Below are 288,358 nucleotides of genomic sequence, written 5' to 3' on the forward strand. Positions count from 1 at the left end.
TGATTTGTGTGTGCATGTGAGAGGGTGTGTTTTGCATGTGTGATTGTGTGTGCATGTGAGAGGGTGTGTTTTGCATATGCAATTGGGTTTTGCATGTGAGAGGATGTGTTTTGCATTTGTGATTGTGTGTGCATGTGAGAGGGTGTGTTTTGCATATGCAATTGGGTTTTGCATGTGAGAGGATGTGTTTTGCATTTGTGATTGTGTGTGCATGTGAGAGGGTGTGTTTTGCATATGTAATTGGGTTTTGCATGTGAGAGGGTGTGTTTTGCATGTGTGATTGTGTGTGCATGTGAAGGGTGTGTTCCGCTTGTATGATTGTGTGTGAGTGTGTGTGGGTAATGAAGATGTGTTTTTGCGTGCATGTTCGGGTGTAAGTGATTGTGTGTGAGAGGATGTGTTTTGGTGCTCGTCTAGTAAACTATTCCCCCCTTTTGGTCTTTTTTGGCTGCACACTTTTGGCTTATGTTTGGACTCACTTTTCGATCTAGTATGTTTTGGCATACCCTTTGGCTGACATTTCCAAGTTTATTTGTCTTCTATTCAGAGGACTGTTCTTCCTTTTTGGCCCCGATTCAGATACTTTCTTCTAGCACTTGCCATTCTATTACTTGATTATATCTAAATAAATATTGATGAATGGTATACACAAGAGTCTGTTTTCCTTCCTTCCTTGAATAACGACAAGATGACAGCAACACAGCAGGAGAGGCAGCTGAACCGACTCTGGTCTTAAGATATCTTGAAGTTGTTACACAGAGTAAACTAATCAACAAATGAAGAAATTAAGGGGGTAATTTGCCCTATCCCGCTGTGTTGCTGTCTTCTAGCCGAGAGTATTTTACTAGCAGTCTGTGACGGCAAACCCGAAGTTAATAGATCAACATGGGTTGCCATAGCTACAAAGTTGATGTCGGAACACTGGTTATTTTACGATCACTTCACTTACTATAAGTTTCATGAAAACGTGAATGATCGAGAGTAATCTCCCTTCGTTGTTTGTGACTGTTTTACCGTTACCGAGTCTTTAGATATTTGGATATATTTTAAGACTGAAAGGGGGCTTGTGCTCCTCGACTCGCGCTCATTTTCAGTCCAGGTATAGACGTAGTACTTAATGCCTTGTATGAGACTGGGACAATCGGGGTACTCCTTACTTCTTAGATAGATATTGACTACATACAATCCGATCAAGCAAACAAAGTTATGTTTGAAAAACGTGAACCAACCCGACAAGAACTGCCAATTTGAGCAGGTTTAGTCTCCCCTTGAGCCACGACGATCCCAATATCCTCATGCATATGCATGGCCATGACTCCAAGTGAGTGAGTATGGTTTTACGCCGGTTTTAGCAATATTTCAACAATATCACGGCGGGGGACACCAGAAATGGGCTTCACACATTGTACCCATATGGGGAATCGAACCCGGGTCTTCGGCGTGACGAGCGGACGCTTTAACCACTATGCTACTCCTTAATTGTGGTGGTGGTAGTAGTAGTAGTAGTAGTAGTAGTAGAAATAGTAGTAGTTGTAGCAGTAGTAGTAGTAGTAGTAGTAGTAGTGGTATAAATATACGGCCTACCTATAATCATGTTTGATTTAAAAAGTAGGGAAGCTTAAAATCAAAGTGATGCGTTTAATCTTGACCAGATGGTAGATCAGGTTCACTGACCAAATACATGCACGGACAACAATGATGAATGTCAAAACAGGTCACTCATTACGACCAGGTGAACACGTACTTTGCCTTAAAATTAAAGAGGCTGCCAACCCCTTTTTGGTACGCGGGATTCTGGGGTCTATTTAGAGGGCATTGGGGATTCAGCAATGTGGTACTTGGGACGCAAATATAATCGCTTTGGGTTCGCAGATTTAACATTTAAATAAAAATAATGGTGCACGTAAATATTTCCTGTATATTTTTAATGTGTTATAGATATTTTTTTAGCAAGTAAACCTCAAGCCACACCCTTTTGTCAATGCTTTTGAGATTTGTGTTAAGTTGTCGGTATTCGGGATTCAGGGTTGAGCAATGAGACTCAGAGTGAAAAATGAGATGGTTTTCAGGATTCAGGGGAGTGGGGCTTGGCAGTCTCGTTAAATAGCCGCCCTGCCTTGGCATTTGGATGAGTGGTAATACAGCTGGAAATATTATGTAGAGCCGGCGTTAAATTCTTAAACGAATCATGTATACAATAAACAAAGTAATGCCACAGGTAAGTTAATTAGCTTATATCTCCTGTGCATTTGCGGGGAATGGATGGACCGGGCCCTTATCCAGCTTCTTCTCGACCAGTGACTAAAGGGAGACCACTCTTGTCGGCTTAATAGTGCGACTTTAGTGGTTACACACAACCAAATGTTTTCCAACAGACTTCTATGATAACGTTATAATGTTTTTAACAATTATTATCCATTCAACAGCTTTTACCTGTACGTGTGTGCACAGTCTGGCCTTAGAGCAGCAATAAAAACAAAGAAATGACTTGTTTAGCCAGCTCCGGGAAGCTAAACACACCACCCCCAGTTCCGCGCCAAATGTCATCTACTTGAAAATATCTGTGGTCACATCAAACATAGTCATCATGTTGAAAAAGACAGTACTAAATATAGAAAAACATGGTCAGTTTTAATAACTGGATGGATGTACATTTAAAAGACATAAAAATCTTACACAAAATCATCCAAGCACAGCCTGCAGATATCTCTCGATCTGCATTGAAGGCTCACTACGAAAACGGCACAGTCACAACTGGTTCTGATTGGCTGGAGTAGAACCTAGTACACGAATTGCGCAGCTTGTCTTTCCGCAGCAATTAGTGCAGCTACCGGCAACCTTAAACGTACATCACGAGCTACACACCAGCAGACCCTTCCCAGGTCGGATGAATTGTCTTTGCCAGCAATTACATACGTTCCCCAGTTAGCCACTTAATACCCACGGTCAAAACAAACACAACCTGGCCTTCATTTTATCACCGCCGGAAACCATGACAACGGCCGTCTAACCAGGATCATCTGCTTCCTTTCATTTAGCCGTTTGTTTCTGCGCCGACAGTTTAGGACTTTCTTCCAGTCTTCATCATAACAAATGGCCACGTCCAGTAATCTTATCCTCTATATTTCAGCATCATGCAATTGGTGTTAATAACGAAGTACAAGAGGCCATTATAATCGTGACTGCAAGTTTATAGACTGCAACGTCTGTTTCTTTTATAAACATGTATGAAACAGCGAAAAGGAAATCGGAAGACTCAACTCTCTCTGACTGAAAACGAATCCTATTTTTTTCTTATTGGTACAAATCTTAACCCGGCTTTGTAGAGTGAATTGTATGTTTTTAACAGCTAACAGGCACGACTTGGTGGTGAACTACCATATATCCGGCGTTTGAGTATATAGGCAAAGTTTGAAACCTAAAAGTCGCCAAGTGTTTGGCCCCATGGCATGCAGCTACTCCTGGCTGTTTGACGTTGCCGGAAATGGACGATGACGCCTCGTTCTGACTTCGTCTTCATAACATAGTTACCGTTGTCGTTGCCAACGGCCCCCTCTGTTTTTAACAGATTCACTATCGCTCTTGCTCGCTATCGCTCTGCATTTCATTGACTACAACATGGTTTCGAGGACTTCTACTAACAAGATGTTTACTAGGCTGCATATTCAAGGTATTTAAGAAGACAGTTATTGTATTTTAAAGTGTTAGTATGTAGATTTACACTGAAATTGGCCGTTGTTCAACAGCTGGATCGGTGGGGATGACTCTGGCCGCCATTTGCAATTTGTGAAAATTCAGAAATCTATATCTTGTCAATGTCTTTTCTGTGACTGAAATGAGAGCTGTTGTTATTTACATATGACGGACGATGTTGTTAAATTACCAAAGATTATTTTTTCATATATATAAGACTTAACTTTATTACATTTATATTTGTGAACTTCTCTTTCAAACGGGCGGTCTATTACTTAAAGATGCACTATATATCAACACAACGATTAAATGCCCGTTTTAATTCCTTGAACGCATTCTCGTGGCCTATACGTGTCCCCTAAGGGTCTATATTGGCGGAATCTGCTTGACTCGCTTTCCTCCAGACGGCCACAAATCATTTTGTTTCCATTGTACACGTCATGTATGTAGAGTTTATTAAATGTGTGTTGTTTTGATGATTTTCAGCACGGGAAGATATGATCCGGTATCATGTCACTCCTGCTGCGAGTTTATGGCCGTCGCTGGATGAGGAATCCGACTGTGTATGTATCTTATCTACCTGTTCTTCAGATTCGACCGAATAGCTTGCTTCTTTTGGCCTTGTATGGATGTCCTCTTACGCATACTAGTGACATTATATTATATTTCCACCGTTATGATGTGCTGTAAATGAGTCTCAGGGTACCCCTCTCCCATTTACCCACTAACATTTCTTTCTAACAGTCTATCAGCTTGTTTGTCATGAGTTACCGTCTCATAGCATGTGTAACCAGGGGCAATGAACTCTGACTTTCTCTTGTAATTTGTCTTTGAAAACCTCCCAAAAATCTCGCCCAATGACGCTCCTTTCTCCCTCCCTCCCCCATCACTGATGTAGCGTCCCCAGGCTGCGTCCCCGACCCCCTCTCCCAATCCTCTGAGTGTTTTCATCCCCTTCTGGGCCCGCCCTGACCACGGCGAGACGCTCCCTGCCCCAGTCACCATCACCTACGTCGATTACTTTCCTGCCCCTAGTGACGACGACAGTGACTACTGGGTCTATGAGGACGAGGACGACGACAGCTTCGTGGAGGACCGAGAAGTTCATCCTCTGAGGAAGGCACTGAGGAGAGTGGCTTCCTTCTGGAGGAGAATCTTCTCGTAGATTTCTCATCCAGTGTGCTTGTGTGTGCGTGCCTGTGTATATGTATGTGTGTATGTGTGTGTGCGCGCGTGCGAGAGGGCCTGTTTTGCATGTGTGATTGGATGTAAGTGTGTATGTATGTGAGGGTGCGATTTGTCTGATTGGGTGTGCATGTGAGAGGATGAGTTTTGCATGAATGATTGGGTGGAAGTGTGTTTTATTGAGGGGATGGATTTTGCATGTGTGACTGCATGGATGTGCATGCGAGATGTGTTTTCCATGTTTGGTTGAATATGTGTGCATGTGAGATTGTGTGTTTTGCATGTATGATTGTGTGTGCATGTGAGAGGGTGTGTTTTGCATGTGTGATTGTGTGTGCATGTGAGAGGGTGTGTTTTGCATATGCAATTGGGTTTTGCATGTGAGAGGATGTGTTTTGCATGTGTGATTGTGTGTGCATGTGAGAGGGTGTGTTTTGCATATGTAATTGGGTTTTGCATGTGAGAGGATGTGTTTTGCATGTGTGATTATGTGTGCATGTGAAGGGTGTCTTTTGCATATGTAATTGGGTTTTGCATGTGAGAGGGTGTGTTTTGCATGTGTGATTATGTGTGCATGTGAAGGGTGTGTTCTGCATATGCAATTGGGTTTTGCATGTGAGAGGATGTGTTTTGCATTTGTGATTGTGTGTGCATGTGAGAGGGTGTGTTTTGCATATGTAATTGGGTTTTGCATGTGAGAGGGTGTGTTTTGCATGTGTGATTGTGTGTGCATGTGAAGGGTGTGTTCTGCTTGTCTGATTGTGTGTGAGTGTGTATGGGTAATGAAGATGTGTTTTGCGTGCATGTTCGGGTGTAAGTGATTGTGTGTGAGAGGATGTGTTTTGGTGCTCGTCTAGTAAACTATTCCCCCTTTTGGTCTTTTTTGGCTGCACACTTTTGGCTTATGTTTGGACTCACTTTTCGATCTAGTATGTTTTGGCATACCCTTTGGCTGACATTTCCAAGTTTATTTGTCTTCTATTCAGAGGACTGTTCTTCCTTTTTGGCCCCGATTCAGATACTTTCTTCTAGCACTTGCCATTCTATTACTTGATTATATCTAAATAAATATTGATGAATGGTATACACAAGAGTCTGTTTTCCTTCCTTCCTTGGATCTAATAACGACAAGATGACAGCAACACAGCAGGAGAGGCAGCTGAACCGACTCTGGTCTTAAGATATCTTGAAGTTGTTACACAGAGTAAACTAATCAAGAAATGAAGAAATTAAGGGGGTAATTTGCCCTATCCCGCTGTGTTGCTGTCTTCTAGCCGAGAGTATTCTACTAGCAGTCTGTGACGGCAAACCCGAAGTTAATAGATCAACATGGGTTGCCATAGCTACAAAGTTGATGTCGGAACACTGGTTATTTTACGATCACTTCACTTACTATAAGTTTCATGAAAACGTGAATGATCGAGAGTAATCTCCCTTCGTTGTTGGATATATTTTAAGACTGAAAGGGGGCTTGTGCTCCTCGACTCGCGCTCATTTTCAGTCCAGGTATAGACGTACTACTTAATGCCTTGTATGAGACTGGGACAATCGGGGTACTCCTTACTTCTTAGATAGATAATGACTACATACAATCCGATCAAGCAAACAAAGTTATGTTCGAAAAACGTGAACCAACCCGACAAGAACTGCCAATTTGAGCAGGTTTAGTCTCCCCTTGAGCCACGACGATCCCAATATCCCCATGCATATGCATGGCCATGACTGCAAGTGAGTGAGTATGGTTTTACGCCGGTTTTAGCAATATTTCAACAATATCACGGCGGGGGACACCAGAAATGGGCTTCACACATTGTACCCATATGGGGAAACGAACCCGGGTCTTCGGCGTGACGAGCGAACGCTTTAACCACTAGGCTACCCCTTAATTGTGGTAGTAGTAGTAGTAGAAATACTAGTAGTTGTAGCAGTAGTAGTAGTAGTAGTAGTAGTAGTAGTGGTATAAATATACGGCCTGCCTATAATCATGTTTGATTTAAAAAGTAGGGAAACTTAAAATCAAAGTGATGCGTTTAATCTTGACCAGATGGCAGATCAGGTTCACTGACCAAATACATGCACGGACAACAATGCTGAATGTCAAAACAGGTCACTCATTACGACCAGGTGAACACGTACTTTGCCTTTAAATTAAAGAGGCTGCCAACCCCCTTTCGGTACGCGGGATTCAGGGGTCTATTTAGAGGGTATTGGGGATTCAGCAATGTGGTACTTGGGACGCAAATATAATCGCTTTTGGTTCGCAGATTTAACATTTAAATAAAAATAATGGTGCACGTAAATATTTCCTGTATATTTTTAATGTATTATAGATATTTTTTTAGCAAGTAAACCTCAAGCTACACCCTTTTGTCAATGCCTTTGAGATTTGTGTTAAGTTGTCGGTATTCGGGATTCAGGGTTGAGCAATGAGAATCAGAGTGAAAAATTAGATGGTTTTCGGGATTCAGGCGAGTGGGGCTTGGCACTCTCGTGAAACAGCCGGGACCCTGCCTTGGCATTTGGATGAGTGGTAATACAGCTGGAAATATTATGTAGAGCCGGCGTTAAATTCTCAAACGAATCATGTATACAATAAACAAAGTGATGCCACAGGCAAGTTAATTAGCTTATATCTCCTGTGTATTTGTGGGGAATGGATGGACCGCTCCCTTATCCAGCTTCTTCTCGACCAATGACCGAAGGGAGACCACTCTTGTCGGCGACTTAGTGCGACTTCAGTGGTTACACAACCAAATGTTTTCCCATAGACTTCTATAATAACGTTATATATCTTTTTTAAATAATTAAGCATTCAACAGCTTTTACCTGTACGTGTGGGCACTTTCTGGCCTTAAAGCAGCAATAAAAACCAAAAAATTACTTGCTTAGCCAGCTCCTTTTCCGAGTACAGGAAGCTAAACACACCACCCCAAGTTCCGTGCCAAATGTCATCTACAAGAAAACATCTGTGGTCACATCAAACATAGTCATCATGTTGAAAAAGACAGTACTAATTACAGAAAAACACGGTCAGTTTTAATAACTGGATGGATGTACATTTAAATGACATAAAAATCTTACACAATATCATCCAAGCACAGCCTGCAGATATCTCTCGATCTGCATTGAAGACTCCCTCTCACATGCAAAACCCAATTACACATGCAAAACATTCAAGGGCAGGGATTCTCTCACCTTCCCGGATCCGGAAGACCTCCTGTGACGACACATCGCGAAGACAGAGACCTTCTTCGTCTCACACGCCGAGAACCCTTTTTAACAAGTACTCGTCTGAAACAGCTGTGGTTGCCCAATCGTCGTTTCAGCACCAGAACCGTTAGGAACCGGCTGAAAGCAGCAGGACTGAGGGCTAGACGAGTCATAAAGCGTCCCTTGTTGAGAGATTGCCACAAAGCTGCTAGTTTAGCATGGTGTATTGCGCGATAGAACTGGAATCTGAGAACTTGGATCCATTGGTCAGACCAAAGTCGTTTTCTGCTCCACGTCTCTGATGGAAGAACGAAAGTCTGGAGGCACCGGAACACGGCCTACACCCCCAGGAACATTAAACCGACTGTTGCATACGGCGGGGGCTCGGTAATGGTTTGGGTGTGTATCTCTCATGATTGCAGGTTGGATTTGGTCACTATAATGGGCAGCTTAAAAGTACATTCGGGACGTTTTGAGGCCAGTCGTCGTTCCTCATTTTGACAACCACCCTCTTGCTACTCGACCTCAGTACATGGATGACAATGTCAGGCCTCATCGTTCGTATGCAGTCGTGGATGACATGAGGGCCAATGCAATAACGACTCTACCCTGGCCAGCAATGAGCCCAGATTTGAACCCGCTTGAACATGTTTGGGATATTCTGGGGCGACACATACAGGCGCGAGATCCTCTTGTACCAGATTTACGCCAATTGGAAGCAGCATTGCATCAGGAGTGGTTGTTGTTGACCCATCAACAGATCCATCGTCTGACTGGAGGCATGAGACGTAGGGTGGAATGCGTCATCCGGGCACGTGGCGGTTATACCCGCTACTGATCTGTTATACGTGTCATGTCAAGTAAAGACTTTAAGGAACATTTTCACATGAATCAGTAAACGTAACTCGTTAACTTAATCCTGCAGCTCTATACTTGTTTTAGGTATTGTCTGAGGTCAAAAACAGTACCTGTGTTACCATGATGTTTTTGTCAGTAAATTTCAATCACAAACTCACTAATATCTTCTTTATTTGTTGTCAAATGTTTGTTCTATCCGATGACATTGGTATCACCAAGCTCCTGTGGTCAGTCATCCCATGCCATGATTTTTCCATTTGTCATGGTTCAGAAATAGGGGTGTACTTAACTTTTTTCTTTGTGTGTATTTTTTCTTTCTTTTTTACATTTTCTTTTTCTTTCTTACATAAATGTAAACCATAATAGCATTATCAGTATGAAAAGACCTTTAATTTAATATTTAACATTTCACAGTTGAGAGTCGGGCGGTCTGGTAGCCTAGTGGTTCAAGCGTTCGCTCGTCCCGCCGAAGACCCGGTTTCGATTCCCGACATGAGTACAATGTGTGAAGCCCATTTGTGGCGTCCCATGCCGTGATATTGTTGGAATATTGCTAAAAGCGTCGTAAAATCTCACTCACTCACAGGTCTGAGCATGGTTAAACTTTTCACTTATTTTTACATTGCCGGAAAAGTGACTTGGCTGCCATATTGGATTTTAGTGGCTACCGAAAGTTACAAATATGTTTCAAGGTGGCCCCTGTCCTAAAACTAATCAGTATGTGTGGCTGTTTCAGAGTGACAAATTGATGCTTTTATCCACCTTGTAACAAGAATTTGGTTTAGCCCTTTGTCTATAACCTGAAATGCCCACGAGATCAGCATGAAGTGAAAGAACATATTTGTCACACATTGTGAACTAGGTTTGACAGGCTTTTTCTGGGTTGGGTGGTTTTTTGCTAGAACACATAACATTGTCCCTAAATTCCCAAGAAAAGGGATCAAAGAATACAATGAAAAAAACAGAAAGTGGCTTTCAGTGACCGCAAGAATGTTAAAGTGAATGAAGCGTCCCAAAAATATCCCAAACTCTATGTTTGTTTGTTGTTTAACGCCGCGCTCAGCGGTATTCCAGATAGATGTCGGTGGTCTGTACATAATCGAGTCTAGACCAGACAATCCAGTTATTGACATCATGGGCATCGATCTACGCAATTGAGATACGATGACATGCATCAACCAAGTCAGCGAGTCTGACCACCCGATCCCTTTAGTCGTGACGGAAAGCATGGGTTGCTGAAAACCTATTCAACCACGGATCTTCACGGGTCCACGCTCTATGTGCCCTTGTTGTCTAGATATCCCAAGTCACCGAGCCCGGACGAACGATCAATTAAGTTTATGCTAACCCTGAATTCTCACAGTAATATAATTTAGCATCGCTCATACAGTGTTACAAACACAACTGATCTCCCTGGTAGCGACCAGTGGAATAGTGTTGTAAATCTAGGGGATGTTTTACATCCTGGGTCGAGGATCAAATGTTCGACCCCTAACAAAAAAAAACGGGGTAACATCTTACAGAGGTAGCCACACAATCATTTCTGATGTAAACACTGCTTCCGTTATCAAGTTGACTGTGTCCGCCCGGAGAGCGGAAGGTCGGTGGTTCGATCCCCGGTCGCATCATTCCAAAAGACGTTAAAAGATGGTACTTATTGTTTGGATGGTCTGATCAGAGTCAGTATACTGGGAGTGGGGCATTCATATAAAACAGCGGCATGGTATCTCAGTGGGATAGCACTATAAAAACCCCGCAAAACCGGACTCGTACAAGCAGCCACATACGCGTGCATGCTCACGGCTATATAAAATATAGTCCTGTGAAGATCCGGGTGGGAATAGGTCTTCATCAACCCATGCTTGTCGTAAGAGGCGACTAACGGGATCGGGTAGTATGGCTCGCTGACTTGGTTGATGCATGTCATCGCATCCCAACTGCGTATAGATCGATACTCATGATGTCAATCAATGGATTGTCTGGTCCAGACTCGATAATTTAAAGACCGCCGTCATATAGCTGGAATATTGCTGAGTGCGGCAGTCTGTAAAGTGTTTATCATTTATTTATTAATTTACAAGAATAGACTTCAATATTATTTTGCGTTATCGTACATCGTACCCCGACGACGTGGGTCGTTGCTCAAAATACCAATCACGGGTTTGTCTAGTCCAGGCTAAATACTTGTTCAGGCAGCGTCGTGTTATAGCTGGAACATTGCTTTGTGTGGTCTTAAGGTGGATTCACACACGAAGATAAGTAAACGTTTGTCAATGTATGTTTACAAACATAAGTTTGTGTGTGTGAACACTTCGAAAACTATTTGCAAGCGTGTTTGTGAAGTGTGACGAACTGTTGGCGAGAAGTAGAATCTGTCGCTATCCTCACACATATTTTGGTGTAACAACGTGAAAACACAACTTGCCAATCTGCGCTGTCCGTGTTAAACCGACTTTAAACAGCCAAGGTCAACCCTGGATAAAAGAACTGTACACGCGATTGAAGAATTAAAGCTGAATGCACGGGATTTTCATGTGCAGGTACATCCTCGTAAAGGTCAGGTTACCCAAGACCAAGGTGCACAAAAGTGATCTAAGTGCTTCGATTCCGTATAATAGAACAGTATACAGTGATGATAAGATCGAATTGTGAAAGCGGTAATCCGTCGGCAATATGTTAGATTAATGATATGAAAGAGTTGGGTTCAGTGCCGCTTTGAACAGTATTTCAGTTGTCAGCTTGATGTGGGAGGAGTCCTAACAGCGACGCAATGCAGGTCACGTAACCACTTTAGTGTAAGTTATGGCAATGGTGCTGACAGGCCTAGAAACATATTCAGGGCAAACCCCGATTCCAACCTATGACCAATGGTTTCGGGCATGCCGAAGAGCCACCTGACACCAATCTCATAAAAATCAGATTTATCTGTGACCAAACTGTTAGGCGGATATAATGCGTCAGTTTATTCAGATTCGGCCTGTTGAAGTACAACGTGTGCATTTTTAAAGATATCAAAGTGTGCATGTTTTTCACTCTTATATGTACAATTTTACTGGCGACGCGTGTATAGATATATATGAAGACATCTGACATCGTAAATTGCGTTTATGAAAATATAGGCATGAAGATACTTTCAGCAAGAAATGTATGACACACCATATCTCCATCTTTCTTGTCTGAAGTGACTTCATAAAACGGAACCGAGTACATGAACCAATTGTATTCACTCTAGACGTGCACCGACATTGAAATAATATGAATATTATGAAAAGTCATAGTTTTTGTTAATTTTACGCCATATTCAGCAATGTTCAACTTTTTTTTTTAAATATTGGTGTAAGTAATAATCCCTTCGTAAAAATGTTTTACTTTTTTTATTTTTCAGTAATTTAACTTCAATCACACCGTTTACACAATATTGAGATTTGTGTTTCGTGGTATTTGGGATTCAGGTGTAAGCACTGAGACTCGAGAGTGAAAAATGGGATGGTATTCGGGATTCAGGGGACGTTGGCATCCTCAAAAATGGTTGTCAGGGCGAGAAAAATACTATTTTGAAATGGCGATGATTTTCCCGTTAAAACCGTAGGGTTGTTTTCTGCGTTTAGTGAGACTATGATAAGCAATAATGGTGTCGTATATATGTTCTGTGTTATAAATACTTCATGGAAAGATGATTTGAAGCTTGAATTAAGTCTTCCGAATTAACGATAACATGGGACCAGCTAACCTTGTTTCTCGACATTTCCGTGTCTGTGTGACTAGAAAAAACAGATTTCACGGGACAGCATGTTTCAGCATAATTACAAATCAAATACTTAAAGTACTCACGGAAATGAAAAAAACTGTTTTTTCGATCTCAGATTTTAAATAAATGCAGTTAATATACAAAATATATAAATATTCAAACAACTCAATTAGTACTAATTGGGCCTTGGCACAAATACAGCGTATCAAAGTTTTTTATGTCTTTTTACACGTAACAGTGTGTAAAAATATGAACAAAACAGACTATTGTGAAACTGAGCATAACCAGGTATTAGTAGATCAAGGTGAATGTCCATTACCTATGACACCTTGACGACAGGTGAAAACAGGTGCTTGAAACACACGTGCATGTGATTTGTCAGTGGCATTTTGGGATAGTGAATCATCGTCAAAATATCAGAACGTATAAGTAACATATTCCCTTCTCAAACAACAACTTACATGTTATTATTATGATGTACATTTTGCACTTAGTTTTATTTTTGAATGTTGAAAGTGCCTACAAATTACCTCCAGTAAAGTATATTTTGTATTGTGCACCGAGATAAAACTAGCAAATCCAGACTAGTACTTTTCCAGTTGTTTTGTTATTTCGTATTTACATCTACGTAATGCTTTGTGTCGATTATTAAATCCAGCAAAACAGGGTTTTTTTCATTTCCATAAGTACTTTAATTCCATTGCTTTAGTGATGTCCACAGTTGCAACGAGAAACACGTGCTGCCATAGCACGAAACATTCCACTTGGATCGACAACACACACAAACACAAGGGCGGCCATTACGCTTCACAAATGAAACAAGCACCACAGTCACGTTTAATGCATCTTCTATGAAATAAAAAGTATATGTGGTCAAAAGACTGGATCAGTACGTAACTAAACTCATTTAGCATCAGACACAGCGAACTGGACAAGCAGCTCAAACCACGCGTGACGCCATAGTCTATCCGTTCAAAACATCATCTCCAGTAAGTTTGGGTGGCTTCATCGCGCAGAGCGCTAGCCTGCATTTCATATCATTTCAACCCGCAAAGGTTGATCAAATAAGATCAAAGTAGTGTAGGGTATAAAAGACCTGAGTGGATAGAAGAGAAGAGAGAAAAGATGAGAGCGTGTGACAGACACCGTGCATGTGAGTGTAGAGCGAAAGAGGAAGAGGAAGTGCTTGGGAATGGCCGCAAGTGCTTGCTGGGACAATGTCCAAATATAGAAAGAGTCGGCCATATAAATGTGACGTCATAAGCTGCGGAAGCTTCCGACATCCATCAAACACCAAGGCGTAAGTAAAGTCACTGATTGTTTTAAAAAATTCGCAAAACACGTGTATATAGACTAGTAATGGTTCGGTATTAGTAAATAACGATGTTTGAACTGTTTATCTGTGTATGTGTACAAGCGATTGGCCCATATGTCGCGGTGTGTGGTGAGAAACACACATCGATGGCGAGCGAGGCGGTGGATCTGACAGACTAAACACACATTGCTTGCCTTGGATTCTAACCTTCCAAACTACTCTGTGTAAAATAGGAACTCCAACACCATTAAACTTTTTAGTTGTGTACTAAGGTGTCAGTGAGTGTTTTTACCAATTGTATCAATAGAGAAAATACGTAAGAATACCAGTAAATGTGGACCAAACGTGTTAAACACACACTCAATTTGAAACGTATCATGAAAATCTCGTGAAAGCATATTGTTACAAGCATTTAATTGTACATATTCAAATGTTTCAAGTAATCTCTCATCAAGTAGGCTGTTGTGTGAAAGGTTGTAGCTCATATTGATCACAGTGATATGTTATCATACTGATTATATCAAATCTTAGGTTCATAAAGATATACTAGAATCATAACCAACTAATGCTTAGCCTCATATTACTCATTTCGACTTTATAATTGATTGCTAATGTATGTGTTCACAGTTTGCCCTGATAGGGATAGGTCAGTTACTGCCGATATGACTGAAAAGATGCTAATGGGTGATTGATCTATATCTGTGGGCGTGGCAATATTGGAGCTGTCACTGTGTGCATGTTATGGTAGATACATTTTGTGTAAATAATGCATAACAGGTCTGTTGTAATTAACGCGAAATAATTTCTCACGATTGCGAAGACAAATGAGACAAACATTCCAAAATTGGACAGCAGCAACATGCAAGTTATATCCTCCCATCACATGTTTTCGAGCCTCGCCTCTTTTCAGGCTCTTTCAAAATATGTAACCTCATGCTTAATATTGTAATGAAGGTAGTCACTTCAAAGCCCACTGAAGACATGAAAGTGTTTGTCACTTGTCGCTCAAATTATCAGGGCTCCAGGTAATTTTTCTTCATCAGGAGTATGTACTTATTATTATTTTGATATAGGAGTACTGGCAAAACTAAAGTGTACACTTAGGGTACTGAATGGAATTTAATGGATAAATCTTGAATTTCATTTAGATATGCACCACAACATTGCTGCTCTCGTCTGAACAGGTCAATAAACAATAAATAATACTTTTTTTTGTTGTACATGTATGTCTATTACATATGCACAACACCCTCTTGGGCAATCAGTATATCATTTCTGCAGGGAGGCAGGGGAGGGAGATTCAAATATTATATGAGCGAAATGTTTTTACATCGTAGGTGAACAAATAAATAGATAATTAATTCAAATATGAAATTTGAGATAAAACATCGGAAGACTTGAAGATTTACCATTTTAATTGTATTTCCAGTTCTACTAGCCATTGTTTTATATGCTTTTTGTTGTTGTTTAACACCACACTCAGCAGTATTCCAGCTATATGGGCATCATGAGCATCGATGAGCTTATCGCTATTGCCAGATATATTTTACGTATGGAACAATATAACCGGTCATTGTTGAAAACTCGCGAAAACTCTATGTTGACATATAACTGTCAAACCACAAAAAATATGACATTTGTAAAATCTTGTGGGTGGATCAAAGTCATTCTTGACAGTGTCGATAACACTGATATTATGGACCCAAAATTTGGTGGATCAACGTGGCATGTTTGATAAGAAAGTTGCTGACAAGTCTGATTTGGGTGTGAAATTAGTGAATTTTGTACCTGCAGACCACAGACATATTGTCATGAAAGACATCAAATGATGACATGCCTGTTTTATTAAAACAATGAGTTTTTAATGATTTGTTACAGACCACAGATAATACCGTATTCAACGTAATAAGCGTCCAGGGCGCTCTCAAAATTAGAAATAGGGGGCGCTTATTAGAATATTATTTTGAGTTGAAAGATCGTAAATTTCGTGGTTGATGCTAACAGCCTGAAGTGTTTACATACGACAGATATATTTTTCCAGAATTTAATTGCCCATGATTAAGGGTGCATATAACACACGAGTGCGTATCATACGCGAAAAAAGAAGTCTTGTGTACATTGATCAATCGGAAGGGGTGCTCATTGGGATTGTTCACTAGCCAATATATTAGCAAATATCGCCGTGGACGCTTATTAGAGCGGGGCGCTTATTACGTCGAATACGGTATGCAACTCTAACATGTTTAAGAAATTGATCTTTTATATTCTGCAAATATTTATGAAAATGATTGTCACGTTATCAGGAAAGACTGTTGCTGACAACTGTTAGACACTGATAATCTATAAATAAGTATCCTTGTCACTCAATTTCTGTAGTATGGTCTGTGTCATGGGATATATATACCATATGTTAACAATGCAAATATCAGAATAACAGTGGATGGTTTGTTTGTTTGTTTATTTGTTGTTTAACACTGCACTAAGTAATATTCCAGCTATATCATGGCGGTCTGTAAATAATTGAGTCTGGACCATACAATCCAGTGATTGACATAATGAACTTCGATCCACACAATTGGGATTGATGACATGCATCAACCAAGTCAGCAAGCCTGACCACCCGTTCCCGTTAGTCGCCTTTTACGGCAAGCATGGGTTGCTGAAGACTATTATACCCCAGATCTGCACAGAACAGTTGATGTAGACTGATGATTGACTGACATAGTCACAGTGAACAGTAACTTCCTGAGCAAGAGTGTCCACTAGCCTATTTATCAGAAGCTTGGTTTTGATAGAGGCTAGTGGGCACACTTGCTCTGACTGGTTACAGTATAAACTATTACTTAATCAGTGTTCAAAATGAAACAGGGGTGTTGGGGTAGCTCAGTGGTTAAAGCGTTCGCCTGTCACACCAAAGGCCTGGGTTTGATTCCACATGTGAGTACAATGTGTGAAGCCCATTTCTTGTGTACCCTGCCATGATATTTCTGGAATATTGCTAAAAGTGGCTTAAAACCCTTCTCACTTACTCCCCCCACTCAAAATTGGGCTTGACAGTCAAGGGGTACTTGTGGGTTACCTTGATGTTGAAAGTTAAGGATTTAGGGGGTCCCTAGTTTCAATAAGAATAAGCATAAGAGAAGACCTTGAAGAACCTAGGACCACCCTTAATTTTGAACACTGTTCCAGATAGAATGTCATTGTTTTGATCACACAGGGATATATCTGCACCTGCTCAAAGGCCAATATGCTCCCAAAATCTGCACTGAACATCAGTATCCATTCCAAAACTGGGATTTAAAAAAGATCCCAGTTCATCTTTTTCAACAAATGTTATGACTTTGGAGAGGTGACTTGTATTTCACTGATAACATGACCAGTAAAGAAGAGGTTTTAATGCTTAGTTTAATGTTATTGCATTGAATGCAATTTTATAAGAATTTGAAAATATTTTTCTCAGTTTGCCTGCCAAGGGCACTTAGTTTGAAATCCTCGATAAATCTCTGACATACTGTCAACCAGTGCTTTGATTGGTCCCGGGTGAAATGGCTGGAACTGTGCCAACTGGTATAAAACAACATTCACTCACAATCACTATTATATCAGTTTGGGCCAAAAAGTTGTATGTCTACTAGCCTGAACGAGGTTATTATCATAATTTTTAGTAGGTTTTTGTGTTATTACCGGTATATGGATTACTATTAGCTGAGATAAGTAGACCAAACAGGATTTTACTTGACTCAGGCTTTAGGTTAGTGGTTAAAGTTGCAGACTGTTAAAATGGTTAAGAATAGAATTTATGTACCAGTAGCACTGATCAGTAGGTGTCATTGCTTTAGGTTTTCTGATGAGGTTTCATGTTGGTTTCAGGGGATACTTATTACATGTAAGAATTGTTTATCAATGACTCATGGAACTATCGTCTTCAAAGTCTTTTAGGATTTGGTTATTTAATCATGTTAATATAGGGAAATGATTAAAACTTTTCAAAAACATGTTTGTGATTGTATTGGACAGAAATAAGAGCCAGCTTTCCAATATATTTCTATTTAATTACTTTGCCAGTAGATACACATTAGACATTGGCAAATTGAGTTGCTTGCCATTACCTTCAGGACCGCCACAGATCTTTCTGCTTAATAAAGCAAGCACACTTATGGGAGTGTATTGATTATATATGACATTTATTTCCACGGAGTAATACTATAATTGATAATCCATAATAACTGTCAAATGTCTGCACTGTACAGTCAGTAGAATCCACACTGAGAGGGCAGCAGCGCTGGAATACCGACCACAGTTCGGGGTGGAGCAACTCCAGCAGGTATTCAATCCATCTCAATCTCTTTTTGAGAATTTGTGCTGGTTTTTGGCAGATGTTGGGGAGTTATTGTTTGGTATTGGAGATGCATTTACGATAGATAGCCTGTATGGGATCTCATTCACTCGGCCTTTGCAAGGAAATGTGGGTCGATGTCCTTTTAGCTTCTTCTGGAATGCACAAAGTCCCATGGTGGGCCCCGATGTGGGAAATTGATATTTGGATCTACAGTGATTCATTGTGGCAAGTTTTACGTTGATGGTGCCATAACTGCTTACTCATTCTTGGAAATTGTAACCAGAGCAGTCTTTGGATATTCAGATGGGGGAGGGTGGCTGGGATTTTATCTTAAAAAATATATTGTCCCAGAAAATTCTTGAAGAAACAATTCAGCTTAAACTGAATAAATATTGAATCTCCAGACAACATCCTGACAGTAGGATGACTATAGTCTTAACTCTAAGATTGTTTTGTGGAGAGTCACCCTGAAGTCTAGTTGATTTGATTACATTAATTGTGCAATGAATTTGATAACCGCTGCTCATGTCAGTTTTCAGATATTTGTAAACATTAGGCACTGGTCTGAAGCCTGAGCCTTGTAAAATTCTGTTTGGTCTAGTGAGCTCAGCTTATAAAAGTCCATATGCTGAGACTAAAATCAACTGCAAATGATGGGAAGAGCCATTTTGGACTAGTGCTGTAAATACTGAAGTTCAGAGACATGTATATCACAGACTGCAATGTGTGATAGATGGACACAATTCACCTAAAAAGGATGCCATCAAACAGGCTTGGGCTAATTCGGGTCGTGGTCTTCAAATGTTTTGGCACAGACATGATTGGCAGTGATTATATACTGATTTTTGTTTAGGCTTGATGGCGTGATTATGTTATTAGCAATTTCTGCTTAGTAATCATTTCTTGTTTCTGTTGTCACATGTTAGACAGTTATTTGATATGATTTAGATTTCTTGAAAGTATATTTAACATGTTTAAGTCTGTCACCCTGAAATGGAAATTATGATGTGGGAAAGTTTGGAATGAAAACATAATTTGACCCAGCCATTGGTAATTGCAGTATCCTGTTACTTGTAATGGTTACATAACACATTTGCTGAAGATGAACTGATGATAATTTATTTATATTTCTAATGTTTTGAGTTTCATATGTCAACTTTGATAGCTCTCATAAATATTTAGTTCAGATTTAAAGATTGGTTGCCTAGTAACATGTTAAAAAGCTATGTGTGAAGTATTGAGAATGAGACGGTAGCATGACCTGATTTGCAGGAATCTGTTGACAGAACAGTCCTGGTTGGAAATAGAAGGGGGGAAGGGGGGGGGGGTTCTCGCTGGTTCATTTAGGGTCAGGAATGTCAAGCTATTTACCATGTTTACCATTCTGCAGCATCTAGCAGAAATTCCAGAAATACAAAGACAACTGAGATGGAATGCCGCAAGTGGTTATTTCTGTTGAAACTGTTTGACGTGAGCAGCTGATAGTTGAGAATGGGGCATTTATTTGAAAAAGTTGAAGTGGTCATATTTATAGTGTAATGGGTGCAAATATGAATGTGTTGCAAATATGACAGTGTTTATCATGTTTATGTGATTGATTTTTTTCATTCATTCATTGCTAATTTTTTATCAAGAAAAGTACAAAGGAAAAGCATGTACATGTATTGTGATACTTCAGAGTCAATATATTGATATTAAACTGTTTAGTCATACCCCCTAATTATTAATACTTTTTTGATGCTTTAAGCATTTTGTTGAGCGCTCTATTTCTGATCATGCTTGTACAACATTATAGTAAATTGGTCCCTCTTCCTCGGTTTCTGGTCCTAGATCTGAAACATTAGTAATTGAATTCCTACACTTTGCTGTTGGAATTGAGCATTGAAGAGTCTCAGAGACAGGAGGTCATCAACTGATAGACATGGCTTAAAAAATGCTCCAAATATTAAGAACTAACTTCAAACTCGATAAACAACTATGGCTCATTTGGCTTGTAAACGTTGTAAGGAGCTAGGGCCTGTGTTCTATCACAATTTTCCTTTACATGGTTGGGCTATCTAATCAGAGCAGTGACACGGATATACATGTTTGAGAGACTGGACACGCCTTGTGCCCAGGATACAGGAGGGGCAGTCAAGGAATGCAACATCCCCATCACTGCAGCCAGTACCGGCCAGCATCTCAACACATGTCGTCATGGTGATCACCATGTCATATTACATGTCTTGACTATGTAAACATGCTTTACAATTTCCTTGGAACTATACCTACAAAGTCATTACCTTCACTGACAAGTCCATGTATAATGATTCTGGAATGGGAGCGTATTCCCGTATCAGACTGAATAATATTTCTGCATGTTCTAAGTCCTGTAGCAGGGATACTTGGGTTATGAACAAGTGTTTGAAATTAGTAGTCAACTAGCAGCGAGTCCACCATTTGATTATATTTTCAACCAACAGTAAACCAGATTCTTTATGATAGGAACTTTGAATTGGGAGAAAACCGACTCTACTCCAAGAATTTGCTGTAACACTGAAAGATAGGAATTTGAATCTAGTCACACAGTGTTTCGAGAAGCTTTTCATTTTTAAATCTGTGCTGTTATTTTTCAAATTGATTTTATTCTTAGTCCAGGATCATCATCATGATTGCTTCTTGACTTTGCAGGACTATTTTGACTCTATTTTGAAATAGATTTTAATGTTAATCAGTGAACTATTCATGACTGATTTTGCTAGCCCAAAGGTAATGTTGCAGTACTCATGATATAGGGCTGTGAGTAAGTGCATGTAGTTCTGAGAGCAGGCTGGTGTATTTAATAGTGTTTGATATTGGTAGTATTTCAAGATTGATTTGTTTGAATGGGCAACTGATTGATTAACAATCAATCGACCATGGAACATGTGGAAAGGAATAGGAATTCTTTCAGATTATTGTTCATTCTTTGTCAGTGTGCTTGCAAATATTGATAGACTCACAATCTTTCAGTTCATCATGATTGATGCTTAAGAAGTAATTGATGCAGAGACAGTTAAAATTAATAAACAAGATGGTCTAATGTTAAAATGGTCTAGGGGGTGGGGCTGATGTGTGTGAGCTAGATTAATGAATATCATACTTCTTAAAGACCCAAGGACCCTTTTCACGGCATTCTTATCAGGAACATTTTCACAGAATGAATAACTGACTTGTACATGCTTTAGGCCTTGCAAGCTATGACCTGGATATTGTCAGGTGCTTTTCACCAAGTCTGTTATCCTCCACAATACATATGACATGACCCAAGTTCACCTAAGCATTGAAACATTATTCATCACCTTAACAGATCATGTTATATATAAAGTAGTTTTTCCCATATCAAATGAGGTCATTCATATCATGAATATCATGAATATGACATTTGCAGCACAGTTAAACATGTTGGTTCATTCACATGATTAGCTATCACTGTACAGTTTTCATAATTAAGCTTGAAAATCAACGGATCCTTGTCTCCCGTGGGGATTCCGGGTTAGAATTTGTCCCCAAACTATGCTGGTTGTAAAAGAGACATAGTCAATCTGGTGGTTTCAGGAGTTGTTTGATAGCGTGTCCTCATACCCTGGCGGCATGGCCGAGACTCAGTTATATTTGCAGACTCCCGTCATATAGCTGGAATATTGTGAATGGCGTTAAAAACAAACAAATAAACAAACAAACAAACAACAGGCCCTTGCAGTGCAAATTTCAATCAGCCCAACAGAAAAGGCGGGCAGGCAGTTATTACAGACACAGGCAGGGACTATATGACTAGTGTCAACTCTGGTCCTTGTCATAAACCTAATTAAATGTAGCATGATAGAGGGGTCGCTAGATTCAAATATCGTCGCATCATAGGTTTTTGGACATCATAAGTTTTCGGACAAATGTTTCTTAAGTGTCCGAAAACCAATATCACAGGGACACATGATAGGGGCAAACCTCGAGGACCAAGGGCAATTACATTGTTGTAAGTCATACTCATGTAGAAATGGCTGACAGAAAGAAGAAAGTATATTTTAGACATTGCCATGATTACACATCAGCATCTGAAGAATATTGTTGCTATACCGATCATATTTCCTGCCCCTGAATTATTACAGCTCAAATCTAGAGCAGACTGTTGTCAGTTATTTGTTATTTGTCTCCAATAGAGCATACCATTTTTGATCATTTGTTATGTATGTTAATATCAACATGCAGTTAGAAAAGGGCTGACATTTGATGTAGTTATGGAATTCAAGGTATCAGTGAAATATCAAAATAACCTGTCAGATCTATTTAAGTATTATGATTATCAGTATATAATGATTATCATTGATAGTAAAATTTGAGCTTCATAGTCGAGTGGCTTTCAAAATTAATCCAGTAGGCAATGTCTTGTGAACACCTTAAGTAACATGTTATAGACCAGACCATGTTTCTCATATTTCTTCTATGTTTAAAGATGAACTTTTCTAAATGTTTGATCAAGTATTTAACATTTAAGAAGAAGTAATAATCATGATAATAAAATTTGAAGTCCGGTGTTTAGATATAATTTCAAGAGGTATTGCAATGGGATTTTTGGCCTGATGTCTTATGTCTGGAATGGAAAACAAGAATTATCTACTACTTCAATTTAGATAGGAATATTTTTTTATCTCTCCATACTGGACTGCCTCCATGGTCTAGTGGTAGAGCGTCCTTGTGAAGAGGGGAATGTTGGGGGTTTCGATGCTCTGCCGCGACACAACAATACTTGTTGTTACCCTCCCTGGCAGGCGACATCAAAGAGCCAGTTTACTGTGTCTGAGTGGGGTATGCATAATGAGTTCAACTGCGGCATAGTATATCAGTGGGTTAGCACTGAATAATCGGCAGCCAGGGCCAGCCACACACACACATGTGCATGCATGTCACTATATAAGTGCAGTAATCTTTGATGCGACATTAAACCTAATTTCACCTCACCTTACCTGTCAATAATACACAAAACTGATTCTCATATGTCGAGTGTATATAATTATTGAATAGAAGAGTATACCTGATTATTCCTATCAAATGTTGAGTAGTATAACTGGTTGGGCCTAAACATGCTGAATCATGCACAGAAAAAGTTTAAAAAAATGTTGTTATTAGAATCAGTGAGAATAATGTTACTTATCATAGAATATGTAATGATTGAATGATTGAAATGTGTTGGGTTGTATGACAAGATCTACTGTGGTCAGTAGAAACAATGTTATCTGTGCCACGATGGAGTGCACAAGGAAGGAAGTGGTGTTCCTATGTTTAGTCCGCGTTCTTGTCTGTCCCCACTTGGCGAGTTGAAGCCGACTGATCAGCTCAGGATTCCGCTGCTGAAATGTCGACTCCATCATTATACTGGCTGTAGAATAACAGCGTCTGGCCAGGGCAAGGAAGTAGGAGGAATATTACCGGCTCAGGATTGTTAACAGGTTTTATCAAACAAAATGATTTAATCTGCTGTGTCCTACAATACAAGATTTGTTCACTGGAGCAGGTACAGAATGAATTTCAAGTGTTATCATTGTCATAATGGCATCCTTCCACTTATGTGGGAAATCCTATAAAAGTTACTGGTAAGGGATATTTTAAACTTAAATGACGCTCCCTATTATGCTTGTATTCTTGGAAATTGGTAAATCTAAGTGTGTCATCATTTTCTGTGGTTAAATAACTTGGATGCAGTGCAAAACTGTTTTTTTCTTTGTACAGCTGTAAAAAGGTGAATATTCGGCATGCTTATTTTATCATCATGATTATTGAAGGGGAAATTATTATTGATATCTTGATCATGTTAGCATGGTTAGACATTTTCATGAGACATGCTATTTTTAAGATTGCAAATTGCGATTAACATGAATAACATGATTTGAAATAGGTTGACCTGTTGAAATGTAGCATGAGAAATTTTATGAAAACAGACCAAATGTTAGTAACTGATAATAGCAGGTAATTGATTGGTTGAAACTTTGATGGAACTGTAGACTAATAGATCATAAATGTTGTAGATGACCAACATTCAACATACTAACAGTGTTTGCAATTAATCATAAAAATCAAGGGGCCCTCAACGTGATAACCCTGCTGGCCTAATGTTAAAATAATTAGGATTTAGGGGATCCTACATATATATGCAGCAATTCTGAAGGTTTGGTTGTTTTGGTTTGTTATTTTACGCCGCACTCAGCAATATTCCAGCTATATGGCGGCGGTCTGTAAATAATCGAGTCTGGACCAGACAATCCAGTGATTGATATCATAAGCATTGATCCACGCAATTGGGATCGATGACATGCTTCAACCAAGTCAACGAGCCTGACCACCCGATCCCGTTATTCGCCTCTTACAACAAGCATAGTCCCCTTTTACGACAAGCATGGGTTGCTGAAGACCTATTCTATCCCGGATCTTTGAACACTGGTCGCAGTTCTCAAGGACCCCAGAACCCCACTAAACTTCAAACATTGATTATCTTCAGGGATTTATGTTGACCTGCTCAGAGGCTGATATTAAGCAACAAGTCTGCAGCAAGTTATTGTAAAAAGTTTCAATTTGAATAAATCTTTTGCCAATTCCTCAGATTTTACGAAAATATGGACATTAAAATAATAAATTTTTGAACAATATCACGATTTTGTCCAATTTTTGCTTGCATTCCCCGAGAATCCCACATGATTGACATGACAATTCAAGACTGATCTTTGACCCAGCTGCACCAAGCAGTCTTTGCAACATGAACATCATATTTCTTACATGTTCACGTGAGACATCACTTGACCACTGAACCGGCAATAGCTTTGTGGAACATGACCTTGACCTTTATGGTCTTTTGTGCATCTGAGGAAATTGAAGACCATCCTACAGTTCATACAACTTGATCTCAATGGTCATTTATAGTATGGGTGCTGTTATACATGGTATGCTGATTCACTACGACTGGGGTTTCTGAGATAATTATGTGACCGCTGGGACTGCCCAACAGTGAATAGCCAGACCAGGATTGATTCCGACTGTCTGCTACGATTACATTGACCCAGTAGATAGTTGAGATTGCATGCGCATGGTTTATCATTCCTGTCAATCATCAATCATCATATGTAACCATGGCAACCAGCATAGAGTAATTTATCATAAAACATGACGCTGTCATCATGCTCATGTGGGGTATTTTTTATTTTATGGATATGATCGGTGAAAATGGAAATTAATTTGGAAATCAATTATCTAAGGTCAGCAAGCACACCACATGTTTGAATGGCAGCACTCAGCTGACGCGTGATGTACTTTCTAACTGACTGAATATGAAAGTTGGATGCATGAAATCAATTTTTGGCAACCTGCTTTGTTTTCAGTGTGACAAGCTTATCATGGAGGCATGCAAGATAACAATTATGTAAGATAGACTGATGTTCCAGTGTTCTTGACCAGGTTCATGAACTTGCTATTTGAACGATATGAACTTCTAATGAACAGTTCATGATGTTCATTAACAGTTCATGATTTGAACAACTCAATTTCACTGGAACAACTCAATTTCACTGGGGTTAGACCCGTGAAGATCCGGGGTAGAATAGGTCCTACCGTACTTGTCGTAAGGGGCGATTTCCGGGATCGGGAGGTCAGGCTCACTGACTTGGTTGATCCATGTCATCATATCCCAATTGCGTGGATTGATGCTCATGATGCCAATCACTGGATTGTCTGGTCCAGCCACAATAACTTGCAGACTGTCGTCATATAGCTTGAATATTGGTGAGTGTGGCGTTTAAACAACAAATAAACAAACATCACTAGGGTTCAAGTAAGTCTCTCTCTCTCTCTCTCTCTCTCTCTCTCTCTCTCTCTCTCTCTCTCTCTCTCTCTCTCTCTCTCTCTCTCTCTCTCTCTCTCTCTCTCTCTCTCTCTTTCTCATAGCAAAACCCCTTAAAATGGCAAATTTCTTCTACTCCTTATAATCATGATAATATCTTAACTATTGGGCAGTTTGGCAAGGACTACAGGACTAGTGCCAATTTCTAAAGCTGATATTGTACACCCAGCCTCATAAGAGTCATAATATTTGGGTTTACAGTGAATAAACTTAAGCCCTGTCAGTAAGCAGATATGGATCTGTGTGCTTGAAGAACCTGTCGGCCATAGTTCAGTGTAGTTTAGTTGATGTCAGCATTACTGATCTTGTGTCTTAGCAGTAAAACGTAGTGGCAATTGAATCCAGAAGGGCATTACATGGTGTTTACGACAAGAGTGGGATTACAAATCAGTGGGTGTTCAGAGAAGGAGAGCCGAGCTAATTATCTGTGTTGGTGTAAGTCAGGGTAAGCCAGGCGGTGTAATCCTGTGAGTCATAACCAACCCTTGAGACCCAGCTGGTCGATAGTAGTCATGTGTGGCCTGTATACAACAGCTGACCTACTAAGTGTGTGATTACAGGGATAGACCAGCATTTGTAATACAGATTGAGTAAGATGTGTCTGCCGTTTTTGTTGTGTTACCAGACCATCCCTATTGCAGTATTGACCTGTAATCATACCTTGTCTTATTGTGTTTGACGGACCGTACAGAAGACTCAGAGAAATGCATAGATATTTTGTGTGGTTTGTTTGTTTTGTTTGTTGTTTAACACCGCTCTCAGCAATATATCAACTATATGACGGAGGTCTGTAAATAATCGAATCTGGACTAGACAATCCAGTGACTGATGTTATGGGCATCAATCGATGCAATTGGGAAACGATGACATGTATCAACCTGATCCTGTTAGTTGCATCTTACAACAAGCATAGTCGCCTCTTACGATAACCATGTTTTCAAGGAATATATATTATTAAACAGTTACTTTGTGAGAGACATTTAGTGTTTAGAACATTCCATAATTTTATCAACTTTTGACGGGACGTTCTTCAATATCATAAACTATCTTTTGTACATTTTAGACTATCTTGGACAAAAAATATAAACTGATCATTGCTGATCAGAAGCCTTGCAAAGAATTATGCGGGTTAGCATTTTGTCATCGATTTTTTTTTTTTTTAGTCATGTGTTTGTGATAATCAAATAAGCATGCTAAGTGGAACATTAAATTAAATAGCAACAATGGGGTTGTTATTGGGTTTAGGGGCGGTGGGGTAGCCTAGTGGTTAAAGCATCCACTCGCCCAGGTTCAATTTTCCATAAGGGTACAAGGTGTGAAGCCCATTTCTGGTGACCCCTGCAATGATAGTGGTGGAATATTTTTAACGGCATTTTAAAACCATACTCACCCACTCACTGTTTAGTTGTGCTTTTGACCATTTTGTTTCCAAGAAAGATTTCTACTGACAGTGACTTTGAGAAAGACCAAATCATTCTTCTTTCCTTTTTTATTTTTTCATTTAGATTTATTCAGACTGTGTGTGTTTATCATGTTTCTAGATGTTTATCACCAGCTGTTTTGTCTTTTTGGTTAATAAGGAAAACAAGTGATTATTAAGGCCCAATACAAACATAATCACAAAAATAATACTCTGCTGCTTAACTGTGTATCAGTATATAGATCCACACCCATTAATCCCGAATCCCGAATCCCGAAGACATGAATTGTTATTATGCTTGTGATCCGTGACATCAAACAGGGCCTTTAATGGCCAATCAGTTAATCCTTGTCTAGCTGTGAGAGTGTTGTCATAACTACAGATATCACTGTCTTGTCTTGTTTGGATGGCCTTGATTGTTGTATAGGTAGCCATTGATAACACTGGTTCACTGTATAGGGTCAGTAGTGCAGGTAGGGTGTATTTCATGTCAGGGTATTACGTAACCCTTGATACATTTTTCACATAAACAGAGGAATAGGTTCTAGGGGAAAGCATTGCGGTGGTTGCTGGACAGTTGACAGGTATGGTGGCATGTTAGGTCAGGGTGTGTGGGATGACACATCTGGTCCAGTAAGTCCTGTCAACTTTTGTTTGGCTGGTAAATAGTTAGGTTGAGCTACTAGTCCGTATACAGAGTACAAAATGAACACTTTTAGTCCAAAGTTCAAGACTTGTAAGATTTGTAATTCACAAGTGGTTCTTCCTTGTGGACTTGGAGTTTACCATCGGGAGGTGACATTTAATCTTTAGCATCATTATAATCATTATCATCTGATTAGAACGTTGCTGAAAGATGAAGATGAGGTATTGGATTTTGTTTTCACCGTTTGGGAATTGTAGGCAGTATTGTAGGCAAGAACAGGGCTACCTTAATGCGTTTGTGTTTGCTTATGAACAGGTTTACATATGATGAAGTAGACACAATTTATGGATGACAACTTCTTTATTTACTGTAATTTAAAGGCGATGTTTTGGTATGGATCCTTATACCATTGACAAGCAATACATCCTTTGCTTGACAACGGTATAAGGATCCATAGCATGATTACGCAAGGTCAATTTTTATCTTCTTTTACACAAAAGGTTCCACATATGTTTCAAAAATAAAAACAGTGTCAGAGTTTTAAATATTATTTCAAGCATTTTCTTATGCAGTCAGCATGGTCAGTTCTAAATGAACAACTTTTGTACTGTTTTTGTTTTCATTGTCTGCCTGGGGGCACGGGTGGCCCAGTCGTCTAAGGTTCACTGTTCAGAGTTGCGTCCCTTGGGCACGCCAGAAACCTAAATTGTGGGTTCGAATCCTGGTTCGCCCCGATTATGTTTCTAGGTTTGTCAGCACCATACCCATGCTCCTTGGTTCCACCGAAGTGGTCAACGACCGAGACCTGCATCACTTGTGGCTTTCCTCCCACATTAAGCTGACACGCCGTGATATAACTGGAATAATGTTAAGAGCGGCGTTAAACCCAACTCGCTCACTCATTGTCTGCCTCATGATGCTTATGACCAACTGACCATGCTGACCAAGAAACAATCATTGAATTGGTTACGGTTTTATGATCATATCTGACTCCACTGGTCCTTTATTGCCATATTTAGCCATGAAGGTTTAATGTTCAAAATTAAGCAGGAAGGTTGAGAGGTCCTTGTCATAACCCTAATTTAAAAACTATAAGGGTCTCTAGATTAAATTACAGTAGCATAAAACCTGAGGGACAGACCATTAATTTTGATGTTATGTGATAGGCCTTGTATTTTTAAAAGGGAAAAGATTTGTTCCAGAAAAATTTTGGTTTATTTGTTTACATCAGCTTTGAACATGTTTAAATAAAAAAAATTGGAGCTGGGTGTCCATAGTATACTAAATGGGCGATCCCTAACCAAGGAACCCTCCCATAATTTCTAACACTATGTTCACTGTACACAGACATGATAGAGATGTGTGCAGCAGTTGTAGCCTGATGTCACCATGTGCATGTGATAGCCACAGAAGAGGGATGTGAAGGGAACAGGATGTATCCATGTTGACAGTTTTTGTTGTGAATTAGCAGCTTAACCAGGTCAATGTCAACAATCAAAGTGCAGTGTGTAGGATCATATGACCCTTGTACATGTTGTAAATTGCTGATCAGGACTACTCCACAGACCTATCTAGTGGCTGTAATCCTATTAGTTTTATTGACGTTCTTGCGACATTGATGGTCAAGTGGTCAAACTCTTAAACCACCACAGTTTGTCATGCAGAATTGTGTACCCTAATTGTAACAGTTCCTGCTAATCAAGGTTTATATCCTAGGTCTGCAGTATATATATATATATATATATATATATATATATATATATATATATATATATATATATATAGTTTAACAAAGACGACATGGTATTTCAGTGCTTAAGGCTTGTCATTGTAAGAAATAAGTACTAGCCAGATTGCCTGTGGTTAGTAAATTTGTCAGAGGTATAGATTACTGCAAGTTTTACAAGCACTGCTTGGGTCTTCAATCAAACAGTTACCATGGTTACAGGTTAAAGTCGTGTTCTAAAGATCCAAATGTTCTCTGTGACTCAATGTATTTTACATGTTTGAGGAATTCATGTATTTATAACCTTATTAGTATGAGTAACTTCCATAAAAAGACAAGGGAACGTTCATCTCCAGGTCAACGTGGCTAATGACATGTATGAGACTCATGTAAGTTTTCACACCCGTCATAAAACTGATTTGCCTTGATGACACATCCATTGATGTCATAGGGTCAGCATTATATAAAGACTGACAGCTATACTGCCGACACTTGCTCCATTTCCAAGACAAGGTGACGTGTACTTCAGTTTTACATTCTCTTTTAAGACAAGGATATATATTTGACCAACTATATTTCTTATGTCAGTGGTTTTTTTCCATGTTTTGCAGGTGAGATCATTTCTAGGGTAGACACACAAGATGAGGGAATACAAGATCGTGGTTCTCGGCAGTGGAGGTGTGGGCAAGAGTGCTTTGGTAAGTACTGAAAGTTCAATTACATCTCAATCTGTGCAAGTCTTCTAACCTGACCTCTTGGCATCATTTTCAGTAGAATGTCGTGTATATGGACTATTATCTCACTTACATTATAATACCAGCTTCTGATTGGTTAAGGAGAATCAATGCTGGAAAATCAATTGGAACACACCTTTGGTAACTTGCTTATGTCGCATAAGTACCATGGAATGGAATGAACCGATGTTTATTTGAATGCATTTGGTAAAGGGAAGTAACTGTTGGCGTCATCTGCTAATGGTAAAAATGGCTGAATCAAAGCTTTTTAATTGGTGACACTTCAGATATCTATTCCAGGTCTATATGAAGGAATGTCGGTGAGGTAACTTTGTTGTCAACCGATCGCTTGGGGCATATGGGGTGATGTACCCGGTGAATGAGCCTATATTAGTATATATGTACATAGGCTCACACACAGGGTACATCAAACCATATACCCCTCGAGATCGGTTCGATAATGTGTGTTATTACCTGAGCTTACAAGACCAACAAAATTTGGACTAGTGGCTGACACCACAGACAGTCATCTAGTTTTCTCTCTGCACAAGCATGACAACGAACACCATGTCCATCTGTCTGTATTTAACTTGATCATGTTGACTTTCTGGCGTAGGAAATCAATGTATCAATTAAATATTTCTGGAGACACTAAATCAATACACGAGTCAAGATTAATTAGAGAAGATATTTGTCATTTTACCATGTTTGACACTGAACATACTTAAGCCAAATGTCAAATGAATTTGTTCAACTTGACTCCTAATAATAGATGTTTTTATAGACAGATTGCTAAGACACTTGACAAGCAATTTGATAATGTGTGATGATCATGACAGTCATTTTGATTGTTTGGCTGTTGGAATTCTCTAATTTGTTATGGTAGGCATTTTCAAAATTTAGTGATTTGGTCCAGCAAAAGTAAATAAAACTGTTTATTAACAATTCTCATAAGCTTTATGACTAGTAATGGAAAACAACCTGTCAACACTTATTCTACCATGACATTGATGAATGCTTGATTCTGATTGGTTAAAAAGAGGTTTCCTTTTTGCTACAGAAACCCCTTTCAAATATAGTAAGCCTTTTCACACAAAAAAACGTGCGTATGAATACATAGATAGCCTACGTATCTATTCACAGAAAATGACTGCCGATCTATCACCCCCATATGAACTGTAAAACATATCTATATTTCCTATAATACACGCTGGGTCTCTAATACCAGACAGGTCTCTAATACAGGCCGAGTCAAGGGCTCTCGCGAAATTAATAGACGGCGTATAGTGTCAAACAGAGGAAATACGGTAGTTTCATATCGGATGTTTGGGGCGTTCTGGGCCGCAACCCTGACTGCTTCGATGATGACATTAAAAGATTTAACGAAGGCATATCTTTTGCATACAAATGAAATGTTTATGAAACTGTTAGATCTACAGGAATGTTCTATGGTGACCAGAATCGGAACAATTTAAGCTATTTCCTCATTGAAACAACCGACAATGAAAGTAAAATATAACATTATAAAAATTGTTTGAAAAATACAACATTACATCAGCAGGGACAGTTAGTCAACGTGTTAATGTTGAACAGCATCACACTGTGCATCAGTACTGGGTTGTCTTCTGGTTTCCTCCGTTACTGTTAACAATTTCTTTGGCAGCCATAACTGAGAGTGCAGTGCAGATGGTACAGTGACAACCGGGACACGTTAGGATGGTTCTCATTTCAGGGTGGGGAGGTATAATTCAAAGATTCACACATTCAAAATAAGTGACAGAGTGATATCTAATAAAAAAAATTAGAAAATAATAATTGTTCATTTTTTAATTTTTTGGTAACTTTTTCTGAAACCCACGAACAACCGACAATGAAAGTGAAATATAACATAATAAAATATGTTTGAAGACATTTTATTCAGGACAACATGTTGTTTACAAACCTTTTTCTGATCGATATCCATTACCAACTCCGTCAACCACCACCGTTGGAATTTGGCAGGAGGGGATTTGAAAGTGCATCAGAACACACTCCCTTTCGAAAGTCCACGAAAACAATGTCCCAACTGAAGTGACAGCTTATTAAACTTGATGAAATTCATTTCAGAACACGCACAGTTATGAAAATTATACACGACCTACTATTTCTGGACCACAAATGTCTAAGTTCTGTCACTATTTGGCTTTGGATCCGTGAAATCTTGAAATTGACAGGTCACACCATGCAGATTCCTCGTTTCAAAATATCCGGCTCGTCTGCAGCCTAAACAGTGGCTGTTCAGTCATACTCAGTTCCATTAGTAAGCATATGGATGTACCAGCAGGCTCGATCAATCCCAGTAAATCTACAGGTAAATGTTGAACCACATCATAGATCGAGGTTGTCATCTTGCTTCTTTTAACTAGATCAAGTTAATGTAAACACATGATTGTCAGCCATTGACAGCTGTGAGGTGTGAGTAACCGTGATTTAGGTCAAGTTCTGCCACATCCAAGTTGGGGGTAGAGAGGCATTTACTTTGATGTTATTCTTGTTTACTGGGGGTAATTGCTATCTAACTAATAACTCTTAGACATGTTAATAGGAATGTTTATTCATAAAGTTTGCTGTAGAAATATATTCGTTAAGCATTTTAAAACCTTTTTCTATTACCCGTCACCCCTACAATGAAATGATGGCATGTTCGATTTCCAAGAAATGACCTCTCTCACAAATTTCCGAGACACGACAGCCAAGTCCACAGTGTTCAACAGTGTGCAACAGTTTGATAGAAATTAAAACATCTTTCTTTGGATTAAGTTAGGAGTGTTATTTGTCAACTTCGTTTGAAAAACTATGTGTTTTGAACACTTATTATGAACTACTCACGACTTTGGTGATTTTTAATCTTGAACTTTAGTAATATTTGTTACTTATACAACTACCTGTGACCACTTTTCGGAATGTTCGAAGATCGCGGACCTGTGCACCTGTGTTATTGCACGTTGCAAGAGAGTGCCGTTTTCAAAGCGTAGTTGCAGTCATGGTAGAATGGAGATAAACTTACTGTGTTTTGAAATTTGATGTAGTCCCACTGTAGAATAGAAACCTCTTTATTATAATTTGTAACCTCGCGCTAAAGCGTTCGGTTCAAAATTATAAAAAAGAGGTATCTATTCTACAGTGGGACTACATCAAATTTCAAAACACAGTAGGTTTATCTCCTAATTAGAGAGGAAGGCATGGGCGCATGGTGTAATGTTGTGTACTGTTCCGAGTTGTATCCTATAGCTATGGGGGATACGCATGGCCCAGTCGTCTAAGGCGCCACGATTCGCTGTGCAGAGTTGCGTCCCTTGGGCACGCCAGAAACCTATGATTATGGGTTCGAATCCCAGTTCGCCCCGATTATGTTTCTAGGTTTGTCAGCACCATACCCATGCTTGTGGGTTTCATCGAACTGGTAAATGTCTGAGACCTGAATCACTTCAGGCTTTCCACATTAAGCTGACACGCCATGATATAACTGGAATACTGTTAAAAGTGGTGTTAAACCCAACTCACTAACTCATTCCTTTAGCAATGCCGGGATCTTTTGGTCATCCTTCCGTTTTCAAGACTGTACCGACGACCTCTGTGATCTCATGGTAGAGGGTCTGCTTGGGGAGTGGAAAGTCGGGTGTTTGATCCCCGGGCCCCATCATACCAAAAGAGATTAAAAGAAACCAAAAACCCAACTTTGATGGGTCCCGTCAATGGGTTTAAGTTGCCTTGATCTTTTACGATTGAAACATCACTTCACAATACTTTCTCTATATACATACATGTCATTGGAATTGATTTTGTGTCATGCCAAATTACATTGGAAGATGGTACGGTTCCAAAGCCTTGAATTTTAGTGTCTTTTATCTGTATTAACCTTGTTTCAAGTCTTTCTCATAATGAATAATGTATGCAATTTCAAATTCCCCCAATCTAAATTTTCTGACTGAGTCTTAATATCTGAATGCATATATGGCACATTAAAGATATATATTTTAAAGATCTTCTGATAGTATAAGGACAAGTAATCTTTTACAGGGTGAGCAGAAAAAAATCCATCTGGCCCTGTGGGCTCGTTTGTTTTTTGAGTTTTGAGTTGGGTTATTTCCCTCCTTGATTAACTCAAAGAGCTGTGCATCAATGTACAGGGAGCTTTCCGTTTAGAAAATGCCCCGAAATATTAATAAATTATAGTGAAGACGCTTCCACGTAATTTGACGTGAATATGTGTATCGTGATACGTATTGTTTCGTTACCTATGTATCGGGATACGTATCATATCATGACCTTGCTGTATCATTTCACTCCTACAGAACAGGTCCTCAGGAACATAATGCTTGTCGAAGAAAGCGAAAGGATTGGGTGGTCAGGCTTGGGTGGTCAGGCTTGGGAACTTTGCGTGTCAAAGTACCCAGACGCATGGAACATTGCTCATGATATCAGTCAGCGTTTGAAATTCCAAATATCGCCAGGCTGCCAGCTGGAGCCCCAGACTTTAGAAGCTGCAGGCCCTGACTAACACTTCAGGCCGTCATTTAAAAAAACCCCTGCAGCTTACGATGACAAATAAATCAACACGTAAATTAACTGCCGGCTATAAAGACCCATACAAATCTGAAACTATGTGCCCAACATGAGATCTATCTGTCACAGGCCTACAGGCAGTTGGTTATATTGAACACTGACATCAGTTACTAGTTTATCTGGACCAAACTCGATTCTTTGCAGGCTGCCATCATACAGCTAGAATATTGCTGTGTGAAAGTTACTTGATTGAGAGAGTACATCCACGTGTTTGTCTTGCGGTCACATGTCTCTTTATGGTAATGATGAATCACCTGACGTGTGTCTGTGACAGATGGGCTCATGCTTGATCGACTCGTGCACATCCAGGGTAACACCAGTTAGTAGCACAGTAGTAGTGTTACTACTCTCCTGGGAGTACACGAGGAGTGACCACCGAGTAGCCATGGTGTCTGAGTCTCTTCAATTTGCTTTATACTTTATAGAAATAAGGCCCTTTGGCATGCACGAAATCTGAATGTGAGTTTGAATCCTAGGTTTGTCAGCACCAAACCAGTGCTGTTAGGTTTCACCGAAGTGGTAAATATATCACTTTGCTAGGAATGCATAGTTCCCTCTGTCATTGTGCAGAACTATTTAGTATTAGTTTTAGTGGTATTGATGAATGACCTGACATGTGACGGTGACAGATGGGCTCATGTTTGATGGACTCGTGTACATCCAGGGTAACACAAGTTGGTAGCACTGTTAGCATGGTTAGTACTCTCCTGGGAGTGTATAATACCCCTGTACATGAGGAGTTACCACCGAGGTGACCCCTAGCCAGACAGTGTTCGTAGGTCAGGTTACCATGGTTTGATTGATTCTTACAATTAGGATCTTAGGTTGTGGGAATTCTTAGGCAATAGAGGTCCTCGTACCTCTTTCTTGTCCAGTGAACCAGCTAAACTAGAGATTGGGTGGTTACAGATCGTGATTGGCTGATAGTGTGTCATGCTGACTTGTCTGTGTCACTGTATGTGCTCAGACTGGCATAGACAACATTTGCTCTTTCTCTCAGAGGATTACCGTTCTCCCTCTGCAAAACTAACACCTATTTACAATGTAAAAACTACATGTATTGCCTCCCTGGGCCTGTTCAATCTGCTTTACATGTTGTCCTACCTTTCTGGGCAACTTATTTATTTTCAACCTGGACATAACTAATGATGCTACTAGTGAAGGAAACCACCAGATCATGAGTGTTTCTATGGGTATCCCTCCTAACATTTCGTGTGTTTCTTGTTTACACGAGTTGGACTAGAAGCCACAGAGCCTTGATGCAATATATTCCTTCCACTATAGCTCTCAGACCCTGAATGGGAATCTCCCACAATGCTGCCTGCAGACATGTCTAACATTATAAACATATTGCTGACAGTGCAAAACTCATTGTCAGGCTACAGGTAACACAGTATGCCAGGCCTGAGTCTAAAGTCTGGTTTTTGAATACTCATCCGCAGCATGTGATCTATACAGAATTTGCCACTGCTCATTTCCCACGAGCCATCTGCTTCAGGCATTTATGTTAAGAACTAAACTTTGATAGTTTTTTTGTGACTAACATTTAGTACATGAGATCGTTATTCTCTTTGAATGTGATGAAATCTGTTGTTTAAATTTGTTTTGATTTTATTCTTTTAATGTCTGTTTCCACCATGATGAGTTCATAAACCTGTTTAGACTTGCTTAGTCTAAGAGCTGGGGGCATGGCCCGGTAGCCATGTTGTCTGAGGCTTAGTCTGTCTTACAGACCCTGATACATTTATATCAACTACAGCCCATGCAAGTCTATAATGTTTGGCAAGTCTAGATTACTGCAGTATCAGGATGAAGAGAATCACTGGGCTCCCTTTTTATTAGATTTTTATTAAGATAACTGAACAACTGTTTTTTTCTGTACGATATGTTCATTTCAGAGACTATATGTTAGTCTATCTGAGGCTCTTCAATTTGCTTTATAGAGTAAAGTCCCTCAAGCCTTCACGAAATCTGATTGTGGGTTCCAATCCTAGATTTGCACTGGTTATGTTTCTAAGTTTGTCAGCACTAAACCAGTGCTCTTGGGTTTCACCAAAGTGGTAATAGTATCTCTTTGCTGGGAATGCATAGTTGTCATTGTGCAAAACTTTTTTTCTAGTTTTCATTTGTCACCAACATAATAAATTAATATGAAAAATTCCAGCTACATTGACCCCTTTGGGTTTCTGGAGTAGAGTGTGGGCCGGCGGGGTAGCCTAGTGGTTTAAGTGTTCGCTCGTCATGTCGAAGACCTGGGATTGATTCCCCACATGGGTACAATGTGTGAAGCCCATTTCTGGTGTCCCCTGCCGTGATATTGCTGGAATATTGCTAAAAGCAGCGTAAAACCATACTCACTCACTCACTGGAGTGTAACTCTAACACCCCATGGCTAGTTATAAGAAGCAACTCAATGGGGAACCTTTTTGGATTGCAGGATAGAAAAGGTCCCCAGCTACCTATGCTCGTCATAAGAGACAACTCATGGATCGGGTGGTCTGACTTTTCATTGTACCCTGACGGTGTGGATCAATGTTCATAATGTCAATCACGGATAATCTGGTCCAGACTTGATAATTTAAGGGCCACCGTCATATAGCTGGAATCGATTATTTGAGGGCCCCATCATATAGCCGGAATCGATTATTTGAGGGCCCCCATCATATAGCCGGAATATTGCTGAGTGCAGAGTTACACAACCAACAGAGACGTGTACTGGCCCTGATGAACATGATCATACACTGGTTTGACCCCATGCTTTTTCATAAGATGGAAACAGACAGTGATTGCTCTGTCCCGACAAGTACTCATGCTGAAGATGTGTAGCAATCCATCAAGTCCATTGAATAAATGAAAAAACTGTCACTCGGAAATAACCTTACAAAGTAAGTTTGTGAATTCGTCTGCTAGTTGTGACCTATTTTTGACCTGCCTTTGAGTGTTTTTTGTAGCCAGTGGCTAGCAAGCTAGCAATAATTTCTAGAGTCAGAGTTGTGTTTTCCTGTAAATGTCATGGGGTTGCTGAATAGGTTGCCGTGTGGGTTGAGGGCTGGAGGGATAGTATGGCCTTGGATGAAGGATATGGTCAGGGTTCAATATTATTGGTCTTAAAATGCCAGTGGCAAGGTTACAATCATAATGGCACATTTAAGTGAACTCCCTGTGCCTTATGGCATGTTATTAGGTACATCTTGAAATGGCATATTTTAAACTGAAAAACCTTGTGCCAGTTTATGTTATGTCAAGCTAAGTTATTTGGTCTAACATTTCTATGTTTGACATATAATTATTATTAATTTTGAACACGTTATGTTCAAACCTTTCATATAACCTAATTCTTTGTTCATTGAAATATTTTGTCTGGTTGGTAGATATACATCTCAAAAAGCACATCACCTGTGAAGATCAGGCTGGAAGCTGGAATATTGCTGAGTGCGGCGTTAAACAACAAACAAACAAACTAACAAACATGAGTACCTGAAACTGGCAGGCTTAGAAAAAATACATCCATACCCTGTCTACTCTCTAGTGATACCTGCGAAGATCCGGGGTAGAATAGGTCTTCAGCATTCCATGCTTGCCGTAAAAGGCGACTATGCTTGTCGTAAGAGGCGACTAACGGGATTGGGTGGTCAAGCTCACTGACATGGTAAAAGTGGTAGTCCGCATGGAAATATCTCTTGTCCTTCCACAATGTAGTATGTCCCTGACTAGTGGATTAATATGTTAATTTTGAAAACTGCATATATGTGCCAAGACACCTAGAACACACATAATCATCTTTAACTTGAAATCAGATGTGTTTTTGTGCTCAAGTCCATCTCCTAACAATAAGATTCGATTCTGTACAATGGCAAGATTGTATGCAGTCACCTCATGCCTAAACACCCCAAAAACATGATTTTAGTTTTTTGGCCTAGTATTACAAAAAAATCGAATATGCTTTTTCAGTGTCTCAGTATATGTATATATGCGTATTTGCTTTCAATCCTTATCATTAATGTAACTGTTTAAGTTTTTTTATAGTTTTGTAAACGGAATAAAAAATCCAATTTCTTTACAAAACATATAAATTGAAAAGTATGAATTATGGTTTTTCCAAAGTAAGGTGAAAATGTTCAGCAGCAGATTTCTATCTGTACTCATTGTACATCAGTGTCCCTGCAAAATACTTCAAAGAACAGTTTGAGATCTAAACTAAAAAACTTGACTAGCTCGGGTAAGATAAAATACCGTTCTTATGTTGTTAAAACAATGGGGAGTTTGGGAAATTTGTACTAGCCTGCGGGAATTTGTACTAGCCAAGGACTTAGTGAGCTAGTGTTATTTCTAAGCCTGAGGAACATTGTTTTATGGTATTGGGTGACCTCCTTTTCCATTTTTATATGAAATGCTTGGCCTATGCCCCATAATATACGGTAGGCCGTTAGTAATGGATAGAGCCGAGCCTAGCTGTATTGGGTAATTCACTTTGCTCCAGACTGTCAAATGTCACAAACAACATTCTCATGGGATTCACTAGATTGTTTGCTCGTAGATATAAATAGCAGAGCAGAGGGGATACTACATCAACAGCCAGTATGTATCATTGACAGTCGTAGAAAGGCAGACAATGTCAGTGGATCTGGTGTCTGGTTAAATCTTTGTCATAGTATCAGTATGCTGTAGTCTAGACACATTACTGTATGTCATGTAAGTGAGACCCTTCCCTTATATAAGTAGCCCATCCCCTTGCCACTGTATCACTGACAAGAGTGTGTATCCCTCCCCCTCCCTATGATTCTCAACCTTTAACCCATTGTCGGGCCTCACCCCACTCTCAAAATAACCCCACCCCCACTCTCACCCTCCATCCTTGTCTGTCCTGAAACAAATATATCCAATACAGCCCATGCAAGTCTATAATGTTTGGCAAGTCTAGATTACTGCAGTTTCAGAGAGTTTCTGGGTTCCTTTTTATTATATTCTTATTAAGATAATTTAACAACTGCTTTTTTTCTGTAAGATATGTTCATTTCAGAGACTAGATGTTAGTCTACCTCCACCCTCAATCTCAACCTTAATCTCCCCCCCCCCCCCCCCTCCCCCCTCCTATATCAATAATGCCATGTCCCTTTGCCCACACCCATACCCAACATTGAACAATCACCTCACCCTCACCCTAACCCACACCCTACTCTCATTCTCACCCCAATCCTTCATCCATTTGGTACCTATACTTATAGTTGTATTTCAGTAATGAGCGTGAGAACAATTGTTAAAAGTCTAGAATGAACTCTGGGAATAGTTTATTGGTACTGATAAATGCTCCTCATGCTCCTCGAATCCCAGATAGTATCCAGTTATCCTTGCACTCTTTGGCCTCTGATTTTGTTTTGACGCTGGGGCACTAATTACTAATAATTGGGATGGTTAACAAGTTACTGTTGACATAGTATTTGTCAATGGTATGTGGCAGCTTCTTCGTGTCACATTATGCTGTATTTATAGATGATGATGTAGTATATATATAACTATTGTTGTTAGGATTGGAGTATGATATGTGTTCCCTTATTTTAGTCTTTGAGTATATATTTTTCAGAGTGAAATACTCTTGCATTAGCTACATTTGAGGGAGAATGTCAGAGTCCATGGAAAACTAGTCTAAAATGTGTCAGATTTCACAAGACCCGTGAAGATCCGGGGTAGAATAGGTATTCAGCAACCCATGCTTGCTGTAAAAGGCCATTATGCTTGTCATGAGAGGCGACTAACGGGATCGGGTGGTCAGGCTCGCTGACTTGGTTGATGCATGTCATCGATCCCAATTGCGTTGATCGATCCTCATTGTATTAATCACTGAATTGTCTGGTCTAGACTTGATTATTTACAGACCGCCGTCAAATAGCTGGAATATTGCTGAGTGCGGTTTTAAACAACAAACCAACTAACCCAGTCCTCTGAGGAATATTCTATGTGTGTGGCATCAGTATCAAGATTGAGGGAATGTAAACTGTACGTGAGGTGATAGTACCAGCAAGATTCTCAGGGACTGGGAGTCAACAGCGAGGGTGTGCCTCACATAACACAGCTAACTCTTGCTGGGAGTATGGGAGAAGACATCTCCTGTATGTAGGCTGACATTTGATACTGGGAAGACCCCGCTTCACCTCACATTATGCAGGGAATGATTGAGTGGGATGGATCTCAAAGAAGGGTTGTAATGTCACAGCAGGTTCTTCAGTGGTAGGGGTAGGCGGTTGAACTGCCACAGCAGCTTGTGTGTTGGGAGTATGGGGTTGACATCACAGCAGCTGTTACAGCAGGTTGTGTGTTGGGAGTAGGGTCTATTTTAAGTAGGTGGTTAGTGTCACAGCAGGTTGTGTGTTGGGAGTAGGGGCTTGGTGTCACAGCAAGTTGTGTGTTGGGAGTAGGGGCTTGGTGTCACAGCAGGTTGTGTGTTGGGAGCAGGGGCTTGGTGTCTCAGCAGGTTGTGTGTTGGGAGAAAGGGATTGGTGTGGGTTTTTCACAACAGGCTGGGGGTTTGGGTTGTCACAGTGCCCTAATATAACATGATATAAGATTCCAAGACTAATGCTTATGCCTTGTACATATTACAACAGGAATCTGGTTAAAATTCTTGTAAGAGATAATTTCAAATGTTTTTGGTTACCTACAATATTGACTTGATTTTACCAGTGGTTATCTGGAAAAAAAGTAGTTGCAGCCATATGGCTATAATTAAACTTTGGGGCCTGCCAGTTCAGTATTCTGTTAATACATGTACATGTCCTTGAAATTCAAGTTACAAACTGATGACTATGAGCATAATACTAATAGTGGTCATCCCATCAACACAGATATTTTTCTCAACTATCCATGGTAACAAAATCATGTCCTACTACTTTCAATGTCAAAAGAGGTAGTGATAGTCTTTCATAAGTAACATGCTTATCTTATTGATGACATTTGTATGTCTTCACCTGCTCTTAACTAAAAGTCTAGCATGACTCACAACAGAAAAAATATTAAACATTCTCTAAAGCTGCCTTCCCCCTGATAATGTTATCCTCTAGTGAGAGGATATTTCTCTTTTTGATAGCAGACATTTTGCCTGTATTAGCATTGGTACGGAAGTGCTGATCTCTTGTACTGTGGCATTAGCGATTATTATCATGATAGCCTTTGTGATTTTCTGAGCATCAATTGTAACAATGATTGGTTTGTGACACACAAACCCTATACTGATGCAATGATTGATTGCAATAATGATTGGTTTGTGACACACATACCCTGCACTGATGCAATGATTGATTGCAATAATGATTGGTTTGTGACACACATACCCTGTACTGATGCAATGATTGATTCCAATAATGATTGGTTTGTGGCACACACCCTGTACTGATGCAATGATTGGTTTGTGGTACATATACCCTGTGCTTATGCAATGATTGATTGCAATAATGATTGGTTTGTGACATACATACCCTGTACTGATGCAATGATTGATTGCAATAATGATTGGTTTGTGACACACATACCCTGTACTGATGCAATGATTGGTTTGTGGCACATATACCCAGTGCTTATGCAATGATTGATTGAAATAATGATTGGTTTGTGACACACATACCCTGTACTGATGCAATGATTGATTGCATTATGATTGGTTTGTGACATACATACCCTGTACTGATGCAATGATTGATTGCAATAATGACTGGTTTGTGACACACATACCCTGCACTGATGCAATGATTGATCGCAACAATGATTGGTTTGTGACACACATGCCCAGTACTGATGCAATGATTAATTGTGCCAAATGTTAAGTTAAAATTATGTATGTGTCAAAAGTTCATTCATTCATTAAATGTATAAATGATATATATATTAACAGACATCTTCAATGTGAAACTGATCAGGCATTTTCATGTACAATGATGTAAGACATTAAAATAGGCTCGGTTTCAGAAAAATGAAAGTATTATGAGGTGGTTTTAAAATTTAACTGATCAGTTGCAACAAACTGATGAACAACTGCAGTGCACGAATCTAGTGAAATTTTGTATGGTCTAGCACACTCAGCTAATAACACCAGAATATGTTGAAAATGATGCTATGATACAATTTCGGGCGAGAAGAGCAGAAGGCTGGTGGTTTTGGGCACCAACTTGTGATATTAGTGGCACATGATGAAATCTCAAACATTTCCCAACACTTCCCACATTTTCGAAAGCATGGAAACACTGTAGGTTTTGTTTGTTTAAATAATTTCAAATGCAGCGCAGATACTGTTCATGCTGGCTTTGTTTTGTCATCTTTTTACCTTCCACTTCTGTTTTCAGACGGTGCAGTTTGTCCAGGGTATTTTCGTGGAGAAGTATGATCCAACAATAGAAGACAGTTACAGGAAGGTGAGCACAATCCCTTCAGGTACAGCTGTGCTGCTATGCTAGAGTTGTCCTTACCGCTGGGGAAGTCACACCCACTTCAAGGCTGTGCTCCAGAATCTTAGTGGCAAAATATTTTTATACCTGTACGTTTAGTTTTGAATCATCTGAGCTCAAACTGGAGATACCAGTTATCTCCATACCGGCTTTCTTTCGTAACAATTTGATGAAAATGAAGACTTTATTCTTTGCATGTTTGATAAAGGTACTGACACGTGCCAAAATGCCCGTCAGAGAAAATGAAGTCAATATACATGTCTGCTCTGTCTTATAACTGCCACTTAAAATATTTTAATAACAGTTAATAACAAATTGCATACCTTGTACATCAGTGGTTTTTAGATGTTATAATGGTTGCAGGGTGTCTTGATCTTGATGGATTTATCAATTTTACTTTCTAGAGAATGTCTATGAAATGACGCTTTAGCTAGACATTTAAATCACTCGGTCATGAAATAGGTCAACATTTTTGGTGAATGCATTCATGACTACACCTTCCATAATATGTTATTCAGTCTAATCAACACTAAATTATCCATTGTTAACCAAAATGTTTGCATGATGAGCAAAAATAGTGAAAAGATTTTGTATTCCATGTGGATGTGTTTTTCAGCAAGTGGAAGTGGATGGCCAACAGTGTATGCTGGAGATTCTGGACACCGCTGGCACAGTGAGTAGCAGTCTGTAGGTCCTGTAGGCTTGGCTTGTGAAGGCCCAACTCTTGTTAAGTCTGGTTGCATGTTCAGATTCATGTTTCTGGCTTCATTAGCTACATGTAGTCAAGACTCATCTACTAGCCCTACTGACCCGTGAAGAACCGGGGTAGAATAGATCTTCACCAAACCATGCTTGCCGTCAAAAGTGACAATGCTTGTTGTAAGAGGCAATTAACAGGATCGGGTGGTCAGGCTCACTGACTTCGATGATGCATGTCATTGTATCCCAATTGCGTGGATTGATGCTCATGATATTAATCTATGGATTGTCTGGTCCAGACTTGATTATTTACGGACTGCTGTCATATAACTGGAATATTGCTGAGTTCAGCATTAAACAACCAACAACAAATACTAGCCCTACTAGTAATGTTCAGAAACATTAACCAGGACTATACCTGATCAGAAACACGTAGGTTTGAATATAATTTTTTTGTGAGTTTCATGAGTGTTACCTGAGAAGGGAAGATGGCGACTACTGAGATAGTATTGTCATCTTTATGCTTCCCTTTTTCCAGGAACAATTCACAGCCATGCGTGACCTGTACATGAAGAACGGCCAGGGCTTCCTTCTCGTCTACTCTATAACCGCTCAGTCCACTTTTAACGACCTTGAGGAGTTGCGAGAACAGATTCTACGAGTGAAAGACACTGAATGTGTGAGTAGTTGACATCAGTTGTTCAGAAGCTCCAAGTGATGTTGTAAGCGGGGTGATGTTGCAGCACCATTTAGGTGATGTTGCAGCACCAGTTAGGTGATGTTGGAGTTTCATGTTAGAGGTGTGTGTGGAGGAGTTGGGGGGTTATCAAGGTTTGAAATAGGTCACTGGGCATTTGAAGTGCCTTATGGTCATTTTCAGCATCATAATCCGGACAAATCCTTCAATACGTAATTACATAGAAATATGATGGTTAATCTTTTGGTGCAGAGATATCTGAAATATTTAGCTCATGTCCATTAGAAAAGGGCCTGTTGGCATGGTTGGTCTCGTGCTTGTAACAGGGACCTCTGTTGCTGGGTGATGGTATGCAGGTTCCGATGACCCTGGTTGTTGCTATGAAGGATGATATGTAACTGTTTGCTACTGTGCAGGTTCCGATGATCCTGGTTGGTGCTATGAAGGATGATATATAACTGTTTGCTACTGTGCAGGCTCCGATGATCTTGGTCGATGCTATGAAGGATGATATGTAACTGTTTGCTACTGTGCCGGTTCCGATGACCCTGGTCGATGCTATGAAGGATGATATATAACTGTTTGCTACTGTGCAGGTTCCGATGACCCTGGTCGATGCTATGAAGGATGATATATAACTGTTTGCTACTGTGCAGGTTCCGATGACCCTGGTGGATGCTATGAAGGATGATATGTAACTGTTTGCTACTGTGCAGGTTCCGATGACCCTGGTCGGTGCTATGAAGGATGATATGTAACTGTTTGCTACTGTGCAGGTTCCGATGATCCTGGTCGGTGCTATGAAGGATGATATGTAACTGTTTGCTACTGTGCAGGTTCCGATGACCCTGGTGGATGCTATGAAGGATGATATATAACTGTTTGCTACTGTGCAGGTTCCGATGACCCTGGTCGGTGCTATGAAGGATGATATGTAACTGTTTGCTACTGTGCAGGTTCCGATGATCCTGGTCGGTGCTATGAAGGATGATATGTAACTGTTTGCTACTGTGCAGGTTCCGATGACCCTGGTGGATGCTATGAAGGATGATATGTAACTGTTTGCTACTGTGCAGGTTCCGATGACCCTGGTGGATGCTATGAAGGATGATATGTAACTGTTTGCTACTGTGCAGGTTCCGATGATCCTGGTGGGCAACAAGTGTGACCTTGAGGACGAGCGTGTGGTTGGAAAGGACCAGGGCATCAATCTGGCCAGACACAACAACTGTTCCTACCTCGAGACTTCAGCTAAAGCCAAGATCAATGTTAATGAGGTAGGTTTTCTAAGTTTCTTTTTGAAGCTCAAGGGATATAAAAAGCTTGTTTCTAAAGTGTAAAGGCTATCAGATGGACACAATTCCTTGTTTGAAATTTAACTTTAAAGTCAAGGGGTCTCTAGATTGAAATACTATTAAAATCTTAAGGATACCATACCTTTATATAAAAAAAAAAACCTTCACAATTCACAAAGGGAAATGTCACTGATCAAAATCCACAAACACCTGAAATGTGCCTATACAGTCGCCCATGTTATCAGCTGAGTTACCCTTACCATAGATCATAAACAACTGAACAGATCAAAATATTAAAAACACATGGTTTGTGAGGACAAGACGGCCTTCCCAAACAATAGGAGAAGTTTTTTTCTGTTTTCAATGTTGAATCCCTGCTCAAGTGAAAACATTTATGTTGAAAAAATACAGTAACCAATGTGGACCATTCAGATCACAAAGTCCTACAACTTTCTGTATTTAATGACAATCACTGTGGGTATTCCAGGTTAGAATATGTCCCCAGCAACCTATTCTGGTTGTAATAGGCAACTTAATGATCAGTTACTTGGTTGATGGTGTGTCATCATACCCTGATGGCGTGCTGCTCACAATATCTGTTATCAATCACTGGATTGTATTGGCCAGACTTGATTTTTTACTCGCCCAATTACAAAGTTGATGTTAATTGAGACTAATCATAAACTGAGGGCTGATTTCCTGTTTCAGATTTTCTGTGATTTAGTTCGGATGATCAACAAAAAGAACCCAGAACACTCTACCAAGAAGAAGAAGAAATCCGGCTGCACTTTACTCTAAATTTTGTGGTAAGTATGCCATGCTCTACTCGCCTTGTGTGAGTGTTTATATTGGTGTTCATATTGTTTATTTCATCATATTATGACTTGTAATGTGTGAAAAGTCATACTAAAATACGCTATTTGAAGGTGGTATCCTTACATGTTTTCACTGCTGGCAAGTAAATATTTCAAGTTGATTTATTTGCCTGACACTGTTCCCATTTGGGGCGGTAGGATAGCCTCGTGGTTAAAGCATTCGCTCGACACGCCATATACCCGGGTTTGATTCCCGACATTGGTACAATGTGTGAAGCCAATTTCTGGTGTCTCCCACCATGATATTGCTGGAATATTGCTATTCCGCTCGACACCCCATATACCCAGGTTTGATTCCTGACATTGGTACAATGTGTGAAGCCAATTTCTGCAATGATATTGCTGGAATATTGCTAAAAGCGGCATAAAACCATACTCACTCACTCACTCACTATCTGAATCTCTAACCCATGCTGCTATGGCTGGTGTTGTGGAGATCCCTGGCCGGTGACATACCAAGAGACGTTACAAGATGGTACTTGTTGTTACCCTGCCTTGTTGGTGCCGAGCATTAATGAGATAAAACTAGAACTGGCCAGCTCGGAGACAGTATAATGTATCTGAGTGGGGTTTTCCATGTTAAGCTGTGGCATGGTATTCAATGGGTTAGCACTTTAAAACAGGCATAATGATAAGCATGGACTAATACAAGCAGCCACACATACACAAATGCATTGTTGCGTCCCTTGGGTACGCCAGAAACCTATGATTGTTGGTTCGAATCCCAGTTCGCCCCGATTATGTTTCTAGGTTTGTCAGCACCATACCCGTGCTTGTGGGTTTCACCGAAGTGGTAAACGTCTGAGACCTGCATCACTTAGGGCTTTCCTCCCACATTAAGCTGACACGCCGCGATATAACGGGAATACTGTTAAAAGCAGCATTAAACCCAACTCACTCACTCACTCACTCTAACCCATGCCATATCCCGTTGCAGGCTCCATTGTTTGAGATAGGACTACTGTAAGCAACAGAGTGTAAGAGATGAAGGCATGGACAGCCTGGGATACTAGCAGTGGGAATATCGAAGGACAAAGTGACCACTCCACAACAGGGCATTCAAGGACCAGAGATATTTTCACCACTAGTCTTTACTACTTTTTATTCGGACAACTTTCCCATTGACATAGGATCTGATAATTTAAGGGAAAACTGAATGCTGTCCGTCGCAGGTTTCTGATCAGTCTCGTGCTGATGCAGTTGTTTGGCAAACTGACGAAGCATCTGTGCACAGTGAAAGGATGTGTTTTAAGCCAGGTGATAGTGCTTTTTGTTGCTTTCATCATCTACTTGTTGGTTTATGGAACTCTTTACTATATGCTTCAGCATGTATTGTTAAACGTTGATGTAATAATGTCTTGATAGAAACATCAAGTATTCCACAAAACTTTCAGTTCGTACCCACTGCACCAACCTGCCTGTGTATATAACTCTCCAGTTTCTAACTATGGGCCATTCAGTAATGTCAGTTATTTGTAGAACACAACGTATGTGATAACCTCTTGTTTCTCATAGTGTAGTTTCTACCTTTGATGAGCCCGCTTTTCCTGATTCTGTATTTATTCCTTGTACAGTGTGGATGTTTACACAATATTTTTTACAAAAATACCCCCATTTAATTCCTCGGTTCCCAGTTTCTCTCCTTGTATTGCTATAGTATCATGAGATAAATTGAAGATGTTGACGAAGACGATAAAGTTAATGAGGACTTAAGTCCCCTGCTGATGATGAAACATAATTCAATAAAACTTTAATAGACTCCTTTACATTATATTAATCTTTTATGTTGTAAGCTTACTCTTGTGTAAGAAGAAAATGGTGGATACACAACTCCCTAGCCCCAAACCCTATACATTGTAGACCCATCCTGCCCTGCCCTTTTTTGTATATAATTGAGTGTTTTTTTCAAGCACTGGTAGCTAGTGGAATTAACAAAAGTCTTTTGCATAAAGACTGCTACATTTGAGGAGGTTCTTGCCGTGAGTTTTGGTAGAGTATTGCAGTACTTGGAGGTTCAGTCACGAGTATACTGCACCAGTTTGTTCAAGTGAAAGCACCTGCCAAAATATGGCATGGGATGCAAGCAGTGTGGCACTTTCAGGTGGAAGCATTGCAAAACATTAGTTCACTTGAAAGCACTGAAACACAGGAAACATGTACAAGCACGGTGACATGTTGGGTCAGGTGCAAGCACGGTGATGTGTTGGGTCAAGCACGATGATATGTTAGGTGCAAATGCGGTGACATGTTGGGTCAGGTGCAAGCACGGTGATGTGTTGGGTCAAGCACGATGATATGTTAGGTGCAAATGCAGTGACATGTTGGGTCAGGTGCAAGCACGGTGACGTGATGGGTGTAAGCACGGTGACGTGCTGGGTGCAAGTGCTGTGGCATGTTGGTTCAGGTGCAAAGCATCAAGTTGATTCAGTTGTTGGTGTACTTGAAGTTAGTGTTGACTATATAAGTTTGCTAGCCCACTAGAGCCTGTTGGGAACTTGCTGTTGGTAAAAGGCCACATACAAGCTGCTTATCAGAAGTGGGAGGCTTTTAAATATGGTGTTGGTTGAAGCCTTAATGGTTTAATTGCCTCTATTTGAAATTCCTTGTGAAGCTTCGAAGCCAAGATCCGATTGCAAATTTCTTTCTTACGCTTACAAAGTATTAAGAAAATAGGACGGTAGTTGATAACATAGAAAAGTGTGACACGTCACATATGGAGTTATTTGCCCTTGAGCCAATCACACCACCAGAGGACATGCAGTATCATCACAAACAACACATTTCATTGTCTGATTTCAATGGCAATGTGAATGTCTTTTGGATGTCAACGCAAAATCTGAAATAAAAATTGATGAAGTTCATTCGTATGCTTAGATTTCTTTCATCAAAGTGATGGTGAAGACGTTGAGCATCTTGCAAGTGTGGTAAAGGTTAAGTTGTGCAAGCAATGTAGGAACTTTCCTTGGAAGAAAAAAAGAGAAAATGGAGGAGCAAGCCCCCTGGTGGTGGTGTTTAAGGGGAGACAACTCTGTTCATGCATCTAATCAGGTTTTAATGTAACCACATTCTTTCCTTTCTTTATGCAGTGTTAACATTCTGCTAGTTAACTAGTTGGATATATGACCAAGTTTCAATTACAAATTTGATCATTTTCAGTGAACAACATTTTCAGTCAAATTACCACCTTTGATTGTATTTTACTGCATGTATTCAGATATTTATGTAACCCTTAGCATGATGGATAAACTCCCTTACAATGTATAAATTTCCTTTTGATGCTTAGATTCTGGGTTGCTTAGAGTCTAAGAACCTGATTTGTTGAACTGTCGGAGATGCTAAAACGGAATGGTGTACCCTGCCCGTCCCCAACAGCTCCCGGTCCTCATGTTTAGTGTAGAGCATGCCCCTCTGAGCTTGTGCTTTACATTTTATCATTGACTTTATCACTCATTTAGGACCATTATTTTTCTTAATAAAAAATTAATTGCTCTTTCAGTTTGACTTGAGTTGTGTTTGTTGGTGCAGTGTGGGTTTGTGCACAGTTGGATGTACAACATTATTTCGAATCATTAGCAAGCATCATCGCATGCATCTTAGAAGTTTCAGTTGTTGGTTTTATACATGCAGGTATTTGACTGGAAATTGTGACTTTAATGTTTCTAAAAGTTAAATCAGGTGAAATCCAGGAGTCCTTGTGGTTGGTTCCTAAATCTAGGGATCCCCACATACAGTGTATTAGAACACATGTAGTCGGTGATGTCAGCCACTAGTCAGAACCCATGTAAAATGCTTTTCGGTCTAGTAAGTTCAAATAATAATAGTATAATAACACCAAGATCTACTGAAAATGATGCGAAGACACAAATTTTGGTTAGTAGTCTCAAATTGACACAGACTGCACATGTAGTAATTTATCTTTCTGTATTACTTGGAGACAGTAAAATGTGAAGAGTGGACTTTGGTCGTGAGGTGAAGATTAAAATGTAATAATTGATTTAATATGACTTAATTTTATGAGTAAAGGTTTGTTGCCTGGTAGTAATGGGGTCTAATTAAGTAGATGTGCACTGGCTCAACAGATCTGACAAGAATCCTTTTCAATGTTCAGGCAGCTACCAATTTCATCTCTGAATCATCCCCATTGCCAAATGATGCCAGATCACTTTTCTGTTTTACGTTTATATGAATTTTTTTATTATATAGTTTTTAACCTGCCCTGTTGGAAGAAGTATACATGGTATGCAACATGCAAATCTAATGACTGTTGGTCAAAATCAGATATTCATAAAAGACTATGAACAAACGTGGATCGTGAAAATCCTTACATGTGTACACACTCAGACAATGCAATAAAATATTGACATGTAGAAGTAATGCAATTCTTATGTTGCACCTACTTTCTGGACAAAACATGACGCTGATCGTAGTTTGGATTGTCCAACGCTTGTGTTCCATGTCTGAGACCGACATAACTTCAGGCTTGCCTCCCACATCGAGCAGACATGCCTTGTTGTAAACGAAATACTGTTGAAAGCAATGTTAAACCAGCTCACTCACTCAGTCAGTACAGAACGGCTGATGAATAAACAAATGATAATGTGAACCTAAGTTTGCATCCTTCAACTGTTCCTGAGAGTATCAGTCACACGTTTTGGGGTATGAAGTCATTTTATAACTCGGTCACCAATGTTTCCGTTTTGGTTTGATCCCTGCTATCTCCATGTATGGAGTGAGTGAGGGACCAGTAGGATCCACGTGTGGGGCAAAATAAGCCAGGTCAATCATTGCTGCCATCTTCTTGTCATCAGTCGGCTCTTGCAACAATTGGGTCCACATGTGATCTTTGATGCTGATTTCAGAACATCCTCAATCAATGTGTGGTTGTTTAACACTGCACTCAGCAACATTCCAGCTATATGACGTCAGTCTGTAAATAATCAAGTCTGGACCAGACAACCATTGGCATGAACATCAATCCACACAATAGTGATTGGATGGCAAGCATCGACCAAATCAGCAAGCCTGATCCCGTTAATCGTTCTGATGGCAAGCATGGGCTGCTGAAGACCTATTCTAACCCGTATGTTCACGGGTGCCTCCATCAATGGTTGGCAAGACAAAACACAACACATGGTCTCTCGGTGATATAACAATATTTATTTAGAGTATGAAAATGGCACATTTAAACACAACAATATTTATACATACTGTACATTTTCAGACCGTTGATTTGACACGATGACAACACTTGATAGCCATGTATATCTAATCTACTAAAATAGCTTTGCATGATGTCTTAATCTAAGACATGACCAATTCAGAGAGTTTAATAACCTGATTTTTGAAAGAATTATGCATCTAAGTTTACAGTCGTTAGAGAAGTTTTAACAGGTTACTCCAGAAACAGGTATGTCAAATAAATGATTACACTTTAAACTTTACATATTAGCTTGTATAGTGTACAGAACTAGTGTAACACCAAGTAATATTGCACTGAAATTGGACATCACTATCGATGAGATAACAAGGTCCTATCTTGGTAACTAGATGCAACTAGACAAAGCTCAACCACCTGACCAGTAACCATGATTTCTGTATTGTGTGCTAATCCCTGAACAAGAATTGGGTGTCTACGTAAATGCTAGAGGTTTATCCAAACCTAATCAGAACATATCCAACTCTCCTCAGTAAAGGTTTCAGGCTACAAACACTGCAAAAAACCCACAAGTTACAACATCTTTCAAACAGGTCCACATCCTAGCACCCCTTAATTATTTTAGTTCAGTAGAATTGAATATTCCCACTGATAAAAAAAAAAAAAGTGACAGAACATCCCATTTAAATTGAATGATCTGTACCAGGTGGTCATGGAGACAAAGGTCACTTCCAACTCTTGTTTTTCTGGGGGCAACCGCTATTTATTACTTCTCCCTGCTCTTTTATTAAACATTTCTTTCAATATTGTTCACAATCATTTCGGCAAAATCGTGAGTGAAGTGATGGATAGATAGCACAACTCATCCTTATTTACAGCAACCACAGTCAGATTACCGCTATTGTATTTGCCTTGTAAATGAAACAATCTGAATTTGCTGCTGCTTCGGTGTCCATTTAGTTTAGATATTGAGAAACCCGATGAATCTTGTATTATATCTGTGGCCATATTGACTTGCAGGAGAAGAAGAGAAACCATATGATATTGGAACCGAACATTGAGTGAGTGAGTTGGCCTCCGGAACCATACATTGGAATATTGAGTAAGGCCATTAACAGTATTTCAGGATTGTTACAGTGGCAAGTTAGCTCAAAGTGATGCAGGACATAAACGTTTACCACTTTGGTATCTCAAGCACTCACATGGAACTGATCAAACCATGAACAAGTAAGGGACACAACTCCACTCAGCAAATTGAATAAATTTGTGTTTTACATTTCTCAGTTCAGAAAGACAAATTTAATAGAAATAATATTGTGTATAATTTTTTCATAATTAGTATGGATGTGTGAATTGTGTGTACACAGATACAATGCTGCAGTTGTCCATGCAGCACTGATCCGAACCCTTACAAGCGTGCTCACTGACCACCAGGCTACCTAAACATTCCTACCCGGGTAGATCCAGGGTAGAATAGGTCTTCAGCAACCCATGCTTGCTGTAAATTGCGACTATGCTTGTCGTAAGAGGCGACTAACAGGATCGGGTGGTCAGGCTCACTGACTTGATTGATGCATGTCATCGTATCCCATTTGAGTGGATCGATGCTCATGATGTCAATCACTGGATTGTCTGGTCCAGACTCAATTATTTACAGACAGCCGTCATGTAGCTGGAATATTGCTGACAGCGGCGTTAAACAAAAAAACAAACAACAAACCTAACCATTCCAGTTCTAATACAGGAAATAGAAATGTAATCTGAAGGGGCAGGTAAGCCTTGATGGGAGGCTGAACAATCCCTTTATGGGCTTAAATAACTGCCATGGGTACAATTATCCAGGGAGTGGGTAAGCAGGGTTCTAGGACCATTTTCCCAAACAATAATGCAGAAATTGTGCCAAGTTGGAAGTGAAACCCATGTCATATGATTCTAACCAAACCCATTATCTCTACCACCCTCCACCCCACCATGACGACCACACTAGTTGAGTCGATCATGTATATTTTATCAGCTTGTCATATTGCATTAATTATTCATTAGTAATAATTACGATTTTGTAGTCTGGTAAGTTGTGAAAAGGGTCAACTCATCATCCCTGCCCAGCTCTTTGACCTGACGACCTGACGCAGTATAGAAGTATTTAGCATTACATGATCAGACCTGTAAACTCTCCCATTCATCCAGAGATTCAAGCAGGATTCAACCTGCCTATTCTACATTCCATATTTAATTTACCTGTTTTCTTATCACACCATTGTGAGTCAACTTACCGATCTCCTTTTAACAATGTTTGACTTGGTCACTGACAAACATTGTCTATTTACATGTGCCACTAAACAGCTGCTCACAACACATACAAATCTGCAATGACGATAGAGCATCTTTCAATCATAAAATTCCTCTCATAATAACTAATTTTTACATTTCAAAATGGCATGTTTTGATGCTTCCACTATTACTCCAAGAGATCAAAATTGATGAGCCAGAATATTTTCAAACATACTTGAAAGGTTTACAATAAGCTTGAGTGTTCTAGTGAAAACCAGCATTCTTACAGTCATTGTACGTATCAGAGTCTTGGACTAAATCTTGATGCCTCAATCGTATTATGATTGCATATTACACTACACACTTGACATCTTGGGGTTATACATTGACATGACAGCCTGCCAATCAACATGGCTCTTATTAAATTCCATAATTTACATAAATCTTAAAATCCCTGAGCATAAGAACATATCAAGTGACTGGTTGAAAGGAGATGTTCCAATACAATCTCAGTCACTGACAGTACACATGAGTCCAGGTCAAGGTGACACGAAACAGGTCAAGGTGACATGAAACAGGTCAAGGTGACACGATACAGGTCAAAGTGACAAGATATAGGTCAAGGTGACAAGATACACATCAAGGTGACAAGATACACATCAAGGTGACAAGATACAGGTCAAGGTGACAAGATACCAGGTCAATGTGACAAGATGCCAGGTCAATGTGACAAGATACCAGGTCAAGGTGACAAGTTACCAGGTCAAGGTGACACAACACGGGTCAAGGTGACAAGATACCTGGTCGATACTTACGAGAAAACCTAACATATTTATATACTGTTGACAAAAACATTAAATGTTAGCACAATATCTGTCAGTATCTTGGATAAGCACTCATCCTGAAACAAGGATCTAGTTCCAAGAAACACTGATACTATGAGAATTTAACTGACAGATGACATACATAACGGCAAATAAATCATAATGCCAAGACAGAAACAAACGTGATGTGTCTTTCGCTAAACATCCACAACTATAATCAACAAACCACACAGCGATAAGTAGATTTAGTATTTTACTGAAATAATACTCCCAAAAAGACCAGAAGTTTCTTTTTAATTTAAACTATTTGCCACTGAAGGAAGTAATCTCCCTACAATCATAAAGACCAAATGCAAAAAATGAAAGGTATTGTGACCATGACCTTGACCTTCACTGCACTGAAGGAAAGTAACAGGGCTGTCGAGAGAATGAGAGAGAATGGTGTTATATGCCATATTCAGCAAAACAGCAGCTGTATCATGGTCAGTCAAAGCTGGGCCTTCAAACCAGTAGTCAACAGTATGATCACTCAGTTGTTCTGAGCCAGCAGTAATTCTGATCACCTATTCCCCAATGTGTTAGCCCTTAATGAATAGTAGGATGCATACTGGACCATGACCCCTTCCTGTGAGGAACAGAAGAGAACAGTTTCCACGGTAAACTGAAAGGATTGACAATAGGCTCAGATCTGGGAATTTACATCAGTCTGAGCAACAATGAAAACATTTCAACAAATGACTAAAATCGTGACCATATAAACATGATTAAGAAGTGACAGGCAACTATGAACACCTATCCTGTCAGTAAATACATTAAATAGAAATCCACAAATGATATGTCTAAAATGCCACTACGAAATGACACTAATCGATTGTGAAACTGAAACAGTGTGAATAAATACATGGTACATGCAGGTGAAATAGAATGGTATCTACACACAGTAACCATGGTAACAATTGCAACGAAGCACCGTCTTGGAGAACACATGTTCCTTGCCTCCATGACAGACAACCAACACTCCATTGGGGTACCTACAATAAAATCTACAAGGACATTCCTGCCAGTCGATATTTCGTGTGCTTGGGGTAATAGCTAACTCTAGGCCATACTATTTCTCTGATTTACAATTACAAACAATCCTTAAAATATAATCCCCCCAAAAATCTAAATTTGATACAGGCATATTTTATCCTGTAGGATCTAGTTGCAAATATTTTTCGACTCTTTGCAGAAAGTAATTTGTTATGTGATGACATATAATATTGATATTTAATGAATTCTTCAAAACTTTGGCATGTGTATGCAAAATTACACCAAGTCTGCCAGCTGATGCTATGAGACGTACATATATTTTGAAATAACAGTTCATGTGACCATGTTATGGCCAGCATCAAATTACAAGCACATTTCACATTACAACAAGCCTTGTGTCTCCCTTAGCCAATGACTATATGATACCCTTTGTAACAGTGTGCGAAATCACTCAATGTTTCTTTTGTCCGTTCATGAGATCACTTGGTCTGCTGTAACCATGGCAACTCTTGTGCGACTTTCTGAGTCTTTGTCTTCCTTGGTCACAGGAACTGCCAACAGTGCATATTCCTAGCCAGTGTGCTTTGTCAGACAGGTGTACAGTTCAGCCTGATTCACCCTACAACACTAGTCTATTGATACTGTTCCTCCAGGACCCTGTGATCTGTTGTGTGGAAGAGGTATCAATGAGGAATAATGTCACATACGGTTACCATGGTAGCATGACAACTTTGAAGGGGTGACATTACCTGCTGTAACCATAGTTATAGCAGCAGTTACCATCATGTATCCATGGCAGCTGGTCCACATCCTTTGCCATGAGATGCTATCACTAACATTTCTGATATTCTCCAGACACAACCCTAACCATCATCTTCAAGTGGCTGATGTCTAGACAGCACTGGTCTTACATGATACCATGCCAGGACCACTGACCTTCCTCCAGGTTAACTGACCTTCACCCAGGACCACTGACCTTCACCCAGGACCACTGACCTTCCTCCAGGTCCACTGACCTTCCTCCAGGTCCACTGACCTTCACCCTGGACCACTGACCTTCCTCCAGGTCCACTGACCTTCACCCAGGGCCAGTAACTTGGTATTCCTCCAGTGGTTTCTGCATGTCACATATCCAAACATCGTAACCGGCCCTAGCTCATGGTTAGTATCTCAACACGAAGAACCTTATTTCTGTTCACCCCAACGATCAACACAGGATATAGTGAATTCCTGAAATCTTGTCAGAAGCATTATCATCCTAGTGCTACGCCTTTTCCTCTGCCTCCCATCTAACCACTAGGCTGAATGAAACTGACATCACAGAATAAGGTAAGTTTATCCCAGAAGGTCACAGATCCAACTGACGTGTTGTCCTACGTAAGACGTCTGTTATCACAACACACAATATTTGTGGTGAATTCCACAACATACAACATTCGTGGTGAATCCCTGTCCTCGCTGAATCCTGTGCCTGCACATTTACTTGTTGCCATCTGGTTGACTCTGACCCTGACCACCCCCATCCTGAGACATGGACTGTCCGTAAGAGTTCTGGCCATAGTTGGCCATCTGACTAGACTGGGACTGCATGGGGTTGCCCATTCCACTCATGGGGCCGAAGGGCATCATCGCTGGCATGCCGTACGGCATGTACATGGAAGGAGAGTTCATGAACGACTGCATACCGGGGTAGGGCAGGGGGTTGGGGGCCATGCCGTACATTCCCGGGTGGAACGGCATGGGCATCTGAGGAACATTGGACTGGTTGCTAGAGGTTGTGGGAGGGGCTTGAGTTGAGTTGTGACTGTTGTCGGTTGTTGAGGCAGGTGTCGATGCTGCTGGAGTCTGCTGCTGCGATTGTCCCATCCCGCCGCCCATCATCCCGTGCCCGCCGCCCATCATGGGCATGGAGCTTGCCATGGGCGTGGACATGGGGTTCTGCATGCCAAATGGCATGCTGTAGCCCATCCCGGGCCCTTGGCCCAGCATTGACATGTGGGATGGGTAGGGGTAGGAGCTGATCCCTCCGCCGGGGAAGTAGGGGTTGTGCATCATCTGTGGGTTACCTCCCCCTGACGACCCTGACAACTGATGTGACATCCCGGCTCCCATGTTGTAGTAGTTGTTGGACCCACCGAAGCCGAGATTGTTGTTGCTGGTGTTGTTGTTGAGGTTGTAGTTCATGGCACTGTCAGTCTCCCCATAGCCCCGCTGGCTCGGCATACTGGTGTCGTCAGTGCCTGAAACAGTCAATGTAGGATCATCAGCAATGAGATGATTACAGATGAATATATGAGGAGAACATCAGTTGTTCATAACAACTGCAGTTACCTCCAGTGATGGAGTTGTGCTAGTTGCCATTTTGAACAGTATTTCAGTTATATGATGACTAGCCAAACTGCCCGGACCAGTTTTAAAGTATCCTAAAAGCTGGTAGAATTTCAAACATTTTTGGGGGGTATTGTAGTCCTAAGTGACTCATAGAATATTCTGAACCAATTCTCAAACTTTTAATTTTGCAACAAATTGAAACAGATGTTTCACAGAATATGAAAGCACGGCTAAGTTGAATTTGGTTGAAATTTGTCAATATTTGTCTAACTTAACATCAGGAAAACAATCTGGGACAAAGTTTTTCCTGGCCATCTGAAATTTGACCACTGTTAACCTATTTGATTGATTTGGCTGTTTCTAAAACTTAGCCGATCATTCATGAAGGCTCATCAAAGCGTAGTGAGCGAGTATGGTTTTACGCTGCTTTTAGCAATATTCCAGCAATACCACGGTGGGGGACACCAGAAATGGGCTTCACATAATGTTCCCATGTCGGGAATCGAACCTATGTCTTCAGTGTGACAGGTGAACGCTATAACCACTAGGCTACCTGACTGATCATCCAGAAACAAAACATTGTGTTAACACAACCAGTCAAAAACCAGTTGAAATAAAAGATATAAGCATCCTAATTGAAATAAATAAATAAATAAATAAATAAATAGATAAATAAATAAATATAATTGTAAGTATATATGGTGGAAGCTGCAACTAAAAAAACACAATGGAATATATTATTCCTGATAAAATAATAATTTCAGATACAATTTCTTCCGACCCGAAAGTAGCGTTGTAGCGAGGGATCACTGTAAATAAATAAATAAAATATAAAATCTAAGGATAAGCTTGTTACCAATGTATTCAGACAGAGGCAGCAACAAAGCATAAACAACAAAAGACAACAAATTTTACCAGATCACAAAAGTAGCTTTGGTTCATGGGTTTTAATAAACCTACTATCAGCAATTGTGAGTGTTTTCAATGCCTCTGCGAACAGTATTTGCTTGTTTGTTGTTTAACCCCGCACTCAGCAATATTCCAGCTATATGACAGCAGTCTGTAAATAATCTAGTCTGGACCAGACATTCCAGTGATTGACATCATGCGCATTGATCCACGCAACTGGGATACGATGACATGCATCAACCAAGTCAGCGAGCCTGACTCCCCTATCCTGTTAGTCGCCTCTTACGACAAGCATGGTCACCTTTCACAGTAAGAATGGGTTGCAAAAGACCTATTCTACCCGGGTCTTCATGGATCGAACAGTATTTCAGTTATATCACAGCATGTCAGCTTGATGGATGAAAGTCCGACGTGGTGCAGGTCTTAGCTGTTTACCACATGAAACCATAAGCGCTGGTACGGTGCTGACAAACCTATCTAGGATTCAAACCCATGATCATAGGTTTCGGGCATACCTAAGGGATGCAACTCTGAATCTCGAACTGTGGCACCCTAGATGACATCAGACATGTGTACAACTTTTTGATAACATCATCTGGTTTATTGCATGTAGCGACTTTCCGATGAAGATCCTTACACAGTTATCAAGCTGGAGTGGATACTCTACATCAAATGTCGCTATATGCAATAAACCAGAAGTTGTTATCCATAAAGTTGTGTGTTTTCTTAGTGATATCTATCAATATCAAAACTAAAACGATCCATTCAGTTAAACATAAACATGATTAATTGGAGTTGTTTCTGAAAACAGAGTGATTATTGCTTGTCACTGCATCAACCATCTTGTATATGATTTACTAACATACATGCAATACTACAGGTGACAGAGGAGAGAAAGCACACACGGAGTGGTGAAACATATCTGTAGTGCATTGAGGACTACTGACCACTTTAAGATACACAGTGCAGTGTCATGATAGTCTGAGTGAGTGAGTGAGTTGGGTTTAACGCCGCTTTTAACAGTATTCCAGTTATATCACCGCATGTCAGCTTAATGTGGGAGGAAAGCCCCAAGTGAGGCAGTTCTCAGACGTTTACCACTTCGGTGAAACCCACGAGAAACTGGTTTGGTGCTGATAAACCTTGAAACATAATTGGGGCGAACCGGGATTCGAACCCACAATCATAGGTTTCTGGTGTGCCCAAGGGACGCAACTCTGCACAGCAAATCGCGGCACCTTAGACGACTGGGCCCCCTGTGCCCCCCGTGATAGTCTGAACTGAAACCAACTTGACCACATAACATCAAGCATGCCCACTACATACTAGTCCTGTCACTACAATTTGTGTTTTTTGGTGATATCTGACATGGCAATCTTGAATACGCTCTCAGCTGCAATCTCTTATATAATCTTCACTGACATGGTAATTTTAAATATGCTCTAAACTGACATGGCAATCTCGGATATACTGTTGACGGTCGTGGCAATCTTGAATACGCTCTCAGCTGACATGGCAATCTCTAATATAATCTTCACTGACATGGTAGTTTTGAATATGCTCTAAACTGACATGGCAATCTAGCTTGGATATACTGTTGACCGACATGGCAATCTTGAATATGCTCTAAAATGACATGGCAATTTCAGATATATTCTTGACTGACGTGGCAATCTTGGATATACTGTTGACTGACGTGGCAATCTTGGATATACTGTTGACTGACACGGCAATCCTGGATATACTGTTGACTGACACGGCAATCTTGGATATACTGTTGACGGTCGTGGCAATCTTGAATACGCTCTCAGCTGACATGGCAATCTCTAATATAATCTTCACTGACATGGTAATTTTAAATATGCTCTAAACTGACATGGCAATCTTGGATATACTGTTGACGGTCGAGGCAATCTTGAATACGCTCTCAGCTGACATGGCAATCTCTAATATAATGTTCACTGACATGGTAGTTTTGAATATGCTCTAAACTGACATGGCAATCTAGCTTGGATATACTGTTGACCGACATGGCAATCCTGAATATGCTCTAAAATGACATGGCAATTTCAGATATATTCTTGACTGACGTGGCAATCTTGGATATACTGTTGACTGACGTAGCAATCTTGGATATACTGTTGACTGCCATGTCAATCTTGGATATGCTCTAAAATGACATGGCAATTTCAGATATATTCTTGACTGACGTGGCAATCTTGGATATACTGTTGACTGACGTGGCAATCTTGGATATACTGTTGACTGCCATGTCAATCTTGGATATACTGTTGACTGACATGGCAATCTTGGATATACTGTTGACTGACATGGCAATCTTGGATATACTGTTGACTGACATGGCAATCTTGGATATACTGTTGACTGATGTGGCAATCTTGGCTATACTGTTGACTGACATGGCAATCTTGGATATACTGTTGACTGACATGGCAATCTTGGATATACTGTTGACTGACGTGGCAATCTTGGATATACTGTTGACTGACGTGGCAATCTTGGATATACTGTTGACTGCCATGGCAATCTTGGATATACTGTTGACTGACGTGGCAATCTTGGATATGCTGTTGACTGACATGGCAATCTTGAATATGCTCCAAAATGACATGGCAATCTCGGACATGTTCTAGATTGACATGGTTCCCTTGAACAACTTTCAACTTTGGATATAGACTAATCAAGCTATTGCTAACATGTCAAACAAAGACACATTCAGACATACATCACAAACCCTGATATGTTTTGACAAAATCTAAAATTTCAGATATTTTGGAATACAAAGAAAATTTCAGATACTTAGACTTAACTGACAGCTTCAGATATGTTTAAGCCCAACATGGCTTCTGAATGAGTGACTTTTAGGCCACTTTAGCAATATTCTGGACACTTCACAGTGTTATGTTTAGACTGACGGGACCATCTCAGACATGTTTAGATTGACGTGTCCTCCTCAGATATGTTTAGACTAATGTGTCCATCTCAGACATGTTAAAATCAAATGTCCATCTCAGACATGTTTAGACCTAAGTGTCCATCTCAGACATGTTTAGACTTACCGGTAAGTGACCATCTTAGACATGTTTAGACTAATGTGTCCATCTCAGACATGTTTAGACTAATGTGTCCATCTCAGACATGTTTAGACCTAAGTGTTCATCTCACACATGTTAAGACTTAAGTGTCCATCTCAGATATTTTTCGACTAATGTGTCAATCTCAGACATGTTTAAACTTAAATGGCCATCTCAGAAATTTTTAGACTTAAGTGTCCATCTCAGACATGTTAAAAACTTAAGTGTCCATCTCAGACATGTTTAAACTAATGTGTCCATCTCAGACATGTTAAAATCAAATTGTCATCTCAGACATGTTTAGATCTAAGTGTCCATCTCAGACATTTTTAGACCTAAGTGTCCATCTCAGACATGTTTAGACTAATGTGTCCATCTCACACATGTTTAGACTAATGTGTCCATCTCAGATCTTTTTAGACTAATCCATCTCAGACATGTTTCAACTGAAGTGGCACTCTCAGTTATGCCAAGATCTTTCTGTCAATCTCAGAAACCTTAAGTGAGTGAGTAAGTATGGTTTCATGTTGCTTTTAGCAATATTCCAGCAATCTGGGGCACAGGAAAACTGGCTTCACACATGGTACCCACGTGGGGAATTGAAACCAGGTCTTTGGCGTGATGAGCCAACGCCTTAACCACTAGGCCCCAGTCACACTCAGACTCACAGGTCAACAGGGTTTTGCCTAGCCTTTGAAAACTGGGAGTCATCATGACTCACTGCATAGTTTTTGAGAGTCATGATCACAATCATTTGTACAAGATATTGCTAACAAAATACAATCTAAGAAATATTTGGATAAAATACAAAATACACTGAAAATCAAAACAATTTATGTTACAGTCTATTGGCTGTTTTGTAGGAACTTGATTGATTAAAATATTTTTCGGCAAATATGACTCACTTAAATTATTCAGAGTATTTTGAATTAAAATCACATCTAATATGTGGGATTTCTCACTATGTCAAAACCCTGATGACTCACTCAGAATATCATCACACACATGTTCTCAGCTGACAGGGCAATGTCTTAACATTCTAGGCAAGGAGTTGAAACTTACTTGGCAGCTGTGAGGAGGCAGATTCTTGTGAGGTGGTGGAGTGGCCTGGGTACACTGGCTTGGGTAGGTAAGGTGACATGGATACCCCGCACGCTTGCTGGTTTGACCCGAACTGGGCTGTCAGGTGGGCCAGCGGGTTACCAAACATTGACCCTGACTGCACCGGTGGCTGGGAGGAGTGAGACTGAGGGGTCGGTGTCGGGTACTGTGATTGGGCCATAGGGTTCTGTCTGGAGGACTGTGATTGGCTCTGTGGCTGGACCTGAGACGTGTACGGAGGATGTGTCGAGGGCTGTGATTGGGCATATTGGGTTGAAGTTTGATTCTGTGCCTGATTGTGAGTTGGCATGGCGGACTGCGAGTGCATCTGTGACTGTTCTGGACGTGAGGAGTCTGCCATATTGCTCGGGCCACCGTATTGCGAGTGCATTTGGTGTGATGATGGGCCTGCTAGGTTGGACATGGAGAAGTTGGAAGACTGTGAGTTATTTGACATTATGGATGAGCGGGGGGCCGGAGGCTGATGCTGGGGGTAGGGTGACGACTGGGGCTGGGATCCAGGCTGGGACGGGTGGGTCTGTGTGATGGGGGTGGATGAGGGTTTAATTGAATCTAAGTCTAGAAGTGTACTTGGGGGTGAAGTGGTCTGAGTAGACTGTGGAGGATGTGGAGCTGCAGCAGCAGCAACTTGTGTTGGAACAGGCTGAGGAGGAACCGAGTGGGTTGGCGCAGATGCTGTGGCTACTGGGGGAAGGGTAGGAGGAGCACTAGGTTTGATGGAGGGCGGGTTCTGTGTAGGCTGACTGGGGGTAGGTGGTGAGGGAGCTGGCCCGGTCATCTTGGCAACGGACTGGTCAGCAGGTAGTACCGAGGTTGTGACAGATGGACTGGGCTTGGTGGGCTGGCCAGATGCTGAGGCTGGAGAGAGAGCTGCAGTAGAACTACCAGACTGAGAAGCGACAGATGACATTGATACAACAGCTGATGAGTTGGAAGAAGAAGATGGTGATGATTGCAACACAGTGCCACCCTTGCTCCACCTACCAGAGTTCGGGACACCTAACACACCAAATTCCGGGAGTCTCAAGTCCTTGTCGCTACTTCCAGCGGGCGAGGAACTCCCGGACACTGGCTGAGAGTCTGATGTGTGTCCGGGTGAACTCGAAGCTGACATGTCTCGACTGGAGTCTCCAATCTCACTCATGCTAGACCTGTCAGGGCCTGACAAATGTTCCGACTTGGAACTTCCGGGTTGCTGGGACTTGTTGAGAATCTTGTTAACGGCCTGAGTCTGAGAGTAGATGGATGCCAGCATGGAGGTCCCCTGGCCACTGCCTCCTGCAGCAGGACCGCGGGGCATGATCACACTGGTTGGGGGCCCTCCAGACTTGAGTGAGATGTTGGGGCGCACTATTTTGATACTTGCGGGTGAGTTGGAATTGAGGTTCTTGGTCTTGGGAATGACAATTGTAGTGCATGTTGACTTTGCCTTTCCTCCTGGAGCACCTGTAGTGAAACCACATCAAATTAACCATCCAACATAGCATGCACATATGTAATCATCAGGTAAGGTGAAATTGGGTGTAACATCTCATCCAAGATTATTGCATTTATATAGCAACGTGCATGTACGTGTGTGAGTTTGTGTGTGTGGCTGCTTGTGCTCGTCTCGTCAATACCTCACCTGTCAATGTCACTACTAGCATACAATATGTGTCATATTACTCAATATCTCACCTGTCATTGTCACTACTAGCATACAATATGTGTCAAATTACTTAATACCTCACCTGTCAATGTCACTACTAACATAAAATATTAGTCATATTACTAAATGTCTCATCTGTCATTGTCACTACTAGCATACAATATGTGTCATATTACTCAATATCTCACCTGTCAATGTCACTACTAACATACAATATGTGTCTTATTACTCAATATCTCACCAGTGGCTTTGGAAGTGGAGAGGGTAATGACACCTGTCGTCGTGGTAGTTGCGACTCCAGTCACACTGGTGCCTCCTGTTATATTGCCCGGAGTCTTGGAGCGCACTGCGAACAGCTTGCCATCACTGGTTCGAATGTATACACCCTTCAGAGTCTTTATAACAAGCACCTGTTGGCCTGCAGGGATTCTTCGAGGCATACCTGCTTGTGTGTTTGTGTTGTTGCCTGGCAACACAATATCTGAAGCAACAATAAAACATCATTAAATTCAAAATAACACTAAGAGCATGTTTTAAAGAAATTACCTTAGCAGCCACAGATCAACAGAGACTATTATTCCAGTCATATCACGGCGTGTCAGCTTAATGTGGGAGGAAAGCCCGAAGTGATGCAGGTCACAGACATTTACCAATTCAGTGAAACCCACGAGCATGGGTATGGTGCTGACAAACCTAGAAACATAATCGGGGCGAACCGGGATTCGAACCCACAATCATAGGTTTCTGGCGTGCCCAAGGGACGCAACTCTGCACAGCAAATTGTGGCACCTTAGACGACTGGGCCACCCGTGATCTATGGAAATAGTTTGCCTGAAGTAAAGTGAGTGAGTGAAGGTTTATTGATGCCTCAGTCTGCAGTATCATAGCTACCTGTATCATACACAACTCTGGACCAGGAAAACCAGTGACTGAAAGCATGACAAGAGTCATCAGGAGATGACGTATTCCCCATGGTCTCTTTTGGCTACTTATACCCCACTTTTGGTTCATTGCCATTAGATACCTTCAGTTCAGTGTATAGCAAGTTTCAACAATAAATATTTAACGGTTTGGGAGTTCTGCTGCGGAAACGGAAAATAGGAGGGCTAACGGACTGACAGACAGACAGTGAACATGGTGATCGCTATATCCCTCCGTTTTTCATACTGGGGGGTACAAAATGATCTACACCATCAGGGCTTTCTGTCAAGGTTGACCACCTCTTATGATGGATTGCTGGGAACTTCAGGGTTAAAACTTTATTTTTATTTTCACAATACAGCAGAAATGATTTGCTACAAAGTTGCCACCTAGCTAAAGGTAAAAGTGGTTGTCCAAGGAAATGTCGCCAGTCCTTCCTGAGGTTTGCTTGTCACAGACTAGTGAACATACGTTAATTCCGAACTCTGGACCTATTCTTACCCAGGGCCCCATAAGAGGCCTGAATCTTAAAGATTTGATCACTTGTGATGTTTCAAAGCTTTTCAATGACCTTCAATAGGATCAGATTTGATTTGCTCCGATCCACTCAAAACCAGGTTGAGAGTTTGTACCTGTCGTCGTGATGACCTGATGAACTGTGACCCCGGGTCGCACGATGGTACCAATGGGTGCCTTGCCATCTGCCTTCAACCTCATCGGTACTGGAGTGGAGATCATTGGCTTCACACTGGCCACAGGGCGGGATGGGCCCACACGTCGTATATACGCCCCCCTGTAATGTGGGAGAACACAATGATGTATAGCAAAAATCAGGAATGAGTGGAGTGAGTGAGTATGGTTTTACGCCACTTTTAAGCAATATTTATACAAACCTGTAGAGGTTATGAATTCTCTGATGAAATCCTCCTTGGGGCACTTATTGCATTTTCCTTGCTCAAGAAAATCTACATGACATAGTTGTAACCATTTTCCTTAATAAAAAATGTTACCACACAAAAAACTTCGTTTTTGTATGATAAACAACCACCCTTACGGGGCCTCACCCCCAACGGCGCCTCATGCCAGGGGGAGCAACTCTCACCCAAATCACTTTCCATATGTCAAATGCTGAAGGAACGTGGGGAGGTGGGTGGCCTTGCCCCAAGGAGGATTTCATCAGAGAATTCATAACCTCTACAGGTTTGTAAAATTCTCTTTCTGATTAAATCCTCCTTGGGGCACTTATTGCATCAAGACAGACTCCAAAAGATAATCTAGGAAGTGGCATCCGCCAGCAACCGGCGTAAATAAATACATCGTATTTGATTATTCAACAGAATAAAAAATTGAGTTCAATAAATGGAACCAACCTTATCGTGAGGCACCACTGTTGAAAGGCGGGGGCTAGAGACAGGGCGTGGTCGACCATATATTATGATGAAGCCTGTTTTTGCGGCTTGTCATAAGTTGAGAACTCGAACCCCCCCCCCAACTTTCTTTTTGAACCAGTGATATAGGGGCATAGATCACGAGAGACCATAACCAGCGCTGAGCTAGGCCAGAGGGTCCCCGAGGATCGAAGGAGTGCGTGTGCAAAATACGAGTATTATCGAGTTGTAAGGACTGATATTTATCGACCGCAGAAGATAAAATCCGGACCATTACTGAGCAGTATAACCGGAGGTGGAAGACAGTTATTTCGGGATCGGCTGACATAACACGAATGTCGCCTACCCGTCTGCCGGAAGTTACCACCAGAGGGTGAAGAGAGAGAGACGACAGATCCCGAAAGCAAGGAACGGACAGGCAACCGAGAACGATTGACAAGTCCCCAGGGGGACTCATCCGCCGGACTGGCGGTCGGATCCTGTCCACACCTGCTAAAAAGCGCTGCACTAATGGGTGTGCACCCAGAAGTCTAGAAGTGGACGTGAAAAGCTGCGATAGCTGTAGAGTACCCTTGGACTGTTGATGCGGCCAGGCCGTCATCTAGTCGCGACTGGAGAAACTCAAGCACGGCTACGAGATCTGCAGAAAAAAGATCTGCAATCCCTCTATCGACACACCAGGGCGCATAGCAGGCCTATCTATCCTCGTGCTGAACATTTGTCGAATCCCTCCGCGAAGCCAGTATTGTGTCTGCAACTCGTGCAGGAATACCGCTCTCCTGGAGGCGATTCCTGACATTGGCCAATGCCCACAGAACTGTCCGTCTAATCTAGCTGGAAGGCGTCCGGTGCCACCGACCTCGGGTCGTGGACTCGGGAGCAGAACGTTTGTGTCTGGTGATTCACCCCAGACGCAAAAAGATCCACCTGTAACGGCCTGTATAACAGGTAGAAAATCCTGAATATCCCCGGGTCGAGCCTCCACTCGTGAGGAGTGAGGATCCAACAAGACATAGCGTCCGCACGGACGTTGTCCACCCCTGGGTGATAAACAGGTAGCACCCTGATATCGTGAGAGACGCACTATAGCAGGAACTGCCACGTCTTTCGTCGAAGCAACGGAGACGCCGTTCCCCCTGCTTCCGGATGTAAGTCATCGCCGTTTGGTTGTCCATCTCTAGACGAACCACTTGGCCACGAAGCAGATCCGGGAAGCGTTGGAATACCAACCTAGGAAACTATGACTAGGAAACAAGTCTAGTAGAAGCCCTCACTTTCCTGTCCCTCGGGACCCGGTTCGATCGCAGCTTTCATAAGAAGTGTGTCGACCTCGGCACGGAGGAATTCCACCTTCTCTCGGGTAGCAGGCACCGGAGTGTGCTTTATCCCGGAGAAGGGGAGGGGCGGATAATGTTTCCACCGAGGCAAATGGCCATCCCTTAAAGTGGACGGGGTCCGGGGATTGTGATGTAACTGTCTCCCATTCCTCAGGAATAGAGCCAGTCGGCCGCCTACGGGGACATCCGGCTGGAGGCAGTGGACCCCGGCTGTCGGCAGGTCGATAACATGCGACTGTGGGTTCACCCGGGGCTCTTCGGGCGCTAATGGGAACCCATCATTCCCAGCCCCGCAAAAAAGCTGTTGGCCTCGACCAGCTGCCTTGCCCCAGCCCGTGCCTCTCTTGCTCCTCCCGGCGCCCTTATACCTGAAGGAAGCGGCGGCTTCCAAGCAGGTGTGGAAGTCTGACCCGTGCGTTAGCGTAGGAAGGGACAAGTGGAGAGGCCCGCTTACGCGGTTTTAACGCTTGGTACCTCCAACAAGGCCTTAGAGTCTTTGATGGACGAATACAATTGAGCGGCCTCTCGGACCACCTGCTGAGCCCCAGGGAAGAGGGTGGCACCCTCTTATACGGCAAAGAAAGTAGGTCTTAGGGTGTGAAAGTCGAGTATTTAGATACCGACGTCCACCGCCTGCACATGCCCATAACAGCGCACATCATCTGCGAGGCACAGCTACGAATAGCGTCCCGCGAAGATAACTGAACTTCCGTTAGTTGCGCGGCCAACTCCGAAGAGTCAGCCGGCCCCTCTCCCTCTAACTCCCTCTGTACAGCAGACAGATACTCAGAGTGTACGGACACATGGAGCTGTTGGCATGCATCATTATATTGCTCCTCGAAGCATATGTAAGCAGCCTTCAACTCCGCACCGCACGCGGGAAAGGGGGGGCAACCACCGGCCCTGCTTGACCTTAGTCAAGTTGGGTGTCTCCGACTCTGGCATGGGCGCAGCCACCTGAGGCAGTACCTGGACAATCCTGTCCCGCACGTGCCTCTGCACCCGGCCCGAGGCCAAGTCCAGGAGGTTCAAGGGAACTTCCACTAGTGGAAGCCTCGGCCTCGGCCTCGGAAGAGGCGTCTAGCTCCGCTAGGGAAAATTGTGCATCGGTAGTGCACGGGCCAGCGCCCGCCACCCCTCCGCTGGGGAGCAACCTCGAGCCAGAGCCGAAGCTTGGTCTCGGATGGTCCCCGAGACAAAGGGAACCAACCTGGCACCGGGCTAGGTATCCACTAGTGGAAGCCTCGGCCTCGGAAGAGGCGTCTGGCTCCGCTAGGGAAAATTGTGCGTCGGTAGTGCACGGGCCGGCGCCCGCCACCACTAAGCTGGGGAGCGACCTAAAGCCGGAGCCGAAGCTCGGTTTGGATCGTCCCCGAGACCAAGGGAACCCCCCTGGCTCCGGGCTACGAATCCACTAGTGAAAGCCTCGGCCTCGGAAGAGGCGTCTGGCTCCGCTAGGGAAAATTGTGCGTCGGTAGTCGCTGGGGAGCGACCTCGAACCGGAGCCGAAGCCCGGTCTCCGATCGTCCCCGAGACCAAGTGGTCTGCCTCGGCCGACGCCGGGCATAACACAGATCTCGAAGCCACATCCGGCGACCGACAACGGGGAAGGCTCAGCCTGTAGCTCCTGCCGGAGCCGAGACTTCACCTCCTCCATCATCGACGCCATCGAAGTAACGCAGAAAAGTCTGCCAAAGACAGTGCAGGAGAGGGTGCAGTGCTTACTACGGGGACCCTTGAGCCTTCTCCCCCGGCCCCCGGGGGACCGTAATTCCTGAGGTGGGCGGGAAGGGTATTAACGTGCATAAATTATGAAACTAGAAGCAAAGGCGTAATGTAGAATACGATTTGTAACGCGATACTAATAGCCAATGACGTACGCGCTAAGGTGTAAAACCCGTAAAAATGGTAAGTGTAGTTTATAAATTAACACACCACCTTGGGTTTTGTAAAGGAAAACAATTGTGGACCAATGCTGTATGATATAACAAAACCCCAAGCCGTTTCTAATGGCCTTGGTGTTACATGTATCAGCCCGTGGAACTACAATATGGACGCCATTATGGCCATTTGAATTCAAAGGTACCGTGCACGTGGCGTATAATTACAACTCTATAACTTCACAAAGCGAGGTATTACGCCTTTGCAATGAAAGAAATGTACCATACATACAGCTTGGTCAGCCATGGTTCTTGTCGAACAATAGATTTCTCTTATTTTGTCTTGTGTGAAAATCAACACGTCTGTCTCTTACAGATGACATAAGGAAAGTGATTTGGGTGAGAGTTGCTCCCCCTGGTGTGAGGCGCCGTTGGGGGTGAGGCCCCGTAAGGGTGGTCGTATATCATACAAAAACGAAGTTTTTCGTGTGGTAACATTTTTTATTAAGGAAAATGGTTACAACTATGTCATGTAGAGAATCAAGGAATACCACAGCGGGTGACACCAGAAATGGGATTCACACATTGTACCCATGTCAGGAATCGACCCAGAGTCTTCGACGTGAAGAGCTAACGCTTTAATTAATGTCAGGACATAAATCAACTTGAAATATTTGCTCACTAGCAGTGAAAACATGTAAGGATACCACCTAAACAGTCTGACATGCTACATTTAACATCAGACAAACTGACTCAGGCTAACAGGTTAGAGACATGTTCTATCGCTGAGCATATACAATAGAGAGAGTGAGGACAGAGGTTATTATATGAGCATGTGTGTCATACTGATTTTACGAAACAAGAATCAGAATTCTTGATTTCCCAAGCAAGAGTATGACAAACATGCAAGTGTAATAATTTCTTTATTACTCATTATTTCTTAAAAATTCCCCTTTAAGAAAATGCACTGATCACGACTATCGTCTTAGAAAACCACCTGTCGAAAGACGTCAACAATCTTCAGCTTCGACGTCAGTTCTAGTGTGATGTCTTTCCGACCTTACGCCACAATAAGATTTAAACGCCATCACCAATGGTATCCTGATGACTTAACCAAAACATTGGTGTACATGAAGAGATATTTACAAAACGGCACAAACAAATTTTATGAACTGGGTGTTTCAGACCCTATGGGTATTAATTAATAATAGGTTACAGCGTGTCTGTGGTAGAATCCAACATGATTTAGATATTCGTCATTATGATTCTGTGAATGTCAAAAACTTTATGTTTCTCATAAAATTCAACCATTCCTATGGACATGTCAGTGTTCGAAATAAGCACCTGCTTGTAGCCCGTGGCAGGTAGATCACGTGTCGGGCCCGTAGTTTGTTATTTGAATGGGTCATATAGCCTGCAGTAAGTTTACACGTCTATTAATTTGTCACAATAAGCTGCAGTTTTTTAAATGAGGCCCTGAGTTTAGTCAGGGCCTGCAGCTTCTAAAATCTGTCAGTCATAACGACAGCCTGGCATTTCCTAAAATTTCAAACACTGGGATATGTTACTCTGGAATCCCATCCCGCTGATACAGAACACATGATGCTTACATGGATGACATGGGGGTGTTGGAGGGGCCGTGAGGGTAGAATGCTGCATATGATGGTCGTGTGTAGGAGATGTTCATCTTTTTGTCCCGAGCGTACGCCTCCTTCGCCATCTGTTTCTCCCTCTTCGTCAGGCGCAGCTCCTTCTTGTCAATTAGTAGCGACTCATGTGAGAACGGTTCCTGCAATCAATACAACTGGTTGTAGACCTCCAGTACGGAAACAGAGACAACTCAGGCGACAGTCAGTTATTACAACTAGACAGATATACTTTGAATCGGGACAACTGACCCATTTATGAATCAAGCCAAATTAATCTGCATGTTGGTATTGTCCAGTTTGTTTGTCTGCTCTCAAACACACAGTTGACCAAAACACTGCGTCTGACCAATATGATCTCTCCTCCTTGACAAGCACAGATTCTTGGGGACCAAATCTAACCCGTTTCCCATCAGGAGATGCATATTTCCTCATTTTTAAATCATAGATATTGTAATGTGTGAGTGATGAATCAGGTTTAACACCGTTTTGATCATTATTTAAACTATATCACATGTGAGCTTAATATGGGAGGAAAGCAGGTTGAAGACGTACACCACTTTGGTGAAACCATGAGAACAGGTATGGTGCTGACTTAGAATCACGAGGGTGGTGAATTCAAACCCACAATCACCTGTTTTATTCCAAGTCAGCAGTCAACATAAACTGACTCGAGAGAACTGCTCCAATGTTTAATCAAACCTAGGTCATCAGTATGACGGAGAGAGCACAACCACTTTCCCATGAACAAGATATCACGTTGATGTCTACTCAGCACATTTTCATGAAATACAGAGGTCGGTATGAACATCGTTTTGGGGTTAAAAATAAGAAAACTACACTCACCTTCGACACCCAGTGGCCATGATTGCTTAGCACTTTTCCTATCACAGTGTCCCTGTAGGTCTCCCTAGCCTTGCTGAAGTCTATATCCGGCAACTCCTTGTCCTGTGCGGAGAAAAGGACATAGAATGAATTACAAGACATCCGACAAGACATCCCAGTCATACAACCAGTGCATCATCAATTCTACATGATAAACACCCTGTACCCATTCGCCACCATAGCTTCGTATTGCTAAAACTAATCATCCATACAATTACCCTCACGAGATAAGAAATCTGTGCTGAGGTAAGATGGTTGGTTGGTTGGTTTGTTGTTTAACGCCGCACTCAGCAATATGATGGCGGTCTGTAAATAATCGAGTCTGGATCAGACAATCCAGTGATTGATATCATGAGCATCGATTCACGCAATTGGGATCGATGAAATGCATCAACCAAGTCAGCGAGCCTGACCACCCGATCCCGTTAGTCGCCTTTTACGGCAAGCATGGTGAGGTAAGATGGAAGAGATGAAGACGGTGATGTCACTTCGAAGGCAAAGCTATGGATGCATGAGGCTCCAGGGTAGCTATCACAAAGCTAAACACTTGGGACCTCTTCTTCCCCCAAACTGGAGGATGAAGAAGGTGATGTGTACTGACCTGATAGTGTAGCAGGTTCCCGACCTGGCTGTGTGTGAAGTGGTTCTCCGGGTTCAACTCATCCACAACACGATCTGCACACATTAACACCAAATTTGAGACATCTGATCAAATTACCGTATTCGACGTAATAAATAGGTGCTCTTATTAGAATATTATTTTGTCGGAAAAAAAACAGAGTTGAAGGATAAATTTTGTGGTTTATACTGACAGCCTGAAATGTTTATATACGAGAGAATTTAATTGCCCATGATTAATGGTGCATATAACACACGAGTGCGTATTATACGCGAATAAATAAGTATTGTGTACATTGATCAATTGGAAAGTGTGCTAATATGGATTGTTCACGAGCCAATATATTAGCAAAAGGGCCGTGGGAGCTTATTAGAGCGGGGCATTTATTACGTCAAATACGGTACATTTTGGTCAAGTTTTAAAGAACCTGTTATTGAAAATCATTCAGCAATGATAGCTAGCATATATGAATAGAGTGAAGGGTTAAAGACACTTGCATTATTCCTTGAAAGAAAAACATCCCCATTTCACATGTGTGACAACAAACTGACTATTTGTTCTTTATTGACAAAGCGGATACAGAAGGTGTTGTTTTCCATCTGAAAACAGGTTGATGTATTTTCTCATCTTCTTTCCTTCAACAGGGGACAAGTCAGGGATCACTTGATCTACTACATCAACTTTCAGGATTAATATCAACATTATCTGTTAGATGAGGTGGATTCTCACGTTACATTCAAGATTATTACACTTAATAGTGATGTATGCATGTGTGCGTGTGTTTGTGCATGTGTGTGCATGTGTTTGAGTGTCTGTGCATGTGTGTGTGTTTTGGAGCGTACAAGTACCATCTTTTAACGATTTTTGGTATGATGTGGCCGGGGGTCGAACCCCAAATCTTCTGCTCTCTACTAGACCTCTTTCCATGTCACTCTAACATTAATGATCCACGCAATTGGGATCGATGACATGCATCAACCAAGTCAGCGAGGCTGACCACCCGATCTTGTTAGTCGCCTTTTACGACAAGCATAGTCACCTTTTACGGCAAGCATGGGTTGCTGAAGACCTATTCTACCCCGGAATCTTCACGGGTCCATAAGGACTAGTAGAAATTTGCCATTTTTAATAGATTTACTATATGTTAGTTATCATTAAACGGACTAGTGGACTAAACTATTAGTTTCTACTGCTGCCTCTACTTTAAGTATTGAAGAGTGATTGTTGTGCAGAACTATGTATTCCTTGTTCCATATGACCACAACATAGATTTGAATTTGCTTTCTGGTCATAACAGGTGTACATGGAACTGTCCATCTTTTCGACAGATGTTCCGAACTTAGACCCACCTGAAATGCCCTGCTTAGTGACCTGTCTGTCGTAGATCTTCTTTTCTAGACTGTTGTCTGTTACCAGCCGGTAGATGTACGAGTTCTTATCCTGACCAAAACGGTAGACTCGACACACAGCCTGACAATCATGGCACGGGTTCCAGGACGCATCCAACACCACAACTCTGTTGGCGCCGATTAAATTAATGCCCAGACAACCAGCTCTGCAGACACAAACGCACATAGATACAAAGGTAACTACATACCATGTTATATGTTACAGTGAGTGAGTATGGTTTTACACCGCTAGAAGGCAATACTCAGCAACATCCATGCTGTGATTACAGTGGCCTGTGAATAATCAAGTCTGATATTCTAACCAAGAATCCCCATGGGGAAGCTACACATATAAACAGGCTTTTCTCCCTACAATATGTCCCATGTAGAGCTGTTTGTTTGTTTGTTTGTTACTTAATGCCGCACTCAGCAATATTCCAGCTATATGACGGCAGTCTGTAAATAAACTAGTCTGGACCAGACAATCCAGTGATTGACATCATTAACATCGATCCACGCAATTGGGATCGATGACATGCATCAACCAAGTCAGTGAGCCTGACCACCCGATCTTGTTACTCGCCTCTTACGACAAGCATAGTCGCCTTTTACGACAAGCATGGGTTGCTGAAGACCTATTCTACCCCGGATCTTCACTGGCCATGTAGAGCAACAGGTACATATATTACCAGAACACAGTTTCAATGAGGAACTTTCTGGTTTCAGAAACTTTTTCAGTCTAGACTATATTTAATACGCCAAAATTCCCAGTTGTTGTCAGATCTGACGCCTACCTTGTAGAGAGGAGGAACAGCCAGCATCTTTTGTTCTCAGGGTCATTGAACTGGTTGATCAGCTTCTCTCTTTCTGTACCCGGCGTACTCCCGTCCAAGCCTGTGGTCAGAATGTCAACCATGGTAACAGTTCGTAGATTAATAGGAATATCCATTCTTAAAGAAATCTTCATAACTTGTAAGGCCTGCATCTTGACTCAGAGACACTAGTGCAAGAGCACTTAAATTACAAATCAAATTTTGTTCAACCATTAACTTTAATCTGATAATTCATCTGAATAATCATTGCTTCCAGCTAACATTGTCGAGCACTATTATTGATAGTAACTCATAATAACAGTTTGCCAGTTTCTAGGAGATGGGCAGGTGACCTACAGTGCAATGTCTGGTTTTCAGCATATATCCCCTACAAAATGGAAAGCTACTGACGGAAGTTGGACGTTTTCAGGTGAGCTTCAGTATATATGAAGGAAAGCTACTGACGAAAGTAGGACTTGTTCAGGTGAGCTACAGTACAAAATGTGGGAAAGCTACTGTACGGAAGTTGGAATTTTCAGGTGAGCTTCAGTATACATGAAAGAAAGCTGCAGACGGAAGGAGGAATTGTTCAGGTGAGCTACAGTATAAAATGACAGAAAGCTACTGATGGAAGGAGGAATTGTTGAGGTGAGCTACAGTATAAAATGAGGAAAAGCTACTGATGGAAGTAGGAATTGTTCAGGTGAGCTTCAGTACAAAACAGAAAGCTACTGATGTAGTTCAGATTAGCTACAGTATAAATGAAGGAAAGCTACAGACGGAAGGAGGACTTGTTCAGGTGAGCTACAGGATATAATGACGGAAAGAATCTGACAAGTAATACTAGTTCAGGTGAGCTACAGAATATAATGACAGAAAGCTACTGACGGAAGTAAGACTTGTTCCGAGCCCACTTCTCCTGCATGTCAGGTCGTTGCACATCCACCTGGGACAGCAGGTCCTCGATCAGGTTCAGCGTGAACAGGCTCTGACTGAAACAACAACCACACAACACAATCAACAAATGGTCTCAAATGTATAATGATTCTCCTGCTTTGAGAAAATATTTTATTTGTCATGACAGAGAATTCCCTGTTAATCAAGCCATCATGCCAAATGTAGGATATCAACAAAGTACGAAAAATATGTCTACACGCATCATCAATTTCAAGCAAGAGGGAGACCAAGGGCAGCTACTCCGATATTTGTGACTGACTTCAGGGGTGTATTTGGGCAAGCCCTTTTCACTCTGATATAAAGTAAATTGCACACTGTCATGAGTAATATTTTCAAATTACACTAAAATCTACATACATAATGCCAAAATACAATTTTGGGCTTCTCAACTGATGTTTTTGGCCCAGACTGTGACTGAATTGCTAGATCATAAAACTGACAGAGGAATATAACAATGAACCAGTTTAATTCAACTTGTGTGGGATACAACACTCAGGATCCTGTTGTCCAAAGACTTTATATGATTTAAGGATTTATGATCGTTGTAGCCAAATTTTCTTTATGGAAGAGGGCCAAAGGCACGCGGGGCATGACATCTTAAAGATGTTAGTAAGAGTTTGTATTTTCTGTGCAATGCCAACTTTCATGAATAAGGAGTGATTTGCTACATATTTTAAGTCTATCTATCATTCAGAGGAGCCATTCAGACATTAATCATATACAAGTCACATTGACCAAAAACATATAATATCAAACAAAAACTAAGGTGAGGTGAAATTGGGTTGAACGTCGCGTTGAATATTATTGCACTTATAAAGCGATTGTGTGAGTGGGGGGGGGCTGCTTGTACTAGTCCAGACTGATGCCGATTTATAGTGCTATTACACTGAGATACCATGCTGCAGTTTAACATGAATACCCCACTCAGACACAGTATACTGACTCTGAGCCGACCAGTCCTTGTTTTAGCCCCTTAGTGCAGAGAGCCAGACAGGGTAACAACAAGTACCATCTTTTAACGTCTTTAGGTACGACGCGGTCAGGGATCAAACCCCAGACCTTCCGCTCTCCGCACGGATGCTCTACCTCTGGACAACGGAGGCGGTACAACAGAAACTGAATTAATTCACAATCTGCAACAGGTCACATATTGCCTCACTAGAAAATACGACACTCTTTAAGCGATGACGTCACTGCAATGTGATATTGTTGCGTGACCTCACATCACTGTATGATGCCACCAGTGGAATGTCACTGTATGTTAGAAATTGAGGCAAATACAAAAAAGCAAACCTTTTTATCCGTTTACTCAAAACTTGGCAAACTAACCATTAACATCATTATGTTTTGCTTGAGATGGACATTTCTTCCAGATATGGTTAAAATATTTCTTAAACTTATATACTACTGATAATACTTTTAGGCAAAACTGTTAAAATGGTGAGTGATTTCCCTATTGCCTCTATAGTAAAGTGTCTCTTTAGTACAGTAGATAAGAAACACACAATAGAATGTACACTAACCCTTTTCTTTTTTTAGTTGGAAAGTAAGGTTAAATCTGATAGATTTACAAAACATCTCTCATAGAAAGCTAAAATACTCTGAATACAGAGTATACAAAGTTAGAATACAGATATTCCTATAACCTTACATTATTCAGCCCAATGAGTGACTCTGAGACGTACCTGAAGATCAGCATCTTTTCCCCCATCGCAAGCGTCTGCTCGATCATGGAGAAGAGTATGGCCATCTTGCCACCATTCTCGATGAGCCCTGGCTTGTAGTCCTTCATCAAGTCATGCGCCTACAAAACATGGCATGGACTCAACACAAGGACAACAACTGATGGAACTCACCAGGGAGTCCATGTTGCAACTGTTACAAAACCTAAATTAATCTCAGTAGTCAAAGATGGACTTTGTCCAATATTACAGACACATATATAAGGACACTGACAATTGCTTTCAACATCATTAGAAACTAAGTCTTTTGTATGACATTGTGAGACTGTAAAACACTTAACCCTAGACTTCAACACAGCCTCAGGGGCAGACCTTGTGTGTAAGGCTATTCTATAATGAGTCGGTAATAGCATCATATTGAACCCCAAATCAGGAAATCTTCAACCACAAATTACTAAATTATATGCACATTTTGTGTTGAATATGAACCCCCTTGAAAGCTACAATAAATCCCCAAAGAAGTCTTCTACTTAAGTCAGTAACACGACACCATCATCTGACATTGCTGTCAGACAACTTGACCCTGTCCCAGAACAGTTAAAAATGAGTTACCCAATCATAGCTGATGACATTCTTTTCAGAATCAGATGCCTTTTGATTGGCCTTTTTCTTCTTTGCCCCTCCCTCTGGATCAATGTCAAGGTCACTCTCTGGAGCAGCTTCATTCTTCTGATGACTGACCAGCTTGTAGAGAATGTCCGGGTGGTTCCAGATCTGGGGAGAGCAATGTGCAGAGTACAGTATCATCAGCACTGACCAAACACTACCACAGCTCATCTATCAGTGACTAAATAGGGGGTCAGTCAGCACTCGAATCAACCAAGAACCATTAAGCATGTTTAGTCACCATGTACGACAAGCATAGATTCCTGAAGACCTCTTGTGACCCCAATAAGAGATTGTACCTTGAAACACACATCAAAGGACTGTATGTCTGAAACACACGTCAAGGTGGTGTGTGTCTGAAACACACATCCCTGAGTGAGTGGAGTTCAAAGAGATTTGTTTGTTTGTCAATTACTTAATGCCACACTCAGCAATCTTCCAGATATATGGTGGCTGTCTGCCACCTACAATGAGATTGATACAATCAGCCCTGTTACTGCTGAGATACATTCTTCCCTGCTCAGCATCCACTAAAGGGGTAGTATTAATCAAAAATCAATGTAAAGAACCATCCTCCATCTGAGTCAGGGGTGGTGGGGTAGCCTAGTGGTTAAAGTGTCCGCTCATCACACCGAAGGCCCAGGTTCGATTCCCCACATGGGAACAACGTGTGAAGCCAAATTCTGGTGTCCCCCAACGTTGATATTGCTGGAATATTTCTAAAAGCGGCGTAAAATACAACTCACTCACTCACTCTGAGTCAGCAACACCCAACAGCATGGGCAGTCATGGAGACAACCTACCTTGCAGCAGACGGCGAAGGCCTTCAGAGCGTTCATGGTGGCGAAGGGGCCATCACCACTTGAGTCCTGGATGGTGTTCATGAACTCGTTGTAGAGCTTGCGTTGTAAGGGAGACATTTTGATGAGGAACACATGCTCGTACTTTGGCGGCAGTGCATGCTGTAATACTGTGTGGCCACGCCTGGAACCAGAAACAAACTCAACATCACACTTGCCAGGGATTAACCTCACTCTACCCATCAGTGGTGACAGCATATGGATTCATCCAACATTGTAACTAGGTGTCTGTATCAGCCAAATTAGAAATTCTTTTTTAAATTTCTTAAACTCTTTTAAAGTCCATATTTTCACAAATTCAGAGGTATAATAACATTGCAATAGTACAGAAGACTTTTCATGTCCATTTGTCAAAAGTGGACCTTAGATAAATATGTCAAATGTTATAAATTTTCCTTGCCTTAAGTAATGTTTGGACTTAAATGGAGTTCTCAGAGAATGGGAAAATATCTACACAAACACACCCCTCAAAAAATAACTTCTGAAGAGATGCAAAATGTTACTGCAACATGGCAGAATGTTCCTCACCTCTGTACAAATCCCCCCAGCAAGCTGTGCAGCACGTAGGCTCGGTGTCTCATCAGCTTGATGTCACTGAGCGTACTGTCAGAACACTGGCCGTTCATTATCGGCCGCTCAAACATGTTGGAGAACTCTGTCTTGGTGCCGAGGAAGTTGGGCCTGACGAAGTCCACCATGCACCAGTACTCCATCAGGTTGTTCTGCAGCGGGTACCCCGTCAACACCACTCTCCGCCTGGACATAGAAGGGGGGTGAGTTACAGATAAGGGTTGGGGATGGGGACGATTCAATAAACATTCGGTGCCATGACACGAGTATCATCATGTTTGTTTGTTTGTTTGTTTGCTGTTGAACACTATGCTTAGCAATATTCCAGCTCAATGATAGCAGCCTGTTAAATCTCAAATATAAATTGATGGAAGAAAACATAGTATGGTCTTGATAATTGAGGCATCTTAATAACAATGTAATTTTGTCCATGCAGGGAGAAAGATTATGTAGAATAGCTTTCCAATATTTGCACCATTTTACCTGTTCCCCTTATATATAATTGTATCATTTTGTATCAATACATGACCTTGGAATTTGATGTTAGAGTAGGTCCCTAGCTGTTAGTCCTTGGTCGTTAGTCCCTGGTCGTTAGTGGTATTTTAATGGATCACATGGTTAATTGCATGTCATGGTACCCCAACATCATGAATGTCAATCACTGGATTGTCTGGTCCAGACTCAATTTTTTACATTGTCTGCAATATTACAGATACATCAAATCTGAATAACTAAACATGAGCATCACAGGGTCACACTCAGCCCTCGTCAGACAGTGTAACCATCTGATCCTAACTCTCAGTGTAACCATCCGATCCTAACTCTCAGTGTAACCATCCGATCCTAACTCTCAGTGTAACCATCCGATCCTAACTCTCAGTGTAACCATCTGATCCTAACTCTCAGAGTAACCATCTGATCCTAACTCTCAGTGTAACCATCTGATCCTAACTCTCAGTGTAACCATCTGATCCTAACTCTCAGTGTAACCATCTGATCCTAACTCTCAGTGTAACCATCTGATCCTAACTCTCAGTGTAACCATCCGATCCTAACTCTCAGTGTAACCATCTGATCCTAACTCTCAGTGTAACCATCTGATCCTAACTCTCAGTGTAACCATCTGATCCTAACTCTCAGAGTAACCATCTGATCCTAACTCTCAGTGTAACCATCTGATCCTAACTCTCAGAGTAACCATCTGATCCTAACTCTCAGTGTAACCATCTGAACCTAACTCTCAGAGTAACCATCTGATCCTCTCAGTGTAACCATCTGATCCTAACTCTCAGAGTAACCATCTGATCCTAACTCTCAGAGTAACCATCTGATCCTAACTCTCAGTGTAACCATCTGATCCTAACTCTCAGTGTAACCATCCGGTCCTAACTCTCAGTGTAACCATCTGATCCTAACTCTCAGTGTAACCATCTGATCCTAACTCTCAGTGTAACCATCTGATCCTAACTCTCAGTGTAACCATCTGATCCTAACTCTCAGTGTAACCATCTGATCCTAACTCTCAGAGTAACCATCTGATCCTAACTCTCAGTGTAACCATCTGATCCTAACTCTCAGTGTAACCATCTGATCCTAACTCTCAGTGTAACCATCTGATCCTAACTCTCAGAGTAACCATCTGATCCTAACTCTCAGTGTAACCATCTGATCATAACTCTCAGTGTAACCATCTGATCATAACTCTCAGTGTAACCATCTGATCCTAACTCTCAGTGTAACCATCTGATCATAACTCTCAGAGTAACCATCCGATCCTAACTCTCAGTGTAACCATTCGATCCTAACTCTCAGTGTAACCATCTGATCCTAACTCTCAGTGTAACCATCTGATCCTAACTCTCAGTGTAACCATCTGATCCTAACTCTCAGCGTAACCATCTGATCCGAACTCTCAGTGTAACCATCTGATCCTAACTCTGTGTTACCATCTGATCCTAACTCTCAGTGTAACCATCTGATCCTAACTCTCAGTGTAACCATCTGATCCTAACTCTCAGTGTAACCATCTGATCCTAACTCTCAGTGTAACCATCCGGTCCTAACTCTCAGTGTAACCATCCTATCCTAACTCTCAGTGTAACCATCTGATCTTAACTCTCAGAGTAACCATCTGATCCTAACTCTCGGTGTAACCATCTGATCCTAACTCTCAGAGTAGCCATCTGATCCTAACTCTCAAAGTAACCATCTGATCCTAACTCTCAGAGTAACCATCTGATCCTAACTCTTCTTACAGTTAAAGAAAACACTACATATTCTGCCTCGAGATCACCTCCGAGTCAAGACAAGACCTGATGCTACTAATGTTACCTTGTGCGGATGTTCTTCAGTGAATGAGAGATTCCCGTGTGGCTGTTCTTGATCCGATGTCCCTCGTCGCACACCACTACATCAGGACCTGGGTTGACCAGCGATGAAAACATATCTGAAACACACATAATGGTACTGTATTTCTGAAACACACATCAAGGAACTGTATGTCTGAAACACATCAAGGTACTGTATGTCAGAAACACACATCAAGGTACTGTATGTCTGAAACACATCTAGGTACTGTATGTCTGAAACACACATTAAGGTTCTGTATGTCAGAAACACACATCAAGGTACTGTATGTCTGAAACACACATCAAGGTTCTGTATGTCTGAAACACACATCAAGGTTCTGTATGATTGAAACACACATTAAGGTACTGTATGTCAGAAACACACATCAAGGTACTGTATGTCTGAAACATATTAAGGTACAGTATGTCAGAAACACACATCAAGGTACTGTATGTCTGAAACACACATCAAGGTACTGTATGTCTGAAAAACACATCAAGGGACTGTATGTCAGAAACACACATCAAGGTACTGTATGTCTGAAACACATCAAGGGACTGTATGTCAGAAACACACATTAAGGTACTGTATGTCTGAAACACACATCAAGGTACTGTATGTCTGAAACACACATTAAGGTACTGTATGTCTGAAACACACATCAAGGTTTTGTATGATTGAAACACACATCAAGGTTCTGTATGACAGAAACACACATCAAGGTACTGTATGTCTGAAACACACATCAAGGTTCTGTATGTCAGAAACACACATCAAGGTACTGTATGTCAGAAACACACATCAAGGTACTGTATGTCAGAAACACACATCAAGGTACTGTATGTCAGAAACACACATCAAGGTACTGTATGACAGAAACACACATCAAGGTACTGTATGTCTGAAACACACATCAAGGTACTGTATGACAGAAACACACATCAAGGTACTGTATGTCTGAAACACACATTAAGGTACTGTATGTCTGAAACACACATCAAGGTTTTGTATGTCAGAAACACACATCAAGGTTCTGTATGACAGAAACACACATCAAGGTACTGTATGTCTGAAACACACATCAAGGTTCTGTATGTCAGAAACACACATCAAGGTACTGTATGTCAGAAACACACATCAAGGTACTGTATGTCAGAAACACACATCAAGGTACTGTATGTCAGAAACACACATCAAGGTACTGTATGTCAGAAACACACATCAAGGTACTGTATGTCAGAAACACACATCAAGGTACTGTATGTCAGAAACACACATCAAGGTACTGTATGTCTGAAACACACATCAAGGTACTGTATGACAGAAACACACATCAAGGTTCTGTATGTCAGAAACACACATCAAGGTACTTTATGACAGAAACACACATCAAGGTACTGTTTGTCTTCAACTTGTATTATCCCTTCAAGTGTAGAGATCATCTGCAAAACTCAACATGGTTCAGACGCAAATGAACAGCAACACATACTGAAGAGGCTCCAAAGTCCTGTTCCAATGCAGGAAATTATACCAAAACCGACAGCAACTCTCCCAGCATCTTGTCATTCTCACTGTATCTGTGTTGTCATTTTCATTCAAGAGGATGTGCATGGTGCACTGTCATACACAAATATCCTTTAAGACACCACAGCAATGAGAAAAGAACAGCATGTTATAGTTAACCTATATCAAGTTTTATTACTATGATTATGTACCTGTCATTAATAATTTATTTTTATCCTCCTCGTCGACATCGATCACTTCGGGCTCCTGTGACTGGGAGGAGTTTGTGGTTTTCCTGGATTTCTTTGGTTTAGCGGGAATGGATCTCCTCGAGGAGAGGAGGCGATACATCTCGTAGCCCATCAGTAGCACTCCTCCGGTTTCCGACCACTCACCTACACAAACACAACACACACGGAATGTACACACCCTGCCATCCCTGCTCCCTCCCAGATGGGAGAAAGTTTCCAGCAAGAAACAGCCACATGGAACTGTAGCTCACCTGAATTTGTCTAGATATATTATATCAGATCAGAAAAGCCATACAACCTATTAAGGCAAACACAGATAAGAAATAACAAAGTCTATCCTAAATCGACATCCGCGAATGATGTTCATTAGATTATAGAGCTGGGACCATACACCAACTGTGCGATCCGATACGTATCATGATACCCTTTTCACGATTCAATACCACGATACTTGTATGTGCTCTAATCTGTGGAGCGTATGCCATCCTTTTCATAGACAAGATGGCCAAATACATCACACACTGATGATATACAGTAGCCAGTGTCAAGTATGGCGGAACGGATGAAAATATTTACGTTTTCACTTCTAACTAAAGTAATCACGGAAATGGAAAAAAACTGTTTTTCTCAATTTAAAAATCAACACAAAGTGTTACGTAGCTGTAAATACGAAATAACAAAACAACTCGAAAAATTCTAGTCTGGATTTGCTAGTTTGATCTCAGTGAACAATACAAAATGTACTTTACAGGAGGTAATTTGTCAGCACTTTCAACATTCAAAATAAAACTAAGTCCAAATTGACATAGCAGAAACAGACTATAGGCATTATGCACCTGTTCTCACCTGTCGTCAAGGTGTCATAGGTCACCTTGATCTACTTACACCTGGTTATGCCCTGTTTCACAATAGTCTGTTTTATTCACATTTTTACACACTTTTACATGTAAAGAGGCATAAAAACATTTGATACGCTGTATTTGTGCCACGGCCCAATTAGTACTAATTTAGTTGTTTGAATATTTACATATTTTGTATATTAAGGTCGAAAAAACAGGGTTTTTTTCATTTCCGTGAGTACTTTAGTGTTTGGTGTAACAGTTACAAAGCAAACATTTAAGGTAAGGATCGATGTTCTTAACTTAGTGAGCGATTGTGATCGATACTTGTATCAAGAAGTAAAAATTGTGGTGCATCGATGCATCATCCCACTTCTTTTAACTTACACAATAATACCTGCATAACTGGCTATGCAGAGAATGTTTGTAGTTCTGTCAAAGGTCGACGTCAGGTAAGCAAAAAATACATCCACGCTTCTGATTTATCGCAGCTAAAGTTAACTAAACATTATCCTCCTTACCAAGCAGTTTAGCCCTTGCTACCATCGTCTTGTAGTTGTCATTCATCAAGTAGACTTTGTACGGTCGTGGCACCATGCCTGGGAACTCTGGCACCGGCTCGATCGGTACCCAGTGATTGAACTCACTCATCCAGTTCTGCAGTGTGTTGATAGGCACTATGCACAGGGCAGTCTTAGCACTGGTGTTGCGCAGGAATATGTCAATAAATCCAATCATCTGGATAGTTTTGCCCAGCCCCATGCTGTGAGCGAGGATGCAGCCGAAACCACTGCTGCTGCTGTATCTGTCCAGGGACTCCACCAGGTTGTCGTACAGGAACCTCACACCGCCGATCTGAACACAAACAATGAGCGTCACTGAGCAGCTCTTTTCTTCAAATACAGGGCATGTTGTAAGGAAACGGATGTGAGGAAACTCGCACTAGGTGCATGACGACATGAAAACCTAGTTGCATCAGATAAAACCAGGTTACACCCTGGTCCAATCTCATTAAAATCGGACCTTAGTTCTTGCTACCGCTAAAAAAAGATCTGAAGACATCCCATTAGGGGTCACGTCAGAACAACCTTTCATCCGACCAATCAGAGTGTCGCTTACCAGATCATGAAAGTGACAGTCGGAATGTGATTTCTAATCATGCAATCTCGAAAACTTTAACATGGGGTATTCCGAACGACAGTTACAGGTTTAAAGACGGAATCCTTACAATCTAGACCATCTATTAGCCATTCCAAAATGTTTTTTTGTTCAGGTTTCAAATTTGCAATCGAGAATTTGTCAAAATATGTTTCGAAGCGAAGTCGCCAATTTGAAATTAGTGCCGTAAAGCACGAGAAAGCTGACTTCTGATTGGTCATTCCATTGGTCAGTCAAAGTTCGCGCAAGGTCGGTCTGACGTGACCCGTAATGGGATGTCCTCAGATCTTTGTTAAGCAGTAGCCAAAACTAAGATCTGATTTGACACAAATTGACAAACTTTGACATGCAGTTGCTGCATGTAGATTATGTAATAGGTTGCATTTTTCAATAATGCGTTGCACTGGTGCATGTTATATATAGCTAAATTGAGCCCTGCATGTACAAAGGTAAAATCTGTTGCTTCTGTTTGTGTTGTTTGTTTTAAACCTAGTAAGCAACATTTCAGCCTAATCAGAACAACCTTTCATCCGACCAATCAGAGTGTCGCTCACCAGATCAGAAAAGTGGTATTCCGAATGACAGTTACGGTCTTAAGGACTGAATCCCTACAATCTAGTCCATCTATTAGCCATTCTAAAATGTTCCTTTGTTCAGTTTCTTAATTTTTGATCGAGAATTTGTCAAAATATATTTCGAAGTGTAGTCGCCAGTTTGAAAGTAGTGCCATAAAGCATGAGAAAGCAGCCTTCTGAATGGCTATTGTCGACTTCTTGTCAGTCATTCCATTGGTCGGTCAAAGTTTGCGAAAGGTTGGCCTGACATGATCCGTAATGGGATGTCCTTAGATCTTTGTTTAGCGTTAGCGAGAACTAAGATTTGATTTTAATTTGATTGGATAAAACTCAATCAATATTACCAAGACTGATCCCAATGAGTGGCATCTAACACAAGCAATATAGTGCTGGAACCTATTCTACACCTTATTATTTTTTTAAAGCATTTGGAGGGGATTTTTTTTCTGAGAAAGAAAGTCCTCCCCCCACCCCCCCTCTCCTACCCCCAAGGATATCAAATGGTGGGTCCCTAAAGTATCAATGTATGTTTTTAATGTTTGTTTTTAAGCTTGCAGCTATAGCAGTCTTAACTTTTTTCAGATGTAGTTAAAAAATTTTACCACTTGTCTTACAAAAGGTATAGAGACTCCATAGAATCTCGGCCACCTTTACAACTCATCTTCACATACCTGATGGGGCTTGATGTTTTTGGCAATCTTGTGTGAGAGGAAGATGTCAGGGTCAGTGTTGGGATGTCCGATGTTGACCTGAACACGACCCTGTTCGTCCGCACAGTTGAGTTCATCATCGATGTGTCCTCCTCCATTGTTCATGTCCTCCTCCTCTGCCTCGCCCTCCTCCTCCTTGTCCTCCACCACCATACAGTCCTCGTCCGAACTGATGTCGATCACATCTGCACAAATATCTCTCATATAACACAGGGGTAACATACAGTCCTCGTCCGAACTGATGTCGATCACATCTGCACAAACATCTCTCATATAACACAGGGGTAACATACATGCATCATCAGAACTGGTGGCGATCTCTTCTACACAGGCAAAACACATCTGTCATATCACACAGGGGTAACATACAGTCCTCACCAGAACTGATGTCGAGCAAACTGTATTCGACGTAATAAGCGCACAGGGCGCTCTCAAAATTAGAAATAGGGGTCTCTTATTAGAATATTATTTTGGTGGAAAAAAACAGAGTTGAAAGATAAATTTCGTGGATTATGCTGACAGCCTGAACTGTTTATATACGACAGATATATCTTCCAGAATTTAATTGCCCATAATTAAGGGTGCATATAACACACGAGTGCGTATTATACACGAATAGATAAGTCTTGTGTACATTGATCCATCGGAAAGGGTGCTAATTGGGATTGTTCACTTGCCAATATATTAGCAAATATCGCTGTGGGCGCTTATTAGAGTGGGGCGCTTATTATGTCGAATACGGTATCTACACAGCTAACAATAACTGAGCCCGACCAATCAATTCATTAAGTCACCTCTTACGCCAAGCACAGGTTCCAATGTTTCTAACTCTATGGGTTTCCACAAGCAACATGTCATATGATCGTGTATAGATGACAACAACAACAAAATATGTACATAATTATTGTTTGATAACTATCAACAACATGATCAACAGAATGGAGGTGCACAGATTTAATAAGCTGACATAAGTCACACAACCCAAATTACCTTTCTCCTTCTCTGGCTCGGACTTCTTGTCCTCCTCGTCCAGGATCACAACTTCGTCATTCTTGGTGGCTTCCTCCTCCGCAGCTGCAACAGCGACAACCAAGTAGAGTGTGGTGTGGTGTGGTGTGGTGTGGTGTGGTGTGGTGTGGTGTGGTGTGGTGTGGTGTGGTGTGTTGTGGTGTGGTGTAGAATGTGGTGTGGCGTGGCGTGGCGTGGTGTGGTGTGACATTGAATGTGGCGTGGTGTGGTGTGACATTGAATGTGGCGTGGCGTGGCGTGGCGTGGCGTGGCGTGGTGTGGTGTAGAATGTGGTGTGGTGTGGCGTGGCCTGGCGTGTGGTGTAGAATGTGGTGTGGCGTGGCGTGGCGTGGCGTGGCGTGGCGTGGCGGAGTGGAATGGAGTGGAGTGGAGTGGATGTAGGTGTAAATTAGGTGTTGGTGTATGTGATAGTTTAGTAACAGTCATCATGGTCCTGATTCAGGGATAACCAACCATGTTTCTTGTCATACCCAAGCCTTTGATCATGCTGAAGATCTCCCATCAAGCCAATTCCATGTCAAGGACATAACAGATGAGTTATTCAGTCAATGAGCAAGGTAGCAGAGCTACAGATAAGCAGCGTATTTGCGTAAAATACCCCCCAAAATATTCAAAACCCAATTACTTTCAATTAACTTGCATACAGAAACACGTGAATTAAATGAAAAACTCAAAGGAATAAAAAAAGCTTGTGTAAATTCCTAATAAAGTTTTTTCAGCATACGTACAAAGGTGCTAAATTTCGAAACACAATTACGAGCTAATAGTTACAAGTTATATACATCTAAAACAGTTTTTTTCTTTTTTTTTTAAATCTTAAAATGTTCTAATCATGCTAATTTGGGGAAAAACGCAATATATTGATGAATAGATTAGTGAAAAAGTATTGGTTACCCAAAGAAAAATGTAATAACACAATTAAAATAGAAACCCAAGAGTAAAAACTCAGTTGCTCAAAAGTTATCTGAAGCTCTGAAGGGGGTATGCCGTTTTTAAGCAACATTCCAGCAAAATGATGACTAGCTTTAAGTGCTATTTCACATTCCAGCCAGGGCCCCGTTCCACAAAAAGACTGTAGCTCTAAGACGATCGTAACTCCCATACTTTAACATAGATTTATGACTGTCGTAGGGCTACGATCGCTATGTGGAACGGGGCCCAGGCCATGTTACCTTGTAGTAGAGATGTGTGGTAACTATAGTTACCTTGTAGTAGTGACTTCAGCTGGGAGTCCTTGTCCTTCTCCTCGGCCTTCTGACCCTGGGCCTTGGCTAGCAGAGTCTTCTGGATCTCCTGGAGACGCTTCTTCCTCTCAAACTCCTCATTCTGGGCGGCCAGAGTCTCTGCATCCAGTTCATCTTCTTTGATAATAGACCTGAGCAGTACCAGAGAAACATGATTAGACCATGTGCCCCGACATACTGAACGTGGTTTTACACTGTATTCAACAATATACCAGCTTACTATGAGCAGCCTATAAATAATTGGTCTGGACCAGAAAAAACAGTTTAACACGATGAGTAACAATGAGAGGAATTAGAATCAATCTTGGCCAAGCTGAATACACACAAAAAGAGCTGGAAGATACATTTCAGTAGAAGCCAGCATGCGGTGACTCACAATGAACGATATTCGTACAAGAAAGTATGTTCTCAATTTAATCTTGGTATTTTTTTAATTATCAATACTTTGCAAAATTGGCTGCGGCCATATTGCTTGTAAAACGAAAACAAAAACACCTCCTACTGGTCAAGGGCAACTCCGAAGTCAAACCAAGCTCAATATGAAACATTATGGTCTAAGGTGGACAACTCTTCCTCCCAATGTTAAAACACATTTTCTAGGAAATTACACTGCCTGACAACATGATGAATGGTCCCACACAATCGGGGTGTGATGTCATAGTGGCGATATCAGATCAACCAGGTCACAGAGCCTGACAATCCACTTTAATTTTGTTGCCTCTTACAAAAAGCAAAGGGTGATGGTGACCTACTCAGCCAGGTAGACTGTTCAACATGGCAGAGTTAAGAAAGGTGTTGTACCATTAGACTAACTGACAAAGACAACAATCTCTTACATATATTCATGCACAAAATATTTACAAACAATGATCTGTTTAATCAAAAGTGGACAAACCTGATATTTTTTCTCCTAAATCCAGATTTCCTTTTCGCCTTCTTAGCTTTCTTTTCTCCTTTTGTTTTTTTCTTCCTCTTCTTCCCCTTCTTTGCGGTTTTCTCCTTCACCTCACTCGTGCTTGGAACACTCTCCATCGGCACAGTTTCAAGGTCATTCGGCAGAGCTGCTGCCAGGTCCGTATCCATGGCAACTGGCTCAGGACCATCAATGATGCTAGTTAAATCAGGTGGAGGCTCTATTTCAGTAGCCTCTTCCTCCTCTTCTTCCTCCTCCTCCTCTTCTTCTTCTTCATCATCTTCTTCATCTGACTCCTCTTCTGATTCTTCGTCTGAAGCTTCACTCCCTCCATCATCCTCCTCCTCATCATCATCCTCAGGCAGTCCTAGCTCATCCTCCGGTATATTTAACTGTTCTGCATCCGGGAGATTCAGATCCGACTCCTGCAAGTTTATACTTTCAACTTCATCGTTTTCAGCAGCCTGGACATTCTCCGCTGCCTCTACAGCCGCCGTTATAGCATCATCAACAACATCAGGTAGTTTTTCTAGATTGGTTAGGTCGCTGCTGTCCTCGTCAAGCTGCACATCTTTTTCTATAGTCTGCGCATCTAAGTATGAATCCAGGGACAGTTCCTCTGATAACACTTTTGATAATGTACTCGGCTGAAGTGGAATGTTTTCTGTTGTACTTTCACCTGACATTATGACCTGGCGATATGACGAACTTCAACACAAAACACTGCTGCTTCTTCCAGACATCCTGCAATAGCAATCAAGAATATGGTGTGAGAATTTCACGTTTCTTTGTCAGTATTTCGAGCGTATGTCAACATGAGTATGTTTCATACCGGAATCTCACATGAAGCATGAATGTTTAATCATAGAGATGCCCGGAACAGTCTGTTAATATATATAAAAAAATGCCTACAACATCACCAAGATTACAATTTTGAAATGTTTGGATGAAAATCTGAAAATTAGTTTCTTATGATAGGGATCGATTTAACCATATAAAACAGGCAACAGTGCAACTGCATATTGAAAAATGCAACCTATTATTTATTTCTACATGCACCCAGTACACCTCAAAATTTTCAAATTTGTGACACTTACTAGGAAAGTTTTCTACACAACATCAATCTTTGACTTCAAAACATTATTTACTGTACCACATCAATATTCAGTCTTTGAATTTAAAACATATTATTTAGTAAATTACCATACTACATCAATATTTCCAGTGTTATGTGTGATTTGACATTGTCCTTTGGGCTTGACGTCATCAAATGAATCTTATCAGGTGAATCTTATAATAACAAGAAAGCAAGAGAATGTTTGGGATGTATAAGTGAATCTTGCCAGAGAATTGGAAATACCAGAATATTAACGACACTGAGGTAGTCTGGGTATATTCGTTTATAGTTAACAGGTTCCATTATGAGTGCAACATGGTTTAGTCTTGTGCAACAAGGTTGTGATGCCAACATACACCAGGTGCAAGCTATATCTAGTTCCTTAAATCGAGCCCTGCAGCCTTCTAAGTTTGTTCTTTGTTAGGGAGCCAAGCGGCTCCTAACATGAATATTTTAGGAATCAAACCTAAGTTTTTAGGAGCCAACAGATATCTTAAACAGATTTTGTTGCCAGTTATGTTTTCGAGCAGTAGATAAACTTAGTCGCCAATCATAGATTTAAGTCGCATTTGGCTACCAAAATGATCGCTACTTAGCGGGCTTCCCTGTGTGACCTTAAACATGTTAAAGGGACAAGACGTCGTCCGTTCTGAAGCAGTGTTTGTAAACAATAGTCAATAGCCCCCAACATTACTCTGCTCTGCTTGCTTTATTCCACAAGAGAACTTTCTGCTCCAGTGACGGTGTAGGCTTGTTTGTAAACAAACACGCCTAATGCAAACCTTTCAGTGCACTTTGCATATTGTTTAGCATAATTATATAGACATACTACTAAAACTGTGATATTGAGGTGCATGACACTATAGCTTTACACCTCTAAAATGCTCAAAGTGACCATATTGCTAGCTCTCTGTAGGGCTTCAATAACGGCATGTAGAAGATAGATACGCAAATGGAAATCAGTTTCTTGTTTCAAGATTAAATTTCTCAATTAAAGTTATGTTTATCTAAATGTGTAGACTTGTACAAAATGAAACAGATGAAAAACACAAGAATGGACTGTGAAAGATGTGACAAAGGTAAGGAACTCTGCATAGGAGAGTGACTGGTTTCATACGACCTAGGCATATTTATATTAACCTAGGCTCATACAAACACTGGCTTCTAATCAAACAGGCATTTAGTATTTTGGAACTCATCCGTAAGAGACGCACAAATATTCCCTTTAATTTGCATTTGATAAAAATATTATTGAAGCCAGTTTACGCTGCATAGCGCTTGCATGGTCGGCTTTGCTGTGCATAGCTCTGTTGTTGTGGTTCTAGAACTGAATCGTGCATGTGACAGCACACTCGGAAATTATTTCATGATTTAAAAACACACAGAACCGTTGACATACTGTCCTTTTAATTGTGTTTAGACCGGGCCAGCAACTTCTTAAGTCTCACGATGCAGTTTAACTTAAAACAGAACACAATCATGAAAATTGCTGTCTGATCCAAACTACTACTACAAGTACCCCAAACATGGCTGTTGCCATTATTTTCAGTAGATTTCAGTTTTAAATGTACTTTTATAAGCTGTACTTGACTGAACAGAATTTCACTAGACTTGGGCTTCAGACTAGTGGCTAAAGTCACAGATTGAAATTGTGTTTGAATATATGCACAACAACTACACAATGAATAACATTGAGACATTAATGATGCAGGAATTGGGGGTATTCTTTCTCAAGCCTGACAAACATACACTTAACAGAAAAGTGCATTTTCAAAACAAAAAAAACCCCAGTGGAATAATAACAGTGTATTTCTCCTGCCACACATTCAGAGTTCAAACTAAAGTCTGTATGTCCAAGAGGGGCATTTTCTTGCGGACTACCACTTTTATCAGTAGACAGACGGAAACCCTGAAGCAGATCTGTTCTAAGTCTAGTGAAAAAACACTAGCCAATCAGGGGTCCTGATTGCTGTAAACCAAATGTATATTTCATGCATATTGCACAAACCAAGACTCATTAGTGACAGATTAATTGATGGCATAATTACCACCTGTCCTGGGCCTCCCTTAATACACAACAAATAGAATATACAAGATGCACATTCATCATTGTCTATAGCCTTTCGCTAATCAATTTACCTTGAATAGGTTGAAATAAGAGTTAAAAAAGTTTGTTGCTCAGCAGGTTTCTTTTGGTTGGTCATGGGGGGGGGGGGGGGGGTACTTTTTGTTGTTGTTTAAAATGTATTACAAAACTGCAGTAACATTTGTATCTTTTTAAAACCTGTAAGGAAGACTAAGTTCTCATTTAATGTGTATGTAATGGGTAAGATTTGTCAGAGGATCTACATTGCTAGACTTGTCAGAGGTTACAGTGTTCCCGCCAGTCCCCCCCCTAATATTTGTCAGTCCCAAATTTCAACAAATGAAAAAAAACATGTACATACATATATCTCTCTTTACTACATTTGAACTCATTTTCTATTTGTGCTTTAATTTCATAATTTTGTAGAAGACATGCTTTTTTTTCATATAAGTATATTTTTTAAACCGTTACAGTTGTGTTTGAGAACTACTGTACACTTTTGTTTTGTTTGGTAAATGTTCTCATGGGCGTTCCTCATTTTGTCATGGTTGCTGAATATACCACCTGAAAATACTTTGGGTCAGCACCTTGAATTAGGGTTTGTTCAGCAATCGGAACTGAGTCACTTTTAAAGTTTAAGACCTTATTCATGCTGTCAGTTCATCCATATCCATGTTAACAATAGTTAAACAAACAGTAAGTTTTTAAAACATTCAAATACAAGCAGGTTTTCTTGCTTCAACTCCCAAGAAAACAACCAATGTATCATGCACTAAAACAATGATTTTGTATGACCACATATAAATTTCACAGCATTCTGTGTGCTGCAGCTTACTAATAAAGTTTTATGTGTAGTCATGGTAATGACAGATTTTATTTCAACCAAAATCTGAAATCTTTTTTAAGATACCAGCCATCCTTTTGGGATTGCCCTTTTGTTAAGTTAGAACTGTACCTTGCAAGCTAACCACGAAATGTCATATTCTGGAATTTGCTACCCATAACGACTGAACTAAATATATAGCACAGCATGATCAGAAAATTGTAATAACCCTCAGGATAACATAAGCAACATGCTCGGATTAGTGATAATCAATCCTTACATTAGACAATTGACATTCTGGATCATTCTATGCATGGGTGATTATGTGATGTGACATTTTATTCTCCTTTAATCAAACACTGACAAATTGATCATTAGCACCATAAAATGATCAACTGCTGCAATACTAATGGACAACCATGAGAACCATGTTTATTTTATATATTTTTTGATAAAAGGCCTATAACGTGAACTGTGGCAAATCCTGTGTCATGGATTATTAATTAGACTATGCCTTATATTGTTTACATTTCATCATAAAGCCTCTCTAAAACAACAATAATTCTAAGGTTCATCATATTCGTGTTGCTGTGATATTTGGTATGATCTTAGGTTTATTCAAATAGGTGAAATGGTTTACTTACACAACAAACATGGGCCTTTGAGAATATCCTCAACCCATTTGCATGACGATGTCAGTGACCTGCTAGTTCCCACTTTGATTGGCAAATTGTCGGTGTTTCAAATCCATCACATCGCACGTTTTCTTTTTGAATGTATACCAAACATCAATTTCGCGAAACACAGTATACAATAGACCCGTTTTGATAATGTACCAGAAGAAATATCAAAATGAATTAAAATAGTCCGGAGAATCTCTCCACTGACCCAAGGAAAACTTCCGGTAAATGACGAAGGGACAAAAGACAGGTGCTTTACCGAAAGGAGTTACGCCCCTTTATTTGGCAAATGAAGCTAACAGGGTTGATAATACAAGTGCCTCGTCTTCATATACATTATTATCTCTACACGGGAACGATAAGACACTACTTAATTCGTTCCTCGCATTTGCAATATATCTTTGTATGTATTGTACATATTAAGACTGTTCTATTAGGGTAATCAGTTACTCAAGTTCTGAGAACCGGATGCTTAAAACCGGAAACCCAAAAATATGCGCTTTGATATGCGCGCTGGACTTGAATTCCAAACACCGACAGCATAGGTGCTGAGTGTGTTTTACGAAAAGATGAGGGCTGTACCGACATGGGTAGATAAAGTTCAAGACAAGGATAAGATAGAACAATGGTATTTTTCATTTTTTTTCACATAGCATAATTTGATTTCAATTATTCATATTTCTAGATGTTTGTGACATCATAAATTGTTTGGTTGGTTACCAGGGAATCGGCTGCATCCATCATTTGAAGTATGAACGTGATTGATTGATTGAATCAACATTATTTTATTTCTTAAAGGAGATGTTTGTTAAACTGATGTTAGATTTATAGTACATCTTATGGGGTGTAATGACAAGTCTTGACAGCAATCTCATTCCACAAATTCCCTCTATTCAGAGTCTCTATATAACTTAATAACTCCGACGTTCATACAGTTTGGCCCTCACTCTATGAAGGTTTAAACTCCAATGAACTCACACAAAGGGAAAGTCAATTCTTAAACAAAAATTATATCAGTGTTTTGTACCTCAAAGGATCTAGATCCATATGCAATGTTTCGCGTGTGTGACATCATGTTTACACTGACAGCTGTACAACCAACAGTTGTATCACGGATGTTCTGAATCATATTAGTGCTGAGTATCCACTTTGTTGTATTGTCATAAACCTTTTGACACCTACACCAGATTAAATATTGTAAAATTTGTGTAAGCAGACTTAATATAGCAAATTGGTTCAGGGTAATTATCAAATTGAGGAAGATGCATTAATGAATATATGGCGGCTTTAAGAAAGTGGTCAATTGAAACAAATGTTATATTTGGGATAAACCGAGGAATAACATATAACATTTATTGTTTGAGTCCCATTCAGGATTCAAACCAGTTGTCAGACTTCCATTTTGTGGAAGCCTCAGTGGCTGAAGGGTTCGATCGCCACTGAGAAAGTGTTATCCCAAATATAACATTTGGTACAAGATTCCTTAATTATGAAAGTTGTTTAAAACATTCTTTATGTAATGTTTTTGTTTCAGTGTATGGAGCGTGTGTTTCAAGTCCGATGGCAGTCAGCTGGTAGTAGCAGCGGGAAACCGTGTGTTAGTGTATGATGCCAACGATGGTACAATGATCCAGCCTCTCAAGGGGCACAAGGACACTGTTTACTGTGTTGCATATGCTAAAGATGGAAAACGTTTCGCCTCAGGATCAGCTGACAAGAGTGTCATCATCTGGACAAGTAAACTGGAGGGCATTCTTAAATACACGTAAGCAATATATGAACATGATGAACCGGGGTTGGAAATTAACATTTATCCAGGGTTAGAACTAAACTCAATAGCTTTACTAGCAATGGGTAAACATAACGTGCACTTATAATGTTAAAACAATGTTGAAATTTGGAAATTTGCACTAGCCCCTAGGCATTTGTACGAGCCCCGGGCTAGTGGGCGAGTGTTAAGTTCTAACCTGAAATTAATCCACTAGTCACAAACTACAGTTGTTACTTAACTATGGCCCTTATTATCTCCAAAACAATTGTGGCCACATAGGAAAAATGTGCAGACTATGTTACTTACCTTATTCCGCCACCAGGAATATGCAGATGATATAGTTCAAGTTGATAGAGAAAGTTCGCTTGGGAAACGGCTGGTTATATCGTAGCTTTGATAGATGGGGGTAAGGCAATATTAAAAAGATGCCAGAAGTAAGTATCAACGTGTTAATCAATCCGTACTTACAATAGACAGAACTTTCGCAGAAATTGAAATTGTTCACAAAGCTTGGTTACTTCCTGGTTACTGATTTACATTGGTAAACATCCGCTTGGATGCTTTTCTCGCGTGAACTACCAGAAATCACAAGTGCTGCTGTACGATGAATGCCACGGTACCACAGAATCCGAGTATATAAGAAACTACGATTATTTTTTCCTATATTGGACTTTTGAAATGCCCCCTCAGATGAAATGTTTCTCTGTTTCAGACACAATGATGCTATCCAGTGTATGTCATACAATCCAGTGACTCACCAGCTTGCCAGTTGTGCAGTCAGTGACTTTGGTAAGCAACACTCACAGACTCCAGTTTTAAACCTCCATCAGTGAAATCAGCATTTCAATGGCCAGCATAAAATTTGAATTCTTCAAATTACTTGTAAAGTAAATGAAACAGTCATAATTTTTAAACTTTTCCTGTCTCACACTATGCATTTCATACTTCTTTGATTCTAGTGCGGAAGCAATCTTAAAAACAAGTTTCCAGCTTATAAAAAACATCTCATCCCAACACATCCCAGCCATCACCATGGTCACCACCTTAAACAATGGATCAAACACTGCCTGAATCCTGTGCAACCTGATCACATATTTTGTTTTCTTTTTGTTGTTAGTCTGTCTCAATAAACACAACCGCAAATGGGTTACAGATACAGCCTATGCAGACACGCTTTCTCTGTGTGTGACCCCCACTCGTGATGTTGTGACTGTCATGGCCGATGCGCTCATAAAGCGCGTTGTCATCAGCATGATCAGTGCATACCCTAGTTGGACCTCAGACTTTACATTCGTAAATGTTAAAAGCAAACTTACAATTGCCATTCTAAATCTACACCTAAAGAGATGGAACATGACCCTTCATCAGCTAAGAAACTTAAACGGATATCTTCCCATCCGTCTGCCATTACCCCGTTCCACGTAGAGGATGACATGGCCTCAACACCTGTACGTATACCGTGCCCTGTACAAGTGAGGATGAAGGTACTACAGCTACAGTTGTCCTGCTGTCAACTGAATGCTGCTTGGTGCAATCAGGGGCTTCTCTTCTCATATCTACTGTCAGTGCTGTCAATTTACAAACGGATACTGCACCTAGGTCATCTGCAGAAAGTTATCTTACCCTGTAGCTTATCTTGGGGATTGCCCTATATCTGCACCTAGGTCATCTGCAGAAAGTCATCTTTCCTCCCCTGTAGCTTATATTGGGGATTGCCCTAAATCTGCACCTAGGTCATCTGCAGAAAGTCATCTTTCCTCCCCTGTAGCTTATCTTGGGGATTGCCCTAAAGTGGCTAGTGTTCTGGGATTGCCCACACAAGCCCATGTTGTGACCGACTGTGATCCGGAGATCAACACCATTTGCACAGCAACAGCTTCGAGATAAAAGTGCTTATCCAGGACGTCACTTGCTGGCAGAGAATTCCCGGTGCCTCCAGCTACCTGGTCAGGCCCTGTTGATCATGTCCTTGGACAACGTCACCCTGGTGTGGTGTTTGAGGAACCAGGGTACTCTCCACTCTCCATCCCTGCTAAACCAGACCTTCCACTTCCTCGACTTGGTGGTCAGCCTGGACCTGTACTTTCCCGTCTCTCACCAGGTTGAGAGCATGTTCTGGCACAGGGTCTGTCCAGGCTGGACTAGGTGTCTCCCACCGAATGGAAGCTCCACCCAGAGGTCTTCGCCAGACTATGTCAAACGATCGACATCCCAAACATCGATCTGTTCGGCACATCTCAGAACTGCCAGCTGTCGCCTTACATTTCACTGGTGCCGGATCCAGCCACTGTGGCAGTCGATGCCTTCAGATTTCCCTGGGAAGGATTACACGCGTACGCTTTTCCGCCTCTGGTTCTCCCTCCCAAGGTTCTTCACAGATCCAGGCCACTCGGCACCTGACACTGATTTTGGTTGCGCCTTGGAGGCCGGCCAGAAGTTGGTTTGTCGACCTCCGAAACATCGCCACAGACAATCCCATGGAACTTTCGGTGTGGACCAACCTTTTTCTCCACCCACACAGACAGTTGCCACACCCTAAAACCAGCACGGTTTCGTCTGCATGCCTGGCACATCAGCAGAAAAGCTCCTTAAGCCAAGGGTTATTCGCCTAGAGCGGCCAAGGCTATAGCTTCAGCCCACTGTCCATCTACACGAGGACTGTATGATGATTAAATGGTACTCGTTCCAGGCATTCTGTTCAGACAAACACCAGGATCCGATGACAGCGTCACCGCAGTTCCTGGCTCAGTTCCTTCTGTCCTTGCGCAGCACCCGTCGGTTGAAAGGCTCTACCATCTCCACATACCTGGTCGCCATCAAGTCCGTTCTTGCCATCCTTGACGATCGGGGTATGACGAAAATTTCTGAACTACAGGGTTTGCTGCGCTCATTCCGTCTTGAAGACCAAAAAGCCAAGTTCAGACCGCCTGTGTTGGATCTGAATATGGTCTTAAACACTCCACGCCCTTGACGCCTCCAGTGTCCAGTTCGAATGCAGTACTCAGGACGCCGTTCATCATGGGCCATGCTGGGATGTAAAGAATCAACTCCCAGGACAGCCTGATAGATCATTCATTATCCCCTCCCCCCTCGACCATTGTGGGTGCCGAGGATTAGGAGCGTTTATTATGCCCAGTGAGTATACTTTTTTCCTGTGGCTCCGGGCAGTCATCCTGCAAGCTTATAAAGCCACCGGATTGGACCCTCCCCCAAGGCTATCAACCCACACGAGATCAGGGCGATAGCATTTACCATGGCTCTTCACAGTATAACTGTTCCATCCAGTTGCTTACAGAAGGCTGTTCTTGGAGATCTGACACTGCCTTTGCCAGCCCCCTACCTCCGTGATGTAGCCTTAGAAGATGTCGCCGGCACTCACAGTTTTGGTCCAAGGTTGTAGCCCAACATGTCACTGATCACCGATGCCACTGATTCTCCAATACCCTGGATGGGCCCGTCGACCTCTCTGGTGTTTATCCCCTGGACAAGATGGCTCTACTGCGTTCCACATTCCCTCTTAGGTCAGTTCTAGTTTTATGGCTACCCACCTTATTCTATTTCTGTCACCTATTTGGTTTTTCATGGTCCCCCTTGATCTCCAAGACTCATACCTTCATTTATCCATTAATGGGGACCATCGTCGGTACCTCCACTTTATATTCCAAGGAATGCACTATCCATGGGAGGTGCTGCCATTTGGAATTTCTATGGCCATGTGGTTATTCACCCTATCACAAAACCATTTATGCAATTCCTTCACGATTAAGTGATTATCTTCGAAGCCTACATTGACAATTGCATACAAGCCCATACTGACCAACTTACCTTTATGAACTTCACAACTTCATCAACTAGGTTAGCTAATAAAATGTGAATGTGTCAAAGCTGGAGACCATCCTGTTGGCACTCAAACAATCTTTACCTCTCCGACAGTGGCAAGAACTCCTGGGCCCACTTGCACAAAGCGGTCTTAGTGCTATGACTATTGTAAGCCTATGTTAAAGTATGGGAGTTACGATCATCTTAGCGCTAAGATCGCTTTGTGCAAGTGGGCTCTGATGTCGTTACACCATCACCTCTGGTGGTGGCTCTGGGAGTCTGCGAAGGTGTCTTCCTGAAGCTGTTAGCACTGACTCATCACTTAATCGTCAATGCATTGGTGGTATGGTACATCAACAAGAAGGGGTCAACTAAGTCAGCATCCCGAGCGAAGATCCAGTTCTTCAAACTAATCAACTCTTTCAGGGTATGTGTAGATGCATTACCCCGCCCATATATCCCCCATACTGGATCCACAGGCATGGTATCACGATGCACTAGCCATCTCATGGGTGGGTCTCCAAGTTTATGCGTATCCCACAACAGGCCTTCTACCTCGGTTCCTGCAGAAGATAGTGGACACCAAACACCTTTGACTGCTTTTGGTCGCGCCTTTTGTCTGTGAGATGTTGATTCACCGCCCAAAAGTCAAATAAAACTCAAGGCAGCTAAATCTGTCACCGGACATGCTCCATCCCTGTGTCGGGCCCATCTCCAGAAGTCTCTCTTAGATAAGGCATGTTCACAGAGAGTGGCTAGAACTGATGCACATTCACACTTCCACAAAGGCTCCGTATGATCATAAGTGGAAGGCTTTGGAACGTTATCATGGATCTTGGACAAATCTTGGATATTTCACCTCTGATCACTGCATCACCTCAAAAAATAGCTGAGTCCTTCAGCATTTGCCTTCTAAAAGGAATTATTAAGCTGAAGGGATCTACACTTGCTACTTATTTAGTCACTGTTGCCTCTGGGATTGCCACAACCAGGATGAAAGATCTCCATGGTAGCAGAGCTGCAAGCGTTGATTAGATCTTACAGACTTGGGGACCAATCATCTCACTTCAGGCCACCTGCTTGGGATCTCAACGTCATCCTACGTCATTTATCTTTCGAAGTTTATGAACCGTTAGCTCAAACCAACTTTGAGCATGTCACTCTCAAATCACTCTTCCTACTAGCGTTAGCTACGGCAGCACGCATCAGTGAGATCCATGTTCTTGATATTGATAGTGTTTGTTTCAAATGACAACTCCATGGTAAAGTCTTTCTAGAGTTATATTTGGACCTTTTTGCTATGAACCAACTCCCTGGGCAGCCGGACCAGTTATTTACTATCCCTCCTCTTTCCTCGGTATTGGGTCCTGACGATATTGCAGACCTTTCACTGTGGCCAGTGAGAGCTTTAAGGATTTACTGTAAAGCCTTAAGAATTTACCTTTAAGAAAGCTTCAGAAAATTTAAGCTATGTTTGGCAGCACCATACCCATGGGTTTCACAAAAGTGGTAAACGTCTAAGACCTGCATCTCTTTGGTCTTTCAACCAGCATTCTCAGAATCATGGGTTGTATGTTGTAAATACAGAAATGAATAATTGAATCTATTTCACTTGTTTATTATTCTTTCAGTCAGATTCCCAGACTTGTGTTCCCAATGGAGGGTTTATATATTTGTCTGAAGATTTTATATCTTCATCATGGAAGTTGCCATGATCATGATGAGATGCTGCTATTTGTATAAATGTGTCCCAAACTTCATGTTTATCTCAGTAGTTATTTAGAAGTCCTACATCTGTATGGTATGGTAGATCATTCCCTCTTCTTCTAAACGTACTCGACTCTGCAGATGTGATTGATAACTTTTTCGAAGCATCAAAAGAGATGCCAAGCTGGCCCACTTTATGTCAGTCAGGTGTATTGTGTGAGGACTATCTTGTGGAACTTAAAAATCGAAGAAGGGGTGATTCACCCCCTCTCATACACGGCATAGATTACAATTTGTGACTTAATAGGCTTAATAATATCCTACTTCAAAGCTACTTGGTCGTTCAGTAGATCGATGTTCTGTGCGAAAACACAGAGCACATAAGTTACCCGATATTATGTTGCATCTGTCCTGGTAGCACAAAGGGGTTTAAAAGAAGTAACCCATTCTATCCATTACGAAACAAAAAATTGTGACAATCATCAGATTGGATCATAGTTTAGAACCAGCTTCCCCGTGTACGTCTCATGGTTGAGGTCCTTCTACAGGCTAAGGTATCTGCACCCCACTCTCCAACTGTGGGATAAATGCAAAGTGTGAGATAGGATAAGTTTAATAATTGGAATATTTTACAATAAATTGTTATTTATTTACTGATCTTAACACACACTAACCACACACACACTAACACACACACACTAACACACACACACTAACACACACACACACACTCACACTCACACTCACACTCACACACTCACACTCACACACACACACACAACCACGCATCAAAGTTACACCAGCCGGTACACTTTAGAAAAAGAATGAGTATACTGGGGATGTCATGTAAAAAATCAGGTCGCACAGAATTTAGGATTCATTGTTTATGTAGGTGACCATGGTGACGTCTGGGATGTGTTGGGGTGAGAAACTTGTTCTAGGGTGAAATGCATAGTATGATAGGAAAAGTATATAAATATACAATTCATTGTAAAATTTTCAATATTTCCTTTTACCTTTCCTGTAATCCTCAGTCAAGGGGCACAGGGGGCACAGTTATCAAAGGCGCCGCAATTCGCTGTGCAGAGTTACGTCCCTTGGACACACCAGAAACCTATGATTGGGGGTTTGAACCCCGGTTCGACCCTATTATGTTTCTAGGTTTGTCAGCACCATATTCGTGCTTGTGGGCTTCACCGAAGTGGTAAACGTTTGAGACCTGCATCACTTGGGCTTTCCTCCCACATTAAGCTGACCCACTGCAATATAACTGGAATAATGTCAAAAACAGCATTAAACACAACTCACTCACTTAAACCTCATTCACCATTTGACCGATTTAGGATGCAAACTTAGGGCCAAATATTTAGCTCTAAGATTGCCTCGACAAACCCACTCTGTGACTTGAGTCTAAAGCTTGGTCTAATAAGATTCTTTTACACTGGTTAACATGGTACTTTTACATCTACCAACACATTTTTAACATTTAGAATCTACTGGGAAAGATGTACAGTAACATGTTTGGGTTAGTCGGCTGGAAAGTTTACAGCATTAAAGTAAACATGTGTATGTTCACAGGTCTGTGGTCTCCGGAGCAGAAGTCTGTGTCCAAGCATAAAGTGAGCAGTCGCGTGACCTGCTGCAGCTGGACCAATGATGGACAGTACCTCGCCCTGGGCTTGTACAATGGCCTGGTCAGCATCAGGAACAAGGTAGGCACTTGTTAGTCGCCTACTCGTGAAGATCCAGGGTAGTATAGGTTTTCAGCAACCCATGCTTGCCATAAAAAATGACTATGCTTGTCGTAAGAGGCAACCAACAGGATCGGGTGGTCATGCTTGCTGACGTGCTTGATGCATGTCATTGTATCCTAATTGCATGGATTGATACTCATAATGTCAATCAGTGGATTGTCTGGTCCAGAATATTGCTGAGTGTGACGTAAAACAACAAACAAACAAAACAAACGTTAGTCGCCAATCAAACAATAGCAGCAGTGGAGTACCAATGGTTTTAAGTTCACAATCTTAAAACGTAGGTCATTTAAGTACTGACTTTAGCACATGGCTCTTAATTATTTCTTACACAATGGCCAGGTAGTCATCAGGAACACAGTTGGGTCTTTCTAGGCTCAGATATAGAGAACAACAATGGTGTACCAAGTGATTTAGTCACATGCATCATTTTGACAGAATGCTCTTTCAAATACTGATATTAGCAAATGGTTCAGATTTCTTTCAATTTAAAATGCTATCATGTTGGGTCAAATTATTTTTAAGTAATTTATAGGTATCAAATTGATTAAAAGAATGTATTGTGATGTTGTATTTATTATTTGCAGGGAGGAGAGGAAAAAGTGAAGATTGAAAGACCCGGAGCTAACATTGCCCCGGTGTGGTCTCTGTCCTGGAACCCCAGTAGGTAGGTCGCTTCCCGTCTTCCCGAGGCAAGGGAGTTGACTAACTATGAATGTCCAGTGTCTACCCTTGCCGGGCTAAGCTGGAATTTCGTTGCTCGATCCTAGTGCCACCAGTGGCTATTACGAGTTATGTCTCTTCTATGTCCCTCCTATTTACCAGTCAGATTCCATGTCTCATATCACTTGCATTTGCAAAGAAAAGGGCAGAACCCAGTCGAGATGATCTGATCTTTATTGTAATAAAACATTTTTTACCTCGCAAAGTTCATCAGATTAAGAGCACTTTGTTTAAAGACATGAAAATATTTGGAATATCTGTTGATGCCCAGTTGACAGTACACATGCTCTGCAAATCCTGCAATCAACAGAAATCTGCATGGCAGTATATGAACCGGATGTCGATATCGTTACACAATTTTGACTGGACTGTCAATTGACTCGTTATTCCAGCCAAATAAGTCAGGCCTAATTTGGCAAGGGTGGAAACTTATTGTCAGTTAACTCGGGAAGATGGTCACTTCCTATATCACTGGAAACTTGGGGCACTTGACTTCTTCTTTGTAGATACAAGCTTACAAAGTTATCAAGTTAGTAATACATAAGACTAAAGGTTACATACTAACACAGTTTCTGTACTAAGGGACACAAACTTTCATGGTACTTTTCTATGATTGTAATTGACCTGGTAGTGCTTGTTATAAAATAGTGATGAGACAATGATTATTAATCCCATGGCAATTCTTTAGCATCACATCAGCCAATGTGTTTCCTACACTCCTATACTCCAACTGGCTCTACTGTCAGGTGCCATTTGCACTTTGCTGGGCATTTTTAAGTTGGAAGAACATGAATACATGACACTTCTTCCTCCTTCACCAGCGTTCACCTGATGAAGGAGGAAGACGTAGCTCTGAAATGTCCTGACAAAGAATAAAAGAAGTTGGTATCCATAAGTGCACAGTGTTATCGAAGAAACCAAAAATACAATGAACACAACAAAGTACTGATCAGTACTTTTAGCCGAAGTGCCATACCAAATACATATGTTTGATGCCTACTGTTCCAGGGATGAGTCCTATGACGTTCTGGCAATAGCTGACTGGGGACAGAGGCTTTCCTTTTACCAGCTGTCAGGCAAACAGGTCAGTACTACAGTTTACAGAATGGATCCAGTCCTCTCTTACTGTAATCCATGGTACCTTCATCCATTGTTTTTCACCAAAGTGTAAACATCTACAGCCTACATCACGGTGGAATGACCATTCCAAGCTGGCAGGCTGGAATATGACTGAGCTGTTTAAAGTGACATTAAGCCAGTACTGAGTAACTCTTCAGTAATCTTTACCTTGTGTGTGGAAATACTAAATAGATAGAGTTGCATGTGTTGTGTCATGTCATGTCATGTGTTGTTCAGTTATTGTCATATGTTTCAGGACCCTCAACATGTACTGTCTGTTGATTGTATGTCCGTTTCAGATTAGCAAGGACCCTCAATCACGTATTGTCCGTTGATTGTATGTCCGTTTCAGATTGGCAAGGACCCTCAATCACGTATTGTCTGTTGATTGTATGTCCGTTTCAGATTAGCAAGGACCCTCAATCACGTATTGTCTGTTGATTGTATGTCCGTTTCAGATTAGCAGGGACCCTCAATCACGTATTGTCTGTTGATTGTATGTCCGTTTCAGATCGGCAAAGACCCTCAATCACGTATTGTCTGTTGATTGTATGTCCGTTTCAGATTGGCAAGGACCCTCAATCATGTATTGTCCGTTGATTGTATGTCCGTTTCAGATTAGCAAGGCCCCTCAATCACGTATTGTCTGTTGATTGTACCTCCACGTTTCAGATCGGCAAGGACCGCACCCTTGGCTATGACCCCACCTGTGTCAGTTGGTTCTCCAGGGGGGAGTATGTGGTGGTCGGGGGGTCAAGCAAACAGTGCTGTCTTCACACCAAGGAGGGGGTCAAGCTTGGGGTCATCGGAGATCAGACATCGTGGGTCTGGTGTGCTGCTGTCAGACCGGACTCCAATTATGTTGTAAGTTGACTGAGTTTACCTACACTCCTGTTAGCATCCAGGGTGTTCCAGGCCATAGAGTGTGAGGACTGGACTATAAAAGTCCAGTTTCCACCCTTGCCGAATGAGTCTATGCATAGTCCATTCAAAATCGCGTAGCGATCTAGACATCCAGTTCGTAAACAACATGGATTTCAATGTGAAGATTTCGGTCGACTGAAGGATTTGCAAAGCATATATACCGCCAACCGGGCGTCGACATATATTTTGCAAAATCGTGTCTTTAATCAAGGTGCTAAAGTGATCTGTTGCACTTCGCAAGGTAGCCTGTTATATTACAGTATAGGTCTTTATTATCGATCAGATGGTCTTGACTGGGAACTGCCAGTTAATATAGTCAGTTAACTCCCTTGCCTCGGGAAGATGCCAAAGTGTTAAACGTCTAAGACCTACACCACATTGGGCAAACCTCCGACATCATTCTGACACATCGTGATATTACCAAATACTTTTCAAAACAACATTGAACCCAACTTGCGCACTCTCTGTGAATGTCCCTGCTCCAGGTTGTAGGATGTCAGGATGGTACTATCGCCTACTACCAGTATCATGTAATGTACCCAACACTGACGGTACTGTGAACGTCCCTGTTCCAGGTTGTAGGGTGTCAGGATGGTACTATCTTTCCAGGTTGTAGGGTGTCAGGATGGTACTATCGCCTACTATCAGTATCATGTAATGTACCCAACACTGACGGTACTGTGAACGTCCCTGTTCCAGGTTGTAGGGTGTCAGGATGGTACTATCGCGTACTATCAGTATCATGTAATGTACCCAACACTGACGGTACTGTGAACGTCCCTGTTCCAGGTTGTAGGGTGTCAGGATGGTACTATCGCCTACTATCAGTATCATGTAATGTACCCAACACTGACGGTACTGAGAACGTCCCTGTTCCAGGTTGTAGGGTGTCAGGATGGTACTATCGCCTACTATCAGTATCATGTAATGTACCCAACACTGATGGTACTGTGAACGTCCCTGTTCCAGGTTATAGGGTGTCAGGATGGTACTATCGCCTACTATCAGTATCATGTAATGTACCCAACACTGATGGTACTGTGAACGTCCCTGTTCCAGGTTATAGGGTGTCAGGATGGTACTATCGCCTTCTATCAGTATCATGTAATGTACCCAACACTGACGGTACTGTGAACGTCCCTGTTCCAGGTTGTAGGGTGTCAGGATGGTACTATTGCCTACTATCAGCTCATCTTCAGCACAGTGCATGGTCTGTACAAGGACAGGTATGCCTACAGAGACAACATGACCGATGTCATCATCCAGCATCTCATCACGGACCAGAAAGGTGAGGCAATCAGTGACATTTGCTGTTATCACAAACTCTAAACTTCAACGTCTAGGCTGCATTTTTACGTAAATTATGCTTTTTCATCAGTTGTTGACGCTGCTTTTATTTTCTGTGCGTCATTTAGTATGCAGAGTCAGTATGACTGATTCCCATAGGGTTTCTGGATTAGATAGGTCCCCAGCAACCTTGTAACAGGTGACCAAATGGATCAGGTGTCCACGCTCGGTGACTTGATTGATTGCATGTCATCACACCCTGACGGCATCAATTGTTGCTCATAATATCAATCATTGGATTGTCTGGTCCTGACTTAATTATTCACAGGCTGCCGTCATATAGCTGGAATATTTCTTAATGCATCGTTAAACAACAAACTTACAAACAAACATATTACTGACCCAAATTCGTTAAAACTGAGCGTAATAAAACAAAGTTGGTTTGGTTCTCTGTACTGCTTATGTAGAACAAACCCTATTACTGAAAATATATATGATCTTGACATTTCAAAGGTGATTGTACCTTGTTAGTCCCGATTGGTCTACTACTGATGCTGCTGTCCTCGCCAAATGTTTCCGTTGCTGTGATTGGTTAGATTGCATAATATGGGCCTGCTGCACTGAAGTGTATGACCTTCTCAGCTATCGAATGTACTGTTTGTTAAAGTCGGCTAAGTTTTCCATCTGCATCAGCACCTTAGAAAAGCTGTATTACTGACCTTTTTCACACTAGTACCCAAATAAAAGTACACGGTACCCACATTTTAGAAGTTGAAGTGATACATGCCCCACCCCACTCTGAGCCAGTCCTAGATGATGTAGATGCAACACAACAGTTTCTGATAAACTGACTGCATTATGAAATGCCCTTTGCTTCAGGCCTGAGTGGTTATAGGATGCACTTTCAGTGTGTTGGTGAGAGAATATTTGAGGTGTTTTTGGTTATTGTTGGATTTGTTGAAAGTGACACTGTTCTGCATGCTGCAACTGGTGTTTGCATTAAGTTTGACATTCAGTTGGTTTTGGGTAAAGACGGAGCAATGCTTCTTGTCAGATGTTTGTTATCATAGTTTCATGTATTTTGTTAGTCACACATGTTCAAATTCGTTTAGTATTCAACATCAACAAGCTTGCATTGGCTGTCTGCGGTGTTTTAAACTGAAAACAGTTGTGCCAAACTAAGCAAAGGGTCAGATGCTTTATACCAAGTATGACCACTATGGCTACTCCTGGACCTGCCTCTCCAACAACCTGGTACACTTAGGGGTGTGTTGTACAAGGCTGACACTTAGGGGTGTGTTGTACAAGGTGACACTTAGCAGCGTTAGAAACTAACAGTTTTCGTCCACTAGTCCTTATAATGATAACATATAGCAAACCCCTTAAAAATGGCAATTTTCTACTAGTCCTTATGATACCTTTACCATTGGGCAGTTTGGCAAGGACTATAGGACTAGTGCCAATTCCTAACCATGCTTAGGGGTGTGTTGTACAAGGTGACACTTAGTGGTGTGTTGTACAAGGTGACACTTAGTGGTGTGTTGTACAAGGTGACACTTAGTGGTGTGTTGTACAAGGTGACACTTAGGGGTGTGTTGTACAAGGTGACACTTAGGGGTGTGTTGTACAAGGTGACACTTAGGGGTGTGTTGTACAAGGTGACACTTAGGGGTGTGTTGTACAAGGTGACACTTAGTGGTGTGTTGTACAAGGTGACACTTAGGGGTGTGTTGTACAAGGTGACACTTAGTGGTGTGTTGTACAAGGTGACACTTAGGGGTGTGTTGTACAAGGTGACACTTAGTGGTGTGTTGTACAAGGTGACACTTAGTGGTGTGTTGTACAAGGTGACACTTAGGGGTGTGTTGTACAAGGTGACACTTAGTGGTGTGTTGTACAAGGTGACACTTAGCGGTGTGTTGTACAAGGTGACACTTAGGGGTGTGTTGTACAAGGTGACACTTAGGGGTGCCAACATGGATATGGAGATAGCACTTCATCTGATAATGTCTGTCCTCATTGCTTGGATGTCATCATAACATTTGTTCATGACTTGATGACTGCGTGTGTATTACAACACTTTTCCATGTGTCATCAGGAATAGCGGGGTACCCTGATGGCTAGAGTGTTTGATTTTTATAGCGTCCCTTCCCCTAGAAGCTATGAAAAACACTCACTGACTCTTTTGTGAACACTATTTTAAAGTGTGTTTTTCTAATTTCAGTCCGCATCAAGTGCCGTGACCTAGTGAAGAAGATTGCCATCTACAGGCACAGGCTGGCCGTAAGTGTTCAAGATAGGAATACACTGGAGTTGAAAGTCACAGAGCTCTAGATGTAACAAGGACTGCTGTCTTTCGTCACGATATATTCGATATTCCTTTTGATGGCCAAGATGACAACTGTGTACTGTCAGTGGTTGGACTTGTGAATACCGGGCATTAGTGGACAGGGTAGATTCTAAGACTAACAGTAACTAATTTATCTAAGCAATGTCCTAATCCTTTGATTGTTATGAGCTGACTTTGGGTATCATCATGAATCCTCAAATATCTATCTCAAACAGACGATCTTAGATGACAAGAACTACCGTATTCGACATAATAAGCACCCTAGTAAGCACCCATGGCTATATTTGCTAATATATTGGCTAATGAACAATCCCAATAAGCACCCTTTCGATTGATCAATGTACACAAGACTTATTTACTCGTGTATAAAACACACTCGTTTGTTATATGCACCCTTAATTACAGGCAATTAAATTGTGGAAAAAAATATCTGTTGTGTATATTACGCACAGACTTTTCTTTTGTATCATTTCAGGCTGTCAGCATAAAACACAAAATTTACGATCTTTCACCGAAATTATATTCTAATAAGAGCCCCCTGTTTCGGCCTTGGCGCTTATTGCGTCGAATACAGTATTTGTTTTCTTCCCACTGTTAACTCAGCTAATAATAATCCACTTAATAACACTAAACTTGAATGAAAATGATGCTAAGAGCCATGTTTGGGTTTATAGTTTCAAAAGTTTTTGACACAGACTGCGCTCTTATGAATACTGTTTGGCTTGGCATCTGGGTCAGTTGAAGTGTCCATAACCGTAGGCTTTTCAGAAGAGCTGATGATTGGATGGCCATGATGTGTGTGACTTTATGCTATAGACCCATTTAGATAGAGGGTAGAGAATGGGTCTTCAGCAACCCATGCTTGCCAAAGAAGGTGACTATGCTTGTAGTAGGAGGCAACTAGTTGGATCGGTAGGTCAGGCTCAGTGACTTGGTTGATACAGGTCATCATATTCCAGTTGTGGAGATCGATGCTCATGATGTCAATCACTGGAGATCTCTATTATTTACAGACCGCCGTCATATAGCTGGAATATTGCTGAGAAAGAAATAATCAAACAAACATATAAACTTATGCTATAAAGCCCTAGTTTAACTGGCCTCCAAAGTATTATTTACAGGCCGCTGAGGAACAGTTCAGATATTGCTGACTGCGGTATGAAGCAAGTTTCCCATTACATATCAAGAGAAGTTTGAACTGTTTGGTGACTGAGTTTACATTCAACTGTGACTTCAGGTTCAGCTACCAGACCGGATCGTCATCTACGAGCTTTACACAGACGACTCAGCGGACATGCACTACCGCGTTAAGGAGAAGATCAACAAGAAGCTGGACTGTAACCTGCTGGTGGTGTGCTCACAGAACATCATCCTCTGTCAGGTATGTCAGTGTAGCCATGGCAACCTGTAGGTGGTGTGCTCACAGAACATCATCTTCTGTCAGGTATGTTTGTGTAACCATGGCAACCTACTGGCGGTGTGCTCACAGAACATCATCCTCTGTCAGGTATGTTTGTGTAACCATGGCAACCTGCTGGTGGTGTGCTCACAGACCATCATCTTCTGTCCGGTATGTCGTGTAACCATGGCAACCTGTTGGTGGTGTGCTCACAGAACATCATCCTCTGTCAGGTATGTTTGTGTAACCATGGCAACCTACTGGCGGTGTGCTCACAGAACATCATCCTCTCTCAGGTATGTTTGTGTAACCATGGCAACCTGCTGGTGGTGTGCTCACAGACCATCATCTTCTGTCCGGTATGTCAGTGTTACCAGGGTATGTTTCTGGCTGTTTCACCCCATGGGGACCTGAGTTAGAAGTCCCAAGCTCTTTATTGTATTTTTTAAGAGGCAACTAAATTGTACCAGTGATGAAGCTGTCTTTTGATTGCATGTCTTTTTTTCCCCAATAGTGTGGGAAGTTGCTCATAATATCAACCACTGGTTTGTCCAACTAGGACTCAATTATTTACAGGTCACCACAATATAGCTGGAAAAGAGTAGGCTTCAGCTCTAAATAACACTGTTGAAGCTATCTGTGTGCACCAAATGGATTGTGTGTGTGTCAGCCTGATATTTGTGTTTGTGTGTTCCAGGAGAAGAAGCTGCAGTGTCTCTCCTTCCAGGGGGTTAAGGAGAAGGAGTGGGTGATGGAGTCCCTCATCAGGTACATCAAGGTCATCGGGGGACCCTCGGGAAGAGAGGGACTGCTGGTCGGACTCAAGAATGGACAGGTCAGACGACAGGACAAGGGAGATCTCATATCTTGTTCACCTAAATCAGTCTGCATCTTTAGCCACTTATCAGAAGCCAAGTAAAATGACTTTTGGTCAAATATGAAGAGTGATACTAGTCCATACACAAGACTAAAATCTACTGAAAATGATTCTAATATTCAAGTTCAGGCAAGGTACACTCCTAACTCCATTTAAAAATTGACTTTAATGTTCTTTGCTTTTATGGAGGTATAAAAAAACAAAAACGATGTGCAAACTGTAAATCTGCATAGCAGATTTATGCAAAGTATACGTTTATGACTCGATAAATGCAAATACATACTGAAGTCAAATAAATATGTCAGCAATAATAACTTCACAGGCTGATTATTTAAAGAGTAACACAAAAAACTGCAGACAAAAATACAAAATCAGTTGAATCATTCAGCGCATTAATGCAACACAGACCCCGCCCATTCTATTATCAGCCAATTCGGGAACAGTAGTTTGTTTGTGGGTGTGACGTAATTCTTTTTTGGTTTATGGGAACAAAACGCAAAACAAATTGCTTGGTTAGCCTATCAAATGCCACCAAATCGTTTGCAATTTATTAATATGCTATTATGCTTAATTCTCTTGATAATAAAAGGGAACCTGGCTTGGGCAAATACACAGTCCCAGCAAGTTTCAATAAAGTCTATCATACATGACTCTGTTAGTCTGCCAATGTTCTGCTTATCAATTTAGTCGTTAATGACGGCCTAATTACACAGAGCAAATGTTTCAATTTCACACAAGGTACAAATTACAACTTATAGCTAAAATGGATAGAATTATCATTCTAACTTGATAATGCCCTCATATTGCTTGACGACGGGCCATTATGACGCCTGTTGTTATGTGACGTCATAGGATAGGGATAGGTACGTCACCTTCAATAGTGACGTCAACTGGTTTGTTCTATGACATTTCCATGTTTATAAAAGTGGGTCAGTGACATTCGTGTTGATTGCAGTAAATGTTTCAAAACCGATATTGCTGTTTCTTTTTATTTGATAACAAATTCCATCCATTTCAGTTATAATAACGGTAATGCTATTTTTCAGGGCATTATCATTTGCAGAATTCGTCGGGCAGTTAATGGAAGACCGCAGGGTTCTGCTAATGATAATGCCCTGAAAAATAGCGTACTATTGAAAATAGACAACAGACCATGGATCATAGCTCGTCTTAAATTATCACTCCTAAGGATAGAATGTTAAGAGGATTTATTTTTGCTATGGGCAGATCATGAAGATCTTTGTGGACAACCCGTTCCCCATCCAGCTGCTGAAGCAGTCGACCTCGGTGAGATGTCTGGACCTCAGCTGCAGCCGCGCCCGACTGGCTGTCGTGGATGAAAACAACACCTGTCTTGTGTATGACGTTGGTTCTAAGGAACTTCTCTTCCAGGTAACACCTACCTTTATTTTCTTGGCCCAGTTGGTGAAGTTGCTGCAGTTCACTGTGCAGAGTTGCATCCCTTAGGTGTGTCAGAAAACGATGGTCATGGGTTTGAATCCCAAATTCGCCCTGATGATGTTTGTCAGCTCCAAGTTATAAACATCTGAGACCTGCATCACTATTGGCTTTCCGCACACATGAATCTGGCAAGATATGATGACTATTATACTGTTCAAAGCTGTGTTAAACTAGATCTCGCTCATAAGGAACTGTCTCTCTTTTTCTAATATGGAGACTGTTACTTTGATAGGCTAACCAAGACAAGGGCGTTCTATTGGTGTAAGCTTAATGTACACATGATTCACAATGACTTTTGAGATTTGTGTGAATTTTGTATGCAATAATTCAGTCGGAATACAAAAGAATTGTTCTGAAGATTTTACTTTTCAAAATTGATCTTACCAGGATAAGAAGCGTTCTCAGGGGAAGGTGAAAAATCGGTTTGCTTTCTTGGTCTTTTCTTGGTTGGATGTCAATCTCATTAAAATCAGATCTTAGTTCTCGCTATCGCTAACAAAGATCTGAGGACATCCCATTACAGATCACGTCAGAACGACCTTTAATCCGACCAATCAAAGCGTCGCTTACCTGATCGTGAAAGTGACAGTCGGAATGTGTTTACTAATAATGCAACCTCGAAAACGTTAACACGGGGTATTCCAAACGACAGTTACGGCCCGTATGACTGATTCCGTCAAAACTATCGTCTGTCTCTCGCTTCCGTGGGATGAACATTTGAACTGAGGAGGTGTTACGTGGGAAGCACTGCTATACAATCCCAACCATATATATGACATTCCTGAATGTTCGTTTGTTCAGTTTTCAAAATTTTAATCGAGAACTGTGTCAACATATTTTTCAAGCGTACTCTGAAATGGAAGTCGCCATGTTGAAACGAGTGCTGTAAAGCATGAGAAAGCTTCCTTCTGGTCATTCCATTGGTCGGTCAGCGTTTGCGAAAGGTCGTTCTGATGTGACCCGTAATGGGATGTCCTCAGATCTTTGTTTAGCTGCAGCGAGAACTCAGATCTGATTTTAATGAGATTGGATAATTGTCAAAGACGTGCATCTTCACCTGTGTACTTGTTTATTTCAGGAACCAAATGCCAACAGTGTAGCCTGGAACACCCATTATGAGGACATGTTGTGTTTCTCTGGCAACGGCATGCTCAACATCAAGGCCAGCAACTTCCCGCTGCATCAGCAGAAACTGCAGGTTAGCATCTGGACCATCTTCGACTATCCAGGGTGTTATATCTCTGTTCTGTAAGGATACCCTGGATGCAATCACCACCATAGCTTGGTTTCAGAATAAGAATCTGATACTGTAAATCTTGAAAGTAACACTAGAGTGAATTAAATGCGAAAAATACTAGCGGTCTCTGCTTGCATTATAAAACATTGCATTTATATCAACAATAAGACATTTTGGATAGCAGCAACTTAGACATAAGTTGTGATTGGATTGGATTAATGTAAGGTTGGATTAGGGTGAGGATTCTCCTGTAAACCTGACAGAGGACATTTTCTTTAGATATGAATCCACTGATGCTTGAGAGGAGGGGGTTCGCATTCATATTGAGTCGCATTTTTGGCTAGGGGCCAGCGGTCGCATTCTTTCACAATTTACAGTATAGATCCAATTTAAAAATGGCTGCCTTGTATGAGTGAGCGCTATAATTTAGAAGAAATTATTGGGGCGGTGGTGTAGCCTTGTGGTTAACGTGTTTGTCTGTCACGCCGAACACCCGGTTTCGGTTCTCCACTTGGGTACTATGTGTGAAGCCCATTTCTGGTGTCCCCCGCTGTGATATTGCTGGAATATTGCTAAAAACGGCGTAGAACCATACTCACTCACTCACTCACTCACTCACTCACTCACTCACTCACTCACTCACTCATAGGCAACATGAGTAAGGTACAAGTGAAGTAGCTGCTTGTTTCAACATGCTCTCAATTGTTCATCTTCAGAGGAACTGATGTGAGTCCTATGCTATGTGTTGCAGGGTTTTGTTGTGGGGTTCAGTGGCTCGAAGATATTCTGCCTCCATGTGTATGCCATGTCCTCAGTAGATGTCCCTCAGTCTGCACCCATGTACCAGTATCTCGAGAAGAAGATGTTCAAGTGAGTCTTCATTTCCTTATTGAAAAAGAATAATAAGGGAATGGTTATATTGCACAGTCTCCATGCCCTAAAGCATGCTCATCGCACTACCCAAATATTACCCCTGTAAATTGATCACTGCCCAGTTATTATCCCTGTCAGTGGATCACTTCTTAATTTTTACCCCTGTCAATGGATCACTGCCCAGTTTTCACCCATTTCAGTGGATCACTACCCAGTTATTACCCATATCAATTGATCACTACCCAATTATTATCCCTGTCATGTCAATGGATCACTTCCAAATTATATTCCCTGTCAATGGATCAAAACCCAATTATTACCCTAGTCAGTGGATCACTACCCAATTTTTACCTCAGTCAGTGAGTCACTACCCAATTTTTACCTCAGTCAGTGAGTCACTACCCAATTTTTACCTGCATCAATGGATCACTACTTAATTATTACCTCCATCAGTTGATCACTAATTAATTATTATCCCTGTCAGTGGATCACTACTTAGTTTTGTGACCTGCTCTCAAGGTGCTATCATACACAGTGTCCTAGACTTGCTTGAAGTGTAACAGGAGTGGGAAGTCTCAGTCAAATGCTATGCCCTGATGTGAATCAGTGTTACATTGTTAACCACTGGTCATTTCAGATTAAAACTTTGCAAGCTGCAGTGGCGTAATAATGTTATTGGTTGTCCTACACACAGTTCGCTACCTTATTCTCATATGTTACTTATTTGGTAGCATCAGGTGATAGGTAGCATTTGTTCATCTTGAAGATACTAAATGCAGAATTATGGTCCCAGCTGATGAATAATTTTGAAGTACTTACAATCTTTTAATTCCACTATAATATTGTAATCATTTTGTAATTTTCAAGTGTCTGTCTGACCTGTCATCAAGGACAAAATTGCAGCATGTATTTATGCATGTCTTCTCCTGAGTTCACTGTCTGAGCTGAGGTGAGCTAGCACTGGCCTGAAAGCCTCCCCACACTGACTGTGTCTGTCTGTACAGGGACGCCTACCGGGTGGCATGTCTAGGGGTCACTGAGGGAGACTGGGAGGCTCTTGCTCATGACGCTCTTGAAGGACTGGACTTCGACACTGCCAAGAAAGCCTTCATCAGGATACGAGACCTGAGATACCTGGAGCTGATTCACAACATTGAGGTAGAATGTTCTTCTTAAGATGACTTGAAAAGGCTTTGAATTGGCAGCCTTTCTAGAATAGCTCTTTTGATTGAATTTTTATTTAAAGTTTAAAATTCACTAAAATGTCTTGAATTTTGTACATGCATGAACCACACACAAAATTTATCACATGCACAGTATTAGTCACATCTCCTTATTCCTACAGGAACGAAAGAAGCGAGGTGAGACTGACAACATGGTGTTCATGGCTGACGTTTACGGCTACCAGGGCAAGTTTGGAGATGCCTCCAAGTTATACAAGAAATCAGGCCAGGAACAGAAGGCCCTTAGCATGTACACCGATCTCCGCATGTTTGACCAGGCAAAGGTAGGCCATGCTATAATATTCTAATTCCGCTAAACACTATCAATGGCTATTCGATTTGATGAGAAGCCTGTCCTGTATCCAAAAGATTGAGTATGTAAAGAACTCATCTTGAAAGTCTACATTGACGCATACACTGAATGAATACTTGCAAGTTCCTGGAGAAACTCCTGGGAATTGTTAGCAGGAATAGAACAATTGTTTATGATGTCTCAAACACTTTTAACTTGTACTAAATGGTTTTGTTTGCTTTCATCGATAAAAAGTCCAGGTTTTTGACTGCAAGACTTGTTAGAAAGCATTTGCTACCATCCCTGTATGTTGAGTTGCTGTCTGTGTTGGGCTGCAGGAGTACATCGGGTCAGGGGACCCCCATGACAAGAAGCTCCTCATCTCCAAGCAGGCTGACTGGGCCAAGAGCAGCAACGAGCCCAGGGCGGCAGCCGAGATGTACATCAGTGCGGGGGAGAATCTCAAGGCTATTGAGATCATCGGGGAACATGGATGGGCTGATATGTAAGGGAAAATAGGGTGTTTTTTGTTTTGTGATTGTGTTTGTTTGTTTGTTGCAATATTTCAGCTATATGACGTTGACCTGTAAATAACCGATTCTGGACCAGACAAACCAGTGATTGATATTATGAGCAATAGGTTCTATTTATAATAGGCCGTTAGCAATCTATGCTTGCAATATGAGGCAACTTGTGTAGATTTGGTAGTTAGGCTCTGTCATTGTACCCCAACAGTATAATATGAATCACTGGTTCCTCATATACAGACTCGATTATTTGGAGGTCCTTGTCATGTACCTAGATTATTGTTGAGTGCAGCCTTAGAAAACAAACAAAGAAACTGAACTACCACATATTATTTTTTCTTACATGTAATTTTTTCAATTATCTAAACAATTTTTTTGGTGACTGTCTCCAAAACCCACTTTTTGCTGTAGTGTTATTGTCATTGATAAGGATATTGCACACTTTGCTCCATAGCTACAATAAATCTGAACACTGATTGTATAAAACTGATTCAATGCCTCCCCCCAGGATGATTGACATGGCGCGGAAACTTGATAAGGCTGATCGTGAGGCTCTCGGTCGATGTGCCCACCATCTGGGACGGATGGAGGAGTATGGCCTCGCTGCTGAGGTCTACAGCAAGATGGGGGATGTGAAGGCATTGATAGCCATGCGCGTTGAGGCCAAGCACTGGGATGATGTGAGTAGTCTCCCCTTTATCATGATGTTGTGTGTGGTTTCCCCTTTATCCCAAGTTTGCATAGTCTTGTAAGGGACTGGTCATTTATTAATGGGGAATTTAGTATGTGTTATGAAAGAAAGACACAGCGAGTGACAGAGGGGGGTCATTTATCATGTAAAATTGACATGGTTCTATTTTGCTGGGGGACAGAGGGTATTGGCACCACACCACACCACACCACACCACACCACACCACACCACACCACACCACACCACACCACACCACACTATAATAAATGACCAGTCCCTCAGGACACTTGTATTAGAAGGTAATATACAACCCATAAATGCAGTATAGTTTAAGATATGTTGAAACAAGAGTCACCAATGAAAGTATGACTTCAGAAAGAGTTTAAGGGCCATTAACTTGACCTGTGAAGGTCCTGATGTGAGTAGTCTCCCCTTAATCAGTGTCTGACTTGTTGGTGTTGTTTGAAAATTAGAGTTGGACTTAAATTATCAGTGTAAAACATCTGACACTGATTAGCGTATTTACTTCAATCAAATGTGTAAACCACATTGAGGTACATATTTCAGTGTTGACATTCATATGCTATTTGTTTTGAGAAATAGCCAGATCTGGATGTGTAAACAGTCTACATTGGATGAAACAAATTGGATGTGATGTACCTGTATCTAAGTTGCAAGCTTTATATATTACAGGATTAATTTTGAATCAAGATTACTGATTTTTCTCCAGTCTTTTTGTACAGGAAAATCTTTTTAAAAAAACGGAAAAAAAATTCTATTTTGATTGCGACTCATGGACAAGTGCTAGTTTCTCATGTTAGGTCATGATTGAACGGTATTTTGACTCTGTTGTATCTCAAATGTCTGCCGGTATGCAGTTTCACCAGTGACATAATATTTCCAGGCCTTCACCTTGGTGGAGAAGCACCCAGAGCATCGAGAGGACGTCTATGTGCCGTATGCCCAGTGGCTGGCGGAGAATGACAGGTTCGAGGAGGCCCAGCAAGGTAGGATAAGATGTTGGCATGTGTTTTTCACATATGTTCCACAAAACAAGACATCTCTTTGTACTGTCATGTTTCAGTAGTGTATTGGTAGGATATTTTTGCATTATCAAAAGATCAAAATTTGAAACTGATCAACATATTTTGAAAAAGTAAAATGAATAGAATGGCTAAATGTTGGTCAAATAGATAACTAGGTTTTGTTTGAAGACTGTTCAATAATGACATTGTGGATCTTCTGTTAATGGATTAAAATTAAGTCCCTTATTTATGAAAATATGTTATTCCAAGATCATGAATATCAAATATTTCAAACATGTTTTAATTGGTCACACATCACCTACGCATGTGTTGTTGTATGCTGTAGGTTTGCATTTTCAAACTTATCCAATGTCTCACAATGTATTCTCTAATATCATTACACATTTCCACAGCAGTTTTCGCATTTAATTCACGCTTGTGTTAATTTCAAGAGTTACAGTATTATAAATATAAATATACAATTTATTGTAAAATTTACATGTTTGCCAATGATACAGTTTCCCTGTAAACATATTGATAAGTCCTTTACTACTACCTGTTCCAGCATTCCACAAGGCGGGTCTGCAGGCTGAAGCAGTGAAGGTGTTGGAGCAGCTGACGCTGAATGCTGTGGTGGAGTGCCGCTTCAGTGATGCTGGCTACTACTTCTGGAAACTCTCCATCCAGTGTCTGGACATTGCCAGAGGTTCGTCAGTCATAGACCATCTAGGGCATCAAATACTCAATAACACATAAATCTTAAAACGTGTTATGTCTAGTTTTTGAATGGCATATATAAGTGATACACGTAAGGAAGAGAGTTTATGGATGTCAACTTCTTTATTATAAGGAACTCAATATTTTGGAGTATATACTTACTCCTTCATCAGGTAATAGTAAACACGCTTCGGGAGTATATACTCACTCTTTTGTTGGGTGATGAAGGAGAAAGTATGTACTCCAAAGCGTTGCGTTCCTTATAAAGAAGTTGACATCCATAAATTCGCTTTGTTATATAATGTCTCAGTTATTTATCAAAGACTGAGTGTGACTGGTGTTTGTTCTGACGCACCTGTACAGAAAGGTGATGCAACCATGGTAACCAGGTATGTTCTGCATTAACAGAGGACAAGGATCGTAAGGAGGAGATGTTGGAAAAGTTTTTTGACTTCCAGAAGAGGGCAGAGATCTACTACATCTATCATACAATACACCGACATGTGGTAGGTGGCTTTGTGTATGTAACTGGGTCTGCATCTGTAACTGTGTGCCTGCGTCTATATCTGTGTGTCTGTGACGGCATGGATTATTTTCTCATATAATATTACTGGTTTGTCAGGTCTAGACATGATAATGTACAAGCTTCTGTCATATAGCTGGAATATTGCTGAGTGTGCAATTAAACAACAACCACGTTTGTTTCACTGAGGTTTAACCCTGTGTACTTGTATCTAGGTGGAACCCTTCACGTCCGTGCTCCCCGAGGGGCTGTTCAACATGTCCCGCTTCCTGCTACACCGGCTGCCCAAGGCAAACGACATCCCACACGGAGTTTCTAAAGCGTATCCTTGTCTGGCTTGTACAGAGGGACCTACAAATGTGTCACCTTGACCTTATGTCCCCTGTCCTTGACATTATTGTATATGTGACTTTAACTATCTTGTAGTTATGAGTGAACGAAGAACAAAGGAACAAATTGATTTTTACATCTAATTGGGGTGAAAAGTCACTTAGCAAAATTAGCATAAATGTCAAGGTGTTCTTGTCATACCGGTAATCCTTATCTTAAAAGTTGAAAATTTGGGGGGATATTCAGATTCAACAACTACAAGAACAAACCTCAAGGACCCTGGGACCATTATTTAGAACACTTTGACTATAAACACACAATGCCATTTAGAAAGTGGTCAAATGTAACTAATGTAATATTTGGGATAACACAGAATCTGTACTTTACTCAGAAAGTGTTATCCTAAATATTACATCTGTTACCTTGACTATACATCAATAAAAGTAGCGTTAGAAATTGGCACAAGTCCTTTTGTCCTTGCAAAACTGCAACTAAACTGCAACTAAACGTTTTAGTCTACTAGTCCTTATAATGATAACATATGTTATCATTATAAGGACTAGTAGACTAAAACGTTTAGTTTCTATCGCTGTAAAAGTGGTATTGTTTGTTTTTTAACAACTTTTCAAAATTGATCAGTTAAACATCTTAAAACAAGGCACACTTTCAAAAGGATTACACAATTGTTCTAGCATTTTGATCTATCTGACCTACTCCAGTCATTACTAACTAGCCTGGACTCTATGAATCTGCTCACTGTTTAGCCTGACTTACTGTTGCAACCTGTTGTCCTTGACTGGTTAGTTCGGCTCTGTACACCCTGGCCAAGCAGAGCAAGAACCTTGGAGCCTACAAGCTAGCCCGTCATGCATACGAGAGTCTGCAGACTCTGAGAATACCGCAACGATTCCAGGAGAACGTTGACGTGGGCAGCATCACCATCAGAGCCAAACCTTTCATGGATGCTGATGTAAGTAGGACTTGCGTTAGGTGGTATCAGAGATCATGGTCTCTCTTCTTTATCCAGAATATCAGAATATAAGTATTACACATTTATAGAAATATATTACAATTCTTCCTAAACTTTGTAAAAAGGAAACAGATTTGAAGAAATTTTGCTAAGAGAATTGACAGCTGTAATTTACAGCAGTTTATCTTTGTAATTGGAGGACTGAAACATGTAAATCAAATAATTTTGGTTTTTCAGTGTTGTACAATAACATTTCTTTACTGTTATGTATTGACATACGTCATTTATCCAAATACAAGATCCTTGTATCAGATCTGGAGAAAATTTGCTTTGGAATTGCAGTTTTATTCTGTGACCTCCCTCCAGAATGTTATATGTCCACCCTTTTGTATTTCTGAATGGTATGTCTGAATTTGAGTGCATAACAAAATGAAATAATTAATGAACTTTTCAGGAGTTACTTCCCCTTTGCTATCGCTGCTCAACCACCAACCCCCTCCTCAACAACAGTGGCAATCAGTGTGTCAACTGTAAACAGCCATGTGTCAACTCCTTTGTCAACTTTGGTGAGTGGTGACTGCTATTTCATTCCTCATGCACTGATGCTTCAGTATGACGATGTATGTGGTGACAATGAAAGCAATTGATGTAAATCCAGATATGATACATACCCTGGACCCACTCGCCTCCAAAGCTCTGAATCGGAAGTGACGCTACTATCTCCATCACTAATTTAGCACAGGAATTTTCAAGCCTATGAGTGTCATCTCATTGGAAAGCTGGTTTTAGTGGCACGTCTTCGGATCATTTCATGATTAAATTCGAAGCTATGGTAGCGAATGAGTCCAAGGTATGTATCATAATAGATTAGAGATATGATACACTGGCTAACTTTGGATGACCCAGAATCATCACCATGGTTACAGTATTGAAACAAATCCAATGCCCCTGACGACTGGCAGCTTGCTGCTGATGACGTGATGGATGACATTTATTCCATGTACTGTGGAATCTGGAATTCTGTTAATACCAAATGTTCTATGAAATATTATTTTTTTTAACCCAGACTGCTGTCCCACAAAAGTCTGGTTTAGCCCACTGTATTAGTTAATGACCATAGCAACTTTAGAAAGACTTGTGAAGATCTGGGGTAGAATAGGTCTTCAACAGGCCCATGCTTGCCATAAAAAGCAACTATGCTTGTCGTAAGAGGTGACAAATGGGATCGGGTGGTCAGGCTCGCTGACTTGATGCATATCATCGATCACAATTGCGTGGATCGATGTTCATGATATCAATCAGTGGATTGTCTGGTCCAGACTCGATTATTTACAGACCACCGTCATATAGCTGGAAGATTGCTGAGTGCATCGTTAAACAACAAACCAATCAACCATCTTCTGAAAATTGAGGCAAAGCCCAGTTTGTCTACAACCATGTTGTGAGTAGATAACCTCAGAGGGACTATTATTATCCATAGGGGGACTTCCCTGTGTACCCAGGTCTGAATCCATGTGTTCTTTGATTGTGCACAGAGGTGTTGCCCCTGGTGGAGTTTGTCATCGAGGACGGGATAACGGACGAGGAAGCCGTCCACATCCTGGACATGTCCATACCCAAACAGAAGAAGGACAGCCGGGGAAACTGGAATGAGTCTCGCATGGGCAGTATCCTTTCTAGTTGTGGCTAGGTAGTGATGGCTTTCCCAGTATTGAGGTTTCTGGGAGTCGTAATACATGGATGACATGTGTCATGCCTACTTATGTTGAAAGTCCTTGAGTTGTTTGTCCTTTATTCAAACTTGATTTGTTTGAATCAGTGTGCTCTTCTTGAAGTGTTTTTTACCTGTTTGGATTCCTTTTAATTAGTGTGTAAGTGTAACTAATTCTGGGTTTGGTTTTGGTCGGGTTTTTTATCAATGCCTTTCGAAAAAATATTTGTAAAGGTTTTATCTGTATGGCGCAGAGGAGTCATTCAGTGTTCAATTCTAGGCACCAATCTTCCTTTCCCACAATTTGTGCAATTCACCTTCTTCCACCCCAACAAACACAACAACCCCACCCAAGGTTACTATAAGAGCATCACCCCCCTGTGTATAAATCGTGAAGAGTAGCAGGGGTTATTCCAGGATTTTGAAAAAACAGGGCCGCACACTAAACCCAAGTAATGAAGCAAACAAAAACACTCGATGGGTTGACACATACGGTGTCTGGAAAAGGAGAGGTGTGTACCCACTGTACCCCCTCTTGATCCGCCAGTGTAGTATCAGTAGTATTCTGTGAGTTCCTTGACTGTACCCAGACGTGCAGTCACTGAGGCTTGGTGATGAGGCTGATGAGGAGGAGGACCCCTTCACAGCCAGACTCAAGACATATGATGTGAGTACAGCTTCACTGTTTCAGTTCGATGTGTAGTGGATAAAACGTCTGCCTGGAGAGTGGTAGGTTGGTGGTCTGTCATATCTACAGATTTTTAAAGATGGTACTTGATGTTACCCTGCCTAGTGCCCTGCAATAAGGGGATAAAACAATGACTGGTCAGCTCAGTCAGTGTGCTGTGTCTGAGTGGGGTATTCATGTTAAAACTGGCATGGTATCTCAATGGGCTTGCACTATAAAACCAGCATTATACTCACACATGCATGCATGTCACAATATTAGTAAAATAATTTCTAATGCGACATTAACCCCCATTTTACCTCCCCTCAGTTTGATGTCTTCTTCAAGAAGCATGGGTTCTTGTACCTTCCATCCCTTATTTTGTACCAACTGCAGGGGACAAAGTCAGTTGACTTTTGAAATCTCTTCATTATCACCAAAGTATGCCCTTCACATTCACAATGGATGTTTACACTGTTACAGTATTTATTGCAAGATTATTTCACATCCAAGCTGGTTTTTCTGATTTTTTCTAATCTCATTACAATCCTTTGATCCAATGAACTTTCTAATCAGCCAATCAAGGCCTCAAAGTTCTCAGTACAAGTGAGCGAGGCATTCAGAGTAGCAAAAACGAATGTAAAGGGGCAGTTCAGCAAATGAAAAATTAATGTAGCACAATATATGTTGTGGACATGTTATACATCCTGTTGTCTCTAGGTTTTTGATGCAATTGGAAGTTCACAATGTTTACTTAATTCTTCCTGAAGATGAGAACTCATTGTTTTATCTGTTATATTTGTCAGTGCATTTGGACTTGTTAATACTGGCTGACTCAATGACCTTTGTCTGACCTGTAGATACCCTGATATGGAAATAGGTTTGAGTAAAAGAACTGAATATGGTGTTTTTTCAGGATGGATCGAATGAGTTCCACCCGGTGGTAGTGAACAGATCTATCCTGCAGTCCATGACACGGTCCGAGGTGTATGTGTTGAAGTGGCCCAAACCGCTGCGCTACCAGTTCTTCAGGTCACTGCTGCTGGACGTCACCATTACGTTATGTCCGTCCTGTAACAGGGTAGGTACAGCACTGAATTACTACTCATAGGGAAGAACGTCAGAATGTAATTGCTGTCCGATTTTTGTACATGTGCATTTTAGGGACTCTCAGTGCTGATTGACGGCACAAATCGATACCATTAGTCCTTTGAAACATAGGCTGACTTCAGTGAAGTTGCCTTGTGGAGTTGACTTTCTGTATGTTTTTCTTCATTTTCTTTCTAAAAATGACAATGTGTTGTACTTGTGTATAGGTTAAAACTCACCCAAGGCCCAGGGCTTACATCCTTCACTCTGGACATATCTTATCTTAGTTGGTTATTCTTGAAGTAATTGGGGGCACGGTTGGCCCAGTCGTCTAAGGCGCCGCAATTTGCTGTGCAGAGTTGCGTCCCTTGGGCATGCCAGAAACCTATGATTGTGGGTTCGAATCCCGGTTCGCCCCGATTATGTTTCTAGGTTTGTCAGCACCATACCCGTGCTCGTGGGTTTCACTGAAGTGGTAAACGTCTGAGACCTGCATCACTTGTGGCTTTCCTCCCACATTAAGCTGACACGCCGCGATATAACTGGAATACTGTTAAAAGGGGTGTTAAACCCAACTCACTCACTCAATTGAAGTAATCAGTAATCAGGTTTTTTAGGCACCTATTCTCACAGCTATTCTTTATCAGTACTTGCTTTCAACTGAAAATTATGTCGTGTAATCTGTGGGAATAGAAAACCCTCCCTCGTGTGCCGTGTGTTACACTTTCCTCCTACACGGAACTGACATGCTCAGATGGGACAGATAGCCCACTCAAAGCATTGTGTTGTGACGTACCGGTAATCCCTCTCTAAGGATTTATCTAGACCTGTCCAGAGGCAAATATTCAAACCTCTGTCAGTACAAATTCACATTCCATCTTAGTAAACTTTAACCTAGTAGGCTTTGTTGAAGTGACCTGTATTTCACTTATATCAGGGCCAATAAAAAGGAAAAGGCTTTCATGATTCATTTTATATTATTGCATTGAATGCAATGTTAAATACAATGTTAAGTACCACTGAAATGAAGAAATAACTAATCCAAAATTTTATCTTATCCTGACTCAAAAGCATGAGCAATAAGTATGAGTCAGGATAAGTATAAATAATACTTTACTCCAAAAAATACATTTTTGAACAAAGTAACTTGTTGTTCCCAGTTTGCCTTCGTTAGTTTGACAACTTAGTTTGGAACCTTGATAATTGCTTCTCATTTCCTGTGCTTCTCTCTCCAGTTATTCCACACTGATGACTTTGAGCAGCAGTATCTGCAGAAGGGCTTCTGTCCCTTCTGCCGCACCCAGCTGGAAGACTGAAGACATTGGGTAGCATACTGCCAGAAACCCAGCAACAGAGATACACCCACCGTCCATATCAGTGTTGAGATGTACCGGTACTGTGCAGTCATTGGCATGGCAAGAAACATTTAGCCAGTGTTTAAAATAGGTTCCCAGTTTTTGAGCAGGATGGGTAACTATTAGTAATACACCTTAGTTACCTTTTACTGATAAGAAGTTGAAATAGATCAAGAGATCAAGATGAATTTTGAACATTGTTTTAACATATGTCAGTGTTGACACACTCTGCACACTACGAGATCTGATTGTAATGTTTAATCTGTCTTCTCAGGATTTGGTGAAAACTTTGTTCTGAATTGAGTACTAAACATATCTGAATGAAATCTTGTCAAAATGTAAGTTTACATTTCAGTGTGTAGCTGTACGAACGCTCTAGACCCTCAAACAACATATTGTATGTTAGTGTGGGGCTATTGGTTACAGCAGTGTCTTAGGGCCTGGGTCTTGCACAAAGCAGTCTCATAGCTATGTCTGTTGTTAAAGTCCAGGAGTTCTGTTGTCATTGGGATGGGATTGTTTTCTGTAATTTGTTGCTGGACCATATTCAACAAAATAATCTTGGTACTACCATTTTTATAACCCCAATACTTTAACATGCAATATGTCCATTGCACAAGAGATTTTGAAATATGGATCTGTGGAAATCCCACCCTAAATAGGCAATAGTTAGTTTCTGTCGTGAAATGTAAAGTAACAATTGTAGGAGTAGGGCAATGAAATTATCTCAACAAACTATTGACAATCCATGCTGTAAGCTGGCAGTTATTCCAGAGACCAGAATCAAGGTGTGCCTTCAGACCTACCTGGACCGACTTGCTCAAATGGATCTCAGTGTTAAGACTACTGTATCTCTATTCTTTAACATAGGCTCCATGACAATCTTTGGTCTTAGTTAGGGGACCATAGAAAAGTTACTTACAGATGGGCTTAGAAGTCGGTAAGGGACACTTATTGGAGCAGGGCATGTAATAGGTTAAACAAGATACTGGAAATTTTAATTGTTCTGAACATGTTGGTGTCTTGAAAACAATGTGTTGTGTAAAAGTTTAAAAAGTCTTGTAGAAATTTTTAAAAATATCCTGTCTCAAACAAAAATCACAACTACCCCATAAATATTAAATGGTTGGCCCCCAAGGACTGCTTGTGTTGGATGATATCTCTGTATGATGACAAGTTGTGTGTATATATTATATCAGTGCATTCCATCCATAACCGTTGCCATGTGCCATTGTTACATGTTGAACAAATCATGTATTTCTGTGATGTTATTTGTATTTATTTACATAATTCTATGTTTGATAGAATTGCACAATTGTAAAATAACTGTATAATAAATTTTTATATTACAAAATCTTCTTGTTTATGAATGTGTTGTTTCTCCGCCTGGGGATAAAGAGGATTAAACAGAGACTGGTCAGCTCCAAGTCAGGACCGTGTGTGAGTGAGTTCTATATGCGGTATCAGAGTGGGATAACACTATAAAACCAGCATAAGTCGGGACTAGCAGCCACACACGTGCATGCACGTCACTATGTGTGTGACGTTATCTTGAACACCTTAAAACCTGCTTCACCTTTTGTTTTTATAGTTTATGTTGACCTATCACAAAAGTAACTGTAACGGACGTACAATATACACATATTTTACTCAGTCACGGTGGCGGGAAATATGGGCCAAAAAAATCGGTCAAAAAAGACAAAGTTGAAAAAAGGACAAAAGTACACAATAAAGGTTAAATATTACGAATAAAGAACTAAGTGTTACTAATAAAGGTCAAAAATCAAAACAAAGAGACGCCGGTTAAACAAATACAAAGTTGAAACAAAGGTTGAAAGTATTAATATTAATTGATCTAGTCAAATGTTACGAAAAGACGTCATAAGAAAAGAAAGAACAATGTGTTCGAAAAAACGTCTGTGAGCACGAAAGGACGTTTACAATAAAGAATGCTAGATGGCACGGCAATTTGTAAAACATTCCGAGTTTAATCGGCTTGTTCCGCCGTGTATATAACTGCATGGATGCCGAGGTGCACAATGTATTACGTCACTCCTCGTGCACTCACCGTCTGACGTAACACACACACATATATACATATCTTTTCGTACATTTGACTAGATCAATTAATATTACGTACTTTTGATACCTTTATTTCAACTTTGTATTTGTTTCACCGGCGTCTCATTGTTTTGTATTTTGACCTTTATTAGTAACATTTAGTTCTTTATTCGTAATATTTGACCTTTATTGTGTACCTTTGTCCTTTTTTCAACTTTGTATTTTTTGACCGAATGGCCGCCCATAGGGAAAGCATTGACTTTGATTTTAATTCAAGCCAAACGTGGAACTGAAAATGATGACAGCATGTCAACATGCGAAAATTGTTGATGTATATTTCTTCACTTCTAAGTGAAATTGCAGCGCCGAATCGCCAAATACACACCAACTGTTAAACAAAGAAACCAAGGCAACGAGACGGGAAGTGGAAAAAAGATGGGAGAAAAGTACTTTTGAAACAAACTTTTGAAAGTGCCTGTTGCGCAGATGCCTGGTCTAATAGAAGTATTATTCAGCAATATTCCACATACAGGAATTCTGCGTGTAAGCAACTGTCTGGACCAGACAATTCTGTGATTCATCATACAATTTTATGAGTAAAGATCCATGCCATCAGGATTCGATGACACGCGATCAACTAAGTCCCTCACGACAATCTTAGGTTGCTAGGGACCTTTCTAACACAAAATTCCCACTGGGACCTTAGTTCATTACCTTTGAAAGAAAACCATCTCGTTGCTTATTCAGGGAATTACGGTATTTTAATGTGGCCGCCTTGATTGCGTTCGTTGTCTTTTAGTTGAGTGCTGTCGTGGTTTACAGTTAGGAAAAATGTATCCATTACAAACACGAACCATTCCGCAAACCTATGTCAAGCCTATTTTACAGGCAAGTTGATACTCGAGGTAAAAACCAACTGTTGCCCCCTCTTTATCACACGGAAACCATGACAAAACAATAACTTGTTCAGTTATTTGTTAAAGCGTTAGTTATAGTTAAAAGTTTATCTCCGCTTCCTTCTCCTCAGTTTCGAAATCTGTTTTGAAATATGGACGCTCGAAAGCTCAACATGGCTTCCAACTTCTTACCTCCGTACACCGTTTTGGAAAGATGGAAAGCTGAAAGCTCTCCTTCACGTCTCACTTCCCACGTCCATAAACATGGTTAAGGAGATAGAAACCTTAAAAGTTTGAATTTTCTGCCAGTTTTCCTTCCTTATGTCCTTGGATCTAACAACGACGAGATGACCGCAATGCAGCAGTGGAGGCAGCCGACGCGAGCCTGGTGATGTGATACCTTGTTATTATACAGAGTAAACTAACGAATAAGGATATTCAGAGTACATTTGTTCTATCCCACTGTTGCTGAATCTGCGATGGAAAACCTAAAAACACCCCGAAGCAGATGTCTGGTGTCTATAACTCATCCACAGAAACTCGTTATTGATCAGCAAATAAAAATACATATCCTCTATATCAAAGTAGAAAATATATATAGGGAGTTTATAATATTATGTACTGACCAATAACGACTTTCTGTGAACTCACCATGGACAGATAGTTTTGAATTCACACACATATGCTTAGGCTTGTACGTCGTCAACCATTTGCAACATCTCCTGTTCTGAAAGCGCCAATGGTTACTCAATAGACGGACGTCATCCAGAACAGTGGGAGTCGACTGAAATCGGCGGATATGAAGTCCAGAAGGGTAATCAAGCGTCCCTTCCTTGCCGATTCGTTTAGCATGGTGTTTGGCCTGGAGAGCTTGGAATCTGAGGGCTTGGCAAAGAGTCCATTGGTCCGGTGAGAGCTGGCTCCTGGTCCACGTCACGGATGACCGATTCAGGGTTTGGAGGCAAATAAAATATGGCCTACATGCCCAGGCCTACGACACCGTGTGGTGGAGGTTCGGTAATGGTTTGGGGTGGCCTGTCACACGATTGTAAGCTGGATCTTATCACCAAGGAAACCTCAATGGTAATCGGTCCGTACCTTCCTGCAACCATTTGTGCCGCATTTCGACAACCACCCACACGTCACCCGACATGTGTACATGGATCACAGTGCTAGGCCACATCGTTCCCGATCAGTCACAGCTTTTCTCCAGAATGACGCTGAGGCGACGCTGTCGTGGCCAACCATGAGTCCTGACCTCAACCCACTGGAGCATTTGGGACATCTTGGGGCGTCGAATACAGGCAAAGGACCCACCGTTACAGACTCTGGCCCAATTGGAGGCAGCTCTTCATCGGGAATGGCTGCAGTTGCCCATTCGGCAGATCAGACGACTTACTGGAGGGAAAAGACGAAGGCTGGAATCTGTCATCCGGGCACATGGACGGTTTACCCGCCAGTAATGATTTGTATCATGAATGTCATCTTTGGACAGAAAACGACATTTTTCATCATCAATCATGACTCTGCACCTCCATACTTATTGTGGCTACTGTTTTTGCACAAATACAGTTTTTGTTAGAATCATGATTAAAATCTCAAAACAGGATAACTTTTTTATGTTTTCTTAAGAGGTGTCTTCTGAAAGGGTTATGTTAGCAAAGATTCAATGCCAACACTCGTACGCCCAGTCCTTGTAAAATGTACAGGGGGTGCTTTACTGTTTTCTTTGTGTATATATTAATAACCATTTCAACTCTTTCATTTCAAGAAGCCATATCATGCAAGTCACTTTGTTTTTCTCAGTGGATAAGGTTATTAATTCCACTTGTCCCGCTGTGTTATGACTGAAACAGCTGTTGACTGTGATGTAAAATGCCCATTAACATCATTTACACTTATTTGGAAAACAAATACAACATCAACATATATGAATAAAAAAGGGTTTATTGCAATAACCTAAACTGACGAGAAAAATAAACTTTACCAACGAGCATTGTTTGTTCCTAAAAACAGAACAGGGCCAATGTCAAGGGATATACTTGTATTGTCAAAAGACACGCATTAACATCATAACAAGTTCTACCCAAAACAAAAATGAAGGTATACTGGGTCCATATCTTGGAGGATGGAGGGGCGTTGGGGTAGCCAAGTGGTTAAAGCGTTCGCTCGTCACGCCGAAGGCCCGGGTTCGATACCCCACATGGTGCCCCGCGCCGCGATATTGCTGGAATATTGCTTCAAGAGGCGTAAAACACACTTGAAGGATGGAGTCAGTTGCTCTGTAATCTATCATGACTGAGATTAGCTCATGATGCATTCCGCGATGTGAGACCCGTTTTATCACAATATAGATCTTGTGAGTTATCGCTGCCGCTAAACAATGATCTGAGGACATCCCATTACGGGTCACGCCAGAACGACCTTTCGTTAACTTTGACCGACCACTGAAATGACTAAAAAGAAGTCGAAATCAGCCAATTAGAAAGCAGCTTTCTCGAGCTTTACGGCACTCGTTTCAACCCGGAGACTTCCATTGCAGACTACGCTTGAAAAAATATGTTGACACAGTTCTCGATTAAAATTTTGGCAGTGCTTCCCATGTACTGTGCAATGCCTCCACCGTTCAAATGTTTATCCCACGTAAGAGAGATATAGACGATGCTTTTGACGGAATCATTCGTATACGGGCCGTAGCTGTCGTTCGGAATACCCCGTGTTAACGTTTTCGAGGTTGCATGATTAGACAACACATTTCGACCGTCACTTTCATGAACTGGTAAGAGACGCTTTGATTGGTCGAATGAAAGGTCGGTCTGACGTGACCCGTTATGGCATGTCCTCAGATCTTTGTCGAGCGATAGCCAGAACTAAGATCTGATTTTAATGAGATTGACATTCCTCCAGCAGTTCTCTGTCAATTTGAAGAAAACTGCACACTGGGCTTTTGCTACACATGGCGTTGTGCAAAAAAAAGAATCTTTTATTTTTTATAAAAGCTGTACTATACTGCTTTTTTCATTGTACTGTTATAAAATCTACATCTGTAACAGTTATTATATATGGTTCAGTGAACAGCGATGAAATTTTAACATTCTTTCCATAGCTAGAATTTGAAATGTGACCTAAAAACATCTCAGGGGCGGTAATGAGGGCAGAGCGCGCAGCGAATGTGGCATAGTGTGACATGCGCACCACAACGAGTGTACACGGCCGTACATAACACGCCGTGATTCGCTCATCTATGAATGACATACTGACTCAGAGCGAACGCGGATTATGATTACTGCCAGTCTGAATGAATATGTTGCCGGCTATAATTTCGCCCGATGACCCAGGCTACCCGAATGAATGAGTAATTGTTGATGACAATAGCCTGGAACGCTATGACGTCGGTGGTTGATTTGTTATTATTGCAGTTAATTAGCGGATTACATGTGACTGACACGGAACAAAGGGCGTCGTTGTTGATCGAGTTTCTTATCGACTCACCGATATTATGCTGCTGTCAATCAAAAAACGAAGTCGTGTGTGACAGGAAAGCACGTACCCGGCCTACTGTAAAACTGCTGTTTTAGACACAGTTTTTTTTAAAAATAACTTGTTTAGTCATAGTTACATTAGAAACACCATGGTCGGTTTGCAGCTGGATAACCCTATACAATTTAACCCATGCTTGCCGTAAAAGGCGACTATGCTTGTCGTACGAGGCGACTAATGGGATCGGGTGGTCAGGCTCACTGACTTGGTTGATGCATCTCATCGTATTTCAATTGCGTGGATCGATGCTCATGATGCACAATCACTGGATTGTCTGGTCCAGACTCGATTATTTTACAGACCACCGTACGTCATATATACATGTAGTTGGAATATTGCTGAGTGCGGTGTTAAACAACAAACACGCATTGGGAAAGAAATGAGATGTGTTGACCAGAATGTTTTCCTTGTGCTGACTGCATGGTGTTTTATTGCAAATAGATACTGATTGAGTTGACTGACATTTATATATCGCCAGTCTGAAAGTCGGCAAACGATTTCAAGCGAATGGAAATGATAATTACTACTTGGAAATTACATGTTATCTTTCAATGGCGGCACAACAATCCAATATCAACAAATCAACAACAATACTACAATGTGTGTAGCCGAACTGATATTGAATAAAACGCTGGGGCTTATTTGTTTATGATTGATCTGTGGTGGCTGTACAACAATATTGACTAACGGTCTGCTATTATTACTGGTCCTATCTGTTTGAATGAGGTTATCAGCATTACTGGTTCATGTTATTCACACGATAACACGCTTTCTCAAGGCCAATCCCATAGGCAACAACTGTTTGTCTCGTAACAAGTTCCACACGTGTCTCCTACGGATATAAACATTAGCAAGGCCTAGTCCCATTGGCCTACTAAAGAAGGCGTTGTCTCTCATGCATATTCATTAAACCATATTTTTAACGTTTGCCTCACAACGTTTTACAAAATGTCATATTTAACATGATTAAAATATTCTTCTACATTAAAATAACCGCTTACTGCAACAGTTTCTGTTTGCGTACGCTAATGAGAGGTTTGGATACAGCACAGTAGCTTCAACCCATTTTGCGGCTGACCTGATTTCGACCAATCAGAAACTGCCTTGTAATCGCTGTTTATCACGCCAGAATGTTGTCATTTTGCGGTTTGTAAATGGTATGCTATTATCTGCGCCACTACTTATATTATGTAGAATAAAGCAATATATAAATAGATGTTTTTTATTTTAGTTGCTTTTATTAAAGTTATATATATACTCTTTATTACATATATGTTTTTATATTATATAAAAACGGTAAATTATACTCTTGAAGTACATATGAAGGGCAAATGTTTAATTGATTTGGAGGTAGTTTTGAAGAAGTAGTCTCATTTTAGCCATGGCATGATTTCCCGACTCAAAATATCAACATAGAGTATTTCAGCTTCACGGGTGACGGTACTGAATACACGTGTAATCTTCAGCAGTCAAGGTGAGAATGTTTACTTTAGTGGTTTACAAGACTTAAGACCTTGATTCTTTAATCATATCAGATGTGATGTCAGTACATGTAGATTTTTAGATCTAATCATATAGTTCTGTCTTCGTCATACATATTTGTTCATGACCAAACATAAGCTTGTGTCATATTTCAGAGATTCTTGTTTCATACGACATAGATGGTCTCAGAAACAGTTCCTGTTAAAATACTATTAGATTGAGAAATGAATACACCACGATTGACATGACAATGGGCTGAATATAAGTAAAACTGTCATGTTAGACGTGTGATATGTGACGTAACTTCCACATGGATGTCGACAGCAGACGTTTTCAGAAGCTAGTGACCGGTGAATCAGTATTCATTATTTTTGTCCCCAGGTCCCTGACTCATGTTAGATATCGGGTCCTAGCGACCCCATCGCGGCTCTCGGCTAAGTATCGGGCTATATGTTTAACATGGTTATGCATTACATTTGTCCATTACCTTACATACTGATACAATGTTACTGAACAGAGATCTTTTCTCTTATTCAATATATCCCTCTGTCCAGATGTGATGCTCTGAAGGTTTCGCTTTAACTTAGATCAGATGGGGGGGGGGGATAAAATAATTAAGTATTTCTGTGTTAACATTAACAGAGAGCTTTCGTTAAGTGGTTAAGTTAGAAAATTCTGAATTGAGGATTTGTTAGATATTTATGCAGAGGTTTTGTCGGAGTAGAAGATCTTATTTCTGTGATATTACATTTGAGTCCTCCCCTGTCCATGTTGATATATAATCAGTGTTAAAGATTTTCTTTATTAGCAGATAATAATTGTAATATCATACTGTTATTTTTCATCCTTTTGCAGGTTGTTAGAATTGTTGGTACACAATGGCAAGTTTAAGGAACTCAGCATCTGCCTGTGCTCGTCTGCTAACTCCGCCTCCTGGCCAGGTCAGTGCTAGTGGACGATGGAGGACAGCATCGCCTGACCGGTGGCGTCGAGGGAATGATACACTTTGTGGATGTCAGGAAATGAGCACAATGCAACAGATATACCACAACCACACAGACAGTAAGAATGGTGATCAGAAAGATGAAAATCACAAAAAAGAAACCAAAACCAAATCATATATGGATTCACTAAAAGAACAAATCAAGTATTTGGAGAAGGTTAAAGACAATATTGCAAGCAGTTTGTCAAATGTAGGCGTGATGAATGCTGTTGTTCCAACCAGATTTGCTGATGAATTTCAGAAGTATGTTCCATTTCCTACCAAGTTGAGAGAAAAAGTTGAGAAGGATTTACAAGAAAGTATAGAGGAACAGAAAGCCCAGTTAAAAAACTTGGAGAAACGGGTTAAACACAAGATGATGGCACATGAACTTAAGGACCCAGTGACAAAGGAGCAACAATCATTTGAAAGAGCAATGCAAGATACAAATGAAAGTATAGTGAAATTTTATGACACTTTAGATACTACTGACCCTAACTCTCTAAACAAACCTGGTGTCAAAGCAAAGACAGTTAATGAAGATGATCTCATGACAAGTATTTTCAAAAATGTATGGCCTGTTAACAAAGCTGTCAAAGATCCGGATGACTCATCGTCTGTGGTTAAAAGGAAGCCACTGGTGCAGAGAGATTTTGTTTCAAAAACTGCAATAGACAGTCGGACACGAGCACTCGTAGAAGGAATCAAAACTGCGTCTACATTACAGTCAAAGTTACGCAGGACGGAGGACTTCTGCAGACATATCCTTCAGTACCCAAACGCAAGATTTACAGCTACCAAGGTACAGAGGTTTTAATCATTGTTTACCTTGGTCCTGATGACTCTTGTTAATACATTGTTGGGGGTTACAGATTCACAGGCTTTATAAGGGGGTCCATGGTTTGCCACTGCAACAATGGTAACAGCAAATACAATACAAAGATGGGGGATGCCTTACGCTTATTATAGATGGGGACTTCCTTGTTTGAATCAAAACTTAGTGGTTGAGTGAAGGAAATCTTACCTGGACTGTCTGAACATTGATTCTTTTTCTTATGCTAATCAGGACAGAGATATCAGGTAAATCTAGTGTAAGTGTTTCGTTTTAGTTAGTTGCAACTTGCAATCATTCCAACATCCATTGTGTCAAATAGGACTCACAGAGAATGTTAGCTGTGCCCTGAAGGTATTACATCTGCTTATCACTTCCAGTACCACTGAACCCGTGAAGATCCAGGTTAGAATAGGTCTTCAGGAACCCATGCTTGCCGTAAGAGGCGACTATGCTTGTTGTAAGAGGCGACTGACATGATCGGGTGGTCAGGCTTGTTGACTTGGTTGATACATGTCATCATATCCCAATTGCGTAGCTTGATGCTCATGATGTCAATCACTGGATTGTCTGGATTTACAGACTGCCATCCTATAGCTGGAATGTTGGTGAGTGCGGCAACAAACAACAAACAAACAAAGTGCAGAAATGAATGCTTTGCCATATTTACTGGGGTTGTCAACTACCATGTTAGAGCAGTGGAACTAAAATCTACTGAAAATAATGCTAAAATACCTTAGGCTAGTAGACGTAAAACGTTTTAGCATACACTGATCAAATTCAATAGGAATGACAGGGCACCTGACAATGTCATATTCTGGTGTAGTGTTGCACCAGGAAACAAATTCTTTTGACACATTTGATATTCAGTGACAGCTGGCGCTACTATTACTATAAGTGGTTGGGTTTGTGTTAATGCATTGTAAACATGGTAAATGTCTACTAGCTTAGTTGCCATCCTCCATTATACAGTGTCTTATATTCACAATTCTGTTAGGATAAATACCCCGGGTATTTGACAACTCAGCTTTGAATGACACAGTGCTAAATTAGAAGCATCCAGTCAAAACAGAACTGTCCTTTGGTGAGTGAAACAAGTAGCAGTACTCATCTTAGCTCACCGAGACTTTCTTCCTCTGGTATGTTTTCTAGCTTAAAGTTAATTGATAGTCATCTCATTTGATTGCAGAAGATGAATTTTTGATCATTGGCGATTGGTTGTTCATTTCCAACTCATATGCGAGAGAAAATTAGTCCTTAGTAATTGGAGGCAGTGATGTTACTTCCTAGTCGAGTATGGTTGTGAATGGGTCCAGTGTAGATATCAAAACAGTGGTAGAAACTAACATGTTTAGTCCACTAGTCCTTACGATGATAGCATATAGCAAAACCCTTCAAAATGGCAAATTTCTCCTAGTCCTTGGGATACCTTAACCATTGGGCAGTTTGGCAAGGACTACAGGACTAGTTCTAATTTCTAACGCTGCATAACAGAATGGAGATACAGTGCACTGGATGGAGGATGAGCCACTGTGGGCACTTTGCATTCCTCCACATTACCGTGCACTGTGATATATCTAAAAAGTGTTTTGATCCCCAATTTTCTTACTCGCTGTTGTGTCATTGTTTCAGGACAAAGTCGTGCCCTACCTGTTGAAGTTTCGAGGTAGCCAGGATGAGGCATTGTCATGCCAGGCGAACCAGGCATTGGTTCAGATTGGCTATGTGGACCCGGTGAGGGGACAGGGAATCCGGATGCTGACCATCGATGGAGGGGGAACCAGGTGAGTGAAGCTGCACCAAAACTTAAGTTAGTTCATCCTCCATTATCAAGTGTATTATATTGCCATTCTATTTTGATAAATACCCTAGACCATCTTGCTACCATAACTTTGAATTTGACAATGGAGAAAATATGACCGTCATGGCTCTGAGAGATAGCCTTTGTCATATCATATGAGGACTTCAGCAATACCTTTTTAGCAATAGAAATCAACACCTGTCCTACTGCCTGTACTCCTTGCCAAACTGCCCAATAGTTAAGGTATGATAAGGACTATTAGAAATTTCCCTTTTTTAAAGGTTTTGGTATATGTTATCATTATAAAAACTAGTGGACTAACCATGCTAAAAATGTTAGTTTTTATTGCTCTATTATGTGCTGAAATTTCACTTGTTCCTCAACAGCCCACCTCCCCTCCACTTCATAAAGCTGCTGAAATGAGCGTGTATCCGTCCCCCTCTCTTGTATGATGTTCCCTCTGTCAACCCTTCAATATGGCCTTGTATATTGCAGGTCCTCTTACTTTACAGCCCCTAGCTTTCCAATCTCCAATCCATCATCCCTCTTCTCCTTCATTGTATTTAGTGGGGGTGGGGGCTCTCTCTCTAAGGTGCTTCAATTCGCTGTGCAGAGTTGCACCCCTTGGGCAAACCAGAAACCTAACATTGTGGGTTTGAATCCAAGTTCGTCCCGATTATGTTTCTTTATCAACACAGGGCGGGGTCGAGTAGCCTAGAGGTTAACGCGTTCGCTCGTCATGCCGAAGACCTGGGTTCGATTTCCGACTTGGGTACAATGTGTGAAGCCCATTTCTGGTGTCCCCTGCCGTGATATTGCTGGGAAATTGCTAAAAGTGGTGTAAAACCATACTCACTCACGCTTTATCAACACCATACCCATGTTCGTGGGTTTAACCAAGTGGTAAACGTCTGAGACATGCATTACTTCAGTCTTTCCTCCCACATTTAGCTGACACAGCATGATATTACTGGAATTCTGTTAAAAGTGGCTTTAAGCCCAAATCACACACTCACTCCTTGTATGTTGGCCCCATCAGGTGACTCAGCTGGCTGTCCTACTGTCAGTCAAGGCAGGCCCCAGACAAATGACACTTGGATGATTGATTATAGATGTAATGTGAGTGATGTTACCAATAAGCCACAATACATTCTTATAGTCAGCTGTGGTAGACACTTCATTGCATGAAGCAACCTTAACCATGTGCATATCAGGTGATAAGAAATAAATATGTGTTTATGGTATTATTCCATGTCTGTTTGTGTTGTATGGTCCCAGATGGGGTGTTTTAACCTGTCTAAGGTGCCACAATTTGCTGTGCAGAGTTGCGTCCCTTAGGCATGACAGAAACCTATGGTCGTGGTTTCAAACCCAAATTCATCCCGGTTGATTCTTGGGTTGGTAATTTGTTATGATCTGAAAACCATAAATGTTTGTGTTGTCTGATGCCTGGGGTGGTGTTAATACTGTTATGACCTGTAAACCATATGTTGAAAGGGGGCTGAAAACTTACTATGGTGAACTGTGTTTAGGCTGTTGGTTGCTCATTATTTTTTTTAACATAACCCCGTCCAATGCCCTGTCAATGATGCTGGAGTGCCTGCATTCCACTGGTGTAGAAGGCTTCCTACTTGAAGGGATATCTTTTATCCAGATAAACATTTAGACAATTGTTGACATTTCCTTCAAAAAACAAGATATGAGGTCATTTTAAAAAAAAAAGACATCACAATTATCCTTGGATATTTAAAATAGCTAGTGTGGCACAACCTCACCCTTCAAATGTTGTATCACTGTATAAAGGTGAGCTTCTGTACCTATGGTTTTAGTAAACATGTCTCAATACTCACTTGTATGTTGTTTCTGGGGCATGAGTATCTCAATTGTCTGAGGTCCAACAATTTGCTGTTTCAAATTACTTCCCTTAGGTGTTGCAGGAATCTGTGATATGAATCCTGTTTACGTCATCATGGTTATTGTTTCTTGGCTTGTCAACATCATTCTCATGGGTTTCACCAAAGTGTTAAAAATTCTAATATTAGCTTTCCTCAAGCATCAAGCAGATGTGCTTCATATACACATGTAACTGAAATACTTCTCAAAGTTGCAGTGAAACAAACTCACTCCCTCAAATGTGTATTGTTTCTACAGGGGTCTGCTTGCAATCGAGTGCTTGAAGAAGCTTGAAGAAGCCTGCCAGACAGACATCCGGGACATGTTCGACTATGTATGCGGGGTGAGCACGGGGGCGCTGGTCGCCGCCATGGTGTTCCTGTACCGCGTTCCTCTGGACGAGTGTGAAATCCTGTACAAGGACTTCAGTCAACAGATGTTCACCAGGAACAGGGTCCTGGGAACTAGTAAACTTGTGTGGAATCACGCTTTCTACGACACCGAGGCTTGGGAGAACATACTCAAGTAAGATGATGTTGGTATCTAGAATAATCTAGATCTGGTCAGTGTTTTATGTTAACGTGATAAGGATGCTTTTCAATGCTTCTCGGTGTTATAGATGTAGACTGCAGCCCCAACATCATACAGACAACACTCATTAACATGATCAAGTACATTTTGGGGTACCTACAAAAAGCAGATAACTAAATATTTTTGTTGGGTCTGAGTCTCTTTTTCGTAACAGGTTCAATTTCTCACATGGATACACTGGGTGAAGCCCATTTCTAGTGTCCTTTGTTATTGTATTGCTGGAATATTTCTGTCGTTTGAAATACTTAACAAGATCAACATGATCAAAGCACAAGGTATAAGGGTCCTTTTAGGCCTACAGGATGTGAACAATGATCCAATCTTTTGGAAATCATAATGAATTTTATCAGACGTGTTCAATTACACTTTGTTCAACATTGACGTATGGAAGAGCTTAAATGTTATAACAAGTGAAAGTCTTTGCACCAAAGCAGATATTCTTATGGATGTTGATGAAACAGTAGAAACATGTTTGATAAAATTTGCTCACATGTTCTCTTAAAGTTTGAAAAATAGGCCTTTTCCACTTGTTTAAGCGATATATAGGTACTAGATCATGTTAAATGTAAAAAACTTGCAAGTTTGAGAAAGAAAAAAGGCAAGTTTTCAGCAATTTGAACATGTCTGATTTAAATATTGAGCACTGTGAAAACAAAGTTCCACTGTGCCAAAAACTTTGAAAGGAGACCCCGGTATCCTACCTCGCCTTTTGTTCATGGTATGGCCACTTTACATAAAGAGTAGGAAACAATCTGATGACAGATTACTACCCACAAGGGGAACCCTTACCGACACTGATTGCTAGCTACGGGTACTTGTATAGACTCTGTCGATCAGAAAGTGAATTGTTGAAAGTTGTTTCACTTTTGGCTTGGTCTCTTCAATTGTTTTGGATCCTAGTTATATGCCAGTAAACATGCTGAAGGTCTGTTTTGTATAGATTGTTTATCCTAACCTAACATGTTACAGGAAGGAACTGGGAGAACAGATGATGATTGAGTTTGCCAAAGACAAGCAACTACCAAAGGTGGGAATTCTTTTGCTTTCCATTATACAGAAGGGTTTCATTTATGGAGTCTTAACCAGAAGTTTCAGCTAATAAAATCCTCATTGTGACTTTGACATCTTCCACAGTTAGAATGATTAGTACTTTGACTATCAGGTTATATAAACAAGCATACTTCTAAGATCCTGTAGCACGACATCTTTGGTTATCCAGGGTATTATATATCTATTGTGATAAATACCCTGGACTTATTTACCACCATAGCTTCATTTAGGAAGGGACATGTTGGTTGCTCGTATGAATAGGTTACACACAACCAAATGTTTTCCCATAGACTTCTTTAGTCATGTTTTATTTTTTTTTAAAATAACCAAGCATTCAACAGCATTATATACATTTGTGCACAGTCTGGCCTTAAAACAGCAATAAAAACCCCAAAATTGCCCAGCTTAGCCAACTCCTTTGCCAAATACAGGAAGTTAAGCACATCAGCCCCAGTTCTGCACCAAATGTCACTTGCTTGAACATATCTGTGGTCACATTCAACATAATTCATCATGTTAGAAAAGACAGCACTAAATATAGTAAAACATGGTCAGTTTTGATTACTGGATGGATGTACATAAAAAAAAACCCATTAAAAATCTTACACAAAATCATCCAGTCACAGCTGCCAGCTGATTGGCTCTCTACGAAAACTACTTGTTGAACGACTGATTCTGATTTGGTCTAGTAGAACCTTTATATTAGCACAGAATGTCTCTCGTTATTGCTCTTGCACTTTCCCTGTGCTGTTTGAATCGAAGTCAAATGAAGCTATGGTTGCTCATGGATCCAGGGTATTTATCATTATAGAATGTACATATAATACACTAGATCATCAAGGTGATTGTAAAGATCTGATGCAAAGATTTGGAGAGAGAGACTGACAGACTTGACAATTTATATTCTGCAGTATTCAGGGATGTCCACCCTGATGAATGTGCCAAAGTTGAAGAACTTCATATTTCGAAACTACAACCTGCCACCCCAGTCTTACTCTCGCTACCCTGGTGGATGCAGGCACTCCATCTGGGAGGTGATCCGAGCTTCATCAGCAGCGCCAGGCTACTTCGAGGAGTTCAAGCATGGGGACTATGTCCATCAGGTCAGTGGAGAATGTTACTACTGGTCGCTGTAGGAGTGGCCCCAGTGAAGGACGTCCGTGCTTGGTGCATGGTACATGGTACATGTCTCTTGGGGGAATGCTTGGGACATTCAGGGAAAGCTGGGGATGTGACTGCTTCTGTTTTTGCATGTAATGCAAACACTTATCTAGTTGGAATTGATATTGAGAACAATCCTCACTGTTGTGGTACGATGACACCCTATCAACCTTGTCACCGAGCTTCACCATCTGATTCATTTGATCGCCTCTTATGACCAGCTTAAGTTCCTGGGGCCCTCTTCTAACCCAAGAGGTGCTAGAAAACCATCACACACGTATCATGATGTATGTTATTCCTACCTCTAGACACTCCTTCTTCTATGCCTCATGGAACAGAATAGCCCATGGGATGCAGGTTAGAATTGGTCCTCAGCAACCTATGCTTGTCATACAAGGGGACCTAAACGATCAGTGAGGGCTTGAGTGACTTGGCTGGTAGCGTGTTGTTGTATCCCGGTGGCCGGGAGTATGGATTGTTGCACATCTCTGGTCCTTACTTGATAATGTTCATGCTATATGCTCTATAGCTGGAGTAGCGTAGTGTGGTCTTAAACAACCAGCTGGGCCTGAAAAAATCCCCAGTAGTAGCAGTACCCCATACTACATGTACAAGTCTTCTAGAAAGGACTTAAAAGAAGATCAGGCCAGGCGTTCAGTGTTCAGCTTGTGCATTCTGTACTGGTCGCCTGAAGTAACTGGAATATTACTGACTGCATCAATTCTATATGTTCTAAACCTGAGTGAGTTATTGTTGTTCAGCCTCCCATTTCACAAAGCAATCTTAGCGCTAAGATTATCGTGACTCCCATACCTCAACACAGGCAAGCGACAGCCATAGCGCTAAGATTGCTTTGTGGTACGGGGCCCTGAACAACACTCACTCTTTCATCAGCTTCTCGAATATGTAGAATACCTTTCAAATACCTGAATATATATTTTCTGATTGTTATCTTTCCAGGATGGTGGTCTCATGACAAACAACCCCACAGCCATTGCTATTCATGAAGGCCGACTGTTGTGGCCCAACGAGTCAATTCAGTGTGTTATTTCAATCGGCACTGGTCGATACGAGCCTGCCATGGAACTCCTTTCTTCTAAACTCGCTCTCAAAGACAAAGTGATGAAAATCGTGGACAGTGCCACAGACACTGAAGGTAAGGCCAGCTAAGGCTGCAACTTTTTAATTTGTAGTGATACACAAACAGGGATGTGATGCAACACAAGGTTCCAAGTCCTTGTATTAGGGTGCCAATGGAACAGTTAATGCTTTTTGTGGCAAGCATTAGTGCTTTCCACCACTGGTTTGCCTAGACAAGATTCCATTACCTGCAGGCCATTGGATATTGCAGACATATTTAGACACTTGTTCATTCATTTGTTTGCTAGCTTGCCGGCTCGCTGGCTCACTCACTCACTGTAGGGATTCCAGGTTCATCATGTGACCAAATGAATCTGGTGGTCAGACTCAGTGACTTAGTTGATAGCATCGTACCCTGTCGATGTGGATTGTTGCTCACAAAATCAATCACTGGATTCTCTAGACCAGGCTCGGATATTAATAGGCTGCCATGATAATGCTGGAATATTACTGAGCGTGGGGTCTTACAACAAACAAAAATCATTGTAAGATAGCAGTCCTGATTATGAATGTTAAAGTGGCTTCATGTTAATGTATCCTCTTCCTGCTGCAGCTGTCCACTCCATCCTCCACGATCTCCTACCTCAGAACACATACTACAGGTTCAACCCCTACCTGTCCGAGTACTTCTTGCTGGATGAGATCCGGCCAGAGAAGATCGACCAGATGATGCAGGAAACACAACTGTACCTGCGGAAGAACGATGTCAAAATTACCAAAGCTATCAACCAACTGTCCAAACCAAGAAGGCCGCATCAGCGTGCTGCTGACTTGATTCGAAAGACTGCTGACAGCGTGAGAGCGTGAGAATGTGAGAGTGATGAACATCTTGTAAGGCTGTGATTTCTCCAATTGAGGCATTACTTTTGGACTATGTTGAGAATGAGAGAAGATGTGGTCAAGTTAGGGAAGGATGGAAGGTGCGACAGAAGATCATTTATGGCGAATTATTTATTTGTCCTGTATGCTACAGGAATTTCTCCTGTTTCATGACAATTGTATTCATGTCATGCTGGTTGTTAGAATCAGGGTCTCATTTGTCTGAAGAGTGTCCAACAGTGATGAAGTTGGGGTCTGGACACCAAGGAAATAACTTGCCATTGTGCAGCTAGTCTGAAATGAAAGCACTTGAACACTGTTGAATGAACATTCGTAATGTCTTTCTTTCTTTTTAAAGCCATTATTTGTTTTCTGTTGTATCACAATTTTGTTCTGCTTGGGTACGAGGTCAGACAATCATGTCTGAGGGAGGGAGGGGGTCTCCCTTCACTTAATTGGGAGGCATTTTCTGTCAACAGTTAACTTTTGATAGGACAATCGTATGCTCTGTGGCAACTTGAATTATACACTCATTGGACCAGTGAATTGTAACTCGGTGATAATTGGAGGAATGGTATCAGGAGGTAATTCTCAGCTTGTTAAATGTTCACTAGATCAGACAGGCAATGCAAGACAGCAGGCATTTTTACATCAGGATATTCTAATGTTTAGTATTCTTTATAGAATTGTATTTTATACAACATTTTGAAAATTGTATGGAATTTTAGATTGTATTGAGTTTTTTTAAATGAATGTCTATAAAACAGGACTTAAACTCAGTAATGCTCATTAAAAAGTCATTTCCTCATTCCATGCCAGGCCTGACCAGCACATATGTGACTCCTACCATGCTTGGCTATTTGCCGAATAAACACAATTTTGTCTGATTGAATACATGTATACATAATTTGCTGCACTGAAGTTTAGCTGAGAAGGAATTTTGATGTGTAGCTCAGAAATAATTTGAGAATGGTGTACAACTAAATATTTTTAAAGGGTATAACAAAATTATCATCTTAAAATTAAGTGACCTGATGAGTGGTTTCTGGCATTTATCTGGTAGACCAGTATTTGCTGAGTAGTATGTGGTATATTCAATGACAGGTTCTCCACAAATTCTTCCTCGATGTGTATTTTACTTGCTTCTTGTCCTCATTCCAGCAGTGAAGCCTGCTGTTAAAGTAGCACATTAACTTACTCAGGAAACAGATAGTCAATGTGTCTTTGGTGAACATGCAGATATATACTCTTTTTACATATTTGTATGTGAGTTTTTAAGTGAACTGCATTTATATTGGTGCTTTTTTTTAAATATTGGAAAATATCTACATTATACAACAGTGCTTCTATGACTTGAGGTGTACCTACCGGTGGCTTTATCCAGATCTAGATGTGGTCAAAAGTGTTATTTTACACACTGTGTACATGTTTTAGTTGATGCATATGATGTATATCAATACTTGAAGTTGAACCTCTCTACTTGCCAGTACTTAGTACCATACAAACATGACCTTGTGACCTTCATGAATATGCATGAGGTAGGGTCAACATTTTTGCAGGGGGAGATTGGTTCAATCACCTGAAGCAATCATTCTTCACAACTTGCCCTTTTCCATAACCTGAAAGTATGGCTTGACTCCTATCCACCTATGTTTAATGTACGAAGACATGAGACATCAATAAGAATGTGTGTATATCTCAGGTACTTTGGGAAAGGAATCCATTCAATGTGTTGCTTATGGGTGTAGTTTGTAAAATATACCAAATTGATTATGACAGTTGTTTCACCATACCAAATAACAGGTGGCTGTAAATGGCTACCGTGTTACAATTGGAAAATATCCAGGTATACAAACAAAGGTGGATATGCTACGACCAGTAAACTACATTTTTCTCTATGCCCGTCTGCTTGAAGACAGAACCAAATTGATGAAATGGGACATGAGAGGTGCTCGATTGCTGGAGCATTATCTTACAGTGAGACACATTCTCTCCCTGCAAAATCAGACAGCTTCTCATCTTCCGTAATCTGCATGGTACCCACTTTCCAGACTGCATATCTACAAGACATTGTGTTGACACGGGTCTGCATTATAAGCTAAAGGAAGAGAGTTATGCTAGGGCTTGGACGATACACCAACTGTGCGATCTGATGTTTCACGATACCTTGCTCACGATCAGATATGTATCACGATACTTACATGTGCATTTTCTTCTTGACAGGATGGCCAAATACCTGGTACACTAACGATTTACAGTTGGCAGTGTCAAGTATTGCACAATATTCAAATTTTTACTACTCATTTTCACTAGGAATTAATGTTGGGTGTAACATTTATTAAAGAGTATGTTTAGGGTAAGAATCGATACTTCTTACTTAGTGTGTGATTGTGATATATACTTCTATCGAGAAGTAAAAAATCGTGATGCACTGATGCAATATTGTATCGTCCCATTACTAAGTAATACCCTTACGATGTATGCTTCTATCCATTGACCTTTCTTGGTAACTGTTACAGTGTTGTGAAGTATTTCAACTATGCAGTTTTGTTTTGTTTTCGATTCTATTTTGTCTTTCACGACAACGATTTCCCTTCATGTTTCATTGAGTGAGTTTTCTTGGCACAATAAGAGTATTTTTTACCATCCCAATGCTGGTTGGTTCTGTTCCTGTCTGTTTTGTGATTTTAACTGTCATTAGTTCTTTGTTTTCCTGATTGTTATTTGTGCTACTGATATTTGTTTGTTAATCATTGGTTGTTTTATTGACAAGAGAAATACAAAGTAAAGCATATCACAGATTGTACTTTGATCTAAAGCCTCTGAAATGTTCTCAGTAGAGTTAACCATCTGATGCCTCTAAAATGTTCTCAGTAGAGTGAACCATCTGATGCCTCTAAAATGTTTTCAGTAGAGTTAACCATCTAAAGCCTCTAAAATGTTCTCAGTAGAGTTAACCATCTAAAGCCTCTAAAATTTTCTCAGGAGAGTTAACCATCTAAAGCCTCTAAAATGTTCTCAGTAGAGTTAACCATCTAAAGCCTCTAAAATTTTCTCAGGAGAGTTAACCATCTAAAGCCTCTAAAATGTTCTCAGTAGAGTTAACCATCTAAAGCCTCTAAAATGTTCTCAGTAGAGTTAACCATTTAAAGCCTCTAAAATGTTCTCAGTAGAGTGAACCATCTGAAGCCTCTAAAATGTTCTCAGTAGAGTGAACAAAATGGGAACAAGCATTTTACAACTGGTACACACAAGCTTCTAGTACTACTGAAACCACAGAACTTGGACGACCACCTGCACCACCATTACAACACTCACAACCATCACAACAACCACAGAAACTACCAAAACCAACACCAACACTGCAGAAACTACCACAATTGACACCAACACCACAGTATCTGCCACTACCACCAAAACCACAGTAACTACCACTACTTACACCAACACCCCACAAACTACCACCAACATCACAGAAAGTACCACTACCACCACTACAACTACAAAAATCAGTGCAACAAGCATAGCAAGATGCACATCACAATTAAGACTCTATCAAGCAACAGGAACAACCTCCACACACTAAACCCAGCATGCCCACAACCACTAACTACAGAAGTCCAAACACCATCCACACAAGTACCACACACCACCAGACCCTCATCAAAACAAGCTTTTGTTGTTTTTTGTTTACAATAAGATATGAATGTTCTTGTTCCTGTTGTCAGTACACTTGCAGCAGTTGGTAACTGATATTGTTTGTGTGGAACAAGCATGACACCTTCTGATCCTGATGAATACCAGGTTCTACCTGTGTGTTGATGTAGTCATGATTTAGAGCCATTTACTAGGATCAGTGTTGAGTTAATGGATGTCTGGAAGCTATGCATTTTTACCTCCAGTTTACTGTTTTGTGCAGTCTTGATACTCTTGAAGCTAAATCTACCCTGTGCCATTCAACAATCTTGCTGCATGTAATTATGTGCACTCACAGTAATAAATATGTTTATATCTACACTGTCTGTTATTTGTTTATTAATCCACCTTTTGGATACCTCATGTTTCCTGTAGTGTAGCAAGTGTGCACCCCACTTTTTCCCAAATCCTGGATCCTGTCCTATCCCATTACAATTTTGGGTCACATTTACCCCGGTGACCTTGCCCCTGCACTACCAAGTCATACCCCTTGGGTGCCAGGCAAAGCTTTTTGTGGGCTGCAGTCTGTCTCCCAAAAAATGAGTTTTGATACCCTTGTGCATGGTCAAAACATCCCCAGAGCTGCCTACTTCTGTCACATCCCTGGTCACTTCCTACGTTAATTGGGGGCACGGGTGACCCAGTCGTCAAAAGTACCCTGATTCGCTGTGCGGAGTTGTGTCACTTGGGCACACCGGAAACCTATGATTGTTGGTTCAAATCCGGTTAGCCCTGATTATATTTCTAGGTTTGTCAGACCATACTGTGCTTGTGGGTTTCAACAAAGTGGTAAACATCTGAGACCTGCATCACTTTGGGATTTCCTCCCACATTAAACTGACATGCTGTGAAAAAATTGGAATACTGTTAAAAGCGGCATTAAACCCAACTCACTCACTCATACGTCAAGATGGTACTTGTTGTCACCCTGCCTGTGCATTCACATTGCTTTGTGAGTGCAATAATCTTGAAGGCTAAGTTATACCCCATTTCACCTCACCTCTGTCTGAAGAAGTTCACAAAGAAACACTACCAAATGCTAGAAACGATAATAAATAGCTGACAGAGACCATTTTGAGTTGTCAAGATGTCAACATTTCAGGCTGGTGATGGGTAGGCCTATTAGTTGATTGCAAGGTAAGTCAATGTTTAGTTAATCTGAGTTTAGTCTACCATTGCGTACCACAGAATATTTACCATCCCCCAAACACACAAGCGTGATAACCTCTTTATCATATAATGTCATTCTGTAATTCTGTGCTTGAAAATCGCTTTCCTTCTCTAACAAACAAACAAACACCTTGCGAATTTTCCTGGAATGCGCGCATTAATATTTATTACGTCACAGGGTAAGTGATGTGTCAATCTGACAGTAACAGTAGCCAATAAAGTTCCAACTGAAATCAGTTTCTTATACAGTGGCGAAGAGACATATACGCAAAACAACAACATTTTCAGTTTTTACTTGCCTTTCACGGCAATCCATCGGTCTGTCCGCAAGAGTAACTGTCCTTTGTCAAAGGGAAGCTACTCTAACCTTAGTCTCTGTGACGTCACGGCCCCGTTCAGACGTTGTTGACAATCGGTCTGTCCTGTCCTGGCCTGGCATAACGTTAAGAAGCGACAAAAGGAAACAAGGTAACAATTCAAACATATTTCGACCAAATCCAACTATTTTTATTTGTGGAAAAGGTTTCAAGCCGCCGAGGTCAACAAGCACAGATATGGCTACTGATCCCGCTTGGCTAGGCCAAGTGCCATCGCAAAATTGTTTTGAAATTTATCTCCAAAGTTGCCAAAAGTTATAAAATGCCTAAGCTTCGTCACAGACACTGATTTTCAGTATATTAGACTGTTCTTTTGATAGCAGTTATCCCTGTAGTTTATCCATATTCCCGATGGTTAATTCTGATTCGATCGCCGAATGACAAGGGCAACGCCGAGTTGCACCCGACTCGCCTAAAAAAATCTGACCTGACTCGCCTAAAACATCCTGCCGACACATCAATCCGTGGTACTCACCAATCCGTGGTATTTTTTTATAACGTCATTTCTCGCGCACCTCGCACGGATTTGCGCCCCCTAACGATTGTTTACATTGACAACTCGATCGTGACAGCTCCGAGCGAAAAATGTTCAGAATTGCATCTATTTGCGTAAGTACAGCTTTATATTACGATAAACTAACTAAAACTAACCTTCTGCACGTAATGCACTTTTTGTACAATTATAAAAAATGAGATCGTACAAAATATTCAACTCGTAAGTTCGGCAAGAGAAGTTTGTCTGCTAGCTGATGTAAACAGTAATGTGTATCACGTGACTACTAAGGGGAATACCCGCTCAATTTTTAAAACTATGGAAGCTGAGTAGGACCATATCTTATATCGTTTATCGTGGTTTGTAGGATAATCCTGCGAGACGCAAACGACAGTACCGGCCTTATAGTCCAACACAACTGAAGAAGCCTATCTGGAAGTAGTTGAACGAGGTTCTTCTGTCTACAAAGCAGCCAGGAAGTACTCTGTGCCTGACCAGACTCTGGGGGACAGTACTAAAGGCCTTACTTCCCCAGAATGTTTGTCCTCTGGACCAGGCCCATTATTTTCCCAAGAAGAAGCACGCCTTGTCGACCACATAAAGCTTATGGCCTCAGTAGGGTATGGATATACCAGGGCGCAGGTTATCTGTCTTGGAACTGACTATGCCATAAATCTCAAGAAACGTAGTAATTATTCCAAATCACTATCACTGCAGTGGTTTTATGGGTTGATGGGAAGATGGCCTGAACTGAAGTTGCGACGACCAAGGGGATTGTCTCAATTACGAGCCACTGACACATCTGAGGAGAGCATTAACAAGTATTTTTCTCAACTTGAAGCAGTTCTTGACAAGTATGACCTAAAGTCAAGCCCAGAGCTGATCTACAACGTCGATGAGAAGGGAATTAATCTCACACATTCTTCACCGCAAATCGTTGGATCTGCTTGACCCGATGAACTTTACCACGGAAACATATGACGTCACTGCATGTTGTGTCAAAATGTCCGCTATTATACAGCAGCCGATACGGAGGCAATTGTGGACAAAATGAACACTCCGTCGCATAACACCACTGCCACAGGCTAATTTGCATATCACGTGACCGGACTTTTCTCTTGTTTGGAAACAAACGCGCTTTTTCAGAAATCAGTATAGAACAGACTAATGCAAGTATTTGGGGGCGCTTTACATATTGTTTTGCATAACTATGTAGATTTGCTACTACAACTGCGACAGTGAGTTGCATGACAATATATATTTATGCATCAAAGTGACCGTGTCGCTAGCCCTCCGTTGGGCTTCGATGACAGCACGTGGAGCCGAACAACCAATGTAAACATAGGATAACTACGCAAAAACAAGTAGATTTTTACGTATTTGCATACTTTCTCAATGAAAGTGAACCATTCTTTGACATTTGTTTATGAAAATGTGTAGACTTGTCAAACATGAAACGGATGAAAAGCATATGCAATATCTTGAATGGACTGTGAAAGATGTGACGAATCGTCACATGGCGCTGGCCTGTGGCAGAGGTACTATGCTGGCTGACTGCCGGCCGCATGGAACTCTGGGTAGGAGAGTGGACAAAATGATGTTTCCTTGTAATTAAATGGTGTAAAGGTGAGTGTTCTAACGAATTATTTCACATTTATTGCTTGTCGAAGTCAGCGGGCTGGTTTATCGTATTCTTAATACCACGGAAACACGTGTCGCGAGGGTATATAATAGTTTGGTATGCGTTTGGCAAATATAACTTAGGTTAGGCGTAATGATCACAATTATTAGTATATTCATACTCAAGTATGGAAATAATATTAAAAACAACAACGTATCATCCATAGAATTTGTCTTCTGTCATATTTACATCTGCACTTCATGTTGAGTCAGCGAGTCAGAGCCCAGTCGGTTACGCCATTGGGACTACAACACTAACATGTAGGTACATTATGTGTATAAAATGCATTACTATGTATTTCTGATACATACTTACATGCTTATTCTAAAATACAAAAACCGACCGTAGTTCGCTCAAAGTTTTTTTAGGTGTGTTGGGTGTATCCCGCAACGCCATGTTTGTTTGTAAACAGTGAAAGTAGTGCCTACTTGACCTTTGATATTTGCATCTCTATCCGCATATTACCCCAAAAGATATCGTTTTATCCGTTGGCTTTATCCTGCAGAGAAACCTACCCATTATATAGTAGATCTACTTGTATGGAATCAAGTCACAAAAACGCAACTGCTACAGAAAAGCATGCATTCCATGCAAAAGTTGACTTATGCAAGCCCCATGCATTTCACTATCCAAGAATGGGTATAAAAACGTGTGTTAACGGGATGCCATATGCATTGTTTAGCATTGTGCAGACAACAATCACTCAGAAAAAAATTACGCAATTATTCAACATAACGAAATGCCACGCCTGTCCGAAAATGAGCGTCTGCGAGCCATCGGTATGCTCAAAGCAGGATCGAGTCAACGTGATGTTGCAAGACAATTTAACTCCACAGAAACACTATTTGGTGTTTATGGCAACGTTGACAACAGACGAATGCAGTCAGAGACCATTCTCGGAGTGGCAGGCCATGCGTAACCAATAATCGACAAGACAACTGGATTTGAACAACACACCTACGAAATCGATTCCAGCCAGCAACAGTGACTGCAAGAAGCATCCCTGGCCTTCGACGAATATCTTCACAAACCGTACGTCTTCGCCTCAGATGAGCAGGGATTGTCGTCAGAAGACCCGCCAGACGTCCCATTTTGACAAGAAACTACCGTCAAGCACGTCTACAGTGGTGCAGCGTCTACGTTGGACGGCCATGCAGTCGGTACAAGTTTTCTTCACTCGTTTTCACCTCAGCCACAGCGATGGATGGATTCGAGTGTACCGACGTCGAGGTGAACGTTAGGTCAATCATTGTGTCATGGAAGAAGATCGGTTCTGGGGCGGCAGCGTTATGATATGGGGTGGGATTACAGCAAGACAGAGGACCCGTTTGATAGTGGTAGAGGGAATCTCAATGGACAGCGCTACTGCGACGAGATCATCGGCCCTGTTGTTCTACCTCTTTTGCGTCATCGTGGCCCAGGCATTACCTTTCAACATGACAATGCCCGGCCTCACTTTGCTCGACTTATTCAGAAATCTCTTCAACAAAACAACGTGAATGTCATGCCCTGGCTGGCTCACTCCTCTAATCTCTCACCAATCGAGCACATGTGGGATGAGATGGAGCGGCGCTTCGACGTCAACCGCGTGTTCCACAGACGCTCCAGGAACTTCGAAACATACTTCAGCAGATATGGACAGATATCCCACAGGACTTTCCATTCCATGAGACGAATATGTGTTGCTTGCATGTCACTGTCACTATCACGGTCGGTGTCACTATCACTATCACGGTCGATGTCACTGTCACGTTCGCTTTCACTATCACGGTCGGTTTAGCTATCACTATCACAGTGGGTGTAACTATCTCTAACACGGTGGGTGTCACTGTCACGTTCGCTGTCACTATCACGGTGGGTGTCACTGTCACTATCACGTTCGCTTTCACTGTCACTGTCACTGACCGACAGGGACAGTGTCACGGTCGCTGTCAACAGAAGCAAAGCATTTGAAATCAGTATAACATCAATATAGGAAATGAAAATAAAAACATACCCTCACCCGTGTGGACACACACGTTATTGATTCGTAAATTGACATTTTGCCATGTTCATGTCTTTATTATTCGTAAATTGACATTTTGGCATGTTCATGTTTTTTTAACGGTTTTCACACCACTCAAAGGACCAGACAACACAAAGATTTTGCAGTCTTCGGGGGTTTCCACATCACACCAGGAAGCTGAAATAAAACACACATATGGTTTAGGGGTTTTCACACCACACCAGGGACCAGACAGCACAAACATATATGGTTTACAGGTTTTAACACCACTCCAGGGACCAGACAAAACAAAGATTTTGTAGTCTTCGGGGGTTTCCACATCACACCAGGAAGCTGAAATGAAACACACATATGGTTGAGGGGTTTTCACACCACACCAGGGACCAGACACCACAAGCATATATGGTTTACGGATTTTAACACCACTCCAGGGACCAGACAAAACAAGGATTTTGTAGTCTTAGGGGGTTTCCACATCACACCAGGAAGATGAAAAGAAAAACACATATGGTGTAGGGGTTTTCACACCACACCAGGGACCAAACAGCACAAACATATATGGTTTACGGGTTTTCACACCACTCCAGGGACCAGACAAAACAAAGATTTTGTAGTCTTCGGGGGTTTCCACATCACTCCAGGAAGCTAAAAAGAAAACACATATGGTTTAGGGGTTTTCACACCACACCAGGGACCAGACAGCACAAAAATATATGGTTTACTGGTTTTCACACCACTCCAGGGACCAAACAACACAAAGATTTTGTAGTCTTCGGGGGTTTCCACATCATACCAGGAAGCTGAAACCAAAAACACATGTGGTTTAGGGGTTTTCACACCACTCCAGGGACCAGACAACACAAAGATTTTGTAGTCTTCGCGGGTTTCCACATCACACCAGGAAGCTGAAACGAAACACACATATGGTATACGGGTTTTCATACCACTCCAGGGACCAGACAAAACAAAGATTTTGTAGTCTTCGGGGATTTCCAAATCACACCAGGAAGCTGAAACAAAACACACATATGGTTAACGGGTTTTCACACCAATCCAGGGACCAGACAAAACAAACATTTTGTAGTCTTCGGAGGTTTCCACATCACACCAGGAAGCTGAAACCAAAAGCACATAGGGTTTACAGGTTTTCACACCACTCCAGGGACCAGACAAAACAAAGATTTTGTAGTCTTTGGGGGTTTCCACATCACACCAGGAAGCTAAAAAGAAAACACATATGGTTTAGGGGTTTTCACACCACACCAGGGAACAGACAGCACAAACATATATGGTTTACAGGTTTTGGCACCACTCCAGGAACCAGACAACACAAACATATATGGTTTACGGGTTTTCACACCACTCCAGGGACCAGACAAAACAAAGATTTTGTAGTCTTCGGGGGTTTCCACATCACACAAGGAAGCTGAAATGAAACACACATATGGTTTACGGGTTTTCACACCACACCAGGCACCAGACAGCACAAACATATAAGGTTTACCTGTTTTCACACCACTCCAGGGACCAGACAACACAAAGATTTTGTAGTCTTCTGGGGTTTCCACATCACACCAGGAAGCTGAAACGAAAAACACATATGGTTTAGGGGTTTTCACACCACACCAGGGACCAGACAGCACAAACATATATGGTTTACGGGTTTTCACACCACTCCTGGGACCAAACAACACAAAGATTTTGTAGTCTTCGGGGGTTTCCACATGACTCCAGGAAGCTAAAAAGAAAACACATATGCTTAAGGGGTTTTCACACCACACCAGGGACCAGACAGCACAAACATATATGGTTTACGGGTTTTAACACCACTCCAGGGACCAGACAACACAAAGATTTTGTAGTCTTCGGGGGTTTCCACATCAAACCAGGAAGCTGAAACAAAAAGTACATATGGTTTAGGGGTTTTCACATTACACCAGGCACCAGACAGCACAAACATATAAGGTTTACCTGTTTCACACCACTCCAGGGACCAGACAAAGCAAAGATTTTGTAGTCTTCGGGGGTTTCCACATCACACCAGGAAGCTAAAAAGAAAAAGGCATATGGTTTAGGCGTTTTCACACCACACCAGGGACCAGACAGCACAAACATATATGGTTTACAGGTTTTCACACCACTCCTGGGACCAAACAACACAAAGATTTTGTAGTCTTCGGGGGTTTCCACATCACACAAGGAAGCTGAAATGAAACACACATATGGTTTACGGGTTTTCACACCACACCAGGCACCAGACAGCACAAACATATAAGGTTTACCTGTTTTCACACCACTCCAGGGACCAGACAACACAAAGATTTTGTAGTCTTCGGGGGTTTCCACATCACACCAGGAAGCTGAAACGAAAAACACATATGGTTTAGGGGTTTTCACACCACACCAGGGACCAGACAGCACAAACATATATGGTTTACGGGTTTTCACACCACTCCAGGGACCAGACAACACAAAGATTTTGTAGTCTTTGGGGGTTTCCACATCACACAAGGAAGCTGAAATGAAACACACATATGGTTTAGGGGTTTGCACACCACACCAGGGACCAGACAGCACAAACATATATGGTTTACGGGTTTTAACATCACTCCAGGGACCAGACAAAACAAAGATTTTGTAGTCTTCGGGGGTTTCCACATGACTCCAGGAAGCTAAAAAGAAAACACATATGCTTAAGGGGTTTTCACACCACACCAGGGACCAGACAGCACAAACATATATGGTTTACGGGTTTTAACACCACTCCAGGGACCAGACAACACAAAGATTTTGTAGTCTTCGGGGGTTTCCACATCAAACCAGGAAGCTGAAACAAAAAGTACATATGGTTTAGGGGTTTTCACACTACACCAGGCACCAGACAGCACAAACATATAAGGTTTACCTGTTTCACACCACTCCAGGGACCAGACAAAGCAAAGATTTTGTAGTCTTCGGGGGTTTCCACATCACACCAGGAAGCTAAAAAGAAAAAGGCATATGGTTTAGGCGTTTTCACACCACACCAGGGACCAGACAGCACAAACATATAAGGTTTACAGGTTTTCACACCACTCCTGGGACCAAACAACACAAAGATTTTGTAGTCTTCGGGGGTTTCCACACCACACAAGGAAGCTGAAATGAAACACACATATGGTTTAGGGGTTTGCACACCACACCAGGGACCAGACAGCACAAACATATATGGTTTACGGGTTTTAACACCACTCCAGGGACCAGACAAAACAAAGATTTTGTAGTCTTCGGAGGTTTCCACATGACTCCAGGAAGCTAAAAAGAAAATACATATGCTTAAGGGGTTTTCACACCACACCAGGGACCAGACAGCACAAACATATATGGTTTACGGGTTTTCACACCACTCCAGGGACCAGACAACACAAAGATTTTGTAGTCTTTGGGGGTTTCCACATCAAACCAGGAAGCTGAAACGAAAAGTACATATGGTTTAGGCGTTTTCACACTACACCAGGCACCAGACAGCACAAACATATAAGGTTTACCTCTTTTCACACCACTCCAGCGACCAGACAAAGCAAAGATTTTGTAGTCTTCGGGGGTTTCCACATCACACCAGGAAGCTAAAAAGAAAAAGACATATGGTTTAGGGGTTTTCACAGCACACCAGGGACCAGACAGCACAAACATATATGGTTTATGGGTTTTCACACCACTCCAGGGACCAGAGAAAACAAAGATTTTGTAGTCTTCGGGGGTTTCCACATCACACCAGGAAGCTGAAATGAAACACACACCAGGAAGCTGAAATGAAACACACATATGGTTTTGGGGTTTTCACACCACACCAGGGACCAGACAGCACAAACATATATGGTTTTTGGGTTTTCACACCACACCAGGGACCAGACAGCACAAACATATATGGTTTACAGGTTTTCACACCACTCCAGGGACCAGACGAAACAAAGATTTTGTAGTCTTCGGGGGTTTCCACATCACACCAGGAAGCTGAAAAGAAAAACACATATGGTTTAGGGGTGTTCACACCACACCAGGGACCAGACAGCACAAACATATATGGTTTACGGGTTTTCACACCACTCCAGGGACCAGACAACACAAAGATTTTGTAGTCTTCGGGGGTTTCCACATCACACCAGGAAGCTGAAAAGAAAAACACATATGGTTTAGGGGTTTTCACACCACACCAGGGACCAGACAGCACAAACATATATGGTTTACGGGTTTTCACACCACGCCAGGGACAAAACAACACAAAGATTTTGTAGTCTTCGGGGGTTTCCACATCAAACCAGGAAGCTGAAACGAAAAGTAGATATGGTTTATGGGTTTTCACACTACACCAGGCACCAGACAACAAACATATATGGTTTACCTGTTTTCACACCACTCCAGGGAGCAGACAAAGCAAAGATTTTGTAGTCTTCGGGGGTTTCCACATCACTCCAGGAAGCTAAAAAGAAAACACATATGGTTGAGGGGTTTTCACACCACACCAGGGACCACACAGCACAAACATATATTGTTTACGGGTTTTCACACCACTCCAGGGACCAGACAACACAAAGTTTTAGTCGTCTTTGGGGGTTTCCACGTCACTCCAGGAAGCTGAAATATAACACACATATGGTTTATGGGTTTTCACACCACACCAGGGACCAGACAGCACAAACATATATGGTTTACAGGTTTTGGCACCACTCCAGGTACCAGACACCACAAAGATTTTGTAGTCTTCGGGGGTTTCCACATCAAACCAGGAAGCTGAAACAAAAAGTACATATGGTTTAGGGGTTTTCACGCTACACCAGGCACCAGACAGCACAAACATATAAGGTTTACCTGTTTTCACACCACTCCAGGGACCAGACAACACAAAGATTTTGTAGTCTTCAGGGGTTTCCACATCACTCCAGGAAGCTAAAAAGAAAACACATATGGTTTAGGGGTTTTCACACCACACCAGGGACCAGACAGCACAAACATATATGGTTTACGGGTTTTCACACCACTCCAGGGACCAGACAACACAAAGATTTTGTAGTCTTCGGGGGTTTCCACATCACACCAGGAAGCTGAAATGAAACACACATATGGTTTAGGGGTTTTCACACCACACCAGGGACCAGACAGCACAAACATATATGGTTTACGGGTTTTCACACCACTCCAGGGACCAGACAACACAAAGATTTTGTAATCTTCAGGGGTTTCCACATCACACCAGGAAGCTGAAATGAAACACACATATGGTTTTTGGGTTTTCACACCACACCAGGGACCAGACAGCAGAAACATATATGGTTTTTGGGTTTTCACACCACACCAGGGACCAGACGAAACAAAGATTTTGTAGTCTTCGGGGGTTTCCACATCACACCAGGAAGCTGAAAAGAAAAACACATATGGTTTAGGGGTTGGCACACCACACCAGGGACCAGACAGCACAAACATATATGGTTTACGGGTTTTCACACCACTCCAGGGACCAGACAAAACAAAGATTTTGTAGTCTTGGGGGTTTCCACATCACTCCAGGATGCTTAAAAGAAAACAGATATGGTTTAGGGGTTTTCACACCACACCAGGGACCAGACAGCACAAACATATATGGTTTACGGGTTTTCACACCACTCCAGGGACCAGACAAAACAAAGATTTTGTAGTCTTCGGGGGTTTCCACATCACACCAGGAAGCTGAAACGAAAAGTACATATGGTTTATGGGTTTTCACACTACACCACGCACCAAACAGCACAAACATATATGGTTTACCTGTTTTCACACCACTCCAGGGACCAGACAAAGCAAAGAATTTGTAGTCTTCGGGGGTTTCCACATCACACAAGGAAGCTGAAATGAAACACACATATGGTTTAGGGGTTTTCACACCACACCAGGGACCAGACAGCACAAACATATATGGTTTACGGGTTTTCACACCACTCCAGGGACCAGACAAAACAAAGATTTTGTAGTCTTGGGGGTTTCCACATCACTCCAGGATGTTTAAAAGAAAACACATATGGTTTAGGGGTTTTCACACCACACCAGGGACCAGACAGCACAAACATATATGGTTTACGGGTTTTAACACCACTGCAGGTACCAGACAACACAAAGATTTTGTAGTCTTCGGGGATTTCCACATCAAACCAGGAAGCTGAAACGAAAAGTACATATGGTTTATGGGTTTTCACACTACACCTGGCACCAGAGAGCACAAACATATAAGGTTTACCTGTTTTCACACAACTCCAGCGACCAGACAACACAAAGATTTTGAAGTCTTCAGGGGTTTCCACATCACACCAGGAAGCTGAAAAGAAAAACATGTATGGTTTAGGGGTTTTCACACCACACCAGGGACCAGACAGCACAAACATATATGGTTTACGGGTTTTCACACCACTCCAGGGACCAGTCAACACAAATATTTTGTAGTCTTCGGGGGTTTCCACATCACTCCAGGAAGCTGAAATGAAACACACATATGGTTTAGGGGTTTTCACACCACACCAGGGACCAGACAGCACAAACATATATGCTTTACGAGTTTTCACACCACTCCAGGGACCAGACAACACAAAGATTTTGTAGTCTTCGGGGGTTTCCGCATCTCACCAGGAAGCTGAAACGAAAAGTAGATATGGTTGATTGGTTTTGACACTACACCAGGCACCAGACAACAGACATATAAGGTTTACGGGTTTTCACACCACTCTAGGGACAAGACAAAGCAAAGATTTTGTAGTCTTCGGGGGGTTCCACATCACACCAGGAAGCTAAAAAGAAAAACACATATGGTTTAGGCGTTTTCACGCCACACCAGGGACCAGACAGCACAAACATATATGGTTTAGGGGTTTTCACACCACTCCAGGGACCAGACAAAACAAAGATTTTGTAGTCTTCGGGGGGTTCCACATCACTCCAGGAAGCTAAAAAGAAAACACATATGGTTTAGGGGTTTTCACACCACACCAGGGACCAGACAGCACAAACATATATGGTTTACGGGTTTTCACACCACTCCAGGGACCAGACAACACAAAGATTTTGTAGTCTTCGGGGGTTTCCACATCACACCAGGAAGCTGAAAAGAAAAACACATATGGTTTAGGGGTTTTCACACCACACCAGGGACCAGACAGCACAAACATATATGGTTTACGGGTTTTCACACCACTCCAGGGACCAGACAAAACAAAGATTTTGTAGTCTTCGGGGGTTTCCACATCACACCAGGAAGCTGAAATGAAACACACATAGGGTTTAGGGGTTTTCACACCACAGCAGGGACCAGACAGCACAAACATATATGGTTTACAGGTTTTCACACCACTCCAGGGACCAGACAACACAAAGATTTTGTAGTCTTCTGGGGTTTCCGCATCAAACCAGGAAGCTGAAACGAAAAGTAGATATGGTTTATTGGTTTTCACACTACACCAGGCACCAGACAACAGACATATAAGGTTTACAAGTTTTCACACCACTCCAGGGACCAGACAAAGCAAAGATTTTGTAGTCTTCGGGGGGTTCCACATCACACCAGGAAGCTAAAAAGAAAAACACATATGGTTTAGGCGTTTTCACGCCACACCAGGGACCAGACAGCACAAACATATATGGTTTACGTGTTTTAACACCACTCCAGGTACCAGACAACACAAAGATTTTGTAGTCTTCGGAGGTTTCCACATCACACCAGGAAGCTGAAATGAAACACACATACGGTTTAGGGGTTTTCACACCACACCAGGGACCAGACAGCACAAACATATATGGTTTAAGGGTTTTCACACCACTCCAGGGACCAGACAAAACAAAGATTTTGTAGTCTTCGGGGGTTTCCACATCACACCAGGAAGCTGAAATAAAAAACACATATGGTTTAGGGGTTTTCACACCACAGCAGGGACCAGACAGCACAAACATATATGCTTTACGAGTTTTCTCACCACTCCAGGGACCAGACAACACAAAGATTTTGTAGTCTTCGGGGGTTTCCGCATCTCACCAGGAAGCTGAAACGAAAAGTAGATATGGTTGATTGGTTTTCACACTACACCAGGCACCAGACAACAGACATATAAGGTTTACGGGTTTTCACACCACTCCAGGGACCAGACAAAGCAAAGATTTTGTAGTCTTCGGGGGGTTCCACATCACTCCAGCAAGCTAAAAAGAAAAACACATATGGTTTAGGGGTTTTCACACCACACCAGGGACCAGACAGCACAAACATATATGGTTTACGGGTTTTCACACCACTCCAGGGACCAGACAACACAAAGATTTTGTAGTCTTCGAGGGTTTCCACATCACACCAGGAAGCTGAAAAGAAAAACACATATGGTTTAGGGGTTTTCACACCACACCAGGGACCAGACAGCACAAACATATATGGTTTACGGGTTTTCACACCACTCCAGGGACCAGACAAAACAAAGATTTTGTAGTCTTCGGGGGTTTCCACATCACACCAGGAAGCTGAAATGAAACACACATATGGTTTAGGGGTTTTCACACCACAGCAGGGACCAGACAGCACAAACATATATGGTTTACAGGTTTTCACACCACTCCAGGGACCAGACAACACAAAGATTTTGTAGTCTTCGGGGGTTTCCGCATCAAACCAGGAAGCTGAAACGAAAAGTAGATATGGTTTATTGGTTTTCACACTACACCAGGCACCAGACAACAGACATATAAGGTTTACGAGTTTTCACACCACTCCAGGGACCAGACAAAGCAAAGATTTTGTAGTCTTCGGGGTGTTTTACATCACACCAGGAAGCTAAAAAGAAAAACACATATGGTTTAGGCATTTTCACGCCACACCAGGGACCAGACAGCACAAACATATATGGTTTACGTGTTTTCACACCACTCCAGGGACCAGACAACACAAAGATTTTGTTGTCTTCGGAGGTTTCCACATCACACCAGGAAGCTGAAATGAAACACACATATGGTTTAGGGGTTTTCAAACCACACCAGGGACCAGACAGCACAAACATATATGGTTTAGGGGTTTTCACACCACTCCAGGGACCAGACAACACAAAGATTTTGTAGTCTTCGGGGGTTTCCACATCACACAAGGAAGCTGAAATGAAACACACATATGGTTTAGGGGTTTTCACACCACACCAGGGACCAGACAGCGCAAACATATATGGTTTACGGGTTTTCACACCACTCCAGGGACCAGACAACACAAAGATTTTGTAGCTTTCGGGGGTTTCCACATCACTCCAGGAAGCTGAAAAGAAATACACATATGGTTTAGGGGTTTTCACACCACACCAGGGACCAGACAGCACCAACATATATGGTTTGCGAGTTTTCACACCACGCCAGGGACCAGACAACACAAAGATTTTGTAGTCTTCGGGGGTTTCCACATCACTCCAGGAAGCTAAAAAGAAAAACACATATGGTTTAGGGGTTTTCACGCCACACCAGGGACCAGACAGCACAAACATATATGGTTTACGGGTTTTCACACCACTCCAGGGACCAGACAAAACAAAGATTTTGTAGTCTTCGGGGGTTTCCACATCACTCCAGGAAGCTAAAAAGAAAACACATATGGTTTAAGGGTTTTCACACCACACCAGGGACGAGACAGAACAAACATATATGGTTTACGGGTTTTCACACCACTCCAGGAACCAGACAAAACAAAGATTTTGTAGTCTTCGGGGGTTTCCACATCACACCAGGAAGCTGAAATGAAACACACATATGGTTTAGGGGTTTTCACACCACACCAGGGACCAGACAGCACAAACATATATGGTTTACGGGTTTTCACACCACGCCAGGGACCAGACAAAACAAAGATTTTGTAGTCTTCGGGGGTTTCCACATCACACCAGGAAGCTGAAATGAAACACACATATGGTTTAGGGGTTTTCAAACCACACCAGGGACCAGACAGCACAAACATATATGGTTTACGGGTTTTCACACCACGCCAGGGACCAAACAACACAAAGATTTTGTAGTCTTCGGGGGTTTCCACATCACACAAGGAAGCTGAAATGAAACACACATATGGTTTAGGGGTTTTCACACCACACCAGGGACCACACAGCACAAACATATATGGTTTACGGGTTTTCACACCACTCCAGGGACCAGACAACACAAAGATTTTGTAGCCTTCGGGGGTTTCCACATCACTCCAGGAAGCTGAAAAGAAATACACATATGGTTTAGGGGTTTTCACACCACACCAGGGACCAGACAGCACAAACATATATGGTTTACGAGTTTTCACACCACGCCAGGGACCAGACAACACAAAGATTTTGTAGTCTTCGGGGGTTTCTACATCACTCCAGGAAGCTAAAAAGAAAAACACATATGGTTTAGGGGTTTTCATGCCACACCAGGGACCAGACAGCACAAACATATATCGTTTACGGGTTTTCACACCACTCCAGGGACCAGACAAAACAAAGATTTTGTAGTCTTCGGGGGTTTCCACATCACTCCAGGAAGCTAAAAAGAAAACACATATGGTTTAGGGGTTTTCACACCACACCAGGGACGAGACAGAACAAACATATATGGTTTACGGGTTTTCACACCACTCCAGGAACCAGACAAAACAAAGATTTTGTAGTCTTCGGGGGTTTCCACATCACACCAGGAAGCTGAAATGAAACACACATATGGTTTAGGGGTTTTCACACCACACCAGGGACCAGACAGCACAAACATATATGGTTTACGGGTTTTCACACCATGCCAGGGACCAGACAACACTAAGATTTTGTACTCTTCGGGGGTTTCCACATCACACCAGGAAGCTAAAAAGAAAAACACATATGCTTTAGGCGTTTTCACGCCACACCAGGGACCAGACAGCACAAACATATATGGTTTACGTGTTTTCACACCACTCCAGGGACCAGACAAAACAAAGATTTTGTAGTCTTCGGGGGTTTCCACATCAAACCAGGAAGCTGAAACGAAACACACATATGGTTGATGGGTTTTCAAACCACACCAGGGACCAGACAACACAAAGATTTTGTAGTCTTCGGGGGTTTCCACATCACACCAGGAAGCTGAAAAGAAAAACACATATGGTTTAGGGGTTTTCACACCACACCAGGGACCAGACAGCACAAACATATATGGTTTACGGGTTTTCACACCACTCCAGGGACCAGACAAAACAAAGATTTTGTAGTCTTCGGGGGTTTCCACATCACACCAGGAAGCTGAAATGAAACACACATATGGTTTAGGGGTTTTCACACCACAGCAGGGACCAGACAGCACAAACATATGGTTTACGAGTTTTCACACCACTCCAGGGACCAGACAACACAAAGATTTTGTAGTCTTCGGGGTTTTCCGCATCAAACCAGGAAGCTGAAACGAAAAGTAGATATGGTTTATGGGTTTTCACACTACACCAGGCACCAGACAACAGACATATAAGGTTTACGAGTTTTCACACCACTCCAGGGACCAGACAAAGCAAAGATTTTGTAGTCTTCGGGGGGTTCCACGTCACACCAGGAAGCTAAAAAGAAAAACACTTATGGTTTAGGCGTTTTCACGTCACACCAGGGACCAGACAGCACAAACATATATGGTTTACGGGTTTTCACACCACTCCAGGGACCAGACAAAACAAAGATTTTGTAGTCTTCGGGGGTTTCCACATCACACCAGGAAGCTGAAATGAAACACACATATGGTTTAGGGGTTTTCAAACCACACCAGGGACCAGACAGCACAAACATATATGGTTTACGGGTTTTCACACCACGCCAGGGACCAAACAACACAAAGATTTTGTAGTCTTCGGGGGTTTCCACATCACACAAGGAAGCTGAAATGAAACACACATATGGTTTAGGGGTTTTCACACCACACCAGGGACCACACAGCGCAAACATATATGGTTGACTGGTTTTCACACCACTCCAGGGACCAGACAACACAAAGATTTTGTAGCCTTCGGGGGTTTCCACATCACTCCAGGAAGCTGAAAATAAATACACATATGGTTTAGGGGTTTTCAAACCACACCAGGGACCAGACAGCACAAACATATATGGTTTACGAGTTTTCACACCACTCCAGGGACCAGACAACACAAAGATTTTATAGTCTTCGGGGGTTTCCGCATCAAACCAGGAAGCTAAAACGAAAAGTATATATGTTTTATTGGTTTTCACACTACACCAGGCACCAGACAACAGACATATAAGGTTTACGGGTTTTCACACCACTCCAGGGACAAAGTAAAGCAAAGATTTTGTAGTCTTCGGGGGGTTCCACATCACACCAGGAAGCTAAAAAGAAAAACACATATAGTTTAGGCGTTTTCACGCCACACCAGGGACCAGACAGCACAAACATATATGGTTTACGTGTTTTCACACCACTCCAGGGACCAGACAAAACAAAGATTTTGTAGTCTTCGGGGGTTTCCACATCACTCCAGGAAGCTAAAAAGAAAACACATATGGTTTAGGGGTTTTCACACCACACCAGGGACGAGACAGAACAAACATAATATGGTTTACGGGTTTTCACACCACTCCAGGGACCAGACAAAACAAAGATTTTGTAGTCTTCGGGGGTTTCCACATCACACCAGGAAGCTGAAATGAAACACACATATGGTTTAGGGGTTTTCACACCACAGCAGGGACCAGACAGCACAAACATATATGGTTTACGGGTTTTCACACCACACCAGGGACCAAAGAACACAAAGATTTTGTAGTCTTCGGGGGTTTCCACATCACACCAGGAAGCTAAAAAGAAAAACACATATGGTTTAGGCGTTTTCACGCCACACCAGGGACCAGACAGCACAAACATATATGGTTTACGGGTTTTCACACCACTCCAGGGACCAGAGAACACAAAGATTTTGTAGTCTTCGGGGGTTTCCGCATCAAACCAGGAAGCTGAAACGAAAAGTAGATATGGTTTATTGGTTTTCACATTACACCAGGCACCAGACAACAGACATATACGGTTTACGGGTTTTCACACCACTCCAGGGACCAGACAAAGCAAAGATTTTGTAGTCTTCGGGGGGTTCCACATCACACCAGGAAGCTAAAAAGAAAAACACATATGCTTTAGGCGTTTTCACGCCACACCAGGGACCAGACAGCACAAACATATATGGTTTACGGGTTTTCACACCACTCCAGGGACCAGACAAAACAAAGATTTTGTAGTCTTCGGGGGTTTCCACATCACTCCAGGAAGCTAAAAAGAAAACACATATGGTTTAGGGGTTTTCACACCACACCAGGGACCAGACAGAACAAACATATATGGTTTACGGGTTTTCACACCACTCGAGGGACCAGACAAAACAAAGATTTTGTAGTTTTCGGGGGATTCCACATCACACCAGGAAGCTGAAATGAAACACACATATGGTTTATGGGTTTTCACACCACACCAGGGACCAGACAACACAAACATATATTGTTTACGGGTTTTCACACCACTCCAGGGACCAGACAACACAAAGATATTGTAGTCTTCGGGGGTTTCCACATCACACCAGGAAGCTGAAAAGAAAAACACATATGGTTTAGGGGTTTTCACACCACACCAGGGACCACACAGCACAAACATATATGGTTTACGTGTTTTCACACCACTCCAGGGACCAGACAAAACAAAGATTTTGTAGTCTTCGGGGGTTTCCACATCACACAGGAAGCTGAAATGAAACACACATATGGTTTATGGGTTTTCACACCACACCAGGGACCAGACAACACAAACATATATGGTTTACGGGTTTTCACACCACGCCAGGGACCAAACAACACAAAGATTTTGTAGTCTTCGGGGGTTTCCACATCACACCAGGAAGCTGAAATGAAAAACACATATGGTTTAGGCGTTTTCACGCCACACCAGGGACCAGACAGCACAAACATATATGGTTTACGGGTTTTCACACCACTCCAGGGACCAGACAAAACAAAGATTTTGTAGTCTTCGGGGGTTTCCACATCACTCCAGGAAGCTAAAAAGAAAACACATATGGTTTAAGGGTTTTCACACCACACCAGGGACGAGACAGAACAAACATATATGGTTTACGGGTTTTCACACCACTCCAGGAACCAGACAAAACAAAGATTTTGTAGTCTTCGGGGGTTTCCACATCACACCAGGAAGCTGAAATGAAACACACATATGGTTTAGGGGTTTTCACACCACACCAGGGACCAGACAGCACAAACATATATGGTTTACGGGTTTTCACACCACGCCAGGGACCAGACAAAACAAAGATTTTGTAGTCTTCGGGGGTTTCCACATCACACCAGGAAGCTGAAATGAAACACACATATGGTTTAGGGGTTTTCAAACCACACCAGGGACCAGACAGCACAAACATATATTGTTTACGGGTTTTCACACCACTCCAGGGACCAAACAACACAAAGATTTTGTAGTCTTCGGGGGTTTCCACATCACACAAGGAAGCTGAAATGAAACACACATATGGTTTAGGGGTTTTCACACCACACCAGGGACCACACAGCACAAACATATATGGTTTACGGGTTTTCACACCACTCCAGGGACCAGACAACACAAAGATTTTGTAGCCTTCGGGGGTTTCCACATCACTCCTGGAAGCTGAAAAGAAATACACATATGGTTTAGGGGTTTTCACACCACACCAGGGACCAGACAGCACAAACATATATGGTTTACGAGTTTTCACACCACGCCAGGGACCAGACAACACAAAGATTTTGTAGTCTTCGGGGGTTTCCACATCACTCCAGGAAGCTAAAAAGAAAAACACATATGGTTTAGGGGTTTTCATGCCACACCAGGGACCAGACAGCACAAACATATATGGTTTACGGGTTTTCACACCACTCCAGGGACCAGACAAAACAAAGATTTTGTAGTCTTCGGGGGTTTCCACATCACTCCAGGAAGCTAAAAAGAAAACACATATGGTTTAGGGGTTTTCACACCACACCAGGGACGAGACAGAACAAACATATATGGTTTACGGGTTTTCACACCACTCCAGGAACCAGACAAAACAAAGATTTTGTAGTCTTCGGGGGTTTCCACATCACACCAGGAAGCTGAAATGAAACACACATATGGTTTAGGGGTTTTCACACCACACCAGGGACCAGACAGCACAAACATATATGGTTTACGGGTTTTTACACCACGCCAGGGACCAGACAACACTAAGATTTTGTACTCTTCGGGGGTTTCCACATCACACCAGGAAGCTGAAACGAAAAGTAGATATGGTTTATCGGTTTTCACACTACACCAGGCACCAGACAACAGACATATAAGGTTTACGAGTTTTCACACCACTCCAGGGACCAGACAAAGCAAAGATTTTGTAGTCTTCGGGGGGTTCCACGTCACACCAGGAAGCTAAAAAGAAAAACACTTATGGTTTAGGCGTTTTCACGTCACACCAGGGACCAGACAGCACAAACATATATGGTTTACGGGTTTTCACACCACTCCAGGGACCAGACAAAACAAAGATTTTGTAGTCTTCGGGGGTTTCCACATCACACCAGGAAGCTGAAATGAAACACACATATGGTTTAGGGGTTTTCAAACCACACCAGGGACCAGACAGCACAAACATATATGGTTTACGGGTTTTCACACCACGCCAGGGACCAAACAACACAAAGATTTTGTAGTCTTCGGGGGTTTCCACATCACACAAGGAAGCTGAAATGAAACACACATATGGTTTAGGGGTTTTCACACCACACCAGGGACCAGACAGCGCAAACATATATGGTTGACTGGTTTTCACACCACTCCAGGGACCAGACAACACAAAGATTTTGTAGCCTTCGGGGGTTTCCACATCACTCCAGGAAGCTGAAAATAAATACACATATGGTTTAGGGGTTTTCAAACCACACCAGGGACCAGACAGCACAAACATATATGGTTTACGAGTTTTCACACCACGCCAGGGACCAGACAACACAAAGATTTTGTAGTCTTCGGGGGTTTCCGCATCAAACCAGGAAGCTAAAACGAAAAGTATATATGGTTTATTGGTTTTCACACTACACCAGGCACCAGACAACAGACATATAAGGTTTACGGGTTTTCACACCACTCCAGGGACAAAGTAAAGCAAAGATTTTGTAGTCTTCGGGGGGTTCCACATCACACCAGGAAGCTAAAAAGAAAAACACATATAGTTTAGGCGTTTTCACGCCACACCAGGGACCAGACAGCACAAACATATATGGTTTACGTGTTTTCACACCACTCCAGGGACCAGACAAAACAAAGATTTTGTAGTCTTCGGGGGTTTCCACATCACTCCAGGAAGCTAAAAAGAAAACACATATGGTTTAGGGGTTTTCACACCACACCAGGGACGAGACAGAACAAACATAATATGGTTTACGGGTTTTCACACCACTCCAGGGACCAGACAAAACAAAGATTTTGAAGTCTTCGGGGGTTTCCACATCACACCAGGAAGCTGAAATGAAACACACATATGGTTTAGGGGTTTTCACACCACAGCAGGGACCAGACAGCACAAACATATATGGTTTACGGGTTTTCACACCACACCAGGGACCAAAGAACACAAAGATTTTGTAGTCTTCGGGGGTTTCCACATCACACCAGGAAGCTAAAAAGAAAAACACATATGGTTTAGGCGTTTTCACGCCACACCAGGGACCAGACAGCACAAACATATATGGTTTACGGGTTTTCACACCACTCCAGGGACCAGAGAACACAAAGATTTTGTAGTCTTCGGGGGTTTCCGCATCAAACCAGGAAGCTGAAACGAAAAGTAGATATGGTTTATTGGTTTTCACACTACACCAGGCACCAGACAACAGACATATACGGTTTACGGGTTTTCACACCACTCCAGGGACCAGACAAAGCAAAGATTTTGTAGTCTTCGGGGGGTTCCACATCACACCAGGAAGCTAAAAAGAAAAACACATATGCTTTAGGCGTTTTCACGCCACACCAGGGACCAGACAGCACAAACATATATGGTTTACGGGTTTTCACACCACTCCAGGGACCAGACAAAACAAAGATTTTGTAGTCTTCGGGGGTTTCCACATCACTCCAGGAAGCTAAAAAGAAAACACATATGGTTTAGGGGTTTTCACACCACACCAGGGACCAGACAGAACAAACATATATGGTTTACGGGTTTTCACACCACTCGAGGGACCAGACAAAACAAAGATTTTGTAGTTTTCGGGGGATTCCACATCACACCAGGAAGCTGAAATGAAACACACATATGGTTTATGGGTTTTCACACCACACCAGGGACCAGACAGCACAAACATATATTGTTTACGGGTTTTCACACCACTCCAGGGACCAGACAACACAAAGATATTGTAGTCTTCGGGGGTTTCCACATCACACCAGGAAGCTGAAAAGAAAAACACATATGGTTTAGGGGTTTTCACACCACACCAGGGACCAGACAGCACAAACATATATGGTTTACGTGTTTTCACACCACTCCAGGGACCAGACAAAACAAAGATTTTGTAGTCTTCGGGGGTTTCCACATCACACAGGAAGCTGAAATGAAACACACATATGGTTTATGGGTTTTCACACCACACCAGGGACCAGACAACACAAACATATATGGTTTACGGGTTTTCACACCACGCCAGGGACCAAACAACACAAAGATTTTGTAGTCTTCGGGGGTTTCCACATCACACCAGGAAGCTGAAATGAAAAACACATATGGTTTAGGCGTTTTCACGCCACACCAGGGACCAGACAGCACAAACATATATGGTTTACGGGTTTTCACACCACTCCAGGGACCAGACAAAACAAAGATTTTGTAGTCTTCGGGGGTTTCCACATCACTCCAGGAAGCTAAAAAGAAAACACATATGGTTTAAGGGTTTTCACACCACACCAGGGACGAGACAGAACAAACATATATGGTTTACGGGTTTTCACACCACTCCAGGAACCAGACAAAACAAAGATTTTGTAGTCTTCGGGGGTTTCCACATCACACCAGGAAGCTGAAATGAAACACACATATGGTTTAGGGGTTTTCACACCACAGCAGGGACCAGACAGCACAAACATATATGGTTTACGGGTTTTCACACCACACCAGGGACCAAAGAACACAAAGATTTTGTAGTCTTCGGGGGTTTCCACATCACACCAGGAAGCTAAAAAGAAAAACACATATGGTTTAGGCGTTTTCACGCCACACCAGGGACCAGACAGCACAAACATATATGGTTTACGGGTTTTCACACCACTCCAGGGACCAGAGAACACAAAGATTTTGTAGTCTTCGGGGGTTTCCGCATCAAACCAGGAAGCTGAAACGAAAAGTAGATATGGTTTATTGGTTTTCACACTACACCAGGCACCAGACAACAGACATATACGGTTTACGGGTTTTCACACCACTCCAGGGACCAGACAAAGCAAAGATTTTGTAGTCTTCGGGGGGTTCCACATCACACCAGGAAGCTAAAAAGAAAAACACATATGCTTTAGGCGTTTTCACGCCACACCAGGGACCAGACAGCACAAACATATATGGTTTACGGGTTTTCACACCACTCCAGGGACCAGACAAAACAAAGATTTTGTAGTCTTCGGGGGTTTCCACATCACTCCAGGAAGCTAAAAAGAAAACACATATGGTTTAGGGGTTTTCACACCACACCAGGGACCAGACAGAACAAACATATATGGTTTACGGGTTTTCACACCACTCGAGGGACCAGACAAAACAAAGATTTTGTAGTTTTCGGGGGATTCCACATCACACCAGGAAGCTGAAATGAAACACACATATGGTTTATGGGTTTTCACACCACACCAGGGACCAGACAGCACAAACATATATTGTTTACGGGTTTTCACACCACTCCAGGGACCAGACAACACAAAGATATTGTAGTCTTCGGGGGTTTCCACATCACACCAGGAAGCTGAAAAGAAAAACACATATGGTTTAGGGGTTTTCACACCACACCAGGGACCAGACAGCACAAACATATATGGTTTACGTGTTTTCACACCACTCCAGGGACCAGACAAAACAAAGATTTTGTAGTCTTCGGGGGTTTCCACATCACACAGGAAGCTGAAATGAAACACACATATGGTTTATGGGTTTTCACACCACACCAGGGACCAGACAACACAAACATATATGGTTTACGGGTTTTCACACCACGCCAGGGACCAAACAACACAAAGATTTTGTAGTCTTCGGGGGTTTCCACATCACACCAGGAAGCTGAAATGAAAAACACATATGGTTTAGGCGTTTTCACGCCACACCAGGGACCAGACAGCACAAACATATATGGTTTACGGGTTTTCACACCACTCCAGGGACCAGACAAAACAAAGATTTTGTAGTCTTCGGGGGTTTCCACATCACTCCAGGAAGCTAAAAAGAAAACACATATGGTTTAAGGGTTTTCACACCACACCAGGGACGAGACAGAACAAACATATATGGTTTACGGGTTTTCACACCACTCCAGGAACCAGACAAAACAAAGATTTTGTAGTCTTCGGGGGTTTCCACATCACACCAGGAAGCTGAAATGAAACACACATATGGTTTAGGGGTTTTCACACCACACCAGGGACCAGACAGCACAAACATATATGGTTTACGGGTTTTCACACCACGCCAGGGACCAGACAAAACAAAGATTTTGTAGTCTTCGGGGGTTTCCACATCACACCAGGAAGCTGAAATGAAACACACATATGGTTTAGGGGTTTTCAAACCACACCAGGGACCAGACAGCACAAACATATATTGTTTACGGGTTTTCACACCACTCCAGGGACCAAACAACACAAAGATTTTGTAGTCTTCGGGGGTTTCCACATCACACAAGGAAGCTGAAATGAAACACACATATGGTTTAGGGGTTTTCACACCACACCAGGGACCACACAGCACAAACATATATGGTTTACGGGTTTTCACACCACTCCAGGGACCAGACAACACAAAGATTTTGTAGCCTTCGGGGGTTTTCACATCACTCCTGGAAGCTGAAAAGAAATACACATATGGTTTAGGGGTTTTCACACCACACCAGGGACCAGACAGCACAAACATATATGGTTTACGAGTTTTCACACCACGCCAGGGACCAGACAACACAAAGATTTTGTAGTCTTCGGGGGTTTCCACATCACTCCAGGAAGCTAAAAAGAAAAACACATATGGTTTAGGGGTTTTCATGCCACACCAGGGACCAGACAGCACAAACATATATGGTTTACGGGTTTTCACACCACTCCAGGGACCAGACAAAACAAAGATTTTGTAGTCTTCGGGGGTTTCCACATCACTCCAGGAAGCTAAAAAGAAAACACATATGGTTTAGGGGTTTTCACACCACACCAGGGACGAGACAGAACAAACATATATGGTTTACGGGTTTTCACACCACTCCAGGAACCAGACAAAACAAAGATTTTGTAGTCTTCGGGGGTTTCCACATCACACCAGGAAGCTGAAATGAAACACACATATGGTTTAGGGGTTTTCACACCACACCAGGGACCAGACAGCACAAACATATATGGTTTACGGGTTTTTACACCACGCCAGGGACCAGACAAAACAAAGATTTTGTAGTCTTCGGGGGTTTCCACATCACACCAGGAAGCTAAAAAGAAAAACACATATGCTTTAGGCGTTTTCACGCCACACCAGGGACCAGACAGCACAAACATATATGGTTTACGGGTTTTCACACCACTCCAGGGACCAGACAAAACAAAGATTTTGTAGTCTTCGGGGGTTTCCACATCAAACCAGGAAGCTGAAACGAAACACACATATGGTTGATGGGTTTTCAAACCACACCAGGGACCAGACAACACAAAGATTTTGTAGTCTTCGGGGGTTTCCACATCACACCAGGAAGCTGAAAAGAAAAACACATATGGTTTAGGGGTTTTCACACCACACCAGGGACCAGACAGCACAAACATATATGGTTTACGGGTTTTCACACCACTCCAGGGACCAGACAACACAAAGATATTGTAGTCTTCGGGGGTTTCCACATCACACCAGGAAGCTGAAAAGAAAAACACATATGGTTTAGGGGTTTTCACACCACACCAGGGACCAGACAGCACAAACATATATGGTTTACGGGTTTTCACACCACTCCAGGGACCAGACAAAACAAAGATTTTGTAGTCTTCGGGGGTTTCCACATCACACCAGGAAGCTGAAATGAAACACACATATGGTTTATGGGTTTTCACACCACACCAGGGACCAGACAACACAAACATATATGGTTTACGGGTTTTCACACCACGCCAGGGACCAAACAACACAAAGATTTTGTAGTCTTCGGGGGTTTCCACATCACACCAGGAAGCTGAAATGAAACACACATATGGTTTAGGGGTTTTCACACCACACCAGGGACCAGACAACACAAACATATATGGTTTACGGGTTTTCACACCACTCCAGGGACCAGACAAAACAAAGATTTTGTAGTCTTCGGGGGTTTCCACATCACACCAGGAAGCTGAAATGAAACACACATATGGTTTAGGGGTTTTCACACCACACCAGGGACCAGACAGCACAAACATATATGGTTTACGGGTTTTCACACCACTCCAGAGACCAGACAACACAAAGATTTTGTAGTCTTCGGGGTTTCCACATCAAACCAGGAAGCTGAAACGAAAAGTAGATATGGTTTATGGGTTTTCACACCACACCAGGCACCAGACAACAGACATATAAGGTTTACCTGTTTTCACACCACTCCAGGGACCAGACAAAGCAAAGATTTTGTAGTCTTCATTGGGTTTCCACATCACACCAGGAAGCTAAAAAGAAAAACACATATTGTTTAGGGGTTTTCACGCCACACCAGGGACCAGACAGCACAAACATATATGGTTTACGGGTTTTCACACCACTCCAGGGACCAGACAACACAAAGATTTTGTAGTCTTCGGGGGTTTCCACATCACACAAGGAAGCTGAAATGAAACACACATATGGTTTATGGGTTTTCACACCACACCAGGGACCAGACAGCACAAACATATATGGTTTACGAGTTTTCACACCACTCCAGAGACCAGACAACACAAAGATTTTGTAGTCTTCGGGGGTTTCCACATCACACCAGGAAGCTGAAAAGAAAAACACATATGGTTTAGGGGTTTTCACACCACACCAGGGACCAGACAGCACAAACATATATGGTTTACGGGTTTTCACACCACTCCAGGGACCAGATAAAACAAAGATTTTGTAGTCTTCGGGGGTTTCCACATCACACCAGGAAGCTGAAATGAAACACACATATGGTTTAGGGGTTTTCACACCACACCAGGGACCAGACAGCACAAACATATATGGTTTACGGGTTTTCACACCACTCCAGGGACCAGACAAAACAAAGATTTTGTAGTCTTCGGGGTTTTCCACATCACACCAGGAAGCTAAAAAGAAAACACATATGGTTTATGGGTTTTCACACCACACCAGGGACCAGACAGCACAAACATATATGGTTTACGGGTTTTCACACCACTCAAGGGACCAGACAACACAAAGATTTTGTAGTCTTCGGTGTTTCCACATCAAACCAGGAAGCTGAAACGAAAAGTAGATATGGTTTATGGGTTTTAACACTACACCAGGCACCAGACAACAGACATATAAGGTTTACCTGTTTTCACACCACTCCTGGGACCAGACAAAGCAAAGATTTTGTAGTTGTCATTGGGTTTCCACATCACACCAGGAAGCTAAAAAGAAAAATACAGATGGTTTAGGGGTTTTCACACCACACCAGGGACCAGACAACACAAAGATTTTGTAGTCTTCGGGGGTTTCCACATCACACCAGGAAGCTGAAATGAAACACACATATGGTTTAGGGGTTTTCACACCACACCAGGGACCAGACAGCACAAACATATATGGTTTACGAGTTTTCACACCACTCCAGAGACCAGACAACACAAAGATTTTGTAGTCTTCGGGGGTTTCCACATCACACCAGGAAGCTGAAAAGAAAAACACATATGGTTTAGGGGTTTTCACACCACACCAGGGACCAGACAGCACAAACATATATGGTTTACGGGTTTTCACACCACTCCAGGGACCAGATAAAACAAAGATTTTGTAGTCTTCGGGGGTTTCCACATCACACCAGGAAGCTGAAATGAAACACACATATGGTTTAGGGGTTTTCACACCACACCAGGGACCAGACAGCACAAACATATATGGTTTACGGGTTTTCACACCACTCCAGGGACCAGACAAAACAAAGATTTTGTAGTCTTCGGGGTTTTCCACATCACACCAGGAAGCTAAAAAGAAAACACATATGGTTTATGGGTTTTCACACCACACCAGGGACCAGACAGCACAAACATATATGGTTTACGGGTTTTCACACCACTCAAGGGACCAGAAAACACAAAGATTTTGTAGTCTTCGGGGTTTCCACATCAAACCAGGAAGCTGAAACGAAAAGTAGATATGGTTTATGGGTTTTAACACTACACCAGGCACCAGACAACAGACATATAAGGTTTACCTGTTTTCACACCACTCCTGGGACCAGACAAAGCAAAGATTTTGTAGTTGTCATTGGGTTTCCACATCACACCAGGAAGCTAAAAAGAAAAATACAGATGGTTTAGGGGTTTTCACACCACTCCAGGGACCAGACAACACAAAGATTTTGTAGTCTTCGGGGGTTTCCACATCACACCAGGAAACTGAAATCAAACACACATATGGTTTATGGGTTTTCACACCACACCAGGGACCAGACATCACAAACATATATGGTTTACGGGTTTTCACACCACTCCAGGGACCAGACAACACAAAGATTTTGTAGTCTTCGGGGGTTTCCACATCACACGAGGAAGCTGAAAAGAAAAACACATATGGTTTATGGGTTTTCACACCACACCAGAGACCAGACAACACAAACATATATGGTTTACGGGTTTTCACACCACTCCAGGGACCAAACAACACAAAGATTTTGTAGTTTTCGGGGGTTTCCACATCACACCAGGAAGCTGAAATGAAACACACATATGGTTTAGGGGTTTTCACACCACACCAGGGACCAGACAACACAAACATATATGGTTTACGGGTTTTCACACCACTCCAGGGACCAGACAAAACAAAGATTTTGTAGTCTTCGGGGGTTTCCACATCACACCAGGAAGCTGAAATGAAACACACATATGGTTTAGGGGTTTTCACACCACACCAGGGATCAGACAGCACAAACATATATGGTTTACGGGTTTTCACACCACTCCAGGGACCAGACAAAACAAAGATTTTGTAGTCTTCGGGGGTTTCCACATCACACCAGGAAGCTGAAATGAAACACACATATGGTTTAGGGGTTTTCACACCACACCAGGGACCAGACAGCACAAACATATATGGTTTACGGGTTTTCACACCACTCCAGGGACCAGACAACACAAAGATTTTGTAGTCTTCGGGGTTTCCACATCAAACCAGGAAGCTGAAACGAAAAGTAGATATGGTTTATGGGTTTTCACACTACACCAGGCACCAGACAACAGACATATAAGGTTTACCTTTTTTCACACCACTCCAGGGACCAGACAAAGCAAAGATTTTGTAGTCTTCATTGGGTTTCCACATCACACCAGGAAGCTAAAAAGAAAAACACATATTGTTTAGGCGTTTTCACGCCACACCAGGGACCAGACAGCACAAACATATATGGTTTACGGGTTTTCACACCACTCCAGGGACCAGACAACACAAAGATTTTGTAGTCTTCGGGGGTTTCCACATCACACCAGGAAGCTGAAATGAAACACACAGATGGTTTAGGGGTTTTCACACCACACCAGGGACCAGACAACACAAACATATATGGTTTAGGGGTTTTCACACCACTCCAGGGACCAGACAGCACAAACATATATGGTTCATGGGTTTTCACGCCACTCCAGGGAGCAGACAAATCAAAGATTTTGTAGTCTTCGGGGGTTTCCACATCACACCAGGAAGTTGAAATGAAACACAGATATGGTTTAGGGGTTTTCACACCACACCAGGGACCAGACAGCACAAACATATATGGTTTACGGGTTTTCACACCACTCCAGGGACCAGACAAAACAAAGATTTTGTAGTCTTCGGGGGTTTCCACATCACTCCAGGAAGCTAAAAAGAAAACACATATGGTTTAGGGGTTTTCACACCACACCAGGGACGAGACAGAACAAACATATATGGTTTACGGGTTTTCACACCACTCCAGGAACCAGACAAAACAAAGATTTTGTAGTCTTCGGGGGTTTCCACATCACACCAGGAAGCTGAAATGAAACACACATATGGTTTAGGGGTTTTCACACCACACCAGGGACCAGACAGCACAAACATATATGGTTTACGGGTTTTTACACCACGCCAGGGACCAGACAATACTAAGATTTTGTACTCTTCGGGGGTTTCCACATCACACCAGGAAGCTAAAAAGAAAAACACATATGCTTTAGGCGTTTTCACGCCACACCAGGGACCAGACAGCACAAACATATATGGTTTACGGGTTTTCACACCACTCCAGGGACCAGACAAAACAAAGATTTTGTAGTCTTCGGGGGTTTCCACATCAAACCAGGAAGCTGAAACGAAACACACATATGGTTGATGGGTTTTCAAACCACACCAGGGACCAGACAACACAAAGATTTTGTAGTCTTCGGGGGTTTCCACATCACACCAGGAAGCTGAAAAGAAAAACACATATGGTTTAGGGGTTTTCACACCACACCAGGGACCAGACAGCACAAACATATATGGTTTACGGGTTTTCACACAACTCCAGGGACCAGACAACACAAAGATATTGTAGTCTTCGGGGGTTTCCACATCACACCAGGAAGCTGAAAAGAAAAACACATATGGTTTAGGGGTTTTCACACCACACCAGGGACCAGACAGCACAAACATATATGGTTTACGTGTTTTCACACCACTCCAGGGACCAGACAAAACAAAGATTTTGTAGTCTTCGGGGGTTTCCACATCACACCAGGAAGCTGAAATGAAACACACATATGGTTTATGGGTTTTCACACCACACCAGGGACCAGACAACACAAACATATATGGTTTACGGGTTTTCACACCACGCCAGGGACCAAACAACACAAAGATTTTGTAGTCTTCGGGGGTTTCCACATCACACCAGGAAGCTGAAATGAAACACACATATGGTTTAGGGGTTTTCACACCACACCGGGGACCAGACAGCACAAACATATATGGTTTACGGGTTTTCACACCACACCAGGGACCAGACAAGACAAAGATTTTGTAGTCTTCGAGGTTTCCACATCAAACCAGGAAGCTGAACTGAAAAGTAGATATGGTTTATGGGTTTTAACACTACACCAGGCACCAGACAACAGACATATAAGGTTTACCTGTTTTCACACCACTCCAGGGACCAAACAAAGCAAAGATTTTGTAGTTTTCATTGGGTTTCCACATCACACCAGGAAGCTAAAAAGAAAAATACATACGGTTTAGGGGTTTTCACACCACTCCAGGGACCAGACAACACAAAGATTTTGTAGTCTTCGGGGGTTTCCACATCACACCAGGAAGCTGAAATCAAACACACATATGGTTTAGGGGTTTTCACACCACACCAGGGACCAGACAACACAAACATATATGGTTTACGGGTTTTCACACCACTCCAGGGACCAGACAACACAAAGATTTTGTAGTCTTCGGGGGGTTTCCACATCACACCAGGAAGCTGAAAAGAAAAACACATATGGTTTAGGGGTTTTCACACCACACCAGGGACCAGACAGCACAAACATATATGGTTTACGGGTTTTCACACCACTCAAGGGACCAGACAAAAAACAAAGATTTTGTAGTCTTTGGGGGTTTCCACATCACACCAGGAAGCTGAAATGAAACACACATATGGTTTAGGGGTTTTCACACCACACCAGGGACCAGACAACACAAACATATATGGTTTAGGGGTTTTCACACCACTCCAGGGACCAGACAGCACAAACATATATGGTTCATGGGTTTTCACACCACTCCAGGGAGCAGACAAATCAAAGATTTTGTAGTCTTCGGGGGTTTCCACATCACACCAGGAAGCTGAAATGAAACACAGATATGGTTTAGGGGTTTTCACACCACACCAGGGACCAGACAGCACAAACATATATGGTTTACGGGTTTTCACACCACTCCAGGGACCAGACAAAACAAAGATTTTGTAGTCTTCGGGGGTTTCCACATCACACCAGGAAGCTGAAATGAACCACACATATGGTTTAGGGGTTTTCACACCACACCAGGGACCAGACAACACAAACATATATGGTTTACGGGTTTTCACACCACTCCAGGGACCAGACAAAACAAAGATTTTGTAGTCTTCGGGGGTTTCCACATCACACCAGGAAGCTGAAATGAAACACACATATGGTTTAGGGGTTTTCACACCACACCAGGGACCAGACAGCACAAACATATATGGTTTACGGGTTTTCACACCACTCAAGGGACCAGACAAAACAAAGATTTTGTAGTCTTCGGGGGTTTCCACATCACACCAGGAAGCTGAAATGAAACACACATATGGTTTAGGGGTTTTCACACCACACCAGGGACCAGACAGCACAAACATATATGGTTTACGGGTTTTCACACCACTCAAGGGACCAGACAACACAAAAATTTTGTAGTCTTCGGGGTTTCCACATCAAACCAGGAAGCTGAAACGAAAAGTAGATATGGTTTATGGGTTTTCACACTACACCAGGCACCAGACAACAGACATATAAGGTTTACCTGTTTTCACACCACTCCTGGGACCAGACAAAGCAAAGATTTTGTAGTTTTCATTGGGTTTCCACATCACACCAGGAATCTAAAAAGAAAAATATATATGGTTTCGGGGTTTTCACACCACTCCAGGGACCAGACAACACAAAGATTTTGTAGTCTTCGGGGGTTTCCACATCACACCAGGAAGCTGAAACGAAAAGTAGATATGGTTTATGGGTTTTCACACCACACCAGGCACCAGACAACAGACATATAAGGTTTACCTGTTTTCACACCACTCCAGGGACCAGACAAAGCAAAGATTTTGTAGTCTTCATTGGGTTTCCACATCACACCAGGAAGCTAAAAAGAAAAACACATATTGTTTAGGGGTTTTCACGCCACACCAGGGACCAGACAGCACAAACATATATGGTTTACGGGTTTTCACACCACTCCAGGGACCAGACAACAGACATATAAGGTTTACCTGTTTTCACACCACTCCTGGGACCAGACAAAGCAAAGATTTTGTAGTTTTCATTGGGTTTCCACATCACACCAGGAAGCTAAAAAGAAAAATACATATGGTTTAGGGGTTTTCACACCACTCCAGGGACCAGACAAAACAAAGATTTTGTAGTCTTCGGGGGTTTCCACATCACACCAGGAAACTGAAATCAAACACACATATGGTTTAGGGGTTTTCACACCACACCAGGGACCAGACATCACAAACATATATGGTTTACGGGTTTTCACACCACTCCAGGGACCAGACAACACAAAGATTTTGTAGTCTTCGGGGGTTTCCACATCACACGAGGAAGCTGAAAAGAAAAACACATATGGTTTAGGGGTTTTCACACCACACCAGGGACCAGACAGCACAAACATATATGGTTTACGGGTTTTCACACCACTCCAGGGACCAGACAAAACAAAGATTTTGTAGTCTTCGGGGGTTTCCACATCACACCAGGAAGCTGAAATGAAACACACATATGGTTTATGGGTTTTCACACCACACCAGGGACCAGACAACACAAACATATATGGTTTACGGGTTTTCACACTACGCCAGGGACCAAACAACACAAAGATTTTGTAGTCTTCGGGGGTTTCCACATCACACCAGGAAGCTGAAATGAAACACACATATGGTTTAGGGGTTTTCACACCACACCAGGGACCAGACAGCACAAACATATATGGTTTACGGGTTTTCACACCACTCCAGGGACCAGACAAAACAAAGATTTTGTAGTCTTCGGGGGTTTCCACATCACACCAGGAAGCTGAAATGAAACACACATATGGTTTAGGGGTTTTCACACCACACCAGGGACCAGACAGCACAAACATATATGGTTTACGGGTTTTCACACCACTCCAGGGACCAGACAACACAAAGATTTTGTAGTCTTCGGGGTTTCCACATCACACCAGGAAGCTGAAACGAAAAGTAGATATGGTTTATGGGTTTTCACACTACACCAGGCACCAGACAACAGACATATAAGGTTTACCTGTTTTCACACCACTCCAGGGACCAGACAAAGCAAAGATTTTGTAGTCTTCATTGGGTTTCCACATCACACCAGGAAGCTAAAAAGAAAAACACATATTGTTTAGGGGTTTTCACGCCACACCAGGGACCAGACAGCACAAACATATATGGTTTACGGGTTTTCACACCACTCCAGGGACCAGACAACACAAAGATTTTGTAGTCTTCGGGGGTTTCCACATCACACCAGGAAGCTGAAAAGAAAAACACATATGGTTTAGGGGTTTTCACACCACACCAGGGACCAGACAGCACAAACATATATGGTTTACGGGTTTTCACACCACTCAAGGGACCAGACAAAACAAAGATTTTGTAGTCTTCGGGGGTTTCCACATCACACCAGGAAGCTGAAATGAAACACACATATGGTTTAGGGGTTTTCACACCACACCAGGGACCAGAAAGCACAAACATATATGGTTTACGGGTTTTCACACCACTCCAGAGACCAGACAACACAAAGATTTTGTAGTCTTCGGGGGTTTCCACATCACACCAGGAAGCTGAAAAGAAAAACACATATGGTTTAGGGGTTTTCACACCACACCAGGGACCAGACAGCACAAACATATATGGTTTACGGATTTTCACACCACTCCAGGGACCAGATAAAACAAAGATTTTGTAGTCTTCGGGGGTTTCCACATCACACCAGGAAGCTGAAATGAAACACACATATGGTTTAGGGGTTTTCACACCACACCAGGGACCAGACAACACAAACATATATGGTTTACGGGTTTTCACACCACTCCAGGGACCAGACAAAACAAAGATTTTGTAGTCTTCGGGGGTTTCCACATCACACCAGGAAGCTGAAATGAAACACACATATGGTTTAGGGGTTTTCACACCACACCAGGGACCAGACAGCACAAACATATATGGTTTACGGGTTTTCACACCACTCTAGGGACCAGACAAAACAAAGATTTTGTAGTCTTCTGGGGTTTCCACATCACACCAGGAAGCTGAAATGAAACACACATATGGTTTAGGGGTTTTCACACCACACCAGGGACCAGACAGCACAAACATATATGGTTTACGGGTTTTCACACCACTCCAGGGACCAGACAAAACAAAGATTTTGTAGTCTTCGGGGGTTTCCACATCACACCAGGAAGCTGAAATGAAACACACATATGGTTTAGGGGTTTTCACACCACACCAGGGACCAGACAGCACAAACATATATGGTTTACGGGTTTTCACACCACGCCAGGGACCAAACAACACAAAGATTTTGTAGTCTTCGGGGGTTTCCACATCACACCAGGAAGCTGAAATGAAACACACATATGGTTTAGGGGTTTTCACACCACACCAGGGACCAGACAGCACAAACATATATGGTTTACGGGTTTTCACACCACTCCAGGGACCAGACAACACAAAGATTTTGTAGTCTTCGGGGTTTCCACATCACACCAGGAAGCTGAAACGAAAAGTAGATATGGTTTATGGGTTTTCACACTACACCAGGCACCAGACAACAGACATATAAGGTTTACCTGTTTTCACACCACTCCAGGGACCAGACAAAGCAAAGATTTTGTAGTCTTCATTGGGTTTCCACATCACACCAGGAAGCTAAAAAGAAAAACACATATTGTTTAGGGGTTTTCACGCCACACCAGGGACCAGACAGCACAAACATATATGGTTTACGGGTTTTCACACCACTCAAGGGACCAGACAAAACAAAGATTTTGTAGTCTTCGGGGGTTTCCACATCACACCAGGAAGCTGAAATGAAACACACATATGGTTTAGGGGTTTTCACACCACACCAGGGACCAGACAACACAAACATATATGGTTTAGGGGTTTTCACACCACTCCAGGGACCAGACAGCACAAACATATATGGTTCATGGGTTTTCACACCACTCCAGGGACCAGACAAATCAAAGATTTTGTAGTCTTCTGGGGTTTCCACATCACACCAGGAAGCTGAAATGAAACACACATATGGTTTAGGGGTTTTCACACCACACCAGGGACCAGACAGCACAAACAAATATGGTTTACGGGTTTTCACACCACTCCAGGGACCAGACAACACAAAGATTTTGTAGTCTTCGGAGGTTTCCACATCACACAATGAAACTGAAAAGAAAAACACATATGATTTAGGGGTTTTCACACCACACCAGGGACCAGACAGCACAAACATATATGGTTTACGGGTTTTCACACCACTCCAGGGACCAGACAAAACAAAGATTTTGTAGTCTTCGGGGGTTTCCACATCACACCAGGAAGCTGAAATGAAACACACATATGGTTTAGGGGTTTTCACACCACACCAGGGACCAGACAGCACAAACATATATGGTTTACGGGTTTTCACACCACTCCAGGGACCAGACAAAACAAAGATTTTGTAGTCTTCGGGGGTTTCCACATCACACCAGGAAGCTGAAATGAAACACACATATGGTTTAGGGGTTTTCACACCACACCAGGGACCAGACAGCACAAACATATATGGTTTACGGGTTTTCACACCACTCCAGGGACCAGACAACACAAAGATTTTGTAGTCTTCGGGGTTTCCACATCACACCAGGAAGCTGAAACGAAAAGTAGATATGGTTTATGGGTTTTCACACTACACCAGGCACCAGACAACAGACATATAAGGTTTACCTGTTTTCACACCACTCCAGGGACCAGACAAAGCAAAGATTTTGTAGTCTTCATTGGGTTTCCACATCACACCAGGAAGCTAAAAAGAAAAACACATATTGTTTAGGGGTTTTCACGCCACACCAGGGACCAGACAGCACAAACATATATGGTTTACGGGTTTTCACACCACTCCAGGGACCAGACAACACAAAGATTTTGTAGTCTTCGGGGGTTTCCACATCACACCAGGAAGCTGAAAAGAAAAACACATATGGTTTAGGGGTTTTCACACCACACCAGGGACCAGACAGCACAAACATATATGGTTTACGGGTTTTCACACCACTCAAGGGACCAGACAAAACAAAGATTTTGTAGTCTTCGGGGGTTTCCACATCACACCAGGAAGCTGAAATGAAACACACATATGGTTTAGGGGTTTTCACACCACACCAGGGACCAGAAAGCACAAACATATATGGTTTACGGGTTTTCACACCACTCCAGAGACCAGACAACACAAAGATTTTGTAGTCTTCGGGGGTTTCCACATCACACCAGGAAGCTGAAAAGAAAAACACATATGGTTTAGGGGTTTTCACACCACACCAGGGACCAGACAGCACAAACATATATGGTTTACGGATTTTCACACCACTCCAGGGACCAGATAAAACAAAGATTTTGTAGTCTTCGGGGGTTTCCACATCACACCAGGAAGCTGAAATGAAACACACATATGGTTTAGGGGTTTTCACACCACACCAGGGACCAGACAACACAAACATATATGGTTTACGGGTTTTCACACCACTCCAGGGACCAGACAAAACAAAGATTTTGTAGTCTTCGGGGGTTTCCACATCACACCAGGAAGCTGAAATGAAACACACATATGGTTTAGGGGTTTTCACACCACACCAGGGACCAGACAGCACAAACATATATGGTTTACGGGTTTTCACACCACTCTAGGGACCAGACAAAACAAAGATTTTGTAGTCTTCTGGGGTTTCCACATCACACCAGGAAGCTGAAATGAAACACACATATGGTTTAGGGGTTTTCACACCACACCAGGGACCAGACAGCACAAACATATATGGTTTACGGGTTTTCACACCACTCCAGGGACCAGACAAAACAAAGATTTTGTAGTCTTCGGGGGTTTCCACATCACACCAGGAAGCTGAAATGAAACACACATATGGTTTAGGGGTTTTCACACCACACCAGGGACCAGACAGCACAAACATATATGGTTTACGGGTTTTCACACCACGCCAGGGACCAAACAACACAAAGATTTTGTAGTCTTCGGGGGTTTCCACATCACACCAGGAAGCTGAAATGAAACACACATATGGTTTAGGGGTTTTCACACCACACCAGGGACCAGACAGCACAAACATATATGGTTTACGGGTTTTCACACCACTCCAGGGACCAGACAACACAAAGATTTTGTAGTCTTCGGGGTTTCCACATCACACCAGGAAGCTGAAACGAAAAGTAGATATGGTTTATGGGTTTTCACACTACACCAGGCACCAGACAACAGACATATAAGGTTTACCTGTTTTCACACCACTCCAGGGACCAGACAAAGCAAAGATTTTGTAGTCTTCATTGGGTTTCCACATCACACCAGGAAGCTAAAAAGAAAAACACATATTGTTTAGGGGTTTTCACGCCACACCAGGGACCAGACAGCACAAACATATATGGTTTACGGGTTTTAACACCACTCAAGGGACCAGACAAAACAAAGATTTTGTAGTCTTCGGGGGTTTCCACATCACACCAGGAAGCTGAAATGAAACACACATATGGTTTAGGGGTTTTCACACCACACCAGGGACCAGACAACACAAACATATATGGTTTAGGGGTTTTCACACCACTCCAGGGACCAGACAGCACAAACATATATGGTTCATGGGTTTTCACACCACTCCAGGGAGCAGACAAATCAAAGATTTTGTAGTCTTCTGGGGTTTCCACATCACACCAGGAAGCTGAAATGAAACACACATATGGTTTAGGGGTTTTCACACCACACCAGGGACCAGACAGCACAAACAAATATGGTTTACGGGTTTTCACACCACTCCAGGGACCAGACAACACAAAGATTTTGTAGTCTTCGGAGGTTTCCACATCACACAATGAAACTGAAAAGAAAAACACATATGATTTAGGGGTTTTCACACCACACCAGGGACCAGACAGCACAAACATATATGGTTTACGGGTTTTCACACCACTCCAGGGACCAGACAAAACAAAGATTTTGTAGTCTTCGGGGGTTTCCACATCACACCAGGAAGGTGAAATAAAACACACATATGGTTTAGGGGTTTTCTCACCACACCAGGGACCAGACAGCACAAACATATATGGTTTACGGGTTTTCACACCACTCCAGGGACCAGACAACACAAAGATTTTGTAGTCTTCGGGGGTTTCCACATCACACCAGGAAGCTGAAAAGAAAAACACATATGGTTTAGGGGTTTTCACACCACACCAGGGACCAGACAGCACAAACATATATGGTTTACGGGTTTTCACACCACACCAGGGACCAGACAAAACAAAGATTTTGTAGTCTTCGGGGTTTCCACATCAAACCAGGAAGCTGAACTGAAAAGTAGATATGGTTTATGGGTTTTAACACTACACCAGGCACCAGACAACAGACATATAAGGTTTGCCTGTTTTCACACCACTCCAGGGACCAGACAAAGCAAAGATTTTGTAGTTTTCATTGGGTTTCCACATCACACCAGGAAGCTAAAAAGAAAAATACATATGCTTGACGGGTTTTCACACCACTCCAGGGACCAGACAACACAAAGATTTTGTAGTCTTAGGGGGTTTCCACATCACACCAGGAAGCTGAAATCAAACACACATATGGTTTAGGGGTTTTCACACCACACCAGGGACCAGACAGCACAAACATATATGGTTTACGGGTTTTCACACCACTCCAGGGACCAGACAACACAAAGATTTTGTAGTCTTCGGGGGTTTCCACATCACACCAGGAAGCTGAAAAGAAAAACACATATGGTTTAGGGGTTTTCACACCACACCAGGGACCAGACAGCACAAACATATATGGTTTACGGGTTTTCACACCACTCCAGGGACCAGACAAAACAAAGATTTTGTAGTCTTCGGGGGTTTCCACATCACACCAGGAAGCTGAAATGAAACACACATATGGTTTAGGGGTTTTCACACCACACCAGGGACCAGACAGCACAAACATATATGGTTTACGGGTTTTCACACCACTCCAGGGACCAGACAACACAAAGATTTTGTAGTCTTCGGGGGTTTCCACATCACACCAGGAAGCTGAAATGAAAAACACATATGGTTTAGGGGTTTTCACACCACACCAGGGACCAGACAGCACAAACATATATGGTTTACGGGTTTTCACACCACTCCAGGGACCAGACAAAACAAAGATTTTGTAGTCTTCGGGGGTTTCCACATCACACCAGGAAGCTGAAATGAAACACACATATGGTTTAGGGGTTTTCACACCACACCAGGGACCAGACAGCACAAACATATATGGTTTACGGGTTTTCACACCACTCCAGGGACCAGACAAAACAAAGATTTTGTAGTCTTCGGGGTTTCCACATCACACCAGGAAGCTGAAATGAAACACACATATGGTTTAGGGGTTTTCACACCACACCAGGGACCAGACAGCACAAACATATATGGTTTACGGGTTTTCACACCACTCCAGGGACCAGACAACACAAAGATTTTGTAGTCTTCGGGGTTTCCACATCAAACCAGGAAGCTGAAACGAAAAGTAGATATGGGTTATGGGTTTTCACACTACACCAGGCACTAGACAAAAGGCATATAAGGTTTACCTGTTTTCACACCACTCCAGGGACCAGACAAAGCAAAGATTTTGTAGTCTTCATTGGGTTTCCACATCACACCAGGAAGCTAAAAAGAAAAACACATATTGTTTAGGGGTTTTCACGCCACACCAGGGACCAGACAGCACAAACATATATGGTTTACGGGTTTTCACACCACTCCAGGGACCAGACAACACAAAGATTTTGTAGTCTTCGGGGGTTTCCACATCACACCAGGAAGCTGAAATGAAAAACACATATGGTTTAGGGGTTTTCACACCACACCAGGGACCAGACAGCACAAACTATTATGGTTTACGGGTTTTCACACCACTCCAGGGACCAGACAAATCAAAGATTTTGTAGTCTTCGGGGGTTTCCACATCACACCAGGAAGCTGAAATGAAACACACATATGGTTTAGGGGTTTTCACACCACACCAGGGACCAGACAGCACAAACATATATGGTTTACGGGTTTTCACACCACTCCAGGGACCAGACAAAACAAAGATTTTGTAGTCTTCGGGGGTTTCCACATCACACCAGGAAGCTGAAATGAAACACACATATGGTTTAGGGGTTTTCACACCACACCAGGGACCAGACAGCACAAACATATATGGTTTACGGGTTTTCACACCACTCAAGGGACCAGACAACACAAAGATTTTGTAGTCTTCGGGGTTTCCACATCAAACCAGGAAGCTGAAACGAAAAGTAGATATGGTTGATGGGTTTTCACACTACATCAGGCACCAGACAACAGACATATAAGGTTTACCTGTTTTCAGACCACTCCTGGGACCAGACAACACAAAGATTTTGTAGTTTTCATTGGGTTTCCACATCACACCAGGAATCTAAAAAGAAAAATACATATGGTTTACGGGTTTTCACGCCACTCCAGGGACCAGACAACACAAAGATTTTGTAGTCTTCGGGGGTTTCCACATCACACCAGGAAGCTGAAAAGAAAAACACATATGGTTTAGGGGTTTTCACACCACACCAGGGACCAGACAGCACAAACATATATGGTTTACGGGTTTTCACACCACTCCAGGGACCAGACAAAACAAAGATTTTGTAGTCTTCGGGGGTTTCCACATCACACCAGGAAGCTGAAATGAAACACACATATGGTTTAGGGGTTTTCACACCACACCAGGGACCAGACAACACAAACATATATGGTTTACGGGTTTTCACACCACTCCAGGGACCAGACAAAACAAGGATTTTGTAGTCTTCGGGGGTTTCCACATCACACCAGGAAGCTGAAATGAAACACACATATGGTTTAGGGGTTTTCACACCACACCAGGGACCAGACAGCACAAACATATATGGTTTACGGGTTTTCACACCACTCCAGGGACCAGACAACACAAAGATTTTGTAGTCTTCGGGGGTTTCCACATCACACCAGGAAGCTGAAATGAAACACACATATGGTTTAGGGGTTTTCACACCACACCAGGGACCAGACAGCACAAACATATATGGTTTACGGGTTTTCACACCACTCCAGGGACCAGACAACACAAAGATTTTGTAGTCTTCGGGGTTTCCACATCAAACCAGGAAGCTGAAACGAAAAGTAGATATGGTTTATGGGTTTTCACACTACACCAGGCACCAGACAACAGGCATGTAAGGTTTACCTGTTTTCACACCACTCCAGGGACCAGACAAAGCAAAGATTTTGTAGTCTTCATTGGGTTTCCACATCACACCAGGAAGCTAAAAAGAAAAACACATATTGTTTAGGGGTTTTCACGCCACACCAGGGACCAGACAGCACAAACATATATGGTTTACGGGTTTTCACACCACGCCAGGGACCAGACAACACAAAGATTTTGTAGTCTTCGGGGGTTTCCACATCACACCAGGAAGCTGAAATGAAACACACATATGGTTTAGGGGTTTTCACACCACACCAGGGACCAGACAGCACAAACATATATGGTTTACGGGTTTTCACACCACTCCAGGGACCAGACAACACAAAGATTTTGTAGTCTTCGGGGGTTTCCACATCACACCAGGAAGCTGAAATGAAACACACATATGGTTTAGGGGTTTTCACACCACACCAGGGACCAGACAGCACAAACATATATGGTTTACGGGTTTTCACACCACTCCAGGGACCAGACAACACAAAGATTTTGTAGTCTTCGGGGGTTTCCACATCACACCAGGAAGCTGAAATGAAACACACATATGGTTTAGGGGTTTTCACACCACACCAGGGACCAGACAACACAAACATATATGGTTTAGGGGTTTTCACACCACTCCAGGGACAAGACAGCACAAACATATATGGTTCATGGGTTTTCACACCACTCCAGGGACCAGACAAATCAAAGATTTTGTAGTCTTTGGGGGTTTCCACATCACACCAGGAAGCTGAAATGAAACACACATATGGTTTAGGGGTTTTCACACCACACCAGGGACCAGACAACACAAACATATATGGTTTACGGGTTTTCACACCACTCCAGGGACCAGACAACACAAAGATTTTGTAGTCTTCGGGGGTTTCCACATCACACCAGGAAGCTGAAATGAAACACACATATGGTTTAGGGGTTTTCACACCACACCAGGGACCAGACAGCACAAACATATATGGTTTACGGGTTTTCACACCACTCCAGGGACCAGACAACACAAAGATTTTGTAGTCTTCGGGGGTTTCCACATCACACAAGGAAGCTGAAATGAAACACACATATGGTTTAGGGGTTTTCACACCACACCAGGGACCAGACAGCACAAACATATATGGTTTAGGGGTTTTCACACCACTCCAGGGACAAGAGAGCACAAACATATATGGTTCATGGGTTTTCACACCACTCCAGGGACCAGACAAATCAAAGATTTTGTAGTCTTCTGGGGTTTCCACATCACACCAGGAAGCTGAAATGAAACACACATATGGTTTAGGGGTTTTCACACCACACCAGGGACCAGACAGCACAAACATATATGGTTTACGGGTTTTCACACCACTCCAGGGACCAGACAACACAAAGATTTTGTAGTCTTCGGAGGTTTCCACATCACACAAGGAAACTGAAAAGAAAAACACATATGATTTAGGGGTTTTCACACCACACCAGGGACCAGACAGCACAAACATATATGGTTTACGGGTTTTCACACCACTCCATGGACCAGACAAAACAAAGATTTTGTAGTCTTCGGGGGTTTCCACATCACACCAGGAAGCTGAAATGAAACACACATATGGTTTAGGGGTTTTCACACCACACCAGGGACCAGACAGCACAAACATATATGGTTTACGGGTTTTCACACCACTCCAGGGACCAGACAAAACAAAGATTTTGTAGTCTTCGGGGGTTTCCACATCACACCAGGAAGCTGAAATGAAACACACATATGGTTTAGGGGTTTTCACACCACACCAGGGACCAGAGAACACAAAGATATATGGTTTACGGGTTTTCACACCACGCAAGGGACCAAACAAAACAAAGATTTTGTAGTCTTCGGGGGTTTCCACATCACACCAGGAAGCTGAAATGAAACACACATATGGTTTAGGGGTTTTCACACCACACCAGGGACCAGACAACACAAACATATATGGTTTACGGGTTTTCACACCACTCCAGGGACCAGACAAAACAAAGATTTTGTAATCTTCGGGGGTTTCCACATCACACCAGGAAGCTGAAATGAAACACACATATGGTTTAGGGGTTTTCACAACACACCAGGGACCAGACAGCACAAACATATATGGTTTACGGGTTTTCACACCACTCCAGGGACCAAACAACACAAAGATTTTGTAGTCTTTGGGGGTTTCCACATCACACCAGGAAGCTGAAATGAAACACACATATGGTTTAGGGGTTTTCACACCACACCAGGGACCAGACAGCACAAACATATATGGTTTACGGGTTTTCACACCACTCCAGTGACCAGACAAAACAAAGATTTTGTAGTCTTCGGGGGTTTCCACATCACACCAGGAAGCTGAAATGAAACACACATATGGTTTAGGGGTTTTCACACCACACCAGGGACCAGACAACACAAACATATATGGTTTACGGGTTTTCACACCACTCCAGGGACCAGACAACACAAAGATTTTGTAGTCTTCGGGGTTTCCTCATCAAACCAGGAAGCTGAAACGAAAAGTAGATATGGTTTATGGGTTTTCACACTACACCAGGCACCAGACAACAGACATATAAGGTTTACCTGTTTTCACACCATTCCAGGGACCAGACAAAGCAAAGATTTTGTAGTCTTCATTGGGTTTCCACATCACACCAGGAAGCTAAAAAGAAAAACACATATGGTCTAGGGGTTTTCACGCCACACCAGGGACCAGACAGCACAAAGATTTTGTAGTCTTCGGGGGTTTCCACATCACACCAGGAAGGTGAAATGAAACACACATATGGTTTAGGGGTTTTCACACCACTCCAGGGACCAGACAACACAAAGATTTTGTAGTCTTCGGAGGTTTCCACATCACACAAGGAAACTGAAAAGAAAAACACATATGATTTAGGGGTTTTCACACCACACCAGGGACCAGACAGCACAAACATATATGGTTTACGGGTTTTCACACCACTCCAGGGACCAGACAAAACAAAGATTTTGTAGTCTTCGGGGGTTTCCACATCACACCAGGAAGCTGAAATGAAACACACATATGGTTTAGGGGTTTTCACACCACACCAGGGACCAGACAGCACAAACATATATGGTTTACGGGTTTTCACACCACTCCAGGGACCAGACAAAACAAAGATTTTGTAGTCTTCGGGGGTTTCCACATCACACCAGGAAGCTGAAATGAAACACACATATGGTTTAGGGGTTTTCACACCACACCAGGGACCAGAGAACACAAAGATATATGGTTTACGGGTTTTCACACCACGCAAGGGACCAAACAAAACAAAGATTTTGTAGTCTTCGGGGGTTTCCACATCACACCAGGAAGCTGAAATGAAACACACATATGGTTTAGGGGTTTTCACACCACACCAGGGACCAGACAACACAAACATATATGGTTTACGGGTTTTCACACCACTCCAGGGACCAGACAAAACAAAGATTTTGTAATCTTCGGGGGTTTCCACATCACACCAGGAAGCTGAAATGAAACACACATATGGTTTAGGGGTTTTCACAACACACCAGGGACCAGACAGCACAAACATATATGGTTTACGGGTTTTCACACCACTCCAGGGACCAAACAACACAAAGATTTTGTAGTCTTTGGGGGTTTCCACATCACACCAGGAAGCTGAAATGAAACACACATATGGTTTAGGGGTTTTCACACCACACCAGGGACCAGACAGCACAAACATATATGGTTTACGGGTTTTCACACCACTCCAGGGACCAGACAAAACAAAGATTTTGTAGTCTTCGGGGGTTTCCACATCACACCAGGAAGCTGAAATGAAACACACATATGGTTTAGGGGTTTTCACACCACACCAGGGACCAGACAACACAAACATATATGGTTTACGGGTTTTCACACCACTCCAGGGACCAGACAACACAAAGATTTTGTAGTCTTCGGGGTTTCCTCATCAAACCAGGAAGCTGAAACGAAAAGTAGATATGGTTTATGGGTTTTCACACTACACCAGGCACCAGACAACAGACATATAAGGTTTACCTGTTTTCACACCATTCCAGGGACCAGACAAAGCAAAGATTTTGTAGTCTTCATTGGGTTTCCACATCACACCAGGAAGCTAAAAAGAAAAACACATATGGTCTAGGGGTTTTCACGCCACACCAGGGACCAGACAGCACAAAGATTTTGTAGTCTTCGGGGGTTTCCACATCACACCAGGAAGGTGAAATGAAACACACATATGGTTTAGGGGTTTTCACACCACACCAGGGACCAGACAGCACAAACATATATGGTTTACGGGTTTTCACACCACTCAAGGGACCAGACAACACAAAGATTTTGTAGTCTTCGGGGGTTTCCACATCACACCAGGAAGCTGAAAAGAAAAACACATATGGTTTAGGGGTTTTCACACCACACCAGGGACCAGACAGCACAAACATATATGGTTTACGGGTTTTCACACCACTCCAGGGACCAGACAACACAAAGATTTTGTAGTCTTTGGAGGTTTCCACATCACACAAGGAAACTGAAAAGAAAAACACATATGATTTAGGGGTTTTCACACCACACCAGGGACCAGACAGCATAAACATATATGGTTTACGGGTTTTCACACCACTCCAGGGACCAGACAAAACAAAGATTTTGTAGTCTTCGGGGGTTTCCACATCACACCAGGAAGCTGAAATGAAACACACATATGGTTTAGGGGTTTTCACACCACACCAGGGACCAGACAGCACAAACATATATGGTTTACGGGTTTTCACACCACTCCAGGGACCAGACAAAACAAAGATTTTGTAGTCTTCGGGGGTTTCCACATCACACCAGGAAGCTGAAATGAAACACACATATGGTTTAGGGGTTTTCACACCACACCAGGGACCAGACAACACAAACATATATGGTTTACGGGTTTTCACACCACTCCAGGGACCAGACAACACAAAGATTTTGTAGTCTTCGGGGGGTTTCCACATCACACCAGGAAGCTGAAAAGAAAAACACATATGGTTTAGGGGTTTTCACACCACACCAGGGACCAGACAACACAAACATATATGGTTTATGGGTTTTCACACCACGCAGGGGACCAAACAACACAAACATTTTGTAGTCTTCAGGGGTTTCCACATCACACCAGGAAGCTGAAATGAAACACACATATGGTTTAGGGGTTTTCACACCACACCAGGGACCAGACAACACAAACATATATGGTTTACGGGTTTTCACACCACTCCAGGGACCAGACAAAACAAAGATTTTGTAGTCTTCGGGGGTTTCCACATCACACCAGGAAGCTGAAATGAAACACACATATGGTTTAGGGGTTTTCACACCACACCAGGGACCAGACAGCACAAACATATATGGTTTACGGGTTTTCACACCACTCCAGGGACCAGACAACACAAAGATTTTGTAGTCTTCGGGGTTTCCACATCAAACCAGGAAGCTGAAACGAAAAGTAGATATGGTTTATGGGTTTTCACACTACACCAGGGACCAGACAACAGACATATAAGGTTTACCTGTTTTCACACCACTCCAGGGACCAGACAAAGCAAAGATTTTGTAGTCTTCATTGGGTTTCCACATCACACCAGGAAGCTAAAAAGAAAAACACATATTGTTTAGGGGTTTTCACACCACTCCAGGGACCAGACAACACAAAGATTTTGTAGTCTTCGGGGTTTCCACATCAAACCAGGAAGCTGAAACGAAAAGTAGATATGGTTTATGGGTTTTCACACTACACCAGGCACCAGACAACAGACATATAAGGTTTACCTGTTTTCACACCATTCCAGGGACCAGACAAAGCAAAGATTTTGTAGTCTTCATTGGGTTTCCACATCACACCAGGAAGCTAAAAAGAAAAACACATATGGTCTAGGGGTTTTCACGCCACACCAGGGACCAGACAGCACAAAGATTTTGTAGTCTTCGGGGGTTTCCACATCACACCAGGAAGCTGAAATGAAACACACATATGGTTTAGGGGTTTTCACACCACACCAGGGACCAGACAGCACAAACATATATGGTTTACGGGTTTTCACACCACTCCAGAGACCAGACAACACAAAGATTTTGTAGTCTTCGGGGGTTTCCACATCACACCAGGAAGCTGAAAAGAAAAACACATATGGTTTAGGGGTTTTCACACCACACCAGGGACCAGACAGCACAAACATATATGGTTTACGGGTTTTCACACCACTCCAGGGACCAGACAACACAAAGATTTTGTAGTCTTCGGAGGTTTCCACATCACACAAGGAAACTGAAAAGAAAAACACATATGATTTAGGGGTTTTCACACCACACCAGGGACCAGACAGCATAAACATATATGGTTTACGGGTTTTCACACCACTCCAGGGACCAGACAAAACAACGATTTTGTAGTCTTCGGGGGTTTCCACATCACACCAGGAAGCTGAAATGAAACACACATATGGTTTAGGGGTTTTCACACCACACCAGGGACCAGACAGCACAAACATATATGGTTTACGGGTTTTCACACCACTCCAGGGACCAGACAAAACAAAGATTTTGTAGTCTTCGGGGGTTTCCACATCACACCAGGAAGCTGAAATGAAACACACATATGGTTTAGGGGTTTTCACACCACACCAGGGACCAGACAGCACAAACATATATGGTTTACGGGTTTTCACACCACTCCAGGGACCAGACAACACAAAGATTTTGTAGTCTTCGGGGGGTTTCCACATCACACCAGGAAGCTGAAAAGAAAAACACATATGGTTTAGGGGTTTTCACACCACACCAGGGACCAGACAACACAAACATATATGGTTTACGGGTTTTCACACCACGCAAGGGACCAAACAACACAAAGATTTTGTAGTCTTCAGGGGTTTCCACATCACACCAGGAAGCTGAAATGAAACACACATATGGTTTAGGGGTTTTCACACCACACCAGGGACCAGACAACACAAACATATATGGTTTACGGGTTTTCACACCACTCCAGGGACCAGACAAAACAAAGATTTTGTAGTCTTCGGGGGTTTCCACATCACACCAGGAAGCTGAAATGAAACACACATATGGTTTAGGGGTTTTCACACCACACCAGGGACCAGACAGCACAAACATATATGGTTTACGGGTTTTCACACCACTCCAGGGACCAGACAACACAAAGATTTTGTAGTCTTCGGGGTTTCCACATCAAACCAGGAAGCTGAAACGAAAAGTAGATATGGTTTATGGGTTTTCACACTACACCAGGGACCAGACAACAGACATATAAGGTTTACCTGTTTTCACACCACTCCAGGGACCAGACAAAGCAAAGATTTTGTAGTCTTCATTGGGTTTCCACATCACACCAGGAAGCTAAAAAGAAAAACACATATTGTTTAGGGGTTTTCACACCACACCAGGGACCAGACAGCACAAACATATATGGTTTACGGGTTTTCAAACCACTCCAGGGACCAGACAAAACAAAGATTTTGTAGTCTTCGGGGGTTTCCACATCACACCAGGAAGCTGAAATGAAACACACATATGGTTTAGGGGTTATCACACCACACCAGGGACCAGACAGCACAAACAAATATGGTTTACGGGTTTTCACACCACTCCAGGGACCAGACAAAACAAAGATTTTGTAGTCTTCGGGAGTTTCCACATCACACCAGGAAGCTGAAATGAAACACACATATGGTTTATGGGTTTTCACACCACACCAGGGACCAGACAACACAAACATATATGGTTTATGGGTTTTCACACCACGCCAGGGACCAGACAACACAAAGATTTTGTAGTCTTCGGGGGTTTCCACATCACACCAGGAAGCTGAAATGAAACACACATATGGTTTAGGGGTTTTCACACCACACCAGGGACCAGACAACACAAACATATATGGTTTACGGGTTTTCACACCACTCCAGGGACCAGACAAAACAAAGATTTTGTAGTCTTCGGGGGTTTCCACATCACACCAGGAAGCTGAAATGAAACACACATATGGTTTAGGGGTTTTCACACCACACCAGGGACCAGACAGCACAAACATATATGGTTTACGGGTTTTCACACCACTCCAGGGACCAGACAAAACAAAGATTTTGTAATCTTCGGGGGTTTCCACATCACACCAGGAAGCTGAAATGAAACACACATATGGTTTAGGGGTTTTCACACCACACCAGGGACCAGACAGCACAAACATATAAGGTTTACGGGTTTTCACACCACTCCAGGGACCAGACAACACAAAGATTTTGTAGTCTTCGGGGGTTTCCACATCACACCAGGAAGCTGAAAAGAAAAACACATATGGTTTAGGGGTTTTCACACCACACCAGGGACCAGACAGCACAAACATATATGGTTTACGGGTTTTCACACCACTCCAGGGACCAGACAAAACAAAGATTTTGTAATCTTCGGGGGTTTCCACATCACACCAGGAAGCTGAAATGAAACACACATATGGTTTAGGGGTTTTCACACCACACCAGGGACCAGACAGCACAAACATATATGGTTTACGGGTTTTCACACCACTCCAGGGACCAGACAACACAAAGATTTTGTAGTCTTCGGGGTTTCCACATCAAACCAGGAAGCTGAAACGAAAAGTAGATATGGTTTATGGGTTTTCACACTACACCAGGCACCAGACAACAGACATATAAGGTTTACCTGTTTTCACACCACTCCAGGGACCAGACAAAGCAAAGATTTTGTAGTCTTCATTGGGTTTCCACATCACAACAGGAAGCTAAAAAGAAAAACACATATTGTTTAGGGGTTTTCACGCCACACCAGGGACCAGACAGCACAAACATATATGGTTTACGGGTTTTCAAACCACTCCAGGGACCAGACAAAACAAAGATTTTGTAGTCTTCGGGGGTTTCCACATCACACCAGGAAGCTGAAATGAAACACACATATGGTTTAGGGGTTTTCACACCACACCAGGGACCAGACAGCACAAACAAATATGGTTTACGGGTTTTCACACCACTCCAGGGACCAGACAAAACAAAGATTTTGTAGTCTTCGGGAGTTTCCACATCACACCAGGAAGCTGAAATGAAACACACATATGGTTTATGGGTTTTCACACCACACCAGGGACCAGACAACACAAACATATATGGTTTATGGGTTTTCACACCACGCCAGGGACCAGACAACACAAAGATTTTGTAGTCTTCGGGGGTTTCCACATCACACCAGGAAGCTGAAATGAAACACACATATGGTTTAGGGGTTTTCACACCACACCAGGGACCAGACAACACAAACATATATGGTTTACGGGTTTTCACACCACTCCAGGGACCAGACAAAACAAAGATTTTGTAGTCTTCGGGGGTTTCCACATCACACCAGGAAGCTGAAATGAAACACACATATGGTTTAGGGGTTTTCACACCACACCAGGGACCAGACAGCACAAACATATATGGTTTACGGGTTTTCACACCACTCCAGGGACCAGACAAAACAAAGATTTTGTAATCTTCGGGGGTTTCCACATCACACCAGGAAGCTGAAATGAAACACACATATGGTTTAGGGGTTTTCACACCACACCAGGGACCAGACAGCACAAACATATATGGTTTACGGGTTTTCACACCACTCCAGGGACCAGACAAAACAAAGATTTTGTAGTCTTCGGGGGTTTCCACATCACACCAGGAAGCTGAAATGAAACACACATATGGTTTAGGGGTTTTCACACCACACCAGGGACCAGACAGCACAAACATATATGGTTTACGGGTTTTCACACCACTCCAGGGACCAGACAACACAAAGATTTTGTAGTCTTCGGGGTTTCCACATCAAACCAGGAAGCTGAAACGAAAAGTAGATATGGTTTATGGGTTTTCACACTACACCAGGCACCAAACAACAGACATATAAGGTTTACCTGTTTTCACACCACTCCAGGGACCAGACAAAGCAAAGATTTTGTAGTCTTCATTGGGTTTCCACATCACACCAGGAAGCTAAAAAGAAAAACACATATTGTTTAGGGGTTTTCACGCCACACCAGGGACCAGACAGCACAAACATATAAGGTTTACGGGTTTTCACACCACTCCAGGGACCAGACAACACAAAGATTTTGTAGTCTTCGGGGGTTTCCACATCACACCAGGAAGCTGAAAAGAAAAACACATATGGTTTAGGGGTTTTCACACCACACCAGGGACCAGACAGCACAAACATATATGGTTTACGGGTTTTCACACCACTCCAGGGACCAGACAAAACAAAGATTTTGTAATCTTCGGGGGTTTCCACATCACACCAGGAAGCTGAAATGAAACACACATATGGTTTAGGGGTTTTCACACCACACCAGGGACCAGACAGCACAAACATATATGGTTTACGGGTTTTCACACCACTCCAGGGACCAGACAACACAAAGATTTTGTAGTCTTCGGGGTTTCCACATCAAACCAGGAAGCTGAAACGAAAAGTAGATATGGTTTATGGGTTTTCACACTACACCAGGCACCAGACAACAGACATATAAGGTTTACCTGTTTTCACACCACTCCAGGGACCAGACAAAGCAAAGATTTTGTAGTCTTCATTGGGTTTCCACATCACAACAGGAAGCTAAAAAGAAAAACACATATTGTTTAGGGGTTTTCACGCCACACCAGGGACCAGACAGCACAAACATATATGGTTTACGGGTTTTCACACCACTCCAGGGACCAGACAACACAAAGATTTTGTAGTCTTCGGGGGTTTCCACATCACACCAGGAAGCTGAAATGAAACACACATATGGTTTAGGGGTTTTCACACCACACCAGGGACCAGACAGCACAAACATATATGGTTTACGGGTTTTCACACCACTCCAGGGACCAGACAACACAAAGATTTTGTAGTCTTCGGGGGTTTCCACATCACACCAGGAAGCTGAAATGAAACACACATATGGTTTAGGGGTTTTCACACCACACCAGGGACCAGACAGCACAAACATATATGGTTTACGGGTTTTCACACCACTCCAGGGACCAAACAACACAAAGATTTTGTAGTCTTTGGGGGTTTCCACATCACACCAGGAAGCTGAAATGAAACACACATATGGTTTAGGGGTTTTCACACCACACCAGGGACCAGACAGCACAAACATATATGGTTTACGGGTTTTCACACCACTCCAGGGACCAGACAAAACAAAGATTTTGTAGTCTTCGGGGGTTTCCACATCACACCAGGAAGCTGAAATGAAACACACGTATGGTTTAGGGGTTTTCACACCACACCAGGGACCAGACAGCACAAACATATATGGTTTACGGGTTTTCACACCACTCCAGGGACCAGACAAAACAAAGATTTTGTAGTCTTCGGGGGTTTCCACATCACACCAGGAAGCTGAAATGAAACACACATATGGTTTAGGGGTTTTCACACCACACCAGGGACCAGACAGCACAAACATAAATGGTTTACGGGTTTTCACACCACGCCAGGGACCAAACAACACAAAGATTTTGTAGTCTTCAGGGGTTTCCACATCACACCAGGAAGCTGAAATGAAACAGACATATGGTTTAGGGGTTTTCACACCACACCAGGGACCAGACAGCACAAACATATATGGTTTACGGGTTTTCACACCACTCCAGGGACCAGATAAAACAAAGATTTTGTAGTCTTCGGGGGTTTCCACATCACACCAGGAAGCTGAAATGAAACACACATATGGTTTAGGGGTTTTCACACCACACCAGGGACCAGACAGCACAAACATATATGGTTTATGGGTTTTCACACCACTCCAGGGACCAGACAAAACAAAGATTTTGTAGTCTTCGGGGGTTTCCACATCACACCAGGAAGCTGAAATGAAACACACATATGGTTTAGGGGTTTTCACACCACATCAGGGACCAGACAGCACAAACATATATGGTTTACGGGTTTTCACACCACGCCAGGGACCAAACAACACAAAGATTTTGTAGTCTTCGGGGGTTTCCACATCACACCAGGAAGCTGAAATGAAACAGACATATGGTTTAGGGGTTTTCACACCACACCAGGGACCAGACAGCACAAACATATATGGTTTACGGGTTTTCACACCACTCCAGGGACCAGACAAAACAAAGATTTTGTAGTCTTTGGGGGTTTCCACATCACACCAGGAAGCTGAAATGAAACACACATATGGTTTAGGGGTTTTCACACCACACCAGGGACCAGACAGCACAAACATATATGGTTTACGGGTTTTCACACCACTCCAGGGACCAGACAACACAAAGATTTTGTAGTCTTCGGGGGTTTCCACATCACACCAGGAAGCTGAAATGAAACACACATATGGTTTAGGGGTTTTCACACCACACCAGGGACCAGACAGCACAAACATATATGGTTTACGGGTTTTCACACCACTCCAGGGACCAAACAACACAAAGATTTTGTAGTCTTCGGGGGTTTCCACATCACACCAGGAAGCTGAAATGAAACACACATATGGTTTAGGGGTTTTCACACCACACCAGGGACCAGACAGCACAAACATATATGGTTTACGGGTTTTCACACCACTCCAGGGACCAGACAAAACAAAGATTTTGTAGTCTTTGGGGGTTTCCACATCACACCAGGAAGCTGAAATGAAACACACATATGGTTTAGGGGTTTTCACACCACACCAGGGACCAGACAGCACAAACATATATGGTTTACGGGTTTTCACACCACTCCAGGGACCAGACAACACAAAGATTTTGTAGTCTTCGGGGTTTCCACATCAAACCAGGAAGCTGAAACGAAAAGTAGATATGGTTTATGGGTTTTCACACTACACCAGGCACCAGACAACAGACATATAAGGTTTACCTGTTTTCACACCACTCCAGGGACCAGACAAAGCAAAGATTTTGTAGTCTTCATTGGGTTTCCACATCACACCAGGAAGCTAAAAAGAAAAACACATATTGTTTAGGGGTTTTCACGCCACACCAGGGACCAGACAGCACAAACATATATGGTTTACGGGTTTTCACACCACTCCAGGGACCAGACAACACAAAGATTTTGTAGTCTTCGGGGGTTTCCACATCACACCAGGAAGCTGAAATGAAACACACATATGGTTTAGGGGTTTTCACACCACACCAGGGACCAGACAGCACAAACATATATGGTTTACGGGTTTTCACACCACTCCAGGGACCAGACAACACAAAGATTTTGTAGTCTTCGGGGGTTTCCACATCACACCAGGAAGCTAAAATGAAACACACATATGGTTTAGGGGTTTTCACACCACACCAGGGACCAGACAGCACAAACATATATGGTTTACGGGTTTTCACACCACTCCAGGGACCAAACAACACAAAGATTTTGTAGTCTTTGGGGGTTTCCACATCACACCAGGAAGCTGAAATGAAACACACATATGGTTTAGGGGTTTTCACACCACACCAGGGACCAGACAGCACAAACATATATGGTTTACGGGTTTTCACACCACTCCAGGGACCAGACAAAACAAAGATTTTGTAGTCTTCGGGGGTTTCCACATCACACCAGGAAGCTGAAATGAAACACACGTATGGTTTAGGGGTTTTCACACCACACCAGGGACCAGACAGCACAAACATATATGGTTTACGGGTTTTCACACCACTCCAGGGACCAGACAAAACAAAGATTTTGTAGTCTTCGGGGGTTTCCACATCACACCAGGAAGCTGAAATGAAACACACATATGGTTTAGGGGTTTTCACACCACACCAGGGACCAGACAGCACAAACATAAATGGTTTACGGGTTTTCACACCACGCCAGGGACCAAACAACACAAAGATTTTGTAGTCTTCAGGGGTTTCCACATCACACCAGGAAGCTGAAATGAAACAGACATATGGTTTAGGGGTTTTCACACCACACCAGGGACCAGACAGCACAAACATATATGGTTTACGGGTTTTCACACCACTCCAGGGACCAGATAAAACAAAGATTTTGTAGTCTTCGGGGGTTTCCACATCACACCAGGAAGCTGAAATGAAACACACATATGGTTTAGGGGTTTTCACACCACACCAGGGACCAGACAGCACAAACATATATGGTTTATGGGTTTTCACACCACTCCAGGGACCAGACAAAACAAAGATTTTGTAGTCTTCGGGGGTTTCCACATCACACCAGGAAGCTGAAATGAAACACACATATGGTTTAGGGGTTTTCACACCACACCAGGGACCAGACAGCACAAACATATATGGTTTACGGGTTTTCACACCACTCCAGGGACCAGACAAAACAAAGATTTTGTAGTCTTTGGGGGTTTCCACATCACACCAGGAAGCTGAAATGAAACACACATATGGTTTAGGGGTTTTCACACCACACCAGGGACCAGACAGCACAAACATATATGGTTTACGGGTTTTCACACCACTCCAGGGACCAGACAACACAAAGATTTTGTAGTCTTCGGGGTTTCCACATCAAACCAGGAAGCTGAAACGAAAAGTAGATATGGTTTATGGGTTTTCACACTACACCAGGCACCAGACAACAGACATATAAGGTTTACCTGTTTTCACACCACTCCAGGGACCAGACAAAGCAAAGATTTTGTAGTCTTCATTGGGTTTCCACATCACACCAGGAAGCTAAAAAGAAAAACACATATTGTTTAGGGGTTTTCACGCCACACCAGGGACCAGACAGCACAAACATATATGGTTTACGGGTTTTCACACCACTCCAGGGACCAGACAACACAAAGATTTTGTAGTCTTCGGGGGTTTCCACATCACACCAGGAAGCTGAAATGAAACACACATATGGTTTAGGGGTTTTCACACCACACCAGGGACCAGACAGCACAAACATATATGGTTTACGGGTTTTCACACCACTCCAGGGACCAGACAACACAAAGATTTTGTAGTCTTCGGGGGTTTCCACATCACACCAGGAAGCTGAAATGAAACACACATATGGTTTAGGGGTTTTCACACCACACCAGGGACCAGACAGCACAAACATATATGGTTTACGGGTTTTCACACCACTCCAGGGACCAAACAACACAAAGATTTTGTAGTCTTTGGGGGTTTCCACATCACACCAGGAAGCTGAAATGAAACACACATATGGTTTAGGGGTTTTCACACCACACCAGGGACCAGACAGCACAAACATATATGGTTTACGGGTTTTCACACCACTCCAGGGACCAGACAAAACAAAGATTTTGTAGTCTTCGGGGGTTTCCACATCACACCAGGAAGCTGAAATGAAACACACGTATGGTTTAGGGGTTTTCACACCACACCAGGGACCAGACAGCACAAACATATATGGTTTACGGGTTTTCACACCACTCCAGGGACCAGACAAAACAAAGATTTTGTAGTCTTCGGGGGTTTCCACATCACACCAGGAAGCTGAAATGAAACACACATATGGTTTAGGGGTTTTCACACCACACCAGGGACCAGACAGCACAAACATAAATGGTTTACGGGTTTTCACACCACGCCAGGGACCAAACAACACAAAGATTTTGTAGTCTTCAGGGGTTTCCACATCACACCAGGAAGCTGAAATGAAACAGACATATGGTTTAGGGGTTTTCACACCACACCAGGGACCAGACAGCACAAACATATATGGTTTACGGGTTTTCACACCACTCCAGGGACCAGATAAAACAAAGATTTTGTAGTCTTCGGGGGTTTCCACATCACACCAGGAAGCTGAAATGAAACACACATATGGTTTAGGGGTTTTCACACCACACCAGGGACCAGACAGCACAAACATATATGGTTTATGGGTTTTCACACCACTCCAGGGACCAGACAAAACAAAGATTTTGTAGTCTTCGGGGGTTTCCACATCACACCAGGAAGCTGAAATGAAACACACATATGGTTTAGGGGTTTTCACACCACATCAGGGACCAGACAGCACAAACATATATGGTTTACGGGTTTTCACACCACGCCAGGGACCAAACAACACAAAGATTTTGTAGTCTTCGGGGGTTTCCACATCACACCAGGAAGCTGAAATGAAACACACATATGGTTTAGGGGTTTTCACACCACACCAGGGACCAGACAGCACAAACATATATGGTTTACGGGTTTTCACACCACTCCAGGGACCAGACAAAACAAAGATTTTGTAGTCTTTGGGGGTTTCCACATCACACCAGGAAGCTGAAATGAAACACACATATGGTTTAGGGGTTTTCACACCACACCAGGGACCAGACAGCACAAACATATATGGTTTACGGGTTTTCACACCACTCCAGGGACCAGACAACACAAAGATTTTGTAGTCTTCGGGGGTTTCCACATCACACCAGGAAGCTGAAATGAAACACACATATGGTTTAGGGGTTTTCACACCACACCAGGGACCAGACAGCACAAACATATATGGTTTACGGGTTTTCACACCACTCCAGGGACCAAACAACACAAAGATTTTGTAGTCTTCGGGGGTTTCCACATCACACCAGGAAGCTGAAATGAAACACACATATGGTTTAGGGGTTTTCACACCACACCAGGGACCAGACAGCACAAACATATATGGTTTACGGGTTTTCACACCACTCCAGGGACCAGACAAAACAAAGATTTTGTAGTCTTTGGGGGTTTCCACATCACACCAGGAAGCTGAAATGAAACACACATATGGTTTAGGGGTTTTCACACCACACCAGGGACCAGACAGCACAAACATATATGGTTTACGGGTTTTCACACCACTCCAGGGACCAGACAACACAAAGATTTTGTAGTCTTCGGGGTTTCCACATCAAACCAGGAAGCTGAAACGAAAAGTAGATATGGTTTATGGGTTTTCACACTACACCAGGCACCAGACAACAGACATATAAGGTTTACCTGTTTTCACACCACTCCAGGGACCAGACAAAGCAAAGATTTTGTAGTCTTCATTGGGTTTCCACATCACACCAGGAAGCTAAAAAGAAAAACACATATTGTTTAGGGGTTTTCACGCCACACCAGGGACCAGACAGCACAAACATATATGGTTTACGGGTTTTCACACCACTCCAGGGACCAGACAACACAAAGATTTTGTAGTCTTCGGGGGTTTCCACATCACACCAGGAAGCTGAAATGAAACACACATATGGTTTAGGGGTTTTCACACCACACCAGGGACCAGACAGCACAAACATATATGGTTTAGGGGTTTTCACACCACTCCAGGGACCAGACAGCACAAAGATTTTGTAGTCTTCGGGGGTTTCCACATCACACCAGGAAGCTGAAATGAAACACACATATGGTTTAGGGGTTTTCACACCACACCAGGGACCAGACAGCACAAACATATATGGTTTACGGGTTTTCACACCACTCCAGGGACCAGACAACACAAAGATTTTGTAGTCTTCGGGGGTTTCCGCATCACACCAGGAAGCTGAAATGAAACACACATATGGTTTAGGGGTTTTCACACCACACCAGGGACCAGACAGCACAAACATATATGGTTTACGGGTTTTCACACCACTCCAGGGACCAGACAAAACAAAGATTTTGTAGTCTTCGGGGGTTTCCACATCACACCAGGAAGCTGAAATGAAACACACATATGGTTTAGGGGTTTTCACACCACACCAGGGACCAGACAGCACAAACATATATGGTTTACGGGTTTTCACACCACTCCAGGGACCAGACAAAACAAAGATTTTGTAGTCTTCGGGGGTTTCCACATCACACCAGGAAGCTGAAATGAAACACACATATGGTTTAGGGGTTTTCACACCACACCAGGGACCAGACAGCACAAACATATATGGTTTACGGGTTTTCACACCACGCCAGGGACCAAACAACACAAAGATTTTGTAGTCTTCGGGGGTTTCCACATCACACCAGGAAGCTGAAATGAAACACACATATGGTTTAGGGGTTTTCACACCACACCAGGGACCAGACAGCACAAACATATATGGTTTACGGGTTTTCACACCACGCCAGGGACCAAACAACACAAAGATTTTGTAGTCTTCGGGGGTTTCCACATCACACCAGGAAGCTGAAATGAAACACACATATGGTTTAGGGGTTTTCACACCACACCAGGGACCAGACAGCACAAACATATATGGTTTACGGGTTTTCACACCACTCCAGGGACCAGACAACACAAAGATTTTGTAGTCTTCGGGGGTTTCCACATCACACCAGGAAGCTGAAAAGAAAAACACATTTGGTTTAGGGGTTTTCACACCACACCAGGGACCAGACAGCACAAACATATATGGTTTACGGGTTTTCACACCACTCCAGGGACCAGACAAAACAAAGATTTTGTAGTCTTCGGGGGTTTCCACATCACACAAGGAAGCTGAAATGAAACACACATATGGTTTAGGGGTTTTCACACCACACCAGGGACAAGACAGCACAAACATATATGGTTTACGGGTTTTCACACCACGCCAGGGACCAAACAACACAAAGATTTTGTAGTCTTCGGGGGTTTCCACATCACACAAGGAAGCTGAAATGAAACACACATATGGTTTAGGGGTTTTCACACCACTCCAGGGACCAGGCAACACAAAGATTTTGTAGTCTTCTGGGTTTCCACATCAAACCAGGAAGCTGAAACGAAAAGTAGATATGGTTTATGGGTTTTAACACTACACCAGGCACCAGACAACAGACATATGAGGTTTACCTGTTTTCACACCACTCCAGGGACCAGACAACACAAAGATTTTGTAGTCTTCGGGGGTTTCCACATCAAACCAGGCACCTGAAACGAAAAGTAGATAAGAATTACCTGTTTTCACACCACTCCAGGGACCAGACAAAGCAAAGATTTTGTAGTCTTCGGGGGTTTCCACATCACACCAGGAAGCTGAAATGAAACACACATATGGTTTAGGGGTTTTCACACCACACCAGGCACCAGACAACAGACATATAAGGTTTACCTGTTTTCACACCACGCCAGGGACCAGACAAAGCAAAGATTTTGTAGTCTTCGGGGGTTTCCACATCACAACAGGAAGCTGAAATGAAACACACATATGGTTTAGGGGTTTTCACACCACACCAGGGACCAGACAGCACAAACATATATGGTTTAGGGGTTTTCACACCACTCCAGGGACCAGACAACACAAAGATTTTGTAGTCTTTGGGGGTTTCCACATCACATCAGGAAGCTGAAAAGAAAAACACATATGGTTTAGGGGTTTTCACACCACACCAGGGACCAGACAGCACAAACATATATGGTTTACGGGTTTTCACACCACTCCAGGGACCAGACAAAATAAAGATTTTGTAGTCTTCGGGGGTTTCCACATCACACCAGGAAGCTGAAATGAAACACACATATGGTTTAGGGGTTTTCACACCACACCAGGGACCAGACAACACAAACATATATGGTTTACGGGTTTTCACACCACTCCAGGGACCAGACAGCACAAACATATATTGTTGATGGGTTTTCACACCACTCCAGGGACCAGACAAATCAAAGATTTTGTAGTCTTCGGGGGTTTCCACATCACACCAGGAAGCTGAAATGAAACACACATATGGTTTAGGGGTTTTCACACCACACCAGGCACCAGACAGCACAAACATATATGGTTTATGGGTTTTCAAACCACGCCAGGGACCAAACAACACAAAGATTTTGTAGTCTTCGGGGGTTTCCACATCACACCAGGAAGCTGAAATGAAACACACATATGGTTTAGGGGTTTTCACACCACACCAGGGACCAGACAACACAAACATATATGGTTTACGGGTTTTCACACCACTCCAGGGACCAGACAGCACAAACATATATGGGTGATGGGTTTTCACACCACTCCAGGGACCAGACAAATCAAAGATTTTGTAGTCTTCGGGGGTTTCCACATCACACCAAGGGCTGAAATGAAACACACATATGGTTTAGGGGTTTTCACACCACACCAGGCACCAGACAGCACAAACATATATGGTTTATGGGTTTTCAAACCACGCCAGGGACCAAACAACACAAAGATTTTGTAGTCTTCGGGGGTTTCCACATCACACCAGGAAGCTGAAATGAAACACACATATGGTTTAGGGGTTTTCACACCACACCAGGGACCAGACAGCACAAACATATATGGTTTACGGGTTTTCACACCACTCCAGGGACCAAACAACACAAAGATTTTGTAGTCTTCGGGGGTTTCCACATCACACCAGGAAGCTGAAATGAAACAGACATATGGTTTAGGGGTTTTCACACCACACCAGGGACCAGACAGCACAAACATATATGGTTTACGGGTTTTCACACCACTCCAGGGACCAGACAACACAAAGATTTTGTAGTCTTCGGGGGTTTCCGCATCACACCAGGAAGCTGAAAAGAAAAACACATTTGGTTTAGGGGTTTTCACACCACACCAGGGACCAGACAGCACAAACATATATGGTTTACGGGTTTTCACACCACTCCAGGGACCAGACAAAACAAAGATTTTGTAGTCTTCGGGGGTTTCCACATCACACCAGGAAGCTGAAATGAAACACACATATGGTTTAGGGGTTTTCACACCACACCAGGGACAAGACAGCACAAACATATATGGTTTACGGGTTTCCACACCACGCCAGGGACCAAACAACACAAAGATTTTGTAGTCTTCGGGGGTTTCCACATCACACAAGGAAGCTGAAATGAAACACACATATGGTTTAGGGGTTTTCACACCACACCAGGGACCAGACAGCACAAACATATATGGTTTACGGGTTTTCACACCACTCCAGGGACCAGAGAACGCAAAGATTTTGTAGTCTTCGGGGGTTTCCACATCACACCAGGAAGCTGAAAAGAAAAACACATATGGTTTACGGGTTTTCACACCACACCAGGGACCAGACAACGCAAAGATTTTGTAGTCTTCGGGGTTTCCACATCAAACCAGGAAGCTGAAACGAAAAGTAGATATGGTTTATGGGTTTTAACACTACACCAGGCACCAGACAACAGACATATAAGGTTTACCTGTTTTCACACCACTCCAGGGACCAGACAAAGCAAAGATTTTGTAGTTGTCATTGGGTTTCCACATCACACCAGGAAGCTTAAAAGAAAAACACATATGGTTTAGGGGTTTTCACGCCACACCAGGGACCAGACAGCACAAACATATATGGTTTACGGGTTTTCACACCACTCCAGGGACCAGACAACACAAAGATTTTGTAGTCTTCGGGGGTTTCCACATCACACCAGGAAGCTGAAATGAAACACACATATGGTTTAGGGGTTTTCACACCACACCAGGGACCAGACAGCACAAACATATATGGTTTACGGGTTTTCACACCACTCCAGGGACCAGACAACACAAAGATTTTGTAGTCTTCGGGGGTTTCCACATCACACCAGGAAGCTGAAAAGAAAAACACATATGGTTTAGGGGTTTTCACACCACACCAGGGACCAGACAGCACAAACATATATGGTTTACGGGTTTTCACACCACTCCAGGGACCAGACAAAACAAAGATTTTGTAGTCTTCGGGGGTTTCCACATCACACCAGGAAGCTGAAATGAAACACACATATGGTTTAGGGGTTTTCACACCACACCAGGGACCAGACAACACAAACATATATGGTTTACGGGTTTTCACACCACTCCAGGGACAAGAGAGCACAAACATATATGGTTGATGGGTTTTCACACCACTCCAGGGACCAGACAAAACAAAGATTTTGTAGTCTTCGGGGGTTTCCACATCACACCAGGAAGCTGAAATGAAACACACATATGGTTTACGGGTTTTCACACTACACCAGGCACCAGACAACACAAACATATATGGTTTACCTGTTTTCACACCACTCCAGGGACCAGACAAAGCAAAGATTTTGTAGTCTTCGGGGGTTTCCACATCACACCAGGAAGCTGAAAAGAAAAACACATATGGTTTAGGGGTTTTCACACCACATCAGGGACCAGACAGCACAAACATATATGGTTTACGGGTTTTCACACCACGCCAGGGACCAAACAACACAGATTTTGTAGTCTTCGGGGGTTTCCACATCACACCAGGAAGCTGAAATGAAACACACATATGGTTTAGGGGTTTTCACACCACACCAGGGACCAGACAACACAAACATATATGGTTTACGGGTTTTCACACCACTCCAGGGACCAGACAAAACAAAGATTTTGTAGTCTTCGGGGGTTTCCACATCACACCAGGAAGCTGAAATGAAACACACATATGGTTTAGGGGTTTTCACACCACACCAGGGACCAGACAACACAAACATATATGGTTTACGGGTTTTCACACCACTCCAGGGACAAGAGAGCACAAACATATATGGTTGATGGGTTTTCACACCACTCCAGGGACCAGACAAAACAAAGATTTTGTAGTCTTCGGGGGTTTCCACATCACACCAGGAAGCTGAAATGAAACACACATATGGTTTACGGGTTTTCACACTACACCAGGCACCAGACAACACAAACATATATGGTTTACCTGTTTTCACACCACTCCAGGGACCAGACAACACAAAGATTTTGTAGTCTTCGGGGGTTTCCACATCACACCAGGAAGCTGAAAAGAAAAACATATATGGTTTAGGGGTTTTAACACCACTCCAGGGACCAGACAAAACAAAAATTTTGTAGTCTTCGCGGGTTTCCTGATCACACCAGGAAGCTGAAACGAAAGACACATATGGTTTACGGGTTTTCACACACCACACCAGGGACCAGACAGCACAAACATATATGGTTTAGGGGTTTTAACACACCTCCAGGCACACCACACCCAGAAACAGACAGACCAAAGTTGTTGTTTTTAGTTTTAGGGGCTGTCACACGAGACGTCAGGCAAAATCTCCTGATGTTCCAAGTTTCAACAGTTCACAAAAGAACGTATATTATGAAGTTTGATATACATGTTCGACCATGGTCAAGACACGTTTTATGTGTGATACTTTTTCCAAGAGGCGGGATACAAATACAGCTGCACGGCGGATAATTCAGGATTCAAGAAATAACATGAATTTGCAGGCGACGAGAGATGAGAATCACAAAAATAATTAAGGACGCCCTACCCTGGTACCCTATCATAACTCCATGACCATGTCCATGACTGCCTCCATCTTGTATAACGGCAATATTGTCACTTGTACCGTCGATTCTATCTATGTTGTTGGTAATTATAACTGGCTTCAATTATAAGCACGTAGACTGCAGGGATATCAGGTCACTCCCCTGAAGACCTTAACACTTCTCCTTTGCAGTATAAAAACACTCCCCAGGATAAAAAAACACACCCCTTATATTTTCTGCATCCTGTATTTGCGATTAGCCACACCCTACCCTATATAATTTCTAATTCAAATCTTTAAATATATGTACAGTTTAAATACTTCATCTATACGTCATTTTGTTTCCAAAATATCCGAACTTGAAAGCTCTATTAAATATTATTCGCGATAAAATAAGCATTGAAAGATATTTCTTGATAAAAGGTAGCATTCAAACTTCCTTGAATGAATGGACAATTTTTATAAGCCTTGCGGTGTTATCTAATCCATATACGTATGTACTTTATGCATTAAAGGTATACTAGTGTTTAAAAACAATTCTCACAAACACTAACTAAAATAATTTGGTTTAGGGTATTGTTCTTCTAGGTGTCGTGTATTGTGAGGTAGGATATTGGCATGTGAAATATTGTACCCATGTGAGGTTATGCCCAGGCCCCCTCTACGGGATGTAACTCGACTTCTTGTAGTCCTGTCGTAGTATGATTGGTGAGGATAATATTGTAATCTAACCTTTGGTGAAGACGCATCAACGAGTAATATAAGACCTGTTGACAACATTAATGAAAGTTAAAAAACACTAGTGTAGTATCACAGAATTATTTTTAAAACAAATTTTCGCGAACACCTGGTGTCATCACTGATTTCCAGTAATCCATACATATAATTTTTACAGCTATTTTGCCCTATTTTGTCAAATGGAAAGTGGAATGTTCTTGTGATAACGGCTGTATATATCTAGATAAGTTATTTGATCCTTGGATAATTTCACTCAAGAGTGTGCCTAGGGCCTCGAACCGATTTCTCGGAACAAACTTAAACCGGAGCCAGGTCACTCTAGAGTAATGTTCCTTGATATGCCATGTGCACGTCATTGATATGCTGCATGTAACATCGCCAAGGATACCCGTATCAAATAGATCATTTTAGCCTCCATCAAACTTGGGCGTATATTCTTTTTGGTCCGGTAGTTCATATATGCCATGTTCCCCAACCCTGTCTTTCACCTGATGGAGTAGTCCTGAAACGTTGTGTATGTAAAATAAAAAAAGAGAAACTGTTTTCCATAATGTAATGTGTAGTGAGTAAATTAAGGAAGAGACTATATGGATGTCAAATTCTTTATCAAGAGGAACACAACGTTTCGGAGTATATGCTTACTCCTTCTTCACCCGACGAAGGAGTAATCATATACTCAGAAACTTTGTGTTCCTCATAATAAAGAAGTTGACAACATCCATATATTCTCTTCCTTATGTGAATCACTTCTAAGTGCCTTTCAAAGACCTGAGTGAGTAAATTGTTAATTTGTCGTTGAAATGTGTAAGATTGAATTGTACTTGATGGGGCTTGGCCAAAAAATAATAAATGTAAATGTAAAATGCAACTATTAAGATAATTCTCAGCAATTTTCTTAACTGATATTTTTGCTTCCATAGCTGTATAACAATTATATGTTATGAGTAACTGTGTAAAAGTATTTGTGAATTCTTTGAGAACATGCTGGGATACTATTCCACCTTAAATAGTGTATTTTCTACAGTAGAGTTGAGAGGTACTATACCACTGTATGGAAATACAGTTAACAATCTCAGTACTAGAATTTGTAGCCGTTACATGCATATATAAATACTTCTTATTTTTTAAATTGTAATTTTTATTTGCAGTCAAGTCCCGTTAATCCGACATGGTTGGTTGATATGATTATGTCGAATTAACGAGTATGTCGGATAAACAGCATTGTGCTTTGGTGGAAATGTAATTTAGGATGTTACTTTTTTGTCACAAGTCAAGTCCATGGACTGGATATCAATCAGTACTTTCGAGATCCTAGTAGCTATGAATAATAACATGTCATCTTGCAATGAAACTATACATCAGCATCTGCTTCATTTACTAAATAGGTTTCAGATCCCTCTGGATCCGGGTTGATACCCATATTTGCCGCAAGATGCGACTATGCTTGTCGTAAGAGACAACTAACGTGATCGGGTGGTCACGCTCGCTGACTTAGTTACTGCATGTCATCGTATCCAAATTGCGTAGAGAGATGCTTATGATGTCAATCACTGGATTGTCTGGTCAAGACTCGATCATTTACAAACCGCCGTCATACAGCTGGAATATTGCTGAGTGCGGGGTAAAACAACAAATAAATAAACAAACAAATACTAAAAAGTCGTATGTACAGGCATTCTACTGGACAGCCATATCAAATAAATGATGACCATTAACAATTCGTATGTACAACACTGTGTATGAGAAATGAATAGCAACAATTGAATTCCAGGTATAGATATTGCTTTTATTGGTCGTTTTATTTTTCCTTGAACAAATAAATCACAACCAAGGAGTCAATACCAGAAATACACAAAGAACCCAAAGACATTAGACACAGATGAACAGATTGAGAGAAGAGACAGTTGAGATTGACAGGAAGAAAATCTAATAAGGCGTAAAATGTCCTATGACATTATAATTTTATAAATTCTCACTAGGTCATAAGCATATAATAACCCTGTAAACTCTTGATGTGAAAACAAAATCATGTGTCATGTCAACAAAAACAGAAATTAGCTAGGTAGGATTAGACATTTTTGATTGTTTTCATTTGTCTGCAACATTATATAATCATAACATTTCCTTGGGAAGTGTTTGATATGTGTAAACATAAGGCATCGATTTCGACATTTGTAAAGCTTTTGTAAAGTCATACACAGGAATATTGAAGAGCTATACCCTTAGATGAAAATCGACTCAGATTTGAACATAACCAATGGAAAATCTTAACTCTATGTGAAGCTAAGGCACCAGTCCTTTAATAAAAAATGTCCTCTGACATTAAAATTATAAATTCTCACTATCATAAGCATATAATAACCCGGATGTATTTTCTTGATGTGAAAACAGAATCGAGTGTCATGTCAACAACAAAAGAAATTAGGTAGGATTAGACATTTTTATTTTTACATGTGTCTGCAAAATGATCAAACTACAAAAAAAAAGTGGTAGTACAATAGGAAATGGAATTAATCCTTCCTGAATAAACAAAATAAATTCACACAAAGTCCCAACTCCAAGCATATAAAAATAACCCTTTATATTCTTGATTTGAAAACAGAATCATGTGACATGTCAACAGGAATAGAAATTAGTAGGGCTAGACATTTTTATTGTTTATATTTGTCTGTAAAAATGACCAACATACAAGGAAATGGAATTAGTCCTTCCTGAACCTTTACTCTTGCGGATTTTGCTAAAGAGTTTGTGCCACTAGATCGGTCGCATATTGCACTGTTTATTTCTGGATAATTATGTTTTATTTCATGAAGATGCTATCATGGGTACGGTGCACTGCACATGTACGGATTGTATAAGTCCAAAAAGGGTGCGTTCATGTGTATCATTAACTAGTTCATGTTAATTACTAACGATACTGTGACCGCATCCTAATTCCCCATTAGATGCACAACCACGAAGTACTATTAGTTAAAACTTAATTGCTATATCATCTGGTTCCAGAATTTTGTTTTCATTTACCCGTATTTTACGTTGCATAGGCTAGAAAAACATTAACAAGTAGTTAGCCTAAAACCCTTTTACAAAGCTGAAATATTTTTAAAACACTGCAATAGAAAAAGACATCTCGTATTTGAAAATGAAAGATCACGGCAGATAAATATAATGTCGAGGCTTGAAACAAAAGGAAGGAACGAAAGAAAGGGAGGAAATACCTGATACAGACGAGAACAGGGGGATAGCAAGAGGGGTGCAGCAACAAAAGAGCTTGAAATCAAGAAAATGGCAGGACTTTTCTGTGCAAATGTGACGTGTAATCAGAGATGTTCATTGACAGTGAACAAAGATGGCCGATTGAAATCACCGTTGCTTAGTTACCACCTTCACCTGTTATCACGCGAGATTAGGTTGGATTGAAAATAGGAACGGGAAACTGTTCGGATGCTTCGATATGTATGGCCATAACTAAGGAGTAAGAAGCCATACTTATGTTCATAGAAAGAGTACACTTACATACATAAAGAACATATTAGTCCCATACTGATATAGCCCCTATGCCTTCAACCTTTGTCTTTCAATTTCCGTTTCTTACTTGTAAGGTATCTATCCCTTTCCCTCAACGAGTATGTCCATAAATATGTATCACAAAAGTATTATAAGTACACGTCAAATATCCGATTAAACCAATCCAAGCTGCGATTAATGTTTAAATTCGAGAGTTCATATGTCATTATATATCAGAATCAACTGCACCATAATGATTCCTTCTTTTATTGGATTGTTTTCTGTACCTACATGTACCAATCAATGGAATAACGGGGGAACCTTCCAATAATCATAACATTTCATTGGGAAAAGGCATCGATCAAGCAGTAGCTGGACATTTGTAAAGCTTTTGTAAAGTCATACACAGGAATGTTGAAGAGCTATATCCTTAGATGAAAATCGACTTAGATTTGAACATAACCGAGTTGTCACAATGTGAAGGCGGAAAATGGATAATCTTAACTCTATGTGAAGCTAAGGCACCAGTCCTAAGTAACCTTATAAATTTGAGTTGAACTTTTTGCCAGAGTAATGCAAACTATGATACTTAAAAACACAATTCTAAATAGCAAAGGACACTAATTCAGCAATTGCCTGACTTGTAAATATAGAATAAAACAAAATCTCACAAAAACAAACACCAGTGTCCGATCAGTATATACATTCACACAATCAAGCACTTTTATCAGTGTAGAGGTTCATAAATGTTACCACAGTTACTAACAATGTTGTAAAATATAATAACAAACTGTTTGAATCAATGGATTCATTACAGCTAATGTTTATCTTGAACAATAACGTTGTTTATGATCGATTAGCTGAGGGACCGTTTGTGTGGAGACTCGATATTTATTTTCAGCAAAACAAGATATGTTTTAAATCAAAATTAAGAGCTTGGATAGTTTTAATAAGAAACATTGCAACAATGATATTATTGTACCAGACAATTTCTCCTCATTCAACAGTCTGAAACATAATTATCTTATTTGAAGAATTTTCAGAGACAATTTTCTTTTTGAGTAAACAAGAATCGATCATGGTATTTGCTACATTTACAAGAATACACCGCTTGGGGACTCCAGGTAAAATGTGCCCCCAGCACCGCATTGCTGGTTGTACGAGGCGTCCGGGTTAGAATTGATCTTCAGCATCCCTTGATTGTCGTAAGAGACGAATAACCGGATCTGGTGATCAGGCTCGCTGACGTCCTTCATGCGTGTCGTCGTATCCCGTAAACCGAAGCTCATGATGTCAATCTCTGGATTTTCTAGTCCAGACTTGAATATTTACAGACCGCCGTCATATTACTTATATAAGTACAGCATTAATTACACTGATTAACCAATAAATAAACACAATAAACAGTACAAATCGCAGACTAATCTCGGAAGTTTGCAATAACTAGTGTGCCGACATCAATATATTGGAAGGACTTAAAATCCTCTGATACTGCTTAGCAAAAACACGTGACTGCTTGAGAGTGACTGAAGTATGAGGAAGGTCCACCGCTGAGTTTTAAACTGTAAGCATTGCATTTGTCTCATCGAAACAAAAGGCGGCGACCGGTCAGTGCTTTTGGCTATTGTAATATTCATGCATCGACTGGTGTGTAAAATATGGTGGTTAAAATTATTTTGAGGTGTATGGCACACTAACTGTTACATAAAACCGATATATCTCCAACTGCATTATAATAAACATAACATACGACAAAAACACGACACATCCACATATATTATAATGTTATGTAAGCTTGACCCAATACAGACAACTATTACCAATGTCGGGGTGCTTATTTTCCAAATAAAATATACCCCGAACATCGAAGTCAACATTTCTCTTGTTTACATCTACATATTGTTCCAAAGTTAATTCAATAATGTATTAGTCGCGTGAAGATTCCAGGTTAGAATAGGTCTTCAGCAACCCATGCTTGCCGTAAAAGGCGACTACGCCTGTCGTAAGAGGCGACTAACTAGATTGGGCGGTCAGACTCGCTGACTTTGTTGGTGCACGTCATCGTATCTCAACTGCGTAGATCGATGCTCATGATTTCAATCACTGTATTGTTTTGTCTAGACTCGATTATTAACAGATCGCCGGCATATAGCTGGAATATTGCTGAGCATGGCGTTAAACAACAAACAAACAATAAAGTAAAGAAACAAGGACTTAACAGAGTAGGCTGCTGTGTTTCTTTCCTCGTTTCGAATTATCATTGTATTCTGCTTTGTAAGTTACAAGTAATCATAACGTGCTAATGTTTTGGTATAACCGTAGTTTTTGTTTCACCGAAATTAAGCCAACATTCCAGGGTTGAATAATGCTGACATCACTACGGCCTGTAAAGAGACGCGTGTTGGCCAGGTAAACCAGTGAGTGAAAGTATGAGTAACGATCCACGTCACTGGTGTACACACAATCAACAAAATCATGATAATCCAATCCCAATTTTCATCTTGTTGTCAAGACCATAAAATGTTGTAAAAGTCAAAACCACATGTTATTTTTGTGGCATGTGACTTTTTGTCAACAGTCGGAATCTTAATTATTATTTCAAACATTTTTTATGACATTTTCCCCCGATAAAATCCCAAATCTCAAATGTCGGTCATCCAAGGTGACACCCTCATAGAAGTAGATAATTATGGTAATCAGTGATCAAAACATTATTATTTCCTATTACATTTGGCCACGACTTTCGATGAGTCGTAAGTTTTAATATGGGATGATAACAAACAACACACTACAACAAGTAGTCCCTGAAACACCTAATATATAGGGCACGAAGTAATCTACAACAATGTGCATGTGTATGTTGAACAGGCCCTTCCAGTAACACTCCTTAGGCTTGCTCTACAGATATGACAATTTAGCAATTCCACTGTGTTGCCATAACTGTTTAGCAAAATTTTCACTTAATTTTTTGTCACATTAGAAAATAAGGACATTTAAATAATAGAAGCTCCATGGGGGTTCACTTGACAGTTGAAACACCTCACTTTAAAAGTACTTTAGACCTGATTTATCTTTCTGGTTTCAGTCACCACAACAAAGCAGTAACATTGGGCTGTGTGAAAAAATAAATATACCTGGAAGCCTTAATAACTGACTGTTTTAGTCCACTACTCCTTTCTACTAGTCTTTATGATACCATAACTATTGAGCAGTTTGGCAAGGACTATAGGACTAGTGTCAATTTCTAACGTGGCCTGGGTCGTTTATTTGTGACCATTTGTTGAAAGTCAGGTTATGATTACCCCGCAGGGACCAGTTTTAGCAAAGGTTCTCAGCATTCTGTTGCTTGTCCTGAGGCGACTAAATTGGATCCTGTATGAGTAAGAATAAGCAGAAATGCTATCCTTGGTCCACAGTGCTGTCTTCAAATTATTGCAGACATCTGCCTGGTATTTCTTTTTACAGTTGGCCATAGAGCGAGAAGGTAAATCAAGCCTGTCTATGATAGTGTTGTTAGAGACGGACAGAGAAAAAAATGAAATAGTACCAGTGACTTGCACCTTAAAGTCTTTGTAAAGTATCCACTGTCAAGAGGTGAACCGTCTCCAAGCTAAATTAAGCGATAGATTTGAACTTCATACTTGAAATACATTGTTGCATCATGATATCAAATAATCTACCTGGGATCGATTTAAGGAACTAGACATAGCTTGCACCTGGTGTATGTTGGCATCACAACCTTGTTGCACCAGATTAAACCAGGTTGCACTCATAACGGAACCTGTTAACTATAAACGTATATACTCAGACTACCTCGGTGTCGTTAACATTCGGAACTTTTCAATTCACTGACAAGATTCACTTATACATCCGATTCCCATACATTCTTTTTCTTGTCATTATAAGATTGACGTGATGAGATCGATTTGATGACATCAAGCCCAAAGGAGAATGTCAAAATACTAGTAGTGGTACGATACACCATTGCATCGGTGGATCGCCATTTTTCACTTCTCGACACAATTGCACACTAAGTAAAAAGTATCGATTCTAACCTTAAATTAAAATAATAAATGTTACATTAAACACTATTTACTAATAAAAATGAATAGTGGAATCGTAAATATTTTCATCCATTGCGCCATGCTTTTTAATGCCAATTGTAAATTGTTAGTGTGTCGGGTATTTGGGCATCCTGTCTATGAAAAAGATGGCTAACGCATCACCGATAAGAACACGTGCATGTATCGTGATACGTATCAGATCCAGAGCAAGGTATCGTGATACGTATCGGATCGGTGGTGTATCGTCCTAGCCCTACAAATTAGTGTTGAATTTACACATAACGCTGGCAATATTGATGTAGTATGGTAAATAACATGTTTTGAATTCAAAGATTGATGTTGCGTGGAAAACTTTTAAAGTGTCATAAATTTGAAAATATTGACGTGCGCTGTGTGCATGTAGAGATAAATATAAGGCTGCATTTGTGCATGTTTCATTAGGTTAAATCGATCCCTGTCCATATTGACCCTTGACGCTCACAAGTAGTGATGTTACCTATCTCGTTCTATTCCAGAAGACAGTTTCAGTGTATATCGTGATGGAACGACACATTAAATAGTAATAGTTTGTGTGTTAGAATATATAAAGTAGTAATAAGGTTTCTTTATTTCTTTGAACATGTGTCTTCAGAGACCAAATGTGAACAGGAGAAATTGTCAAATCAAGAATAAGAAGGCGCAAATGAATGATACATGAGTGTGGTAGGCAGGGATATTTCTAGGATTTTAAACGTAGTACCCATAACAGGCAGATTAGAGGAAATTACATGGGGAATATCAGGCTTTCTTCTTTCACCAATGACCTGACAAAAATGACATTTTCACGAGACACAGAATTCGTTTCACTTTTGTGAAATATCAACCTTATATTTTCAGATAAACATACTGTAGTAATTCAAATCTCTTTGCAAACCTAGACGTTTTTAATGATAGGGGAATTTAAAAAGGGACTGAATATTATACTGAGACTTTCTGTCAGCCTGAGAACGCCTAAATAGTTAGTTTATTATATGCCATGCATAAATGGTCTAACCAAAGAGTGGGGAGAAGATGAATGTACTTTTTTAAATATGCTGCAACTAGAAAGACTGATTAGAAACGTGTTTACATTACCATTAAGCCAAAAATATTCATTTTCTGGCTGAAGACAAACTGCTTAATTCTTCGGTAACCTTTTATAAAACCAGTTTGTTGATAGGCCTATAGCCGCAGACTAGATTACTGATTTGAATCCAACTCTAATGCTTTGACAGAACTATAGGCCGAACTATATATTGAAATAAAGAAGAACTTTTTAAAATCTTATTTCCAACCTAGACTGCACCTATGTTATGATAACAAAGCTAGCAACGATGGCAGATATATGAGGAGAAGGGTGGCCTGCTAAAAGAGACAATGGAAGTGAGAAAAAACAAACATGCTGACACTATCACACAGAAAGGCGGAGAGAAGAGAATGAACAAAAGAAAAGGAGGAAATACCTGAGACAGACGAGAACATAGGGAAAGCAAGAGAGGAGCAGCTTGAAAGAGCTTGAGCTTGAAATCAAGAAAACCCCAGCAATATAAACGAAGGGTTCACAGTGAACAAAGATGGCTGATTGAAATCACCGTTGCTAAGTAATATCACGCGATATCTAGGTTAGATGGAAATTCCGAACGGGAACTCTTTTCCGGCGCTTCCGGTACATCATGTTCTGACCCCAGCTCATACTGTTTTGGTGCAGATGACCGTAAAAAAGAAATTGTCACATCCAGCTAGCCTATGCATCAATCATCTGCCAATCCATCTGCCAATTACATGATGATAGAGGAGAGGCTGGGGTGTGTCTACGTTGTTCATCACATGTTATCAACCATCACAGACACCCGAGAATATAAATTTTAGCCCAACCTGACGTAAGCTTCCCTCTCGATGCAAACGGTAGATAATAAGGGTGATGATGTACTCATTGTTTTGCCAATTATCCAGAAAGGTTATATATTCCACGTTTGAAACCTCGAACAGTCAATGTGCCGAGTATAAAAGTCAAAGAAGGGAGATCACTCTAAATATATTTAAACAGTATGAACTATCCACACAATACATCTCATATATTCCAGAGGAACATATTTGATTTCTTGTGGTCTTATAGTGAACTTTCATATGAAGATTCCCTCACACCACCGCTGGCATTTGTAGCTGTTTGACAAGTAGAACATCGTGATTTAATTGTGCGTGGGCAAATTGTGTAAAGGCCACAATAAATCAAATAAAACAATGTTATGTCGGCCCAATACATTGATTTCATTCATTTGAAAGTGTTGGACAAAATTTCAAATGGTCTCAATTATGTTTCCAATAAAATGTGCATTGTGAAAAAGTCTGTGTCTCTTCTGCACAGACTGCATTGACAAATAAACTTGACTTCTAACTTTAACTAGCCGTGAAGATCCGAGTTAGAGTGGTCTTCAGCAACCCATGCTTGTCATAAGAGGCGACTAACGAGATCAGGTGGTCAGGCTTGCCGTCTTGGTAGATGCATGTCATCGTATCCCAATATTGCGTAGATCGGTGCTCATGATGTCAACCCCTGGATTGAGTAAGAATCAAACCACGAGAACATTGGTCCGGTGCCGTTTCCCATACCCCATTCTTTTAATTACCTAGGTGTCAATGAAGCAAATAGTTCCTATCTAAGGATATGAGAACATTAATTATTTTCGGGGGTAAAAGACAACATTTGGTCAGGTTTTATGTACTCTTTGAACGTCCATGTCCACACATAAGACGTCATCGGAACAAAGATCTCGCGCATCAGCCACTTTGTTACATAATGCACAATTCAAGACATCGTTTAGCTATCTCTCTCTCTCTCTCTCTCTCTCTCTCTCTCTCTTCGGGGGTAAAAGACAGCATTTGGACAGATTGCATGTACTACTCTTTGTTCGTCCATGTCAACACATAAGAAAAACATCCCCTTCCTGAGAGAGGATTTTGATATTTAGGACCCCTCCCTTTATAAAAATAATGCTTTCAAAAGTATATATCATTACAAACGGTATGTAAAGATAGGACTGGCATAACATAAGTTAACATTATTTTCCATTAAATTACACCATGAGTCGGAAGGTTTCATTTACCTTTCAGAGGATTGATTGTTTTGCAATGATGTTCAAATTTGTTTGATACAAAAAGGCTTATTCTCTGGTTATATACTTCTCGGGTACAATAAGGCTATAATTGATATAGCCATTTCGTCAAATATGTCGATATATCAACATGTACCATTTCAATATGAAGCTACGGTAACCGTATCTCTCTGCTGCTCCCTAAAAACAATTTTGATGTTACATTGAAGCTGCTCCCAATATATATTTTTGACAATTCACTTGTAGCTACAAGTCAATATCAAAATCCTTTAGCCTGTAGGAAGCATCACAGAGACAGGTTACCACAGCTAGTAAATATGTTCCTATGAATTGTTTTTCTCCAATGTGATAACTTCATCTGAGGCGTTGAAGTTGAAAACAACCATAAGTCCTCCCGTCCAAGCACAGTCATATTATTGAATGAATAGTGACCTTTTCTTGTGAACTACACCCATTACCGTCATGTAGATAATTAATTTAACTACTCTGTAACAGATCATTTCTCTGTGAAAATAGAAATTAATTTCCAACCCAGCATTTGACCCTTATTTGATAACCATGTTCAATCAGAGACAGTATTATCTCTACTTCAGTCATTCCTAAGCAGTGTAGGGTGATACTCTCCTTGTAATCTTTCACACAGTTTTATTTTAATTCAACTTAACTTGTGCTCAGATAACTAATCTGTAGCAGATCAGTTTTGTGTGAAAATAAAAATTAATTTCCAACCCAGCATTTGTTCTCTTACTAATAATATCCAGAAGACCTCATATCCAAGAACAGTCAAATTATTGAATGAATAGTGACCTTTTCTTGTGAACTACACCCATTACCGTCATGTAGATAACTAATTTAACTACTCTGTAACAGATCATTTCTCTGTGAAAATAGAAATTAATTTCCAACCCAGCATTTGACCCTTATTTAATAACCATGTTCAATCAGAGACAGTATTATCTCTACTTCAGTCATTCCTAAGCAGTGTAGGATGATACTCTCCTTGTAATATTTCACACAGTTTTATTTCAATTCAACTTAACTTGTGCTCAGATAACTAATCTGTAGCAGATCAGTTTTGTGTGAAAATAAAAATTAATTTCCAACCCAGCATTTGTTCTCTTACTAATAATATCCAGAAGACCTCATATCCAAGAACAGTCAAATTATTGAATGAATAGTGACCTTTTCTTGTGAACTACACCCATTACCGTCATGTAGATAACTAATTTAACTACTCTGTAACAGATCATTTCTCTGTGAAAATAGAAATTAATTTCCAACCCAGCATTTGACCCTTATTTAATAACCATGTTCAATCAGAGACAGTATTATCTCTACTTCAGTCATTCCTAAGCAGTGTAGGATGATACTCTCCTTGTAATCTTTCACACAGTTTTATTTTAATTCAGCTAAACTTGTGCTTGTTCAAACTGGTTTTCTCTGGTACTTTAGTCCTGATTTATCTTTCTTGTTTCAGTCACCGGACCAAAGCAGTAACATTTGGCTGTGTGAAAAAATACCTTTATCTGGCAGCGTTAGAAACTGACTGTTTAGTTCACTAGTCCTTACAATGATAACATATACGATATAGAGAAACCCTTAAAAATGACAACTATCTACTAGTCCTTATGATACCTTAACTATTGGGCAGTTCGGCAAAGACCATAGTTCTAGTGTCAATTTCTAAGGCTGCATGGGATCGTTTGTTTATGACATTTGTTGAAAGTCAGATTTCACCAAACACTAATTACTAGAGAATATAAGTAGTGAAAACTTTCTAGTTACTATCAGCGCTAATAACTGTAACGCTTGGGCCTCTATTGTCTATTGGTAATCACCTATCAGCGCCAATCATCTGTTGGTTTCCGTTGTTAGTTTCCACCTTTTGTTATCCTTTTGATTTTGTTGTCCTTACCAAGGGTAGAAACTAACAGTTATAGTCCACTAGTCCTTAAAGTGATAATATAAAGAAAAACCATTAAAATTGGCAAATTTCTACTAGTCCTTATGATACCTTACTATTGGATAGATTGACAAGGACTTATAGGACTAGTGCCAATTTCTAACGCTGCTTACATGTACATTTCTATTCTCTTTGCCTCATGGCATTCATTCACCTGATGAAGGAGTATAAACATATATTTCGAAACGTTGTGTTCCACATATAAAGAAGTTGACATCCATAAAGTCTCTTTCTTATGTGTATCACTTCTAAATGCCTTTCAAAGACCTAAATGGTAATAGTTTGTGTATTAGACTATATAAGGTATTAATTAGGTTTCTTTATTTCCTTGAACATATGTCTTCAGAGACCAAAGGTAAACAGAAGAAAATATCAAATCAAGAATAACAAGGTGCAAAGGAATGATACGTGAGTGTGGTTGACAGGGATATTCCTAGGATTATAAACGCAGTGTCTTTTGCAGGCAGATTGGAGGAAATAACATGAGGTATATCTGGCTTTTCTTTTTTCACCAAGTGACCTGACAAAAATGAGGACATTTTTACGGGACAAATCTCTTTGCAAAGCTGAAAGTTTTGAAAGACATGGGAATTTAAAAAGGACATGCTTTGACAGAACTATATAATGAAATATAGAAGGTCTTTTTAAAACCTTATTTCCACACTACACTGCACCTATGTTATGATAGCAAAGCTAGCAAGAGAAGGTGGCCTGCTAGAAGAGACAGTAGAAGTGAAAAAAAAACAAACAAAAAACATGTTGACAGTAGCACACAGAAAGGCGGACAAAAGAAAATGAACTAAAGAAATGGAGGAAATACCTGAGACAGACGAGAACATAGGGAAAGCAAGAGAGGAGCGGCTTGAAAGAGCTTGAAAACAAGAATATCCCAGCAATAAACGAGGGTTCACAGTGAACAAAGATGGCTGACTGAAATCACCGTTGCTAAGTAATATCACGCGATATCTTGGTTAGATGGAAATTCCGAACGGGAACTCTTTTCCGGCGCTTCCGGTACATCATGTTCTGACCCCAGCTCATACTGTTTTGGTGCAGATGACCGTAAAAAAGAAATTGTCACATACATCTAGTCTATGCATCAATCATCTGTCAATTACATGATGTTAGAGGAGAGGCTGGGGTGTATCTACGTTGTTCATCACATGTTATCAACCATCACAGACACCCGAGAATATAGATTTTAGCCCAACCTGACGTAAGCTTCCTTCTCGTTGCAAACGGTAGATAATAAGGGTGATGATGAACTCATTGTTTTAACAATTATCCAGAAAGGTTATATATTCCATGTATGAAACATCGAACTGTCAATGTGCCGAGTATAAAGTCAAAGAAGGGAGATCACTCTAAATATATTTAAACAGTATGAACTATCCACACAATACATCTCATATATTCCAGAGGAACATATTTGATTTCTTGTGATCTTATAGTGAACTTTCATTTGAATATTCCCTCACACCACTGCTGGTATTTGCAGCTGTTAGGCTGTTTGACAAGTAGAACATCGTGGTTTAATTGTAGTTGGCTAATAGTGTACAGGCCACTATAAATCAAATGAAACAATGTTATGTTGGCCTAATACATAGCTTTCATTAATTTGAAAGTGTTGGGCAGAATTTCAAATGGTCTGAATTATGTTTCCAAAAAAAATGTGCATTATGAAAAAGTCTGTGTCTCTTCTGCATAGACTGCATTGAGAAATAAACTTGACTTCCAACTTTGACTAGAAGTGAAGATCGGGTTAGAGTGGTCTTCAGCAACCATGTTCGTCATAAGAGGCGACTAACGAGATGGGGTGGTCAGGCTTGCCGTCTTGGTAGATGCATGTCATCGTATCCCAATATTGCGTAGATCGGTGCTCATGATGTCAACCCCTGGATTGAGTAAGAATCAAACCACGAGAACATTGGTCCGGTGCCGTTTCCCATACCCCATTCTTTTAATTACCTAGGTGTCAATGAAGCAAATAGTTCCTATCTAAGGATATGAGAACATTAATTATTTTCGGGGGTAAAAGACAACATTTGGTCAGATTTTATGTACTCTTTGAACGTCCATGTCCACACATAAGACGTCATCGGAACAAAGATCTCGCGCATCAGCCACTTTGTTACATAATGCACAATTCAAGACATCGTTTAGCTATCTCTCTCTCTCTCTCTCTCTCTCTCTCTCTCTCTCTTCGGGGGTAAAAGACAGCATTTGGACAGATTGCATGTACTACTCTTTGTTCGTCCATGTCAACACATAAGAAAAACATCCCCTTCCTGAGAGAGGATTTTGATATTTAGGACCCCTCCCTTTATAAAAATAATGCTTTCAAAAGTATATATCATTACAAACGGTATGTAAAGATAGGACTGGCATAACATAAGTTAACATTATTTTCCATTAAATTACACCATGAGTCGGAAGGTTTCATTTACCTTTCAGAGGATTGATTGTTTTGCAATGATGTTCAAATTTGTTTGATACAAAAAGGCTTATTCTCTGGTTATATACTTCTCGGGTACAATAAGGCTATAATTGATATAGCCATTTCGTCAAATATGTCGATATATCAACATGTACCATTTCAATATGAAGCTACGGTAACCGTATCTCTCTGCTGCTCCCTAAAAACAATTTTGATGTTACATTGAAGCTGCTCCCAATATATATTTTTGACAATTCACTTGTAGCTACAAGTCAATATCAAAATCCTTTAGCCTGTAGGAAGCATCACAGAGACAGGTTACCACAGCTAGTAAATATGTTCCTATGAATTGTTTTTCTCCAATGTGATAACTTCATCTGAGGCGTTGAAGTTGAAAACAACCATAAGTCCTCCCGTCCAAGCACAGTCATATTATTGAATGAATAGTGACCTTTTCTTGTGAACTACACCCATTACCGTCATGTAGATAATTAATTTAACTACTCTGTAACAGATCATTTCTCTGTGAAAATAGAAATTAATTTCCAACCCAGCATTTGACCCTTATTTGATAACCATGTTCAATCAGAGACAGTATTATCTCTACTTCAGTCATTCCTAAGCAGTGTAGGGTGATACTCTCCTTGTAATCTTTCACACAGTTTTATTTTAATTCAACTTAACTTGTGCTCAGATAACTAATCTGTAGCAGATCAGTTTTGTGTGAAAATAAAAATTAATTTCCAACCCAGCATTTGTTCTCTTACTAATAATATCCAGAAGACCTCATATCCAAGAACAGTCAAATTATTGAATGAATAGTGACCTTTTCTTGTGAACTACACCCATTACCGTCATGTAGATAACTAATTTAACTACTCTGTAACAGATCATTTCTCTGTGAAAATAGAAATTAATTTCCAACCCAGCATTTGACCCTTATTTAATAACCATGTTCAATCAGAGACAGTATTATCTCTACTTCAGTCATTCCTAAGCAGTGTAGGATGATACTCTCCTTGTAATATTTCACACAGTTTTATTTCAATTCAACTTAACTTGTGCTCAGATAACTAATCTGTAGCAGATCAGTTTTGTGTGAAAATAAAAATTAATTTCCAACCCAGCATTTGTTCTCTTACTAATAATATCCAGAAGACCTCATATCCAAGAACAGTCAAATTATTGAATGAATAGTGACCTTTTCTTGTGAACTACACCCATTACCGTCATGTAGATAACTAATTTAACTACTCTGTAACAGATCATTTCTCTGTGAAAATAGAAATTAATTTCCAACCCAGCATTTGACCCTTATTTAATAACCATGTTCAATCAGAGACAGTATTATCTCTACTTCAGTCATTCCTAAGCAGTGTAGGATGATACTCTCCTTGTAATCTTTCACACAGTTTTATTTTAATTCAGCTAAACTTGTGCTTGTTCAAACTGGTTTTCTCTGGTACTTTAGTCCTGATTTATCTTTCTTGTTTCAGTCACCGGACCAAAGCAGTAACATTTGGCTGTGTGAAAAAATACCTTTATCTGGCAGCGTTAGAAACTAACTGTTTAGTTCACTAGTCCTTACAATGATAACATATACGATATAGAGAAACCCTTAAAAATGACAACTATCTACTAGTCCTTATGATACCTTAACTATTGGGCAGTTCGGCAAAGACCATAGTTCTAGTGTCAATTTCTAAGGCTGCATGGGATCGTTTGTTTATGACATTTGTTGAAAGTCAGATTTCACCAAACACTAATTACTAGAGAATATAAGTAGTGAAAACTTTCTAGTTACTATCAGCGCTAATAACTGTAACGCTTGGGCCTCTATTGTCTATTGGTAATCACCTATCAGCGCCAATCATCTGTTGGTTTCCGTTGTTAGTTTCCACCTTTTGTTATCCTTTTGATTTTGTTGTCCTTACCAAGGGTAGAAACTAACAGTTATAGTCCACTAGTCCTTAAAGTGATAATATAAAGAAAAACCATTAAAATTGGCAAATTTCTACTAGTCCTTATGATACCTTACTATTGGATAGATTGACAAGGACTTATAGGACTAGTGCCAATTTCTAACGCTGCTTACATGTACATTTCTATTCTCTTTGCCTCATGGCATTCATTCACCTGATGAAGGAGTATAAACATATATTTCGAAACGTTGTGTTCCACATATAAAGAAGTTGACATCCATAAAGTCTCTTTCTTATGTGTATCACTTCTAAATGCCTTTCAAAGACCTAAATGGTAATAGTTTGTGTATTAGACTATATAAGGTATTAATTAGGTTTCTTTATTTCCTTGAACATATGTCTTCAGAGACCAAAGGTAAACAGAAGAAAATATCAAATCAAGAATAACAAGGTGCAAAGGAATGATACGTGAGTGTGGTTGACAGGGATATTCCTAGGATTATAAACGCAGTGTCTTTTGCAGGCAGATTGGAGGAAATAACATGAGGTATATCTGGCTTTTCTTTTTTCACCAAGTGACCTGACCAAAATGAGGACATTTTTACGGGACAAATCTCTTTGCAAAGCTGAAAGTTTTGAAAGACATGGGAATTTAAAAAGGACATGCTTTGACAGAACTATATAATGAAATATAGAAGGTCTTTTTAAAACCTTATTTCCACACTACACTGCACCTATGTTATGATAGCAAAGCTAGCAAGAGAAGGTGGCCTGCTAGAAGAGACAGTAGAAGTGAAAAAAAAACAAAAAAACAAAACATGTTGACAGTAGCACACAGAAAGGCGGACAAAAGAAAATGAACTAAAGAAATGGAGGAAATACCTGAGACAGACGAGAACATAGGGAAAGCAAGAGAGGAGCGGCTTGAAAGAGCTTGAAAACAAGAATATCCCAGCAATAAACGAGGGTTCACAGTGAACAAAGATGGCTGACTGAAATCACCGTTGCTAAGTAATATCACGCGATATCTTGGTTAGATGGAAATTCCGAACGGGAACTCTTTTCCGGCGCTTCCGGTACATCATGTTCTGACCCCAGCTCATACTGTTTTGGTGCAGATGACCGTAAAAAAGAAATTGTCACATACATCTAGTCTATGCATCAATCATCTGTCAATTACATGATGATAGAGGAGAGGCTGGGGTGTATCTACGTTGTTCATCACATGTTATCAACCATCACAGACACCCGAGAATATAGATTTTAGCCCAACCTGACGTAAGCTTCCTTCTCGTTGCAAACGGTAGATAATAAGGGTGATGATGAACTCATTGTTTTAACAATTATCCAGAAAGGTTATATATTCCATGTATGAAACATCGAACTGTCAATGTGCCGAGTATAAAGTCAAAGAAGGGAGATCACTCTAAATATATTTAAACAGTATGAACTATCCACACAATACATCTCATATATTCCAGAGGAACATATTTGATTTCTTGTGATCTTATAGTGAACTTTCATTTGAATATTCCCTCACACCACTGCTGGTATTTGCAGCTGTTAGGCTGTTTGACAAGTAGAACATCGTGGTTTAATTGTAGTTGGCTAATAGTGTACAGGCCACTATAAATCAAATGAAACAATGTTATGTTGGCCTAATACATAGCTTTCATTAATTTGAAAGTGTTGGGCAGAATTTCAAATGGTCTGAATTATGTTTCCAAAAAAAATGTGCATTATGAAAAAGTCTGTGTCTCTTCTGCATAGACTGCATTGAGAAATAAACTTGACTTCCAACTTTGACTAGAAGTGAAGATCGGGTTAGAGTGGTCTTCAGCAACCATGTTCGTCATAAGAGGCGACTAACGAGATGGGGTGGTCAGGCTTGCCGTCTTGGTAGATGCATGTCATCGTATCCCAATATTGCGTAGATCGGTGCTCATGATGTCCACCACTGGATTGAGTAAGAATCAAACCCTGAGAACATTGGTCTGGTGCCGTTTCCCATACCCCATTCTTTTAATTACCTAGGTGTCAATGAAGCAAATAGTTCCTGTCTAAGGATATGAGAACATTAATTATTTTCGGGGGTAAAAGACAACATTTGGTCAGATTTTATGTACTCTTTGTACGTCCATGTCCACACATAAGACGTCATCGGAACAAAGATCTCGCGCACCAGCCACTTTGTTACATAATGCACAATTCAAGACATCGTTTAGCTATCTCTCTCTCTCTCTCTCTCTCTTCGGGGGTAAAAGACAGCATTTGGACAGATTGCATGTACTACTCTTTGTTCGTCCATGTCAACACATAAGAAAAACATCCCCTTCCTGAGAGAGGATTTTGATATTTAGGACCCCTCCCTTTATAAAAATGATGCTTTCAAAAGTATATATCATTACAAACGGTATGTAAAGATAGGGCTGGCATAACATAAGTTAACATTATTTTCCATTAAATTACACCATGAGTCGGAAGGTTTCATTTACCTTTCAGAGGATTGATTGTTTTGCAATGATGTTCAAATTTGTTTGATACAAAAAGGCTTATTCTCTGGTTATATACTTCTCGGGTACAATAAGGCTATAATTGATATAGCCATTTCGTCAAATATGTCGATATATCAACATGTACCATTTCAATATGAAGCTACGGTAACCGTATCTCTCTGCTGCTCCCTAAAAACAATTTTGATGTTACATTGAAGCTGCTCCCAATATATATTTTTGACAATTCACTTGTAGCTACAAGTCAATATCAAAATCCTTTAGCCTGTAGGAAGCATCACAGAGACAGGTTACCACAGCTAGTAAATATGTTCCTATGAATTGTTTTTCTCCAATGTGATAACTTCATCTGAGGCGTTGAAGTTGAAAACAACCATAAGTCCTCCCGTCCAAGCACAGTCATATTATTGAATGAATAGTGACCTTTTCTTGTGAACTACACCCATTACCGTCATGTAGATAACTAATTTAACTACTCTGTAACAGATCATTTTTCTGTGAAAAATAGAAATTAATTTCCAACCCAGCATTTGACCCTTATTTAATAACCATGTTCAATCAGAGACAGTATTATCTCTACTTCAGTCATTCCTAAGCAGTGTAGGGCGATACTCTCATTGTAATCTTTCACACAGTTTTATTTTAATTTAACTTAACTTGTGCTCAGATAACTAATCTGTAGCAGATCAGTTTTGTGTGAAAATAAAAATTAATTTCCAACCCAGCATTTGTTCTCTTACTAATAATATCCAGAAGTCCTCATATCCAAGAACAGTCAAATTATTGAATGAATAGTGACCTTTTCTTGTGAACTACACCCATTACCGTCATGTAGATAACTAATTTAACTACTCTGTTACAGATCATTTCTCTGTGAAAATAGAAATTAATTTCCAACCCAGCATTTGACCCTTATTTAATAACCATGTTCAATCAGAGACAGTATTATCTCTACTTCAGTCATTCCTAAGCAGTGTAGGGTGATACTCTCCTTGTAATCTTTCACACAGTTTTATTTTAATTCAACTTAACTTGTGCTCAGATAACTAATCTGTAGCAGATAAGTTTTGTGTGAAAATAAAAATTAATTTCCAACCCAGCATTTGTTCTCTTACTAATAATATCCAGAAGACCTCATATCCAAGAACAGTCAAATTATTGAATGAATAGTGACCTTTTCTTGTGAACTACACCCATTACCGTCATGTAGATAACTAATTTAACTACTCTGTAACAGATCATTTCTCTGTGAAAATAGAAATTAATTTCCAACCCAGCATTTGACCCTTATTTAATAACCATGTTCAATCAGAGACAGTATTATCTCTACTTCAGTCATTCCTAAGCAGTGTAGGGTGATACTCTCCTTGTAATCTTTCACACAGTTTTATTTTAATTCAACTTAACTTGTGCTCAGATAACTAATCTGTAGCAGATCAGTTTTGTGTGAAAATAAAAATTAATTTCCAACCCAGCATTTGTTCTCTTACTAATAATATCCAGAAGACCTCATATCCAAGAACAGTCAAATTATTGAATGAATAGTGACCTTTTCTTGTGAACTACACCCATTACCGTCATGTAGATAACTAATTTAACTACTCTGTAACAGATCATTTCTCTGTGAAAATAGAAATTAATTTCCAACCCAGCATTTGACCCTTATTTAATAACCATGTTCAATCAGAGACAGTATTATCTCTACTTCAGTCATTCCTAAGCAGTGTAGGATGATACTCTCCTTGTAATCTTTCACACAGTTTTATTTTAATTCAGCTAAACTTGTGCTTGTTCAAACTGGTTTTCTCTGGTACTTTAGTCCTGATTTATCTTTCTTGTTTCAGTCACCGGACCAAAGCAGTAACATTTGGCTGTGTGAAAAAATACCTTTATCTGGCAGCGTTAGAAACTGACTGTTTAGTTCACTAGTCCTTACAATGATAACATATAGAGAAACCCTTAAAAATGACAACTATCTACTAGTCCTTATGATACCTTAACTATTGGGCAGTTCGGCAAAGACCATAGTTCTAGTGTCAATTTCTAAGGCTGCATGGGATCGTTTGTTTATGACATTTGTTGAAAGTCAGATTTCACCAAACACTAATTACTAGAGAATATAAGTAGTGAAAACTTTCTAGTTACTATCAGCGCTAATAACTGTAACGCTTGGGCCTCTATTGTCTATTGGTAATCACCTATCAGCGCCAATCATCTGTTGGTTTCCGTTGTTAGTTTCCACCTTTTGATTTTGTTGTCCTTACCAAGGGTAGAAACTAACAGTTATAGTCCACTAGTCCTTAAAGTGATAATAAAAAGAAAAAACATTAAAATTGGCAAATTTCTACTAGTCCTTATGATACCTTACTATTGGATAGATTGACAAGGACTTATAGGACTAGTGCCAATTTCTAACGCTGCTTACATGTACATTTCTATTCTCTTTGCCTCATGGCATTCATTCACCTGATGAAGGAGTATAAACATATATTTCGAAACGTTGTGTATCACTTCTAAATGCCTTTCAAAGACCTAAATGGTAATAGTTTGTGTATTAGACTATATAAGGTATTAATTAGGTTTCTTTATTTCCTTGAACATATGTCTTCAGAGACCAAAGGTAAACAGAAGAAAATATCAAATCAAGAATAACAAGGTGCAAAGGAATGATACGTGAGTGTGGTTGACAGGGATATTCCTAGGATTATAAACGCAGTGTCTTTTGCAGGCAGATTGGAGGAAATAACATGAGGTATATCTGGCTTTTCTTTTTTCACCAAGTGACCTGACCAAAATGAGGACATTTTTACGGGACAAATCTCTTTGCAAAGCTGAAAGTTTTGAAAGACATGGGAATTTAAAAAGGACATGCTTTGACAGAACTATATAATGAAATATAGAAGGTCTTTTTAAAACCTTATTTCCACACTACACTGCACCTATGTTATGATAGCAAAGCTAGCAAGAGAAGGTGGCCTGCTAGAAGAGACAGTAGAAGTGAAAAAAAACCAAAAAAACAAAACATGTTGACAGTAGCACACAGAAAGGCGGACAAAAGAAAATGAACTAAAGAAATGGAGGAAATACCTGAGACAGACGAGAACATAGGGAAAGCAAGAGAGGAGCGGCTTGAAAGAGCTTGAAAACAAGAATATCCCAGCAATAAACGAGGGTTCACAGTGAACAAAGATGGCTGACTGAAATCACCGTTGCTAAGTAATATCACGCGATATCTTGGTTAGATGGAAATTCCGAACGGGAACTCTTTTCCGGCGCTTCCGGTACATCATGTTCTGACCCCAGCTCATACTGTTTTGGTGCAGATGACCGTAAAAAAGAAATTGTCACATACATCTAGTCTATGCATCAATCATCTGTCAATTACATGATGATAGAGGAGAGGCTGGGGTGTATCTACGTTGTTCATCACATGTTATCAACCATCACAGACACCCGAGAATATAGATTTTAGCCCAACCTGACGTAAGCTTCCTTCTCGTTGCAAACGGTAGATAATAAGGGTGATGATGAACTCATTGTTTTAACAATTATCCAGAAAGGTTATATATTCCATGTATGAAACATCGAACTGTCAATGTGCCGAGTATAAAGTCAAAGAAGGGAGATCACTCTAAATATATTTAAACAGTATGAACTATCCACACAATACATCTCATATATTCCAGAGGAACATATTTGATTTCTTGTGATCTTATAGTGAACTTTCATTTGAATATTCCCTCACACCACTGCTGGTATTTGCAGCTGTTAGGCTGTTTGACAAGTAGAACATCGTGGTTTAATTGTAGTTGGCTAATAGTGTACAGGCCACTATAAATCAAATGAAATACTGTTATGTCGGCCTAATGCATAGCCTTCATTAATTTGAAAGTGTTGGGCAGAATTTCAAATGGTCTGAATTATGTTTCCTAAAAAATGTGCATTATGAAAATGTCTGTGTCTCTTCTGCATAGACTGCATTGAGAAATAAACTTGACTTCTAACTTTGACTAGACGTGAAGATCGGGTTAGAGTGGTCTTCAGCAACCATGTTCGTCATAAGAGGTGACTAACGAGATCGGGTGGTCAGGCTTGCCGTCTTGGTAGATGCATGTCATCGTATCCCAATATTGCGTAGATCGGTGCTCATGATGTCAACCACTGGATTGAATAAGAATTCTAAGCAGCTGCCCACAAGGACAACCTTATTCAATCACGAGAACATTGGTCTGGCGCCGTTTCCCAAACCCCATTCTTTTAATCACACAGGTGTCAATGGAGCAAATAGTTCCAATCTATGGACATTACATTATTTTCGGGGGTAAAAGACAGCATTTGGTCAGGTTTAATGTATTCTTTGTACGTCCATGTCCACACATAAGACGTCATGGGAACAAAGATCTCGCGCACCAGCAACTGTGTTGCATAATTCAAGACATAGTTTAGCTATTGGTGCAACAGCATGGGGAAATATCACACACACACACACCTTTGAAAACCAATGTAGTATGTTGGAGGCAGTAATGTGGACTAAGAGAGGATCTTGATATTTTGGACCCCTTCCTTCTTATTAAATGCTTGCAAAAATATATATTAAACAGTATGTTAAGATGGGGCTGGCATAATAGAAATTAACATTATTTTCCAAAGACGTGCACCATGTGTCGAAAAATTTCATTGCTTTGCAATGATGTTTAAATTGGTTTGACACAAGAAGGCATTTTCTCTATATATATAATTTTCAGGTACAAAAAGACAAGTATAACCATTTCGTCAAATATGTCGAAATACCAATATCAGTTCTATATAAACCTACTGTAACCGTATCTCTCCTCTGCTCCCTAAAAAGATTTTGATGTTGCATTGTAGCTGATCCCAATAAATGTTTTTGACATTTCACTTGAGGCTACAAGTCAATATCAAAATATTTTAGCCTGAAGGAAGCATCACAGAGACAGGTTACAGCAGCTAGTAAATACGTTCCTATGAGTTGTTTTTCACCAATGTGACAGCCTTCATATGAGGCCTGAAAGTCGTCTGTCAAAGAACAGTCAAATTATGGAATGACTGGTGACGTTTTCTTGTGAAGTACACTTCTTACCGTCATGAAGATAACTATATTAACTTCTCTGTAACAGATTCTGTGATTTAAAAAATAATAATTTCCAACCCAGCATTTCACCCTTATCATTAATCATGTTCAATTAGTGACAGTATTATCTCTACTTCAGTCATTCCTAAGCAGTGTGTGGTGATACATTCATTGTAATCTTTTACAGATTAATTTTAATTCAACTAAACTTGTGCTCAGATAACTAATCTGTAGCAGATAATTTTTGTGTGAAAATAAAAATTAATTTCCAACCCAGCATTTGTTCTCTTACTAATAATATCCAGAAGTCCTCATATCCAAGAACAGTAAAATTTTTGAATGAATAGTGATCGTTTCCTGTGAACTACACACATTATCGTCATGAAGATAACTATATTAACTACTTTGTAACAGATAATTTTCTGTAAAAAAATATATTAATTTCCAACCAAGCATTTCACCCTTATCAATAATCATGTTCAATCAGAGACAGTATTATCTCTAGTTCAGTCATTCCTAAGCAGTGTATGGTAATACTCTCCTTGTAATCTTTTACACAGTTTTATTTAAAGTAAAGTAAACTTGTGCTTGTTCAAACTTGTTTTCTCTGGTACTTTAGTCCTTATATATCGTTCTCGTTTCAGTCACCGGACCAAAGCAGTAACATTTTGCTGTGTTAAAAAATACCTATACCTGGCATCGTTAGAAACTGACTGCTTTAGTCCACTAGTCCTTACAATGATAACATATCGTGAAACCCTTTAAATGGCAAATTTCTACTAGTCCTTATGATACCTTAACTATTGGGCAGTCTGGCAAAGACTATAGTTTTAGTGTCAATTTCTAAGACTGCCTGGGGTCGTTTGTTTACAACATTGGTTGAAAGTCAGATTTCACCAAACACTAATTACTGTAGTGAAAACTTTCCAGTTACTATCAGCGCTAATAACTGTAACGTTTTGGCCTCTATTGTCTATTGCTAATCACCTTTCAGCGCCAATCATCTGTTAGCTTTCTCTTGTTAGTTTCCACCTTTTATTATCCTTTTAATTTTGTTGTCCTTACACGTACATATATATGTCCTCTGCCTCATGGCATTCATTCACCTGATGAAGGAGTATAAGCATATTATCCGAAACGATGTGTTCCGCATAATAAAGAAGTTGACATCGATAAAGTCTCTTCCTAATGTGTATCACATCTAAATGCCTTTCAAAGACCTAAATGGTACTGTGTGTTGGGCTATATAAGGTTTTAATCTTTATTTCTTTGAACATATGTCTTCAGAGACCAAAGGTAAACAGAAGAAAATATCAAATCAAGAATAACAAGGTGCAAAGGAATGATACGTGAGTGTGGTTGGCAGGGATATTTCTAGGATTTTAAACGCAGTGCCCACAGCAGGCAGATTGGAGGAAGTTACATGAGGGATATCTGGCTTTTCTTCTTTCAACAAGTGACTGACAAAAATGACATTTTCATGAGATAGAATATTATTTCACTTTTGTGAAATATCAACTTTATATTTCAGATAACCATACTGTAGAAATATCTCATTGACCATTGTAATTGTTTATTCGCAAAAAGTGTTAGGCCGTAGGCCTATTACACAGAACTATTTACAGAGAGAGGGAGAAAAAAGAATTACCACTAGTTTACATATATATCCATATCCATACACATTCATACACATACGCATGCATATATACAAATAAATATTTAGACTGTATGTTATGAACGAAGTCGAAAAGCTTTGTAAACGTAGACTGCTAGATTTCGTATGATTTTAGAGTTAGTGGATGACATAAGAGCATTAAATTTATTTTTAGAAGGGGTTGTAAAATATTTAGGAGGAATGTATTCAGCTCTTAAATCATTATAAGCATTGCATACAAGCACAAAATGATATTCGTCCTCAATAAAATTCTGGTTACACATCAAACACAGTCTCTGTTCTCTAATTTCCTTAATATATCGACCGGTCTCAATTCGCAGCCGATGGGAGGAGCATCTCAACTGAGCAAATGCAGCTCTGAATTTTGAAAAATTTTACTACCTTGATATAGCTTTCTAAGCCAAATTAAATTTTGTAAAGAGAGTAACTTTGGGATTTAGTGCTAGATGAAACAGCTACATGCCAATCTTGCTCAGACGAGGCTTTTAAACGGTTTACAAATTCCAAGATAAAACTTCTACTATTATTACTAAGTTGCATCTCCAATATGTAGCCAAAACCAAACGAACAGAGAATGTGTTTGATTTTAGAGACCCAGTTGATCTTACCATTATTAACATCAAGTAATAATAATCTATAACATTTCTTAACTAATCTATTTTCAGGCAAATGTAAAATTCTGTACCAATAAGTAACTACACGCTTATAAGCACATATATATCTCATTGCAAAGCTGGAAGTTTGGAAAGATAGGGGAATTTTAGATAGGGAAATTTCTGTAGACCTGAGAACGCCTAAATAGTTAAGTTTATTATATGCCATGCATAATTGGTCTAATTATAGAGTGAAGAGTAGATTAATGTAATTTTAAAAGTTTGCTGCAACTAGAAGGACTGATTAAATACGTGTTTACATTACCATTGAGGCAAAAATAATCCCATAATCATTTTCTGGCTAAAAAGACAAATTGCTTAAATCTTCGGTAACCTATTCTTTTATAGATCTATTACCAGTTTGTAAGACATTTATAAAATCGGCAGACTAGATTTCTGATTTGAATCTAACTCTAATGCTTTGACAGAACTATATACTGAAATAAAGGAGGTCTTTTTAAAACCTTATTTCCACCCTACACTGCACCTATGTTATGATGGCAAATATATGAAGAGAGGGGTGGCCTGCTAGAAGAGACAGTGGAAGTGAGAAAAAACAAACATGTTGACAGTGTCACACAGAAAGGCGGACAAAAGAAAATGAACGAAAGAAATGAAAGAAATACCTGAGACAGACGAGAACATAGGGAAAGCAAGAGAAGAGCAGCTTGAAAGAGCTTGAAAACAAGAATATCCCAGCAATAAACGAAGAGTTCACAGTAAACAAAGATGGCTGATTGAAATCACCGTTGCTAAGTAATATCATGCGATATCTTGGTTAGATGGAAATTCCGAACGGGAAAACTTTTCCGGCGCTTCCGGTCCATCATATTCTGACCCTAATTCATATTGTTTTGGTGCAGATAACAGTAAAAATGAAATTATCACATGCATCTAGTCGGTCGATCCATCTGTCAATACATGATGGTAGATAGAGGAAAGGCTGAGGTGTATCTACGTTGAATTTAAAGCCCAACCTGACGTAAGCTTCCCTCTCCTTGCAAACGGTAGATAATAAGGGCGATGATGAACTCATTGTTTTAACAAGTATCCAGAAAGGGTATATATTACACCTTTGAAACCTCGAACAATCATTGTGCCGAGTATAAAGGTCAACGAAGGGGGATAACCCCGAAACAGTATCAACTATCCAGCAGAGATAATGTTGTCTCTGATTGAACTTGATTATTAATAAGAGAGACCGTGAAGATCCGGGGTAGAATAGGTCTTCAGAACCCATACTTGCCGTTAAAAGCGACTATGTTTGTCGTAAGAGGCGACTAACGAGATCGGGTGGTCAGGCTTGTCGCTTTGGTAGATGCATGTGTCACACCGGTGTCAGGACTCAGGGGGCTTTTTGTACATTCATGTCCACACATATTACGTCTATAAGGTCTCGCGCACCAGCCGGCTTAATTTTATAATCATGACATTGTTAGTTATTGGTACAACAGCGAGCATCCCCACAGTACGAATTTTGAAATTTTGGACCCCTCCCTTCTAAAGTGGTTGATCAGCCATTGTTCCCAGCTTCGGCTCAATTTTCACAGCCATGGAAACTGAGATTTTAGTCCTGTAGGGAACTAGCCCTTCGAATGATAACTTACACTACAGCAAAATCATGCACACATTGATGGGTTTTCTGCGCGATGTCTCCCATCCCATATATCTTAAATGAAATGTGAACAGCATATAAAATTTACTTACGCAAGTTTTATTTGAACATGAATATATTACCATGGCTGTTACATTGCATGATAATAAATCAATTGCAAAGGGATTTATAATTACAAAAGGTATGTAAAGATAGTGCTGTCATAATGTATGTTGGCATTATTTTCCAAAGAAGTGTACCATGTGTCAGAAAAATTCATTAACCTTTTAGAACTTTCATTGTTTTGCAGTGGTGTTTAAATTAGTTTGTCACAAGAAGGCATTTCTCTCTATATATACTTCTCAGATACAATAAGGTTATAAGTATAACAATTTCGTCAAATATGTCGATATGCCAATATGTACCATTTCAATATGAAGCTACGGTAACCGTAACTCTATGCCGCTCCCTAAAATCAGTTTGAGGTTGCATTGTTGCTGCTCCCAATATATATTTTTGACATTTCACTTGTAGCTTCAAGTCAATATCAAAATAATTTAGTCTTTGGGGAGCATCGCAGCGACAGGTTACGGCAGCTAATAAATACGTTCCTATGAATTGTTTTTCGCAATGTGACAGCCTTCATCAGAGGCGTGGAAGTTCAAAGGGCCATAAGTCCTCCTGCCCAAGAACAGTCAAATTATGTAATGACAAGTGACACCCTCTTGTGAGCTACACCCTTTGCCATTAGGTAGATAATTAATATGTTGCAGATCATTTTTGTGTGAAAATAAAAATTAATTTCCAACCCAGCATTTGTCCTCTGATTAATAATAATGTTCAATCACAGACAGCATTATCTGCTTCTGTCATTTCTAAGCAGTATATGGTGTTACTCTCCTTGTCATCTTTTACAGTTTGATTTTATTTCAAGTTAATTTGTGTTTGTCCAAACTGTTTTTCTCTCTATATATATTTCTCAGGTACACAAAGGCAATAAGTATAACACTTTCGTCAAATATATCGATATATCAGTATGAACCATTTCAATACGGAGCTACGGTAACCATATCTCTGCTGCTCCCTAAAACATATTGATGCTGCATTGTAGCAATCCATTAAATAGTTTTTGACATTTGATGTGTCTGCTACAAGTCAATATCAAAATCATTTAGGTTATAGAAAACATCACAGAGACAGGTTACGGCAGCTAATAAGTACGTTCCTATGGATTGTTTTTCACCAAAGTGACGTCCTTCATCTGAGGCCTGAAAGTCCAACTTTCCAAGAACAGTCAAATTATGGAATGACTAGTGGCCTTTTCTTGTGAACTACTCCCCAAACCATCATGTAGATAACTAGATAAACTACTCTGTGGCAGATAATTTTTCTGTGAAAATAAAAATTAATTTCTAACCCAGGATTTGACCCTTACTAATAATTGTGTTCAGAGACAGTATTATCCCTGCTTCAGTCATTCCTAAGCAGTGTGTGGTAATACTCATTTACATAGTTTGATTATAATTCAACAAAAATTGTGTTTGTTAAAACTGGTTTTCTCTCTCGATAATTATATTTCCCTGGTACAATAAGGCTATAACTTCTGTATAAACATTTCGTCAAATATGTCGATATGCTAATATGTAGATCTACCATTTCAATATGAAGCTACGGTAACCGTATCTCTATGCTGCTCCCTAAAATCAGTTTGAGGTTGCAATGTAGCTGCTCCCAATATATGTTTTTGACATTTCACTTGTAGCTACAAGTCAATATCAAAATAGTTTAGCTTGTAGGAAGCATCACAGAGACATGTTACCGAAGCTAGTAAATACGTTCCTATGAATTGTTTTTCACCAATGTGACAGCCTTCATGTGAGGCTTTGAACGGAAACTGATATAACCACAAATCCTCCTGCCCCGGAACAGTAAAATTATAGAATGACTAGTGACGCATAACCCTGCTTCAATCAATCCTAAGCTGTGTATGGCGTTACTCTCCTGGCAATTCTTTAAATAGTTTGAATTCAATTCAACTAGATCTAAACTTTTGTTTGTTCAAACTGGTTAACAGCAGGCTGAGGGAAAACATAAAAACAAGCTGCGATAGACAAACTGAAAACCTTAAAAAATAGGCAATAGGTGGTACGAAAAGAAGGAAATACCTGAGACAGGCGAGAACATTGAGAAAGTAAGAGCAGAGCAGCAACAAGGAGCTTGAAATCAAGAAAATCCCCAAACTTTTCAATGGAAACGAAGTGTGTTATCAGAGTTGTCTGTTCAGATAGAACCAAGATGGTTGATTAAAATCGCCGTTGCCTGGTAACCACCCCTGGATCACGCGATACACCTCGGTTGAATGGAAATTCCAAACGGGAAATCTATTCCGAATCCGACGCTTATGTTTCATCTGACCCTAGCTCGTGAATTCTTGTTATTAAAAAATCAGTAAAGAGGAAAATGATAGTTTTTGCTGATCTTATCTCCGTATGATGAAGGTGAGGCCGAGTGTGACTACATTGGGTAGAACATTATGGTATGGATCGTTGCTTACGTTATCGGGATATCAACCACTGTCTTCGTGGCCAAGTTTGCAGACTGAGACTCACACACTCAAATGTGGAGATTTTAATTTATTTGTAATGTTGTTGTGGGCTTCTATTTTGTTTTAAAAATGGGCATGCAACTGACATGGGATTGATTCCCTTTTCTGCTCGTTTCTCTACTGCCCCTTGTCCCTATATACAGGATTAGAAATTGGCATTAGTCCCATAGTCGTTGCCAAACTGCCCAATAGTAAAGGTATCCTAAGGACTAGTAGAAGTTTGCCATTTTTAAAGGTTTTGCTATTTGTTATCATTATAAGGACTAGTGGACTGAAACTGTTAGTTTCTACCGCTGATATACCGTTTAGAATAACCACAATCACGTTCCAAAACTATGTACGTGAGATGGTAATATCAATGTACTCACTTGTTCGCTGACGGAATTATCCAGAAAGGGTGAATTATATATATGGTTCAAACATGTCGGACAGTAAAAATGTGCCGAGCCAGGATAAAGGCGAAGGTCAAAGAAGGGAAATAACTCTAAGACGTTCTACATTACGGACTAATAAGATCAAACATGACCAACATGGCTTCGTATTTGTCAACATTCATAACTTATGTAATCTACGACATAGGGGGTTGTGTTTGTTTGATGTTTAACGACGCGCTCAGCAACATTCCAGCAATGTGACGGCGGTTTATAATCGAATCTGGACCAGATGATCCAGTTAATGACCTCATGAGTATTGATCTACGCGATGACATGCCTCAACCAAGTCGGCGAGCCTGACCACCCTATCACGTTAGTCGCAGCATACACAGGACCATGTAACTTATAACAATAACAAACAAACTCGCACACGTCTACGATTTTTTAAATGTTTTTTTGCGAGTTTGTTTATTATTATTTTCAGTTTCATGGTCCTATGCCTCATACGACAAGCATGAGTTGCTGAAGACTTATATTCTTAACTTCACCGGATCTTCACGGGTCACATTGGGTTGTGAAAATTGTGAACAAATACGGAGTCACGTGAATATCGAAAGAGTATACTTGAAACTGTACCTTCAGGCTGTAAAGTGAATTTATAAAACGCAAGATGGTTCTTTTATGTGTGCTTCTTTTTTTGGTTAAACAAGTATTTCGGATTTTCCTGGTTAACTATCCGACATATGTATTTGTGCAAGGACAATCACATGAAGTTAGATGAAACTGCAATTTCATTCTTGTACAGTGTATAGGGCCCATAGAATGTGTAAGTATTAACAAAACATATAAACAACAACCTGTAGATCATAAATAGCGATGGTCTAATAAATGTCAATGTTGTAAAATGGTAAATTCCATGTTCAATTAGGTTTCACAGGTGGTTTCGTTAAAATCCGGAAAATGTTTATTTTGATGTTATCATGGCATGCATCAATTTGTATTTAGTAAGTAGTCAACATTTTATTTGTGCCTTATCCTGAAGGAAGAAAGATAAAAATTCTGGTCAAACACTTAAAAAAATATAAAGTATAAGTACATGATATGTTTGCATTATAACATGCACTGGGGCATAAGTTTCGTCAAATAATTTTTAATCAATAAAGTATCGTCTCAATCACAATGTAGGTCATGTCAAAGCATGAACAAAAAACTTTGATAATATGCGGCAAATAGTTTATATTTATCAGTATGTCTCTTATTATTCCAGTCATACTCACATTTCATTACTTTAATTATGTTACTCGTTTTATATGCTCTCGATATTTCTAACTGGAGCTGGGATGAGTCCAAATTTACTACCCGGGAACCCACACCCCTATTACCCAACCCTACCCGGTTACCCACTGTATGTCTCGAGATAGGTACAAACTGTCCCACTGAGATTTCTACCTTAGCCCTGGCCAAACGTATTTAATACATTTATTAAACAATCTGGTCATGCATACACTGAGTTGACTTGAGTTTTAACTTTATTCAAGCATATGAAAAGTCAGTAATGGGTGCATAGTCAGAACAAAATTAGTGACTTGTAGTGTAACCATAGAGTTGATAATTTTTGTTTCAAACAATATATCACGTGACTAACCACGTAGTCCTGTGTGTACCCGGGTCCTACTCAGTACCCACCCAACCCGGGTACCCGAGTTACCCGTCCCAGTCCTATTCCTAACTAACGCCTCAGTGGTCTAGTGGTAGAGCGTCTTCCTAATGAGCGGAGTGTCGGGGGTGTCATTCCCCAGCCGTGTCATACCAAAGAATATTAAACGATGGCACTTGTTGTTGCCCTGCCTGGTGCTCGGCATTTAGGGGATAAAACAAGGACTGGTCAGCATCAGTATACTGTGTCTGAGTGGGGTATTCTGGACTAGTACAAGCAGACACACACACATTTTTTGGTTGCTTTCTAGGGCAAAATCGCACAACTGCCAAAATGTTGGATGCATTTTATGTATCAATCATTAATGGCTTCATAAAGAAAAATACACATTCACACTCAATGTAGCAGGTTAGGGTGGTGTAAACAGGGTATAAAACTCCCCAAAATTCCAACCAGACCACAGGACTGGCTAGCTCAAATACTTGCCAGCCCTGACCAAAACCTGCCTGCCCACTATAATCATATGTTTCTCAGGATAATTTAATTAAAACTTTAAATTGAATTCATTGAACATGAAGTAATGCAAGAAAAGAAATAGCAAACACTTTTTAGGTCAGATTTGTATTTAATATCCTAGAATACATCATGTAAATATCCTTATTCCTAAATAGGGCCTAAATTTTAGGTTGTCTAAAAGCTAGCAGGGTTTCTTTTTGGTTACATTTTATCATTCATCTTTACATGTGAATTTACGCTTATCATCGGGTAATATTTAGAATATTTTCACCTATGAAATATAACACGACCGTTGGGCAGGGGAATTTGAAAATCTGGCAGCCCGAGTTGAAATCAACCCTTCCCGGAAGGTCGGGCAGGCAGGTATTTCGAACCCTGGTGTAAATCTCACAGGGAAGACCAACGCCTGCTGGGGGTGAGGCATGACCAAGAAGCCACAAGTTTATTTTCAGTATCAATATTCACCCTGTAACATAATTGAACAAATAATAAGTAAATAAATATGTAACCAGAGTGGTTTAGGTGAATGAATCACTAAACGCTGGTTGATTTGTTGATGACAGTTGTTAATACAGTAGCATAAATAACAGAGGCCCTGTGAAAATAAATACACAGAGTTAAAATATGCACAATACCTACACATACAAATAAATCATTACATTATAACTTATTAACAAATATTAGAATCTTATATATGATCATATACATTGTTATGATCCATCCTTATTAGTTTTATCTTACTTTACTCTAAATATTACAGGGGATTTATCATATAATAAATTGACAAACATAGCTTATCAATAATGGGAGAATGATGATAAATGCATTAATACATAACACACAATTTCAGTACATATCGCTATAAATACATACAAAATATAAATGTCCTCACCAGGTGTATGGCACTGTGCCCTATGATGTCACAACATCAGACATTTGCTTTACCGGGACACACCTGAATATAAATATATAGAACATGATTACAGTGTAACATATTACATCAATATGTTTGCATCCTTAGGTATATACAAGAACCCTAAAATATATATTCTAATCACTCACCTCATCATACAGACATACATTCATACATGTGCAGTTAGGTGCAGAACCTTTATTTACAGGTAAATAGCTCCAATCTATCAATAAATGTACTCGTTATGCTTAGTTACGCAATAAGTTAAGTAATATCAACATGAAACATTATCTATTTTAAACATACTTGAAGTATTTTTGCAAATTTAGCCTAACTACATTTATCTGAATACGATGACTGATATGATAAATATTTATTACACCTAATAATATACCGTATTTGACGTAATAAGCGCCCTGCTCTATTAAGCGCCCACGGCGATATTTGCTAATATATTGGCACGTGAACAATCCCAATTAGCACTCCTTCCGATTGATCAATGTACACAAGACTTATCTATTCGTGTATAATACGCACTCCTGTGTTATATGCACCATTAATTATGGGCAATTAAATTCTGGAAAAATATATCTGCCGTACATAAACATTTCAGGCTGTCAGCATAAACCACAATATTTATCTTTCAATGCTGGTTTTTTTTCACTAAAAAATATTCTAATAAAAGCCCCCTAATTTTAATTTTGAAAGCGCCCTGGGTGCTTATTACGTCAAATATGGTAAGTACTATTAAAAGAAGTTAAGAAACCATACATATGCTCCTTAACAAACCCTTCAAAACACTAAATAAGAACACATAAATATACAATTCAAACAAACTAACCTGTGACAGTCCCACAATGCACCCTGTCACTGAAAGTAAGGGGCTGGGGCTAGACAATAGAGACCAGAGAAACAATAGATGAGGCAAGAGCAAGGGTGACTGTGCTATTGTATTAGTGAAGCAGGTTAGATTGAAGGGTAGACTAACACTTAGGTATTAAAATAAGAGGTGACCTTAAAATACACTTGATGATATGTACATAATTACATACTACTACAGTTATACACGTTAAAACATTGCACTTATCACCGTTATTGATATAATAATTAAAATGCATTCACCACATTAATCACGTTGTTCTCCATATTACTTAAACTGCATCAATGCACTTTTATATACAAGATGTAAATTATTCATACATGAAATATAAACAATAAATGTTTAATACATGTATGCCTACCGAGTATCTGGCACTCGGGTGATAGTAGGCAAAGTCACTTGTCACTACAAATCCATCTATAAATAACATACACGTCACTCTAACTTAAATATCATAAACTAATATACATAGTAATCTACTGCCATATTAATTCATTCTAAACCTACTATAAACATAATCTTAAATAGGATATGTCATAGATAAACATACATAAATTAAGATGATATTGATTAATTTATCATGGTGAACAATATGGCAGACACAGATACGTATATATATCACTTTATCATAAAAATATTATAGTACATTCACATCATATCAGAAAATCATAAACATGAATGGTGTGCTTAAAATCATTACTGTACATATACTTATACTGACGTAAATTACATTCATACACTCAAATCACAAAACTATATCCTACACTGAAATAATGTTTACAAACCAAAACAAATTTTACATCCTACATAATGTTTATGATTTACTATTAAAACTAACCATTAGAGAAAGATGAAGTTGTGAAAATCCTTGTTTGTCACAATATGTGTCTTATGCAGTGACTGTCCAGTGCAGTTGTATATAGTAGACTGACTTTGTGCTTGTGTTTGTTTTGAAGCTTTGAAGCTTGAAGTTTTTATCCGCCGGGCATATAATGTGGGGGGATATAGTGGACTCCTCGTTGTCTGTCCGTCTGTCCTTCCGTCCTTAATCATTTCATTTTCGGAGCACAACTCAAAAACTATTCAATATTTTTCAACAAAAATTGCCAGATATATCAAACAGATCCTGGCGGGGTGCCTTTTGCAATTTATGGATTTGGAGCTTTTTTATTTTTCTCAATTTCCAGAAAATATTTTGTACTACTTCTCATAAGGGGATGGATTTCATTTACGTAACACAACTTGAAAACTGTGAAACACTTTTCATCCAAACCTGGTACATGTATTAACCAAGGGCTGAAGTGGTGCCTTCTGCTATTTACAAATTTTTCAAAATTAGATTTTTCCCTGTTTCCATGGAAACAAGTTAGACTTAGCTGAAACCGTATTCCATGGTATTGTTGTGATAGCTCAATAACTACTCTTGTATACAGACAGACGAGACAGAAATTCTCTCATCATGTGGTACTTAAAGTTGACTTTATCAGTAAGATGATTTGACAACTGCAACCAGTAAGTATGTTCATGTTAATTTCTCTGTATTCAGTTTTGAATATGAATGAGGTAACTTTGATATGATACCATAACCAGTTCTGTAACCAGAGGATCGATCACCCAATACTTTCAGTCCAACATCATCTTTCGGCTGGCTGTGAATCAGAATGGCAACTAAATATCATTATCACACTATATAATGTGAGTTTTCTTAAACAGCAAAATTTTAAACGTTTCCTTTCCAATATGAAATTGCAGTACGCGGTTATATTGCTATATGCATAATGAGATCTGGGGTTGAATATCTCTTTAGCAATGCATTCTTGCCATAAAAGGTAAGAGGTGACTAACGGGATCGGGTGATCAGACTCGGTGACTTGGTTGATGCATGTCATCGTATCCCAATTGCATGGATCGATGCTCATGATGTCGTTGACTGGATTGTCTGGTCCAGACTTGAATATTTACAGACCGCCATCATATAGCTAGAATATTGCTGAGTGCAGCGTTAAACAACAAACAAACAAACAAACAAACAAACGGCAAAATAACATGTTGTATCTTGTAATGTATAGTGACTTTTAGCACCACTTCAATCTTAAAATGTCATTAACAGTGTTGGATCAGCATTCTTTCTGCAAACACAGCATTGAACTCCTGAAGGCCTAGGAAGCTTAAACAGCTGTGTTGTCTCATCTGATTTTTAAAAGGGAAGCCATTTGAGGTGTTTTTATTAGGGGTGTCACGATAAACCGAAATATCGATATATTGCTATTGGTAAGCACTTAAAGTCAATAAATCGATTGTTAAATCAGTTTCCGATCAATAGTATCAATTTCAGTTAGTAACATCGATAGTTTCGATTGTACATACAATGCTGTTCAAATTTGTTTTTCTTTTGATCATGAGTGGTAGTAATTTACACATAGTAATGTTGAAGTTTGTTTTTCCTAAATTATTAGGGTAAAGAAAAACAAATCAGTCATATCTCAAACTTTACTTTTTATTTTTTGTAATGGTCATCACATTCAAAGGAAACTTCAGTTCCAGGGTATAATTCAACTCTAAATCCATCTAAAATGATACACTGAAAACTATCGATATTTATCGCAATAGTTGCTTGCAATATCAATAGTTATCGCAATAGTTTCTTTCAATTTCAATAGTTATCGCAATAGTGATTTCCAGACCAAGTCACCCCTAGTTTTTATAAATGTCATTTGGGCCCAATATTAAGCCATTTCTGCAAGTATTTTTTGACTTTTTTTATGCAGTTGGTATGTGGTATCTTTGTGTGTATTCCGTGTTATAGTAAGTGCCCTGCAACCGATGCTTGTCCTAATGGGGTACAATATAGCCTGGCTGGCTCGGCGACTGATTGTGTGTCCTCGTACCCTGACATTATGGATTGCTGCTCACGGTATTAACCACCGGTTTGTCTGTCTCAGACTTGATATTTGTACAGCCATGATGAAGCTTCATTATGTCACTCATTCTCCCAGGTATGTGGAATGTTAAATTAACTTCATCTGTGTATCTTCTCATCATATCATATGTGTCATATTGAGAGGTATGAGTCAGATGGGTTTAATGCAGCTTTGGACAGTATTATATTACAGCGTGTCAGCTTAATGTGGGAGGAAAGCCTGAAGTGATGCAGTTCACAGACGTTACCACTTCCGTGAAATCCAGGAGCACGGGTATGGTGCTGACAAACCTAGAAACATAATTGGAGCGAACTGGGATTTGAACCCACAATCTTATCACAATTCTGGTGTGCCCAATGGACACAACTCTGCACAGCGAAATGTGGCCCTTTAGACGACTGGGCCATCTGTGCCCACTGAGAGGTGTGAAGTGGCGACTAATTTGATTGGGTTGTCAAACTTGCTCACTTGGTTGATGCATGTCATCGTACCCCAACTGCATGGAGTGATGCTCAAAATGTCAATCACTGGATTTCTGGTCCAGACTTGCTTATTACAGTCTGGCAAAGTTGTCCAAAACTCAAGTAAAGGGCCTATATCCTACCCCATCCTTTAAGCCTGTTCTTACGTAAGAAATGGCGGGTGAGGGCCAGTAGCAGTGACAGAATGTGTCGAGCGTTTCTTGCAAGTGCAAAGAAAGAAAGAAAAAAGTAGGCCCCTAGTGTCTAGTATGTTTGTTTTTGAATGGAAGTATTTCATAAGGCTTGATATATACTCCTTGAAAAAAGTTAAGCACCCCCTGAGATAACGAATTGTATTGTCACCATTAATTTCAACTGTATTGGCAATGGTGATTATGACAAGAATGGTGTTCCATCAAAGGATGTGAGTTTTCCTGTTTGATGTTAGAGCATACTGTGGCATGCACGTGCAGCATTCTCTACAATGGTGGTGGTTTCTTATTGTCGGAGGGTTGTCCTTACCAATGACATTCGTTCATTGCAGCTCATTTTGTCAGAAATTTCAATCAAGCATTTGTTTCTTTAGTCACTGAATCATTTCTGGAGGTGCTCAATCTCATTAAAATTAGGTCTGATTTCTTGCAACCACTTTGTTCAGTGGTAGCAAGAACTAAGATCTGTTTTTAATTTCTTTTGCAGCTATATCTACGTCTGTTTACACACTGCATTTTCTTCACCTTTTGTCAGAGGGAAATATACATGTTACATGCGACAGTCAAACAGACATTACAGGCTATTGACCCATATGTCCCAACAACAAAGCATGTTTACAGTGCAACCACATAACTATTAACAGTTTATAAGAGGAGTAGGCCACAACCGCTTCCATGTAAGTACGACATGTAGTAAGTTCATCCTCAATAAACTTGCAACCTTTTGTTAGATAATAAGAACAAAACTTTCAGCATCTGGTACATTTTTATGTCTTCAAACATTAAAAAATAACCAGAGACCATATCTCATTATACGGTCTCTGCGCGCTGGTATAATATTGGCACAGAAAAACAACTTAGCAAAATTAAATAGCTCAATTTAAGGTATGAGAAATGGCCCACATATATTTTTTACTCAATCAGTTTACTTCTTCCTCACATTTCAAAGGATCGCATGGGCAAGATATCATTTATTAAAATGAACACAGTATTACTTACATTCGTCACCACTCGCCCCTTTCCGTAACCTGCAAGAAGACTCGTCCCCCTATCGATGAATGTTATGTGCGAAAATACGACAAACCAATCAGAATGCGTGTATGATTTCAAATTCTTCGTCAAAGAATCCCTCAGAAATAATATTTGATTTTCCATATGTCTTGCATCTAAAAATATACCCAAAACACAGTTAAATGTGTTCAATCGTACTGTATAATTCCGCATGACCCGATGTGCTTTAAATTGCATTTGAAATATACATAATATATGGTGAAATATATGTGAACCATTACGCAACGAGTTGACAGTTGTTTTAGGTATGCCCGTTTGCGCTAGGACGGAACCCGGTCGCAAAAATGGCCACGAGAGGGGCACGAGTCTCTATTCGGCTTGTCCCGGAATAACACGAGTTGGTCACGAATGTATTACTTATAGATGTAGGATTAGAGTTATCTCCCCTCAGCAGGTACTTGAATATTATGAGCATCAGGGTTAGTTCAACGCATAATACATATGGTTATTTCACAAGACACAAATGGCTTTCAAACATTGTTATGATTTTATCATTTTTTGATAGGACATTCTTGTATGTTATTTCCAAACCTGAAAATTCTGGGCAGTGTCAATGATGTCCTTGACAACACCTTTGTAAGACCTGATTACCATAGTTTGAGGTACTTCTTCCACAACAGGCTTACCTCCCCTGATGTTTGGGAAGTGATTTTGCCACTCTTCAGTGAGTAAGGGACTGAGCTGTTCACATATGTTGATTTGAAACTTAGATGAGATTATTCAGTTCCGTCTTCATGAGTATCTTCTCCTCACACTCTACAGCTTCTTGTCACAGGGATGGGGTGTACCCCACACCAACAGTTGACTGTTTGGGTACAGTTTGAATAGAAGTGACATCCTTCACATCTGAGGAGTTGATGGTCTCACCGTCGCAGGGTTGTACGTGATAACTGATGGTAGAGAATTGTACAATAGGCTCGCTTGGTCAATTAATCCTCCAATTAAGGCTCCTCGTCTGTCATCCTATTTCTCTTTGCAGTTGCCTGAACATCTGCAAGTATTCAGAAACATGTCTGTATCAATAACTAGTTTTACCAGGTTGTATATTTTGTAATATGTGGCACATATATGCAACAATGCTACTAAATTTGGACCAATAGTGGTAGACTCCCTAATGACAACATACAGCAGTAGGGTAGCCTAGTGGTTAAAGCATTCGCTCGTCACTCCGAAGACCTGGGTTCGAATCCCGACATGGGTACAATGTGTGAAGCCCATTTCTTGTGTCCCCCGCCGTGATATTGCTGGAATATTGCTAAAAGCGGCGTAAAACCAAACTCACTCACTCACCACTAATGACAACATACAGCAGTAGGGTGTGAGGCTGATGATGTTTATTGTACATATGTATACTTAGTACAATATCCTGAAACAATGGAATTACAACATAAGCAAATAAATAACAGAATCTAATAAAGATGTTTCTCTTTGCATTTATAAAATAAACATACCACTTTCCTTGTCCCGTACCCAGATACATCTATCACTCCTATCAAACAATCACATTTACTTGCCATTACTCTAACATAGTATGTAGTTGATATATATTTAGGTTAGAATATGATACTTAATTGTACAGTTAAAAACTCACTGAACTGTGAGTTCATCTACAGCTAAAAATATATACACAATACACTATGTTTCCAATTTTTTCAAGACGTCCTATTTCTAATCATTGTTACTAGAAATCATCCATATGTATGTAAAACCCTGTGACCAATACGCTGTTGTTTCGGGCTCTCTTACTGATTCGGGAAGGTTATTATATGTCATGGGCAAGAGTGAGGGCTTTCAGCTGATCAACAACTCAAAGCCGGAATAAGTTATCGATTCTCTCCAGTAAATTATGCTTGTCATAAAAGGCAACTTAACGAGTCAGGTGGTCAGACTTGGTGACTTGGTTCATTGCATGTCATCGTACACCAATTGCCTGGATCACAACATCAATTACTGGAATACAGGCTGTCTTGATATAGATATAATATGCTAAGCTCATTGAAATTTGAAGCGCTATCAACTAAAATTATGTCATTACAAGATCAAAGATACCTCACTCATTTTGTGAAGGATAAAACACGATAAATTCTTTAGAATATTCCTGGGACTGAGGCATGTTCTATAATGTATACCAAGTGGGCAATCTCATTAAAATCAGATCTATGTTCTCGCTGCCACTAAACAAAGATCTGAGGACATCCCATTACTGGTCACGTCAGAACGACCTTTCATCCGACCAATCAAAGCGTCACTTACCAGATCATGAAAGTGACAGTCAGAATGTATTTTCTAATCAATGCAACCTCGAAATCGTTAATACGGAGTATTCCAAAAGACAGTTACGGCCCGTACGACTGATTCCGTCAAAATTATCGTCTATCTCTCGGTTCCGTGGGATAAACATTTGAACGGAGGACGCATTGTACAATACGTAGGAAGCACTGCCATACACTCTCAACCATATATTAGACATTATGGAATGTTCTATTTCCGTTTTCAAAATATTAATCGAGAACTGTGTCAATATATTTTTCAAACGTAGACAAAAATGGAATTCGCTAGGTTGAAATGAGTGCCGTAAAGCTTGAGAAAGCTTCTGTCTAATTGGCTGATGTTGACTTTGCTTTCAGTCGTCTGTCAAAATTCGCGAAAGGTCGTCATGACCCGTAATGGGATGTCCTCAGATCTTTGTTAGCGGCAGCGAGAACTAAGATCTGATTTTAATGAGATTGACCAAGTGGGCGACAATTCTAAACAATGAACCAAGACTCCCTCCAAGGTCTTCTGAATCGAGTCATCCAACCTCAGTATTTTACATATGCGGCGTTGTTACAAAGTATAACAATCTGCCCAAACTATGGACTTAACACATTGTAGTGGTATAAATATAGGTTACCAATCTACACAAGGGCAATATGGAATTTCAATGCTTGAGGCCGGACAGGGCACTAACCTACTTATACCATGTGGGCCCCATTATTGGTCTAACATTTATATATAATATGTGAACTTAGAGGCATGGTCCTAATCAATCTTCAAATGACATTTTGAAGGAATCTCGTCCACTCCTCTGGCAGCATGCCCTCCAGTTCAGTCCCAGACATGCTCTATGGTGAAAAGGTCAGGAGTCATGGCTGACCATTGCATTCTGGTGATGCTTTCCTGCTGGAGGTTGTCAGTTAAAATACGTGTACAGTGGGCACAAGCATTATTATCTTGATAGAGACAAAACGTGGACTAGTATGGTGCACCGACGCCAGTTTATTTTCTCAGTAAAACTGTCCAGTCTATCATAGTGATCCCACTCCATATCATTACAGACCCACCTCCAAATCTGTCATCTTACTTTGATGTTGCATGACATTCGTCAAGACGCCTCAAGACACATCCACCAATATCCAGAAGGACATTACACAAGACCCGTTTCTAAGCTCTACCGCCATTGTCTGGCTGGAATGTGTTGATTTGTTAACGGTGGTACAACACTTGGTTGCAGAGCATGCAGATTAGCTCCATACAGATGTTTTGTAATTGTCTGTCCAGTAAATTGAACTCCGGTGGCCTGGCACATGTGAACAGTGATACGAGGGGTGTTCATTAAAGATTTCCCCTAAACCATTTAGGGTTATCATATTTGGTTGAAATTTCACATGTGTAATGATACATGTATCTATGGGTTATGTCTGTATTTGCAGCACCGAACTATTAATCTTACCACTTTTACCTTTTTACCACAAAAGTCATATGAAAATATATAAGTGAATGAGTAATATACAACGTTCTGGACGAAGCATGAAGAAGAACAGCTCGTCAAAACACATTCCTATTTTTTTTGTGAGCGAAATCGCCAAAACGCAACAAATTGCGTGCACATCATGGAAAACGTGTTTTGTTTCATGGGAAGCATGCAGAATAGGGCTATAAAAGACAGACTTTTAAAAGCCACATCACTTGTTGCTGCAGACGTAAAGGGTACTGACACAAGAAATTCCAAGATTAACAGCAGAGGAATGTGAATGTGCCTTGGGCATGCTTCAAGTTGGTACGTCAAGTAGAGTCGTTGCACAACGGTTTCAATGCCATCATTCAACAGGCCTCAGGCTACTGAGCAGATACCAGCAGACAAGAACCACCAGAGATCGACCACGCCCGGGTCAACGTCATGTAACTACACCACGTCAGGATCGCCGTAATTGTTCGTCGGCATCTTCGTGATCGTACACTTCCGGCTACCAGGACTGCAGCAACCGTATGTCGACGTCTCCGCCCAGCAGGGCTACGTGCTCAACGTCCATATGTTGGACCCATACTCACTGATCGACATCCAAATTATCGTCTGGGTTGGGCCAAAAGGCATAGTCATTGGAGATTGCGGCAGTGGCATGGTGTGCTGTTCTCTGATGAGTCCCGTTTTCATTTACAGAATGCTGACGCTCGACTGCGGGTGTGGCGTCGACGTGGAGAACGTTACCACGATGACTGCGTTGTACAGACAGATCGATGGGGGGGAGGGAGTGTCATGGTGTGGGGTGGCATCAGTCATAACCATCGAACAGAGCTCCATGTTTGTCGTGGAAGAGTTAATGCCCTGTACTATAGGAATAACATATTGGCAAATCACGTCATCCCATTCTTTCATCAGCACCAGGATATGCAGACCTTCCAGCAAGATAATGCAAGAGCGCACACAGCACGTGTTTCAACACAGTACCTAGCGAACAATAATGTGCCTCTGCTTCCATGGCCAGCCCTGTCACCCAATCTATCGCCAATTGAACATCTATGGGATTACCTGGGTCAACGCATCTCACGTCGTCCGCAAGTACAGAACCTGAGAGAACTTGAAGATACACTACGTCAAGAGTGGAATGCCTCAGAACACTATTCACAGACTTATTTGATCAATGAGAAGACGTTGCATGGCCTGTGTTGCTGTCAATGGCGGACATACCAGATATTTACTTTTCATTTTAACCCTGTGCCTTCCTTACACTGATGACGTAATTGTAATTTCAGTGTGGTATTCCTGTCGTCTTTGTTAATAATCCGTCTATGTCTGTTCTAACCAAAATCGGTCATTGCTCAAGTTGTTTTTGTAATATTTCAAGATTTATTGCTGGTGCGTTTCAATGCTGTTCAGTATATTTACGTACCACTGTTCTTATCTTGACATGTATAATCCATCAGTATCGGTGTCACAATACTGGTTGTGAAAAAGTGAGCTGTCTCTAGATATCAGTGCTGTTGTGACAGATGGTAGATAATTAATTTGTACCTGACAAAGTCTTGTGAAAAGATTGCCGGTACACAATTCTTGTCAGACAAGCTGGTGGTCATAACCTGACCTTGTTGATTGTTTGTGTCTGTACTTTGAACTTGTGAATCATTGCTCATGCCACTTGCTCTGAGTTGTGCACGACCCAGATCTGATTACCTACAGGCTGTAGTGAGTGTCGCCAATCTTTACATTTGGGTATCTGATATGTTCTCGATGAATAGTCTCTACCCTTAAAAGAATTTAAATTAATAAACAAACTAACAAAAAAATAAACACGGTAAATGACTTGTCTCTCAACTCCCATATTGAAATATAAACTGACAAAAACACAATTTCCTGATATCTGAGACTAAATCTTTCAAAATGTCAAGCTCAAAATGTGACAAATATTCATGAAGAAAAACCTACTTTCCTGAATTTTTAATAACTAGGGATTTTTTTTGAAGTGATCATAGCAAGGACCACATTGCAAAGTGTTATCTAGAAAGTGTCATGTGACTATGTGTTATCTAGAAAGTGGCATGTGACTATGTGTTATCTAGAAAGTGGCATGTGACTGTTATCTAGAAAGTGGCATGTGACTGTTATCTAGAAAGTGGCATGTCACCATGTGTTATCTAGAAAGTGGCATGTCACAGTGATATGTCAATATAAAGTGCAACTGGTCCAGGTGTCGGTTGTTAACCCTCTGAATGCCAGGGGGACATATATATGTCCCTCCTCTTCAACCCTCACTTTGAAGTCGAATATAAGTCAACATAATCATGCACACAAATACACTTCACAGTTTTGAATTCTATGGGAAATTCCCTTTACTGTGATATCATCCACTGTCCTTTAGCCAAAGCAAAATGACTGAAAATGACCTCTGTAAATTAGGCACATTGTAAATCTCGCAATTTTTGATACATTACTTTGTTGTTTAACGCTGCACTCAGCAATATTCCTGCTATATGAAAGCGGTCTGTAAATAATCAAGTCTGACCAGACAATCCAGTGATTGACATCATGAGCATCGATCCACACATTTGATCAACCAAGTCAGCAAGCTTGACCAGCCAATCCCATTAGTCGCCTCTTACGACAAGCATGGTCACCTTTTACGGCAAAAATGGATTGTTTAAGACATATTCTACCTGGATCTTCATGGGTCGACACATTTCTAAAAATCACCGTTCACAGCATTATTTACAGTATGTTTTGAAATCTAAATTTTGTATATTTACTCAGAGAAATGACTTTTAAAAAAAGCATATCAGTGATCACAGGTTTCTTTCTTTATATGATATCACCAATGATCATTCCAAAACATTGCTGATAACCCTAGAATCGTTTAGAATGTTTGGGAAAATACGCAAACACACGCCTTAGTGAACTTTACACCTTATTGGATAGTGTTTACGAAATCATGTTTCATGTATGCTGGTTTTGAGACGTCTATTACATCACATATTTTCACACTCTGCTGTGATACATACATCCTAGAATTTCTCATAATTTTAGAATCAAATGACAAATGGTATTTGTAACCTATACAAAGTGTCTGGGGTCACTGAAGAGGCAAGATGCGATCAGTGCTCTACTGTGTCTAAGAAGGCCTTCAACAAACTAGCTGAAGCCTTGACAAAAGCTAGAAGAAGAGAAGCTGCTAAGATGAAAGTCGATGTGATTGCAGCTATTGACTCAGACTTAGCCTCTGACACTGTCACTACACCTCTACCACCTACTCTGGCAAATGAATCTACTTCTGCATTCTCTATGAACATGACAGAACAGTTCATCAAACAGCAGAAAGAGTCGATGTTTGAGTCCCGCTTCTCAGCTATAACTCAAGACATGGAGATTCTAAAAAAGAAGCAAACAGTATTGGCTAAGAAGAGTCCTTCGCCCAAGAGGCTGCATATGGGACAGCCATCTGTTCAGGTCACAGCCACAGCTGTACGGCCTACCCCAGATGACCATACCGGGTAAAAGCTCCAAGCTTTACCCTCCCATGCAACACGGCCGTCAGGGTACCGCAAGGCCATACTCCCCAGATAGGACACCGTACTGTTACTGCACAGACTCCAAGGTAGCCCAGCAGATAAAAAAAAAATAGGGGGGGAGGGGGGAAAGAGGCTGGATCCGACACCAGCAGCATCAGCACCCTTGATTATCCTGTCTATTTGGTGTAGGATGGATTAGGATCACCTAGAGTATCATGTGCTTCAAGAACTAGGTGCTGATGATCGGAAGTGAGGTCAGAGTCGGAAGAGATAGAAACCTGAAGTGACGTCAGAACCTGAAGTCAGGTCAGAACTGAAAGTGATGTCAGCACTGGAAATAGCAGTACAAGGTCCATCTAATCAGGAAATGACATCTTGTGATAGAAATAGACCATAAGAGATGTCATTATCAAAAAAAAGGGAAGTGACAAACCAGAAGTGACGTCACAACCGGAAGTAAGGTCAGAACTGGAAGTGAAGTCAGCACCAGTAATAGAGTCACAAATCCATTTTTCAACAAGAAATGACGTCATTTGGTAGAAATAGAATAATAAGAATATAATAGTAATTCTAGTGAAAGTATCATGTATTTTACTGATTCTTGATGCATTCTGATGCATTTTCTCAAGAGAAATTTCAGAAGGAAATTATCTGATTAGAATCAGTGATTAAATGGTTTCCAGAAGAGGATTACTGTCAGTTACACAGTGAGTTACTAGAGGCAGATCCCACCGGAACCCTCTGGCATATTCTGGCAAAGATGTAATAAAGGTAGATGATTTGCAAGAATTATCAAAAATAGTTATCATTGTTAATAATTCTAAGAATACTACCTCTATTACATCAGAAGTACTCCCACCCACCTCCCCAATTCATTTACAGTACTTAAAGTACTTTACTTAGTGGTTAGATGTTGGAAAGAAGTGAGGTTTCCCGCCATTATGCATGCCATAGCTTGGGTTGCTGTTGGGAACAATCAATCTGATCCTGTCACTGGACAGTGGCACGCCACAAGGCAGCATTATAAGCCCAACCCTGTCTAACATCATGATCAATGATGTTTTTGATCATGCAACTCTCCTACCCAAACTTCTAAATTCACTGATGACGGAGTAATATTGGTAAAGCATATATCATAAATAAAAAAAAACTCGAGTCAGCCCTGGACTGAGTAGATCAATGGTGCAATAAATGGGGGTTTACCATTACAAGTGAAAAAACTGTGGAAGTTCTATTCAAACACAGGGGGAAAGATGCTATGAAACTCTGTGTCTCCATAAAAGGCAAACCAATCAAATTCGACAAATCCGCAATATTTCTAGGGGTGATCCTTGATCAAAACCTCACTTGGCGCAAACATATAGAATATGTGGAAAACAGATGTCAAAAAGACCTGAACGTATTACAAGCAATTTCAGGCACATCTTGGGGCACATCGAGGGACACTCAGCTGGACTTCTACAAATCACTTATCAGATCAAAAATAGACTATGGTTGTGAGGCCTTTCACTCAGCATCAAATACTGTTTTGAGCCGCCTCAACAGAATACAATACAAAGCCCTGGTTACAATGCTAACCACAGGTGCAGTAACAGGTACTTCACTTGAAGCACTACAAGTAGAAACAGGAGAACTTCCATTGAAACTAAGAAGAGAGCAGGCAGTATTATTGTTCTTGGGAAGAACATCAAACCTTTTGGTTTAAAAAGATATGTCAAGACAAAAACACCCGAGATCAAGCCCGAGCTAAAAAAAATCCCTCACTAAAGCCATCTAGGATATTAGTACATAACTCATACGAAGTCACAATTGTGATGACATTCAGCCTCCAGAAAGTCACTACAAAGGGTTACACCCTCCCTGGACTTTAAAAACTCCCAAAGTTGACACTGCTTTAACATCAGAAGTCACTAAAATAGTGACCCTACTACATTCTTCGGGCATATACGGTACCTCTAGTGGTAAGATGTTGGAAAGAAGTGAGGTTTCCCACCATTACGCACGTCATAGTTTGGGTTGCTATAGTGCTATATTGGGAACAACTGATTGTGTGTAATTGGCAGTGAAGAGGACGTCTGTTGAAAATCTGAAAATTAAGTTAGCATGACTGAAGCCAAAATACAGGATTTATGGCAAAGATGTAATAGAGGTAGTATCCTTAGAATTATTTACAATGAAAACTATTGTTCGATGTCCCTGCAACATGTTTATTTGTACCATTCTTTGGTGTGTAATAGTCAATATTGTAATTTCATATAAACATGTTAATGAAAAGCTGTTACATTTATATTAAAACTAAAAGTGAATATATTACTGAATAAAATGGACAATATTTTTTGTTAAATATATATACCGTATTCGACGTAATATGCGCCCCGCACTAATAAGCACCCACGGAAACATTTGCTAATATATTGGCTAGTGAACAATACCAATTAGCACCCCTTCTGATTGATCAATGTACACAACACTTATTTATTCGCGTATAATACACACTCGTGTGTTATATGCACCCTTAATTATGGGCAATTAAATTCAGGAAAAATGTATCTCTCGTATATAAACATTTCAGGCTGTCGGCATAAACCATAAAATCTATCTTTCAACTCTGTTTTTTCCACCAAATAATTTCTAAAAAGAGCCCCCTATTTCTAATTTTGAGAGCGCCCTTACGTCGAATACGGTACACATTTTCCGAAGAAATGTCTTGATCTTGGAATGTTTTTTTATGTCGTTTGATAGACGAACGGTGATGTTTAATTATTCGCCAGGTGCGCGATAGTCACAAACGATTTACGAATGTCTTGTTTTGTATTATATAATCAAATGGTTCCCCCTTATAAAAATCTCATGATCACAGGATATTAAACTGTTTGCTTTATTTCTACAAGAATTGTTATAGGTCCGAAACCATAACAACTGTGCCATGTACCTTGTTGGACAAACCTTATACGATTATCTTGATAATTCTGTACCAAAGGAGCTTTCATTGCATCTTTTATTGTATAATTCTGAGACAAGATGAAGAGAAATAATCACGTGATAATGAACAAATACATGTCACCATGGTCACATTTTGAAAATATTTTTGTTTGTTTTGAAATCTTCTTTTTAATATTTGATTACATACAAATGACAGCAAACAGTTGTGCATCTTGTCAAATTAAGATACATGGTAACACTATCTAATTGTTTATCTATTCAAGACATTATTTACATGGTAAAAGCAGTATTTTATCAGGAGAATGTTGCAATCTAAGGACTGATTTAAATGTTAGATAGGGCCATACATTACACTATTACTTCTTTTTTGATAAGTATGATTTAATCATTTTTTTATGTTTTCTTTATATACAGTGGTATACAGTTTCAATATCAGTATTTGTTGGAATAGTTTGGTTTCTCGTGAACAAAACATCACGGAAATATATTGTCCTTATCCACATCCTCACCAAGTTACCCGAGATAAAATGAACTTGTATGGGGGCTAATGCTTAATGAGTCTAAATTGAAGTAATTGCTGAATGTTCTAATATAGGTGATGACAGATTTACTTAAATAAAATAGTTCAAGGTAATCTATAAGACTATGTAGACATATCTTTTGTCTTATTGAATATTATGTCTGGGAGATGGGATCTTAATAAGTTAGGCTAGTATTTATCTAAAAGCTTTAAATCTATTCTCGTTACCTTAGACTAGAATCTATCTAAAAAGCTATAACTGAAACTACTGATATTTTATATATGCATTTTACCTGATGATACGTATTACTTGCTAAACTATGATTATATGAAATGATGTATTAATATTACACCATGATAACTCATAAATGATACCTGCATCAACAGCATGTACGATTCTCAATTTCATGATAGCTTTCCTCTTACTGTTGCCTGCCATGATAGCATGTGCAAGTAAACGGACACTTTGACAGAATCTCATGAAAATTATGTTTAATGTTTGTTTTACAGACAAAATTAGTCCAATTACATGTACAGGTAAAATTAACATACGGTAATGCAAGATCATCAAGGTTGAATCGTCACCGCTGATTGTATTGATTCACCGCTGATTGCGTGCAGCCAATTGTCAGTGACACTTAATAACAAAATTGACACTGAGTGTGATTCCTCAGTTCCCTAGACACGTCACTAATTAGTGGTAGATGGGCTTGTCAGGGATCAGATATCAGTTTGCTATGTCCATTAGTTTGCTGTAGAGAGTTTGTTATGTATGTAAATTATATATGATAATATACAGGAGATAAATCAGGGATTTTGTAACAGTGTGCTGTATCAGTTTGTTCGCTGTATCGGTGTTCATTGCGTCTGTGTTCTACTGTACCTCTATCGGTGTACGATAAAAAACGGTGAAATTTGCTGGTTTTTTTAATGCAAAACAGTGTCTTTTTTTCAAACCGGTTTAATAATTGCAGTTAAATTTACACCATCAGATAGGAAATTTAACATTCTACATTACTGTGTCATTTTAAAGCCAGAGGTATATCCAACACCGTGCAAGCGCAATTCTCTCACAACCTGCACTTTTCAGATCTCATGAAATGTGCGTCAGAAACATAACTTGGCATCTGGCGGGTTAAACCCACTGGTGAGAGTAAATCTGATAGTCGTATGGCTATGAATAGCATATTAGGCCTACATCTAAATAATATAAACATTACAATTCACTCCAATTACAATTATTTATTAGATTGAATTTACTTTTAACAAATTCAAATTCATATTTCCCGTACTTTCAAACAGTTTCGACCATAGAACGTCATAATGTTAATAGATACTTAATGTAGTTAGTATGATATGGTTACTGGGTACTATGTTGAATAATGAAACGTATCTTTATCATCACCTATCCCGTGTAGTTTGTAATGTTACCTTCTTCGTGAAGTTGAGGAGAGTTGATTGTTTTGCATTTGTAAATAGTTTATTGTTGAAAGTGTGCTGCCTTTAAAAGACAACTGTATGCCACAATGTGAACACACAGATTTTAATTTCTCCCCCGAAACTTTAAAACATAATCATACATTGGATCTGTTTCAATCTGATATATCTTACATGCCACGTTGTCTCTCAAAAGAAGGTACTTCAAGTACGCCATGGGAGATAACTCTCTCTCTTAGTTCACTACTTTGGTACCCAGGTACCCCTTTCAACCCTATCTACAGACCACAATTCAGTTTTAACAACAAAACACATTTCAGGGATGAACTCAAGTTTTATCATCTACCAGTAGATCCATCTAGCAATAACTAAACAACCCGATAACATAAAGACAATGTCTTCTCTGTATACGAGGCACTTATCTCGACCTACATTGGAAATAGGCACATGACAGTGACTATCACTGCTATCACACCTGTATAAAACTAGCCTGGCCACAGTCCAATCATCACATGCTGGGACTGGGTGTAGTTAGCAGCAAATGCACAGTGAGTATATGCATGTCCTCATTGTATTATTGGTATGGAATAATAGGTTGTATATCTAAATATCAGTTTGGCTGACATATATTAATGAACAAATATTGAACCATAGTTATCATTGTTTATATTCTAAGAATACTACTTCTATTACATCATTGCAATAAATCCTGTATTTTCACTGAAGTCACACCACACTAAAACTTTCAGATTTTCAACTGGGTTCTACTTCACTGTCAACTATTCAACATTAGTTTGTGCAAACACAACACGCAATGAGTTAGAATGCAAAAATATTTAATATACATGATAACAAACACATACATATAATGATTTTGGCACGAACTTGGGAGCTGACTGGTTCTTATCACAGACGAGGGCAGACCTAGAGCTAGGCGAGGGTCCTGGAACCGCTATGAGGCTCGGACGGTGGTCTGTGGACTGGGGCTGCAACCTGAGCTCTGGTGCTAGCTTAGTATTACAAGGAGAGGGAACGACCGAGAGCTAGACGAGGGTCCTGGGGCCGCTGCGGCGGCTCGGATGGTGGTCTGCGGACCAGGGCTGCGACCTGAGCTCTAGTTTAGACTTGGGGGAGAAAAGGACACTCTAGATGAGTGGAAATAGCCAGGCCAATGAAAGGCCAATCTGTCAGCCCCTGATAATAAAAGGCAAAATTGAAAAACTGTACATATTTATAAAGCAGCAGCAAATCGGTACAAAGGTGAGCACCTAAGTCTGTGAAGAGAGTTCAGGCTGGCGGGTATGGCAATTTTGTAGCGAGTGTTGTTGTCCTTCTAGCTTTGGGAGAGGAATGGAGAGACACGGGGCTTATGGGTAAATAGGCTCCCGTGCGCATGTGCAGAGGGGGAATTTGAAACCTTACGAGGGATAGTTGTAGCGTAACATAAACACGTACATGAGAATACATTTTATAATACACTGGACATGCATGTAGTAAGTAGAAAACAAAATACGTTGAATTTGCACAAACCACAATATTTAATTCTCATATATAGAAATGTAGTTTTCAGCGAAACATTTTCAGTCTCTTGGTGATGATATTAAAAATAAAATGTTTGGAATTCGTTGTCATAATAATACAGATGGACATATTTTTCAGTGAATTTGTAAAATAACTGAATATTCAGGCGTTTAATAAATTTCCTAAGTGAAAATTTTGCAGATTTTGACTGTAAAAATATAAACAAAATAAAATAAGCAATGCCCAGGAGAAATATTTACTGTTTTACTAATTTGTGTTGCAAGTCAAAACAGTGTAAACAAAAATCGCACAATTACCAAGCGACATATCAAAACTTCGTCACCACTACCGATGCTACCCACAAAGATACCTACATTTCCTTATTATTTCCCAAACTGTATTTCATTTTGTTGATCAAATGTGACCATACGCCCTTGTACTATCAATAAAAGTAACAAATGTGCGTACGAATTGCGCAGCACAGGTCACGAACTGGTTTACGTTTTTGCTATATCATCCAGGTATTCACAGGAAAAAACAATAACAAAGGCCACAACTAGTCCCAGAGAATTGCTTTAGATCAGTGCCCCTTTAAAGATTTTTTATATTCTTAAACAAACAAATAGAAAAACTAAGCGCGATAAATCACAAGTCTCTTAACGGCGTCAGTCATGTTAGCATGTCACACAGGGAAGTTGTCTGTGATTTCCTTGAGATAATGGGGACTGACAAATCAATAACAATGTCAGCTGATAGGGTTGAAAAAGGAAGGAAAAAATACTTGTGTTATCTAGAAAGTGCCATGTCACAGTGACATGTCCATGAGTTATCTAGAAAGTGCCATGTCACAGTGACATGTCCATGTGAGGTGCAACTGATCCAGGTGTCAGTAGTGAAACCCACAGGTGAAAGTAAATCTCAGATAATAGTTTTGACATCAAACATAAGCATGTATTAGCATTCATTATGTATAGTTGTATGGCTATGAATAGCATTTAGGCCAAGATCTAAATAATTCAAAAATTACAATTTACTTCGATTACAATTATTTATTATATTGAATTTACTTCATACAAATTCAAATTTACATTCCCCATACTTTCAAACATTTCCGACATAGCACGTCACAGTGTATGCTAATATACTTAATGTAGTTGGTATAATGGTATAATAAGGTCATAACTTACTGCTATTTAGTTGAATAGATTGAAGTGTGATCTTTGTTTGCCTTTTCAAGATTTAACAGGTACCCCAGCTCAGTTGACAATACTTTTCATTGATGTTTTCAGCAGGTTTTTTCCCTTCAGGGCGTTGGATGCATCAGCGATGTCCGAGTTTCTGAACGCCTTAGCAATGTCAGCGCTTCTGGGCGCGTCAGTGTTAGCTTTGTCTCTGGACTCCTCAGCGTTGCTTACGTCTCAGCAATGGCTGCGTCTCTGGGCTCCTCAGCGATGTTGGCGCCTCAGGACTCATCATTGATGTCGGCACCTCTAGAAGCCTCAGCAAATATTTCACCTCCAGACTCCTCAGCATTGCCTTTATGTGATGTCTGCACCCCAGCGAAGCCAGTGACTTCAACGTCTCAGCGTTTAACTGCAACTCTGAATCCCTTAGCAATATCAGCAACTTAGCAATGTCTGCGCCTCTGGACTCATCAGCGATGCCTCCCCCTCCCAACACATCAGCGATGCTGCCACCTCCATGCTCCTAATGCTGTGTCTCCGGACTCGATATCGGCATCTCAGAGATAGATGCGCCTCTGGGCTCCTCATCGTAACCTGCGCCTCTGAGCTCCTCTGCGTTGCTTATGCCTCTGGGCGTTTCAGGGATGGCTGCGGTTCTGTGATCCTCAGCAATGTTTGCACCCCAGTGAGGCCGGTGCCTTCAGTGCCTCAGTGTTTAGATCAGCCTCAAAATCCCTTAGAGATGTCAGTGACTTCAGGTGCCTCAGCGATACATGCGTCCCCAAGCTACTCAGCGAGGCTTGCGTCTTAGGGCTGCTCTGCCAGGCTATTTGGTAATGTTGATTACTTGACACCAACTGTAGCAACAACTTTACACTTCTCCAGTGGCAAGTGCTTCAGTTTGATGTACAACCCCCTACTGCTACCAAAATTTTCTTTGCGCCGTACAGCTGACGTAATGATCCCAGCCTTCACTCTTCCACCTCACCTCAGGACACATCTCAGATGAGGGAAGGTAGAGTCGAATGTCTTTGGAGGTGTCTCCTTAACAGAGTTTGTCACCAATGTCACAACTTGACAGTCACCATATCCATCTACAATATCGGTTGGGTGCTTGCTCTAACAGATGACAACACACACTCCTTCCTGGCCAGACAGGTTGGCCCCCACAGAGTGGAATTTCCATCCCAAGGCTTTTTCATCTCACATGTCAGTCCCTAGGTCAGTCCAACATTGACCCCATTCCCACTTGCCAGAACTGACAGATCCAGACATATGTCTCCCCGACTCCGGATCCGCAGACATAGGCAGTTGATGTGTCCAGCATCCCTGGGGAAGAACTAAAAACATATAGTCTTCTGTCACCTGTACTTCTCCCCAGGGAGATGCAGAAGGTCAAGGCAACCATGCACCCCATTTTGTTCTTTAACCGCGCCTTGTTGGCCACAAGAGGGTTGTTTGTAGACCTCAGAAGTCTTGAGGGAAGTGATCCAGTAGCTCTACCAGGGTGGCCAAACCTATTCATCCATCTTGACAGCCGGTTACCACACCCAACGCTACAGGTTTTATCTTCACACCTGGTTCATCTTAAGAGAGTGTTTGGCACTAAGGTTTATCTGGCGCAGGCAGTTAAGGCCGTTGCTATGGTGCTCATAACGTCGACAAGAAACCTTTATGAGGATAAGTAGCAACCCTACGAAATCCTTTTTGTAAAGGCAGGGATTGGGATCCCACTATATCATCTCCTCAAGTCTTGGCTGAATACCTCCCTTTTCTGCATACCATGCTACACCTATGAGACAGCACCATTCCTACATAATTGGTGGTTTTCAACTCGGTGTTGGCAGTTCCAGAAGACCCGGAAGATTACCAAGACCCCAGGCTCTTTTGAGTTCAGGTTTTGCCCTCCTGCATGGGATCTGATTGTGATACTTGGGTGTTTGCACGTTCCCCTTGAGCCAGAATTTTCATTACAGCTACTGGGACAGCCTGGCCGGTCTGTCACCATCTCACTATTATCTTTGTTTATGCGAGCCGAGGATGACAAGAAATTTTTATTGTGCTCTGTGTTCACACTGTGAGTTTACATCCGTCACTCCAAGACTGTCAGTTGTCTTTAAGACCTCCAAAAAGTAGCTGCAGCTCTGTGCAATGTGATGCATTCAACAACTGCCGGGAACGAATGCAGAGTTTATGTCACTGAGGGCGACATCTGAAGGTTTGCCCTATGCCATACTGTCTGATACAGATGCATTTAGGAGTAATGCAGGATATAACTAATGTTATATTTGGGATAACACTTTCTTAGTAAAGTACAGATTCTAGTACTTTTTTTGGGTTGAGTCACGTCTGGAATTCGAACCCACACCTGCCAGGGTGAGGCACCTAATCGCCAGCACACAAAGTCAGCGATCTAACCCACTCAGCCCTGAGGCTTCCACAAAATGAAAGTCCGACAACTGGTAGTCTAGATCACGTACTTTGAGTACCCACCTGACAAGTGTAAATTGGCACGGCTCCCATGGCCGAAAGCTATGAATACACACCGAAGTGGTAAACGTCTGAGACCTGCATCACTTCGCGCTTTCCTCCCACATTAAGCTGACACGCCGTGATATAACTGGAATACTGTTAAAAGCGGCGTAAAACCCAACTCACTCACTCACTCACTATGAATACACAATGCCATTTAGAAAGTGGTCAAATGTAACTAATATTATATTTGGGATAACACTTTCTTAGTAAAGTACAGATTCTAGTACTTTTTTGGGTTGAGTCCCGTCCGGGATTCGAACCCACACCTGCCAGGGTGAGGCACCTAATCGCCAGCACACAAAGTCAGCGATCTAACCCACTCAGCCACCGAGGCTTCCATTTTGTGTCAGGGGGGTACTCAAAGTACGTGATCTAGACTACCAGTTGTCGGACTTCCATTTTGTGGAAGCCTCGGTGGCTGAGTGGGTTAGATCGCTGACTTTGTGTGCTGGCGATTAGGTGCCTCACCCTGGCAGGTGTGGGTTCGAATCCCGGACGGGACTCAACCCAAAAAAGTACTAGAATCTGTACTTTACTAAGAAAGTGTTATCCCAAATATAACATTAGTTACATTTGACCACTTTCTAAATGGCATTGTGTATTAATGCAGGATAATTTAATTTTTTTTAGTTAAGTTTAAATATTTTTCCCATTTGTACTCGTATCTTGCATTACTATGTCTAAAGACCCACCTGTCGCAGACCTGCCTCCGCACAATATCCTCAGAAGTGTCACAAGCAGTTATATGAAGATTCCATGATCACGCAACTGAGAGGGTCGGCTTCACAACTGGTTGGAACAACTTTTTCTTCAGCTGGACCTCACACAGCTTCGTTTCTGTCAAAAATAAGCAGTGAATGCATTAAGGAGTAATGCAGGATAAGTATATAAATGTAAAAAATATTTAGATTTTACTTAGATTCTTTTTCTGCGGCCAATCTCAACATATGTGCACAAGGTACGCATATTTGTGAGTCTCGAAAACCCTGTATTTTTTTTTCGGTTTCAAATTAATTCAAGGTGCTGAAGGATTATGAATAGAACTAAGAGCTGTTCAGGGGGTTGTATACCCTTCTTATGCTTTTTAAAAGCATGAAAGCTGAAGCTTCAAAGCTTTCAAATATCAAAACAATATTTATCATTCTAAGAACCTCTATTACATCATTGCCTTGAATCTTGTATTTTGGCTGCAATCACACTAAAATTAAACTTTCAGATTTTCTTAACACAAGTCCTCTTCACTGTCAGCCATTCAAGGTACAAAGGCGGGAAAAACCTCACTTCTTTTTTTCCTGATATCAATCACTAGGGACAGATTATTGGGGAGGTGGAAGGGAGTACTTCTGATGTAAAAGAGAGAGTATTCTTTGAAATATCAACAATGATAGGAGACAATAGAGCTGAAAAGCTGAAAATACACCGAAAGGCAAAAGAAAGATCACTTCTGAAAATACTGATAAAACTTAACAGACACCGGCAGTTACATGTTCTGTGGTCAATAAACTCATTTAACGTTCTACTGCTTCTTTTTGTTGCCTTAAAGTCCATTTAACAATTGAGTTTAAAATGGAGTGCTTTGCCCAAATGCAGCCTACAAAAGTGCAATGGGACTCAGCTGCGGAAAAGTCTTGTCAAAAACATGTTGTATGGGTATAAAAGACACCCAAAACTGTTAAGCTGACTTTCGTTATTTCGATTCATCAGCCATGCCAAGATTATCAGGAAATGAGAGACAACAAGCAATTGGAAGACTGCAAGCAGGCCAGTGTGCACAGGTCGTTGCAAATGCATTCAATGTCAACGTCAGAACGATATATCGTTTGCAACATCGCCACACCACCACCAACACAACCGACATCCGACCGCGTAGTGGTCGTCCTAGAGTCACTACTCCCAGACAAGATCAGTTCATGATACGCCAACATCTGCAGAACCGATTCCAAATGGCCACTGAAACAGCTTGGGAAACCATTGGCAACCACCAGCATGCCATCAGTGATCGTACAGTCCGACCTAACTGCCAACAACATCTCGTGCCACCGTCCTGCTCATGTAACCCATCCTGCGAAATCGTCACCGACAGGCCCGACTGCAATGGGCCAGGCAGCATCAAAATTGGCATCAACAGCAATGGAGAAGAATCATCTTCACTGATGAAAGTTGCTACTGTGTTTCAACGGTGGATGGCAGAGTCAGGGTCTGGCGAAGGAGGGGTGAACGTTATGCTGATGCTTGTGTTATGGAACTAGACCTGCGGGGCGGACCAAGCATCATGGTTTGGGGTGGTATCGGACTGAACCAGAGAGTGGGACCTGTGGTCTTTCAGAATATTGGTCCAGGCATGGGTAATGGCATCACAGCTCCCCGCTACATTAACCAAGTCCTCAGACCCCAATATAGTGCCTTTTTTTGCCTCTCATCAAAACCACACCTTTCAGGAAGACAACTCCCTTCCCCACACTGCCAGAGTCACCAGGGACTTCCTCCAGCAGCACAACATCCAAATCATGCCTCGGCCTGCCCTCAGTCCGGATTTGAATCCCATTGAACACTTGTGGGATGAGATCCAATGCCGACTCAACAACGTACGCCCAAGGCCGTAACTGCATGTAGCGTTACTGAGGACATGGGCCCATATCCCAATGGCCTTCATCAACAGGCTAGTCCACTCCATGTACAGGAGATGTGTGGCTGTAGTCAACGCCCGTGGTGGCCACACCAGGTACTGATTTTGAACCCCCCAGCTGGGGGGGTGCCTCCCCAAATTCACAATTCGCAAAAAACATTCTCCAGACTGTTAATTTCATGTGGGTCAAACACTGACTTTCTCCGATGTCTTTAAAGATATTTATATGATACATCCACATGACGTTTCTTTGTCCTTTCAGTGTAGTTCAGAAACTCTGGCTGAAGTCGACATAGGTAAGAGGAAATGAGCTTTCTTTGCCTCATGTAGCAGTGTAGTGTTTGCAAGGGACTAGAATGGTTCTGTTAGAAAGAACAAACAATAAAGAAAAGACTGGATGAGTCTATTCAAAATGGGGTGGTTGCTGATAGAATATCTGTCCTGTTGAAGTACTGAGTGAAGGGCGAATCTATAGCCCTCAATTGTCACTTGGCGAAACTTATCTTGTCACAGATGTAGGAGAAAATCAGCAACCATTGGCATGGTAATTGGGTATCATCTAATTCTAATTGTCTTCCCCACTGGACGAATTTGTCCCATCTGTTGTCGCAAATAAGGGAAGATGAAGGTCTCCAAGATCAAGCAACAGTGGAAGAGGCAGACTTAGAGAATCCAGAGGCTTGCATATTCTGCGAGATAATTTCCAGGCAGTTAGATGTAGACTGGTGAGATTGTTGTACAGTATGTCCGACCTGGATTGACATAGATCTCTGTGATGTGGTAGGGTATGTATAAGCCCAAGGAGGGTATGTATAAGCGAAGAGACCGGTCCAGCTCATGGACGGAGTGTCCAGTTGGAGTGCAAATGAATCCTGTACAGGGCTGACGTAAGTGGAAAGCAGATGATAGAGACAAGTCGCAAATAAGTCCAGGGCCCACTTGCACAAAGCGATCTTAGCGCTAAGATGATAGTTACTCCCATACTTTAACATAGGCTTACAATAGTCTCAGCGCTAAGATCGCTTTGTGCAAGTGGGCCCTGATGTGTAGTGTCCCACATCTATGTGATTTGAATACATTCGGATAAATAGTCTAATTTCTAAGATATCTATCTCACACTATACATTTCTTGTTTTTCTTCGATCCTGGTGTGGAAACATCCCAGAACAAAGTCTCCAGCTTCAAAAGCACAACTCACCCCAACACATCACTGGGTTACGCACCACTACGATTTGATTACCTGACATATCCAGCACCCACATTCTCAATTCTATCGCCTGGTGTCATAGAGGTATACCTGAACAGAGAATATGTTTTCATGTTATGGAGTCGTCACGCCCCCTCTGCACAGATTGCAATCGCCACTTTTATACCTTTCACCCGCATCCTATTTGTTGTGATTGTAGTGGAGTGTGTGATATTGATACACAATGTCAGCAGTGTTACCCTGTAAGAATCGGCTTTCAAAAATTACCTTCGCAAGAGTTAAAAAAGGGCGGCTGATTGTCAGTTCAAGGCGTTGTGTAAAGATTCCGAGCATGGTCCTTCCTCCATGAAGAAACTCAAACGAATTGTGTTATCCCATGTTACTGTGCCTTCATCTTCTTGCAAAAAAAAAAGAAGAAGAGTTTACTTCGGCGACAGTTACATTGCTTTCCATTGAGGAGGACTTGCCCTCCCACTCGTTTTTGATTGCCGACTCTCCAGCCTCTGTGTGGACCACGCCACTTGCAGCTCACTGAAACCTACAGTCGTCTCACTTTCAACTGACCACCAGACCATATAATATCGTCTGCCGCTTCACCAGATCGCCATAATAAATCATTATCGACAAGTCGCCATACTTTGATAGACTACCTCTGAGGATCGATACCTGAGGGATCTCAACTCTTCGGTTCATCAACATATTGACACATCAACAGATCAACACATTTATACATCAATACCTTGTCCGATCAAGAACTCGACTGTTCATGTGACCTCGCCAGCTTGACACACAGAGTGTTACAAGATTGTCATTCTTCCTGTCCAAAACTTCTCTCAGGATCAACAGACCTCTCATCGTGCTTTGGATTGTCAAAGCTCTTAAAGTCTGAGGGATGATGTGCGACGTAGCTCACAGACTCGTTCACCCTCTTTTGACTGCCGGGATTCGACTGACCACCATAACCAAAAGGATTATTTAGAGCTCATTACAGCCAAGGTTCAGCGGATAGATAGGACACTCTCGGCATCCACGTTCTTCCTCTCCAGATATGATTGTCAGAACTGTAAGGTGGTAAGCTGCCATGACACCTTGGGTTGTTGTTCTTACCAGTTCATAGTTGGTTTCCTAGGGATCGCCGTTGTCATTCTACCTGAAGGACTGACCATTCACCCGTTCCACCTCAATGACCTCAGCTCTCTCCAACTAATGATCACATGGATTCTCCCTACATCTTTGGACCTGACTCCAACTTTCAGACACTGGTCCACACAATGTCTTGGTTACTGGATCAACACTGCTTCCCCTCAGCAAGGACTCCAGGACTACCTACTTCCTCACCGACTAGGACTCCTTTCGATCTGGGTACTGTCTCAGACCCACTGCACTTGGGGATCCACCGTCATCAGTCTCCTCTCCAAGTGATTATGATATCGCCGATCTGTCGGACATGTTTTAGCTGATTGCCGATCAACTGGGCCTCTCTGGGTTTTTTTGTCTCCGGTCCAACTTCGAATTTTCTTACCCTGCCACATAAAAAGGTGTTTACGGATAAGGGTACAAATTTGGATCTGGCTTTTGCTTCCTTTCGATGCCATAGGGACAAGTTGCAACCTCCTTGTTTCAGCTACTCTGAGAGTGGGGCCCATGGTATGTCCTCCATCTCATCGGCCCCAGATTTAGACAGCGACATCCACCTCTACCAAACCCCAAACCTTGACCTATTCACAACCAGTTTCAACAACCAGTTGCCTGAATTAGATTAGCTGGCATGGGCTCGCGATGCCTTAGTCGTATCATGGGAAGGTCCCCACAGACCATAAAGCCACTGCACTTCTGACATGTGGTAGGTGAAACAGAAAACGCCATTACAGAAATCACCACACACAAAAACACTGACTGATACTCGTGTGAAATTGCCCTCAAGATATACCCAATAGCTAGAATAAACAAAAAATAATAGTGACCATAATAGTGTGACTACATCACCAAAGTGCTAGAGTCACCAGGGAGCAGCTGCAACAGGGATGCCTACTCTCAGCACACACAGAAAAGAAGCGAGGTTTTTCCTGCCTTTGCCCATTGAAGAGTTAGTCCAAAGTGCTATTACAGGTACAACTAGTTATATATACCCGACAGTGAAGAAGACTTCAGTTGAAAATCTGAAAGTTTAATTTTAGTTTGATTGCAGTCAAAATACAGGATTTATGGCGATGATGTAATAAAGGTAGAGAATTTGCTTCCAAGGTGGAGTAGGCAAAACCAACTTGGTCCAGTGTCATACTAACTGGCGTATCTGCCGAGAGACCCATGTATGACTCTTGGGGGTTATGCATTGGTGTAGGACATGATAGACCCCGCTTATACCAATTAGTATAGGCGCCCATCTCAAGTATAAGGTGAATGATCAATTCCAAGTCCTTGAACTTTGTCATGGGAACACTCATCCTAGTCAAGTTGATCTGATGAGACTGTAAAAGTCTTTGTTGATGGATGGTAGTTGAGAAAACAGAAATCCTTGTGTCATATTGGTGACCGCTCAATGGACAGCAACCGCAACTTATCATCCATTTTGGCACAGAGAAGATTGTCATTTGCACGACAGATGACTTTGATTGCGCAAGACAGACACACAAAAACAAAGTATTGAAGATAGGTACTATTGAGGGGGGTGTCAACAAATCCTGTCTGTTCAGGTCTGATTGCAAGTGACTCCACTGGCTCAGGAGGTGACCAAAGGGAGGGGAGATGGTAAAGTTCTTCTTAGAGAAGGAAGAGCAAAGCTCGCAACAGTTTTCTTCTATGCAGTTAACATCTCTGTACTTCCAACAAGAAGCACGAGGGTCTACAGACACCATGAAGCGCCACACTTCTCAAACGTAGAAGGAGAAGCAGACAACAACATAGCTCGTAGAGACACAATAAATAACAAACACTAACTAATACTCATGTAATACAAGCCCCAATGAAGTCAAATAAACAATTTCTTGAAGTAATACCATATTTATTCAAGTATAATATGCACTTGGGTATAAAATATCTGTCATGTGTAATAGGCACAGACTTTTCTTTGGTATCATTTCAGGCTGTCATGGTCCGTCATAGGAAATAGCATATCAACAAATCTGTATTGAATTACGCATGTTAATCCTGTTGTTACACTATCTGGTAATACAAATATGTTCACATCTGACCTTCTGTTTGTACATCTATTTTATTCAAAATTTCATTCAATAATGTTTACCTAAATTACCCTCATCCAATACTTACAACTTCTGTTTAACCTGTCCCATAGGGTCAGCTTTACCACATACCTTGACCACGCCAAATCACATTATTCACAGCAATAACAATCATATTTTCGGTAGTGAACTTTACCGGACACACTTTTTCAGATCATATAAGCGCTGTGGGAACCCGCTTCACCGTCTCACCCGCTTGGTGAACTATCGCCCTATTGCATGTAATCAGTGTTCGTTTAACAGGTCATTAGCACCTCCTAAACATGCATGCGCAAGTAAGTAAACAATGAATTGCAGATGCCCTCCCATTCATTTTTTCTTGAAGCCACACCCGCCATTGTTTATATCAACATGACGAACCAATCGCATCACGTTTGATGCGATCACTCTCGTGATTACTCTGATCGGATTAGCAGGATTAACGCTTTGAAAAGGTAAGAATGTATGGAGAAGCCTTGCTCTAAACAGGCTCAAAAAGGGGTGTTGGATCGTAAAGGTGTGTCAGTTTCCCTAAGACCAAAAAGCAGGGTTAGAAACAAAGAGTTTTTGTCCACTAGTCCTTATAATGATAACATATAGCAAAACCCTCAAATTGGGTCAATTTCTACTAGTCCTTAGGATACCTTTACTATTGGGCAGTTTGGTAAGGACTATAGAACTAGTGCTAATTTCTAACGCTGAAAAAGGAGTCTTGGATCCTAAAGCGAGAGCCACTGGAATGTGAGCCATGGTAACTGTATAGCGAGAAAGCGGTCACACTATAGCGTGGTAATTGAGCGGATACCACTAGCGCACCAATGCAGTTTACCGGGTACAGACCGCTCAATCATCCGCTCACTTATTTGGGCATGCATGTTTAGGGGGTGCTAATGACCCATTAAACAAGCACTGATTACATTTGATTTTTCTCACCTTTGCACAGAAGAGCTAGAAGCTGTTAGTGCTTGCTATTACGGAACAACTAATTATGTATAGTTGACAGTGAAGAGGACTTCTGTTGAAAATCTGAAAGTTTAGTTTTAGTGTGAAAGCAGCCAAAATTCAGGATTTATGGCATGATGTAATAGATGTAGATGATTCGTAAGAATTATACATCTGGTTTACAAGTGATGCAGTTGCATTTTTATGTTACATGGAAACCTGCTTGTTTGTTCAGATGGACCTGAAAGTGACAACTTCATCCCTGCATGACATAGTTGTTTGAAGAACTAAAGCTGAGATGGCCAGTTCACGTGATCTCACAAGTGTGTCCTTGATACAGGAGGATGATGACCTTGAAGAGGAGACGATGGAGCTCATCCCCTCAGAAGGTATTCCGCCGAATGCAGACTCAGGTACGTTTACCGTTTCATCTGACAAAGTACAAGTAACCTAGTTTCTTGACCTAGTTCAGTCAAGGACCAAGTTTATAACATGGCCCAAACACCTGAATCCAAGAATATAGGGGCAATACTTCTACATCTTCCCGAGGCAAGAGAGTTAACTGACTTTAAAAGTCCAGTTTCCACCCTTGCCAAACTAGGCTGGAATTACTGGGATCGATCGTAGCGCCACCAGTGGCTATTATCAGCTGTGTCCCTTCTGAGCCTCTCCTATTGACCAATCAGATTCCACCTCTCATATCACTTGCGTTTGCTTCACACAAAATGGGGGCGCCCAGTCAGGACGATCTGATCGATAATCAAGATCTATATTGTGATAAAACGGGTCTTACATCGCAAAATGCATCAAATCACGTGAGCACCTTGATTAAAAACATGAAAAGATTGGGGATATTGCTGACAACGAGTTGGTGGTGCACATGCTTTGCAAATCCTGCAATCGACCGAAATCTGCACGACAGTTTACGAACCGAATTTCAATTTCGGTGCGCGATTTTGATTGGACTATGCATATACACTATACTCCTTAGTCCAGACAAAATGTAACTCCATAATACCAGCCTAGTTCGGCAAGGGTGGAAACTGGACTTTTATAGTCAGTTAACTCCCTTGCCTCGGGAAGATGTACTTCTAAGAGAGAATGTCTTGCTCCATTCCATTCATAATTGCTTTATGAATCAAACGACAACCAAAGCCTAGCCACTTTTTGAAAAGTAATCATGTAGTATTTGTATTTATTTGACAGGAGACAACATATTTTCCATTATTAAATTCAAAATGGACGTCACTATGAAAGACTTAAAAATTGGACAATAGATTTTCTCAGACTTTGTGATGTTGTGTTGAAAGAAATAATGTTTCTACAAGTTTACATCATCATCATCATAATCTTAGTTCTGCTGTGTTTTTAACAAGGCTTAACAAGGCTTACAAAGACATAACCACAGGGGCTTACTACCCATAAATTAGCAGCAACAAGCTATACATCCATAATACATGATTAACAATCCACGTTGTTGAGGTACAATGACAAGGTGTCAGCCAAGTCCCGAGCTTGACCATTTAATCCATTTTGACCAGCAAAGGTTGCTGGGACCAATTCTAACCAGGAATCAGTGCTGGGGTAGTGAAGTTGTGATTTGAACACAATACAAAACATGAAAATTGAACACTAGATTTGTTAAGGCAACATTTTTTACACACATAATGTCTCCTGTAGAAGGTGTGCTACACAGGTTATTGCCTTGTTATTATTTGTAGATAATTTGTTAAATATTAATCAGTGTAAAGCTACCATCATTTAAAATGTGGTTGACAGGTGATGTCCCGAGAGCCATCACTCTCGTCAAGACGCAGAACATATTCACCGGACCGACTGCAGCAGGAACAGTTGGTGAAGGTAAGGCTCAAAAGAAAATAGTCTTGTTTCTCAGGTGCTGCTGTATATTCACGGAGTCCCCAACACATTTAGTTTTTATTTCCATTTTAAAAAGGAAAGAAATCCTGAAATATTCCGCGTTTCCAACACACGGCCCTTGCAGTGAAATGCTACAATTCTTCAAAACAATGCATTCCAATATAACGTGCAGTTACTTCCCTTTACATGCGCACTGCTTTACTGCGCGTCTTGTGTTATGGCCATGGTGGCCGTTTACAAATTTGGTTAATGAAATCATGATGTTTATGATAAAAAATCACTAGACATGATGATTTACAAATTCAATGGTATTTGTGAACCGCAGGCCGGACAATGTTTCATATGCACAGATTAAGAATACATGTGTATTTGTTTCATAAAATAGTGAGTGAGTGATTATGATTTTACACATAGTACCCATGTCAGGAATCGAATCCAGTTCTTTGGTGTGACAATCGAACACTTTAACCACTAGGCTTCCCGACCGCCCCTTCTCGTTAAATAAGCTGGAAATAGCAATCAGTTACTATATTTTCAAAAGCCATTGCCTGAGAACCAGTTCTTTTGTTTTGTGGCGCCTAAGTAACATAAGCCATGTCAATGCCTCAACAGGTTTAAAGAAACCACAAGTGCTGGTCATGCACATGGCCATTTAGCAAAAGTTTCTGTCAGCATTGATATAAAAAACAATCTTCACAGTCAAAATAAGTACTGAGGAACAAAAACTGGTTCTAAAGGTCAACAAAATATGATGTAATCATAAGAAGGAACAGACATTTACAGAGCAAATACACTGGAAATAGGTTTCAAAACATCAGAGCTTTAGCATTGTTAACATCATGTCACAAATAATTAACCATGTAATGATGACTGTTTTTGTTTGTAGCTACCCTTGACCTTCAAATAGATAATGCTGAAGAAAGCTTTTTTGAAACGGAGAGCTTCAAGACTGTAAAACAAAAATTAAAGGATCTTGGCCATGTCACCATCTGTGGTGCTTCAGGAGAAGGTAAAACTACAGCAGCTCTTGTGCTGGGTTCACAGTATAGACAAAGGGGGTACAAGCTTGCATTTGTGGACAGAATTGAACAGTTTGACTTGGACAGCCTCTTGAGTTCATCACCTAGAGTATTTCTTATCATTGATGATATGTTTGGTACTGTTGGACTATCGACAGATGTTTCACAGCTGAAAACATTCCTCAATAAGCTTGATCAACACTTAAGACATTGCAAAAGGCTACAAAAACAGCAAGCTAGAGGTAGAGGTCCTGTCCGAAAACAAAAGCCAACAAAGGATATTCGTGTTGTCTTCACATCCAAGACATATAACTTCCATGATGGACTTGCTAAGCTGCAGTATGAAGGATTCTCCCTGTTCAAGGGACCAACATTGGTGGATTTAACAACTCAAGAGAGACACAGATATACTCAAGCAGAGAAGAAGGCTATATTTGAGCACCACAGGAAAATACATACAGAATATTCTGATGAAGACTGTGAAGATATACCTGACTTTGAACTGTGGGATACCGATTCAAATATGTTTGGATTTCCTCTCATTTGTAAACTTTATTTTGAATTTTCATTCTTTCACCATAATACAAAGGACTTTTTCAAGAAACCACTGTTTTATCTCAGGCTGGAAATCAAAAACATGCTGGAGTCAAATAGTGATCGCTCCGCCATACTGGTTCTGATGCTACTGTGTGATGATAAGTTAAATTTGGCGGAATTGGAAGCAGACGGCAAGGACCAGAAACTGGACAACATGGTCACAACTGTTTTAAAGTTGATGCCATCAGCATCACGTTTAGGAATGTACAAAGAAGCAAAGTGTCTTAGAGAAACATTTTTTACACGTGGCGATGCTATTGGATTTGCCCATTCTTCCATATATGATGCTTGTGGTTGTTCGTTGTATGACATCAGTCCAACATTTGTGCTGACTCACTGCAGTGACAACTTCATATATGAGCGAGTCCAACCACAACCAGTAGAGGAAACCAAAATCGATGCTCATCTCAACCTGATATATATCTCAGAACAGTATTATGATATCCTGACTACCAGGCTTGCAGAATCAATAAAGCATGGGCGGTTTTCAAAATCAGTGACACACCCCATCCTCCAACACGAAAAGTTAGCCCTTCAGTTGCTTAAAAAGCTACAACCTGATGGATCCATGGATGACTGTTGGTTTCACAAGAGAGATAAGGGAAAATGCTTTTTGTCTTGGGCTGTACTGGGACACAGTCCAAGGTTTGTCCAAGAAATAGAAAACAGAACTGGAGGAGAATTTACTCAAACAGAGATCAGTGAAGCCATGGAAGGTTGTGTGATCAACAACAACCTGACAGTATTGAAATGGCTTCTATCCAGAAGTAAAAATCCAGACATTGATTTAATCAAGAACAGATGGCTTTTGCAGGCTGCTGTACATGGGAGTTCTGAAACACTTGTTTATCTAATAGAAA

General features: G+C 41.1%; 5 protein-coding genes and 2 pseudogenes across 7 annotated transcripts; 6 read left to right on the forward strand and 1 right to left on the reverse strand.

Annotated features, from left to right (window-relative positions):
- Window positions 1-13,935: 13,935 nt before the first annotated feature.
- On the forward strand, window positions 13,936-50,872 carry LOC139446840 (ras-related protein Rap1-like). 3 transcript variants are annotated; one of them, XR_011651936.1, is made up of 9 exons: window positions 13,936-13,994; window positions 30,652-30,738; window positions 43,710-43,778; window positions 44,428-44,484; window positions 45,049-45,189; window positions 46,344-46,484; window positions 47,211-47,308; window positions 48,315-49,556; window positions 49,708-50,872. XR_011651936.1 is itself a non-coding variant. In XM_071228184.1 (8 exons), the coding sequence occupies exons 2-7, from the start codon at window positions 30,682-30,684 to the stop codon at window positions 47,298-47,300; spliced, it is 555 nt and encodes a 184-aa protein (XP_071084285.1). In that variant the 5' UTR covers window positions 13,936-13,994; window positions 30,652-30,681; the 3' UTR covers window positions 47,301-47,308; window positions 48,315-50,872. The 3 variants fall into 3 exon arrangements, 2 of the variants coding, with proteins under 2 accessions (XP_071084285.1, XP_071084286.1); XM_071228184.1 differs by having other exon boundaries at window positions 48,315-50,872; XM_071228185.1 differs by lacking the exon at window positions 13,936-13,994 and adding an exon at window positions 23,857-23,875 and having other exon boundaries at window positions 48,315-50,872.
- A 1,647-nt stretch (window positions 50,873-52,519) lies between these two features.
- Window positions 52,520-96,870, reverse strand: LOC139446177 (helicase ARIP4-like). The gene is made up of 22 exons (XM_071227481.1): window positions 96,617-96,870; window positions 91,929-92,690; window positions 90,995-91,164; window positions 89,751-89,834; window positions 88,722-88,945; window positions 86,839-87,172; window positions 85,440-85,622; window positions 83,707-83,821; window positions 81,334-81,561; window positions 80,749-80,929; window positions 79,892-80,053; window positions 79,283-79,401; window positions 77,529-77,632; window positions 76,623-76,722; window positions 75,790-75,995; window positions 74,423-74,496; window positions 73,783-73,884; window positions 72,901-73,079; window positions 67,318-67,478; window positions 66,006-66,245; window positions 64,057-65,562; window positions 52,520-58,899 (listed from the first exon to the last, which is right to left on the reverse strand). The coding sequence occupies exons 2-22, from the start codon at window positions 92,630-92,632 to the stop codon at window positions 58,139-58,141; spliced, it is 5,937 nt and encodes a 1,978-aa protein (XP_071083582.1). The 5' UTR covers window positions 92,633-92,690; window positions 96,617-96,870; the 3' UTR covers window positions 52,520-58,138.
- Window positions 96,871-97,176: 306 nt separating this feature from the next.
- LOC139445744 (intraflagellar transport protein 122 homolog) lies at window positions 97,177-129,199 on the forward strand. The gene is made up of 28 exons (XM_071226947.1): window positions 97,177-97,280; window positions 98,187-98,417; window positions 99,136-99,212; window positions 105,528-105,661; window positions 106,291-106,370; window positions 107,435-107,510; window positions 108,218-108,409; window positions 109,619-109,757; window positions 111,981-112,039; window positions 113,344-113,487; window positions 114,203-114,340; window positions 115,610-115,774; window positions 116,922-117,041; window positions 117,832-117,950; window positions 118,958-119,111; window positions 119,299-119,460; window positions 119,807-119,973; window positions 120,504-120,675; window positions 121,592-121,694; window positions 122,278-122,418; window positions 122,838-122,935; window positions 123,168-123,274; window positions 124,087-124,252; window positions 124,707-124,818; window positions 125,788-125,919; window positions 126,554-126,630; window positions 127,547-127,711; window positions 128,955-129,199. The coding sequence occupies exons 1-28, from the start codon at window positions 97,222-97,224 to the stop codon at window positions 129,033-129,035; spliced, it is 3,570 nt and encodes a 1,189-aa protein (XP_071083048.1). The 5' UTR covers window positions 97,177-97,221; the 3' UTR covers window positions 129,036-129,199.
- Window positions 100,583-103,494, forward strand: LOC139445307 (uncharacterized; annotated as a pseudogene).
- A 7,763-nt stretch (window positions 129,200-136,962) lies between the features above and the next one.
- On the forward strand, window positions 136,963-151,337 carry LOC139445745 (calcium-independent phospholipase A2-gamma-like). The gene is made up of 8 exons (XM_071226948.1): window positions 136,963-137,045; window positions 137,909-138,837; window positions 140,500-140,651; window positions 142,820-143,086; window positions 144,122-144,179; window positions 145,114-145,305; window positions 146,324-146,519; window positions 147,057-151,337. Exons 2-8 carry the CDS (start codon window positions 137,932-137,934, stop codon window positions 147,308-147,310), a joined length of 2,025 nt encoding a protein of 674 aa, XP_071083049.1. The 5' UTR covers window positions 136,963-137,045; window positions 137,909-137,931; the 3' UTR covers window positions 147,311-151,337.
- A 126,380-nt stretch (window positions 151,338-277,717) lies between these two features.
- On the forward strand, window positions 277,718-281,189 carry LOC139446483 (uncharacterized). Its single transcript, XM_071227793.1, has 4 exons — window positions 277,718-278,224; window positions 278,450-278,596; window positions 278,900-278,933; window positions 281,101-281,189. Exons 1-4 carry the CDS (start codon window positions 277,718-277,720, stop codon window positions 281,187-281,189), a joined length of 777 nt encoding a protein of 258 aa, XP_071083894.1.
- A 3,056-nt stretch (window positions 281,190-284,245) lies between these two features.
- LOC139444983 (serine/threonine-protein phosphatase 6 regulatory ankyrin repeat subunit B-like) overlaps window positions 284,246-288,358 on the forward strand; it is a 10,330-nt pseudogene continuing 6,217 nt past the window's right edge.

Source organism: Haliotis cracherodii, unplaced genomic scaffold, assembly GCF_022045235.1.
Source record: "Haliotis cracherodii isolate W230 unplaced genomic scaffold, xgHalCrac1.p SCAF_6, whole genome shotgun sequence".
NCBI lineage: Eukaryota > Metazoa > Mollusca > Gastropoda > Lepetellida > Haliotidae > Haliotis > Haliotis cracherodii.

Excerpts from the sequence above, each read along its gene's own strand:
- LOC139446840 (XM_071228184.1), top strand. The coding sequence starts at position 30,682 with ATGAGGGAATACAAGATCGTGGTTCTCGGCAGTGGAGGTGTGGGCAAG. Across the intron at positions 44,485-45,048 it reads TTCTGGACACCGCTGGCACA|GAACAATTCACAGCCATGCG; the intron begins GTGAGTAGCAGT and ends CCCTTTTTCCAG. Across the intron at positions 46,485-47,210 it reads CCAAGATCAATGTTAATGAG|ATTTTCTGTGATTTAGTTCG; the intron begins GTAGGTTTTCTA and ends TTCCTGTTTCAG.
- LOC139446177 (XM_071227481.1), bottom strand. The coding sequence starts at position 92,632 with ATGTCAGGTGAAAGTACAACAGAAAACATTCCACTTCAGCCGAGTACA. Across the intron at positions 89,835-90,994 it reads GCTGAAGTCACTACTACAAG|CTGCGGAGGAGGAAGCCACC; the intron begins GTAACTATAGTT and ends TCGCTGTTGCAG. Across the intron at positions 67,479-72,900 it reads AACACCCCCATGTCATCCAT|GGGGGCGTATATACGACGTG; the intron begins GTAAGCATCATG and ends CCCACATTACAG.
- LOC139445744 (XM_071226947.1), top strand. The coding sequence starts at position 97,222 with ATGAGGGCTGTACCGACATGGGTAGATAAAGTTCAAGACAAGGATAAG. Across the intron at positions 98,418-99,135 it reads GAGGGCATTCTTAAATACAC|ACACAATGATGCTATCCAGT; the intron begins GTAAGCAATATA and ends TCTCTGTTTCAG. Across the intron at positions 113,488-114,202 it reads AGAACATCATCCTCTGTCAG|GAGAAGAAGCTGCAGTGTCT; the intron begins GTATGTCAGTGT and ends TGTGTGTTCCAG.
- LOC139445745 (XM_071226948.1), top strand. The coding sequence starts at position 137,932 with ATGGCAAGTTTAAGGAACTCAGCATCTGCCTGTGCTCGTCTGCTAACT. Across the intron at positions 145,306-146,323 it reads ATGGGGACTATGTCCATCAG|GATGGTGGTCTCATGACAAA; the intron begins GTCAGTGGAGAA and ends TTATCTTTCCAG. Across the intron at positions 146,520-147,056 it reads CAGTGCCACAGACACTGAAG|CTGTCCACTCCATCCTCCAC; the intron begins GTAAGGCCAGCT and ends TTCCTGCTGCAG.
- LOC139446483 (XM_071227793.1), top strand. The coding sequence starts at position 277,718 with ATGCCAAGATTATCAGGAAATGAGAGACAACAAGCAATTGGAAGACTG. Across the intron at positions 278,225-278,449 it reads CAGGGTCTGGCGAAGGAGGG|GAAGACAACTCCCTTCCCCA; the intron begins GTGAACGTTATG and ends CACACCTTTCAG. Across the intron at positions 278,934-281,100 it reads TCTGGCTGAAGTCGACATAG|ACACTGGTCCACACAATGTC; the intron begins GTAAGAGGAAAT and ends TCCAACTTTCAG.